The sequence below is a fragment of the Hemitrygon akajei genome, chromosome 24 (genome assembly GCF_048418815.1).
Source record: "Hemitrygon akajei chromosome 24, sHemAka1.3, whole genome shotgun sequence".
NCBI classification, from domain to species: domain Eukaryota; kingdom Metazoa; phylum Chordata; class Chondrichthyes; order Myliobatiformes; family Dasyatidae; genus Hemitrygon; species Hemitrygon akajei.
In genome coordinates this window covers 37,674,441-37,919,279 of record NC_133147.1, presented here as the reverse complement: position 1 = coordinate 37,919,279, position 244,839 = coordinate 37,674,441, and the positions used below count along the sequence as shown (strand labels likewise).

At 51.9% G+C, this 244,839-nt stretch overlaps 1 protein-coding gene across 14 annotated transcripts; it reads left to right on the top strand.

Annotated features, from left to right (window-relative positions):
* Positions 1 to 19,972: 19,972 nt before the first annotated feature.
* Positions 19,973 to 196,043, top strand: LOC140716017 (protein kinase C alpha type-like). 14 transcript variants are annotated; one of them, XM_073028655.1, is made up of 23 exons: positions 19,973 to 20,080; positions 22,058 to 22,189; positions 24,803 to 24,959; positions 30,285 to 30,419; positions 38,761 to 38,857; positions 38,970 to 39,029; positions 39,871 to 39,936; positions 41,540 to 41,605; positions 42,468 to 42,533; positions 43,336 to 43,395; positions 53,040 to 53,105; positions 54,320 to 54,385; positions 55,392 to 55,457; positions 56,684 to 56,749; positions 60,324 to 60,458; positions 62,128 to 62,301; positions 63,387 to 63,478; positions 171,465 to 171,527; positions 177,729 to 177,867; positions 182,791 to 182,871; positions 192,759 to 192,866; positions 194,489 to 194,629; positions 195,476 to 196,043. In XM_073028655.1, exons 1-23 carry the CDS (start codon positions 20,068 to 20,070, stop codon positions 195,650 to 195,652), a joined length of 2,226 nt encoding a protein of 741 aa, XP_072884756.1. In that variant the 5' UTR covers positions 19,973 to 20,067; the 3' UTR covers positions 195,653 to 196,043. The 14 variants fall into 14 exon arrangements, with proteins under 14 accessions (XP_072884756.1, XP_072884757.1, XP_072884760.1 ...); XM_073028656.1 differs by lacking the exon at positions 41,540 to 41,605; XM_073028659.1 differs by lacking the exon at positions 42,468 to 42,533.
* The last annotated feature ends 48,796 nt before the right edge of the window (positions 196,044 to 244,839 follow it).

Here is a 244,839-nt window from a genome sequence, read left to right as displayed (position 1 = left end):
GGAACCCTCACACGGGGAGAGATTACAACAGTCACTGTCACATGGGGAACCCTCACAAGGGGAGAGATTACAACAGTCCACTGTTCACATGGGGAACCCTCACACGGGGGAGAGATTACAACAGTCACTGTTCTCATGGGGAACCCTCACACGGGGAGAGATTACAACAGTCACTGTTCTCATGGGGAACCCTCACACGGGGAGAGATTACAAACAGTCACTGTTCACATGGGGAACCCTCACACGGGGAGAGATTACAACAGTCACTGTTCACATGGGGAACCCTCACACGGGGAGAGATTACAACAGTCACTGTTCACATGGGGAACCCTCACACGGGGAGAGATTACAACAGTCACTGTTCACATGGGGAACCCTCACACGGGGAGAGATTACAACAGTCACTGTTCACATGGGGAACCCTCACACGGGGAGAGATTACAACAGTCACTGTCCACATGGGGAACCCTCACACGGGGAGAGATTACAACAGTCACTGTCCACATGGGGAACCCTCACACGGGGAGAGATTACAACAGTCACTGTTCACATGGGGAACCCTCACACGGGGAGAGATTACAACAGTCACTGTTCACATGGGGAACCCTCACACGGGGAGAGATTACAAAAGTCACTGTCACATGGGGAACCCTCACACGGGGAGAGATTACAACAGTCACTGTCCACATGGGGAACCCTCACACGGGGAGAGATTACAACAGTCACTGTTCACATGGGGAACCCTCACACGGGGAGAGATTACAACAGTCACTGTTCACATGGGGAACCCTCACACGGGGAGAGATTACAACAGTCACTGTCACATGGGGAACCCTCACACGGGGAGAGATTACAACAGTCACTGTCACATGGGGAACCCTCACACGGGGAGAGATTACAACAGTCACTGTTCACATGGGGAACCCTCACACGGGGAGAGATTACAACAGTCACTGTCCACATGGGGAACCCTCACACGGGGAGAGATTACAACAGTCACTGTTCACATGGGGAACCCTCACACGGGGAGAGATTACAACAGTCACTGTTCACATGGGGAACCCTCACACGGGGAGAGATTACAACAGTCACTGTTCACATGGGGAACCCTCACACGGGGAGAGATTACAACAGTCACTGTTCACATGGGGAACCCTCACACGGGGAGAGATTACAACAGTCACTGTTCACATGGGGAACCCTCACACGGGGAGAGATTACAACAGTCACTGTTCACATGGGGAACCCTCACACGGGGAGAGATTACAACAGTCACTGTCCACATGGGGAACCCTCACACGGGGAGAGATTACAACAGTCACTGTCCACATGGGGAACCCTCACACGGGGAGAGATTACAACAGTCACTGTTCACATGGGGAACCCTCACACGGGGAGAGATTACAACAGTCACTGTCCACATGGGGAACCCTCACACGGGGAGAGATTACAACAGTCACTGTTCACATGGGGAACCCTCACACGGGGAGAGATTACAACAGTCACTGTCCACATGGGGAACCCTCACACGGGGAGAGATTACAACTGTCACTGTTCACATGGGGAACCCTCACACGGGGAGAGATTACAACAGTCACTGTTCACATGGGGAACCCTCACACGGGGAGAGATTACAACAGTCACTGTTCACATGGGGAACCCTCACACGGGGAGAGATTACAACAGTCACTGTCCACATGGGGAACCCTCACACGGGGAGAGATTACAACAGTCACTGTTCACATGGGGAACCCTCACACGGGGAGAGATTACAACAGTCACTGTTCACATGGGGAACCCTCACACGGGGAGAGATTACAACAGTCACTGTTCTCATGGGGAACCCTCACACGGGGAGAGATTACAACAGTCACTGTTCACATGGGGAACCCTCACACGGGGAGAGATTACAACAGTCACTGTCCACATGGGGAACCCTCACACGGGGAGAGATTACAACAGTCACTGTTCACATGGGGAACCCTCACACGGGGAGAGATTACAACAGTCACTGTTCACATGGGGAACCCTCACACGGGGCGAGATTACAACAGTCACTGTCACATGGGGAACCCTCACACGGGGAGAGATTACAACAGTCACTGTTCACATGGGGAACCCTCACACGGGGAGAGATTACAACAGTCACTGTTCACATGGGGAACCCTCACACGGGGAGAGATTACAACAGTCACTGTTCTCATGGGGAACCCTCACACGGGGAGAGATTACAACAGTCACTGTTCACATGGGGAACCCTCACACGGGGAGAGATTACAACAGTCACTGTTCACATGGGGAACCCTCACACGGGGAGAGATTACAACAGTCACTGTTCACATGGGGAACCCTCACACGGGGAGAGATTACAACAGTCACTGTTCACATGGGGAACCCTCACACGGGGAGAGATTACAACAGTCACTGTTCTCATGGGGAACCCTCACACGGGGAGAGATTACAACAGTCACTGTTCACATGGGGAACCCTCACACGGGGAGAGATTACAACAGTCACTGTTCACATGGGGAACCCTCACACGGGGAGAGATTACAACAGTCACTGTTCACATGGGGAACCCTCACACGGGGAGAGATTACAACAGTCACTGTTCACATGGGGAACCCTCACACGGGGAGAGATTACAACAGTCACTGTTCACATGGGGAACCCTCACACGGGGAGAGATTACAACAGTCACTGTTCACATGGGGAACCCTCACACGGGGAGAGATTACAACAGTCACTGTTCACATGGGGAACCCTCACACGGGGAGAGATTACAACAGTCACTGTTCACATGGGGAACCCTCACACGGGGAGAGATTACAACAGTCACTGTTCACATGGGGAACCCTCACACGGGGAGAGATTACAACAGTCACTGTTCTCATGGGGAACCCTCACACGGGGAGAGATTACAACAGTCACTGTTCACATGGGGAACCCTCACACGGGGAGAGATTACAACAGTCACTGTTCTCATGGGGAACCCTCACACGGGAGAGATTACAACAGTCACTGTTCACATGGGGAACCCTCACACGGGGAGAGATTACAACAGTCACTGTTCACATGGGGAACCCTCACACGGGGAGAGATTACAACAGTCACTGTTCTCATGGGGAACCCTCACACGGGGAGAGATTACAACAGTCACTGTTCACATGGGGAACCCTCACACGGGGAGAGATTACAACAGTCACTGTTCTCATGGGGAACCCTCACACGGGGAGAGATTACAACAGTCACTGTTCACATGGGGAACCCTCACACGGGGAGAGATTACAACAGTCACTGTCCACATGGGGAACCCTCACACGGGGAGAGATTACAACAGTCACTGTTCACATGGGGAACCCTCACACGGGGAGAGATTACAACAGTCACTGTTCACATGGGGAACCCTCACACGGGGAGAGATTACAACAGTCACTGTTCACATGGGGAACCCTCACACGGGGAGAGATTACAACAGTCACTGTTCACATGGGGAACCCTCACACGGGGAGAGATTACAACAGTCACTGTTCACATGGGGAACCCTCACACGGGGAGAGATTACAACAGTCACTGTTCACATGGGGAACCCTCACACGGGGAGAGATTACAACAGTCACTGTTCACATGGGGAACCCTCACACGGGGAGAGATTACAACAGTCACTGTCCACATGGGGAACCCTCACACGGGGAGAGATTACAACAGTCACTGTTCACATGGGGAACCCTCACACGGGGAGAGATTACAACAGTCACTGTTCACATGGGGAACCCTCACACGGGGAGAGATTACAACAGTCACTGTTCACATGGGGAACCCTCACACGGGGAGAGATTACAACAGTCACTGTTCACATGGGGAACCCTCACACGGGGAGAGATTACAACAGTCACTGTTCACATGGGGAACCCTCACACGGGGAGAGATTACAACAGTCACTGTTCACATGGGGAACCCTCACACGGGGAGAGATTACAACAGTCACTGTCCACATGGGGAACCCTCACACGGGGAGAGATTACAACAGTCACTGTTCACATGGGGAACCCTCACACGGGGAGAGATTACAACAGTCACTGTCCACATGGGGAACCCTCACACGGGGAGAGATTACAACAGTCACTGTTCACATGGGGAACCCTCACACGGGGAGAGATTACAACAGTCACTGTTCACATGGGGAACCCTCACACGGGGAGAGATTACAACAGTCACTGTTCACATGGGGAACCCTCACACGGGGAGAGATTACAACAGTCACTGTCCACATGGGGAACCCTCACACGGGAGAGATTACAACAGTCACTGTCCACATGGGGAACCCTCACACGGGGAGAGATTACAACAGTCACTGTTCACATGGGGAACCCTCACACGGGGAGAGATTACAACAGTCACTGTCCACATGGGGAACCCTCACACGGGGAGAGATTACAACAGTCACTGTTCACATGGGGAACCCTCACACGGGAAGAGATTACAACAGTCACTGTTCTCATGGGGAACCCTCACACGGGGAGAGATTACAACAGTCACTGTCCACATGGGGAACCCTCACACGGGGGAGAGATTACAACAGTCACTGTCCACATGGGGAACCCTCACACGGGGAGAGATTACAACAGTCACTGTCCACATGGGGAACCCTCACACGGGGAGAGATTACAACAGTCACTGTTCACATGGGGAACCCTCACACGGGGAGAGATTACAACAGTCACTGTTCACATGGGGAACCCTCACACGGGGAGAGATTACAACAGTCACTGTTCACATGGGGAACCCTCACACGGGGAGAGATTACAACAGTCACTGTTCACATGGGGAACCCTCACACGGGGAGAGATTACAACAGTCACTGTTCACATGGGGAACCCTCACACGGGGAGAGATTACAACAGTCACTGTTCACATGGGGAACCCTCACACGGGGAGAGATTACAACAGTCACTGTCCACATGGGGAACCCTCACACGGGGAGAGATTACAACAGTCACTGTCCACATGGGGAACCCTCACACGGGGAGAGATTACAACAGTCACTGTTCACATGGGGAACCCTCACACGGGGAGAGATTACAACTGTCACTGTTCTCATGGGGAACCCTCACACGGGGAGAGATTACAACAGTCACTGTTCACATGGGGAACCCTCACACGGGGAGAGATTACAACAGTCACTGTTCACATGGGGAACCCTCACACGGGGAGAGATTACAACAGTCACTGTCCACATGGGGAACCCTCACACGGGGAGAGATTACAACAGTCACTGTTCACATGGGGAACCCTCACACGGGGAGAGATTACAACAGTCACTGTTCACATGGGGAACCCTCACACGGGGAGAGATTACAACTGTCACTGTTCACATGGGGAACCCTCACACGGGGAGAGATTACAACAGTCACTGTTCACATGGGGAACCCTCACACGGGGAGAGATTACAACTGTCACTGTTCACATGGGGAACCCTCACACGGGGAGAGATTACAACAGTCACTGTTCACATGGGGAACCCTCACACGGGGAGAGATTACAACAGTCACTGTCCACATGGGGAACCCTCACACGGGGAGAGATTACAACAGTCACTGTTCACATGGGGAACCCTCACACGGGGAGAGATTACAACAGTCCACTGTCCACATGGGGAACCCTCACACGGGGAGAGATTACAACAATCACTGTCCACATGGGGAACCCTCACACGGGGAGAGATTACAACAGTCACTGTTCACATGGGGAACCCTCACACGGGGAGAGATTACAACAGTCACTGTTCACATGGGGAACCCTCACACGGGGAGAGATTACAACAGTCCCTGTTCACATGGGGAACCCTCACACGTGGGAGAGATTACAACAGTCACTGTTCACATGGGGAACCCTCACACGGGGAGAGATTACAACAGTCACTGTTCACATGGGGAACCCTCACACGGGGAGAGATTACAACAGTCACTGTTCACATGGGGAACCCTCACACGGGGAGAGATTACAACAGTCACTGTCCACATGGGGAACCCTCACACGGGGAGAGATTACAACAATCACTGTCCACATGGGGAACCCTCACACGGGGAGAGATTACAACAGTCACTGTTCACATGGGGAACCCTCACACGGGGAGAGATTACAACAGTCACTGTTCACATGGGGAACCCTCACACGGGGAGAGATTACAACTGTCACTGTCCACATGGGGAACCCTCACACGGGGAGAGATTACAACAGTCACTGTTCACATGGGGAACCCTCACACGGGTAGAGATTACAACAGTCACTGTTCACATGGGGAACCCTCACACGGGGAGAGATTACAACAGTCACTGTTCACATGGGGAACCCTCACACGGGGAGAGATTACAACAGTCACTGTTCACATGGGGAACCCTCACACGGGGAGAGATTACAACAGTCACTGTTCACATGGGGAACCCTCACACGGGGAGAGATTACAACAGTCACTGTTCACATGGGGAACCCTCACACGGGGAGAGATTACAACAGTCACTGTCCACATGGGGAACCCTCACACGGGGAGAGATTACAACAGTCACTGTTCACATGGGGAACCCTCACACGGGGAGAGATTACAACAGTCACTGTTCACATGGGGAACCCTCACACGGGGAGAGATTACAACAGTCACTGTTCACATGGGGAACCCTCACACGGGGAGAGATTACAACAGTCACTGTTCACATGGGGAACCCTCACACGGGGAGAGATTACAACAGTCACTGTTCACATGGGAACCCTCACACGGGGAGAGATTACAACAGTCACTGTCCACATGGGGAACCCTCACACGGGGAGAGATTACAACAGTCACTGTTCACATGGGGAACCCTCACACGGGGAGAGATTACAACAGTCACTGTCCACATGGGGAACCCTCACACGGGGAGAGATTACAACAGTCACTGTTCACATGGGGAACCCTCACACGGGGAGAGATTACAACAGTCACTGTTCACATGGGGAACCCTCACACGGGGAGAGATTTACAACAGTCACTGTTCACATGGGGAACCCTCACACGGGGAGAGATTACAACAGTCACTGTCCACATGGGGAACCCTCACACGGGGAGAGATTACAACAGTCACTGTTCACATGGGGAACCCTCACACGGGGAGAGATTACAACAGTCACTGTCCACATGGGGAACCCTCACACGGGGAGAGATTACAACAGTCACTGTTCACATGGGGAACCCTCACACGGGGAGAGATTACAACAGTCACTGTTCACATGGGGAACCCTCACACGGGAGAGATTACAACAGTCACTGTCCACATGGGGAACCCTCACACGGGGAGAGATTACAACAGTCACTGTTCACATGGGGAACCCTCACACGGGGAGAGATTACAACAGTCACTGTTCTCATGGGGAACCCTCACACGGGTAGAGATTACAACAGTCACTGTTCTCATGGGGAACCCTCACACGGGGAGAGATTACAACAGTCACTGTCCACATGGGGAACCCTCACACGGGGAGAGATTACAACAGTCACTGTCCACATGGGGAACCCTCACACGGGGAGAGATTACAACAGTCACTGTTCACATGGGGAACCCTCACACGGGGAGAGATTACAACAGTCACTGTTCACATGGGGAACCCTCACACGGGGAGAGATTACAACAGTCACTGTCCACATGGGGAACCCTCACACGGGAGAGATTACAACAGTCACTGTTCACATGGGGAACCCTCACACGGGGAGAGATTACAACAGTCACTGTTCACATGGGGAACCCTCACACGGGGAGAGATTACAACAGTCACTGTTCACATGGGGAACCCTCACACGGGGAGAGATTACAACAGTCACTGTTCACATGGGGAACCCTCACACGGGGAGAGATTACAACAGTCACTGTTCACATGGGGAACCCTCACACGGGGAGAGATTACAACAGTCACTGTCCACATGGGGAACCCTCACACGGGGAGAGATTACAACAGTCACTGTTCACATGGGGAACCCTCACACGGGGAGAGATTACAACAGTCACTGTTCACATGGGGAACCCTCACACGGGGAGAGATTACAACAGTCACTGTTCACATGGGGAACCCTCACACGGGGAGAGATTACAACAGTCACTGTCCACATGGGGAACCCTCACACGGGGAGAGATTACAACAGTCACTGTTCACATGGGGAACCCTCACACGGGGAGAGATTACAACAGTCACTGTTCACATGGGGAACCCTCACACGGGGAGAGATTACAACAGTCACTGTTCACATGGGGAACCCTCACACGGGGAGAGATTACAACAGTCACTGTCCACATGGGGAACCCTCACACGGGGAGAGATTACAACAGTCACTGTTCTCATGGGGAACCCTCACACGGGGAGAGATTACAACAGTCACTGTCCACATGGGGAACCCTCACACGGGGAGAGATTACAACAGTCACTGTCCACATGGGGAACCCTCACACGGGGAGAGATTACAACAGTCACTGTTCACATGGGGAACCCTCACACGGGGAGAGATTACAACAGTCACTGTCCACATGGGGAACCCTCACACGGGGAGAGATTACAACTGTCACTGTCCACATGGGGAACCCTCACACGGGGAGAGATTACAACAGTCACTGTTCACATGGGGAACCCTCACACGGGGAGAGATTACAACAGTCACTGTTCACATGGGGAACCCTCACACGGGGAGAGATTACAACAGTCACTGTTCACATGGGGAACCCTCACACGGGAGAGATTACAACAGTCACTGTTCACATGGGGAACCCTCACACGGGGAGAGATTACAACAGTCACTGTTCACATGGGGAACCCTCACACGGGGAGAGATTACAACAGTCACTGTCCACATGGGGAACCCTCACACGGGGAGAGATTACAACAGTCACTGTCCACATGGGGAACCCTCACACGGGGAGAGATTACAACAGTCACTGTTCACATGGGGAACCCTCACACGGGGAGAGATTACAACAGTCACTGTTCACATGGGGAACCCTCACACGGGGAGAGATTACAACAGTCACTGTCCACATGGGGAACCCTCACACGGGGAGAGATTACAACAGTCACTGTTCACATGGGGAACCCTCACACGGGGAGAGATTACAACAGTCACTGTCCACATGGGGAACCCTCACATGGGAGAGATTACAACAGTCACTGTCCACATGGGGAACCCTCACACGGGGAGAGATTACAACAGTCACTGTTCACATGGGGAACCCTCACACGGGGAGAGATTACAACAGTCACTGTCCACATGGGGAACCCTCACACGGGGAGAGATTACAACAGTCACTGTCCACATGGGGAACCCTCACACGGGGAGAGATTACAACAGTCACTGTCCACATGGGGAACCCTCACACGGGGAGAGATTACAACAGTCACTGTCCACATGGGAACCCTCACACGGGGAGAGATTACAACAGTCACTGTTCACATGGGGAACCCTCACACGGGGAGAGATTACAACAGTCACTGTCCACATGGGGAACCCTCACACGGGGAGAGATTACAACAGTCACTGTTCTCATGGGGAACCCTCACACGGGTAGAGATTACAACAGTCACTGTTCTCATGGGGAACCCTCACACGGGGAGAGATTACAACAGTCACTGTCCACATGGGGAACCCTCACACGGGGAGAGATTACAACAGTCACTGTCCACATGGGGAACCCTCACACGGGGAGAGATTACAACAGTCACTGTTCACATGGGGAACCCTCACACGGGGAGAGATTACAACAGTCACTGTTCACATGGGGAACCCTCACACGGGGAGAGATTACAACAGTCACTGTTCACATGGGGAACCCTCACACGGGGAGAGATTACAACAGTCACTGTCCACATGGGGAACCCTCACACGGGGAGAGATTACAACAGTCACTGTTCACATGGGGAACCCTCACACGGGGAGAGATTACAACAGTCACTGTCCACATGGGGAACCCTCACACGGGGAGAGATTACAACAGTCACTGTTCACATGGGGAACCCTCACACGGGGAGAGATTACAACAGTCACTGTTCACATGGGGAACCCTCACACGGGGAGAGATTACAACAGTCACTGTTCCCATGGGAACCCTCACACGGGGAGAGATTACAACAGTCACTGTTCACATGGGGAACCCTCACACGGGGAGAGATTACAACAGTCACTGTCCACATGGGGAACCCTCACACGGGGAGAGATTACAACAGTCACTGTTCACATGGGGAACCCTCACACGGGGAGAGATTACAACAGTCACTGTTCACATGGGGAACCCTCACACGGGGAGAGATTACAACTGTCACTGTTCACATGGGAACCCTCACACGGGGAGAGATTACAACTGTCACTGTTCTCATGGGGAACCCTCACACGGGGAGAGATTACAACAGTCACTGTTCACATGGGGAACCCTCACACGGGGAGAGATTACAACAGTCACTGTCCACATGGGGAACCCTCACACGGGGAGAGATTACAACAGTCACTGTTCACATGGGGAACCCTCACACGGGGAGAGATTACAACAGTCACTGTCCACATGGGGAACCCTCACACGGGGAGAGATTATAACAGTCACTGTCCACATGGGGAACCCTCACACGGGGAGAGATTACAACAGTCACTGTTCACATGGGGAACCCTCACACGGGGAGAGATTATAACAGTCACTGTCCACATGGGGAACCCTCACACGGGGAGAGATTATAACAGTCACTGTCCACATGGGGAACCCTCACACGGGGAGAGATTATAACAGTCACTGTCCACATGGGGAACCCTCACACGGGGAGAGATTACAACAGTCACTGTCCACATGGGGAACCCTCACACGGGGAGAGATTACAACAGTCACTGTTCACATGGGGAACCCTCACACGGGGAGAGATTACAACAGTCACTGTTCACATGGGGAACCCTCACACGGGGAGAGATTACAACAGTCACTGTTCACATGGGGAACCCTCACACGGGGAGAGATTACAACAGTCACTGTCCACATGGGGAACCCTCACACGGGGAGAGATTACAACAGTCACTGTTCACATGGGGAACCCTCACACGGGGAGAGATTACAACTGTCACTGTTCACATGGGGAACCCTCACACGGGGAGAGATTACAACAGTCACTGTCCACATGGGGAACCCTCACAAGGGGAGAGATTACAACAGTCACTGTTCACATGGGGAACCCTCACACGGGGAGAGATTACAACAGTCACTGTTCACATGGGGAACCCTCACAAGGGGAGAGATTACAACAGTCACTGTTCACATGGGGAACCCTCACACGGGGAGAGATTACAACAGTCACTGTTCACATGGGGAACCCTCACACGGGGAGAGATTACAACAGTCACTGTTCACATGGGGAACCCTCACAAGGGGAGAGATTACAACAGTCACTGTTCACATGGGGAACCCTCACACGGGGAGAGATTACAACAGTCACTGTTCACATGGGGAACCCTCACACGGGGAGAGATTACAACAGTCACTGTTCACATGGGGAACCCTCACACGGGGAGAGATTACAACAGTCACTGTTCACATGGGGAACCCTCACACGGGGAGAGATTACAACAGTCACTGTTCACATGGGGAACCCTCACACGGGGAGAGATTACAACAGTCACTGTTCACATGGGGAACCCTCACACGGGGAGAGATTACAACAGTCACTGTTCACATGGGGAACCCTCACACGGGGAGAGATTACAACAGTCACTGTTCACATGGGGAACCCTCACACGGGGAGAGATTACAACAGTCACTGTTCACATGGGGAACCCTCACACGGGAGAGATTACAACAGTCACTGTTCACATGGGGAACCCTCACACGGGGAGAGATTACAACAGTCACTGTTCACATGGGGAACCCTCACACGGGGAGAGATTACAACAGTCACTGTTCACATGGGGAACCCTCACACGGGGAGAGATTACACAGTCACTGTTCACATGGGGAACCCTCACACGGGGAGAGATTACAACAGTCACTGTTCACATGGGGAACCCTCACACGGGGAGAGATTACAACAGTCACTGTCCACATGGGGGAACCCTCACACGGGGAGAGATTACAACAGTCACTGTTCACATGGGGAACCCTCACACGGGGAGAGATTACAACAGTCACTGTTCACATGGGGAACCCTCACACGGGGAGAGATTACAACAGTCACTGTCCACATGGGGAACCCTCACACGGGGAGAGATTACAACAGTCACTGTTCACATGGGGAACCCTCACACGGGGAGAGATTACAACAGTCACTGTTCACATGGGGAACCCTCACACGGGGAGAGATTACAACAGTCACTGTCCACATGGGGAACCCTCACACGGGGAGAGATTACAACAGTCACTGTTCACATGGGGAACCCTCACACGGGGAGAGATTACAACAGTCACTGTTCACATGGGGAACCCTCACACGGGGAGAGATTACAACAGTCACTGTTCACATGGGGAACCCTCACACGGGGAGAGATTACAACAGTCACTGTCCACATGGGGAACCCTCACACGGGGAGAGATTACAACAGTCACTGTCCACATGGGGAAACCCTCACACGGGGAGAGATTACAACAGTCACTGTTCACATGGGGAACCCTCACACGGGGAGAGATTACAACAGTCACTGTCCACATGGGGAACCCTCACACGGGGAGAGATTACAACAGTCACTGTTCACATGGGGAACCCTCACACGGGGAGAGATTACAACAGTCACTGTTCACATGGGGAACCCTCACACGGGGAGAGATTACAACAGTCACTGTTCACATGGGGAACCCTCACACGGGGAGAGATTACAACAGTCACTGTTCACATGGGGAACCCTCACACGGGGAGAGATTACAACAGTCACTGTTCACATGGGGAACCCTCACACGGGGAGAGATTACAACAGTCACTGTTCACATGGGGAACCCTCACACGGGGAGAGATTACAACAGTCACTGTTCACATGGGGAACCCTCACACGGGGAGAGATTACAACAGTCACTGTTCACATGGGGAACCCTCACACGGGGAGAGATTACAACAGTCACTGTCCACATGGGGAACCCTCACACGGGGAGAGATTACAACAGTCACTGTTCTCATGGGGAACCCTTACACGGGGAGAGATTACAACAGTCACTGTTCACATGGGGAACCCTCACACGGGGAGAGATTACAACAGTCACTGTTCACATGGGGAACCCTCACACGGGGAGAGATTACAACAGTCACTGTCCACATGGGGAACCCTCACACGGGGAGAGATTACAACAGTCACTGTCCACATGGGGAACCCTCACACGGGAGAGATTACAACTGTCACTGTTCACATGGGGAACCCTCACACGGGGAGAGATTACAACAGTCACTGTTCACATGGGGAAACCCTCACACGGGGAGAGATTACAACAGTCACTGTTCACATGGGGAACCCTCACACGGGGAGAGATTACAACTGTCACTGTTCACATGGGGAACCCTCACACGGGGAGAGATTACAACAGTCACTGTTCACATGGGGAACCCTCACACGGGGAGAGATTACAACAGTCACTGTCCACATGGGGAACCCTCACACGGGGAGAGATTATAACAGTCACTGTCCACATGGGGAACCCTCACACGGGGAGAGATTACAACAGTCACTGTTCACATGGGGAACCCTCACACGGGGAGAGATTACAACAGTCACTGTTCACATGGGGAACCCTCACACGGGGAGAGATTACAACAGTCACTGTCCACATGGGGAACCCTCACACGGGGAGAGATTACAACAGTCACTGTCCACATGGGGAACCCTCACAAGGGGAGAGATTACAACAGTCACTGTCCACATGGGGAACCCTCACACGGGGAGAGATTACAACAGTCACTGTTCACATGGGGAACCCTCACACGGGGAGAGATTACAACAGTCACTGTCCACATGGGGAACCCTCACACGGGGAGAGATTACAACAGTCACTGTTCACATGGGGAACCCTCACACGGGGAGAGATTACAACAGTCACTGTCCACATGGGGAACCCTCACACGGGGAGAGATTACAACAGTCACTGTTCACATGGGGAACCCTCACACGGGGAGAGATTACAACAGTCACTGTCCACATGGGGAACCCTCACACGGGGAGAGATTACAACAGTCACTGTTCACATGGGGAACCCTCACACGGGGAGAGATTACAACAGTCACTGTCCACATGGGGAACCCTCACACGGGGAGAGATTACAACAGTCACTGTTCACATGGGGAACCCTCACACGGGGAGAGATTACAACAGTCACTGTCCACATGGGGAACCCTCACACGGGGAGAGATTACAACAGTCACTGTTCACATGGGGAACCCTCACACGGGGAGAGATTACAACAGTCACTGTTCTCATGGGGAACCCTCACACGGGGAGAGATTACAACAGTCACTGTTCACATGGGGAACCCTCACACGGGGAGAGATTACAACAGTCACTGTTCTCATGGGGAACCCTCACACGGGGAGAGATTACAACAGTCACTGTCACATGGGGGAACCCTCACACGGGGAGAGATTACAACAGTCACTGTCCACATGGGGAACCTCACACGGGGAGAGATTACAACAGTCACTGTCCACATGGGGAACCCTCACACGGGGAGAGATTACAACAGTCACTGTCCACATGGGGAACCCTCACACGGGAAGAGATTACAACAGTCACTGTCCACATGGGGAACCCTCACACGGGGAGAGATTACAACAGTCACTGTTCCTCATGGGGAACCCTCACACGGGGAGAGATTACAACAGTCACTGTTCACATGGGGAACCCTCACACGGGGAGAGATTACAACAGTCACTGTTCTCATGGGGAACCCTCACACGGGGAGAGATTACAACAGTCACTGTTCACATGGGGAACCCTCACACGGGGAGAGATTACAACAGTCACTGTTCACATGGGGAACCCTCACACGGGGAGAGATTACAACAGTCACTGTTCACATGGGGAACCCTCACACGGGGAGAGATTACAACAGTCACTGTTCTCATGGGGAACCCTCACACGGGGAGAGATTATAACAGTCACTGTTCACATGGGGAACCCTTACACGGGGAGAGATTACAACAGTCACTGTCCACATGGGGAACCCTCACACGGGGAGAGATTATAACAGTCACTGTTCACATGGGGAACCCTTACACGGGGAGAGATTACAACAGTCACTGTCCACATGGGGAACCCTCACACGGGGAGAGATTACAACAGTCACTGTTCTCATGGGGAACCCTCACACGGGGAGAGATTACAACAGTCACTGTTCACATGGGGAACCCTCACACGGGGAGAGATTACAACAGTCACTGTCCACATGGGGAACCCTCACACGGGGCGAGATTACAACAGTCACTGTTCACATGGGGAACCCTCACACGGGGAGAGATTACAACAGTCACTGTCCACATGGGGAACCCTCACACGGGGAGAGATTACAACAGTCACTGTTCACATGGGAACCCTCACACGGGGAGAGATTACAACAGTCACTGTTCACATGGGGAACCCTCACACGGGGAGAGATTACAACAGTCACTGTTCACATGGGGAACCCTCACACGGGGAGAGATTACAACAGTCACTGTTCACATGGGGAACCCTCACACGGGGAGAGATTACAACAGTCACTGTTCACATGGGGAACCCTCACACGGGGAGAGATTACAACAGTCACTGTTCACATGGGGAACCCTCACACGGGGAGAGATTACAACAGTCACTGTTCACATGGGGAACCCTCACACGGGGAGAGATTACAACAGTCACTGTTCACATGGGGAACCCTCACACGGGGAGAGATTACAACAGTCACTGTTCACATGGGGAACCCTCACACGGGGAGAGATTACAACAGTCACTGTTCACATGGGGAACCCTCACACGGGGAGAGATTACAACAGTCACTGTTCACATGGGGAACCCTCACACGGGGAGAGATTACAACAGTCACTGTTCACATGGGGAACCCTCACACGGGGAGAGATTACAACTGTCACTGTTCACATGGGGAACCCTCACACGGGGAGAGATTACAACAGTCACTGTTCACATGGGGAACCCTCACACGGGGAGAGATTACAACAGTCACTGTTCACATGGGGAACCCTCACACGGGGAGAGATTACAACAGTCACTGTCCACATGGGGAACCCTCACACGGGGAGAGATTACAACAGTCACTGTTCTCATGGGGAACCCTCACACGGGGAGAGATTACAACAGTCACTGTCCACATGGGGAACCCTCACACGGGGAGAGATTACAACAGTCACTGTTCACATGGGGAACCCTCACACGGGGAGAGATTACAACAGTCACTGTCCACATGGGGAACCCTCACACGGGGAGAGATTACAACAGTCACTGTTCACATGGGGAACCCTCACACGGGGAGAGATTACAACAGTCACTGTTCACATGGGGAACCCTCACACGGGGAGAGATTACAACAGTCACTGTTCACATGGGGAACCCTCACACGGGGAGAGATTACAACAGTCACTGTCCACATGGGGAACCCTCACACGGGGAGAGATTACAACAGTCACTGTTCTCATGGGGAACCCTCACACGGGGAGAGATTACAACAGTCACTGTCCACATGGGGAACCCTCACACGGGGAGAGATTACAACAGTCACTGTCCACATGGGGAACCCTCACACGGGGAGAGATTACAACAGTCACTGTCCACATGGGGAACCCTCACACGGGGAGAGATTACAACAGTCACTGTTCACATGGGGAACCCTCACACGGGGAGAGATTATAACAGTCACTGTTCACATGGGGAACCCTCACACGGGGAGAGATTACAACAGTCACTGTTCACATGGGGAACCCTCACACGGGGAGAGATTATAACAGTCACTGTCCACATGGGGAACCCTCACACGGGGAGAGATTACAACAGTCACTGTCCACATGGGGAACCCTCACACGGGGAGAGATTACAACAGTCACTGTCCACATGGGGAACCCTCACACGGGGAGAGATTACAACAGTCACTGTTCACATGGGGAACCCTCACACGGGGAGAGATTACAACAGTCACTGTTCACATGGGGAACCCTCACACGGGGAGAGATTACAACAGTCACTGTTCACATGGGGAACCCTCACACGGGGAGAGATTACAACAGTCACTGTTCACATGGGGAACCCTCACACGGGGAGAGATTACAACAGTCACTGTCCACATGGGGAACCCTCACACGGGGAGAGATTACAACAGTCACTGTTCACATGGGGAACCCTCACACGGGGAGAGATTACAACAGTCACTGTTCACATGGGGAACCCTCACACGGGGAGAGATTACAACAGTCACTGTTCACATGGGGAACCCTCACACGGGAAGAGATTACAACAGTCACTGTTCACATGGGGAACCCTCACACGGGGAGAGATTACAACAGTCACTGTTCACATGGGGAACCCTCACACGGGGAGAGATTACAACAGTCACTGTCCACATGGGGAACCCTCACACGGGGAGAGATTACAACAGTCACTGTCCACATGGGGAACCCTCACACGGGGAGAGATTACAACAGTCACTGTCCACATGGGGAACCCTCACACGGGGAGAGATTACAACAGTCACTGTTCACATGGGGAACCCTCACACGGGGAGAGATTACAACAGTCACTGTCCACATGGGGAACCCTCACACGGGGAGAGATTACAACAGTCACTGTTCACATGGGGAACCCTCACACGGGGAGAGATTACAAACAGTCACTGTTCTCATGGGGAACCCTCACACGGGGAGAGATTACAACAGTCACTGATCACATGGGGAACCCTCACACGGGGAGAGATTACAACAGTCACTGTTCACATGGGGAACCCTCACACGGGGAGAGATTACAACTGTCACTGTTCACATGGGGAACCCTCACACGGGGAGAGATTACAACAGTCACTGTTCACATGGGGAACCCTCACACGGGGAGAGATTACAACAGTCACTGATCACATGGGGAACCCTCACACGGGGAGAGATTACAACAGTCACTGTTCACATGGGGAACCCTCACACGGGGAGAGATTACAACAGTCACTGTCCACATGGGGAACCCTCACACGGGGAGAGATTACAACAGTCACTGTTCACATGGGGAACCCTCACACGGGGAGAGATTACAACTGTCACTGTTCACATGGGGAACCCTCACACGGGGAGAGATTACAACAGTCACTGTTCACATGGGGAACCCTCACACGGGGAGAGATTACAACAGTCACTGTTCACATGGGGAACCCTCACACGGGGAGAGATTACAACAGTCACTGTTCACATGGGGAACCCTCACACGGGGAGAGATTACAACAGTCACTGTTCTCATGGGGAACCCTCACACGGGGAGAGATTACAACTGTCACTGTTCACATGGGGAACCCTCACACGGGGAGAGATTACAACTGTCACTGTTCACATGGGGAACCCTCACACGGGGAGAGATTACAACAGTCACTGTCCACATGGGGAACCCTCACACGGGGAGAGATTACAACAGTCACTGTTCTCATGGGGAACCCTCACACGGGGAGAGATTACAACAGTCACTGTCCACATGGGGAACCCTCACACGGGGAGAGATTACAACAGTCACTGTCCACATGGGGAACCCTCACACGGGGCGAGATTACAACAGTCACTGTTCACATGGGGAACCCTCACACGGGGGAGAGATTACAACAGTCACTGTTCACATGGGGAACCCTCACACGGGGAGAGATTACAACAGTCACTGTTCTCATGGGGAACCCTCACACGGGGAGAGATTACAACTGTCACTGTTCACATGGGGAACCCTCACACGGGGAGAGATTACAACTGTCACTGTTCACATGGGGAACCCTCACACGGGGAGAGATTACAACAGTCACTGTTCTCATGGGGAACCCTCACACGGGGAGAGATTACAACAGTCACTGTTCACATGGGGAACCCTCACACGGGGAGAGATTACAACAGTCACTGTTCTCATGGGGAACCCTCACACGGGGAGAGATTACAACAGTCACTGTCCACATGGGGAACCCTCACACGGGGAGAGATTACAACAGTCACTGTCCACATGGGGAACCCTCACACGGGGAGAGATTACAACTGTCACTGTTCACATGGGGAACCCTCACACGGGGAGAGATTACAACTGTCACTGTTCACATGGGGAACCCTCACACGGGGAGAGATTACAACAGTCACTGTTCACATGGGGAACCCTCACACGGGGAGAGATTACAACAGTCACTGTTCACATGGGGAACCCTCACACGGGGAGAGATTACAACAGTCACTGTTCACATGGGGAACCCTCACACGGGGAGAGATTACAACTGTCACTGTTCACATGGGGAACCCTCACACGGGGAGAGATTACAACAGTCACTGTTCACATGGGGAACCCTCACACGGGGAGAGATTACAACTGTCACTGTTCACATGGGGAACCCTCACACGGGGAGAGATTACAACAGTCACTGTTCACATGGGGAACCCTCACACGGGGAGAGATTACAACAGTCACTGTCCACATGGGGAACCCTCACACGGGGAGAGATTATAACAGTCACTGTCCACATGGGGAACCCTCACACGGGGAGAGATTACAACAGTCACTGTTCACATGGGGAACCCTCACACGGGGAGAGATTACAACAGTCACTGTTCACATGGGGAACCCTCACACGGGGAGAGATTACAACAGTCACTGTCCACATGGGGAACCCTCACACGGGGAGAGATTACAATGATCCGTTCACTTGGAGTGCAGTCAGACAGCGAGAGGTTACAGCTGTGTGTTCTGGTCTGGAGAGGTTGTTACGCTCACTGTTCTTCTGGTGATTTTTCAATTAATTTTATTCTCTCTAGGATCCCCGGAATAAGCACAAGTTTAAAGTTCACACGTACAGCAGCCCCACATTCTGCGACCACTGCGGCTCACTCTTGTACGGGCTGGTGCACCAGGGGATGAAGTGTAACAGTGAGTCCCGGATTTCCCGTTTTCTGGTCCTCTATCTTGCACCCCACAGCATCACAAAGCGCTCACCCACCATCCTACCGCCCTCGCACGTTCTCTCTGACACACACACACACCGACGCTCGGAATTACACCCACACCGACACAGATGCGAAGACAGTCCCACTCTCTTTCTGTCACTGACACTCACAGACTAACACACTCACAGTAACACAAACACACACACCAGACTGTTTGCTGTCAGAGAGGTTTAACAGTTTCTACTCACTGACACACACTCACACACATAAACACACACTCACAGTAACACAAACACACACACCAGACTGTTTGCTGTCAGAGAGGTTTAACAGTTTCTACTCACTGACACACACTCACACACATAAACACACACTCACAGTAACACAAACACACACACCAGACTGTTTGCTGTCAGAGAGGTTTAACCCTCACACACAGTTTCCACTCACTGACACACACTCACACACATAAAAACAAACACACAGAAGCACACGCACAGTTACACAAACACACACACAGATGCACAGACTCACCAACTCTCTCTCTGTCACTCATACACACGTACAAAAATGCAGAATGCCTTTCCGGCCGATGTTTCCAGCCGCCGCCCGCACGTCCCTGCGCTGTGACATGTTATACTCACCCACGTGCATTCCTCGATTGAGATGTAGTCACCCCCTCCCCGTGTGTTACTAGACTGTGAGCTGTAATTCCGAGACCCGCATGCATTTCCAGACTGTGAGATGTAATCACCCGCACGTTCGTTTCTGCCTGTGAGATTCAATCGCCAGCCCGTTCATTTCAGCCTGTTAAATATCACCACCATTCATTTCAGCCTGTGAGATGTAATCCCCCTGTTCGTTTCAGCCTGTGAGATGTAATCCCCCTGTTCGTTTCAGCCTGTGCGATGTAATCCCCCTGTTCGTTTCAGGCTGTGTGATGTAATCCCCCTGTTTGTTTCAGCCTGTGAGATGTAATGCCCATTTTCATTTCAGCCTGTGAGATGTAATACCCCCCGCCCCATTCGATACAGGCTGTGAGATGTAATCCCCCTGTTCTTTTCAGCCTGTGCGATGTAATCCCCCTGTTGTTTCAGGCTGTGGGATATAATCCACCTGTTCGTTTCAGCATGTGAGATGTAATCCCCCTGTTTGTTTCAGCCTGTGAGATATAATCCCCCTGTTCATTTCAGCCTGTGAGATGTAATCCCCCTGTTCGTTTCAGCCTGTGCGATATAATCCCCCTGTTCGTTTCAGCCTGTGAGATGTCATCCCCTGTTCTTTTCAGCCTGTGAGATATAATCCCCCCGTTTGTTTCAGCCTGTGAGATGTAATCCCCCTGTTCATTTCAGCCTGTGCGATGTAATCCCCCTGTTCGTTTCAGCCTGTGAGATATAATCCCCCTGTTCGTTTCAGCCTGTGAGATATAATCCTCCTGTTCCTTTCAGCCTGTGCGATATAATCCACCCGTTCGTTTCAGCCTGTGCGATGTAATCCCCCTGTTCGTTTCAGGCTGTGTGATGTAATCCCCCTATTCGTTTCAGCCTGTGAGATGTAATCCCCCCCTTCGTTTCAGCCTGTGAGATGTAATCCCCCTGTTCGTTTCAGCTTGTGAGAAATAATCCCCCTGTTCGTTTCAGCCTGTGAGATATAATCCCCCTGTTCGTTTCAGCATGTGAGATGTAATCCCCCTGTTCGTTTCAGCCTGTCAGATGTAATCCCCCTGTTCGTTTCAGCCTGTGAGATGTAATCCACCCGTACGTTTCAGGCTGTGAGATGTAATCCCCCTGTTCGTTTCAGCCTGTGAGATGTAATCCCCCTGTTTGTTTCAGCCTGTGCGATGTAATCTACCCGTTCATTTCAGCCTGTGCGATGTAATCCCCCCATTTGTTCCATCCTGTGAGATGCAATCCCCCCCTTCGTTTCAGCTTGTGGGATGTAATCCCCCTGTTCGTTGCAGGCTGTGAGATGAACATACACAAGCGCTGTGTGAACAACGTGCCCAGCCTGTGTGGTATGGACCACACTGAGAGGCGAGGTCGAATTCACCTCCAGTGTGAGATCCACGCTGACAATGAGCTTCACGTCACAGGTTTGTCTCTAGGTACCCGGGTCTCTAGTGGGGTCAGTGAGGGAGTGGTCGGGGTACCCGGGGCTCTAGAGGGGGTCAGTGAGGGGGTGGTCGGGGTTCCTGGTTCTCTAGAGGGGTCAGTGAGGGGTTGGTCGGGGTACCCGGGTCTCTAGAGGGGGCAGTGCAGAGGTGGTTGGGGTACCCGGGTCTCTAGTGGGGTCAGTGAGAGGGTGGTCGGGGTACCCGGGTCTCTAGATGGGGTCAGTGAGGGGGTGGTCAGGGTACCCGGATATCTAGAGGGGGCAGTGAGGGGTTCAGTGAGGGGGTGGTCGGGGTAGCCGGTTCTCTAGAGGGGTCAGTGAGGGGGTAGTCAGGGTAACCGGGTCTCTAGAGCGGTCAGTGAGGGGGTGGTCGGGGTAGCCGGGTCTCTAGAGGGGGCAGTGAGGGGGTGGTTGGGGTACCCGGGTCTCTAGAAGAGTCAGTGAGGGGGTGGTCGGGGTAGCCGGGTCTCTAGAGGGGGCAGTGAGGGGGGTGGTCGCGGTACCCAGGTCTCTAGAGGGGTCCGTGAGAGGGTGGTCGGGGTTCCCGGGTCTCTAGAGGGGGTCAGTGAGGGGGTGGTCGAGGTACCCGGGTCTCTAGAGGGGGCAGTGAGGGGGGTGGTCGAGGTACCTGGGTCTCTAGAGGGGTCAGTGAGGGGGTGGTTGGGGTACCCGGGTCTCTAGAGGGGGCAGTGAGGGTGTGGTCGGGGTACCCGGGTCTCTAGAGGGGTCAGTGAGGGGTGGTCGGGGTACCCGGGTCTCTAGAGGGGTCAGTGAGGGGGTGGTCGGGGTAGCCGGGTCTCTAGAGGTGTCAGTGAGGGGGTGGTCGGGGTACTCAGGTCTCTAGAGTTGTCAGTGAGGGGGTGGTCGGGGTACCCAGGTCTCTAGAGGGGTCAGTGAGGGGGTGGTCGGGGTACCCGGGTCTCTAGAGGGGTCAGTGATGTGGTGGTCGGGGTACCCAGGTCTCTAGAGGGGGGCAGTGATGTGGTGGTCGGGGTACCCGGGTCTCTAGAGGGGTCAGTGAGGGGGTGGTCGGGGTACCCAGGTCTCTAGAGGGGTCAGTGAGGGGGTGGTCGGGGTACCCGGGTCTCTAGAGGGGTCAGTGATGTGGTGGTCGGGGTACCCAGGTCTCTAGAGGGGGGCAGTGATGTGGTGGTCGGGGTACCCGGGTCTCTAGAGGGGTCAGTGAGGGGGTGGTCGGGGTACCCGGGTCTCTAGAGGGGGCAGTGAGGGGGTGGTCGGGGTACCCGGGTCTCTAGAGGGGGCAGTGAGGGGGTGGTCGGGGTACCCGGGTCTCTAGAGGGGTCAGTGAGGGGTGGTCAGGGTACCCGGGTCTCTAGAGGGGTCAGTGAGAGGGTGGTCGGGGTTCCCGGGTCTCTAGAGGGGGTCAGTGAGGGGGTGGTCGAGGTACCCGGGTCTCTAGAGGGGGCAGTGAGGGGGTGGTCGAGGTACCCGGGTCTCTAGAGGGGTCAGTGAGGGGGTGGTCGGGGTTCCTGGTTCTCTAGAGGGGTCAGTGAGGGGTTGGTCGGGGTACCCGGGTCTCTAGAGGGGGCAGTGCAGAGGTGGTTGGGGTACCCGGGTCTCTAGTGGGGTCAGTGAGGGGGTGGTCGGGGTACCCGGGTCTCTAGAGGGGGCAGTGAGGGTGTGGTCGGGGTACCCGGGTCTCTAGAGTGGTCAGTGGGGGGAGTGGTCGGGGTACCCGGGTCTCTAGAGGGGTCAGTGAGGGGGTGGTTGGGGTACCCGGGTCTCTAGAGGGGTCAGTGAGGGGGTGGTCGGGGTATCCGGGTCTCTAGAGGGGTCAGTGAGAGGGTGGTCGGGGTACCCGGGTCTCTAGAGTGGTCAGTGGGGGGAGTGGTCGGGGTACCCAGGTCTCTAGAGGGGGGCAGTGAGGGGGTGGTCGGGGTACCCGGGTCTCTAGAGGGGTCAGTGAGGGGGTGGTCGGGGTATCCGGGTCTCTAGAGGTGTCAGTGAGGGGGTGGTCGGGGTACCCAGGTCTCTAGAGGGGGGCAGTGAGGGGGTGGTCGGGTTACCTGTGTCTCTAGAGGGGCTCAGTGATGTGGTGGTCGGGGTACCCGGGTCTCTAGAGGGGTCAGTGAGGGGTGGTCGGGGTACCCGGGTCTCTAGAGGGGGCAGTGAGGGGGTGGTCGGGGTACCCGGGTCTCTAGAGGGGGCAGTGAGAGGTGGGCGGGGTACCCCGGTCTCTAGAGGGGGCAGTGAGGGAGCTCAATCTCCTCAACTCTCATCCCACCTCTTCTTCCCCACCTTCTCTCCCCCTCTCTCCCCATCTCTTACCATCCTCTCCCCTCTCCCACTCTATCCCCACTCCTCACCCCTCTCTCTTGCCCCACTTTCCCTTCTCTCCCCATTCCTTCCCCCTCTCCCCTCTCCTTTCTCTCCCCCTTCCTTGTCACTCTCCCCACGCTCTCCCCTCACTTGTTCTCTCTCCCCATCACACTCTCTCTCACCCTCCCCCTTTCTTTCTGCCACCTCTCTCTTCACCCGCTCTTTCTCCTGCTTCTCCCTCCCCTTCCCTCTCCCGTTTTCCCCAACCCCTCTCTCTGCCCCCTCTTCCCCATTCTCTCTTCTCCCCCCACAGTTGGTGAAGCCCGGAATTTGATCCCGATGGATCCAAATGGACTCTCAGATCCCTATGTGAAGCTCAAGTTGATCCCAGACCCCAAAGGACAAAGTAAACAAAAGACCCGTACGATCCGGTCAACCCTCAACCCCATCTGGAACGAGTCCTTCACCTTGTGAGGGTCAACTCAGCACCTACAGGGAGGGCTGTGGGAGGAGGGAGAGGGAGAGAAGGGCAGGACAGAGAGAGGGGAAAGGTGGGGGAGAGTGTCGATAACTTTAAATTCCTCAGTGTTATCAATCTAGAGGACCTGATCTGGACGCAGCATGTAAGTGCATCACAAAGTACTGCAGTGCCTCTACGTTCTTGAAATTTTGCCAAGATTTGGCATGACATCTAAAACTGTGACAAACTTTGCATAGACGTGTAGTGGAGAGTGGCTGCATCTCAGCCTGGCATGGAAGCACCAATGAAAACCCTACAAAGAGCGGTGAATGAAGCCCAGACTATCACAGGAACGCTCTCCCCACCACTCCTCACATCGACATTATGGCAGGAAAGCAGCACTCACCTCCCAGGCCATGCTCTCCTCTCACTGCTGCTTTCAGGCAGGAGGTACAGGAGCCTCAGGACTCACACCATCAGGTCCAGGAACAGTTTTACCCCTTGACAATCAGGCTCTGAACCGAGGGATAACATCACTTCGTCACAGAACTGTTCCCATAACCTATGGACACACTTTCAGAATTTTCCATCTCATGTTCTCAATATTATTTTTCTTTGTATGATCATACTTCTGTGCAATGTCAGTCTTTGCTTTTCATAAACATCTGCTTTATTTCTTTATTTTCCTGTAAGTGCCCAGAAGGAAATGAATCTCAGGATTGTATATGGTGACGTATATGTACTTTGATAAGGAATTTCCTTTCACTTTGAGAGAGGAAGAAGCAGGAACCGCGGAGAAGGGGCACAAAGTGGGGAAGGAGAGTGATAGTCAAACGAGAGTGAGTGCAGATATGTCAGGTGAGTGGGGAAATGACAGGTGAGTAGGCAGAAGGATGGGTGATAGGGGAGAAGGACAGGTGAGCGGGGAGAAGGACAGTTGAGTGGGGAGGACAGGTGAGTAGGGAAAGGTCAGGTAAGTGGGGAAATGACAATAGACAATAGACAGCAGGTGCAGGAGTAGGCCATTTGACCCTTCTAGCCAGCACCTCCATTCACTGTGATCATGGCTGATCATACACAATCAGTACCCCGTTCCTGCCCTCTCCCCATATCCCTTGACCCTGCTATCTATAAGAGCTCTATCTAACTCTCTCTTGAATGCATCCAGAGACTTGGCCTCCACTGCCTTCTGGGGAGTGGGGATATGGGGAATGCCTTCTGCATTCCACATATCCACCACTCTCTGGGTGAAAAGGTTTTTCCGCATCTCTGTTCTAAATGGCCTACCCCTTATTCTTAAACTGTGGCCTCTAGTTCTGGACTCACCCGTCAGCGGGAACATGCTTCCTGCCTCCAGTGTGTCCAATCCCTTAATAATCTTATATGTTTCAATCAGATCCTCTCTCATCCTTCTAAATTCCAGTGTATACAAGCCCAGTCACTCCAATCTTTCAACATGTGACAGTCACGCCATTCCGGGAATTAACCTTGTGAACCTACACTGCACTCCCTCAATAGCAAGAATGTCCTTCCTCAGATTTGGAGACCAAAACTGCTCACAATACTCCAGGTGGGGTCTCACCAGGGCCCTGTACAGCTGCAGAAGGACCTCTTTACTCCTATACTCAATTCCTCTTGTTATAAAGGCCAGCATGCCATTAGCTTTCTTCACTGCCTACTGTACCTGCATGCTTGCTTTCATTGACTGATGTACAAGAACACCTAGATCTCGTTGTACTTCCCCTTTTCCTAACTTGATTCCATTTAGATAGTAATCTGCCTTCCTCACATTTAACCTCACATTTATCCACATTAAACTGCATCTGCCATACATTTACCCACTCACCCAACCTGTCCAAGTCACCCTGCATTCTCATAACATCCTCCTGACGCTTCACACTGCCACCCAGCTTTGTGTCATCAGCAAATTTGCTAAAGTTACTTTTAATCCCTTCATCTAAATCATTAATGTATATTGTAAACAGCTGTGGTCCCAGCACCGAACCTTGTGGTACCCCACTGGTCACAGCCTGCCATTCCGAAAGGGACTCGTTAATCACTACTCTTTGTTTCCTGTCAGCCAGCCAATTTTCAATCCATGTCAGTACTCTGCCCCCAATACCATGTGCCCTAATTTTGCCCACTAATCTCCTATGTGGGACTGTATCAAAAGCTTTCTGGAAGTCCAGGTACACTACATCCACTGGCTCTCCCTTGTCCATTTTCATAATTACATCCTCAAAAAACTCCAGAAGATTAGTCAAGCATGATTTTCCCTTCATAAATTCATGCTGACTCAGACTGATCCTTCTACTGCTATATAAATAGCAGTAGGAGTAGGGAAAGGCCAGTTAAGTGGGGAAATTACAGGTGAGTAGGGAGAAGGATGGGTGATAGGGGAGAAGGACAGGTGAGTGGGGAGAAGGACAGGTGAGTAGGGAAAGGACAGGTAAGTGGTGAAATTACAGGTGAGTAGGGAGAAGGACAGGTGAATGGGGAAAGGACAGGTGAGTAGGGAGGACAGGTGAGCAGGGAAAGGACAGGTGAATAGGGATGATAGGTGAGCAGGGAAAGGACAGGTGAGGGGGAGGACAGGTGAGTGGGAAGAAGGATAGATGACTAGGGAGAAGGACAGGTGAGTGGGGAAATGGCAGGTGAGTAGGGAGAAGGACAGGTGAGTAGGGAAATGACAGGTGAGTGGGAAAGGACAGGTGAGTTGGGAGAAGGACAGGTGAGTATGGAGAAGGACAGGTGAACAGGGAGAAGTACAGGTGAATAGGGAGGACAGGTGAGTGGGGAAAGGACAGGTGAGTGGGGAGAAGGACAGATGACTAGGGAGAAGAACAGGTGAGTGGGGAAATGGCAGGTGAGTAGGGAAATGACAGGTGAGTGGGAAAGGACAGGTGAGTTGGGAGAAGGACAGGTGAGTACGGAGAAGGACAGGTGAACAGGGAGAAGGACAGGTGAATAGGGAGGACAGGTGAATGGGGAAAGGACAGGTGAGCGGGGAAAGGACAGGTGAGTGGGGATAAGGACAGGTGAGCGGGGAAAGGACAGGTGAGTGGGGAGGACAGGTGAGTGGGGAAAGGACAGGTGAGCGGGGAAAGGACAGGTGAGTGGGGAGGACAGGTGAGTGGGGAAAGGACAGGTGAGCAGGGAAAGGACAAGTGAGTGGGGAGAAGGACAGGTGAGTGGGGAGGACAGGTGAGCAGGGAAAGGACAGGTGAATAGGGATGATAGGTGAGCAGGGAAAGGACAGGTGAGGGGGGAGGACAGGTGAGTGGGAAGGACAGATGACTAGGGAGAAGGACAGGTGAGTGGGGAAATGGCAGGTGAGTAGGGAAATGACAGGTGAGTGGGAAAGGACAGGTGAGTTGGGAGAAGGACAGGTGAGTACGGAGAAGAAAGGTGAACAGGGAGAAGGACAGGTGAATAGGGAGGACAGGTGAGTGGGGAAAGGACAGGTGAGTGGGGAGAAGGACAGGTGAGTGGGGAAAGGACAGGTGAGTGGGGAGAAGGACAGGTGAGCGGGGAAAGGACAGGTGAGTGGGGAGAAGGACAGGTGAGTGGGGGGGACAGGTGAGTGGGGAAAGGACAGGTGAGCGGGGAAAGGACAGGTGAGTGGGGAGAAGGACAGGTGAGTGGGGAGGACAGGTGAGCAGGGAAAGGACAGGTGAATAGGGATGATAGGTGAGCAGGGAAAGGACAGGTGAGGGGGAGGACAGGTGAGTGGGAAGAAGGACAGATGACTAGGGAGAAGGACAGGTGAGTGGGGAAATGGCAGGTGAGTAGGGAGAAGGACAGGTGAGTAGGGAAATGACAGGTGAGTGGGAAAGGACAGGTGAGTTGGAAGAAGGACAGGTGAGTACGGAGAAGGACAGGTGAACAGGGAGAAGGACAGGTGAATAGGGAGGACAGGTGAGTGGGGAAAGGACAGGTGAGTGGGGAGAAGGACAGGTGAGTGGGGAAAGGACAGGTGAGCGGGGAAAGGACAGGTGAGTGGGGAGAAGGACAGGTGAGTGGGGAGGACAGGTGAGTGGGGAAAGGACAGGTGAGCGGGGAAAGGACAGGTGAGTGGGGAGGACAGGTGAGTGGGGAGGACAGGTGAGTGGGGAAAGGACAGGTGAGTGGGGAAAGGACAGGTGAGTAGGGAGGGCAGGTGAGTGGGGAAATAACAGGTGAGTGGGGAGAAGGACAGGTGAGTGGGGAGGACAGGTGAGTGGGGAGGACAGGTGAGTGGGGAAAGGACAGGTGAGTGGGGAGAAGGACAGGTGAGTAGGGAGGGCAGGTGAGTGGGGAAATGACAGGTGAGTAGGGAAAGGACAGGTGAGTGAGGAAATGACAGGTGAGTAGGGAGGACAGGTGAGTGGGGAGAAGGACAGGTGAGTAGGGAGGACAGGTGAGTGGGGAAAGGACAGGTTAGCTGGGAAATGACAGGTGAGTGGGGAAAGGACAGGTGAGTGGGGAAATGACAGGTGAGTAGGGAGAAGGACAGGTGAGTGGGGAATGGATGGGTCAGTGGGGAGGATCGGTGAGTGGGGAAAAGGACAGGTGAGTTGGGATTCAGTGGGGAGATGAACAGGTGAGTCAGGAGTGAGAAGGGTGAAGGAAAGCTGAGTAGGGAGAGGGGCACGTGAATGTGGAGTTAGTGGGTAGTGGGCAGAAAAGGACCTGTGAGTGATGTTAAGGACAGGTGAGTTGGTAGAGAGAGTGCGGAGAAGCAGAGGTGTGGGGAGAGAGTGTTGGGTGGTGTGGAGTGGGGAGAGAGTGGGAAGAAGGACTGAGGAGGGGAGAGAGAGAGAGAGAGTGTGAAGGAGAGGGGAGTGGGTAGAAAGTGTGGAGAAGCAAAGTTGCGTCCCATGGTTCATGACTCATTTGAAAATTTTCCACTTCTTCCCCATCTCTCCAATCCCTCTCTCCCCACTCCCCCACTTGTCTATCTCTCCCCTTTCTCTCCCCCTCACCCTATCTCTTCCTCGCTCTTTACCATTTCCCCTTCTCTGTCCCCTGACCCTCCTGCTTTTGTTCCCCTTGCTCACCCTCTCTAATCATCTCTTTCCTCTCTTCTCACACTACCCCTCTCTGTTCCTGATTCACCCGATCTCCTCTCTTCACCATCTCTCCCCCTCCTACTCTCTCCCTCACACCCCCTCTATCTGCCCACCTCTCTCTTGCCCTGTCTCCTCCCCATTTCTCACCCCCTCTCTCCTGCTGGATCATTTCCTCTCTCCCCACATTCTCTCCTTATTTTTCTCTCCATCACCAACTCCCCATCCCCCTCTCTTTCTCTCTCCCTCCCTCTCTCTCCCCTCCCCCGCAACCCCTTCCCCCCCAGCTCCCTGAAGCCGTCAGATCGGGAACGCCGTCTCCTGGTGGAGGTCTGGGACTGGGACCGGACGTCCCGTAATGACTTCATGGGAGCCATGTCGTTTGGAATCTCGGAGCTATACAACATCCCTGTGGATAGCTGGTGAGCATTTCCTCCACAGAACACACATGGAGTGAACACGGCTCACACCTGTCCAAACACAGACTGAACAGCAAAAAACTATTCCTCACACATGTCCAAACACAGACTGAACAGCAAAAAACTATTCCTCACACCTGTCCAAACACAGACTGAACAGCAAAAAACTATTCCTCACACCTGTCCAAACACAGACTGAACAGCAAAAAACTATTCCTCACACCTGCCCAAACACAGACTGAACAGCAAAAAACTATTCCTCACACCTGTCCAAACACAGACTGAACAGCAAAAAACTATTCCTCACACCTGTCCAAACACAGACTGAACAGCAAAAAACTATTCCTCACACCTGTCCAAACACAGACTGAACAGCAAAAAACTATACCCAACAGGTACAAAACACGGACTGAACAGGGCCTGAGAACAGCAAAAAACTATTCCTCACACCTGTCCAAACACAGATTGAACAGCAAAAAACTATTCCTTACACCTGTCCAAACACAGACTGAACAGCAAAAAACTATTCCTCACACCTGTCCGAACACAGACTGAACAGCAAAAAACTATTCCTCACACCTGTCCGAACACAGACTGAACAGCAAAAAACTATTCCTCACACCTGTACAAACACAGACTGAACAGCAAAAAACTATTCCTCACACCTGTCCAAACACAGACTGAACAGGGCCTGAGAACAGCAACAAACTATTCCTCACACCTGCCCAAACACAGACTGAACAGCAAAAAACTATTCCTCACACCTGTCCAAACACAGACTGAACAGCAAAAAACTATTCCTTACACCTGTCCGAACACAGACTGAACAGGGCCTGAGAACAGCAAAAAACTATTCCTCACACCTGTCCAAACACAGACTGAACAGCAAAAAACTATTCCTCTCACCTGTCCAAACACAGACTGAACAGGGCCTGAGAACAGCAAAAAACTATTCCTCACACCTGTCCAAACACAGACTGAACAGCAAGAAACTATTCCTCTCACCTGTCCAAACACAGACTGAACAGGGCCTGAGAACAGCAAAAAACTATTCCTCACACCTGTCCAAACACAGACTGAACAGCAAAAAACTATTCCTCACACCTGTCCAAACACAGACTGAACAGCAAAAAACTATTCCTCACACCTGTCCGAACACAGACTGAACAGCAAAAAACTATTCCTCACACCTGTCCAAACACAGACTGAACAGCAAAAAACTATTCCTCACACCTGTCCGAACACAGACTGAACAGCAAAAAACTATTCCTCACACCTGTCCGAACACAGACTGAACAGCAAAAAACTATTCCTCTCACCTGTCCAAACACAGACTGAACAGAGCCTGAGAACAGCAAAAAACTATTCCTCACACCTGCCCAAACACAGACTGAACAGCAAAAAACTATTCCTCTCACCTGTCCAAACACAGACTGAACAGCAAAAAACTATTCCTCACACCTGTCCAAACACAGACTGAACAGGGCCTGAGAACAGCAAAAAACTATTCCTCACACCTGTCCAAACACAGACTGAACAGCAAAAAACTATTCCTCACACCTGTACAAACACAGACTGAACAGGGCCTGAGAACAGCAAAAAACTATTCCTCACACCTGTCCAAACACAGACTGAACAGGGCCTGAGAACAGCAAAAAACTATTCCTCACACCTGTCCGAACACAGACTGAACAGGGCCTGAGAACAGCAAAAAACTATTCCTCACACCTGTCCGAACACAGACTGAACAGGGCCTGAGAACAGCAAAAAACTATTCCTCACACCTGTCCAAACACAGACTGAACAGCAAAAAACTATTCCTCACACCTGTCCAAACACAGACTGAACAGCAAAAAACTATTCCTCACACCTGTCCGAACACAGACTGAACAGCAAAAAACTATTCCTCACACCTGTCCAAACACAGACTGAACAGGGCCTGAGAACAGCAAAAAACTATTCCTCACACCTGTCCAAACACAGACTGAACAGGGCCTGAGAACAGCAAAAAACTATACCCAACATGGACTGTACACAGCCTGAACACGTCCCAAACACAACCTCCAAATGGACCAAACACTGATTGTACACACCTGAACGCTTCCCAAATACTTCCCAAACACAACCTCCAAATGGACCAAACACAAACTGTACTCGGCCTGAACACTTACTGAACGCATCCCAAACCTCACCTTCAAATGGACCAAACACGGACTGTACAAAGTCTGAATCCTTACTGAACGCGTCCCAAACTCCGACCTCCTAACGCACCAAACACGGGCTGTACAAAGTCTGAATCCTTACTGAACGCGTCCCAAACTCCGACCTCCTAACGCACCAAACACGGACTGTACAAAGTCTGAATCCTTACTGAACGCGTCCCAAGCTCCAACCTCCTAACGCACCAAACACGGGCTGTACAAAGTCTGAATCCTTACTGAACGCGTCCCAAACTCTAACCTCCTAACGCACCAAACACGGGCTGTACAAAGTCTGAATCCTTACTGAACGCGTCCCAAACTCTAACCTCCTAACGCACCAAACACGGGCTGTACAAAGTCTGAATCCTTACTGAACACGTCCCAAACCCAACCTTAAAACGGACAAACACGAACTGTACACAGTCTGAATCCTCATTGAACACGTCCGCAACCCGACCTTCAAACGGACAAACACGGACTGTACAAGACCAGAATGCTTATTGACATATTTGAAACAATGACCTTCAAGAAGACCAAACAGTCTGTATCGGCCTGAACCCTGGCTGAACACGTCCCAAAGCCCGCCTTCAAATGGACCAAACACAGAACACAGCGGCATGCACAGGGGCACCCCGGTCAAAATTTCTGTTACTGTGAATAGTTAAGTGAGTAGAAGATGAACTGAGCTCCAAAAGTCATAAAGTTAAAGATGAAACATTATTTTCAACATTTTAAGCAAGATTAGTATATTATTTTGTTTTGTACAACTTTAGAGTGAAAAAAAAGGAAAGGAGCACCATGCAAAAGTTTAGGCACCCCAAGAGATTTGAGCTCTCAGATAACTTTTACCAAGGTCTCAGACCTTAATTAGCTTGTTAGGGCTATGGCTTATTCACAGTCATCGTTAGGAAAGGCCAGGTGATGCAAAAGATACCCTGACTCCTCAAACCTTGTCCCAACAATCAGCAGCCATGGGCTCCTCTAAGCAGCTGCCTAGCACTCTGAAAATTAAAATAAATGATGCTCACAAAGCAGGAGAAGGCTATAAGAAGATAGCAAAGCGTTTTCAGGTAGCCGTTTCCTCAGTTCGTAATGTAATTAAGAAATGGCAGTTAACAGGAATGGTGGAGGTCAAGTTGAGGTCTGGAAGAACAAGAAAACTTTCCAAGAGAACTGCTCCTAGGATGCTAGAAAGGCAAATCAAAACCCCTGTTTGACTGCAAAAGATTTAGCAGACTCTGGAGTGGTGGTGCACTGTTCTACTGTGCAGCGACACCTGCACAAATATGGCCTTCATGGAAGAGTCATCAGAAGAAATCCTTTCCTGTGTCCTCACCACAAAATTCAGCATGAGAAGTTTGCAAAGAAACATCCAAACAAGCCTGATGCATTTTGGAAACAAGTCCTGTGGACTGATGAAGTTAAAATAGAACTTTTTGGCTGCAACGAGCAAAGGTTTGTTTGGAGAAAAAAGGGTGCAGAAGTTCATGAGAAGAACACCCCTCCAACTGTTAAGCACGGGGGTGCATCGATCATGCTTTGGGCTTGTGTTGCAGCCAGTGGCACAGGGAACATTTCGCTGGTAGAGGGAAGACTGAATTCAATTAAATACCAGCAAATTCTGGAAGCAAACATCACACCGTCTGTAAAAAAGCTGAAGATGAAAAGAGGATGGCTTCTACAACGGGATAATGATCCTAAACACACCTCAAATCCACAATGGACTACCTCATGAGGTGTAAGCTGAAAGTTTTGTCATGGCCTTCATAGTCTCCTGAGCTAAACATCATTGAAAATCTGTGGATAGACCTCAAAAGAGCAGTGCATGCAAGATAACCCAAGAATATCACAGAAGTAGAAGCCTTTTGCAAGGAAGAGTGGGCAAAAATCCCCCAAACAAGAACTGGAAGACTCTTCGCTGGCTACAGAAAGCGTTTACAAGCTGTGATACTTGCCAAAGGGGGGGTTACTAAGTACTGACCATGCAGTGTGCCCAAACTTTTGCTTTGGACCCTTTTCCTTTTTTGTTATTTTGAAACTGTAAAAGATGGAAATAAAAAAGTAATCTTGCTTAAAATATTAAAGAAATGTGTCATGTTTAACTTTATGGAAATTAGGTCATTTTTTTTACTCACTTAGCTATTCACAGTAACAGAAATTTTGACCAGGGGTGCCCAAACTTTTGCATGCTACTCTATATACAGCCTGTATGCTTCACGAATATATCCCAAACTTGACGTTCAAATGGACCAAACACAGACTGTGCACAGCCTGAACGCTTACTGACACGTCCCAAACCCGACCTTCAAAAGGACCAAACATGGACTGTGTACACAGTCTGAATCCTTACTGAACACATCTGAAACTTTACATTCAAACAGAACAAACACAGACCGTGCACGGCCTGAATGCTTACTGACATGTCCCAAACCTGACCTTCCAACTGACCAACCACAGATTGCACATGGCTTGAACCCATACTGAACACATCCCAAACCTTGTCGTGGTGGGGGATTTTAATTTCCCAGTTATCAATTGGCATCTCCCCAGAGAAAGGAGTTTAGATGGGGTGGAGTTTGTTAGGTGCTTTCAGGAAGGTTTCTTGACAGAATATGTAGATAAACCAACAAGAGGAGAAACTGTACTTGATTGGGAAATGAACCTGGTCAGGTGACAGATCTCTCAGATGGAGACCATTTTGGAGATAGTGATCACAACTGTATCTCCTTTACCATAGCATTGGAGAGGGATAGGAACAGACAAGTTAGAAAAGTGTTTAATTGGAGTAAGGGGAATTATGAGGCTATCAGGCAGGAGCTTAGAAGCATAAATTGGGAACAGATGTTCTCAGGGAAAAGTACAGAAGAAATGTGGCAAATGTTCAGGGGATATTTGTGTGGAGTTCTGCACAGGTACGTTCCAATGAGACAGGGAAGTTATGGTAAGGTACAGGAACCATGGTGTACAAAGGCTGTAATAAATCTAGTCAAGAAGAAAAGAAAAGCTTACGCAAGGTTCAGAGAGCTAGGTAATGTTAGAGATCCAGAGGATTATAAGGCTAACATGAAGGAGCTTAAGAAGGAAATTAGGAGAGCCAGAAGGGGCCATGAGAAGGCCTTGGTGGACAGGATTATGGAAAACCCCAAGGCATTCTACAAGTATGTGAAGAGCAAGAGGATAAGATGTGAAAGAATAGGACCTATCAAGTGTGACAGTGGAAAAGTGTGAATGGAACCGGAGGAAACAGCAGAGGTATTTAATAAATACTTTACTTTAGTGCTCACTATGGAAAAGGATCTTAGTGATCATAGTGACAACTTGCAGTGAACTGAAAGGCTTGATCATGCAGATATTAAGAAAGCGGATCTGCTGGAGCTTTTGGAAAGCATCAAGTTAGATAAGTCACCAGGACCGGACGAGCTGTACCCCAGCTACTGTGGGAGGTGAGGGAGGAGATTACTGAGCCTCTGGTGATGATCTTTGCATCATCAATGGGGACAGGAGAGTTCTGGAGGATTGGAGGGCTGTAGATGTTGTTCTGCAACAATTCAAGAAAGGAAGTAGAAACAGCCCAGGAAATTATAGACCAGTGAGTCTTACTTCAATGGTTGGTAAGTTGATGGAGAAGATCCTGAGAGGCAGGATTTATGAACATTTGGAGAGGCATAATATGACTGGGAATAGTCAGCTTGGCTTTGTCAAGGGCAGGTCATGCCTTACGAGCCTGATTGAATTTTTTGAGGATGTGACTAAACACATTGATGAAGGAAGAGCAGTAGATGTAGTGTATATGGATTTCAGCAAGGCATTTGATAAGGTACCCCATGCAAGGCTTATTAAGAAAGTAAGGAGGCATGGGATCCAAGGGGACATTGCTTTGTGGATCCAGAACTGGCTTGCCCACAGAAGGCAAAGAGTTGTTGTAGACAGGTCATATTCTGCATGGAGGTCGGTGACCAGTGGTTTGCCTCAGGGATCTGTTCCAGGACCCTTACTCTTCGTGATTTTTATAAATGACCTGGATGAGGAAGTGAATGGATGGGTTAATAAGTTTGCTGATGACACAAATGTTGGAGGTGTTGTGGATAGTGTAGAGGGCTGTCAAAGGTTACAGCAGGACATCGATAGGATGCAAAACTGGGCTGAGAAGTGGCAGATGGAGTTCAACCCAGATAAGTGTGAGGTGGTTCATTTTGGTAGGTCAAATACGATGGCAGAATATAGTATTAATGGTAAGACAGTGTGGAGGATCAGAGGAATTTTGGTGTCCAAGTCCATAGGACACTCAAAGCAGCTGCACAGGTTGACTCTGTGGTTAAGAAGGCATACGGTATATTGGCCTTCATCAATCATGGGATTGAATTTAGGAGTCCAGAGATAATGTTGCAGCTATATAGGACCTTGGTCAGACCCCACTTGGAGTACTGTGCTCAGTTCTGGTCACCTCACTACAGGAAGAATATGGAAGCCATAGAAAGGGTGCAGAGGAGATTTACAAGGATGTTGCCTGGATTGGGGAACATACCTTATGAGAACAGGTTGAGTGAACTCGGCCTTTTCTCTTTGGAGCGATGGAGGATGAGAGGTGACCTGATAGAGGTGTATAAGATGATGAGAGGCATTGATCATGTGGATAGTCAGAGGCTTTTTCCCAGGGCTGAAATGGTTGCCACAAGAGGACACAGGTTTAAGGTGCTGGGGAGTAGGTACAGAGGAGATGTCAGGGGTAAGTTTTTTACTCAGAGAGTGGTGAGTGCGTGGAATGGGCTGCCAGCAACGGTGGTGGAGGCGGATACGATAGGGTCTTTTAAGAGACTTTGGTTGGGTACATGGAGCTTAGAAAAATAGAGGGCTATGGGTAAGCCTAGTAATTTCTAAGGTAGGGACATGTTCAGCACAGCTTTGTGGGCTGAACGGCCTCTATTGTGCTGTAGGTTTTCTATGTTTCTAAACCGGAACTCAAATGTCCCAAACACAGACCGCACACCACCTGAATGCTTACTGAACACGTCCCTAACCCAGCATTCAAACGGACAGTCTGTACATGGCCTGGACATGTCCCAAGCCCCACCTTTAAACGGGCGAAACGCAGACTGCTCATGGACTGAGCACTTACCGAAAACTTCTCAAAGCTGATGTCCAAACTGACCAAACACAGACTGTACACGGCCTGAACACGTCCCAAACCTGACCTTCAAATGCACCAAACGCAAACTGTACACGGTCTGAACTCTTACCGAACACATCCCAAACCTGACCTTCAAATGCACCAAACGCAAACTGTACATGGTCTGAACTCTTACCGAACACATCACAAACCTGAACTTCAAATGCAGCACAGGCAAACTGTACACAACCTGAATGTTTACTGAACATGTCCCAACCTTGACATTCAAATGGAGCAAACACAACCTGGTGTCTGGACAGAACACGTAAGTGAACAGAACATGGACTTACATGAGTTTACATAGACATAATACGGCCGAACATGGATCGAACATGAAACTTAGCTCAAACATCTCTCAGTCAAAGCACTGCCGAAATCTAACCACAGTATGATCAAAGCTCATCAAACATGGCAGAAACTCTGATGAAACAGCAGCACCCAGACGAAGGTCGAATGTGTGACAAACTTGGGCCAAAGTAGCACAAAACAGGCAATTGTGCATGCAACAAATATGTAACAACAAGGCAATCTAATCAGACATCATTCCCACCCCTTCCCTCTGTCCTCCCCTCACACACCCTCATTCCTACGCTCCATCCCCCCTCTCTCTTCCCTGCTCTCCCCTCTCTCCCAATCTCTCAACCCCCTGCTTTACCCCTCTTCCCCTCTGCCTCTCCGTTTCCATCCACTCTCACCTCTCCCCCTCTCTCTTTCCCTCTCTCCCCTCTCTCCCAATCTCTCAACCCCCTGCTTTACCCCTCTCCCCCTCTGCCTCTCCGTTTCCATCCACTCTCACCTCTCCCCCTCTCTCTTTCTCTCTCTCCCGTCTCCCAATCTCTCAACCCCCTGCTTTACCCCTCTCCCCCTCTGCCTCTCCATTTCCATCCACTCTCACCTCTCCCCTCTCTCTTTCCCTCTCTCCCCTCTGTTCCCCCCCCAACCCCCTTGCCCTGTCCCCACTGTCTCCAACCCCCAGGTTTAAGCTGCTGACCCAGGAAGAGGGAGAATATTTCAATGTCCCTGTGGTTTCGGATTCGGCTGAGGACCAGGCTGAGCTGTGTAAAAAGCTGGAGGTAATGCATCCCCTCTCCTCCGCACAGGAGGAACCCAGTCACAATTCCTGTCCCCACCCTGTCATTCCCCACTTGCTGTCTGTCTGTCTCAGTGTGTCACTTCCCCCCACAGACGATGATGCGCAGGACACGAGAACAAAGTGCGGACACACAGGACAGTGCGCAGACCCAGGTAAATCACCTACACTAAATGATACAGGCACACAGACACAGACACACACACAGACACAGACACACACACAGACACACACACAGACACAGACACACACACAGACACACACAAGTACACACACACACAGGCACCGTGCACACACACACACAGGCACCGTGCACACAGACACACACACACACACACTCACACACTCACACACACACACACACTCACACACACACACACACTCACACACTCACACACACACACACACTCACACACACACACACACACACACACACACACACACTCACACACTCACACACACACACACACTCACACACAGACACACACACACACACACTCACACACTCACACACACACACACACTCACACACACACACACACACTCCCACACTCACACACACACACACACTCACACACTCACACACACACACATACACACACACACACACTCACAGCAGACAGTCTCACACACACACACACACACACACACACACACACACACACACACACACACACACACACACACACACACACACACACACACACACCAATAAACAGTCTGTTCATTCTCAGATGTACAGTCACTAAAGCACGCAATACAAAGACCTCCATATTGCTCTTTGTCACAATCTCTCTCTATCTCTCCCACACACTCACTCTCAATCCCTCACAATATCTTCATATTGTGCTCTCATTCACTCAAAAACGCTCACAACCCCCTCTATTAATCACTTACTTCTAAAAACTCTCTGTCCCACTGCACAGGGGTGATCACCGGATGAATTTCACAACAAAACACTCTCATTTTCAAACTTATGTTTACATCATTTTTCAGCCCATATCTCCCCGTCCTCAACATCAGGATCCGTCAGTCCCAAACCAGAGGGGATTTAACTCACCGGTAAGTACAGAGTCTCACTCTCTGTCTGACCCCGGGAGTGTGTGATGGGACGGTGTGGAGGGAGATTCACTCTCTGTCTGACCCCGGGACTGTGTGATGGGACGGTGTGGAGGGAGTTTCACTCTGTATCTGACTCCGGGAGTGTGTGATGGGACGGTATGGAGGGAGCTTCACTCTGGGTCTGACCCCGGGCGTGTGTGATGGAACTGTGTGGACTGAGTTGTGTAGATCATATATTTCTTTCTTTTTCTCTCTGTCTCTCCATTACCCTCTTTCCATGTCTCCCTCCCATTCCCTTTGCCCTTCTGCTCTTTCCCCTCACTCTCCCTCCCCTTTCTCTTCCCCCAAATCCCCTCACTACCCTACACTTGACCTCACACTCACCTGAAGGTGGGAACACCCCCTCTCCCCAGTCTCTGTCCCACTGCACAGGGGTGATCACCGGGTGAATTTCACAATGAAACCACTCTCATTTTCAAACTTATGTTTACATCATTTTTCAGCCCATATTCCCCCATCCTCAATATCAAGGTCCGTCAGTCCCAAACCAGAGGGGATTTAACTCACCGGTAAGTACAGAGTCTCACTCTCTGTCTGACCCCGGGAGTGTGGAGGGAGTCTGACCCCGGGACGGTGTGGAGGGAGATTCACTCTGTGTCTGACACCGGGAGTGTGTGATGGGACGGTGTGGAGGGAGATTCACTCTGTGTCTGACCCCGGGAGTGTGTGATGCGACGGTGTGGAGGGAGATTCACTCTGTGTCTGACCCCAGGAGTGTGTGATGGGACGGTGTGGAGGGAGCTTCACTCTGTGTCTGACCCCGGGAGTGTGTGATGGGACGGTGTGGAGGGAGCTTCACTCTGTGTCTGACCCCGGGAGTGTGTGATGGGACGGTGTGGAGGGGGTTTCACTCTATGTCTGAACCTGGGAGTGTGTGATGGGACAGTGTGGAGGGAGCTTCACTCTGTGTCTGACCCCGAGAGTGTGTGATGGGACGGTGTGGAGGGGGTTTCACTCTGTGTCTGACCCCGGGAGTGTGCGATGGGACGGCGTGGAGGGAGATTCACTCTGTGTCTGACCCCGGGAGTGTGTGATGGGACGGTGTGGAGGGAGATTCACTCTGTGTCTGACCCCGGGAGTGTGTGATGGGACGGCGTGGAGGGAGATTCACTCTGTGTCTGACCCCAGGAGTGTATGATGGGACGTGTGGAGGGGGTTTCACTCTGTGTCTGACCCCGGGACTGTGTGATGGGACGGTGTGGAGGGAGATTCACTCTGCATCTGACCCCGGGCGTGTGTGATGGAACTGTGTGGACTGAGTTGTGCAGATCATATATTTCTTTCTTTTTCTCTCTGTCTCTCCGTTACCCTCTTTCCATGTCTCCCTCCCATTCCCTTTGCCCTTCTGCTCTTTCCCCTCACTCTCCCTCCCCTTTCTCTTCCCCCAAATGCCTTCACTACCCTACACTTGACCTCACACTCACCTGAAGGTGGGAACACCCCCTCTCCCCAGTCTCTGTCCCACTGCACAGGGGTGATCACAGGGTGAATTTCACAATGAAAACACTCTCATTTTCAAACTTATGTTTACATCATTTTTCAGCCCATATTCCCCCATCCTCAATATCAAGGTCCGTCAGTCCCAAACCAGAGGGGATTTAACTCACCGGTAAGTACAGAGTCTCACTCTCTGTCTGACCCCGGGAGTGTATGATGGGACGGTGTAGAGGGAGATTCACTCTGTGTCTGACCCCGGGAGTGTGTGCTGGGACGGTGTGGAGGGAGATTCACTCTGTGTCTGACCCCGGGAGTGTGTGATGGGACGGTGTGGAGGGAGCTTCACTCTGTATCAGACCCCGGGAGTGTGTGATGGGACGGTGTGGAGAGAGATTTTCTCTGTGTCTGACCCCGGGAGTGTGTGCTGGGACAGTGTGGAGGGAGATTCACTCTGTGTCTGACCCCGGGAGTGTGTGATGGGACGGTGTGGAGGGAGCTTCACTCTGTGTCTAACTCCCGGAGAGTGTGATGGGACGGTGTGGAGGGAGATTCACTCTGTATCTGACCCCGGGAGTGTGTGCTGGGACAGTGTGGAGGGAGATTCACTCTGTGTCTGACCCCGGGAGTGTGATGGGACGGTGTGGAGGGAGCTTCACTCTGTGTCTGACCCTGGGAGAGTGTGATGGGACGGTGTGGAGGGAGATTCACTCTGTGTCTGACCCCGGGAGTGTGTGATGGAACCTTGTGGACTGAGTTGTGTAGATCATATATTTCTTTCTTTTTCTCTCTGTCTCTCCGTTACCCTCTTTCCCTGTCTCCTTCCCATTCCCTTTGCCCTTCTGCTCTTTCCCCTCACTCTCCCTCCCCTTTCTTTTCCCCCAAAGCCCCTCACTACCCTATACGACCTCACACTCACCTGAAGGTGGGAACACCCCCTCTCCCCAGTCTCTGTCCCACTGCACAGGGGTGATCACAGGGTGAATTTCACAACAAAACACTCTCATTTTCAAACTTATGTTTACATCATTTTTCAGCCCATATCTCCCCGTCCTCAATATCAAGGTCCGTCAGTCCCAAACCAGAGGGGATTTAACTCACCGGTAAGTACAGAGTCTCATTCTCTGTCTGACCCCGGGAGTGTATGATGGGACGGTGTAGAGGGAGATTCACTCTGTGTCTGACACCGGGAGTGTGTGATGGGACGGTGTGGAGGGAGATTCACTCTGTGTCTGACCCCGGGAGTGTGTGATGGGATGGTGTGGAGGGGGTTTCACTCTGTGTCTGACCCCGGGAGTGTGTAATGGGACGGTGTGGAGGGAATTTCACTCTGTGTCTGACCCCGGGAGTGTGTGATGGGACGGTGTGGAGGGAGATTCACGGGAGTGTGTGATGGGACAGTGTGGAGGGAGTTTCACTCTGTGTCTGGCCCCGAGAGTGTGTGATGGGACAGTGTGGAGGGAGATTCACTCTGTGTCTGACCCCGGGAGTGTGCGATGGGACGGTGTGGAGTGAGATTCACTCTGTGTCTGACCCCGGGAGTGTGTGATGGGACGGTGTGGAGGGAGATTCACTCTGTGTCTGACCCCGGGAGTGTGTGATGGGACGGTGTGGAGGGAGATGATGCAGTCTGTAAATCAACACTCTCTCTGTTGTTCTCTCTCTCCCTCCTTTCCCCTCTCCGTCCCTCCCTCTCTCCCTCTCCCACCACCTCTCACTCCCTCTCATATCCCCGCTCTCCTTCCCCAAAGCCCCTCACTACCCTACACTTCACCTTACACTCACCTGAAGGTGGGAACCCCCCCCTCTCCCCAGTCTCTGTCCCACTGCACAGGGGTGATCACAGGGTGAATTTCACAATGAAACCACTCTCATTTTCAAACTTATGTTTACATCATTTTTCAGCCCATATCCCCCCGTCCTCAGGATCCGTCAGTCCCAAACCAGAAGGGATTTTTCTCACCGGTAAGTACAGAGTCTCACTCTGTGTCTGACCCCGGGAGTGTGTGATGGGACGGTGTGGAGGGAGCTTCACTCTGTGTCTGACCCCGAGAGTGTGTGATGGAACAGTGTGGAGGGAGATTGTGTCTGACCCCAGGAGTGTGTGATGGGACGGTCTGGAGGGAGCTTCACTCTGTTTCTGACCCTGGGAGTGTGTGATGGGACGGTGTGGAGGGAGATTCACTCTGTGTCTGACCCCGGGAGTGTGTGATGGGATGGTGTGGAGGGAGATTCACTCTGTGTCTGACCCTGTGAGTGTGTGATGGGACGGTGTGGAGGGAGCTTCACTCTGTGACTGACCCCGGGAGTGTGTGATGGGACGGTGTGGAGGGAGATTCACACTGTGTCTGACCCCGGGAGTGTGTGATGGGACGGTGTGGAGGGAGATTCACTCTGTGTCTGACCCCGGGAGTGTGTGATGGGACGGTGTGGAGGGAGATTCACTCTGTGTCTGACCCCGGGAGTGTGTGATGGGATGGTGTGGAGGGAGATTCATTCTGTGTCTGACCTCGGGAGTGTGTGATGGGACGGTGTGGAGGGAGATTCACTCTGTGTCTGACCCCGGGAGTGTGTGATGGGACGGTGTGGAGGGAGTTTCACTCTGTGTCTGACCCCGGGAGTGTGTGATGGGACGGTGTGGAGGGAGAATCACTCTGTGTCTGATCCCGGGAGTGTGCGATGGGACGGTGTGAAGGGGTTTACTCTGTGTCTGACCCCGGGAGTGTGTGATGGGACGGTGTGGAGGGAGAATCACTCTGTGTCTGATCCCGGGAGTGTGCGATGGGACGGTGTGAAGGGGTTTACTCTGTGTCTGACCCCGGGAGTGTGTGATGGGACGGTGTGGAGGGAGAATCACTCTGTGTCTGATCCCGGGAGTGTGCGATGGGACGGTGTGAAGGGGTTTACTCTGTGTCTGACCCCGGGAGTGTGTGATGGGACGGTGTGGAGGGAGATTCACTCTGTGTCTGACCCCGGGAGTGTGTGATGGGATGGTGTGGAGGGAGATTCATTCTGTGTCTGACCTCGGGAGTGTGTGATGGGACGGTGTGGAGGGAGATTCACTCTGTGTCTGACCCCGGGAGTGTGTGATGGGACGGTGTGGAGGGAGTTTCACTCTGTGTCTGACCCCGGGAGTGTGTGATGGGACGGTGTGGAGGGAGAATCACTCTGTGTCTGATCCCGGGAGTGTGCGATGGGACGGTGTGAAGGGGTTTACTCTGTGTCTGACCCCGGGAGTGTGTGATGGGACGGTGTGGAGGGAGATTCACTCTGTGTCTGACCCCGGGAGTGTGTGATGGGACGGTGTGGAGGGAGGTTCACTCTGTGTCTGACCCCGGGAGTGTGTGATGGGACGGTGTGGAGGGAGATTCACTCTGTGTCTGACCCCTTTTTTTTTATTACAAAATCCTTTATTACAAATATCGGTGCTATACAATATATACAAAACAGTGGCAAACACAATTACTTCACTACAAATAGACAATAGACATTACACCAAAATGTTGCCATCTCTATCCACGATGGCATTTACACCCCGCGGAGCCCAACAGTCTCGAAACTCCTCTAAGGTCGCCGTGGACTGCGCGTGCTCTTTTTCAATATTTACCCGGGCACGAACATACCCTCTAAACATTGCCGGGCAGTCTGTCCGGGGAGATCCTCCCGCCACCTGTTTCCAAGACCCTCGGATGGCGGATTTCGCCAGCCCCAGGAGCAAGTTGACTAGGACATCCTCATCCCTCCATGCCCCCTTCCTTACTGGATGACCATATATAAATAGGTTGGGGCTAAAATGCAGCCAGAAGGCGAGAAGCAGCCCACGCAAATACGCAAAAAGAGGCTGCAGCCTCGCACACTCCATGTACATGTGATAGACGGTCTCCTCCAGCCCGCAGAAGTGGCATGCGGGTGGGAGATCCATGTACAAACTGAAGAACTTATTGCAGGGCACCGCTCTATGCAGCACCCTCCAGCCGAGATCCCCCAGGTGCATGGGAAGAACCCCCTCGTAAAGGGACTTCCAGTGGGGACTCTCCTCACCTCCGGGTGGAAAGACTGACCGCCATGGTGTGTCGGGATGGTGGACAAGGGCAAGGAAGTGGAGGGTGTGGAGCAGCAGCCCATACAAATACCTCCTACTTGCATCCCTGAATGGGACTGTGGGTATCGATGAGAGACGACTCAAGTTGTGTGGACACGGCTCCCGGAGAAGATTGCGGGGTCTGGGCCCGACAAGCAGCTCGGCCTGAGTCGGTCCACACAACTGAGCTGCACCGACATCCACTGAGGTAGGTCAAGGGTCGGCCAGGACCCCGCCCTCCGCCAGAGGAGGGGATTCCCGGCCTGAGGCGACCATGTTCCAGACTCTCAGTAGGTCCTGATAGAAGCCGGGCAGACTCCGCAAAGCAGTACGGCTGACGCCCGCCGGTGGTAGCCGCATCTCTTCGTGAAGACAGCAGCCCCTCCGGAGGAAGAAAGTCGCCAACACGTGCCACCTGGGAGGGTGCTCGGCGTCCAGGAATCTCTGCAGAGTCCTGAGGCGGAGAGCTGCCAGTCATGTACGAACACACACCAGCGACTGTCCGCCCTCTCCCACTGGGAGACTCAAGACCGCTGCAGAGACCCAGTGTTTCCTGTTGCCCCAGAAGAAGTCCACTAACTTCCTCTGCATTCTCGCAACAAATGGGGCAGGAGGAGCCAAGGTGACCATCCGATACCACAACATGGAGGCCACCAGCTGGTTTATGACCACCACCCTGCCTCGATAGGAAAGCACCCTGAGAAGGCCTGACCATCGCCCCAGCCGGGCCATGACTTTCGTCTCCAGGTCCTGCCAGTTCGCCAGCCAGGTCTCCCCAGAAGGACTCAGGTAGACTCCCAGATAGAGGAGACATCTGGTGTTCCACTCAAAAGCTCTCATCTCCTCTGGCAGGGAGTCCACCTGCCACTGACCCACCAAGAGTCCGGAACATTTCGCCCAGTTGATCCTAGCGGAGGATGCTGCCGAGAAAACTTCTTGGCACTCGCGCATCCTCCGCAGGTCACTGGGATCTGTCATCATGAGGAGTACATCATCAGCGTAGGCCGAGAGGACGACCTCCATGTCCGGTTCACGCAGAACCAGACCCGTCAGCCTTCGCCGTAGGAGGCTTAGGAATGGCTCGACACAGATCGTGTACAATTGACCGGACATGGGGCATCCCTGACGTATTCCTCTCCTGAAGGGAATGGGCGCTGCCAGTGATCCATTGACCTTAACAAGGCACTCAGCGGCAGAGTATAGGAGTCGAACTCGGGCCACAAAGTGTGGTCCGAGCCCAAAGGCCTGCAGAGTGCCCACCAGGAAACTGTGGTCTACCCAGTCAAACGCCTTCTCCTGGTCAAGAGAGAGAAACGCTGCCCGGGACCCAGTCTCCTGCTGCAGGTGGATCAGGTCCCGTACTAGGTGGACGTTGTCCTGGATGGAGCGGCCCGGGACCGTGTAAGATTGGTCAGGGTGAATCACCTGTCTCAGTACTGAACCAAGACGGTTGGCCATTGCCCGGGCGAAGATCTTGTAGTCCGCGCACAAGAGGGAGACCGAGCGCCAGTTCTTTAGCAGGCGAAGGTCTCCCTTCTTGGGCAGCAGGACTACAACAGCTCTCCGCCATGAGAGGGGCATTTCCCCGGTGGCTAGGCTCTCCCCTAGAACAAGGCTGTAATCGACCCCCAGGACATCCCAAAAAGCCTGATAAAACTCTACATTCAGACCATCTAAGCCAGGGGATTTACCCCTCTGGAGTTGCCGAAGGGCAGTAGACAGCTCCTCCCGAGTCAGGGGAGCGTCCAGACGCGCTGCGTCTTCTGGGCTGACCTTTGCTAAATCTTCCCAGACCTCACTGCACGCCCCTGCATTTGACGGATCTGGTGAGAATAAGGACCGATAGAAAGTGCGGACTTCTTTGATAATTTCATCAGGATCCGTGATGGAGGAGCCATCAGCAGCCAGTAGCTCCACCAGCTGCTTTTGAACTCCCCGCCATTTCTCCAACCAGTAGAAGAAGGGTGAGCCGCGGTCCAAATCTTGCAGCATTTGGATCCGCGACCTCACATATGCACCTCGGGACTGCTGAAGCTGCAGATGCCTGAGTGCGTTCTTCTTCTCCTGGTATTCCTGCCACATTTGATGGTCTCCACCGGTCGGACCAAGACGGGACTCTAGGTCAAGCAATGCTCTCTCAAGCCGCTCAATCTCAGAGCCCCGCCTCTTTGTCGACCCCCTAGTGTACTCCCGACATAAAAACCGGATGTGGGCCTTGCCCACATCCCACCACAGCCGTAGGGAGCTGAACTCTCTCCGTCTCTCTCTCCAGGTGGCCCAGAACGCTCGGAATGAATCCCGGAATCGGCTCTCCTCCAACAGCCGGTTGTTAAAGTGCCAATACCCGGATCCCACCCGAGGGTGCAGAGGAGTAAATTCCATGCACACAAGGTGATGATCCGAGCACGACATCGGCCGCATGGAGGACGCCGACACGCGGGAGACATAAGCCCGAGAGATATACAGGCGGTCTATCCGGGAACCTCCCTCTCTAGATCTTCTGGAGAAGGCGCTAGAGTCGGGGTGAAGATTCCGCCAGCTGTCCACCAAGTCAAAGGAGCTGACTAGCTCCTTTAACTTTTTCGCCGATGCTGGGTCGCGTTGGAGGCCCGAGTGGTCCTCCACCTCGAGGGTACAGTTGAAGTCTCCCCCGAGGATGACGCAGTCCCCAGGATCGATGGAACTCAGCAAGGTGGACAGCTGACAGAATAGGCGCGTCTGCATCACCCCGCGCCTCGGAGCATACATGTTGATAAAATGAAGCGGTACTCCATCCAGGTGCACAGCCAGGTGGAGCAGACGGCCGGGCACAACATCTTGGACTCCTACAATTTCTGGCCGGAAGGTTGGGGCCAACAGGATCGCCACCCCACTAGAGTTGGAGCTGAGGTGACTCATGTAGACCCCGCCCTGCCACTCCAGGAGCCAAGCGGACTCGTCCCCCGGGGTGGTATGGGTTTCCTGCAGGAAACTCACCGCGTATCTCCCATCTCTGAGGACTGAGAGATTGTTATATCTGCGGAGAGAGCCCCTGCTACCATTTACATTAAGACTAGCTATGGTAAGTTTCATGTCAGGAGCACACTAGGCCTCAGCACCAGTACCCTTCCCACTGAGAGCGGAGGCACCCTCAACCACACTATCCCGAAGAAAACCAAGAATATTCTTTGCTTTCTGGGCCCGACTGCTGCCATTGCTACCCTGTGACCCACCATCTCCCGAAGGAGCGAGGCTGCTTTTCACCCTGATGTCCCTCACCAGGTCATCCAGGAAGGATTTCAGCTGCTGTCTGTCATTCCCCGACACAACATTCCTCTTCCTCTTCCCCTTCCGTCTTGGAATAACTCGCAGGGACTTCACCAGCCTCGGCATGCTAGGCCAGCGAAGCGAGGCTAGTTTAGGCCGATGCTTTGCACCCACAGAGGAGTGAATGAACTCTCTGATCTCCTCCACAGGTATCAATGGGGTTTTTTCAGGAGGGGTGAGGATGTCCATTGTCTCACTATCAATAGAATCTCCCTCCAACCCCTCACTGCAGACAGATCCCCCATCTTCCTCCTCATGTGGTGTATAAGGTGACTGCCCCTGTAACCCAGACTGCACAGCGGGTACCTCCCTCATATCTTCCCGCTCCACCGTCGCATCAGTCTTATCCACAGTTGCGACGATGGAGGGAAAGTCCCCAGGGACTCCCTGCAGGCCATTAGTTGATGGGGTCGGCATGCAGGGTATATCACCCTCCACAGGAGACAGGCATGAAGGGGACCCCAGCAGCTCTGGTCCAATGGATTCACCGGCTGCCTGATGCTGACAGTGAGAGAGCCTGGTCTCCTCTCCGCTTGTCCTATTTAATACATTTGCTAAGTCCTGGGTGGAGGGCTCCAGGTCTGTTTTAGTTGTGCAAACAGGCCCAGCACTAGCTTCCTGCACAACCACACCACCCACCACAGGACTGGTGGCTACATCCGGGGATTCAGGGTTAGACACAACTTCCACCCGGATTCCCACCCCTTTCTGGGATTCCCCCGCATCTACATTCTCTGCCCTCTTGGGGGAACATTCCCTTCTCCTCTTCAAGCCGGAGGAGCACACAGGTGCGGGATTCACCGATGGAGCGTTACTCTCCGCTTCCATCACCCCGTCCGACTGTGCACTTCCCCGAGCCTCCCGCTCCACTTTAGGGCAAATGGGCGTGAGCTCTGCGGTCTCGGGGGCCGACTTCTTCATGTGTTTGGATTTCTTCCTCGCTTTCTTTCCCCGCACAAGCTCCACCCCATCCCTCACCTGAACCTCCCTGCACGTAGCCTCAGGAACAGTCGCCTGAACCACAGGGGTAGGAGCAGAGACTGGAACAGACGTAGGAACAGGGACAGGGTTAGAGACAGGGTCAGGGGCAGGAGCAGGGGCCGGCATAGGTGTAGGGGCAGAGTTAGCTGGGGCACTAGTTCCCAAAGTGGACTCCCTGGGTTTTCGGGTGTTCAGACAATCCCTCCGAAAGTGCCCCACCTCCCCGCACGCATGGCACCGTGGGCGCTCAGAGCTCCAATACACCTGATAATCTACCCCCTCGTGCCGGACAGTAAACCGGCCCTCAACTTCGTCCTCCTTTTCCAGTTTCATGAATACCTGTCGCCGGAAAGAGATTATGGTACGGAGGGTGCGTCTCCTGAACTTGTGCCTGATGGCAGTTATTTCTGACCGTACTTGCCCCAAACGGGCTAGTGCGGGAAGCAGGTCCTCGTTGGGGATGAAAGGCTGTACGTGGCTGAGGACGATGCGTTGTGTGGGAGCTGTCACCAGCTCCATCTGTAAAAAGATGTTCTCCACCGTGATCCCTCTACTGAGGGCCCGATGCACCAACTCATCATTCCTCAGGTAAAACACCGCCTTCTCGAACTCTTTCTCAGCGGCTAAAACACCATCTCTCCCCAACAAGTCCTCCATAGCCTCCGCGCACTTCTCCAGGGTAGTTCCAGTTCGCAAAATACATTAGATAGATAGATAGATAGATAGATACTTTATTCATCCCCATGGGGAAATTCAACTTTTTTCCAATGTCCCATACACTTGTTGTAGCAGAACTAATTACATACAATACTTAACTCAGTAAAAAATATGATATGCATCTAAATCACTATCTCAAAAAGCATTAATAATAGCTTTTAAAAAGTTCTTAAGTCCTGGCGGTAGAATTGTAAAGCCTAATGGCATTGGGGAGTATTGACCTCTTCATCCTGTCTGAGGAGCATTGCATCGATAGTAACCTGTCGCTGAAACTGCTTCTCTGTCTCTGGATGGTGCTATGTAGAGGATGTTCAGAGTTATCCATAATTGACCGTAGCCTACTCAGCACCCTTCGCTCAGCTACCGATGTTAAACTCTCCAGTACTTTGCCCACGACAGAGCCCGCCTTCCTTACCAGCTTATTAAGACGTGAGGCGTCCCTCTTCTTAATGCTTCCAACCCAACATGCCACCACAAAGAAGAGGGCGCTCTCCACAACTGACCTATAGAACATCTTCAGCATCTCACTACAGACATTGAATGACGCCAACCTTCTTAGGAAGTACAGTCGACTCTGTGCCTTCCTGCACAAGGTATCTGTGTTGGCAGTCCAGTCTAGCTTCTCGTCTAACTGTACTCCCAGATACTTGTAGGTCTTAACCTGCTCCACACATTCTCCATTAATGATCACTGGCTCCATATGAGGCCTAGATCTCCTAAAGTCCACCACCATCTCCTTGGTCTTGGTGATATTGAGACGCAGGTAGTTTGAGTTGCACCATATCACAAAGTCCTGTATCAGTTTCCTATACTCCTCCTCCTGTCCATTCCTGACACACCCCACTATGGCCGTGTCATCAGCGAACTTCTGCACATGGCAGGACTCCGAGTTATATAGGAAGTCTGATGTGTACAGGGTGAACAGGACCGGAGAGAGTACGGTTCCCTGCGGCGCCCCTGTGCTGCTGACCACCGTGTCAGACCTACAGTCTCCCCGCACCCCGCGTTCAACTTTCACCGACCGAAACAGGGCGTTGTCCGAGGCTGGAGAGGCAGCCGCCTTGGCATAACTCCCCGCAGGCCTGCGACTCCCTATAGACTGGTCCGGCATGTTGGTTCAATGTCCGAATCGAGAATGATACGGTGGTGCTGGTTATAAAGTCCTGGAGCGAGTTGAGTAACTGGCCGGAAAAGTTTGTACTCGACAGTACCTTGCTGGCTCAGTGCCAGAAATTCCAACGCCAGGAAAGGCTCCGTTAGTCCTGCAGAACTTCCAGGCCGTGAGAGGTCGAGACGTCTCAAACGATGTTTCGGCTCCTACACCGAACGGGAGTCATGACGATAGAGATGGAAGGAGGTTGTCCCGATGTCAGTGAGGGAACAACGGCGTTTGTCTCCGGTTTTTGGAGCGACCCGGCTTCCTGGCGAATTGCCGGCGGCCACAGCTGGGTGCTACGCAGTTCGAAGCTGTCAACGAACCCCATCCAAACTGGCAGAAAAACTCCAAACAAAGCTTCCACACTAAACCAGCCGCTCACTTAGATGTTCAAGAGACGTTTCAAACCAATTTCCAAGTAAATCACAACCTTCATTAAGCAGTTTTTCCTTGATTTCTCCCAGCGCAATCAGAACAGCTCCTCTCTGTGTCTGACCCCGGGAGTGTGTGATGGGACGGTGTGGAGGGAGCTTCACTCTGGGTCTGACCCCGGGAGTGTGTGATGGGACGGTGTGGAGGGGGTTTCACTCTGTGTCTGACCCCGGGAGTGTGTGATGGGACGGTGTGGAGGGAGCTTCACTCTGGGTCTGACCACGAGAGTATGTGATGGGACGGTGTGGTGGGAGATTCACTCTGTGTCTGACCCCGGGAGTGTGTGATGGGACGGTGTGGAGGGAGATTCACTCTGTGTCTGACCCCGGGAGTGTGTGATGGGACGGTGTGGAGGGAGCTTCACTCTGTGTCTGACCCCGGGAGTGTGTGATGGGACTGTGTGGAGGGAGTTTCACTCTGTGTCTGACCCCGGGAGTGTGTGATGGGATGGTGTGGAGGGAGCTTCACTCTGTGTCTGACCCCGGGAGTGTGTGATGGGACGGTGTGGGGGGAGTTTCACTCTGTGTCTGACCCCCGGAGTGTGTGTTGGGACGGTGTGGAGGGGGTTTCACTCTGTGTCTGACCCCGGGTGTGTGTGATGGGACGGTGTGGATGGAGCCCCTTCCACCTCCCCCACCCCTGTCCCCGTCACACTCTCCCCATACCCCTCCACCATTGACCTCCCCTCCCCTCCTCCCTCCCGTTCCCACTCTCCCGTCTCCCCATTCCCCTCTCCTCCTCTATCTGCCTCTAACTCCCCTGCCTCCCCTTTCTCTTCCCAAACCCCTCAGTACCATGCACTTTCTCTCACTCTCACCCAAAGGTCGGAACACCCCCTCTCCCCAGTCTCTGTCCCACTGCACAGGGGTGATCACCAGGTGAATTTCACAATGAAACCACTCTCATTTTCAAACTTATGTTCACATCATTTTTCAGCCCATATCTCCCCGTCATCAACATCAGGGTCCGTCACTCCCAAACCAGAGGGGATTGTTCTCACCGGTAAGTACAGAGTCTCACTCTCTGTCTGACCCCGGGAGTGTGTAATGGGACAGTGTGGAGGGAGTTTCACTCTGTGTCTGACCCCGGGAGTGTGTGATGGGATGGTGTGGAGGGAGTTTCACTCTGTGTCTGACCCCGGGAGTGTGCGATGGGACGGTGTGGAGGGAGTTTCACTCTGTGTCTGACCCCGGGAGTGTGTGATGGGACGGTGTGGAGGGAGATTCACTCTCTGTCTGACCCCGGGAGTGTGTGATGGGACAGTGGGGAGGGAGATTCACTCTGTGTCTGATCCCGGGAGTGTGTGATGGGACGGTGTGGAGGGAGATTCACTCTGTGTCTGACCCTGGGAGTGTGTGATGGGACAGTGGGGAGGGAGATTCAATCTGTGTCTGACCCCGGGAGTGTGTGTTGGGACGGTGTGGAGGGAGATTCACTCTGTGTCTGACCCTGGGAGTGTGTGATGGGACAGTGGGGAGGGAGATTCACTCTGTGTCTGGCCCCGGGAGTGTGTGATGGGACGGTGTGGAGGGAGATTCAGTCTGTGTCTGACCCTGGGAGTGTGTGATGGGACAGTGGGGAGGGAGATTCACTCTGTGTCTGACCCCGGGAGTGTGTGATGGGACGGTGTGGAGGGAGATTCACTCTGTGTCTGACCCCGGGAGTGTGTGATGGGACAGTGGGGAGGGAGATTCACTCTGTGTCTGACCCCGGGAGTGTGTGATGGGACGGTGTGGAGGGAGATTCACTCTGTGTCTGACCCCGGGAGTGTGTGATGGGACAGTGGGGAGGGAGCTTCACTCTGTGTCTGACCCCGGGAGTGTGTGATGGGACAGTGGGGAGGGAGCTTCACTCTGTGTCTGACCCCGGGAGTGTGTGATGGGACGGTGTGGATGGAGCCCCTTCCACCTCCCCCACCCCTGTCCCCGTCACACTCTCCCCATACCCCTCCACCATTGACCTCCCCTCCCCTCCTCCCTCCCGTTCCCACTCTCCCGTCTCCCCATTCCCCTCTCCTCCTCTATCTGCCTCTAACTCCCCTGCCTCCCCTTTCTCTTCCCAACCCCCTCAGTACCATGCACTTTCTCTCACACTCATCCAAAGGTCGGAACACCCCCTCTCCCCAGTCTCTGTCCCACTGCACAGGGGTGATCACCAGGTGAATTTCACAATGAAACCACTCTCATTTTCAAACTTATGTTCACATCATTTTTCAGCCCATATCTCCCCGTCATCAACATCAGGGTCCGTCACTCCCAAACCAGAGGGGATTTAACTCACCGGTAAGTACAGAGTCTCACTCTCTGTCTGACCCCGGGAGTGTGTAATGGGACAGTGTGGAGGGAGTTTCACTCTGTGTCTGACCCCGGGAGTGTGTGATGGGATGGTGTGGAGGGAGTTTCACTCTGTGTCTGACCCCGGGAGTGTATGATGGGATGGTGTGGAGGGAGTTTCACTCTGTGTCTGACCCCGGGAGTGTGCGATGGGACGGTGTGGAGGGAGTTTCACTCTGTGTCTGACCCCGGGAGTGTGTGATGGGACGGTGTGGAGGGAGATTCACTCTGTGTCTGACCCCGGGAGTGTGTGATGGGACGGTGTGGAGGGAGATTCACTCTGTGTCTGACCCTGGGAGTGTGTGATGGGACGGTGTGGAGGGAGATTCACTCTGTGTCTGACCCAGGGAGTGTGTGATGGGACAGTGGGGAGGGAGATTCACTCTGTGTCTGACCCCGGGAGTGTGTGATGGGACGGTGTGGAGGGAGATTCACTCTGTGTCTGACCCTGGGAGTGTGTGATGGGACAGTGGGGAGGGAGATTCAATCTGTGTCTGACCCCGGGAGTGTGTGATGGGACGGTGTGGAGGGAGATTCACTCTGTGTCTGACCCCGGGAGTGTGTGATGGGACAGTGGGGAGGGAGCTTCACTCTGTGTCTGACCCCGGGAGTGTGTGATGGGACGGTGTGGATGGAGCCCCTTCCACCTCCCCCACCCCTGTCCCCGTCACACTCTCCCCATACCCCTCCACCATTGACCTCCCCTCCCCTCCTCTCTCCCGTTCCCACTCTCCCGTCTCCCCATTCCCCTCTCCTCCTCTATCTGCCTCTAACTCCCCTGCCTCCCCTTTCTCTTCCCAACCCCATCAGTACCATGCACTTTCTCTCACACTCATCCAAAGGTCGGAACACCCCCTCTCCCCAGTCTCTGTCCCACTGCACATGGGTGATCACCAGGTGAATTTCACAATGAAACCACTCTCATTTTCAAACTTATGTTCACATCATTTTTCAGCCCATATCTCCCCGTCATCCACATCAGGGTCCGTCACTCCCAAACCAGAGGGGATTTAACTCACCGGTAAGTACAGAGTCTCACTCTCTGTCTGACCCCGGGAGTGTGTGATGGGACAGTGTGGAGGGAGTTTCACTCTGTGTCTGACCCCGGGAGTGTACGATGGGATGGTTTGGAGGGAGTTTCACTCTGTGTCTGACCCCGGGAGTGTGCGATGGGACGGTGTGGAGGGAGATTCACTCTGTGTCTGACCCCGGGAGTGTGTGATGGGACAGTGGGGAGGGAGATTCAATCTGTGTCTGACCCCGGGAGTGTGTGATGGGACAGTGGGGAGGGAGATTCACTCTGTGTCTGACCCCGGGAGTGTGTGATGGGACAGTGTGGAGGGAGATTCACTCTGTGTCTGACCCCGGGAGTGTGTGATGGGACAGTGGGGAGGGAGATTCACTCTGTGTCTGACCCCGGGAGTGTGTGATGGGACGGTGTGGAGGGAGATTCACTCTGTGTCTGACCCCGGGAGTGTGTGATGGGACTGTGTGGAGGGAGCTTCACTCTGTGTCTGACCCCGGGAGTGGGTGATGGGACTGTGTGGAGGGAGATTCACTCTGTGTCTGACCCCGGGAGTGTGTGATGGGACGGTGTGGAGGGAGATTCACTCTGTGTCTGACCCCGGGAGTGTGTGATGGGACGGTGTGGAGGGAGATTCACTCTGTGTCTGACCCAGGGAGTGTGTGATGGGACAGTGGGGAGGGAGATTCACTCCGTGTCTGACCCCGGGAGTGTGTGATGGGACGGTGTGTAGGGGGTTTCACTCTGTGTCTGACCCCGGGTGTGTGTGATGGAACTGTGTGGATGGAGCCCCTTCCACCTCCCCCACCCCTGTCCTCGTCACACTCTCCCCATACCCCTCCCCCATTGACCTCCTGTCCCCCTCCTCCTTCCCTGTCCCACTCTCCCATCTCCCCATTCCCCTCTCCTCTTCCATCTGCCTCTAACTCCCCTGCCTCCCCTTTCTCTTCCCAAACCCCTCAGTACCATGCACTTTCTCTCACTCTCACCCAAAGGTGATAACACCCCCTCTGCCCAGTCTCTGTCCCACTGCACAGGGGTGATCACCGGGTGAATTTCACAATGAAACCACTCTCATTTTCAAATTTTCTAGTCCTGACGAAGGGTCTCAGCCCGAAACGTCGACATCGCTTCTCCCTATAGATGTCGCCTAGCCTGCTGTGTTCCACCAGCATTTTGTGTGTGTTGCTCATTTTCAAACTTATGTTTACATCATTTTTCAGCCCATATCCCCCCGTCATCAATTTCAAGGTCCGTCAGTCCCAAACCAGATGGCGTTGTTCTCACCGGTAAGTACAGAGTCTCACTCTCTGTCTGAGGAGATGGTTACTGGGTATCACAGTAAGTAGTGATGTGGTGTCTTGGTTCAAACCCAATTTCTGATGCTGTGTGTGGAATTTCTACCCTCCGCTTTCCTCCTTCATCCCAGCAATGGGCAGGGTGGAATCTGGGTGGGCTTTTGCTCGGGTGTGCTGGTGTGGGTGCAGTGTACTAAGGTGGCTTGAATGCCTCTTCACCCATCTCTGCCTCCTCTCTCCACCACTTCAATATTCCCACTCTCTCCCCTTCCTCTCCCTCAAATCCTCTCATCTGGCCCCTCACTTCCCCATCTCTCCCCTCTCTCACTTCCCTCTCCCTCCACTTCTCTCTCCCTCCCTCTCTTCCCCGTAAGTCTCTTCTCTACCCTCTTCCTGCCCCTCCCTGTCCCTCCTCTAACTATCCACCCATCATTCTCTGTGTATAAAACCTACCTCTGATATCCCCCCATATTTCTTCCAATCACCTTAAAATTATGCCATTTCCGCTCTGGGAAAAGTCTCTGGCTATCCACCCCATCTCTGCCTCTTGACAAAGTTCCACATGGAAGGTTAGTTAAGAAGGTTCAGTCGTTAGGTATTAATGCTGGAGTAATAAAATGGATTCAACATCTCTCTGGAGATGCCAGAGAGTAGTGGTGGATAATTGTTTATCAGGATGGAGGCCGGTGACTAGCGAGGTGCCTCAGGGATCTGTTTTGGGCCCAATGTTGTTTGTAATATACATAAATGATCTGGATGATGGGGTGGTAAATTGGATTAGTAAGTATGCCGATGATACTAAGGTAGGAGGTGTTGTGGATAATGAGGTGGGTTTTCAAAGCTTGCAGGGAGATTTACGCCGGTTAGAAGAATGGGCTGAACGTTGGCAGATGGAGTTTAATGCTGAGAAGTGTGAGGTTCTACATTTTGGCAGGAATAATCCAAATAGAACATACAGGGTAAATGGTAGGGCATTGAGGAATGCAGTGGAACAGAGAGATCTAGGAATAACAGTGCATAGTTCCCTAAAGGTGGAGTCTCATGTAGATAGGGTGGTGAAGAAGGCTTTTGGAACGCTGGCCTTTATAAATCAGAGCATTGAGTACAGAAGTTGGGATGTAATGTTAAAATTGTACAAGGCATTGGTAAGGCCAAATTTGGAATATTGTGTACAGTTCTGGTCACCGAATTATAGGAAAGATATCAATAAATTAGAGAGAGTGCAGAGACGATTTACTAGGATGTTACCTGGGTTTCAGCACTTAAGTTACAGAGAAAGGTTGAACAAGTTAGGTCTCTATTCATTGGAGTGTAGAAGGTTGAGGGGGGATTTGATCGAGGTATTTAAAATTTTGAGAGGGATAGATAGAGTTGATGTGAATAGGCTGTTTCCATTGAGAGTAGGGGAGATTCAAACGAGAGGACATGATTTGAGAGTTATGGGGCAAAAGTTTAAGGGAAACACGAGGGGGTATTTCTTTACTCAGGGAGTGATAGCTGTGTGGAATGAGCTTCCTGTAAAAGTAGTAGAGGCCAGTTCAGTTGTGTCATTTAAGGTAAAATTGGATAGGTATATGGACAGGAAAGGAGTGGAGGGTTATGGGCTGAGTGCGGGTAGGTGGGACTAGGTGAGATTAAGAGTTCGGCACGGACTAGGAGGGCTGGAATGGCCTGTTTCCGTGCTGTGATTGTTATATGGTTATATGGTTATCATCTTGTACATGTCTGTCAAGCCACCTCTCCTCCTCCTTCACCCCAGACAGCAAAACCCAGCTCACTCAGATTTTCCTCATTAGACACGCTCTCTAATCTGGACAGTATCCTTGTAAATCTCCTCCGCATTCTCTCTAAATCTCCCACATTCTCCCTGTAAGGCAGTGACCAGAACTAAGCACAATACTTCAAGTGCTTTCCAGCCAGAGTTTTGTCGAGCTGCAACATCATCTCCTGGCTCTGGACCTCAGCCCCTGACTGATGAAGGCCAACACACCAAATGCTTTTTTACCGCCCCATCATCTTGCACTGCAATTTTCAGGGTTCTACACATGAGGACCCCAAGATCCTTCACACTGCCGTGTACTCTGCCTTCAGGTTTGGCCTTCCAAAGTGAATTACTTCAGGTTGAACTCTATCTGCCACTTCTCAGCCCAGCTCTGCATCCTGTCAATGTCCCGTTGTAGTCCACAACAACCTTCTACACTATCCACAGCTCCACCGACCTTCATGTCATCTGCAAACCCTTCCATTCCCACATCCAGTCATTCATCAAATAATCACAAAGAGTAGGGGTCCCAGAACAGATCCCTGTGGAACATCACTGGTCACCGATCTCCACGCAGAGTAAACTCCATCTACAGTGACCTTCTGCCTACTATGGACAAAGCCATTCTGAATCCACCCAGACAAAAATCCTTGGATCGCATGCCTCTTGACTTTCTCAATGAGCCCACCATGAGGAACCTTACCAAATGTCTTACTGAAATCCATACACACCACATCCGCTGCTCTACCTTCGTCAAAGTACACCATCACATCCTCATACTCATACACATCACATTCTCAAGGAATTTATTCATACTCATGAGGCACAACCTGCCCTTCACAAAGCCATGTTGACTATCCCTAATCAGCCATTTTCTCCAAGTGCTTGTAAGTCCTGTGTCTAAGAATCTTCTCCAATAGTTTGCCCACCACTGAAGTGAGTAACTGCAAGAAGGCTTGGAGAGTCCAGGCAATGTGTCCAGGGCACTCCCACACACACTGTGGTCCTCACTGTAAAGGACAGCACCTCACTCTCTAACTGGGTGAGGAACTGCACTCCTGCATCAACAACAGTAATGCCTCTGTCCCTCCCAATCATACTCCTGCCAGATCCCTCACTCCACTCCCTCTATCTGGAGTATTGAAAGTGTAGGAGTTTTAGAGATAGGAGCAGTATGAAGGAGGTGTTAGAACAGAAGGACTGGGAGTGTAGGTGTTACAGAGGGCGGGGTGAGGGAGGAGTTTGAACAGGAGGATGGGGAGTGTAGGGGTTACAGAGATAGGGGGTGAGGGAGGGGTTTGAACAGGAGGACGGGGAGTGTAGGGGTGACAGAGATAGGTGGGTGAGGGAGGGGTTTGAACAGGAGGACGGGGAGTGTAGGGGTGACAGAGATAGGTGGGTGAGGGAGGGGTTTGAACAGGAGGACGGGGAGTGTAGGGGTGACAGAGATAGGTGGGTGAGGGAGGGGTTTGAACGGGAGGATGGGGAGTGCAGGGGTGACAGAGATAGGGAGGGGGTGAGGGAGTGGTTTGAACAGGGGACGGGGAGTGTAGGGGTTACAGAGATAGGGAGGGAGTGAGGGAGGGATTTGAACAGGAGGACAGGGAGTGTTAGGGGGTACAGAGAGGGAGGGGTTTGAACAGGAGGACAGGGAGTGTTAGGGGGTACAGAGAGAGAGGGGTTTGAACAGGAGGACAGGGAGTGTTAGGGGGTACAGAGAGGGAGGGGTTTGAACAGGAGGAGGGAGAGAGGAGCTGCAAGGATGAGGGTAGGTGAAGTAACTCTTGTGCCTTTCTCTTGCAGAAGGTGAAGTTAACCCCTTCCGCACCAAAGCCTTTCAGTCCAACGAATTCCAAGGTCTCCATGAATCTCGGGAACAGATTTGGACCCTCGGATTTCAACTTCCTCATGGTCCTGGGCAGGGGAAGCTTCGGAAAGGTGGGACCATGATGGGAGGGCCATTGTAGGGTTTCCGTGCAGAGGGAGGGTGCTGTGAGGGATGTCTGTGCATTGCAAGGGGGAAATGAGTGAGCCGTGGGAAGGGTGGTGGGAAAGAAGGGCTGTGGTGGGGTATGGTCAAATGTTGGACATTGTGGAAACAGGGGCGAAATGCTAGGCAGGAGTGGAGAGGGAAGATAGGGAAATTGGAGGGAGGGGAAGAGGGAGGTAAAGAGGGACAGAATGGTAAGAGGAGGAGAGAGAGAATGATATGTGTGAAATCATAGAGGGCGGGGTTAGTAAGTTTGCAGACAACATGAGGATCAGTGGAGATGTAGATGGTGTAGAAGATTGCCCAAGGACACAGCAGGATAGAGATCGGTTATAGATCTGGGTGGAGATGTAGATGGTGTAGAAGATTGCCCAAGGACACAGCGGGATAGAGATCGGTTACAGATCTGGGTGGAGATGTAGATGGTGTAGAAGATTGCCCAAGGACACAGCGGGATAGAGATCGGTTACAGATCTGGGTGGAGATGTAGATGGTGTAGAAGATTGCCCAAGGACACAGCGGGATAGAGATCGGTTACAGATCTGGGTTGAGATGTAGATGGTGAAGAAGATTGCCCAAGGACACAGCGGGATAGAGATCGGTTACAGATCTGGGTGGAGATGTGGATGATGTAGAAGATTGCCCAAGGACACAGCGGGATAGAGATCGGTTACAGATCTGGGTGGAGATGTGGATGGTGTAGAAGATTGTCCAAGGACACAGCAGGATAGAGATCGGTTATAGATCTGAGTGGAGATGTAGATGGTGTAGAAGATTGCCCAAGGACACAGCGGGATAGAGATCGGTTACAGATCTGGGTGGAGATGTAGATGGTGTAGAAGATTGCCCAAGGACACAGCGGGATAGAGATCGGTTACAGATCTAGGTGGAGATGTGGATGGTGTAGAAGATTGCCCAAGGACACAGCAGGATAGAGATCGGTTATAGATCTGGGTGAAGATGTGGATGATGTAGAAGATTGCCCAAGGACACAGTAGGATAGAGATCAGTTACAGATCTGGGTGGAGAAATGGCATGTGGAGTTTCACCCGGGCAAGTGTGAGGTGCTGCACTTTGGGAGGTCAAGTATAAATGGACAGGACACAGTTCAAGACAGGATCTTTAACAGTGTTGATCTACAGAGGATCTCAGGGTCCAAGTCCACAGCCCTGTGGAAGTGGCTGCACAAGTAGGCGGGGCAGTAATGAACTTGGAGTATTGAGCCTTCTTCTGGTCACCCCATTACAGGAAAGTTGTAAGGGCTTTAGAGAGGGGGCATAAGAGATATTGCATGGATGAGAGGGCATGAAAACAAGAGATGGTAAACGTAACTTTAAATTTGAAACACAAGAGATTCTGCAGATGCTGGAAATCCAGAACAACACACACAGGATGCTGCAGGAACTCAGCATATATGGAAATGAATAAATAGTTTGATATTTGAATACTTTTAGTCTGAAATCGACTATATATTCCCCTTCTCTACCATCAGCTGACCTGGTGCTGAGTTCCTCACTGGTGTGAGTCAGGGCTGACTGGCGGTTTGGTGTCCTGGGTGGTGGTGGTGGGGGTTCTTGCCTTTGTCCTGCACCCACCTGTCTCCTCCTCCCTCACAAGGTGCTGCTGGCCGAGCTGAAGGGCTCTGACAAGCTGTTTGCAGTGAAGACGCTGAAGAAAGACGTGATCATGCAAGACGATGATGTGGAGTGCACGATGGTGGAGAGAAGGGTCTTGTCCATGGTTGACCCTCCACACTTCCTCACCCAGCTCTACTGCTGCTTCCAGACTGTGGTGAGGGGGCGGACCGAGAGACGGAGTGTGGGGTGGGACAGGTGTGTGGGAATCAGATGGAGGGAGAGGACGAGCTGTGGAGTGCACGACGCCGTCGTGAGTCAGACGGCGGATGGAAAAGAAGCAGTCGGGAGGGTGAGGGGGTGAGATGGGGGAGGGGGAGAGGGGTTGGGATGGAGGGAAGCTGGGAGTGTGGCGGAAGGTCTACCCTCGTGAGGAAGAGGGACTATTGGTATTTCTCACACCATTGCTCAGCCCAGCTCTGCACACTACCTACCCTCCTCTGTCGCATACCCTGTGACCGGGTTAAAGAACCAGCAGAAATGGAAAACACTCTGGAGTCTGGTATTAAACTGGTAATAAACGGTGTTTATTAGTAGCTAAGCAATACAGTACTATAAATGCAAATATATTGAACAGGTTAGCAATGAGATACACACACACACACACACACACACACACACACACACACACACACACACACACACACACACTCACACACACACACACACACACACACATATGTGTGTTCATAGTATTTAGTTGAGTAATGGGGAGAGAGAGAGAGGTGAGAGGTGGTGCCGTCCATTTTCCCGTTGTCATCCGAAGTTCTGTTGTGGTCACCGACTATGACCGTGTTACGTATGACTGTTCTTCAGTGGTGGAATTATCACCCAGGCAAGGATGGACACACAAATAATTCCCCACCGGTTGCACCTTTTCACACTGTGAGCCACTAATCGATTTCCCCGAATCGATGCTCCAAAACACCACCTTCATGTGAGTGAAACAAAGCTCGTTCAGTGTCCGAACTGCGTGTCTCGGTGTGTCTCTGTGTAAAGGCGGACCTGGCTTAAATCTCTCCAGGTTGGACACCAGCTGTCCATCAACCTGCTCCGCCCTGCTCTCTCTGCAGGAACATTAACAGGAAGGCAAGTGACCTCGGGTAAAAGGTAAACAAACTGGCAGAGAAACCATAACATCAATCTTCCGAGCAGTTTCAGTCTCTCTCTCTCTCGTTGCGCTGGATGCCTCCCCCCCCCTCTCTCTCTCCTATTCACCTGGCACCCCCTTGCCCTCCACAGGACCGGCTATTCTTCGTGATGGAGTACGTGAACGGTGGGGACCTGATGTATCACATCCAGACTGTTGGTCGCTTCAAGGAACCACACGCCGTGTGAGTAACCACTCGACGAACACACATCCAAATCCCACCTCCCTCATTCCCAAACACAATCGCTCCGTTATCAACACCTCTCTCATTCCCAAACACACTCCCTCCGTTATCACCACCTCCCTCATTCCCAAACACACTCACTCCGTTATCACCACCTCTCATTCCCAAACACACTCACTCCGTTATCACCACCTCCCTCATTCCCAAACACAATCGCTCCGTTATCAACACCTCTCTCATTCCCAAACACACTCCCTCCGTTATCACCACCTCTCTCATTCCCAAACACACTCCCTCCGTTATCACCACCTCCCTCATTCGCAAACACACTCGCTCCGTTATCAACACCTCTCTCATTCCCAAACACACTCCCTCCATTATCACCACCTCTCTCATTCCCAAACACACTCCCTCCGTTATCACCACCTCTCTCATTCCCAAACACACTCCCTCCATTATCACCACCTCCCTCATTCGCAAACACACTCACTCCGTTATCAACACCTCCCTCATTCGCAAACACACTCGCTCCGTTATCACCACCTCCCTCATTCCCAAACACACTCACTCCGTTATCAACACCTCCCTCATTCGCAAACACACTCTCTCCGTTATCAACACCTCCCTCATTCGCAAACACACTCACTCCGTTATCAACACCTCCCTCATTCACAAACACACTCACTCCGTTATCACCACCCTCATTCCCAAACACACTCACTCCGTTATCAACACCTCTCTCATTCCCAAACACACTCCCTCCGATATCACCACCTCTCTCTTTCCCAAACACACTCCCTCCGTTATCACCACCTCTCTCATTCCCAAACACACTCCCTCCATTATCACCACCTCCCTCATTCGCAAACACACTCACTCCGTTATCAACACCTCCCTCATTCGCAAACACACTCGCTCCGTTATCACCACCTCCCTCATTCCCAAACACACTCACTCCGTTATCAACACCTCCCTCATTCGCAAACACACTCTCTCCGTTATCAACACCTCCCTCATTCGCAAACACACTCACTCCGTTATCAACACCTCCCTCATTCACAAACACACTCACTCCGTTATCACCACCCTCATTCCCAAACACACTCACTCCGTTATCAACACCTCTCTCATTCCCAAACACACTCCCTCCGATATCACCACCTCTCTCATTCCCAAACACACTCACTCCGTTATCACCACCCTCATTCCCAAAACACTCCCTCCGTTATCACCACCATCAGTCCCAAACACACTCCCTCCGTTATCACCACCCTCATTCCCAAACACACTCCCTCCGTTATCACTACCTCTCTCATTCCCAAACCCACTCCCTCCGTTATCACTACCTCTCTCATTCCCAAACACACTCCCTCCGTTATCAACACCTCTCTCATTCCCAAACACACTCCCTCCGTTATCACCACCTCTCTCATTCCCAAACACACTCCCTCCATTATCACCACCCTCATTCCCAAACACACTCCCTCCGTTGTCACCACCTCTCTCATTCCCAAACACACTCCCTCCGTTATCACCACCTCTCTCATTCCCAAACACACTCCCTCCGTTATCACCACCTCTCTCATTCCCAAACCCACTCCCTCCGTTATCACCACCTCTCTCATTCCCAAACACACTCCCTCCGTTATCACCACCTCTCTCATTCCCAAACACACTCCCTCCGTTATCACCACCTCTCTCATTCCCAAACACACTCCCTCCGTTATCACCACCTCTCTCATTCCCAAACACACTCCCTCCGTTATCACCACCTCTCTCATTCCCAAACACACTCCCTCCGTTATCACCACCTCTCTCATTCCCAAACACACTCCCTCCGTTATCACCACCTCTCTCATTCCCAAACACACTCCCTCCATTATCACCACCTCTCTCATTCCCAAACACACTCCCTCCGTTATCACCACCTCTCTCATTCCCAAACACACTCCCTCCATTATCACCACCTCTCTCATTCCCAAACACACTCCCTCCGTTATCACTACCTCTCTCATTCCCAAACACACTCCCTCCATTATCACCACCTCTCTCATTCCCAAACACACTCCCTCCGTTATCACTACCTCTCTCATTCCCAAACACACTCCCTCCGTTATCACCACCTCTCTCATTCCCAAACACACTCACTCCGTTATCAACACCTCTCTCTTTCCCAAACACACTCCCTCCGATATCACCACCTCTCTCATTCCCAAACACACTCACTCCGTTATCACCACCCTCATTCCCAAACACAATCCCTCCGATATCACCACCTCTCTCATTCCCAAACACACTCCCTCCGTTATCACCACCTCCCTCATTCGCAAACACACTCCCTCCGTTATCACCACCTCTCTCATTCCCAAACACACTCCCTCCGTTATCACCACCTCTCTCATTCACAAACACACTCACTCCGTTATCAACACCTCTCTCTTTCCCAAACACACTCCCTCCGATATCACCACCTCCCTCATTCACAAACACACTCACTCCGTTATCACCACCCTCATTCCCAAACACACTCACTCCGTTATCAACACCTCTCTCATTCCCAAACACACTCCCTCCGATATCACCACCTCTCTCTTTCCCAAACACACTCCCTCCGTTATCAACACCGCTCTCATTCCCAAACACACTCCCTCCATTATCACCACCTTTCTCATTCCCAAACACAATCCCTCCGTTATCACCACCTCTCTCATTCCCAAACACACTCCCTCCGTTATCACCACCATCATTCCCAAAACACTCCCTCCGTTATCACCACCTCTCTCTTTCCCAAACACACTCCCTCCGTTATCACCACCATCAGTCCCAAACACACTCCCTCCGTTATCACCACCCTCATTCCCAAACACACTCCCTCCGTTATCACCACCTCTCTCTTTCCCAAACACACTCCCTCCGTTATCACCACCATCAGTCCCAAACACACTCCCTCCGTTATCACCACCCTCATTCCCAAACACACTCCCTCCGTTATCACTACCTCTCTCATTCCCAAACACACTCCCTCCGTTATCACCACCTCTCTCTTTCCCAAACACACTCCCTCCGTTATCACCACCATCAGTCCCAAACACACTCCCTCCGTTATCACCACCCTCATTCCCAAACACACTCCCTCCGTTATCACTACCTCTCTCATTCCCAAACACACTCCCTCCGTTATCACCACCTCTCTCATTCCCAAACACACTCCCTCCATTATCACCACCTCTCTCATTCCCAAACACACTCCATCCGATATCACCACCTCTCTCTTTCCCAAACACACTCCCTCCGTTATCACCACCTCTCTCATTCCCAAACCCACTCCCTCCGTTATCACCACCTCTCTCATTCCCAAACACACTCCCTCCACTATCACCACCTCTCTCATTCCCAAACACACTCCCTCCATTATCACCACCTCTCTCATTCCCAAACACACTCCCTCCGATATCACCACCTCTCTCATTCCCAAACACACTCCCTCCGTTATCACCACCTCTCTCATTCCCAAACACAGTCCCTCCGTTATCACCACCTCTCTCTTTCCCAAACACACTCCCTCCGATATCACCACCTCTCTCATTCCCAAACACACTCCCTCCGATATCACCACCTCTCTCATTCCCAAACACACTCCCTCCGTTATCACCACCTCTCTCATTCCCAAACACAGTCCCTCCGTTATCACCACCTCTCTCTTTCCCAAACACACTCCCTCCGTTATCACCACCTCTCTCATTCCCAAACACACTCCCTCCGATATCACCACCTCTCTCATTCCCAAACACACTCCCTCCGTTATCACCACCTCTCTCATTCCCAAACACAGTCCCTCCGTTATCACCACCTCTCTCTTTCCCAAACACACTCCCTCCGTTATCACCACCTCCCTCATTCCCAAACACACTCCCTCCGTTATCACCACCTCTCTCATTCCCAAACACACTCCCTCCGTTATCACCACCTGTCTCATTCCCAAACACACTCCCTCCGTTATCACCACCTCTCTCATTCCCAAACACACTCGCTCCGTTATCACCACCTCTGTCATTCCCAAACACACTCCCTCCGTTATCACCACCTGTCTCATTCCCAAACACACTCCCTCCGTTATCACCACCTCTCTCATTCCCAAACACACTCCCTCCGTTATCACCACCTCCCTCATTCCCAAACACACTCCCTCCGTTATCACCACCTGTCTCATTCCCAAACACACTCCCTCCGTTATCACCACCTCTCTCATTCCCAAACACACTCCCTCCGTTATCACCACCTCCCTCATTCCCAAACACACTCCCTCCGTTATCACCACCTCTCTCATTCCCAAACCCACTCCCTCCGTTATCACCACCTCTCTCATTCCCAAACACACTCCCTCCATTATCAACACCTCCCTCATTCCCAAACACACTCCCTCCGTTATCACCACCCTCATTCCCACACATCCAAATCCCACCTCCCTCATTCCCAAACACACTCCCTCCGTTATCACCACCCTCATTCCCACACATCCAAATCCCACCTCCCTCATTCCCAAACACACTCGCTCCGTTATCACCACCTCCCTCATTCGCAAACACACTCCCTCCGTTATCACCACCTCTCTCATTCCCAAACACACTCCCTCCATTATCACCACCTCCCTCATTCCCAAACCCACTCCCTCCGTTATCACCACCTCTCTCATTCCCAAACCCACTCCCTCCGTTATCACCACCTCTGTCATTCCCAAACACGCTCCCTCCGTTATCACCACCTCCCTCATTCCCAAACCCACTCCCTCCATTATCACCACCTCTGTCATTCCCAAACCCACTCCCTCCGTTATCACCACCTCTCTCATTCCCAAACCCACTCCCTCCGTTATCACCACCTCTGTCATTCCCAAACACGCTCCCTCCGTTATCACCACCTCTCTCTTTCCCAAACACACTCCCTCCGATATCACCACCTCTCTCATTCCCAAACACACTCCCTCCGTTATCACCACCTCTCTCATTCCCAAACCCACTCCCTCCGTTATCACCACCTCTGTCATTCCCAAACACGCTCCCTCCGTTATCACCACCTCTCTCATTCCCAAACACACTCCCTCCGATATCACCACCTCTCTCTTTCCCAAACACACTCCCTCAGTTATCACCACCTCTGTCATTCCCAAACACACTCCCTCCGTTATCACCACCTCTCTCTTTCCCAAACACACTCCCTCCGATATCACCACCTCTCTCATTCCCAAACACACTCCCTCCGTTATCACCACCTCTCTCTTTCCCAAACACACTCCCTCCGTTATCACCACCTCTCTCATTCCCAAACCCACTCCCTCCGTTATCACCACCTCTCTCATTCCCAAACCCACTCCCTCCATTATCACCACCTCTGTCATTCCCAAACACGCTCCCTCCGTTATCACCACCTCTCTCATTCCCAAACCCACTCCCTCCATTATCACCACCTCTCTCATTCCCAAACACACTCCCTCCGATATCACCACCTCTCTCATTCCCAAACACACTCCCTCCGTTATCACCACTCTCATTCCCAAACACACTCCCTCCGTTATCACCACCCTCATTCCCAAACACACTCCCTCCGTTATCACCACCTCTCTCATTCCCAAACCCACTCCCTCCGTTATCACCACCTCTCTCATTCCCAAACCCACTCCCTCCGTTATCACCACCTCTCTCATTCCCAAACCCACTCCCTCCGTTATCACCACCTCTCTCATTCCCAAACCCACTCCCTCCGTTATCACCACCTCTCTCATTCCCAAACCCACTCCCTCCGTTATCACCACCTCTCTCATTCCCAAACCCACTCCCTCCGTTATCACCACCTCTCTCATTCCCAAACCCACTCCCTCCATTATCACCACCTCTCTCATTCCCAAACACACTCCCTCCGTTATAACCACCCTCATTCCCAAACACACTCAGTCCGTTATCACCACCTCTCTCATTCCCAAACCCACTCCCTCCATTATCACCACCTCTCTCATTCCCAAACACACTCCCTCCGATATCACCACCTCTCTCATTCCCAAACCCACTCCCTCCATTATCACCACCTCTCTCATTCCCAAACACACTCCCTCCGATATCACCACCTCTCTCATTCCCAAACACACTCCCTCCGTTATCACCACCTCTCTCATTCCCAAACCCACTCCCTCCGTTATCACCACCTCTCTCATTCCCAAACCCACTCCCTCCGTTATCACCACCTCTCTCATTCCCAAACCCACTCCCTCCATTATCACCACCTCTGTCATTCCCAAACACGCTCCCTCCGTTATCACCACCTCTCTCATTCCCAAACCCACTCCCTCCATTATCACCACCTCTCTCATTCCCAAACACACTCCCTCCGATATCACCACCTCTCTCATTCCCAAACACACTCCCTCCGTTATCACCACTCTCATTCCCAAACACACTCCCTCCGTTATCACCACCCTCATTCCCAAACACACTCCCTCCGTTATCACCACCTCTCTCATTCCCAAACCCACTCCCTCCGTTATCACCACCTCTCTCATTCCCAAACCCACTCCCTCCATTATCACCACCTCTGTCATTCCCAAACACGCTCCCTCCGTTATCACCACCTCTCTCATTCCCAAACCCACTCCCTCCGTTATCACCACCCTCATTCCCAAACCCACTCCCTCCATTATCACCACCTCTGTCATTCCCAAACACGCTCCCTCCGTTATCACCACCTCTCTCATTCCCAAACCCACTCCCTCCGTTATCACCACCCTCATTCCCAAACACACTCCCTCCGTTATCACCATCCTCATTCCCACACATCCAAAACCCAGCTCTCTCATTCCCAAACACATTCCCTCCATTATCACCACCTCTCTCATTCCCAAACACACTCCCTCCATTATCACCACCTCTCTCATTCCCAAACACACTCCCTCTGTGGAGGGAGTAGACCTGTGGGAGTATACTCTCACATGGTGGATTGGATAGTGGACTATTTGACAGATAGACCTCAGTATGTGCGGTTGGGAGACTGTAGGTCTGACACGGAGGTCAGCAGCACAGGGGTGCCGCAGGGAACCGTACTCTCTCCGGGCCTGTTCACCCTGTACACATCAGACTTCCAATATAACTCGGAGTCCTGCCATGTGCAGAAGTTCGCTGATGACACGGCCATAGTGGGGTGTGTCAGGAATGGACAGGAGGAGGAGTATAGGAAACTGATACAGGACTTTGTGATATGGTGCAACTCAAACTACCTGCGTCTCAATATCACCAAGACCAAGGAGATGGTGGTGGACTTTAGGAGATCTAGGCCTCATATGGAGCCAGTGATCATTAATGGAGAATGTGTGGAGCAGGTTAAGACCTACAAGTATCTGGGAGTACAGTTAGACGAGAAGCTAGACTGGACTGCCAACACAGATGCCTTGTGCAGGAAGGCACAGAGTCGACTGTACTTCCTTAGAAGGTTGGCGTCATTCAATGCCTGTAGTGAGATGCTGAAGATGTTCTATAGGTCAGTTGTGGAGAGCGCCCTCTTCTTTGTGTTGGCGTGTTGGGGAGGAAGCATTAAGAAGAGGGACGCCTCACGTCTTAATAAGCTGGTAAGGAAGGCGGGCTCTGTCGTGGGCAAAGTACTGGAGAGTTTAACATCCGTAGCTGAGCGAAGGGCGCTGAGTAGGCTACGGTCAATTATGGAAAACTCTGAACATCCTCTACATAGCACCATCCAGAGACAGAGAAGCAGTTTCAGCGACAGGTTACTATCGATGCAATGCTCCTAAGACAGGATGAAGAGGTCAATACTCCCCAATGCCATTAGGCTTTACAATTCAACCGCCTAGACTTAAGAACTTTTTAAAAGCTATTATTAATGCTTTTTGAGATAGTGATTTAGATGCATATCATATTTTTTACTGAGTTAAGTATTGTATGTAATTAGTTTTGCTACAACAAGTGTATGGGACATTGGAAAAAAAAGTTGAATTTCCCCATGGGGATGAATAAAGTATCTATCTATCTATCTATCTATCTATCTATCTATCTATCTATCTATCTATCTATCTATCTATCTATCTATCAACACCTCTCTCATTCCCAAACACACTCCCTCTGTTATCAACACCCTCATTCACAAACACACTCCCTCCGTTATCACCACCCACATTCCCAAACACACTCCCTCCGTTATCACCACCTCTCTCATTCCCAAACACACTCCCTCCGTTATCACCACCCACATTCCCACACACACTCCCTCCGTTATCACCACCTCTCTCATTCCCACACACACTCCCTCCGTTATCACCACCTCTCTCATTCACAAACACACTCCCTCCGTTATCACCACCCTCATTCACAAACACACTCCCTCCGTTATCACCACCCTTATTCCTAAACACACTCAGTCCGTTATCACCACCCACATTCCCAAACACACTCCGTTCGTTATCACCACCATCATTCCCAAACACACTCCCTCCGTTATCACCACCTCTCTCATTCCCAAACACACTCCCTCCGTTATCACCACCCACATTCCCAAACACACTCGCTCCGTTATCACCAACTCTCTCATTCCCAAACACACTCCCTCCACTATCACCACCTCTCTCATTCCCACACACACTCCCTCCGTTATCACCACCTCTCTCTTTCCCAAACACACTCCCTCCATTATCACCACCTTTCTCATTCCCAAACCCACTCCCTCCGTTATCACCACCCTCATTCACAAACACACTCCCTCCGTTATCACCACCCTTATTCCTAAACACACTCAGTCCGTTATCACCACCTCTCTCATTCCCAAACACACTCCGTTCGTTATCACCACCATCATTCCCAAACACAATCCCTCCGTTATCAACACCCTCATTCCCAAACACACTCCCTCTGTTGTCACCACCCTCATTCCCAAACACACTCCCTCCATTATCACCACCCTCATTCCCAAACACACTCCCTCCATTATCACCACTCTCATTCCGAAACACATTCCCTCCGTTATCACCACCTCTCTCATTCCTAAACACACTCCCTCCGTTATCACAACACTCATTCCTAAACACACTCCCTCCGTTATCACCACCTCTCTCATTCCCAAACACACTCCCTCCACTATCACCACCTCTCTCATTCCCAAACACACTCCCTCCGTTATCACCACCTCTCTCTTTCCCAAACACACTCCCTCCGATATCACCACCTCTCTCTTTCCCAAACACACTCCCTCCGTTATCACCACCTCTCTCTTTCCCAAACACACTCCCTCCGTTATCACCACTCTCATTCCCAAACACACTCCCTCCGTTATCACCACCTCTCTCATTCCCAAACACACTCCCTCCGTTATGACCACCCTCATTCCCACACATCCAAAACCCACATCTCTCATTCCCAAACACACTCCCTCCGTTATCACCACCCTCATTCCCAAACACACTCCCTCCGATATCACCACCTCTCTCTTTCCCAAACACACTCCCTCCGTTATCACCACCTCTCTCTTTCCCAAACACACTCCCTCAGTTATCACCACCTCTCTCATTCCCAAACACACTCCCTCCGTTATCACCACCTCTCTCTTTCCCAAACACACTCCCTCCGATATCACCACCTCTCTCTTTCCCAAACACACTCCCTCCGTTATCACCACCTCTCTCTTTCCCAAACACACTCCCTCCGTTATCACCACCTCTCATTCCCAAACACACTCCCTCCGTTATCACCACCTCTCTCTTTCCCAAACACACTCCCTCCGATATCACCACCTCTCTCTTTCCCAAACACACTCCCTCCGTTATCACCACCTCTCTCTTTCCCAAACACACTCCCTCCGATATCACCACCTCTCTCTTTCCCAAACACACTCCCTCCGTTATCACCACCTCTCTCTTTCCCAAACACACTCCCTCCGTTATCACCACTCTCATTCCCAAACACACTCCCTCCGTTATCACCACCTCTCTCATTCCCAAACACACTCCCTCCGTTATGACCACCCTCATTCCCACACATCCAAAACCCACATCTCTCATTCCCAAACACACTCCCTCCGATATCACCACCTCTCTCTTTCCCAAACACACTCCCTCCGTTATCACCACCTCTCTCTTTCCCAAACACACTCCCTCCGTTATCACCACCTCTCATTCCCAAACACACTCCCTCCGTTATCACCACATCTCTCTTTCCCAAACACACTCCCTCCGATATCACCACCTCTCTCTTTCCCAAACACACTCCCTCCGTTATCACCACCTCTCTCTTTCCCAAACACACTCCCTCCGATATCACCACCTCTCTCTTTCCCAAACACACTCCCTCCGTTATCACCACCTCTCTCTTTCCCAAACACACTCCCTCCGTTATCACCACTCTCATTCCCAAACACACTCCCTCCGTTATCACCACCTCTCTCATTCCCAAACACACTCCCTCCGTTATGACCACCCTCATTCCCACACATCCAAAACCCACATCTCTCATTCCCAAACACACTCCCTCCGATATCACCACCTCTGTCATTCCCAAACACACTCCCTCCGTTATCACCACCCTCATTCCCAAACACACTCCCTCCGTTATCAACACCCTCATTCCCAAACACACTCCCTCCGTTATCACCACCCCTCTCATTCCCAAACACACTCCCTCCGTTATCACCACCCTCATTCCCAAACACACTCCCTCCGTTATCACCACCTTTCTCATTCCCAAACACACTCCCTCCGTTATCACCACCTCTCTCATTCCCAAACACACTCCCTCCGTTATCACCACCTCTCTCATTCCCAAACACACTCCCTCCGTTATCACCACCCTCATTCCCAAACACACTCCCTCCGTTATCACCACCTTTCTCATTCCCAAACACACTCCCTCCGTTATCACCACCTCTCTCATTCCCAAACACACTCCCTCCATTATCAACACCCTCATTCCCAAACACACTCCCTCCGTTATCACCACCCTCATTCCCAAACACACTCCCTCCGTTATCACCACCTTTCTCATTCCCAAACACACTCCCTCCGTTATCACCACCTCTCTCATTCCCAAACACACTCCCTCCATTATCAACACCCTCATTCCCAAACACACTCCCTCCGTTATCACCACCCTCATTCCCACACATCCAAATCCCACCCCTCTCATTCCCAAACACACTCCCTCCGTTATCACCACCCTCATTCCCAAACACACTCCCTCCGTTATCACCACCCTCATTCCCAAACACAGTCCCTCCGTTATCACCACCTCTCTCTTTCCCAAACACACTCCCTCCGTTATCACCACCTCTCTCTTTCCCAAACACACTCCCTCAGTTATCACCACCTCTCTCATTCCCAAACACACTCCCTCCGTTATCACCACCTCTCTCTTTCCCAAACACACTCCCTCCGATATCACCACCTCTCTCTTTCCCAAACACAATCCCTCCGTTATCACCACCTCTCTCTTTCCCAAACACACTCCCTCCGTTATCACCACCTCTCATTCCCAAACACACTCCCTCCGTTATCAACACCCTCATTCCCAAACACACTCCCTCTGTTATCACCACCCTTATTCCTAAACACACTCAGTCCGTTATCACCACATCTCTCATTCCCAAACACACTCCGTCCGTTATCACCACCATCATTCCCAAACACAATCCCTCCGTTATCAACACCCTCATTCCCAAACACACTCCCTCTGTTGTCACCACCCTCATTCCCAAACACACTCCCTCCATTATCACCACCCTCATTCCCAAACACATTCCCTCCGTTATCACCACCTCTCTCATTCCGAAACACACTCCCTCCGTTATCACCACCCTCATTCCTAAACACACTCCCTCCGTTATCACAACACTCATTCCTAAACACACTCCCTCCGTTATCACCACCTCTCTCATTCCCAAACACACTCCCTCCACTATCACCACCTCTCTCATTCCCAAACACACTCCCTCCGTTATCACCACCTCTCTCTTTCCCAAACACACTCCCTCCGATATCACCACCTCTCTCTTTCCCAAACACACTCCCTCCGTTATCACCACCTCTCTCTTTCCCAAACACACTCCCTCCGTTATCACCACTCTCATTCCCAAACACACTCCCTCCGTTATCACCACCTCTCTCATTCCCAAACACACTCCCTCCGATATCACCACCTCTCTCTTTCCCAAACACACTCCCTCCGTTATCACCACTCTCATTCCCAAACACACTCCCTCCGTTATCACCACCCTCATTCCCAAACACACTCCCTCCGATATCACCACCTCTCTCTTTCCCAAACACACTCCCTCCGTTATCACCACCTCTCTCTTTCCCAAACACACTCCCTCAGTTATCACCACCTCTCTCATTCCCAAACACACTCCCTCCGTTATCACCACCTCTCTCTTTCCCAAACACACTCCCTCCGATATCACCACCTCTCTCTTTCCCAAACACACTCCCTCCGTTATCACCACCACTCTCTTTCCCAAACACACTCCCTCCGATATCACCACCTCTCTCATTCCCAAACACACTCCCTCCGTTATCACCACCTCTCTCATTCCCAAACACACTCCCTCCGTTATGACCACCCTCATTCCCACACATCCAAAACCCACATCTCTCATTCCCAAACACACTCCCTCCGTTATCACCACCCTCATTCCCAAACACACTCCCTCCGATATCACCACCTCTCTCTTTCCCAAACACACTCCCTCCGATATCACCACCTCTCTCTTTCCCAAACACACTCCCTCCGTTATCACCACCCTCATTCCCAAACACACTCCCTCCGATATCACCACCTCTCTCTTTCCCAAACACACTCCCTCCGTTATCACCACCTCTCTCATTCCCAAACACACTCCCTCAGTTATCACCACCTCTCTCATTCCCAAACACACTCCCTCCGTTATCACCACCTCTCTCTTTCCCAAACACACTCCCTCCGATATCACCACCTCTCTCTTTCCCAAACACACTCCCTCCGTTATCACCACCTCTCTCATTCCCAAACACACTCCCTCCGTTATCACCACCTCTCTCATTCCCAAACACACTCCCTCCGTTATCACCACCTCTCTCATTCCCAAACACACTCCCTCCGTTATCACCACCTCTCTCTTTCCCAAACACACTCCCTCCGTTATCACCACCTCTCATTCCCAAACACACTCCCTCCGTTATCACCACCTCTCTCTTTCCCAAACACACTCCCTCCGATATCACCACCTCTCTCTTTCCCAAACACACTCCCTCCGTTATCACCACCTCTCTCTTTCCCAAACACACTCCCTCCGATATCACCACCTCTCTCTTTCCCAAACACACTCCCTCCGTTATCACCACCTCTCTCTTTCCCAAACACACTCCCTCCGTTATCACCACTCTCATTCCCAAACACACTCCCTCCGTTATCACCACCTCTCTCATTCCCAAACACACTCCCTCCGTTATGACCACCCTCATTCCCACACATCCAAAACCCAGCTCTCTCATTCCCAAACACATTCCCTCCATTATCACCACCTCTCTCATTCCCAAACACACTCCCTCCATTATCACCACCTCTCTCATTCCCAAACACACTCCCTCTGTGGAGGGAGTAGACCTGTGGGAGTATACTCTCACATGGTGGATTGGATAGTGGACTATTTGACAGATAGACCTCAGTATGTGCGGTTGGGAGACTGTAGGTCTGACACGGAGGTCAGCAGCACAGGGGTGCCGCAGGGAACCGTACTCTCTCCGGGCCTGTTCACCCTGTACACATCAGACTTCCAATATAACTCGGAGTCCTGCCATGTGCAGAAGTTCGCTGATGACACGGCCATAGTGGGGTGTGTCAGGAATGGACAGGAGGAGGAGTATAGGAAACTGATACAGGACTTTGTGATATGGTGCAACTCAAACTACCTGCGTCTCAATATCACCAAGACCAAGGAGATGGTGGTGGACTTTAGGAGATCTAGGCCTCATATGGAGCCAGTGATCATTAATGGAGAATGTGTGGAGCAGGTTAAGACCTACAAGTATCTGGGAGTACAGTTAGACGAGAAGCTAGACTGGACTGCCAACACAGATGCCTTGTGCAGGAAGGCACAGAGTCGACTGTACTTCCTTAGAAGGTTGGCGTCATTCAATGCCTGTAGTGAGATGCTGAAGATGTTCTATAGGTCAGTTGTGGAGAGCGCCCTCTTCTTTGTGTTGGCGTGTTGGGGAGGAAGCATTAAGAAGAGGGACGCCTCACGTCTTAATAAGCTGGTAAGGAAGGCGGGCTCTGTCGTGGGCAAAGTACTGGAGAGTTTAACATCCGTAGCTGAGCGAAGGGCGCTGAGTAGGCTACGGTCAATTATGGAAAACTCTGAACATCCTCTACATAGCACCATCCAGAGACAGAGAAGCAGTTTCAGCGACAGGTTACTATCGATGCAATGCTCCTAAGACAGGATGAAGAGGTCAATACTCCCCAATGCCATTAGGCTTTACAATTCAACCGCCTAGACTTAAGAACTTTTTAAAAGCTATTATTAATGCTTTTTGAGATAGTGATTTAGATGCATATCATATTTTTTACTGAGTTAAGTATTGTATGTAATTAGTTTTGCTACAACAAGTGTATGGGACATTGGAAAAAAAAGTTGAATTTCCCCATGGGGATGAATAAAGTATCTATCTATCTATCTATCTATCTATCTATCTATCTATCTATCTATCTATCTATCTATCTATCTATCTATCAACACCTCTCTCATTCCCAAACACACTCCCTCTGTTATCAACACCCTCATTCACAAACACACTCCCTCCGTTATCACCACCCACATTCCCAAACACACTCCCTCCGTTATCACCACCTCTCTCATTCCCAAACACACTCCCTCCGTTATCACCACCCACATTCCCACACACACTCCCTCCGTTATCACCACCTCTCTCATTCCCACACACACTCCCTCCGTTATCACCACCTCTCTCATTCACAAACACACTCCCTCCGTTATCACCACCCTCATTCACAAACACACTCCCTCCGTTATCACCACCCTTATTCCTAAACACACTCAGTCCGTTATCACCACCCACATTCCCAAACACACTCCGTTCGTTATCACCACCATCATTCCCAAACACACTCCCTCCGTTATCACCACCTCTCTCATTCCCAAACACACTCCCTCCGTTATCACCACCCACATTCCCAAACACACTCGCTCCGTTATCACCAACTCTCTCATTCCCAAACACACTCCCTCCACTATCACCACCTCTCTCATTCCCACACACACTCCCTCCGTTATCACCACCTCTCTCTTTCCCAAACACACTCCCTCCATTATCACCACCTTTCTCATTCCCAAACCCACTCCCTCCGTTATCACCACCCTCATTCACAAACACACTCCCTCCGTTATCACCACCCTTATTCCTAAACACACTCAGTCCGTTATCACCACCTCTCTCATTCCCAAACACACTCCGTTCGTTATCACCACCATCATTCCCAAACACAATCCCTCCGTTATCAACACCCTCATTCCCAAACACACTCCCTCTGTTGTCACCACCCTCATTCCCAAACACACTCCCTCCATTATCACCACCCTCATTCCCAAACACACTCCCTCCATTATCACCACTCTCATTCCGAAACACATTCCCTCCGTTATCACCACCTCTCTCATTCCTAAACACACTCCCTCCGTTATCACAACACTCATTCCTAAACACACTCCCTCCGTTATCACCACCTCTCTCATTCCCAAACACACTCCCTCCACTATCACCACCTCTCTCATTCCCAAACACACTCCCTCCGTTATCACCACCTCTCTCTTTCCCAAACACACTCCCTCCGATATCACCACCTCTCTCTTTCCCAAACACACTCCCTCCGTTATCACCACCTCTCTCTTTCCCAAACACACTCCCTCCGTTATCACCACTCTCATTCCCAAACACACTCCCTCCGTTATCACCACCTCTCTCATTCCCAAACACACTCCCTCCGTTATGACCACCCTCATTCCCACACATCCAAAACCCACATCTCTCATTCCCAAACACACTCCCTCCGTTATCACCACCCTCATTCCCAAACACACTCCCTCCGATATCACCACCTCTCTCTTTCCCAAACACACTCCCTCCGTTATCACCACCTCTCTCTTTCCCAAACACACTCCCTCAGTTATCACCACCTCTCTCATTCCCAAACACACTCCCTCCGTTATCACCACCTCTCTCTTTCCCAAACACACTCCCTCCGATATCACCACCTCTCTCTTTCCCAAACACACTCCCTCCGTTATCACCACCTCTCTCTTTCCCAAACACACTCCCTCCGTTATCACCACCTCTCATTCCCAAACACACTCCCTCCGTTATCACCACCTCTCTCTTTCCCAAACACACTCCCTCCGATATCACCACCTCTCTCTTTCCCAAACACACTCCCTCCGTTATCACCACCTCTCTCTTTCCCAAACACACTCCCTCCGATATCACCACCTCTCTCTTTCCCAAACACACTCCCTCCGTTATCACCACCTCTCTCTTTCCCAAACACACTCCCTCCGTTATCACCACTCTCATTCCCAAACACACTCCCTCCGTTATCACCACCTCTCTCATTCCCAAACACACTCCCTCCGTTATGACCACCCTCATTCCCACACATCCAAAACCCACATCTCTCATTCCCAAACACACTCCCTCCGATATCACCACCTCTCTCTTTCCCAAACACACTCCCTCCGTTATCACCACCTCTCTCTTTCCCAAACACACTCCCTCCGTTATCACCACCTCTCATTCCCAAACACACTCCCTCCGTTATCACCACATCTCTCTTTCCCAAACACACTCCCTCCGATATCACCACCTCTCTCTTTCCCAAACACACTCCCTCCGTTATCACCACCTCTCTCTTTCCCAAACACACTCCCTCCGATATCACCACCTCTCTCTTTCCCAAACACACTCCCTCCGTTATCACCACCTCTCTCTTTCCCAAACACACTCCCTCCGTTATCACCACTCTCATTCCCAAACACACTCCCTCCGTTATCACCACCTCTCTCATTCCCAAACACACTCCCTCCGTTATGACCACCCTCATTCCCACACATCCAAAACCCACATCTCTCATTCCCAAACACACTCCCTCCGATATCACCACCTCTGTCATTCCCAAACACACTCCCTCCGTTATCACCACCCTCATTCCCAAACACACTCCCTCCGTTATCAACACCCTCATTCCCAAACACACTCCCTCCGTTATCACCACCCCTCTCATTCCCAAACACACTCCCTCCGTTATCACCACCCTCATTCCCAAACACACTCCCTCCGTTATCACCACCTTTCTCATTCCCAAACACACTCCCTCCGTTATCACCACCTCTCTCATTCCCAAACACACTCCCTCCGTTATCACCACCTCTCTCATTCCCAAACACACTCCCTCCGTTATCACCACCCTCATTCCCAAACACACTCCCTCCGTTATCACCACCTTTCTCATTCCCAAACACACTCCCTCCGTTATCACCACCTCTCTCATTCCCAAACACACTCCCTCCATTATCAACACCCTCATTCCCAAACACACTCCCTCCGTTATCACCACCCTCATTCCCAAACACACTCCCTCCGTTATCACCACCTTTCTCATTCCCAAACACACTCCCTCCGTTATCACCACCTCTCTCATTCCCAAACACACTCCCTCCATTATCAACACCCTCATTCCCAAACACACTCCCTCCGTTATCACCACCCTCATTCCCACACATCCAAATCCCACCCCTCTCATTCCCAAACACACTCCCTCCGTTATCACCACCCTCATTCCCAAACACACTCCCTCCGTTATCACCACCCTCATTCCCAAACACAGTCCCTCCGTTATCACCACCTCTCTCTTTCCCAAACACACTCCCTCCGTTATCACCACCTCTCTCTTTCCCAAACACACTCCCTCAGTTATCACCACCTCTCTCATTCCCAAACACACTCCCTCCGTTATCACCACCTCTCTCTTTCCCAAACACACTCCCTCCGATATCACCACCTCTCTCTTTCCCAAACACAATCCCTCCGTTATCACCACCTCTCTCTTTCCCAAACACACTCCCTCCGTTATCACCACCTCTCATTCCCAAACACACTCCCTCCGTTATCAACACCCTCATTCCCAAACACACTCCCTCTGTTATCACCACCCTTATTCCTAAACACACTCAGTCCGTTATCACCACATCTCTCATTCCCAAACACACTCCGTCCGTTATCACCACCATCATTCCCAAACACAATCCCTCCGTTATCAACACCCTCATTCCCAAACACACTCCCTCTGTTGTCACCACCCTCATTCCCAAACACACTCCCTCCATTATCACCACCCTCATTCCCAAACACATTCCCTCCGTTATCACCACCTCTCTCATTCCGAAACACACTCCCTCCGTTATCACCACCCTCATTCCTAAACACACTCCCTCCGTTATCACAACACTCATTCCTAAACACACTCCCTCCGTTATCACCACCTCTCTCATTCCCAAACACACTCCCTCCACTATCACCACCTCTCTCATTCCCAAACACACTCCCTCCGTTATCACCACCTCTCTCTTTCCCAAACACACTCCCTCCGATATCACCACCTCTCTCTTTCCCAAACACACTCCCTCCGTTATCACCACCTCTCTCTTTCCCAAACACACTCCCTCCGTTATCACCACTCTCATTCCCAAACACACTCCCTCCGTTATCACCACCTCTCTCATTCCCAAACACACTCCCTCCGATATCACCACCTCTCTCTTTCCCAAACACACTCCCTCCGTTATCACCACTCTCATTCCCAAACACACTCCCTCCGTTATCACCACCCTCATTCCCAAACACACTCCCTCCGATATCACCACCTCTCTCTTTCCCAAACACACTCCCTCCGTTATCACCACCTCTCTCTTTCCCAAACACACTCCCTCAGTTATCACCACCTCTCTCATTCCCAAACACACTCCCTCCGTTATCACCACCTCTCTCTTTCCCAAACACACTCCCTCCGATATCACCACCTCTCTCTTTCCCAAACACACTCCCTCCGTTATCACCACCACTCTCTTTCCCAAACACACTCCCTCCGATATCACCACCTCTCTCATTCCCAAACACACTCCCTCCGTTATCACCACCTCTCTCATTCCCAAACACACTCCCTCCGTTATGACCACCCTCATTCCCACACATCCAAAACCCACATCTCTCATTCCCAAACACACTCCCTCCGTTATCACCACCCTCATTCCCAAACACACTCCCTCCGATATCACCACCTCTCTCTTTCCCAAACACACTCCCTCCGATATCACCACCTCTCTCTTTCCCAAACACACTCCCTCCGTTATCACCACCCTCATTCCCAAACACACTCCCTCCGATATCACCACCTCTCTCTTTCCCAAACACACTCCCTCCGTTATCACCACCTCTCTCATTCCCAAACACACTCCCTCAGTTATCACCACCTCTCTCATTCCCAAACACACTCCCTCCGTTATCACCACCTCTCTCTTTCCCAAACACACTCCCTCCGATATCACCACCTCTCTCTTTCCCAAACACACTCCCTCCGTTATCACCACCTCTCTCATTCCCAAACACACTCCCTCCGTTATCACCACCTCTCTCATTCCCAAACACACTCCCTCCGTTATCACCACCTCTCTCATTCCCAAACACACTCCCTCCGTTATCACCACCTCTCTCTTTCCCAAACACACTCCCTCCGTTATCACCACCTCTCATTCCCAAACACACTCCCTCCGTTATCACCACCTCTCTCTTTCCCAAACACACTCCCTCCGATATCACCACCTCTCTCTTTCCCAAACACACTCCCTCCGTTATCACCACCTCTCTCTTTCCCAAACACACTCCCTCCGATATCACCACCTCTCTCTTTCCCAAACACACTCCCTCCGTTATCACCACCTCTCTCTTTCCCAAACACACTCCCTCCGTTATCACCACTCTCATTCCCAAACACACTCCCTCCGTTATCACCACCTCTCTCATTCCCAAACACACTCCCTCCGTTATGACCACCCTCATTCCCACACATCCAAAACCCACATCTCTCATTCCCAAACACACTCCCTCCGATATCACCACCTCTCTCTTTCCCAAACACACTCCCTCCGTTATCACCACCTCTCTCTTTCCCAAACACACTCCCTCCGTTATCACCACCTCTCATTCCCAAACACACTCCCTCCGTTATCACCACATCTCTCTTTCCCAAACACACTCCCTCCGATATCACCACCTCTCTCTTTCCCAAACACACTCCCTCCGTTATCACCACCTCTCTCTTTCCCAAACACACTCCCTCCGATATCACCACCTCTCTCTTTCCCAAACACACTCCCTCCGTTATCACCACCTCTCTCTTTCCCAAACACACTCCCTCCGTTATCACCACCTCTCTCTTTCCCAAACACACTCCCTCCATTATCACCACCTTTCTCATTCCCAAACACACTCCCACCGATATCACCACCTCTGTCATTCCCAAACACACTCCCTCCATTTATCACCACCCTCATTCCCAAACACACTCCCTCCGTTATCAACACCCTCATCCCCAAACACACTCCCTCCGTTATCACCACCCCTCTCATTCCCAAACACACTCCCTCCGTTATCACCACCCTCATTCCCAAACACACTCCCTCCGTTATCACCACCTTTCTCATTCCCAAACACACTCCCTCTGTTATCACCACCTCTCTCATTCCCAAACACACTCCCTCCGTTATCACCACCTCTCTCATTCCCAAACACACTCCCTCCGTTATCACCACCCTCATTCCCAAACACACTCCCTCCGTTATCACCACCTTTCTCATTCCCAAACACACTCCCTCCGTTATCACCACCTCTCTCATTCCCAAACACACTCCCTCCATTATCAACCCCCTCATTCCCAAACACACTCCCTCCGTTATCACCACCCTCATTCCCAAACACACTCCCTCCGTTATCACCACCTTTCTCATTCCCAAACACACTCCCTCCGTTATCACCACCTCTCTCATTCCCAAACACACTCCCTCCATTATCAACACCCTCATTCCCAAACACACTCCCTCCGTTATCACCACCCTCATTCCCAAACATCCAAATCCCACCCCTCTCATTCCCAAACACACTCCCTCCGTTATCACCACCCTCATTCCCAAACACACTCCCTCCGTTATCACCACCCTCATTCCCAAACACAGTCCCTCCGTTATCACCACCTCTCTCTTTCCCAAACACACTCCCTCCGTTATCACCACCTCTCTCTTTCCCAAACACACTCCCTCAGTTATCACCACCTCTCTCATTCCCAAACACACTCCCTCCGTTATCACCACCTCTCTCTTTCCCAAACACACTCCCTCCGATATCACCACCTCTCTCTTTCCCAAACACACTCCCTCCGTTATCACCACCTCTCTCTTTCCCAAACACACTCCCTCCGATATCACCACCTCTCTCTTTCCCAAACACACTCCCTCCGTTATCACCACCTCTCTCTTTCCCAAACACACTCCCTCCGTTATCACCACCTCTCTCTTTCCCAAACACACTCCCTCCATTATCACCACCTTTCTCATTCCCAAACACACTCCCACCGATATCACCACCTCTGTCATTCCCAAACACACTCCCTCCATTTATCACCACCCTCATTCCCAAACACACTCCCTCCGTTATCAACACCCTCATCCCCAAACACACTCCCTCCGTTATCACCACCCCTCTCATTCCCAAACACACTCCCTCCGTTATCACCACCCTCATTCCCAAACACACTCCCTCCGTTATCACCACCTTTCTCATTCCCAAACACACTCCCTCTGTTATCACCACCTCTCTCATTCCCAAACACACTCCCTCCGTTATCACCACCTCTCTCATTCCCAAACACACTCCCTCCGTTATCACCACCCTCATTCCCAAACACACTCCCTCCGTTATCACCACCTTTCTCATTCCCAAACACACTCCCTCCGTTATCACCACCTCTCTCATTCCCAAACACACTCCCTCCATTATCAACCCCCTCATTCCCAAACACACTCCCTCCGTTATCACCACCCTCATTCCCAAACACACTCCCTCCGTTATCACCACCTTTCTCATTCCCAAACACACTCCCTCCGTTATCACCACCTCTCTCATTCCCAAACACACTCCCTCCATTATCAACACCCTCATTCCCAAACACACTCCCTCCGTTATCACCACCCTCATTCCCAAACATCCAAATCCCACCCCTCTCATTCCCAAACACACTCCCTCCGTTATCACCACCCTCATTCCCAAACACACTCCCTCCGTTATCACCACCCTCATTCCCAAACACAGTCCCTCCGTTATCACCACCTCTCTCTTTCCCAAACACACTCCCTCCGTTATCACCACCTCTCTCTTTCCCAAACACACTCCCTCAGTTATCACCACCTCTCTCATTCCCAAACACACTCCCTCCGTTATCACCACCTCTCTCTTTCCCAAACACACTCCCTCCGATATCACCACCTCTCTCTTTCCCAAACACACTCCCTCCGTTATCACCACCTCTCTCTTTCCCAAACACACTCCCTCCGTTATCACCACCTCTCATTCCCAAACACACTCCCTCCGTTATCACCACCTCTCTCTTTCCCAAACACACTCCCTCCGATATCACCACCTCTCTCTTTCCCAAACACACTCCCTCCGTTATCACCACCTCTCTCTTTCCCAAACACACTCCCTCCGATATCACCACCTCTCTCTTTCCCAAACACACTCCCTCCGATATCACCACCTCTCTCATTCCCAAACCCACTCCCTCCATTATCACCACCCTCATTCCCAAACACACTCCCTCCGTTATCACCACCTCTCTCTTTCCCAAACACACTCCCTCCGATATCACCACCTCTCTCATTCCCAAACCCACTCCCTCCATTATCACCACCCTCATTCCCAAACACACTCCCTCCGTTATCACCACCTCTCTCTTTCCCAAACACACTCCCTCCGTTATCACCACCTCTCTCTTTCCCAAACACACTCCCTCCGTTATCACCACTCTCATTCCCAAACACACTCCCTCCGTTATCACCACCTCTCTCATTCCCAAACACACTCCCTCCGTTATGACCACCCTCATTCCCACACATCCAAAACCCACATCTCTCATTCCCAAACACACTCCCTCCGATATCACCACCTCTCTCTTTCCCAAACACACTCCCTCCGTTATCACCACCTCTCTCTTTCCCAAACACACTCCCTCAGTTATCACCACCTCTCTCATTCCCAAACACACTCCCTCCGTTATGACCACCCTCATTCCCACACATCCAAAACCCACATCTCTCATTCCCAAACACACTCCCTCCGATATCACCACCTCTCTCTTTCCCAAACACACTCCCTCCGTTATCACCACCTCTCTCTTTCCCAAACACACTCCCTCAGTTATCACCACCTCTCTCATTCCCAAACACACTCCCTCAGTTATCACCACCTCTCTCATTCCCAAACACACTCCCTCCGTTATCAACACCTCTCTCTTTCCCAAACACACTCCCTCCGATATCACCACCTCTCTCTTTCCCAAACACACTCCCTCCGTTATCACCACCTCTCTCTTTCCCAAACACACTCCCTCCGTTATCACCACCTCTCATTCCCAAACACACTCCCTCCGTTATCACCACCTCTCTCTTTCCCAAACACACTCCCTCCGATATCACCACCTCTCTCTTTCCCAAACACACTCCCTCCGTTATCACCACCTCTCTCTTTCCCAAACACACTCCCTACGATATCACCACCTCTCTCTTTCCCAAACACACTCCCTCCGTTATCACCACCTCTCTCTTTCCCAAACACACTCCCTCCGTTATCACCACTCTCATTCCCAAACACACTCCCTCCGTTATCACCACCTCTCTCATTCCCAAACACACTCCCTCCGATATCACCACCTCTCTCTTTCCCAAACACACTCCCTCCGTTATCACCACCTCTCTCTTTCCCAAACACACTCCCTCCGATATCACCACCTCTCTCTTTCCCAAACACACTCCCTCCGTTATCACCACCTCTCTCTTTCCCAAACACACTCCCTCCGTTATCACCACTCTCATTCCCAAACACACTCCCTCCGTTATCACCACCTCTCTCATTCCCAAACACACTCCCTCCGTTATGACCACCCTCATTCCCACACATCCAAAACCCACATCTCTCATTCCCAAACACACTCCCTCCGATATCACCACCTCTGTCATTCCCAAACACACTCCCTCTGTTATCACCACCCTCATTCCCAAACACACTCCCTCCGTTATCAACACCCTCATTCCCAAACACACTCCCTCCGTTATCACCACCCCTCTCATTCCCAAACACACTCCCTCCGTTATCACCACCCTCATTCCCAAACACACTCCCTCCGTTATCACGACCTTTCTCATTCCCAAACACACTCCCTCTGTTATCACCACCTCTCTCATTCCCAAACACACTCCCTCCGTTATCACCACCTCTCTCATTCCCAAACACACTCCCTCCGTTATCACCACCCTCATTCCCAAACACACTCCCTCCGTTATCACCACCTTTCTCATTCCCAAACACACTCCCTCCGTTATCACCACCTCTCTCATTCCCAAACACACTCCCTCCATTATCAACACCCTCATTCCCAAACACACTCCCTCCGTTATCACCACCCTCATTCCCAAACACACTCCCTCCGTTATCACCACCTTTCTCATTCCCAAACACACACCCTCCGTTATCACCACCTCTCTCATTCCCAAACACACTCCCTCCGTTATCACCACCTCTCTCATTCCCAAACACACTCCCTCCATTATCACCACCTCTCTCATTCCCAAACACACTCCCTCCGTTATCACCACCTCTCTCATTCCCAAACACACTCCCTCCATTATCAACACCCTCATTCCCAAACACACTCCCTCCGTTATCACCACCCTCATTCCCACACATCCAAATCCCACCCCTCTCATTCCCAAACACACTCCCTCCGTTATCACCACCCTCATTCCCAAACACACTCCCTCCGTTATCACCACCCTCATTCCCAAACACAGTCCCTCCGTTATCACCACCTCTCTCATTCCCAAACACACTCCCTCCGTTATCACCACCTCTCTCTTTCCCAAACACACTCCCTCAGTTATCACCACCTCTCTCATTCCCAAACACACTCCCTCCGTTATCACCACCTCTCTCTTTCCCAAACACACTCCCTCCGATATCACCACCTCTCTCTTTCCCAAACACACTCCCTCCGTTATCACCACCTCTCTCTTTCCCAAACACACTCCCTCCGTTATCACCACCTCTCATTCCCAAACACACTCCCTCCGTTATCACCACCTCTCTCTTTCCCAAACACACTCCCTCCGATATCACCACCTCTCTCTTTCCCAAACACACTCCCTCCGTTATCACCACCTCTCTCTTTCCCAAACACACTCCCTCCGATATCACCACCTCTCTCTTTCCCAAACACACTCCCTCCGTTATCACCACCTCTCTCTTTCCCAAACACACTCCCTCCGTTATCACCACTCTCATTCCCAAACACACTCCCTCCGTTATCACCACCTCTCTCATTCCCAAACACACTCCCTCCGTTATGACCACCCTCATTCCCATACATCCAAAACCCACATCTCTCATTCCCAAACACACTCCCTCCGATATCACCACCTCTGTCATTCCCAAACACACTCCCTCCGTTGTCACCACCCTCATTCCCACACATCCAAAACCCACATCTCTCATTCCCAAACACACTCCCTCCGATATCACCACCTCTGTCATTCCCAAACACACTCCCTCCGTTATCACCACCCTCATTCCCAAACACACTCCCTCCGTTATCAACACCCTCATTCCCAAACACACTCCCTCCGTTATCACCACCCCTCTCATTCCCAAACACACTCCCTCCGTTATCACCACCCTCATTCCCAAACACACTCCCTCCGTTATCACCACCTTTCTCATTCCCAAACACACTCCCTCCGTTATCACCACCTCTCTCATTCCCAAACACACTCCCTCCGTTATCACCACCTTTCTCATTCCCAAACACACTCCCTCCGTTATCACCACCTCTCTCATTCCCAAACACACTCCCTCCGTTATCACCACCTCTCTCATTCCCAAACACACTCCCTCCGTTATCACCACCTCTCTCTTTCCCAAACAAACTCCCTCCATTATCAACACCCTCATTCCCAAACACACTCCCTCCGTTATCACCACCCTCAATCCCACACATCCAAATCCCACCCCTCTCATTCCCAAACACACTCCCTCCGTTATCACCACCCTCATTCCCAAACACAGTCCCTCCGTTATCACCACCTCTCTCTTTCCCAAACACACTCCCTCAGTTATCACCACCTCTCTCATTCCCAAACACACTCCCTCCGTTATCACCACCTCTCTCTTTCCCAAACACACTCCCTCAGTTATCACCACCTCTATCATTCCCAAACACACTCCCTCCGATATCACCACCTCTCTCTTTCCCAAACACACTCCCTCCGTTATCACCACCTCTCTCTTTCCCAAACACACTCCCTCCGTTATCACCACCTCTCATTCCCAAACACACTCCCTCCGTTATCACCACCTCTCTCTTTCCCAAACACACTCCCTCCGATATCACCACCTCTCTCTTTCCCAAACACACTCCCTCCGTTATCACCACCTCTCTCTTTCCCAAACACACTCCCTCCGATATCACCACCTCTCTCTTTCCCAAACACACTCCCTCCGTTATCACCACCTCTCTCTTTCCCAAACACACTCCCTCCGTTATCACCACTCTCATTCCCAAACACACTCCCTCCGTTATCACCACCTCTCTCATTCCCAAACACACTCCCTCCGTTATGACCACCCTCATTCCCACACATCCAAAACCCACATCTCTCATTCCCAAACACACTCCCTCCGATATCACCACCTCTGTCATTCCCAAACACACTCCCTCCGTTAACACCACCCTCATTCCCAAACACACTCCCTCCGTTATCAACACCCTCATTCCCAAACACACTCCCTCCGTTATCACCACCCCTCTCATTCCCAAACACACTCCCTCCGTTATCACCACCCTCATTCCCAAACACACTCCCTCCGTTATCACCACCTCTCTCATTCCCAAACACACTCCCTCCGTTATCACCACCTCTCTCATTCCCAAACACACTCCCTCCGTTATCACCACCCTCCTTCCCAAACACACTCCCTCCGTTATCACCACCCTCATTCCCACACATCCAAATCCCACCCCTCTCATTCCCAAACACACTCCCTCCGTTATCACCACCCTCATTCCCAAACACACTCCCTCCGTTATCACCACCCTCATTCCCAAACACACTCCCTCCGTTATCACCACCTCTCTCTTTCCCAAACACACTCCCTCCGTTATCACCACCTCTCTCTTTCCCAAACACACTCCCTCAGTTATCACCACCTCTCTCTTTCCCAAACACACTCCCTCCGTTATAACCACCTCTCATTCCCAAACACACTCCCTCCGTTATCACCACCTCTCTCTTTCCCAAACACACTCCCTCCGATATCACCACCTCTCTCTTTCCCAAACACACTCCCTCCGTTATCACCACCTCTCTCTTTCCCAAACACACACCGTCCGATATCACCACCTCTCTCTTTCCCAAACACACTCCCTCGGTTATCACCACCTCTCTCTTTCCCAAACACACTCCCTACGTTATCACCACTCTCATTCCCAAACACACTCCCTCCGTTATCACCACCCTCATTCCCAAACACACTCCCTCCGATATCACCACCTCTCTCTTTCCCAAACACACTCCCTCCGTTATCACCACCTCTCTCTTTCCCAAACACACTCCCTCCGATATCACCACCTCTCTCTTTCCCAAACACACTCCCTCCGTTATCACCACCCTCATTCCCAAACACACTCCCTCCAATATCACCACCTCTCTCTTTCCCAAACACACTCCCTCCGTTATCACCACCTCTCTCTTTCCTAAACACACTCCCTCCGATATCACCACCTCTCTCATTCCCAAACACACTCCCTCCGTTATCACCACCTCTCTCATTCCCAAACACACTCCCTCCATTATCACCACCTCTCTCATTCCCAAACACACTCCCTCCGTTATCACCACCCTCATTCCCAAACACACTCCCTCCGTTATCACCACCTCTCTCTTTCCCAAACACACTCCCTCCGTTATCACCACCCTCATTCCCAAACACACTCCCTCCGTTATCACCACCTCTCTCTTTCCCAAACACACTCCCTCCGTTATCACCACCTTTCTCATTCCCAAACACACTCCCTCCGATATCACCACCTCTCTCATTCCCAAACACACTCCCTCCGTTATCACCACCTCTCTCATTCCCAAACACACTCCCTCCGTTATCACCACCTCTCTCATTCCCAAACACACTCCCTCCGATATCACCACCTCTCTCTTTCCCAAACACACACCCTCCATTATCACCACCTTTCTCATTCCCAAACCCACTCCCTCAGTTATCACCACCTCTCTCATTCCCAAACACACTCCCTCCGTTATCACCACCTCTCTCTTTCCCAAACACACTCCCTCCATTATCACCACCTTTCTCATTCCCAAACCCACTCCCTCAGTTATCACCACCTTTCTCATTCCCAAACACACTCCATCCGTTATCACCACCTCTCTCTTTCCCAAACACACTCCCTCCGATATCACCACCTCTCTCATTCCCAAACACACTCCCTCCATTATCACCACCTTTCTCATTCCCAAACCCACTCCCTCCGTTATCACCACCTCCCTCATTCCCAAACACACTCCCTCCGTTATCACCACCCTAATTCCCACACATCCAAATCCCACCTCCCTCATTCCCAAACACACTCCCTCCGTTATCACCACCCTCATTCCCAAACACACTCCCTCCGTTATCACCACTTCTCTCATTCCCAAACACACTCCCTCCGTTATCACCACCTCTCTCATTCCCAAACACACTCCCTCCGTTATCACCACCTTTCTCATTCCCAAACAAACTCCCTCCGTTATCACCACCCTCATTCCCACACATCCAAAACCCAGCTATCTCATTCCCAAACACACTCCCTCCGTTATCAACACCTCTCTCCTTCCCAAACACACTCCCTCCGTTATCACCACCCTCATTCCCACACATCCAAATCCCACCCCTCTCATGCCCAAACACACTCCCTCCGTTATCACCACCTCTCTCATTCCCAAACACACTCCCTCCGTTATCACCACCTCTCTCATTCCCAAACACACTCCCTCCGTTATCAACACCTCTCTCATTCCCAAACACACTCCCTCCGTTATCACCACCTCTCTCATTCCCAAACACACTCCCTCCGTTATCACCACCCTCATTCCCACACATCCAAATCCCATCCCTCTCATTCCCAAACACACTCCCTCCGTTATCACCACTTCTCTCATTCCCAAACACACTCCCTCTGTTATCACCACGATCAGTCCCAAACACACTCCCTCCGTTATCACCACCATCATTCCCAAACACACTCCCTCAGTTATCACCACCTCTCTCATTCCCAAACACACTCCCTCCATTATCACCACCTCTCTCATTCCCAAACACACTCCGTCCGTTATCACCACCATCATTCCCAAACACACTCCCTCTGTTGTCACCACCCTCATTCCCAAACACAGTCCCTCTGTTGTCACCACCCTCATTCCCAAACACACTCCCTCCGTTATCACCACCCGCATTCCCACACATCCAAATCCCACCTCACTCATTCCCAAACACACTCCCTCCGTTGTCACCACCCTCATTCCCACACATCCAAATCCCACCCCTCTCATTCCTAAACACACACCCTCCGTTATCACCAACCTCATTCCCAAACACACTCCCTCCGTTATCACCACCCTCATTCCCAAACACACTCCCTCCATTATCACCACCCTCATTCCCAAACACAGTCCCTCCGTTATCACCACCTCTCTCTTTCCCAAACACACTCCCTCCGTTATCACCACCTCTCTCTTTCCCAAACACACTCCCTCAGTTATCACCACCTCTCTCATTCCCAAACACACTCCCTCCGTTATCACCACCTCTCTCTTTCCCAAACACACTCCCTCCGTTATCACCACCTCTCTCTTTCCCAAACACACTCCCTCCGTTATCACCACCTCTCTCATTCCCAAACACACTCCCTCCGTTATCACCACCCTCATTCCCAAACACACTCCCTCCGATATCACCACCTCTCTCATTCCCAAACACACTCCCTCTGTTATCACCACCCTCATTCCCACACATCCAAATCCCACCCCTCTCATTCCCAAACACACTCCCTCCGTTATCACCACTTCTCTCATTCCCAAACAAACTCCCTCTGTTATCACCACCCTCATTCCCAAACATCCAAATCCCACCCCTCTCATTCCCAAACACACTCCCTCCATTATCACCATCTTTCTCATTCCCAAACCCACTCCCTCCGTTATCACCACCTCCCTCATTCCCAAACACACTCCCTCCGTTATCACCACCTCTGTCATTCCCAAACACACTCCCTCCATTATCACCACCTCTCTCATTCCCAAACACACTCCCTCCGTTATCACCACCTCTCTCTTTCCCAAACACACTCCCTCAGTTATCACCACATCTCTCATTCCCAAACACACTCCCTCCGTTATCACCACCTCTCTCTTTCCCAAACACACTCCCTCAGTTATCACCACCTCCCTCATTCCCAAACACACTCCCTCCGTTATCACCACCTCTGTCATTCCCAAACACACTCCCTCCATTATCACCACCTCTCTCATTCCCAAACACACTCCCTCCGTTATCACCACCTCTCTCTTTCCCAAACACACTCCCTCAGTTATCACCACCTCTCTCATTCCCAAACACACTCCCTCCGTTATCACCACCTCTCTCTTTCCCAAACACACTCCCTCCGATATCACCACCTCTCTCTTTCCCAAACACACTCCCTCCGTTATCACCACCTCTCTCTTTCCCAAACACACTCCCTCCATTATCACCACCTCTCTCTTTCCCAAACACACTCCCTCCGTTATCACCACCTCTCATTCCCAAACACACTCCCTCCGTTATCACCACCTCTCTCATTCCCAAACACACTCCCTCCGATATCACCACCTCTCTCTTTCCCAAACACACTCCCTCCGTTATCACCACCTCTCTCTTTCCCAAACACACTCCCTCCGTTATCACCACCTCTCATTCCCAAACACACTCCCTCCGTTATCACCACCTCTCTCTTTCCCAAACACACTCCCTCCGATATCACCACCTCTCTCTTTCCCAAACACACTCCCTCCGTTATCACCACCTCTCTCTTTCCCAAACACACTCCCTCCGATATCACCACCTCTCTCTTTCCCAAACACACTCCCTCCGTTATCACCACCTCTCTCTTTCCCAAACACACTCCCTCCGTTATCACCACTCTCATTCCCAAACACACTCCCTCCGTTATCACCACCTCTCTCATTCCCAAACACACTCCCTCCGTTATGACCACCCTCATTCCCACACATCCAAAACCCACATCTCTCATTCCCAAACACACTCCCTCCGATATCACCACCTCTCTCTTTCCCAAACACACTCCCTCCGTTATCACCACCTCTCTCTTTCCCAAACACACTCCCTCAGTTATCACCACCTCTCTCATTCCCAAACACACTCCCTCCGTTATCACCACCTCTCTCTTTCCCAAACACACTCCCTCCGATATCACCACCTCTCTCTTTCCCAAACACACTCCCTCCGTTATCACCACCTCTCTCTTTCCCAAACACACTCCCTCCGTTATCACCACCTCTCATTCCCAAACACATTCCCTCCGTTATCACCACCTCTCTCTTTCCCAAACACACTCCCTCCGTTATCACCACCTCTCTCTTTCCCAAACACACTCCCTCCGATATCACCACCTCTCTCTTTCCCAAACACACTCCCTCCGTTATCATCACCTCTCTCTTTCCCAAACACACTCCCTCCGTTATCACCACTCTCATTCCCAAACACACTCCCTCCGTTATCACCACCTCTCTCATTCCCAAACACACTCCCTCCGTTATGACCACCCTCATTCCCACACATCCAAAACCCACATCTCTCATTCCCAAACACACTCCCTCCGATATCACCACCTCTCTCTTTCCCAAACACACTCCCTCTGTTATCACCACCCTCATTCCCACACATCCAAATCCCACCCCTCTCATTCCCAAACACACTCCCTCCGTTATCACCACTTCTCTCATTCCCAAACAAACTCCCTCTGTTATCACCACCCTCATTCCCAAACATCCAAATCCCACCCCTCTCATTCCCAAACACACTCCCTCCATTATCACCATCTTTCTCATTCCCAAACCCACTCCCTCCGTTATCACCACCTCCCTCATTCCCAAACACACTCCCTCCGTTATCACCACCTCTGTCATTCCCAAACACACTCCCTCCATTATCACCACCTCTCTCATTCCCAAACACACTCCCTCCGTTATCACCACCTCTCTCTTTCCCAAACACACTCCCTCAGTTATCACCACATCTCTCATTCCCAAACACACTCCCTCCGTTATCACCACCTCTCTCTTTCCCAAACACACTCCCTCAGTTATCACCACCTCCCTCATTCCCAAACACACTCCCTCCGTTATCACCACCTCTGTCATTCCCAAACACACTCCCTCCATTATCACCACCTCTCTCATTCCCAAACACACTCCCTCCGTTATCACCACCTCTCTCTTTCCCAAACACACTCCCTCAGTTATCACCACCTCTCTCATTCCCAAACACACTCCCTCCGTTATCACCACCTCTCTCTTTCCCAAACACACTCCCTCCGATATCACCACCTCTCTCTTTCCCAAACACACTCCCTCCGTTATCACCACCTCTCTCTTTCCCAAACACACTCCCTCCATTATCACCACCTCTCTCTTTCCCAAACACACTCCCTCCGTTATCACCACCTCTCATTCCCAAACACACTCCCTCCGTTATCACCACCTCTCTCATTCCCAAACACACTCCCTCCGATATCACCACCTCTCTCTTTCCCAAACACACTCCCTCCGTTATCACCACCTCTCTCTTTCCCAAACACACTCCCTCCGTTATCACCACCTCTCATTCCCAAACACACTCCCTCCGTTATCACCACCTCTCTCTTTCCCAAACACACTCCCTCCGATATCACCACCTCTCTCTTTCCCAAACACACTCCCTCCGTTATCACCACCTCTCTCTTTCCCAAACACACTCCCTCCGATATCACCACCTCTCTCTTTCCCAAACACACTCCCTCCGTTATCACCACCTCTCTCTTTCCCAAACACACTCCCTCCGTTATCACCACTCTCATTCCCAAACACACTCCCTCCGTTATCACCACCTCTCTCATTCCCAAACACACTCCCTCCGTTATGACCACCCTCATTCCCACACATCCAAAACCCACATCTCTCATTCCCAAACACACTCCCTCCGATATCACCACCTCTCTCTTTCCCAAACACACTCCCTCCGTTATCACCACCTCTCTCTTTCCCAAACACACTCCCTCAGTTATCACCACCTCTCTCATTCCCAAACACACTCCCTCCGTTATCACCACCTCTCTCTTTCCCAAACACACTCCCTCCGATATCACCACCTCTCTCTTTCCCAAACACACTCCCTCCGTTATCACCACCTCTCTCTTTCCCAAACACACTCCCTCCGTTATCACCACCTCTCATTCCCAAACACATTCCCTCCGTTATCACCACCTCTCTCTTTCCCAAACACACTCCCTCCGTTATCACCACCTCTCTCTTTCCCAAACACACTCCCTCCGATATCACCACCTCTCTCTTTCCCAAACACACTCCCTCCGTTATCACCACCTCTCTCTTTCCCAAACACACTCCCTCCGTTATCACCACTCTCATTCCCAAACACACTCCCTCCGTTATCACCACCTCTCTCATTCCCAAACACACTCCCTCCGTTATGACCACCCTCATTCCCACACATCCAAAACCCACATCTCTCATTCCCAAACACACTCCCTCCGATATCACCACCTCTCTCTTTCCCAAACACACTCCCTCCGTTATCACCACCTCTCTCTTTCCCAAACACACTCCCTCCGTTATCACCACCTCTCATTCCCAAACACACTCCCTCCGTTATCACCACATCTCTCTTTCCCAAACACACTCCCTCCGATATCACCACCTCTCTCTTTCCCAAACACACTCCCTCCGTTATCACCACCTCTCTCTTTCCCAAACACACTCCCTCCGATATCACCACCTCTCTCTTTCCCAAACACACTCCCTCCGTTATCACCACCTCTCTCTTTCCCAAACACACTCCCTCCGTTATCACCACTCTCATTCCCAAACACACTCCCTCCGTTATCACCACCTCTCTCATTCCCAAACACACTCCCTCCGTTATGACCACCCTCATTCCCACACATCCAAAACCCACATCTCTCATTCCCAAACACACTCCCTCCGATATCACCACCTCTGTCATTCCCAAACACACTCCCTCCGTTATCACCACCCTCATTCCCAAACACACTCCCTCCGTTATCAACACCCTCATTCCCAAACACACTCCCTCCGTTATCACCACCCCTCTCATTCCCAAACACACTCCCTCCGTTATCACCACCCTCATTCCCAAACACACTCCCTCCGTTATCACGACCTTTCTCATTCCCAAACACACTCCCTCTGTTATCACCACCTCTCTCATTCCCAAACACACTCCCTCCGTTATCACCACCTCTCTCATTCCCAAACACACTCCCTCCGTTATCACCACCCTCATTCCCAAACACACTCCCTCCGTTATCACCACCTTTCTCATTCCCAAACACACTCCCTCCGTTTTCACCACCTCTCTCATTCCCAAACACACTCCCTCCATTATCAACACCCTCATTCCCAAACACACTCCCTCCGTTATCACCACCCTCATTCCCAAACACACTCCCTCCGTTATCACCACCTTTCTCATTCCCAAACACACTCCCTCCGTTATCACCACCTCTCTCATTCCCAAACACACTCCCTCCATTATCAACACCCTCATTCCCAAACACACTCCCTCCGTTATCACCACCCTCATTCCCACACATCCAAATCCCACCCCTCTCATTCCCAAACACACTCCCTCCGTTATCACCACCCTCATTCCCAAACACACTCCCTCCGTTATCACCACCCTCATTCCCAAACACAGTCCCTCCGTTATCACCACCTCTCTCATTCCCAAACACACTCCCTCCGTTATCACCACCTCTCTCTTTCCCAAACACACTCCCTCAGTTATCACCACCTCTCTCATTCCCAAACACACTCCCTCCGTTATCACCACCTCTCTCTTTCCCAAACACACTCCCTCCGATATCACCACCTCTCTCTTTCCCAAACACACTCCCTCCGTTATCACCACCTCTCTCTTTCCCAAACACACTCCCTCCGTTATCACCACCTCTCATTCCCAAACACACTCCCTCCGTTATCACCACCTCTCTCTTTCCCAAACACACTCCCTCCGATATCACCACCTCTCTCTTTCCCAAACACACTCCCTCCGTTATCACCACCTCTCTCTTTCCCAAACACACTCCCTCCGTTATCACCACCTCTCATTCCCAAACACACTCCCTCCGTTATCACCACCTCTCTCTTTCCCAAACACACTCCCTCCGATATCACCACCTCTCTCTTTCCCAAACACACTCCCTCCGTTATCACCACCTCTCTCTTTCCCAAACACACTCCCTCCGATATCACCACCTCTCTCTTTCCCAAACACACTCCCTCCGTTATCACCACCTCTCTCTTTCCCAAACACACTCCCTCCGTTATCACCACTCTCATTCCCAAACACACTCCATCCGTTATCACCACCTCTCTCATTCCCAAACACACTCCCTCCGTTATGACCACCCTCATTCCCACACATCCAAAACCCACATCTCTCATTCCCAAACACACTCCCTCCGATATCACCACCTCTGTCATTCCCAAACACACTCCCTCCGTTATCACCACCCTCATTCCCAAACACACTCCCTCCGTTATCAACACCCTCATTCCCAAACACACTCCCTCCATTATCACCACCCCTCTCATTCCCAAACACACTCCCTCCGTTATCACCACCCTCATTCCCAAACACACTCCCTCCGTTATCACCACCTTTCTCATTCCCAAACACACTCCCTCCGTTATCACCACCTCTCTCATTCCCAAACACACTCCCTCCGTTATCACCACCTCTCTCATTCCCAAACACACTCCCTCCGTTATCACCACCCTCATTCCCAAACACACTCCCTCCGTTATCACCACCTTTCTCATTCCCAAACACACTCCCTCCGTTATCACCACCTCTCTCATTCCCAAACACACTCCCTCCATTATCAACACCCTCATTCCCAAACACACTCCCTCCGTTATCACCACCCTCATTCCCACACATCCAAATCCCACCCCTCTCATTCCCAAACACACTCCCTCCGTTATCACCACCCTCATTCCCAAACACACTCCCTCCGTTATCACCACCCTCATTCCCAAACACAGTCCCTCCGTTATCACCACCTCTCTCATTCCCAAACACACTCCCTCCGTTATCACCACCTCTCTCTTTCCCAAACACACTCCCTCAGTTATCACCACCTCTCTCATTCCCAAACACACTCCCTCCGTTATCACCACCTCTCTCTTTCCCAAACACACTCCCTCCGATATCACCACCTCTCTCTTTCCCAAACACACTCCCTCCGTTATCACCACCTATCTCTTTCCCAAACACACTCCCTCCGTTATCACCACCTCTCATTCCCAAACACACTCCCTCCGTTATCACCACCTCTCTCTTTCCCAAACACACTCCCTCCGATATCACCACCTCTCTCTTTCCCAAACACACTCCCTCCGATATCACCACCTCTCTCTTTCCCAAACACACTCCCTCCGTTATCACCACCTCTCTCTTTCCCAAACACACTCCCTCCGTTATCACCACTCTCATTCCCAAACACACTCCCTCCGTTATCACCACCTCTCTCATTCCCAAACACACTCCCTCCGTTATGACCACCCTCATTCCCACACATCCAAAACCCACATCTCTCATTCCCAAACACACTCCCTCCGATATCACCACCTCTGTCATTCCCAAACACACTCCCTCCGTTATCACCACCCTCATTCCCAAACACACTCCCTCCGTTATCAACACCCTCATTCCCAAACACACTCCCTCCATTATCACCACCCCTCTCATTCCCAAACACACTCCCTCCGTTATCACCACCCTCATTCCCAAACACACTCCCTCCGTTATCACCACCTTTCTCATTCCCAAACACACTCCCTCCGTTATCACCACCTCTCTCATTCCCAAACACACTCCCTCCGTTATCACCACCTCTCTCATTCCCAAACACACTCCCTCCGTTATCACCACCCTCATTCCCAAACACACTCCCTCCGTTATCACCACCTTTCTCATTCCCAAACACACTCCCTCCGTTATCACCACCTCTCTCATTCCCAAACACACTCCCTCCATTATCAACACCCTCATTCCCAAACACACTCCCTCCGTTATCACCACCCTCAATCCCACACATCCAAATCCCACCCCTCTCATTCCCAAACACACTCCCTCCGTTATCACCACCCTCATTCCCAATCACACTCCCTCCGTTATCACCACCCTCATTCCCAAACACAGTCCCTCCGTTATCACCACCTCTCTCTTTCCCAAACACACTCCCTCAGTTATCACCACCTCTCTCATTCCCAAACACACTCCCTCCGTTATCACCACCTCTCTCTTTCCCAAACACACTCCCTCAGTTATCACCACCTCTATCATTCCCAAACACACTCCCTCCGTTATCACCACCTCTCTCTTTCCCAAACACACTCCCTCCGATATCACCACCTCTCTCTTTCCCAAACACACTCCCTCCGTTATCACCACCTCTCTCTTTCCCAAACACACTCCCTCCGTTATCACCACCTCTCATTCCCAAACACACTCCCTCCGTTATCACCACCTCTCTCTTTCCCAAACACACTCCCTCCGATATCACCACCTCTCTCTTTCCCAAACACACTCCCTCCGTTATCACCACCTCTCTCTTTCCCAAACACACTCCCTCCGATATCACCACCTCTCTCTTTCCCAAACACACTCCCTCCGTTATCACCACCTCTCTCTTTCCCAAACACACTCCCTCCGTTATCACCACTCTCATTCCCAAACACACTCCCTCCGTTATCACCACCTCTCTCATTCCCAACCACACTCCCTCCGTTATGACCACCCTCATTCCCACACATCCAAAACCCACATCTCTCATTCCCAAACACACTCCCTCCGATATCACCACCTCTGTCATTCCCAAACACACTCCCTCCGTTAACACCACCCTCATTCCCAAACACACTCCCTCCGTTATCAACACCCTCATTCCCAAACACACTCCCTCCGTTATCACCACCCTCATTCCCAAACACACTCCCTCCGTTATCACCACCTCTCTCATTCCCAAACACACTCCCTCCGTTATCACCACCTCTCTCATTCCCAAACACACTCCCTCCGTTATCACCACCCTCATTCCCAAACACACTCCCTCCGTTATCACCACCTTTCTCATTCCCAAACACACTCCCTCCGTTATCACCACCTCTCTCATTCCCAAACACACTCCCTCCATTATCAACACCCTCATTCCCAAACACACTCCCTCCGTTATCACCACCCTCATTCCCACACATCCAAATCCCACCCCTCTCATTCCCAAACACACTCCCTCCGTTATCACCACCCTCATTCCCAAACACACTCCCTCCGTTATCACCACCCTCATTCCCAAACACAGTCCCTCCATTATCACCACCTCTCTCTTTCCCAAACACACTCCCTCCGTTATCACCACCTCTCTCTTTCCCAAACACACTCCCTCAGTTATCACCACCTCTCTCATTCCCAAACACACTCCCTCCGTTATCACCACCTCTCTCTTTCCCAAACACACTCCCTCCGATATCACCACCTCTCTCTTTCCCAAACACACTCCCTCCGTTATCACCACCTCTCTCTTTCCCAAACACACACCCTCCGATATCACCACCTCTCTCTTTCCCAAACACACTCCCTCCGTTATCACCACCTCTCTCTTTCCCAAACACACTCCCTCCGTTATCACCACTCTCATTCCCAAACACACTCCCTCCGTTATCACCACCCTCATTCCCAAACACACTCCCTCCGATATCACCACCTCTCTCTTTCCCAAACACACTCCCTCCGTTATCACCACCTCTCTCTTTCCCAAACACACTCCCTCCGATATCACCACCTCTCTCTTTCCCAAACACACTCCCTCCGTTATCACCACCCTCATTCCCAAACACACTCCCTCCAATATCACCACCTCTCTCTTTCCCAAACACACTCCCTCCGTTATCACCACCTCTCTCTTTCCTAAACACACTCCCTCCGATATCACCACCTCTCTCTTTCCCAAACACACTCCCTCCGTTATCACCACCTCTCTCTTTCCCAAACACACTCCCTCCATTATCACCACCTTTCTCATTCCCAAACACACTCCCTCCGTTATCACCACCTCTCTCATTCCCAAACACACTCCCTCCGTTATCACCACCTCTCTCTTTCCCAAACACACACCCTCCATTATCACCACCTTTCTCATTCCCAAACCCACTCCCTCAGTTATCACCACCTCTCTCATTCCCAAACACACTCCCTCCGTTATCACCACCTCTCTCTTTCCCAAACACACTCCCTCCATTATCACCACCTTTCTCATTCCCAAACCCACTCCCTCAGTTATCACCACCTCTCTCATTCCCAAACACACTCCCTCCATTATCACCACCTTTCTCATTCCCAAACCCACTCCCTCCGTTATCACCACCCTCATTCCCAAACACACTCCCTCCGTTATCACCACCTTTCTCATTCCCAAACCCACTCCCTCCGTTATCACCACCTCCCTCATTCCCAAACACACTCCCTCCATTATCACCACCTTTCTCATTCCCAAACCCACTCCCTCCGTTATCACCACCTCCCTCATTCCCAAACACACTCCCTCCGTTATCACCACCCTAATTCCCACACTTCCAAATCCCACCTCCCTCATTCCCAAACACACTCCCTCCGTTATCACCACCACCCTCATTCCCAAACACACTCCCTCCATTATCACCACCTTTCTCATTCCCAAACCCACTCCCTCCGTTATCACCACCTCCCTCATTCCCAAACACACTCCCTCCGTTATCACCACCCTAATTCCCACACATCCAAATCCCACCTCCCTCATTCCCAAACACACTCCCTCCGTTATCACCACCCTCATTCCCAAACACACTCCCTCCGTTATCACCACTTCTCTCATTCCCAAACACACTCCCTCCGTTATCACCACCTCTCTCATTCCCAAACACACTCCCTCCGTTATCACCACCTTTCTCATTCCCAAACAAACTCCCTCCGTTATCACCACCCTCATTCCCACACATCCAAAACCCAGCTATCTCATTCCCAAACACACTCCCTCCGTTATCAACACCTCTCTCCTTCCCAAACACACTCCCTCCGTTATCACCACCCTCATTCCCACACATCCAAATCCCACCCCTCTCATGCCCAAACACACTCCCTCCGTTATCACCACCTCTCTCATTCCCAAACACACTCCCTCCGTTATCACCACCTCTCTCATTCCCAAACACACTCCCTCCGTTATCAACACCTCTCTCATTCCCAAACACACTCCCTCCGTTATCACCACCTCTCTCATTCCCAAACACACTCCCTCCGTTATCACCACCTCTCTCATTCCCAAACACACTCCCTCCGTTATCACCACCTCTCTCTTTCCCAAACACACTCCCTCCGATATCACCACCTCTCTCTTTCCCAAACACACTCCCTCCGTTATCACCACCTATCTCTTTCCCAAACACACTCCCTCCGTTATCACCACCTCTCATTCCCAAACACACTCCCTCCGTTATCACCACCTCTCTCTTTCCCAAACACACTCCCTCCGATATCACCACCTCTCTCTTTCCCAAACACACTCCCTCCGATATCACCACCTCTCTCTTTCCCAAACACACTCCCTCCGTTATCACCACCTCTCTCTTTCCCAAACACACTCCCTCCGTTATCACCACTCTCATTCCCAAACACACTCCCTCCGTTATCACCACCTCTCTCATTCCCAAACACACTCCCTCCGTTATGACCACCCTCATTCCCACACATCCAAAACCCACATCTCTCATTCCCAAACACACTCCCTCCGATATCACCACCTCTGTCATTCCCAAACACACTCCCTCCGTTATCACCACCCTCATTCCCAAACACACTCCCTCCGTTATCAACACCCTCATTCCCAAACACACTCCCTCCATTATCACCACCCCTCTCATTCCCAAACACACTCCCTCCGTTATCACCACCCTCATTCCCAAACACACTCCCTCCGTTATCACCACCTTTCTCATTCCCAAACACACTCCCTCCGTTATCACCACCTCTCTCATTCCCAAACACACTCCCTCCGTTATCACCACCTCTCTCATTCCCAAACACACTCCCTCCGTTATCACCACCCTCATTCCCAAACACACTCCCTCCGTTATCACCACCTTTCTCATTCCCAAACACACTCCCTCCGTTATCACCACCTCTCTCATTCCCAAACACACTCCCTCCATTATCAACACCCTCATTCCCAAACACACTCCCTCCGTTATCACCACCCTCAATCCCACACATCCAAATCCCACCCCTCTCATTCCCAAACACACTCCCTCCGTTATCACCACCCTCATTCCCAATCACACTCCCTCCGTTATCACCACCCTCATTCCCAAACACAGTCCCTCCGTTATCACCACCTCTCTCTTTCCCAAACACACTCCCTCAGTTATCACCACCTCTCTCATTCCCAAACACACTCCCTCCGTTATCACCACCTCTCTCTTTCCCAAACACACTCCCTCAGTTATCACCACCTCTATCATTCCCAAACACACTCCCTCCGTTATCACCACCTCTCTCTTTCCCAAACACACTCCCTCCGATATCACCACCTCTCTCTTTCCCAAACACACTCCCTCCGTTATCACCACCTCTCTCTTTCCCAAACACACTCCCTCCGTTATCACCACCTCTCATTCCCAAACACACTCCCTCCGTTATCACCACCTCTCTCTTTCCCAAACACACTCCCTCCGATATCACCACCTCTCTCTTTCCCAAACACACTCCCTCCGTTATCACCACCTCTCTCTTTCCCAAACACACTCCCTCCGATATCACCACCTCTCTCTTTCCCAAACACACTCCCTCCGTTATCACCACCTCTCTCTTTCCCAAACACACTCCCTCCGTTATCACCACTCTCATTCCCAAACACACTCCCTCCGTTATCACCACCTCTCTCATTCCCAACCACACTCCCTCCGTTATGACCACCCTCATTCCCACACATCCAAAACCCACATCTCTCATTCCCAAACACACTCCCTCCGATATCACCACCTCTGTCATTCCCAAACACACTCCCTCCGTTAACACCACCCTCATTCCCAAACACACTCCCTCCGTTATCAACACCCTCATTCCCAAACACACTCCCTCCGTTATCACCACCCTCATTCCCAAACACACTCCCTCCGTTATCACCACCTCTCTCATTCCCAAACACACTCCCTCCGTTATCACCACCTCTCTCATTCCCAAACACACTCCCTCCGTTATCACCACCCTCATTCCCAAACACACTCCCTCCGTTATCACCACCTTTCTCATTCCCAAACACACTCCCTCCGTTATCACCACCTCTCTCATTCCCAAACACACTCCCTCCATTATCAACACCCTCATTCCCAAACACACTCCCTCCGTTATCACCACCCTCATTCCCACACATCCAAATCCCACCCCTCTCATTCCCAAACACACTCCCTCCGTTATCACCACCCTCATTCCCAAACACACTCCCTCCGTTATCACCACCCTCATTCCCAAACACAGTCCCTCCATTATCACCACCTCTCTCTTTCCCAAACACACTCCCTCCGTTATCACCACCTCTCTCTTTCCCAAACACACTCCCTCAGTTATCACCACCTCTCTCATTCCCAAACACACTCCCTCCGTTATCACCACCTCTCTCTTTCCCAAACACACTCCCTCCGATATCACCACCTCTCTCTTTCCCAAACACACTCCCTCCGTTATCACCACCTCTCTCTTTCCCAAACACACACCCTCCGATATCACCACCTCTCTCTTTCCCAAACACACTCCCTCCGTTATCACCACCTCTCTCTTTCCCAAACACACTCCCTCCGTTATCACCACTCTCATTCCCAAACACACTCCCTCCGTTATCACCACCCTCATTCCCAAACACACTCCCTCCGATATCACCACCTCTCTCTTTCCCAAACACACTCCCTCCGTTATCACCACCTCTCTCTTTCCCAAACACACTCCCTCCGATATCACCACCTCTCTCTTTCCCAAACACACTCCCTCCGTTATCACCACCCTCATTCCCAAACACACTCCCTCCAATATCACCACCTCTCTCTTTCCCAAACACACTCCCTCCGTTATCACCACCTCTCTCTTTCCTAAACACACTCCCTCCGATATCACCACCTCTCTCATTCCCAAACACACTCCCTCCGTTATCACCACCCTCATTCCCAAACACACTCCCTCCGTTATCACCACCTCTCTCTTTCCCAAACACACTCCCTCCATTATCACCACCTCTCTCATTCCCAAACACACTCCCTCCGTTATCACCACCTTTCTCATTCCCAAACACACTCCCTCCGTTATCACCACCTCTCTCATTCCCAAACACACTCCCTCCGTTATCACCACCTCTCTCATTCCCAAACACACTCCCTCCGTTATCACCACCTTTCTCATTCCCAAACACACTCCCTCCGTTATCACCACCTTTCTCATTCCCAAACACACTCCCTCCGTTATCACCACCTCTCTCATTCCCAAACACACTCCCTCCGTTATCACCACCTCTCTCTTTCCTAAACACACTCCCTCCGATATCACCACCTCTCTCTTTCCCAAACACACTCCCTCCGTTATCACCACCTCTCTCTTTCCCAAACACACTCCCTCCATTATCACCACCTTTCTCATTCCCAAACACACTCCCTCCGTTATCACCACCTCTCTCATTCCCAAACACACTCCCTCCGTTATCACCACCTCTCTCTTTCCCAAACACACACCCTCCATTATCACCACCTTTCTCATTCCCAAACCCACTCCCTCAGTTATCACCACCTCTCTCATTCCCAAACACACTCCCTCCGTTATCACCACCTCTCTCTTTCCCAAACACACTCCCTCCATTATCACCACCTTTCTCATTCCCAAACCCACTCCCTCAGTTATCACCACCCTCATTCCCAAACACACTCCCTCCGTTATCACCACCTCTCTCATTCCCAAACACACTCCCTCCATTATCACCACCTCTCTCTTTCCCAAACACACTCCCTCCATTATCACCACCCTCATTCCCAAACCGACTCCCTCCGTTATCACCACCTCTCTCATTCCCAAACACACTCCCTCAGTTATCACCACCCTCATTCCCAAACACACTCCCTCAGTTATCACCACCCTCATTCCCAAACACACTCCCTCCGTTATCACCACCTCTCTCATTCCCAAACACACTCCCTCCATTATCACCACCTCTCTCTTTCCCAAACACACTCCCTCCATTATCACCACCTTTCTCATTCCCAAACCGACTCCCTCCGTTATCACCACCTCTCTCATTCCCAAACACACTCCATCCGTTATCACCACCTCTCTCTTTCCCAAACACACTCCCTCCGTTATCACCACCTCTCTCTTTCCCAAACACACTCGCTCCGTTATCACCACCCTCATTCCCAAACACAGTCCCTCCGTTATCACCACCCTCATTCCCAAACACACTCCCTCCGATATCACCACCTCTCTCATTCCCAAACACACTCCCTCCGTTATCACCACCTTTCTCTTTCCTAAACACACTCCCTCCGATATCACCACCCTCATTCCCAAACACACTCCCTCCGTTATCACCACCTCTCTCTTTCCCAAACACACTCCCTCCATTATCACCACCTTTCTCATTCCCAAACCCACTCCCTCAGTTATCACCACCTTTCTCATTCCCAAACCGACTCCCTCCGTTATCACCACCTCTCTGATTCCCAAACACACTCCCTCCATTATCACCACCTTTCTCATTCCCAAACACACTCCCTCCGTTATCACCACCTCTCTCTTTCCCAAACACACTCCCTCCGATATCACCACCTCTCTCATTCCCAAACACACTCCCTCCATTATCACCACCTTTCTCATTCCCAAACCCACTCCCTCCGTTATCACCACCTCCCTCATTCCCAAACACACTCCCTCCGTTATCACCACCCTAATTCCCACACATCCAAATCCCACCTCCCTCATTCCCAAACACACTCCCTCCGTTATCACCACCCTCATTCCCAAACACACTCCCTCCGTTATCACCACTTCTCTCATTCCCAAACACACTCCCTCCGTTATCACCACCTCTCTCATTCCCAAACACACTCCCTCCGTTATCACCACCTTTCTCATTCCCAAACAAACTCCCTCCGTTATCACCACCTCTCTCATTCCCAAACACACTCCCTCCGTTATCAACACCTCTCTCCTTCCCAAACACACTCCCTCCGTTATCACCACCCTCATTCCCACACATCCAAATCCCACCCCTCTCATGCCCAAACACACTCCCTCCGTTATCACCACCTCTCTCATTCCCAAACACACTCCCTCCGTTATCACCACCTCTCTCATTCCCAAACACACTCCCTCCGTTATCAACACCTCTCTCATTCCCAAACACACTCCCTCCGTTATCACCACCTCTCTCATTCCCAAACACACTCCCTCCGTTATCACCACCTCTCTCATTCCCAAACACACTCCCTCCGTTATCACCACCTCTCTCTTTCCCAAACACACTCCCTCCGATATCACCACCTCTCTCTTTCCCAAACACACTCCCTCCGTTAACACCACCCTCATTCCCAAACACACTCCCTCCGTTATCAACACCCTCATTCCCAAACACACTCCCTCCGTTATCACCACCCTCATTCCCAAACACACTCCCTCCGTTATCACCACCTCTCTCATTCCCAAACACACTCCCTCCGTTATCACCACCTCTCTCATTCCCAAACACACTCCCTCCGTTATCACCACCCTCATTCCCAAACACACTCCCTCCGTTATCACCACCTTTCTCATTCCCAAACACACTCCCTCCGTTATCACCACCTCTCTCATTCCCAAACACACTCCCTCCATTATCAACACCCTCATTCCCAAACACACTCCCTCCGTTATCACCACCCTCATTCCCACACATCCAAATCCCACCCCTCTCATTCCCAAACACACTCCCTCCGTTATCACCACCCTCATTCCCAAACACACTCCCTCCGTTATCACCACCCTCATTCCCAAACACAGTCCCTCCATTATCACCACCTCTCTCTTTCCCAAACACACTCCCTCCGTTATCACCACCTCTCTCTTTCCCAAACACACTCCCTCAGTTATCACCACCTCTCTCATTCCCAAACACACTCCCTCCGTTATCACCACCTCTCTCTTTCCCAAACACACTCCCTCCGATATCACCACCTCTCTCTTTCCCAAACACACTCCCTCCGTTATCACCACCTCTCTCTTTCCCAAACACACACCCTCCGATATCACCACCTCTCTCTTTCCCAAACACACTCCCTCCGTTATCACCACCTCTCTCTTTCCCAAACACACTCCCTCCGTTATCACCACTCTCATTCCCAAACACACTCCCTCCGTTATCACCACCCTCATTCCCAAACACACTCCCTCCGATATCACCACCTCTCTCTTTCCCAAACACACTCCCTCCGTTATCACCACCTCTCTCTTTCCCAAACACACTCCCTCCGATATCACCACCTCTCTCTTTCCCAAACACACTCCCTCCGTTATCACCACCCTCATTCCCAAACACACTCCCTCCAATATCACCACCTCTCTCTTTCCCAAACACACTCCCTCCGTTATCACCACCTCTCTCTTTCCTAAACACACTCCCTCCGATATCACCACCTCTCTCTTTCCCAAACACACTCCCTCCGTTAACACCACCTCTCTCTTTCCCAAACACACTCCCTCCATTATCACCACCTTTCTCATTCCCAAACACACTCCCTCCGTTATCACCACCTCTCTCATTCCCAAACACACTCCCTCCGTTATCACCACCTCTCTCTTTCCCAAACACACACCCTCCATTATCACCACCTTTCTCATTCCCAAACCCACTCCCTCAGTTATCACCACCTCTCTCATTCCCAAACACACTCCCTCCGTTATCACCACCTCTCTCTTTCCCAAACACACTCCCTCCATTATCACCACCTTTCTCATTCCCAAACCCACTCCCTCAGTTATCACCACCCTCATTCCCAAACACACTCCCTCCGTTATCACCACCTCTCTCATTCCCAAACACACTCCCTCCATTATCACCACCTCTCTCTTTCCCAAACACACTCCCTCCATTATCACCACCCTCATTCCCAAACCGACTCCCTCCGTTATCACCACCTCTCTCATTCCCAAACACACTCCCTCAGTTATCACCACCCTCATTCCCAAACACACTCCCTCAGTTATCACCACCCTCATTCCCAAACACACTCCCTCCGTTATCACCACCTCTCTCATTCCCAAACACACTCCCTCCATTATCACCACCTCTCTCTTTCCCAAACACACTCCCTCCATTATCACCACCTTTCTCATTCCCAAACCGACTCCCTCCGTTATCACCACCTCTCTCATTCCCAAACACACTCCATCCGTTATCACCACCTCTCTCTTTCCCAAACACACTCCCTCCGATATCACCACCTCTCTCATTCCCAAACACACTCCCTCCGTTATCACCACCTTTCTCTTTCCTAAACACACTCCCTCCGATATCACCACCCTCATTCCCAAACACACTCCCTCCGTTATCACCACCTCTCTCTTTCCCAAACACACTCCCTCCATTATCACCACCTTTCTCATTCCCAAACCCACTCCCTCAGTTATCACCACCTTTCTCATTCCCAAACCGACTCCCTCCGTTATCACCACCTCTCTGATTCCCAAACACACTCCCTCCATTATCACCACCTTTCTCATTCCCAAACACACTCCCTCCGTTATCACCACCTCTCTCTTTCCCAAACACACTCCCTCCGATATCACCACCTCTCTCATTCCCAAACACACTCCCTCCATTATCACCACCTTTCTCATTCCCAAACCCACTCCCTCCGTTATCACCACCTCCCTCATTCCCAAACACACTCCCTCCGTTATCACCACCCTAATTCCCACACATCCAAATCCCACCTCCCTCATTCCCAAACACACTCCCTCCGTTATCACCACCCTCATTCCCAAACACACTCCCTCCGTTATCACCACTTCTCTCATTCCCAAACACACTCCCTCCGTTATCACCACCTCTCTCATTCCCAAACACACTCCCTCCGTTATCACCACCTCTCTCATTCCCAAACAAACTCCCTCCGTTATCACCACCTCTCTCATTCCCAAACACACTCCCTCCGTTATCAACACCTCTCTCCTTCCCAAACACACTCCCTCCGTTATCACCACCCTCATTCCCACACATCCAAATCCCACCCCTCTCATGCCCAAACACACTCCCTCCGTTATCACCACCTCTCTCATTCCCAAACACACTCCCTCCGTTATCACCACCTCTCTCATTCCCAAACACACTCCCTCCGTTATCAACACCTCTCTCATTCCCAAACACACTCCCTCCGTTATCACCACCTCTCTCATTCCCAAACACACTCCCTCCGTTATCACCACCTCTCTCATTCCCAAACACACTCCCTCCGTTATCACCACCTCTCTCTTTCCCAAACACACTCCCTCCGATATCACCACCTCTCTCTTTCCCAAACACACTCCCTCCGTTATCACCACCTATCTCTTTCCCAAACACACTCCCTCCGTTATCACCACCTCTCATTCCCAAACACACTCCCTCCGTTATCACCACCTCTCTCTTTCCCAAACACACTCCCTCCGATATCACCACCTCTCTCTTTCCCAAACACACTCCCTCCGATATCACCACCTCTCTCTTTCCCAAACACACTCCCTCCGTTATCACCACCTCTCTCTTTCCCAAACACACTCCCTCCGTTATCACCACTCTCATTCCCAAACACACTCCCTCCGTTATCACCACCTCTCTCATTCCCAAACACACTCCCTCCGTTATGACCACCCTCATTCCCACACATCCAAAACCCACATCTCTCATTCCCAAACACACTCCCTCCGATATCACCACCTCTGTCATTCCCAAACACACTCCCTCCGTTATCACCACCCTCATTCCCAAACACACTCCCTCCGTTATCAACACCCTCATTCCCAAACACACTCCCTCCATTATCACCACCCCTCTCATTCCCAAACACACTCCCTCCGTTATCACCACCCTCATTCCCAAACACACTCCCTCCGTTATCACCACCTTTCTCATTCCCAAACACACTCCCTCCGTTATCACCACCTCTCTCATTCCCAAACACACTCCCTCCGTTATCACCACCTCTCTCATTCCCAAACACACTCCCTCCGTTATCACCACCCTCATTCCCAAACACACTCCCTCCGTTATCACCACCTTTCTCATTCCCAAACACACTCCCTCCGTTATCACCACCTCTCTCATTCCCAAACACACTCCCTCCATTATCAACACCCTCATTCCCAAACACACTCCCTCCGTTATCACCACCCTCAATCCCACACATCCAAATCCCACCCCTCTCATTCCCAAACACACTCCCTCCGTTATCACCACCCTCATTCCCAATCACACTCCCTCCGTTATCACCACCCTCATTCCCAAACACAGTCCCTCCGTTATCACCACCTCTCTCTTTCCCAAACACACTCCCTCAGTTATCACCACCTCTCTCATTCCCAAACACACTCCCTCCGTTATCACCACCTCTCTCTTTCCCAAACACACTCCCTCAGTTATCACCACCTCTATCATTCCCAAACACACTCCCTCCGTTATCACCACCTCTCTCTTTCCCAAACACACTCCCTCCGATATCACCACCTCTCTCTTTCCCAAACACACTCCCTCCGTTATCACCACCTCTCTCTTTCCCAAACACACTCCCTCCGTTATCACCACCTCTCATTCCCAAACACACTCCCTCCGTTATCACCACCTCTCTCTTTCCCAAACACACTCCCTCCGATATCACCACCTCTCTCTTTCCCAAACACACTCCCTCCGTTATCACCACCTCTCTCTTTCCCAAACACACTCCCTCCGATATCACCACCTCTCTCTTTCCCAAACACACTCCCTCCGTTATCACCACCTCTCTCTTTCCCAAACACACTCCCTCCGTTATCACCACTCTCATTCCCAAACACACTCCCTCCGTTATCACCACCTCTCTCATTCCCAACCACACTCCCTCCGTTATGACCACCCTCATTCCCACACATCCAAAACCCACATCTCTCATTCCCAAACACACTCCCTCCGATATCACCACCTCTGTCATTCCCAAACACACTCCCTCCGTTAACACCACCCTCATTCCCAAACACACTCCCTCCGTTATCAACACCCTCATTCCCAAACACACTCCCTCCGTTATCACCACCCCTCTCATTCCCAAACACACTCCCTCCGTTATCACCACCCTCATTCCCAAACACACTCCCTCCGTTATCACCACCTCTCTCATTCCCAAACACACTCCCTCCGTTATCACCACCTCTCTCATTCCCAAACACACTCCCTCCGTTATCACCACCCTCATTCCCAAACACACTCCCTCCGTTATCACCACCTTTCTCATTCCCAAACACACTCCCTCCGTTATCACCACCTCTCTCATTCCCAAACACACTCCCTCCATTATCAACACCCTCATTCCCAAACACACTCCCTCCGTTATCACCACCCTCATTCCCACACATCCAAATCCCACCCCTCTCATTCCCAAACACACTCCCTCCGTTATCACCACCCTCATTCCCAAACACACTCCCTCCGTTATCACCACCCTCATTCCCAAACACAGTCCCTCCATTATCACCACCTCTCTCTTTCCCAAACACACTCCCTCCGTTATCACCACCTCTCTCTTTCCCAAACACACTCCCTCAGTTATCACCACCTCTCTCATTCCCAAACACACTCCCTCCGTTATCACCACCTCTCTCTTTCCCAAACACACTCCCTCCGATATCACCACCTCTCTCTTTCCCAAACACACTCCCTCCGTTATCACCACCTCTCTCTTTCCCAAACACACACCCTCCGATATCACCACCTCTCTCTTTCCCAAACACACTCCCTCCGTTATCACCACCTCTCTCTTTCCCAAACACACTCCCTCCGTTATCACCACTCTCATTCCCAAACACACTCCCTCCGTTATCACCACCCTCATTCCCAAAGACACTCCCTCCGATATCACCACCTCTCTCTTTCCCAAACACACTCCCTCCGTTATCACCACCTCTCTCTTTCCCAAACACACTCCCTCCGTTATCACCACCCTCATTCCCAAAGACACTCCCTCCGATATCACCACCTCTCTCTTTCCCAAACACACTCCCTCCGTTATCACCACCCTCATTCCCAAAGACACTCCCTCCGATATCACCACCTCTCTCTTTCCCAAACACACTCCCTCCGTTATCACCACCCTCATTCCCAAAGACACTCCCTCCGATATCACCACCTCTCTCTTTCCCAAACACACTCCCTCCGTTATCACCACCTCTCTCTTTCCCAAACACACTCCCTCCGTTATCACCACCCTCATTCCCAAACACACTCCCTCCAATATCACCACCTCTCTCTTTCCCAAACACACTCCCTCCGTTATCACCACCTCTCTCTTTCCTAAACACACTCCCTCCGATATCACCACCTCTCTCTTTCCCAAACACACTCCCTCCATTATCACCACCTTTCTCATTCCCAAACACACTCCCTCCGTTATCACCACCTCTCTCATTCCCAAACACACTCCCTCCGTTATCACCACCTCTCTCTTTCCCAAACACACACCCTCCATTATCACCACCTTTCTCATTCCCAAACCCACTCCCTCAGTTATCACCACCTCTCTCATTCCCAAACACACTCCCTCCGTTATCACCACCTCTCTCTTTCCCAAACACACTCCCTCCATTATCACCACCTTTCTCATTCCCAAACCCACTCCCTCAGTTATCACCACCTTTCTCATTCCCAAACCGACTCCCTCCGTTATCACCACCTCTCTCATTCCCAAACACACTCCATCCGATATCACCACCTCTCTCTTTCCCAAACCCACTCCCTCCATTATCACCACCTTTCTCATTCCCAAACACACTCCCTCCGTTATCACCACCTCTCTCTTTCCCAAACACACTCCCTCCGATATCACCACCTCTCTCTTTCCCAAACACACTCCCTCCGTTATCACCACCTTTCTCTTTCCTAAACACACTCCCTCCGATATCACCACCCTCATTCCCAAACACACTCCCTCCGTTATCACCACCTCTCTCTTTCCCAAACACACTCCCTCCATTATCACCACCTTTCTCATTCCCAAACCCACTCCCTCAGTTATCACCACCTTTCTCATTCCCAAACCGACTCCCTCCGTTATCACCACCTCTCTGATTCCCAATCACACTCCATCCGTTATCACCACCTCTCTCTTTCCCAAACACACTCCCTCCGATATCACCACCTCTCTCATTCCCAAACACACTCCCTCCATTATCACCACCTTTCTCATTCCCAAACCCACTCCCTCCGTTATCACCACCTCCCTCATTCCCAAACACACTCCCTCCGTTATCACCACCCTAATTCCCACACATCCAAATCCCACCTCCCTCATTCCCAAACACACTCCCTCCGTTATCACCACCCTCATTCCCAAACACACTCCCTCCGTTATCACCACTTCTCTCATTCCCAAACACACTCCCTCCGTTATCACCACCTCTCTCATTCCCAAACACACTCCCTCCGTTATCACCACCCTCATTCCCAAACCCACTCCCTCAGTTATCACCACCTCTCTCATTCCCAAACACACTCCCTCCGTTATCACCACCTATCTCATTCCCAAACAAACTCCCTCCGTTATCACCACCCTCATTCCCACACATCCAAAACCCAGCTATCTCATTCCCAAACACACTCCCTCCGTTATCAACACCTCTCTCCTTCCCAAACACACTCCCTCCGTTATCACCACCCTCATTCCCACACATCCAAATCCCACCCCTCTCATGCCCAAACACACTCCCTCCGTTATCACCACCTCTCTCATTCCCAAACACACTCCCTCCGTTATCACCACCTCTCTCATTCCCAAACACACTCCCTCCGTTATCAACACCTCTCTCATTCCCAAACACACTCCCTCCGTTATCACCACCTCTCTCATTCCCAAACACACTCCCTCCGTTATCACCACCCTCATTCCCACACATCCAAATCCCACCCCTCTCATTCCCAAACACACTCCCTCCGTTATCACCACTTCTCTCATTCCCAAACACACTCCCTCTGTTATCACCACGATCAGTCCCAAACACACTCCCTCCGTTATCACCACCATCATTCCCAAACACACTCCCTCAGTTATCACCACCTCTCTCTTTCCCAAACACACTCCCTCCATTATCACCACCTCTCTCATTCCCAAACACACTCCGTCCGTTATCACCACCATCATTCCCAAACACACTCCCTCTGTTGTCACCACCCTCATTCCCAAACACAGTCCCTCTGTTGTCACCACCCTCATTCCCAAACACACTCCCTCCGTTATCACCACCCGCATTCCCACACATCCAAATCCCACCTCACTCATTCCCAAACACACTCCCTCCGTTGTCACCACCCTCATTCCCACATATCCAAATCCCACCCCTCTCATTCCTAAACACACACCCTCCGTTATCACCAACCTCATTCCCAAACACACTCCCTCCGTTATCACCACCCTCATTCCCAAACACACTCCCTCCATTATCACCACCCTCATTCCCAAACACAGTCCCTCCGTTATCACCACCTCTCTCTTTCCCAAACACACTCCCTCCGTTATCACCACCACTCTCTTTCCCAAACACACTCCCTCAGTTATCACCACCTCTCTCATTCCCAAACACACTCCCTCCGTTATCACCACCTCTCTCTTTCCCAAACACACTCCCTCCGTTATCACCACCTCTCTCTTTCCCAAACACACTCCCTCCGTTATCACCACCTCTCTCATTCCCAAACACACTCCCTCCGTTATCACCACCCTCATTCCCAAACACACTCCCTCCGATATCACCACCTCTCTCATTCCCAAACACACTCCCTCTGTTATCACCACCCTCATTCCCACACATCCAAATCCCACCCCTCTCATTCCCAAACACACTCCCTCCGTTATCACCACTTCTCTCATTCCCAAACAAACACCCTCTGTTATCACCACCCTCATTCCCAAACATCCAAATCCCACCCCTCTCATTCCCAAACACACTCCCTCCGTTATCACCACCTCTCTCATTCCCAAACACACTCCCTCCGTTATCACCACCTCTCTCTTTCCCAAACACACACCCTCCATTATCACCACCTTTCTCATTCCCAAACCCACTCCCTCAGTTATCACCACCTCTCTCATTCCCAAACACACTCCCTCCGTTATCACCACCTCTCTCTTTCCCAAACACACTCCCTCCATTATCACCACCTTTCTCATTCCCAAACCCACTCCCTCAGTTATCACCACCTTTCTCATTCCCAAACCGACTCCCTCCGTTATCACCACCTCTCTCATTCCCAAACACACTCCATCCGATATCACCACCTCTCTCTTTCCCAAACCCACTCCCTCCATTATCACCACCTTTCTCATTCCCAAACACACTCCCTCCGTTATCACCACCTCTCTCTTTCCCAAACACACTCCCTCCGATATCACCACCTCTCTCTTTCCCAAACACACTCCCTCCGTTATCACCACCTTTCTCTTTCCTAAACACACTCCCTCCGATATCACCACCCTCATTCCCAAACACACTCCCTCCGTTATCACCACCTCTCTCTTTCCCAAACACACTCCCTCCATTATCACCACCTTTCTCATTCCCAAACCCACTCCCTCAGTTATCACCACCTTTCTCATTCCCAAACCGACTCCCTCCGTTATCACCACCTCTCTGATTCCCAATCACACTCCATCCGTTATCACCACCTCTCTCTTTCCCAAACACACTCCCTCCGATATCACCACCTCTCTCATTCCCAAACACACTCCCTCCATTATCACCACCTTTCTCATTCCCAAACCCACTCCCTCCGTTATCACCACCTCCCTCATTCCCAAACACACTCCCTCCGTTATCACCACCCTAATTCCCACACATCCAAATCCCACCTCCCTCATTCCCAAACACACTCCCTCCATTATCACCACCCTCATTCCCAAACACACTCCCTCCGTTATCACCACCCTCATTCCCAAACACACTCCCTCCGTTATCACCACCCTCATTCCCAAACACACTCCCTCCGTTATCACCACTTCTCTCATTCCCAAACACACTCCCTCCGTTATCACCACCTCTCTCATTCCCAAACACACTCCCTCCGTTATCACCACCCTCATTCCCAAACACACTCCCTCCGTTATCACCACCCTCATTCCCAAACACACTCCCTCCGTTATCACCACTTCTCTCATTCCCAAACACACTCCCTCCGTTATCACCACCTCTCTCATTCCCAAACACACTCCCTCCGTTATCACCACCCTCATTCCCAAACCCACTCCCTCAGTTATCACCACCTCTCTCATTCCCAAACACACTCCCTCCGTTATCACCACCTATCTCATTCCCAAACAAACTCCCTCCGTTATCACCACCCTCATTCCCACACATCCAAAACCCAGCTATCTCATTCCCAAACACACTCCCTCCGTTATCAACACCTCTCTCCTTCCCAAACACACTCCCTCCGTTATCACCACCCTCATTCCCACACATCCAAATCCCACCCCTCTCATGCCCAAACACACTCCCTCCGTTATCACCACCTCTCTCATTCCCAAACACACTCCCTCCGTTATCACCACCTCTCTCATTCCCAAACACACTCCCTCCGTTATCAACACCTCTCTCATTCCCAAACACACTCCCTCCGTTATCACCACCTCTCTCATTCCCAAACACACTCCCTCCGTTATCACCACCCTCATTCCCACACATCCAAATCCCACCCCTCTCATTCCCAAACACACTCCCTCCGTTATCACCACTTCTCTCATTCCCAAACACACTCCCTCTGTTATCACCACGATCAGTCCCAAACACACTCCCTCCGTTATCACCACCATCATTCCCAAACACACTCCCTCAGTTATCACCACCTCTCTCTTTCCCAAACACACTCCCTCCATTATCACCACCTCTCTCATTCCCAAACACACTCCGTCCGTTATCACCACCATCATTCCCAAACACACTCCCTCTGTTGTCACCACCCTCATTCCCAAACACAGTCCCTCTGTTGTCACCACCCTCATTCCCAAACACACTCCCTCCGTTATCACCACCCGCATTCCCACACATCCAAATCCCACCTCACTCATTCCCAAACACACTCCCTCCGTTGTCACCACCCTCATTCCCACATATCCAAATCCCACCCCTCTCATTCCTAAACACACACCCTCCGTTATCACCAACCTCATTCCCAAACACACTCCCTCCGTTATCACCACCCTCATTCCCAAACACACTCCCTCCATTATCACCACCCTCATTCCCAAACACAGTCCCTCCGTTATCACCACCTCTCTCTTTCCCAAACACACTCCCTCCGTTATCACCACCACTCTCTTTCCCAAACACACTCCCTCAGTTATCACCACCTCTCTCATTCCCAAACACACTCCCTCCGTTATCACCACCTCTCTCTTTCCCAAACACACTCCCTCCGTTATCACCACCTCTCTCTTTCCCAAACACACTCCCTCCGTTATCACCACCTCTCTCATTCCCAAACACACTCCCTCCGTTATCACCACCCTCATTCCCAAACACACTCCCTCCGATATCACCACCTCTCTCATTCCCAAACACACTCCCTCTGTTATCACCACCCTCATTCCCACACATCCAAATCCCACCCCTCTCATTCCCAAACACACTCCCTCCGTTATCACCACTTCTCTCATTCCCAAACAAACACCCTCTGTTATCACCACCCTCATTCCCAAACATCCAAATCCCACCCCTCTCATTCCCAAACACACTCCCTCCGTTATCACCACCCTCATTCCCAAACATCCAAATCCCACCCCTCTCATTCCCAAACACACTCCCTCCGTTATCACCACCCTCATTCCCAAACACACTCCCTCAGTTATCACCACCTCTCTCATTCCCAAACACACTCCCTTCATTATCACCACCTCTCTCATTCCCAAACACACTCCCTCCGTTATCACCACCTCTGTCATTCCCAAACACACTCCCTCCGTTATCACCACCTCTCTCATTCCCAAACACACTCCCTCCGTTATCACCACCTCTGTCATTCCCAAACACACTCCCTCCGTTATCACCACCCCTCTCATTCCCAAACACACTCCCTCCATTATCACCACCTCTCCCATTCCCAAACAAACTCCCTCCATTATCACCACCTCTCTCATTCCCAAACACACTCCCTCCATTATCACCACCTCTCTCATTCCCAAACAAACTCCCTCCATTATCACCACCTCTCTCATTCCCAAACACACTCCCTCCATTATCACCACCTCTCTCATTCCCAAACACACTCCCTCCATTATCACCACCTCTCTCATTCCCAAACACACTCCCTCCATTATCACCACCTCTCTCATTCCCAAACACACTCCCTCCATTATCACCACCTCTCTCATTCCCAAACACACTCCCTCCATTATCACCACCTCTCTCATTCCCAAACACACTCCCTCCGTTATCACCACCTCTGTCATTCCCAAACACACTCCCTCCATTATCACCACCTCTCTCATTCCCAAACACACTCCCTCCATTATCACCACCTCTCTCATTCCCAAACACACTCCCTCCGTTATCACCACCTCTGTCATTCCCAAACACACTCCCTCCATTATCACCACCTCTCTCATTCCCAAACACACTCCCTCCATTATCACCACCTCTGTCATTCCCAAACACACTCCCTCCATTATCACCACCTCTCTCATTCCCAAACACTCTCCCTCCATTATCACCACCTCTCTCATTCCCAAACACACTCCCTCCATTATCACCACCTCTCTCATTCCCAAACACACTCCCTCCATTATTACCACCTCTCTCATTCCCAAACACACTCCCTCATTTATCACCACCTCTCTCATTCCCAAACACACTCCCTCAGTTATCACCACCTCTCTCATTCCCAAACACACTCCCTCCATTATCACCACCTCTCTCATTCCCAAACACACTCCCTCCGTTATCACCACCCTAATTCCCACACATCCAAATCCCACCTCCCTCATTCCCAAACACACTCCCTCCGTTATCACCACCCTCATTCCCAAACACACTCCCTCCGTTATCACCACTTCTCTCATTCCCAAACACACTCCCTCCGTTATCACCACCTCTCTCATTCCCAAACACACTCCCTCCGTTATCACCACCCTCATTCCCAAACCCACTCCCTCAGTTATCACCACCTCTCTCATTCCCAAACACACTCCCTCCGTTATCACCACCTATCTCATTCCCAAACAAACTCCCTCCGTTATCACCACCCTCATTCCCACACATCCAAAACCCAGCTATCTCATTCCCAAACACACTCCCTCCGTTATCAACACCTCTCTCCTTCCCAAACACACTCCCTCCGTTATCACCACCCTCATTCCCACACATCCAAATCCCACCCCTCTCATGCCCAAACACACTCCCTCCGTTATCACCACCTCTCTCATTCCCAAACACACTCCCTCCGTTATCACCACCTCTCTCATTCCCAAACACACTCCCTCCGTTATCAACACCTCTCTCATTCCCAAACACACTCCCTCCGTTATCACCACCTCTCTCATTCCCAAACACACTCCCTCCGTTATCACCACCCTCATTCCCACACATCCAAATCCCACCCCTCTCATTCCCAAACACACTCCCTCCGTTATCACCACTTCTCTCATTCCCAAACACACTCCCTCTGTTATCACCACGATCAGTCCCAAACACACTCCCTCCGTTATCACCACCATCATTCCCAAACACACTCCCTCTGTTGTCACCACCCTCATTCCCAAACACAGTCCCTCCGTTATCACCACCTCTCTCTTTCCCAAACACACTCCCTCAGTTATCACCACCTCTCTCTTTCCCAAACACACTCCCTCCATTATCACCACCTCTCTCATTCCCAAACACACTCCGTCCGTTATCACCACCATCATTCCCAAACACACTCCCTCTGTTGTCACCACCCTCATTCCCAAACACAGTCCCTCTGTTGTCACCACCCTCATTCCCAAACACACTCCCTCCGTTATCACCACCCGCATTCCCACACATCCAAATCCCACCTCACTCATTCCCAAACACACTCCCTCCGTTGTCACCACCCTCATTCCCACATATCCAAATCCCACCCCTCTCATTCCTAAACACACACCCTCCGTTATCACCAACCTCATTCCCAAACACACTCCCTCCGTTATCACCACCCTCATTCCCAAACACACTCCCTCCATTATCACCACCCTCATTCCCAAACACAGTCCCTCCGTTATCACCACCTCTCTCTTTCCCAAACACACTCCCTCCGTTATCACCACCACTCTCTTTCCCAAACACACTCCCTCAGTTATCACCACCTCTCTCATTCCCAAACACACTCCCTCCGTTATCACCACCTCTCTCTTTCCCAAACACACTCCCTCCGTTATCACCACCTCTCTCTTTCCCAAACACACTCCCTCCGTTATCACCACCTCTCTCATTCCCAAACACACTCCCTCCGTTATCACCACCCTCATTCCCAAACACACTCCCTCCGATATCACCACCTCTCTCATTCCCAAACACACTCCCTCTGTTATCACCACCCTCATTCCCACACATCCAAATCCCACCCCTCTCATTCCCAAACACACTCCCTCCGTTATCACCACTTCTCTCATTCCCAAACAAACACCCTCTGTTATCACCACCCTCATTCCCAAACATCCAAATCCCACCCCTCTCATTCCCAAACACACTCCCTCCGTTATCACCACCCTCATTCCCAAACATCCAAATCCCACCCCTCTCATTCCCAAACACACTCCCTCCGTTATCACCACCCTCATTCCCAAACACACTCCCTCAGTTATCACCACCTCTCTCATTCCCAAACACACTCCCTTCATTATCACCACCTCTCTCATTCCCAAACACACTCCCTCCGTTATCACCACCTCTGTCATTCCCAAACACACTCCCTCCGTTATCACCACCTCTCTCATTCCCAAACACACTCCCTCCGTTATCACCACCTCTGTCATTCCCAAACACACTCCCTCCGTTATCACCACCCCTCTCATTCCCAAACACACTCCCTCCATTATCACCACCTCTCCCATTCCCAAACAAACTCCCTCCATTATCACCACCTCTCTCATTCCCAAACACACTCCCTCCATTATCACCACCTCTCTCATTCCCAAACAAACTCCCTCCATTATCACCACCTCTCTCATTCCCAAACACACTCCCTCCATTATCACCACCTCTCTCATTCCCAAACACACTCCCTCCATTATCACCACCTCTCTCATTCCCAAACACACTCCCTCCATTATCACCACCTCTCTCATTCCCAAACACACTCCCTCCATTATCACCACCTCTCTCATTCCCAAACACACTCCCTCCATTATCACCACCTCTCTCATTCCCAAACACACTCCCTCCGTTATCACCACCTCTGTCATTCCCAAACACACTCCCTCCATTATCACCACCTCTCTCATTCCCAAACACACTCCCTCCATTATCACCACCTCTCTCATTCCCAAACACACTCCCTCCGTTATCACCACCTCTGTCATTCCCAAACACACTCCCTCCATTATCACCACCTCTCTCATTCCCAAACACACTCCCTCCATTATCACCACCTCTGTCATTCCCAAACACACTCCCTCCATTATCACCACCTCTCTCATTCCCAAACACTCTCCCTCCATTATCACCACCTCTCTCATTCCCAAACACACTCCCTCCATTATCACCACCTCTCTCATTCCCAAACACACTCCCTCCATTATTACCACCTCTCTCATTCCCAAACACACTCCCTCATTTATCACCACCTCTCTCATTCCCAAACACACTCCCTCAGTTATCACCACCTCTCTCATTCCCAAACACACTCCCTCCATTATCACCACCTCTCTCATTCCCAAACACACTCCCTCCATTATCACCACCTCTCTCATTCCCAAACACACTCCCTCCATTATCACCACCTCTCTCATTCCCAAACACACTCCCTCCGTTATCACCACCCTCATTCCCAAAGACACTCAGTCCGTTATCACCACCTCTCTCATTCCCAAACACACTCCGTCCGTTATCACCACCATCATTCCCAAACACACTCCCTCTGTTGTCACCACCCTCATTCCCAAACACACTCCCTCCGTTATCACCACCCGCATTCCCACACATCCAAATCCCACCTCACTCATTCCCAAACACACTCCCTCCGTTGTCACCACCCTCATTCCCACACATCCAAATCCCACCCCTCTCATTCCCAAACACACTCCCTCCGTTATCACCACCCTCATTCCCAAACACACTCCCTCCATTATCACCACCTCTCTCATTCCCAAACACACTCCCTCCATTATCACCACCTCTCTCATTCCCAAACACACTCCCTCCGTTATCACCACCTCTGTCATTCCCAAACACACTCCCTCCATTATCACCACCTCTCTCTTTCCCAAACACACTCCCTCCGTTATCACCACCTCTCTCTTTCCCAAACACACTCCCTCCGATATCACCACCTCTCTCTTTCCCAAACACACTCCCTCCGTTATCACCACCTCTCTCTTTCCCAAGCACACTCCCTCCGTTATCACCACTCTCATTCCCAAACACACTCCCTCCGTTATCACCACCTCTCTCATTCCCAAACACACTCCCTCCGTTATGACCACCCTCATTCCCACACATCCAAAACCCACATCTCTCATTCCCAAACACACTCCCTCCGATATCACCACCTCTGTCATTCCCAAACACACTCCCTCCGTTATCACCACCCTCATTCCCAAACACACTCCCTCCGTTATCAACACCCTCATTCCCAAACACACTCCCTCCGTTATCACCACCCCTCTCATTCCCAAACACACTCCCTCCGTTATCACCACCCTCATTCCCAAACACGCTCCCTCCGTTATCACCACCTCTCTCATTCCCAAACACACTCCCTCCGTTATCACCACCTCTCTCATTCCCAAACACACTCCCTCCGTTATCACCACCCTCATTCCCAAACACACTCCCTCCGTTATCACCACCTTTCTCATTCCCAAACACACTCCCTCCGTTATCACCACCTCTCTCATTCCCAAACACACTCCCTCCATTATCAACACCCTCATTCCCAAACACACTCCCTCCGTTATCACCACCCTCATTCCCACACATCCAAATCCCACCCCTCTCATTCCCAAACACACTCCCTCCGTTATCACCACCCTCATTCCCAAACACACTCCCTCCGATATCACCACCTCTCTCTTTCCCAAACACACTCCCTCCGTTATCACCACCTCTCTCTTTCCCAAACACACTCCCTCCGATATCACCACCTCTCTCTTTCCCAAACACACTCCCTCCGTTATCACCACCCTCATTCCCAAACACATTCCCTCCAATATCACCACCTCTCTCTTTCCCAAACACACTCCCTCCGTTATCACCACCTCTCTCTTTCCTAAACACACTCCCTCCGATATCACCACCTCTCTCTTTCCCAAACACACTCCCTCCGTTATCACCACCTCTCTCTTTCCCAAACACACTCCCTCCATTATCACCACCTTTCTCATTCCCAAACACACTCCCTCCGTTATCACCACCTCTCTCATTCCCAAACACACTCCCTCCGTTATCACCACCTCTCTCTTTCCCAAACACACTCCCTCCATTATCACCACCTCTCTCATTCCCAAACACACTCCCTCCGTTATCACCACCTCTCTCTTTCCCAAACACACTCCCTCCATTATCACCACCTCTCTCATTCCCAAACACACTCCCTCAGTTATCACCACCTCTCTCTTTCCCAAACACACTCCCTCCATTATCACCACCTCTCTCTTTCCCAAACACACTCCCTCCATTATCACCACCTTTCTCATTCCCAAACCCACTCCCTCAGTTATCACCACCTCTCTCATTCCCAAACACACTCCCTCCGTTATCACCACCTCTCTCTTTCCCAAACACACTCCCTCCATTATCACCACCTTTCTCATTCCCAAACCCACTCCCTCAGTTATCACCACCTCTCTCATTCCCAAACACACTCCCTCCGTTATCACCACCTCTCTCTTTCCCAAACACACTCCCTCCATTATCACCACCTTTCTCATTCCCAAACACACTCCCTCCGATATCACCACCTCTCTCATTCCCAAACACACTCCCTCCATTATCACCACCTTTCTCATTCCCAAACCGACTCCCTCCGTTATCACCACCTCTCTCATTCCCAAACACACTCCCTCCGTTATCACCACCTCTCTGATTCCCAAACACACTCCATCCGTTATCACCACCTCTCTCTTTCCCAAACACACTCCCTCCGATATCACCACCTCTCTCATTCCCAAACACACTCCCTCCATTATCACCACCTTTCTCATTCCCAAACCCACTCCCTCCGTTATCACCACCTCCCTCATTCCCAAACACACTCCCTCCGTTATCACCACCCTAATTCCCACACATCCAAATCCCACCTCCCTCATTCCCAAACACACTCCCTCCATTATCACCACCCTCATTCCCAAACACACTCCCTCCGTTATCACCACTTCTCTCATTCCCAAACACACTCCCTCCGTTATCACCACCTCTCTCATTCCCAAACACACTCCCTCCGTTATCACCACCTTTCTCATTCCCAAACAAACTCCCTCCGTTATCACCACCCTCTTTCCCACACATCCAAAACCCAGCTATATCATTCCCAAACACACTCCCTCCGTTATCAACACCTCTCTCCTTCCCAAACACACTCCCTCCGTTATCACCACCCTCATTCCCACACATCCAAATCCCACCCCTCTCATGCCCAAACACACTCCCTCCGTTATCACCACCTCTCTCATTCCCAAACACACTCCCTCCGTTATCACCACCTCTCTCATTCCCAAACACACTCCCTCCGTTATCAACACCGCTCTCATTCCCAAACACACTCCCTCCGTTATCACCACCTCTCTCATTCCCAAACACACTCCCTCCGTTATCACCACCCTCATTCCCACACATCCAAATCCCACCCCTCTCATTCCCAAACACACTCCCTCCGTTATCACCACTTCTCTCATTCCCAAACACACTCCCTCTGTTATCACCACGATCAGTCCCAAACACACTCCCTCCATTATCACCACCTCTCTCATTCCCAAACACACTCCCTCCATTATCACCACCTCTCTCATTCCCAAACACACTCCCTCCGTTATCACCACCTCTGTCATTCCCAAACACACTCCCTCCATTATCACCACCTCTCTCTTTCCCAAACACACTCCCTCCGTTATCACCACCTCTCTCTTTCCCAAACACACTCCCTCCGATATCACCACCTCTCTCTTTCCCAAACACACTCCCTCCGTTATCACCACCCCTCTCATTCCCAAACACACTCCCTCCGTTATCACCACCTCTCTCTTTCCCAAACACACTCCCTCCGTTATCACCACCTCTCTCTTTCCCAAACACACTCCCTCCGATATCACCACCTCTCTCTTTCCCAAACACACTCCCTCCGTTATCACCACCCCTCTCATTCCCAAACACACTCCCTCCGTTATCACCACCTCTCTCTTTCCCAAGCACACTCCCTCCGTTATCACCACTCTCATTCCCAAACACACTCCCTCCGTTATCACCACCTCTCTCATTCCCAAACACACTCCCTCCGTTATGACCACCCTCATTCCCACACATCCAAAACCCACATCTCTCATTCCCAAACACACTCCCTCCGATATCACCACCTCTGTCATTCCCAAACACACTCCCTCCGTTATCACCACCCTCATTCCCAAACACACTCCCTCCGTTATCAACACCCTCATTCCCAAACACACTCCCTCCGTTATCACCACCCCTCTCATTCCCAAACACACTCCCTCCGTTATCACCACCCTCATTCCCAAACACTCTCCCTCCGTTATCACCACCTCTCTCATTCCCAAACACACTCCCTCCGTTATCACCACCTCTCTCATTCCCAAACACACTCCCTCCGTTATCACCACCCTCATTCCCAAACACACTCCCTCCGTTATCACCACCTTTCTCATTCCCAAACACACTCCCTCCGTTATCACCACCTCTCTCATTCCCAAACACACTCCCTCCATTATCAACACCCTCATTCCCAAACACACTCCCTCCGTTATCACCACCCTCATTCCCACACATCCAAATCCCACCCCTCTCATTCCCAAACACACTCCCTCCGTTATCACCACCCTCATTCCCAAACACACTCCCTCCGTTATCACCACCCTCATTCCCAAACACAGTCCCTCCGTTATCACCACCTCTCTCTTTCCCAAACACACTCCCTCCGTTATCACCACCTCTCTCTTTCCCAAACACACTCCCTCAGTTATCACCACCTCTCTCATTCCCAAACACACTCCCTCCGTTATCACCACCTCTCTCTTTCCCAAACACACTCCCTCCGATATCACCACCTCTCTCTTTCCCAAACACACTCCCTCCGTTATCACCACCTCTCTCTTTCCCAAACACACTCCCTCCGTTATCACCACCTCTCATTCCCAAACACACTCCCTCCGTTATCACCACCTCTCTCTTTCCCAAACACACTCCCTCCGATATCACCACCCTCATTCCCAAACACACTCCCTCCGTTATCACCACCCCTCTCATTCCCAAACACACTCCCTCCGTTATCACCACCTCTCTCTTTCCCAAACACACTCCCTCCGTTATCACCACCTCTCTCTTTCCCAAACACACTCCCTCCGTTATCACCACCCCTCTCATTCCCAAACACACTCCCTCCGTTAACACCACCTCTCTCTTTCCCAAACACACTCCCTCCGTTATCACCACCTCTCTCTTTCCCAAACACACTCCCTCCGATATCACCACCTCTCTCTTTCCCAAACACACTCCCTCCGTTATCACCACCTCTCTCTTTCCCAAACACACTCCCTCCGATATCACCACCTCTCTCTTTCCCAAACACACTCCCTCCGTTATCACCACCTCTCTCTTTCCCAAACACACTCCCTCCGTTATCACCACTCTCATTCCCAAACACACTCCCTCCGTTATCACCACCCTCATTCCCAAACACACTCCCTCCGATATCACCACCTCTCTCTTTCCCAAACACACTCCCTCCGTTATCACCACCTCTCTCTTTCCCAAACACACTCCCTCCGATATCACCACCTCTCTCTTTCCCAAACACACTCCCTCCGTTATCACCACCCTCATTCACAAACACATTCCCTCCAATATCACCACCTCCCTCTTTCCCAAACACACTCCCTCCGTTATCACCACCTCTCTCTTTCCTAAACACACTCCCTCCGATATCACCACCTCTCTCTTTCCCAAACACACTCCCTCCATTATCACCACCTTTCTCATTCCTAAACACACTCCCTCCGATATCACCACCTCTCTCTTTCCCAAACACACTCCCTCCATTATCACCACCTCTCTCTTTCCCAAACACACTCCCTCCGTTATCACCACCTCTCTCTTTCCTAAACACACTCCCTCCGATATCACCACCTCTCTCTTTCCCAAACACACTCCCTCCATTATCACCACCTTTCTCATTCCCAAACACACTCCCTCCGTTATCACCACCTCTCTCATTCCCAAACACACTCCCTCCGTTATCACCACCTCTCTCTTTCCCAAACACACTCCCTCCATTATCACCACCTTTCTCATTCCCAAACCCACTCCCTCAGTTATCACCACCTCTCTCATTCCCAAACACACTCCCTCCGTTATCACCACCTCTCTCTTTCCCAAACACACTCCCTCCATTATCACCACCTTTCTCATTCCCAAACCCACTCCCTCAGTTATCACCACCTCTCTCATTCCCAAACACACTCCCTCCGTTATCACCACCTCTCTCTTTCCCAAACACACTCCCTCCATTATCACCACCTTTCTCATTCCCAAACCCACTCCCTCCGTTATCACCACCTCTCTCATTCCCAAACACACTCCCTCCGTTATCACCACCTCTCTCTTTCCCAAACACACTCCCTCCGTTATCACCACCTCTCTCTTTCCCAAACACACTCCCTCCGTTATCACCACCCTCATTCCCAAACCCACTCCCTCAGTTATCACCACCTTTCTCATTCCCAAACCGACTCCCTCCGTTATCACCACCTCTCTCATTCCCAAACACACTCCCTCCGTTATCACCACCTCTCTGATTCCCAAACACACTCCATCCGTTATCACCACCTCTCTCTTTCCCAAACACACTCCCTCCGATATCACCACCTCTCTCATTCCCAAACACACTCCCTCCATTATCACCACCTTTCTCATTCCCAAACCCACTCCCTCCGTTATCACCACCTCCCTCATTCCCAAACACACTCCCTCCGTTATCACCACCCTAATTCCCACACATCCAAATCCCACCTCCCTCATTCCCAAACACACTCCCTCCATTATCACCACACTCATTCCCAAACACACTCCCTCCGTTATCACCACCTCTCTCATTCCCAAACACACTCCCTCCGTTATCACCACCTTTCTCATTCCCAAACAAACTCCCTCCGTTATCACCACCCTCATTCCCACACATCCAAATCCCACCCCTCTCATTCCCAAACACACTCCCTCCGTTATCACCACCTCTCTCATTCCCAAACACACTCCCTCCGTTATCAACACCGCTCTCATTCCCAAACACACTCCCTCCGTTATCACCACCTCTCTCATTCCCAAACACACTCCCTCCGTTATCAACACCGCTCTCATTCCCAAACACACTCCCTCCGTTATCAACACCGCTCTCATTCCCAAACACACTCCCTCCGTTATCACCACCTCTCTCATTCCCAAACACACTCCCTCCGTTATCAACACCGCTCTCATTCCCAAACACACTCCCTCCGTTATCACCACCCTCATTCCCAAACACAGTCCCTCCGTTATCAACACCGCTCTCATTCCCAAACACACTCCCTCCGTTATCAACACCGCTCTCATTCCCAAACACACTCCCTCCGTTATCAACACCGCTCTCATTCCCAAACACACTCCCTCCGTTATCACCACCTCTCTCATTCCCAAACACACTCCCTCCGTTATCAACACCGCTCTCATTCCCAAACACACTCCCTCCGTTATCACCACCTCTCTCATTCCCAAACACACTCCCTCCGTTATCAACACCGCTCTCATTCCCAAACACACTCCCTCCGTTATCACCACCTCTCTCATTCCCAAACACACTCCCTCCGTTATCAACACCGCTCTCATTCCCAAACACACTCCCTCCGTTATCACCACCCTCTTTCCCACACATCCAAAACCCAGCTATCACATTCCCAAACACACTCCCTCCGTTATCAACACCTCTCTCCTTCCCAAACACACTCCCTCCGTTATCACCACCCTCATTCCCACACATCCAAATCCCACCCCTCTCATTCCCAAACACACTCCCTCCGTTATCACCACCTCTCTCATTCCCAAACACACTCCCTCCGTTATCAACACCGCTCTCATTCCCAAACACACTCCCTCCGTTATCACCACCTCTCTCATTCCCAAACACACTCCCTCCGTTATCACCACCTCTCTCTTTCCCAAACACACTCCCTCCATTATCACCACCCCTCTCATTCCCAAACACACTCCCTCCGTTATCACCACCTCTCTCATTCCCAAACACACTCCCTCTGTTATCACCACGATCAGTCCCAAACACACTCCCTCCGTTATCACCACCATCATTCCCAAACACACTCCCTCCGTTATCACCACCTCTCTCTTTCCCAAACACACTCCCTCCGATATCACCACCTCTCTCTTTCCCAAACACACTCCCTCCGTTATCACCACCTCTCTCTTTCCCAAACACACTCCCTCCGTTATCACCACCTCTCATTCCCAAACACACTCCCTCCGTTATCACCACCTCTCTCTTTCCCAAACACACTCCCTCCGATATCACCACCTCTCTCTTTCCCAAACACACTCCCTCCGTTATCACCACCTCTCTCTTTCCCAAACACACTCCCTCCGATATCACCACCTCTCTCTTTCCCAAACACACTCCCTCCGTTATCACCACCTCTCTCTTTCCCAAACACACTCCCTCCGTTATCACCACTCTCATTCCCAAACACACTCCCTCCGTTATCACCACCCTCATTCCCAAACACACTCCCTCCGATATCACCACCTCTCTCTTTCCCAAACACACTCCCTCCGTTATCACCACCTCTCTCTTTCCCAAACACACTCCCTCCGATATCACCACCTCTCTCTTTCCCAAACACACTCCCTCCGTTATCACCACCCTCATTCCCAAACACATTCCCTCCAATATCACCACCTCTCTCTTTCCCAAACACACTCCCTCCGTTATCACCACCTCTCTCTTTCCTAAACACACTCCCTCCGATATCACCACCTCTCTCTTTCCCAAACACACTCCCTCCGTTATCACCACCTCTCTCTTTCCCAAACACACTCCCTCCATTATCACCACCTTTCTCATTCCCAAACACACTCCCTCCGTTATCACCACCTCTCTCATTCCCAAACACACTCCCTCCGTTATCACCACCTCTCTCTTTCCCAAACACACTCCCTCCATTATCACCACCTTTCTCATTCCCAAACCCACTCCCTCAGTTATCACCACCTTTCTCATTCCCAAACAAACTCCCTCCGTTATCACCACCCTCATTCCCACACATCCAAATCCCACCCCTCTCATTCCCAAACACACTCCCTCCGTTATCACCACCTCTCTCATTCCCAAACACACTCCCTCCGTTATCAACACCGCTCTCATTCCCAAACACACTCCCTCCGTTATCACCACCTCTCTCATTCCCAAACACACTCCCTCCGTTATCAACACCGCTCTCATTCCCAAACACACTCCCTCCGTTATCAACACCGCTCTCATTCCCAAACACACTCCCTCCGTTATCACCACCTCTCTCATTCCCAAACACACTCCCTCCGTTATCAACACCGCTCTCATTCCCAAACACACTCCCTCCGTTATCACCACCCTCATTCCCAAACACAGTCCCTCCGTTATCAACACCGCTCTCATTCCCAAACACACTCCCTCCGTTATCAACACCGCTCTCATTCCCAAACACACTCCCTCCGTTATCAACACCGCTCTCATTCCCAAACACACTCCCTCCGTTATCACCACCTCTCTCATTCCCAAACACACTCCCTCCGTTATCAACACCGCTCTCATTCCCAAACACACTCCCTCCGTTATCACCACCTCTCTCATTCCCAAACACACTCCCTCCGTTATCAACACCGCTCTCATTCCCAAACACACTCCCTCCGTTATCACCACCTCTCTCATTCCCAAACACACTCCCTCCGTTATCAACACCGCTCTCATTCCCAAACACACTCCCTCCGTTATCACCACCCTCTTTCCCACACATCCAAAACCCAGCTATCACATTCCCAAACACACTCCCTCCGTTATCAACACCTCTCTCCTTCCCAAACACACTCCCTCCGTTATCACCACCCTCATTCCCACACATCCAAATCCCACCCCTCTCATTCCCAAACACACTCCCTCCGTTATCACCACCTCTCTCATTCCCAAACACACTCCCTCCGTTATCAACACCGCTCTCATTCCCAAACACACTCCCTCCGTTATCACCACCTCTCTCATTCCCAAACACACTCCCTCCGTTATCACCACCTCTCTCTTTCCCAAACACACTCCCTCCATTATCACCACCCCTCTCATTCCCAAACACACTCCCTCCGTTATCACCACCTCTCTCATTCCCAAACACACTCCCTCTGTTATCACCACGATCAGTCCCAAACACACTCCCTCCGTTATCACCACCATCATTCCCAAACACACTCCCTCCGTTATCACCACCTCTCTCTTTCCCAAACACACTCCCTCCGATATCACCACCTCTCTCTTTCCCAAACACACTCCCTCCGTTATCACCACCTCTCTCTTTCCCAAACACACTCCCTCCGTTATCACCACCTCTCATTCCCAAACACACTCCCTCCGTTATCACCACCTCTCTCTTTCCCAAACACACTCCCTCCGATATCACCACCTCTCTCTTTCCCAAACACACTCCCTCCGTTATCACCACCTCTCTCTTTCCCAAACACACTCCCTCCGATATCACCACCTCTCTCTTTCCCAAACACACTCCCTCCGTTATCACCACCTCTCTCTTTCCCAAACACACTCCCTCCGTTATCACCACTCTCATTCCCAAACACACTCCCTCCGTTATCACCACCCTCATTCCCAAACACACTCCCTCCGATATCACCACCTCTCTCTTTCCCAAACACACTCCCTCCGTTATCACCACCTCTCTCTTTCCCAAACACACTCCCTCCGATATCACCACCTCTCTCTTTCCCAAACACACTCCCTCCGTTATCACCACCCTCATTCCCAAACACATTCCCTCCAATATCACCACCTCTCTCTTTCCCAAACACACTCCCTCCGTTATCACCACCTCTCTCTTTCCTAAACACACTCCCTCCGATATCACCACCTCTCTCTTTCCCAAACACACTCCCTCCGTTATCACCACCTCTCTCTTTCCCAAACACACTCCCTCCATTATCACCACCTTTCTCATTCCCAAACACACTCCCTCCGTTATCACCACCTCTCTCATTCCCAAACACACTCCCTCCGTTATCACCACCTCTCTCTTTCCCAAACACACTCCCTCCATTATCACCACCTTTCTCATTCCCAAACCCACTCCCTCAGTTATCACCACCTCTCTCATTCCCAAACACACTCCCTCCGTTATCACCACCTCTCTCTTTCCCAAACACACTCCCTCCATTATCACCACCTTTCTCATTCCCAAACCCACTCCCTCAGTTATCACCACCTCTCTCATTCCCAAACACACTCCCTCCGTTATCACCACCTCTCTCTTTCCCAAACACACTCCCTCCATTATCACCACCTTTCTCATTCCCAAACCCACTCCCTCAGTTATCACCACCTTTCTCATTCCCAAACCGACTCCCTCCGTTATCACCACCTCTCTCATTCCCAAACACACTCCCTCCGTTATCACCACCTCTCTGATTCCCAAACACACTCCATCCGTTATCACCACCTCTCTCTTTCCCAAACACACTCCCTCCGATATCACCACCTCTCTCATTCCCAAACACACTCCCTCCATTATCACCACCTTTCTCATTCCCAAACCCACTCCCTCCGTTATCACCACCTCCCTCATTCCCAAACACACTCCCTCCGTTATCACCACCCTAATTCCCACACATCCAAATCCCACCTCCCTCATTCCCAAACACACTCCCTCCATTATCACCACCCTCATTCCCAAACACACTCCCTCCGTTATCACCACTTCTCTCATTCCCAAACACACTCCCTCCGTTATCACCACCTCTCTCATTCCCAAACACACTCCCTCCGTTATCACCACCTTTCTCATTCCCAAACAAACTCCCTCCGTTATCACCACCCTCTTTCCCACACATCCAAAACCCAGCTATCTCATTCCCAAACACACTCCCTCCGTTATCAACACCTCTCTCCTTCCCAAACACACTCCCTCCGTTATCACCACCCTCATTCCCACACATCCAAATCCCACCCCTCTCATGCCCAAACACACTCCCTCCGTTATCACCACCTCTCTCATTCCCAAACACACTCCCTCCGTTATCACCACCTCTCTCATTCCCAAACACACTCCCTCCGTTATCAACACCGCTCTCATTCCCAAACACACTCCCTCCGTTATCACCACCTCTCTCATTCCCAAACACACTCCCTCCGTTATCACCACCCTCATTCCCACACATCCAAATCCCACCCCTCTCATTCCCAAACACACTCCCTCCGTTATCACCACTTCTCTCATTCCCAAACACACTCCCTCTGTTATCACCACGATCAGTCCCAAACACACTCCCTCCATTATCACCACCTCTCTCATTCCCAAACACACTCCCTCCATTATCACCACCTCTCTCATTCCCAAACACACTCCCTCCGTTATCACCACCTCTGTCATTCCCAAACACACTCCCTCCATTATCACCACCTCTCTCTTTCCCAAACACACTCCCTCCGTTATCACCACCTCTCTCTTTCCCAAACACACTCCCTCCGATATCACCACCTCTCTCTTTCCCAAACACACTCCCTCCGTTATCACCACCTCTCTCTTTCCCAAGCACACTCCCTCCGTTATCACCACTCTCATTCCCAAACACACTCCCTCCGTTATCACCACCTCTCTCATTCCCAAACACACTCCCTCCGTTATGACCACCCTCATTCCCACACATCCAAAACCCACATCTCTCATTCCCAAACACACTCCCTCCGATATCACCACCTCTGTCATTCCCAAACACACTCCCTCCGTTATCACCACCCTCATTCCCAAACACACTCCCTCCGTTATCAACACCCTCATTCCCAAACACACTCCCTCCGTTATCACCACCCCTCTCATTCCCAAACACACTCCCTCCGTTATCACCACCCTCATTCCCAAACACTCTCCCTCCGTTATCACCACCTCTCTCATTCCCAAACACACTCCCTCCGTTATCACCACCTCTCTCATTCCCAAACACACTCCCTCCGTTATCACCACCCTCATTCCCAAACACACTCCCTCCGTTATCACCACCTTTCTCATTCCCAAACACACTCCCTCCGTTATCACCACCTCTCTCATTCCCAAACACACTCCCTCCATTATCAACACCCTCATTCCCAAACACACTCCCTCCGTTATCACCACCCTCATTCCCACACATCCAAATCCCACCCCTCTCATTCCCAAACACACTCCCTCCGTTATCACCACCCTCATTCCCAAACACACTCCCTCCGTTATCACCACCCTCATTCCCAAACACAGTCCCTCCGTTATCACCACCTCTCTCTTTCCCAAACACACTCCCTCCGTTATCACCACCTCTCTCTTTCCCAAACACACTCCCTCAGTTATCACCACCTCTCTCATTCCCAAACACACTCCCTCCGTTATCACCACCTCTCTCTTTCCCAAACACACTCCCTCCGATATCACCACCTCTCTCTTTCCCAAACACACTCCCTCCGTTATCACCACCTCTCTCTTTCCCAAACACACTCCCTCCGTTATCACCACCTCTCATTCCCAAACACACTCCCTCCGTTATCACCACCTCTCTCTTTCCCAAACACACTCCCTCCGATATCACCACCCTCATTCCCAAACACACTCCCTCCGTTATCACCACCCCTCTCATTCCCAAACACACTCCCTCCGTTATCACCACCTCTCTCTTTCCCAAACACACTCCCTCCGTTATCACCACCTCTCTCTTTCCCATACACACTCCCTCCGTTATCACCACCCCTCTCATTCCCAAACACACTCCCTCCGTTAACACCACCTCTCTCTTTCCCAAACACACTCCCTCCGTTATCACCACCTCTCTCTTTCCCAAACACACTCCCTCCGATATCACCACCTCTCTCTTTCCCAAACACACTCCCTCCGTTATCACCACCTCTCTCTTTCCCAAACACACTCCCTCCGATATCACCACCTCTCTCTTTCCCAAACACACTCCCTCCGTTATCACCACCTCTCTCTTTCCCAAACACACTCCCTCCGTTATCACCACTCTCATTCCCAAACACACTCCCTCCGTTATCACCACCCTCATTCCCAAACACACTCCCTCCGATATCACCACCTCTCTCTTTCCCAAACACACTCCTTCCGTTATCACCACCTCTCTCTTTCCCAAACACACTCCCTCCGATATCACCACCTCTCTCTTTCCCAAACACACTCCCTCCGTTATCACCACCCTCATTCCCAAACACATTCCCTCCAATATCACCACCTCTCTCTTTCCCAAACACACTCCCTCCGTTATCACCACCTCTCTCTTTCCTAAACACACTCCCTCCGATATCACCACCTCTCTCTTTCCCAAACACACTCCCTCCGTTATCACCACCTCTCTCTTTCCCAAACACACTCCCTCCATTATCACCACCTTTCTCATTCCCAAACACACTCCCTCCGTTATCACCACCTCTCTCATTCCCAAACACAGTCCCTCCGTTATCACCACCTCTCTCTTTCCCAAACACACTCCCTCCATTATCACCACCTTTCTCATTCCCAAACCCACTCCCTCAGTTATCACCACCTCTCTCATTCCCAAACACACTCCCTCCGTTATCACCACCTCTCTCTTTCCCAAACACACTCCCTCCATTATCACCCACCTCTCTCATTCCCAAACCCACTCCCTCAGTTATCACCACCTCTCTCATTCCCAAACCCACTCCCTCAGTTATCACCACCTCTCTCATTCCCAAACACACTCCCTCCGTTATCACCACCTCTCTCTTTCCCAAACACACTCCCTCCATTATCACCACCTTTCTCATTCCCAAACCCACTCCCTCCGTTATCACCACCTCTCTCATTCCCAAACACACTCCCTCCGTTATCACCACCTCTCTCTTTCCCAAACACACTCCCTCCGTTATCACCACCTCTCTCTTTCCCAAACACACTCCCTCCGTTATCACCACCCTCATTCCCAAACCCACTCCCTCCATTATCACCACCTTTCTCATTCCCAAACCCACTCCCTCCGATATCACCACCTCTCTCATTCCCAAACACACTCCCTCCATTATCACCACCTTTCTCATTCCCAAACACACTCCCTCCGATATCACCACCTCTCTCATTCCCAAACACACTCCCTCCATTATCACCACCTTTCTCATTCCCAAACCCACTCCCTCCGTTATCACCACCTCCCTCATTCCCAAACACACTCCCTCCGTTATCACCACCCTAATTCCCACACATCCAAATCCCACCTCCCTCATTCCCAAACACACTCCCTCCATTATCACCACACTCATTCCCAAACACACTCCCTCCGTTATCACCACCTCTCTCATTCCCAAACACACTCCCTCCGTTATCACCACCTTTCTCATTCCCAAACAAACTCCCTCCGTTATCACCACCCTCTTTCCCACACATCCAAAACCCAGCTATCTCATTCCCAAACACACTCCCTCCGTTATCAACACCTCTCTCCTTCCCAAACACACTCCCTCCGTTATCACCACCCTCATTCCCACACATCCAAAACCCAGCTATCTCATTCCCAAACACACTCCCTCCGTTATCACCACCTCTCTCTTTCCCAAACACACTCCCTCCATTATCACCACCTTTCTCATTCCCAAACCCACTCCCTCCGTTATCACCACCTCTCTCTTTCCCAAACACACTCCCTCCGTTATCACCACCTCTCTCATTCCCAAACACACTCCCTCCGTTATCACCACCTCTCTCTTTCCCAAACACACTCCCTCCGTTATCACCACCTCTCTCTTTCCCAAACACACTCCCTCCGTTATCACCACCCTCATTCCCAAACCCACTCCCTCAGTTATCACCACCTTTCTCTTTCCCAAACACACTCCCTCCGTTATCACCACCTCTCTCTTTCCCAAACACACTCCCTCCGTTATCACCACCTCTCTCATTCCCAAACCGACTCCCTCCGTTATCACCACCTCTCTCATTCCCAAACACACTCCCTCCGTTATCACCACCTCTCTGATTCCCAAACACACTCCATCCGTTATCACCACCTCTCTCTTTCCCAAACACACTCCCTCCATTATCACCACCTTTCTCATTCCCAAACCCACTCCCTCCGATATCACCACCTCTCTCATTCCCAAACACACTCCCTCCATTATCACCACCTTTCTCATTCCCAAACACACTCCCTCCGATATCACCACCTCTCTCATTCCCAAACACACTCCCTCCATTATCACCACCTTTCTCATTCCCAAACCCACTCCCTCCGTTATCACCACCTCCCTCATTCCCAAACACACTCCCTCCGTTATCACCACCCTAATTCCCACACATCCAAATCCCACCTCCCTCATTCCCAAACACACTCCCTCCATTATCACCACACTCATTCCCAAACACACTCCCTCCGTTATCACCACCTCTCTCATTCCCAAACACACTCCCTCCGTTATCACCACCTTTCTCATTCCCAAACAAACTCCCTCCGTTATCACCACCCTCTTTCCCACACATCCAAAACCCAGCTATCTCATTCCCAAACACACTCCCTCCGTTATCAACACCTCTCTCCTTCCCAAACACACTCCCTCCGTTATCACCACCCTCATTCCCACACATCCAAATCCCACCCCTCTCATTCCCAAACACACTCCCTCCGTTATCACCACCTCTCTCATTCCCAAACACACTCCCTCCGTTATCAACACCGCTCTCATTCCCAAACACACTCCCTCCGTTATCACCACCTCTCTCATTCCCAAACACACTCCCTCCGTTATCACCACCCTCATTCCCACACATCCAAATCCCACCCCTCTCATTCCCAAACACACTCCCTCCATTATCACCACTTCTCTCATTCCCAAACACACTCCCTCTGTTATCACCACGATCAGTCCCAAACACACTCCCTCCGTTATCACCACCATCATTCCCAAACACACTCCCTCAGTTATCACCACCTCTCTCATTCCCAAACACACTCCCTCCATTATCACCACCTCTCTCATTCCCAAACACACTCCGTCCGTTATCACCACCATCATTCCCAAACACACTCCCTCTGTTGTCACCACCCTCATTCCCAAACACAGTCCCTCTGTTGTCACCACCCTCATTCCCAAACACACTCCCTCCGTTATCACCACCCGCATTCCCACACATCCAAATCCCACCTCACTCATTCCCAAACACACTCCCTCCGTTGTCACCACCCTCATTCCCACACATCCAAATCCCACCTCTCTCTTTCCCAAACACACTCCCTCCGTTATCACCACCTCTCTCTTTCCCAAACACACTCCCTCCGATATCACCACCTCTCTCTTTCCCAAACACACTCCCTCCGTTATCACCACCTCTCTCTTTCCCAAACACACTCCCTCCGTTATCACCACTCTCATTTCCAAACACACTCCCTCCGTTATCACCACCCTCATTCGCAAACACACTCCCTCCGATATCACCACCTCTCTCTTTCCCAAACACACTCCCTCCGTTATCACCACCTCTCTCTTTCCCAAACACACTCCCTCCGATATCACCACCTCTCTCTTTCCCAAACACACTCCCTCCGTTATCACCACCTCTCATTCCCAAACACATTCCCTCCAATATCACCACCTCTCTCTTTCCCAAACACACTCCCTCCGTTATCACCACCTCTCTCTTTCCTAAACACACTCCCTCCGTTATCACCACCTCTCTCTTTCCCAAACACACTCCCTCCATTATCACCACCTTTCTCATTCCCAAACACACTCCCTCCGTTATCACCACCTCTCTCATTCCCAAACACACTCCCTCCGTTGTCACCACCTCTCTCATTCCCAAACACACTCCCTCCATTATCACCACCTCTCTCTTTCCCAAACACACACCCTCCATTATCACCACCTTTCTCATTCCCAAACCCACTCCCTCAGTTATCACCACCTCTCTCATTCCCAAACACACTCCCTCCGTTATCACCACCTCTCTCTTTCCCAAACACACACCCTCCATTATCACCACCTCTCTCTTTCCCAAACACACACCCTCCATTATCACCACCTCTCTCTTTCCCAAACACACACCCTCCATTATCACCACCTCTCTCTTTCCCAAACACACACCCTCCGTTATCACCACCTCTCTCTTTCCCAAACACACTCCCTCCGTTATCACCACCTCTCTCTTTCCCAAACACACACCCTCCATTATCACCACCTCTCTCTTTCCCAAACACACTCCCTCCGTTATCACCACCTCTCTCATTCCCAAACCCACTCCCTCAGTTATCACCACCTCTCTCATTCCCAAACACACTCCCTCCGTTATCACCACCTCTCTCTTTCCCAAACACACTCCCTCCATTATCACCACCTTTCTCATTCCCAAACCCACTCCCTCAGTTATCACCACCTTTCTCATTCCCAAACCGACTCCCTCCGTTATCACCACCTCTCTCATTCCCAAACACACTCCCTCCGTTATCACCACCTCTCTGATTCCCAAACACACTCCATCCGTTATCACCACCTCTCTCTTTCCCAAACACACTCCCTCCGATATCACCACCTCTCTCATTCCCAAACACACTCCCTCCATTATCACCACCTTTCTCATTCCCAAACCCACTCCCTCCGTTATCACCACCTCCCTCATTCCCAAACACACTCCCTCCGTTATCACCACCCTAATTCCCACACATCCAAATCCCACCTCCCTCATTCCCAAACACACTCCCTCCATTATCACCACCCTCATTCCCAAACACACTCCCTCCGTTATCACCACTTCTCTCATTCCCAAACACACTCCCTCCGTTATCACCACCTTTCTCATTCCCAAACAAACTCCCTCCGTTATCACCACCCTCTTTCCCACACATCCAAAACCCAGCTATCTCATTCCCAAACACACTCCCTCCGTTATCAACACCTCTCTCCTTCCCAAACACACTCCCTCCGTTATCACCACCCTCATTCCCACACATCCAAATCCCACCCCTCTCATGCCCAAACACACTCCCTCCGTTATCACCACCTCTCTCATTCCCAAACACACTCCCTCCGTTATCACCACCTCTCTCATTCCCAAACACACTCCCTCCGTTATCAACACCGCTCTCATTCCCAAACACACTCCCTCCGTTATCACCACCTCTCTCATTCCCAAACACACTCCCTCCGTTATCACCACCCTCATTCCCACACATCCAAATCCCACCCCTCTCATTCCCAAACACACTCCCTCCGTTATCACCACTTCTCTCATTCCCAAACACACTCCCTCTGTTATCACCACGATCAGTCCCAAACACACTCCCTCCGTTATCACCACCATCATTCCCAAACACACTCCCTCAGTTATCACCACCTCTCTCATTCCCAAACACACTCCCTCCATTATCACCACCTCTCTCATTCCCAAACACACTCCCTCCGTTATCACCACCTCTCTCATTCCCAAACACACTCCCTCCATTATCACCACCTCTCTCATTCCCAAACACACTCCGTCCGTTATCACCACCATCATTCCCAAACACACTCCCTCTGTTGTCACCACCCTCATTCCCAAACACAGTCCCTCTGTTGTCACCACCCTCATTCCCAAACACACTCCCTCCGTTATCACCACCCGCATTCCCACACATCCAAATCCCACCTCACTCATTCCCAAACACACTCCCTCCGTTGTCACCACCCTCATTCCCACACATCCAAATCCCACCCCTCTCATTCCTAAACACACACCCTCCGTTATCACCAACCTCATTCCCAAACACACTCCCTCCGTTATCACCACCCTCATTCCCAAACACACTCCCTCCGTTATCACCACCCTCATTCCCAAACACAGTCCCTCCGTTATCACCACCTCTCTCTTTCCCAAACACACTCCCTCCGTTATCACCACCTCTCTCTTTCCCAAACACACTCCCTCAGTTATCACCACCTCTCTCATTCCCAAACACACTCCCTCCGTTATCACCACCTCTCTCTTTCCCAAACACACTCCCTCCGTTATCACCACCTCTCTCTTTCCCAAACACACTCCCTCCGTTATCACCACCTCTCTCATTCCCAAACACACTCCCTCCGTTATCACCACCCTCATTCCCAAACACACTCCCTCCGATATCACCACCTCTCTCATTCCCAAACACACTCCCTCTGTTATCACCACCCTCATTCCCACACATCCAAATCCCACCCCTCTCATTCCCAAACACACTCCCTCCGTTATCACCACTTCTCTCATTCCCAAACAAACTCCCTCTGTTATCACCACCCTCATTCCCAAACATCCAAATCCCACCCCTCTCATTCCCAAACACACTCCCTCCGTTATCACCACCCTCATTCCCAAACATCCAAATCCCACCCCTCTCATTCCCAAACACACTCCCTCCGTTATCACCACCCTCATTCCCAAACACACTCCCTCAGTTATCACCACCTCTCTCATTCCCAAACACACTCCCTTCATTATCACCACCTCTCTCATTCCCAAACACACTCCCTCCGTTATCACCACCTCTGTCATTCCCAAACACACTCCCTCCATTATCACCACCTCTCTCATTCCCAAACACACTCCCTCCGTTATCACCACCTCTGTCATTCCCAAACACACTCCCTCCATTATCACCACCTCTCTCATTCCCAAACACACTCCCTCCGTTATCACCACCTCTGTCATTCCCAAACACACTCCCTCCGTTATCACCACCTCTCTCTTTCCCAAACACACTCCCTCCATTATCACCACCTCTCTCATTCCCAAACAAACTCCCTCCATTATCACCACCTCTTTCATTCCCAAACACACTCCCTCCATTATCACCACCTCTCTCATTCCCAAACAAACTCCCTCCATTATCACCACCTCTCTCATTCCCAAACACACTCCCTCCATTATCACCACCTCTCTCATTCCCAAACACACTCCCTCCATTATCACCACCTCTCTCATTCCCAAACACACTCCCTCCATTATCACCACCTCTCTCATTCCCAAACACACTCCCTCCATTATCACCACCTCTCTCATTCCCAAACACACTCCCTCCGTTATCACCACCTCTGTCATTCCCAAACACACTCCCTCCATTATCACCACCTCTCTCATTCCCAAACACACTCCCTCCATTATCACCACCTCTCTCATTCCCAAACACACTCCCTCCGTTATCACCACCTCTGTCATTCCCAAACACACTCCCTCCGTTATCACCACCTCTCTCATTCCCAAACACACTCCCTCCATTATCACCACCTCTGTCATTCCCAAACACACTCCCTCCATTATCACCACCTCTCTCATTCCCAAACACACTCCCTCCATTATCACCACCTCTCTCATTCCCAAACACACTCCCTCCATTATCACCACCTCTCTCATTCCCAAACACACTCCCTCCATTATTACCACCTCTCTCATTCCCAAACACACTCCCTCATTTATCACCACCTCTCTCATTCCCAAACACACTCCCTCAGTTATCACCACCTCTCTCATTCCCAAACACACTCCCTCCATTATCACCACCTCTCTCATTCCCAAACACACTCCCTCCATTATCACCACCTCTCTCATTCCCAAACACACTCCCTCCATTATCACCACCTCTCTCATTCCCAAACACACTCCCTCCGTTATCACCACCCTCATTCCCAAAGACACTCAGTCCGTTATCACCACCTCTCTCATTCCCAAACACACTCCGTCCGTTATCACCACCATCATTCCCAAACACACTCCCTCTGTTGTCACCACCCTCATTCCCAAACACACTCCCTCCGTTATCACCACCCGCATTCCCACACATCCAAATCCCACCTCACTCATTCCCAAACACACTCCCTCCGTTGTCACCACCCTCATTCCCACACATCCAAATCCCACCCCTCTCATTCCCAAACACACTCCCTCCGTTATCACCACCCTCATTCCCAAACACACTCCCTCCATTATCACCACCTCTCTCATTCCCAAACACACTCCCTCCATTATCACCACCTCTCTCATTCCCAAACACACTCCCTCCGTTATCACCACCTCTGTCATTCCCAAACACACTCCCTCCATTATTACCACCTCTCTCATTCCCAAACACACTCCCTCCATTATCACCACCTCTCTCATTCCCAAACACACTCCCTCCATTATCACCACCTCTCTCATTCCCAAACACACTCCCTCCGTTATCACCACCCTCATTCCCAAACACACTCAGTCCGTTATCACCACCTCTCTCATTCCCAAACACACTCCGTCCGTTATCACCACCATCATTCCCAAACACACTCCCTCCATTATCACCACCTCTCTCATTCCCAAACACACTCCCTCCATTATCACCACCTCTCTCATTCCCAAACACACTCCCTCCGTTATCACCACCTCTGTCATTCCCAAACACACTCCCTCCATTATCACCACCTCTCTCATTCCCAAACACACTCCCTCCATCACCTCTCTCATTCCCAAACACACTCCCTCCATTATCACCACCTCTCTCATTCCCAAACACACTCCCTCCGTTATCACCACCCTCATTCCCAAACACACTCAGTCCGTTATCACCACCTCTCTCATTCCCAAACACACTCCGTCCGTTATCACCACCATCATTCCCAAACACAATCCCTCCGTTATCACCACCTCTGTCATTCCCAAACACACTCCCTCCATTATCACCACCTCTCTCATTCCCAAACACACTCCCTCCATTATCACCACCTCTCTCATTCCCAAACACACTCCCTCCGTTATCACCACCTCTGTCATTCCCAAACACACTCCCTCCATTATCACCACCTCTCTCATTCCCAAACACACTCCCTCCATTATCACCACCTCTCTCATTCCCAAACACACTCCCTCCATTATCACCACCTCTCTCATTCCCAAACACACTCCCTCCGTTATCACCACCCTCATTCCCAAACACACTCAGTCCATTATCACCACCTCTCTCATTCCCAAACACACTCCGTCCGTTATCACCACCATCATTCCCAAACACACTCCCTCTGTTGTCACCACCCTCATTCCCAAACACACTCCCTCCGTTATCACCACCCGCATTCCCACACATCCAAATCCCACCTCACTCATTCCCAAACACACTCCCTCCGTTGTCACCACCCTCATTCCCACACATCCAAATCCCACCCCTCTCATTCCCAAACACACTCCCTCCGTTATCACCACCCTCATTCCCAAACACACTCCCTCCGTTATCACCACCCTCATTCCCAAACACACTCCCTCCATTATCACCACCTCTCTCATTCCCAAACACACTCCCTCCATTATCACCACCTCTCTCATTCCCAAACACACTCCCTCCATTATCACCACCTCTCTCATTCCCAAACACACTCCCTCCGTTATCACCACCCTCATTCCCAAACACACTCAGTCCGTATTCACCACCTCTCTCATTCCCAAACACACTCCGTCCGTTATCACCACCATCATTCCCAAACACACTCCCTCTGTTGTCACCACCCTCATTCCCAAACACACTCCCTCCGTTATCACCACCCGCATTCCCACACATCCAAATCCCACCTCACTCATTCCCAAACACACTCCCTCCGTTGTCACCACCCTCATTCCCACACATCCAAATCCCACCCCTCTCATTCCCAAACACTCTCCCTCCGTTATCACCACCCTCATTCCCAAACACACTCCCTCCATTATCACCACCTCTCTCATTCCCAAACACACTCCCTCCATTATCACCACCTCTCTCATTCCCAAACACACTCCCTCCGTTATCACCACCTCTGTCATTCCCAAACACACTCCCTCCATTATCACCACTTCTCTCATTCCCAAACACACTCCCTCCATTATCACCACCTCTCTCATTCCCAAACACACTCCCTCCATTATCACCACCTCTCTCATTCCCAAACACACTCCCTCCGTTATAACCACCCAAATTCCCAAACACACTCAGTCCGTTATCACCACCTCTCTCATTCCCAAACACACTCCGTCCGTTATCACCACCATCATTCCCAAACACACTCCCTCCATTATCACCACCTCTCTCATTCCCAAACACACTCCCTCCATTATCACCACCTCTCTCATTCCCAAACACACTCCCTCCGTTATCACCACCTCTGTCATTCCCAAACACACTCCCTCCATTATCACCACCTCTCTCATTCCCAAACACACTCCCTCCATTATCACCACCTCTCTCATTCCCAAACACACTCCCTCCATTATCACCACCTCTCTCATTCCCAAACACACTCCCTCCGTTATCACCACCCTCATTCCCAAACACACTCAGTCCGTTATCACCACCTCTCTCATTCCCAAACACACTCCGTCCGTTATCACCACCATCATTCCCAAACACACTCCCTCTGTTGTCACCACCCTCATTCCCAAACACACTCCCTCCGTTATCACCACCCGCATTCCCACACATCCAAATCCCACCTCACTCATTCCCAAACACACTCCCTCCGTTGTCACCACCCTCATTCCCACACATCCAAATCCCACCCCTCTCATTCCCAAACACACTCCCTCCGTTATCACCACCCTCATTCCCAAACACACTCCCTCCGTTATCACCACCCTCATTCCCAAACACAGTCCCTCCGTTATCACCACCTCTCTCTTTCCCAAACACACTCCCTCAGTTATCACCACCTCTCTCATTCCCAAACACACTCCCTCCGTTATCACCACCTCTCTCTTTCCCAAACACACTCCCTCCGTTATCACCACCTCTCTCTTTCCCAAACACACTCCCTCCGATATCACCACCTCTCTCTTTCCCAAACACACTCCCTCCGTTATCACCACCCTCATTCCCAAACACACTCCCTCCGATATCACCACCTCTCTCTTTCCCAAACACACTCCCTCCGTTATCACCACCTCTCTCTTTCCCAAACACACTCCCTCCGATATCACCACCTCTCTCTTTCCCAAACACACTCCCTCCGTTATCACCACCTCTCTCTTTCCCAAACACACTCCCTCCATTATCACCACCTCTCTCATTCCCAAACCCACTCCCTCAGTTATCACCACCTCTCTCTTTCCCAAACACACTCCCTCCATTATCACCACCTCTCTCTTTCCCAAACACACTCCCTCCATTATCACCACCTTTCTCATTCCCAAACCCACTCCCTCCGTTATCACCACCTCTCTCATTCCCAAACACACTCCCTCCGTTATCACCACCTCTCTCTTTCCCAAACACACTCCCTCCATTATCACCACCTTTCTCATTCCCAAACCCACTCCCTCAGTTATCACCACCTCTCTCATTCCCAAACACACTCCCTCCGTTATCACCACCTCTCTCTTTCCCAAACACACTCCCTCAGTTATCACCACCTTTCTCATTCCCAAACCCACTCCCTCAGTTATCACCACCTCTCTCTTTCCTAAACACACTCCCTCCATTATCACCACCTTTCTCATTCCCAAACCCACTCCCTCAGTTATCACCACCTCTCTCTTTCCCAAACACACTCCCTCCATTATCACCACCTTTCTCATTCCCAAACCCACTCCCTCAGTTATCACCACCTTTCTCATTCCCAAACCCACTCCCTCCGTTATCACCACCTCTCTCTTTCCCAAACACACTCCCTCCATTATCACCACCTTTCTCATTCCCAAACCCACTCCCTCAGTTATCACCACCTCTCTCATTCCCAAACACACTCCCTCCGTTATCACCACCTCTCTCATTCCCAAACACACTCCCTCCGCTATCACCACCTCTCTCTTTCCCAAACACACTCCCTCCATTATCACCACCTTTCTCATTCCCAAACCCACTCCCTCCGTTATCACCACCTCTCTCTTTCCCAAACACACTCCCTCCGTTATCACCACCTCTCTCTTTCCCAAACACAATCCCTCCATTATCACCACCTTTCTCATTCCCAAACCCACTCCCTCCGTTATCACCACCTCTCTCATTCCCAAACATATTCCCTCCGTTATCACCACCTCTCTCTTTCCCAAACACACTCCTCCATTATCACCACCTTTCTCATTCCCAAACCCACTCCCTCAGTTATCACCACCTCTCTCATTCCCAAACACACTCCCTCCGTTATCACCACCTCTCTCTTTCCCAAACACACTCCCTCCATTATCACCACCTTTCTCATTCCCAAACACACTCCCTCCGTTATCACCACCTCTGTCATTCCCAAACACACTCCCTCCGTTATCAACACCTCTCTCATTCCCAAACACACTCCCTCCGTTATCACCACCTCTGTCATTCCCAAACACACTCCCTCCGTTATCAACACCTCTCTCATTCCCAAACACACTCCCTCCGTTATCACCACCTCTCTCATTCCCAAACCCACTCCCTCAGTTATCACCACCTTTCTCATTCCCAAACACACTCCCTCCATTATCAACACCTCTCTCATTCCCAAACACACTCCCTCCGTTATCACCACCTCTCTCTTTCCCAAACACACTCCCTCCGATATCACCACCTCTCTCATTCCCAAACACACTCCCTCCATTATCACCACCCCTCTCATTCCCAAACACACTCCCTCCATTATCACCACCCCTCTCATTCCCAAACAAACTCCCTCCATTATCACCACACTCATTCCCACACATCCAAATCCCACCTCTCTCAATCCCAAACAAACTCCCTCCGTTATCACCACCCTCATTCCCAAACACACTCCCTCCGTTATCACCACCCTCATTCCCACACATCCAAATCCCACCCCTCTCATTCCCAAACACACTCCCTCCGTTATCACCCTCTCATTCCCAAACACACTCCCTCCGTTATCACCACCCTCAGTCCCAAACACACTCAGTCCGTTATCACCACCTCTCTCATTCCCAAACACACTCCGTCCGTTATCACCACCATCATTCCCAAACACACTCCCTCTGTTGTCACCACCCTCATTCCCAAACACACTCCCTCCGTTATCACCACCCGCATTCCCACACATCCAAATCCCACCTCACTCATTCCCAAACACACTCCCTCCGTTGTCACCACCCTCATTCCCACACATCCAAATCCCACCCCTCTCATTCCCAAACACACTCCCTCCGTTATCACCACCCTCATTCCCAAACACACTCCCTCCGTTATCACCACCCTCATTCCCAAACACAGTCCCTCCGTTATCACCACCTCTCTCTTTCCCAAACACACTCCCTCAGTTATCACCACCTCTCTCATTCCCAAACACACTCCCTCCGTTATCACCACCTCTCTCTTTCCCAAACACACTCCCTCCGTTATCACCACCTCTCTCTTTCCCAAACACTCTCCCTCCGATATCACCACCCTCATTCCCAAACACACTCCCTCCGTTATCACCACCTTTCTCATTCCCAAACACACTCCCTCCGTTATCACCACCTCTCTCTTTCCCAAACACACTCCCTCCGTTATCACCACCCTCATTCCCAAACACACTCCCTACGATATCACCACCTCTCTCTTTCCCAAACACACTCCCTCCGTTATCACCACCTCTCTCTTTCCCAAACACACTCCCTCCGATATCACCACCTCTCTCATTCCCAAACACACTCCCTCCGTTATCACCACCTCTCTCATTCACAAACACACTCCCTCCGTTATCACCACCCTCATTCACAAACACACTCCCTACGTTATCACCACCCTCATTCACAAACACACTCCCTACGTTATCACCACCCTCATTCACAAACACACTCCCTCCGTTATCACCACCTCTCTCTTTCCCAAACACACTCCCTCCGATATCACCACCTCTCTCATTCCCAAACACACTCCCTCCGATATCACCACCTCTCTCTTTCCCAAACACACTCCCTCCGTTATCACCACCTCTCTCTTTCCCAAACACACTCCCTCCATTATCACCACCTCTCTCATTCCCAAACACACTCCCTCCATTATCACCACCTCTCTCATTCCCAAACACACTCCCTCCGTTATCACCACCTCTCTCTTTCCCAAACACACTCCCTCCATTATCACCACCTTTCTCATTCCCAAACCCACTCCCTCAGTTATCACCACCTCTCTCATTCCCAAACACACTCCCTCCGTTATCACCAACTCTCTCTTTCCCAAACACACTCCCTCCGTTATCACCACCTCTCTCTTTCCCAAACACACTCCCTCCGTTATCACCACCTCTCTCTTTCCCAAACACACTCCCTCCGTTATCACCACCTCTCTCATTCCCAAACACACTCCCTCCGTTATCACCACCTCTCTCTTTCCCAAACACACTCCCTCCATTATCACCACCTTTCTCATTCCCAAACCCACTCACTCCGTTATCACCACCTCTCTCATTCCCAAACACACTCCCTCCGTTATCACCACCTTTCTCATTCCCAAACCCACTCCCTCCATTATCACCACCTCTCTCATTCCCAAACACACTCCCTCCGTTATCACCACCTCTCTCATTCCCAAACACACTCCCTCCATTATCACCACCTCTCTCATTCCCAAACACACTCCCTCCGTTATCACCACCTCTCTCATTCCCAAACACACTCCCTCCGTTATCACCACCTCTCTCATTCCCAAACACACTCCCTCCATTATCACCACCTTTCTCATTCCCAAACACACTCCCTCCATTATCACCACCTCTCTCATTCCCAAACACACTCCCTCCGTTATCACCACCTCTCTCATTCCCAAACACACTCCCTCCGTTATCACCACCTCTCTCATTCCCAAACACACTCCCTCCATTATCACCACCTCTCTCATTCCCAAACACACTCCCTCCGTTATCACCACCTCTCTCATTCCCAAACACACTCCCTCCGTTATCACCACCTCTCTCATTCCCAAACACACTCCCTCCGCTATCACCACCTCTCTCTTTCCCAAACACACTCCCTCCATTATCACCACCTTTCTCATTCCCAAACCCACTCCCTCCGTTATCACCACCTCTCTCATTCCCAAACACACTCCCTCCGTTATCACCACCTCTCTCTTTCCCAAACACAATCCCTCCATTATCACCACCTTTCTCATTCCCAAACCCACTCCCTCCGTTATCACCACCTCTCTCATTCCCAAACATATTCCCTCCGTTATCACCACCTCTCTCTTTCCCAAACACACTCCTCCATTATCACCACCTTTCTCATTCCCAAACCCACTCCCTCAGTTATCACCACCTCTCTCATTCCCAAACACACTCCCTCCGTTATCACCACCTCTCTCTTTCCCAAACACACTCCCTCCATTATCACCACCTTTCTCATTCCCAAACCCACTCCCTCAGTTATCACCACCTTTCTCATTCCCAAACACACTCCCTCCATTATCAACACCTCTCTCTTTCCCAAACACACTCCCTCCGATATCACCACCTCTCTCTTTCCCAAACACACTCCCTCCGATATCACCACCTCTCTCATTCCCAAACACACTCCCTCCATTATCACCACCCCTCTCATTCCCAAACACACTCCCTCCATTATCACCACCCCTCTCATTCCCAAACAAACTCCCTCCATTATCACCACACTCATTCCCACACATCCAAATCCCACCTCTCTCAATCCCAAACAAACTCCCTCCGTTATCACCACCCTCATTCCCAAACACACTCCCTCCGTTATCACCACCCGCATTCCCACACATCCAAATCCCACCTCACTCATTCCCAAACACACTCCCTCCGTTGTCACCACCCTCATTCCCACACATCCAAATCCCACCCCTCTCATTCCCAAACACTCTCCCTCCGTTATCACCACCCTCATTCCCAAACACACTCCCTCCATTATCACCACCTCTCTCATTCCCAAACACACTCCCTCCATTATCACCACCTCTCTCATTCCCAAACACACTCCCTCCGTTATCACCACCTCTGTCATTCCCAAACACACTCCCTCCATTATCACCACATCTCTCATTCCCAAACACACTCCCTCCATTATCACCACCTCTCTCATTCCCAAACACACTCCCTCCATTATCACCACCTCTCTCATTCCCAAACACACTCCCTCCGTTATAACCACCCTCATTCCCAAACACACTCAGTCCGTTATCACCACCTCTCTCATTCCCAAACACACTCCGTCCGTTATCACCACCATCATTCCCAAACACACTCCCTCCATTATCACCACCTCTCTCATTCCCAAACACACTCCCTCCATTATCACCACCTCTCTCATTCCCAAACACACTCCCTCCGTTATCACCACCTCTGTCATTCCCAAACACACTCCCTCCATTATCACCACCTCTCTCATTCCCAAACACACTCCCTCCATTATCACCACCTCTCTCATTCCCAAACACACTCCCTCCATTATCACCACCTCTCTCATTCCCAAACACACTCCCTCCGTTATCACCACCCTCATTCCCAAACACACTCAGTCCGTTATCACCACCTCTCTCATTCCCAAACACACTCCGTCCGTTATCACCACCATCATTCCCAAACACACTCCCTCTGTTGTCACCATCCTCATTCCCAAACACACTCCCTCCGTTATCACCACCCGCATTCCCACACATCCAAATCCCACCTCACTCATTCCCAAACACACTCCCTCCGTTGTCACCACCCTCATTCCCACACATCCAAATCCCACCCCTCTCATTCCCAAACACACTCCCTCCGTTATCACCACCCTCATTCCCAAACACACTCCCTCCGTTATCACCACCCTCATTCCCAAACACAGTCCCTCCGTTATCACCACCTCTCTCTTTCCCAAACACACTCCCTCAGTTATCACCACCTCTCTCATTCCCAAACACACTCCCTCCGTTATCACCACCTCTCTCTTTCCCAAACACACTCCCTCCGTTATCACCACCTCTCTCTTTCCCAAACACACTCCCTCCGATATCACCACCTCTCTCTTTCCCAAACACACTCCCTCCGTTATCACCACCCTCATTCCCAAACACACTCCCTCCGATATCACCACCTCTCTCTTTCCCAAACACACTCCCTCCATTATCACCACCTCTCTCTTTCCCAAACACACTCCCTCCGATATCACCACCTCTCTCTTTCCCAAACACACTCCCTCCGTTATCACCACCTCTCTCTTTCCCAAACACACTCCCTCCATTATCACCACCTTTCTCATTCCCAAACCCACTCCCTCCGTTATCACCACCTCTCTCATTCCCAAACACACTCCCTCCGTTATCACCACCTCTCTCTTTCCCAAACACACTCCCTCCATTATCACCACCTTTCTCATTCCCAAACCCACTCCCTCAGTTATCACCACCTCTCTCATTCCCAAACACACTCCCTCCGTTATCACCACCTCTCTCTTTCCCAAACACACTCCCTCCATTATCACCACCTCTCTCTTTCCCAAACACACTCCCTCCATTATCACCACCTTTCTCATTCCCAAACCCACTCCCTCAGTTATCACCACCTCTCTCATTCCCAAACACACTCCCTCCGTTATCACCACCTCTCTCTTTCCCAAACACACTCCCTCCATTATCACCACCTTTCTCATTCCCAAACCCACTCCCTCAGTTATCACCACCTTTCTCATTCCCAAACCCACTCCCTCCGTTATCACCACCTCTCTCTTTCCCAAACACACTCCCTCCATTATCACCACCTTTCTCATTCCCAAACCCACTCCCTCCGTTATCACCACCTCTCTCATTCCCAAACACACTCCCTCCGTTATCACCACCTCTCTCTTTCCCAAACACAATCCCTCCATTATCACCACCTCTCTCTTTCCCAATCACACTCCCTCCGATATCACCACCTCTCTCTTTCCCAAACACACTCCCTCCATTATCACCACCCTCATTCCGAAACACACTCCCTCCGTTATCACCACCTCTCTCATTCCCAAACACACTCCCTCCGTTATCACCACCTCTCTCTTTCCCAAACACACTCCCTCCATTATCACCACCTTTCTCATTCCCAAACCCACTCCCTCAGTTATCACCACCTCTCTCATTCCCAAACACACTCCCTCCGTTATCACCACCTCTCTCATTCCCAAACACACTCCCTCCGCTATCACCACCTCTCTCTTTCCCAAACACACTCCCTCCATTATCACCACCTTTCTCATTCCCAAACCCACTCCCTCCGTTATCACCACCTCTCTCATTCCCAAACACACTCCCTCCGTTATCACCACCCTAATTCCCACACATCCAAATCCCACCTCCCTCATTCCCAAACACACTCCCTCCATTATCACCACCCTCATTCCCAAACACACTCCCTCCGTTATCACCACCTCTCTCTTTCCCAAACACAATCCCTCCATTATCACCACCTTTCTCATTCCCAAACACACTCCCTCCGTTATCACCACCTTTCTCATTCCCAAACACACTCCCTCCGTTATCACCACCTCTCTCTTTCCCAAACACAATCCCTCCATTATCACCACCTTTCTCATTCCCAAACCCACTCCCTCCGTTATCACCACCTCTCTCATTCCCAAACATATTCCCTCCGTTATCACCACCTCTCTCTTTCCCAAACACACTCCTCCATTATCACCACCTTTCTCATTCCCAAACCCACTCCCTCAGTTATCACCACCTCTCTCATTCCCAAACACACTCCCTCCGTTATCACCACCTCTCTCTTTCCCAAACACACTCCCTCCATTATCACCACCTTTCTCATTCCCAAACCCACTCCCTCAGTTATCACCACCTCTCTCTTTCCCAAACACACTCCCTCCGTTATCACCACCCTCATTCCCAAACACACTCCCTCCGTTATCACCACCCTCATTCCCAAACACACTCCCTCCGTTATCACCACCCTCATTCCCAAACACACTCCCTCCGTTATCACCACCCTCATTCCTAAACACACTCCCTCCGTTATCACAACACTCATTCCTAAACACACTCCCTCCGTTATCACAACACTCATTCCTAAACACACTCCCTCCGTTATCACCACCTCTCTCATTCCCAAACACACTCCCTCCGTTATCACCACCCTCATTCCCACACATCCAAAACCCACATCTCTCATTCCCAAACACACTCCCTCCGTTATCAACACCTCTCTCATTCCCAAACACACTCCCTCCGTTATCACCACCTCTCTCATTCCCAATCACACTCCCTCCGTTATCACCACCCTCATTCCCAAACACAGTCCCTCCGTTATCACCACCCCTCTCATTCCCAAACACACTCCCTCCATTATCACCACCTCATTCCCAAACACACTCCCTCCGTTATCACCACCCTCATTCCCAAACACACTCCCTCCATTATCACCACCTCTCTCATTCCCAAACACACTCCCTCCATTATCACCACCTCTCTCATTCCCAAACACACTCCCTCCATTATCACCACCTCATTCCCAAACACACTCCCTCCGTTATCACCACCCTCATTCCCAAACACACTCCCTCCGTTATCACCACCTCTCTCATTCCCAAACACACTCCCTCCATTATCACCACCTCTCTCTTTCCCAAACACACTCCCTCCGATATCACCACCTCTCTCATTCCCAAACACACTCCCTCCGTTATCACCACCCTCATTCCCAAACACACTCCCTCAGTTATCACCACCTCTCTCATTCCCAAACACACTCCCTCCGTTATCACCACCTCTCTCATTCCCAAACACACTCCCTCCATTATCACCACCTCTCTCTTTCCCAAACACACTCCCTCCGATATCACCACCTCTCTCATTCCCAAACACACTCCCTCCGTTATCACCACCCTCATTCCCAAACACACTCCCTCAGTTATCACCACCTCTCTCATTCCCAAACACACTCCCTCCGTTATCACCACCCTCATTCCCAAACACAGTCCCTCCGTTATCACCACCCCTCTCATTCCCAAACACACTCCCTCCGTTATCACCACCTCTCTCATTCACAAACACACTCCCTCCGTTATCACCACCCTCATTCACAAACCCACTCCCTCAGTTATCACCACCTCTCTCATTCCCAAACACACTCCCTCCGTTATCACCACCCCTCTGATTCCCAAACACACTCCCTCCGTTATCACCACCTCTCTCATTCCCAAACACACTCCCTCCGTTATCACCACCTCTCTCATTCCCAAACACACTCCCTCCGTTATCACCACCTCTCTCATTCCCAAACACACTCCCTCCGTTATCACCACCTCTCTCATTCCCAAACACACTCCCTCCGTTATCACCACCTCTCTCATTCCCAAACACACTCCCTCCGTTATCACCACCTCTCTCATTCCCAAACACACTCCCTCCGTTATCACCACCTCTCTCATTCCCAAACACACTCCCTCTGTTATCACCACCCTCATTCCCACACATCCAAATCCCACCTCTCTCATTCCCAAACACACTCCCTCTGTTATCACCACCCTCATTCCCACACATCCAAATCCCACCTCCCTCATTCCCAAACACACTCCCTCCATTATCACCACCTCTCTCATTCCCAAACACACTCCCTCCGTTATCACCACCCTCATTCCCAATCACACTCCCTCCGTTATCACCACCCTCATTCCCACACATCCAAAACCCACATCTCTCATTCCCAAACACACTCCCTCCGTTATCAACACCTCTCTCATTCCCAAACACACTCCCTCCGTTATCACCACCTCTCTCATTCCCAATCACACTCCCTCCGTTATCACCACCCTCATTCCCACACATCCAAAACCCACATCTCTCATTCCCAAACACACTCCCTCCGTTATCAACACCACTCTCATTCCCAAACACACTCCCTCCGTTATCACCACCCTCATTCCCACACATCAAAATCCCACCTCTCTCATTCCCAAACAAACTCGCTCCGTTATCACCACCCTCATTCCCACACATCCAAATCCCACCCCTCTCATTCCCAAACACACTCCCTCCGTTATCACCACCTCTCTCATTCCCAAACACACTCCCTCCATTATCACCAGCCTTATTCCCACACATCCAAATCCCATCTCATTCCCAAACACACTCCCTCTGTTATCACCACCTCTCTCATTCCCAAACACACTCCCTCCATTATCACCACCTCTCTCATTCCCAAACACACTCCCTCCATTATCACCACCTCTCTCTTTCCCAAACACACTCCCTCCGTTATCACCACCTCTCTCTTTCCCAAACACACTCCTCCATTATCACCACCTTTCTCATTCCCAAACCCACTCCCTCAGTTATCACCACCTCTCTCATTCCCAAACACACTCCCTCCGTTATCACCACCTCTCTCTTTCCCAAACACACTCCCTCCGTTATCACCAACTCTCTCATTCCCAAACACACTCCCTCCGTTATCACCACCTCTCTCTTTCCCAAACACACTCCCTCCATTATCACCACCTTTCTCATTCCCAAACCCACTCCCTCCGTTATCACCACCTCTCTCATTCCCAAACATATTCCCTCCGTTATCACCACCTCTCTCTTTCCCAAACACACTCCTCCATTATCACCACCTTTCTCATTCCCAAACCCACTCCCTCAGTTATCACCACCTCTCTCATTCCCAAACACACTCCCTCCGTTATCACCACCTCTCTCTTTCCCAAACACACTCCCTCCGTTATCACCAACTCTCTCTTTCCCAAACACACTCCCTCCATTATCACCACCTTTCTCATTCCCAAACCCACTCCCTCAGTTATCACCACCTTTCTCATTCCCAAACACACTCCCTCCATTATCACCACCTCTCTCTTTCCCAAACACACTCCCTCCATTATCACCACCTTTCTCATTCCCAAACCCACTCCCTCAGTTATCACCACCTTTCTCATTCCCAAACACACTCCCTCCATTATCAACACCTCTCTCTTTCCCAAACACACTCCCTCCGATATCACCACCTCTCTCATTCCCAAACACACTCCCTCCATTATCACCACCCCTCTCATTCCCAAACACACTCCCTCCATTATCACCACCCCTCTCATTCCCAAACAAACTCCCTCCATTATCACCACACTCATTCCCACACATCCAAATCCCACCTCTCTCAATCCCAAACAAACTCCCTCCGTTATCACCACCCTCATTCCCAAACACACTCCCTCCGTTATCACCACCCGCATTCCCACACATCCAAATCCCACCTCACTCATTCCCAAACACACTCCCTCCGTTGTCACCACCCTCATTCCCACACATCCAAATCCCACCCCTCTCATTCCCAAACACTCTCCCTCCGTTATCACCACCCTCATTCCCAAACACACTCCCTCCATTATCACCACCTCTCTCATTCCCAAACACACTCCCTCCATTATCACCACCTCTCTCATTCCCAAACACACTCCCTCCGTTATCACCACCTCTGTCATTCCCAAACACACTCCCTCCATTATCACCACTTCTCTCATTCCCAAACACACTCCCTCCATTATCACCACCTCTCTCATTCCCAAACACACTCCCTCCATTATCACCACCTCTCTCATTCCCAAACACACTCCCTCCGTTATAACCACCCTCATTCCCAAACACACTCAGTCCGTTATCACCACCTCTCTCATTCCCAAACACACTCCGTCCGTTATCACCACCATCATTCCCAAACACACTCCCTCCATTATCACCACCTCTCTCATTCCCAAACACACTCCCTCCATTATCACCACCTCTCTCATTCCCAAACACACTCCCTCCGTTATCACCACCTCTGTCATTCCCAAACACACTCCCTCCATTATCACCACCTCTCTCATTCCCAAACACACTCCCTCCATTATCACCACCTCTCTCATTCCCAAACACACTCCCTCCATTATCACCACCTCTCTCATTCCCAAACACACTCCCTCCGTTATCACCACCCTCATTCCCAAACACACTCAGTCCGTTATCACCACCTCTCTCATTCCCAAACACACTCCGTCCGTTATCACCACCATCATTCCCAAACACACTCCCTCTGTTGTCACCACCCTCATTCCCAAACACACTCCCTCCGTTATCACCACCCGCATTCCCACACATCCAAATCCCACCTCACTCATTCCCAAACACACTCCCTCCGTTGTCACCACCCTCATTCCCACACATCCAAATCCCACCCCTCTCATTCCCAAACACACTCCCTCCGTTATCACCACCCTCATTCCCAAACACACTCCCTCCGTTATCACCACCCTCATTCCCAAACACAGTCCCTCCGTTATCACCACCTCTCTCTTTCCCAAACACACTCCCTCAGTTATCACCACCTCTCTCATTCCCAAACACACTCCCTCCGTTATCACCACCTCTCTCTTTCCCAAACACACTCCCTCCGTTATCACCACCTCTCTCTTTCCCAAACACACTCCCTCCGATATCACCACCTCTCTCTTTCCCAAACACACTCCCTCCGTTATCACCACCCTCATTCCCAAACACACTCCCTCCGATATCACCACCTCTCTCTTTCCCAAACACACTCCCTCCATTATCACCACCTCTCTCTTTCCCAAACACACTCCCTCCGATATCACCACCTCTCTCTTTCCCAAACACACTCCCTCCGTTATCACCACCTCTCTCTTTCCCAAACACACTCCCTCCATTATCACCACCTTTCTCATTCCCAAACCCACTCCCTCCGTTATCACCACCTCTCTCATTCCCAAACACACTCCCTCCGTTATCACCACCTCTCTCTTTCCCAAACACACTCCCTCCATTATCACCACCTTTCTCATTCCCAAACCCACTCCCTCCGTTATCACCACCTCTCTCATTCCCAAACACACTCCCTCCGTTATCACCACCTCTCTCTTTCCCAAACACACTCCCTCCATTATCACCACCTTTCTCATTCCCAAACCCACTCCCTCAGTTATCACCACCTTTCTCATTCCCAAACCCACTCCCTCCGTTATCACCACCTCTCTCTTTCCCAAACACACTCCCTCCATTATCACCACCTTTCTCATTCCCAAACCCACTCCCTCCGTTATCACCACCTCTCTCATTCCCAAACACACTCCCTCCGTTATCACCACCTCTCTCTTTCCCAAACACACTCCCTCCATTATCACCACCTTTCTCATTCCCAAACCCACTCCCTCAGTTATCACCACCTCTCTCATTCCCAAACACACTCCCTCCGTTATCACCACCTCTCTCTTTCCCAAACACACTCCCTCCATTATCACCACCTTTCTCATTCCCAAACCCACTCCCTCCGTTATCACCACCTCTCTCATTCCCAAACACACTCCCTCCGTTATCACCACCTCTCTCTTTCCCAAACACAATCCCTCCATTATCACCACCTTTCTCATTCCCAAACCCACTCCCTCCGTTATCACCACCTCTCTCATTCCCAAACATATTCCCTCCGTTATCACCACCTCTCTCTTTCCCAAACACACTCCTCCATTATCACCACCTTTCTCATTCCCAAACCCACTCCCTCAGTTATCACCACCTCTCTCATTCCCAAACACACTCCCTCCGTTATCACCACCTCTCTCTTTCCCAAACACACTCCCTCCATTATCACCACCTTTCTCATTCCCAAACCCACTCCCTCAGTTATCACCACCTCTCTCTTTCCCAAACACACTCCCTCCGTTATCACCACCCTCATTCCCAAACACACTCCCTCCGTTATCACCACCCTCATTCCCAAACACACTCCCTCCGTTATCACCACCCTCATTCCTAAACACACTCCCTCCGTTATCACAACACTCATTCCTAAACACACTCCCTCCGTTATCACCACCTCTCTCTTTCCCAAACACACTCCCTCCATTATCACCACCCTCATTCCCACACATCCAAAACCCACATCTCTCATTCCCAAACACACTCCCTCCGTTATCAACACCTCTCTCATTCCCAAACACACTCCCTCCGTTATCACAACACTCATTCCTAAACACACTCCCTCCGTTATCACCACCTCTCTCATTCCCAAACACACTCCCTCCGTTATCACCACCCTCATTCCCACACATCCAAAACCCACATCTCTCATTCCCAAACACACTCCCTCCGTTATCAACACCTCTCTCATTCCCAAACACACTCCCTCCGTTATCACCACCTCTCTCATTCCCAATCACACTCCCTCCGTTATCACCACCCTCATTCCCAAACACAGTCCCTCCGTTATCACCACCCCTCTCATTCCCAAACACACTCCCTCCATTATCACCACCTCATTCCCAAACACACTCCCTCCGTTATCACCACCCTCATTCCCAAACACACTCCCTCCATTATCACCACCTCTCTCATTCCCAAACACACTCCCTCCATTATCACCACCTCTCTCATTCCCAAACACACTCCCTCCATTATCACCACCTCATTCCCAAACACACTCCCTCCGTTATCACCACCCTCATTCCCAAACACACTCCCTCCGTTATCACCACCTCTCTCATTCCCAAACACACTCCCTCCATTATCACCACCTCTCTCTTTCCCAAACACACTCCCTCCGATATCACCACCTCTCTCATTCCCAAACACACTCCCTCCGTTATCACCACCCTCATTCCCAAACACACTCCCTCAGTTATCACCACCTCTCTCATTCCCAAACACACTCCCTCCGTTATCACCACCTCTCTCATTCCCAAACACACTCCCTCCATTATCACCACCTCTCTCTTTCCCAAACACACTCCCTCCGATATCACCACCTCTCTCATTCCCAAACACACTCCCTCCGTTATCACCACCCTCATTCCCAAACACACTCCCTCAGTTATCACCACCTCTCTCATTCCCAAACACACTCCCTCCGTTATCACCACCCTCATTCCCAAACACACTCCCTCAGTTATCACCACCTCTCTCATTCCCAAACACACTCCCTCCGTTATCACCACCTCTCTCATTCCCAAACACACTCCCTCCGTTATCACCACCCTCATTCCCAAACACACTCCCTCAGTTATCACCACCTCTCTCATTCCCAAACACACTCCCTCCGTTATCACCACCCTCATTCCCAAACACACTCCCTCCGTTATCACCACCCTCATTCCCAAACACAGTCCCTCCGTTATCACCACCCCTCTCATTCCCAAACACACTCCCTCCGTTATCACCACCTCTCTCATTCACAAACACACTCCCTCCGTTATCACCACCCTCATTCACAAACCCACTCCCTCCGTTATCACCACCCCTCTCATTCCCAAACACACTCCCTCCATTATCACCACCTCTCTCATTCCCAAACACACTCCCTCCGTTATCACCACCCTCATTCCCAATCACACTCCCTCCGTTATCACCACCCTCATTCCCACACATCCAAAACCCACATCTCTCATTCCCAAACACACTCCCTCCGTTATCAACACCTCTCTCATTCCCAAACACACTCCCTCCGTTATCACCACCTCTCTCATTCCCAATCACACTCCCTCCGTTATCACCACCCTCATTCCCACACATCCAAAACCCACATCTCTCATTCCCAAACACACTCCCTCCGTTATCAACACCACTCTCATTCCCAAACACACTCCCTCCGTTATCACCACCCTCATTCCCACACATCAAAATCCCACCTCTCTCATTCCCAAACAAACTCGCTCCGTTATCACCACCCTCATTCCCACACATCCAAATCCCACCCCTCTCATTCCCAAACACACTCCCTCCGTTATCACCACCTCTCTCATTCCCAAACACACTCCCTCCATTATCACCAGCCTTATTCCCACACATCCAAATCCCATCTCATTCCCAAACACACTCCCTCTGTTATCACCACCTCTCTCATTCCCAAACACACTCCCTCCATTATCACCAGCCTTATTCCCACACATCCAAATCCCATCTCATTCCCAAACACACTCCCTCTGTTATCACCACCCTCATTCCCAAACACACTCCCTCCATTATCACCACCTCTCTCATTCCCAAACACACTCCCTCCATTATCACCAGCCTTATTCCCACACATCCAAATCCCATCTCATTCCCAAACACACTCCCTCCATTATCACCACCCGCATTCCCACACATCCAAAACCCACCTCTCTCATTCCCAAACACACTCCCTCCATTATCACCAGCCTTATTCCCACACATCCAAATCCCATCTCATTCCCAAACACACTCCCTCCATTATCACCACCCGCATTCCCACACATCCAAAACCCACCTCTCTCTTTCCCAAACACACTCCCTCTGTTATCACCACCTCTCTCATTCCCAAACACACTCCCTCCATTATCACCACCTCTCTCATTCCCAAACACACTCCCTCCGTTATCACCACCTGTCTCATTCCCAAACACACTCCCTCCGTTATCACCACCCTCATTCCCAAACACACTCCCTCCATTATCACCACCTCTCTCATTCCCAAACACACTCCCTCCATTATCACCAGCCTTATTCCCACACATCCAAATCCCATCTCATTCCCAAACACACTCCCTCCATTATCACCACCCGCATTCCCACACATCCAAAACCCACCTCTCTCATTCCCAAACACACTCCCTCTGTTATCACAACCCTCATTCCCACACATCCAAAACCCACCTCTCTCATTCCCAAACACACTCCCTCTGTTATCACAACCCTCATTCCCAAACACACTCCCTCCGTTATCACCACCCTCATTCCCAAACACAGTCCCTCCGTTATCACCACCCTCATTCCCAAACACACTCCCTCCATTATCAACACCCTCATTCCCAAACACACTCCCTCCGTTATCACCACCCTCATTCCCACACATCCAAAACCCACCTCTCTCATTCCCAAACACACTCCCTCTGTTATCACAACCCTCATTCCCAAACACACTCCCTCCTTTATCACCACCCTCATTCCCAAACACACTCCCTCCGTTATCACCACCCTCATTCCCAAACACACTGCCTCCGTTATCACCACCCTCATTCCCAAACACACTCCCTCCATTATCACCACCCTCATTCCCAAACACACTCCCTCCGTTATCACCACCCTCATTCCCAAACACACTCCCTCCGTTATCACCACCCTCATTCCCAAACACACTGCCTCCGTTATCACCACCCTCATTCCCAAACACACTCCCTCCGTTATCACCACCCTCATTCCCAAACACACTCCCTCCGTTATCACCACCCTCATTCCCAAACACACTGCCTCCGTTATCACCACCCTCATTCCCAAACACACTCCCTCCATTATCACCACCCTCATTCCCAAACACACTCCCTCCGTTATCACCACCCTCATTCCCAAACACACTCCCTCCGTTATCACCACCCGCATTCCCACACATCCAAAACCCACCTCTCTCATTCCCAAACACACTCCCTCCGATATCACCACCTCTCTCATTCCCAAACACACTCCCTCCGTTATCAACACCTCTCTCATTCCCAAACACACTCCCTCCATTATCACCACCTCTCTCATTACCAAACACACTCCCTCCGATACCACCACCCTCATCCCAAACATACTCCCTCCGTTATCACCACCACCCTCATTCCCAAACACATTCACTCCGTTATCACCACCTCTCTCATTCCCAAACACACTCCCTCCGTTATCACCACCTCTCTCATTCCCAAACACACTCCCTCCGTTATCACCACCCTCATTCCCAAACACACTCCCTCCATTATCAACACCCTCATTCCCAAACACACTCCCTCCGTTATCACCTCCCTCATTCCCACACATCCAAATCCCACCCCTCTCATTCCCAAACACACTCCCTCCGTTATCACCACCCTCATTCCCAAACACACTCCCTCCGTTATCACCACCCTCATTCCCAAACACACTCCCTCCGTTATCACCACCCTCATTCCCACACATCCAAAACCCACCTCTCTCATTCCCAAACACACTCCCTCCATTATCACCACCCTCATTCCCACATATCCAAATCCCACCACTCCTTCCTTCCCTAACACACTCTCTCCGATACCACCACCCTCATTCCCTAACACACTCCCTCAGATAACACCACTCTCATTCCCTCTGTCACTGCCTCTTCACTCTCTCAATACCACTATCCACCTCTCAATCCCTCCAGCCATCACTGCCTCCTTCCATCCATCACTCTCCTTCCATCCATCACATACTCATTCCATCCATCACTCTCTCCTTCAATCCAGCACACACTGATTCAGTCCATCACTCTTCCCTTCCATCCATCACTCTCCTTCCGTCCATCACACACTCATTTCATCCATCACTCTCTCATTCCATCCATCACACACTCATTCCATCCATCACTCTCTCCTTCCATCCATCACCTTCTCCTTCTGTCCATCACACACTCATTCCATCCATCACTCTCTCCTTCCATCCATCGCTCTCTCATTCCATCCATCACACACAGCATCCATCCATCACACTCTCCTACTCTCCATCACACAATAATTCCATCCATCACTCTCTCATTCCATCCATCACACACTCATTCCATCCATCACTCTCTCCTTCCATCCATCACCTCCTTCCATCCATCACACACTCCTTCCATCTATCACACTCTCCTTCCATCCATCACATACTTATTCCATCCATCACTCTCTCCTTCAATCCAGCACACACTCATTCAGTCCATCACTCTTCCCTTCCATCCATCACTCTCCTTCCATCCATCACACACTCATTCCATCCATCACACACTCCTTCCACCTATCACACTCTCCTTCCATCCATCACATACTCATTCCATCCATCACTCTCTCCTTCAATCCAGCACACACTCATTCAGTCCATCACTCTTCCCTTCCATCCATCACTCTCCTTCCATCATTCACACACTCATTCCATCCATCACTCTCTCATTCCATCCTTCACCTTCTCTTTCTGTCCATCACACACTCATTCCATCCATCGCTCTCTCATTACATCCATCACACACAGCTTCCATCCATCACTCTCTCCATCAATCCATCACACACTCCTTCCATCTATCACTCTCCTTCCCTCCATCACACACTCATTCTATCCATCACTCTCTCATTCCATCCATCACTCTCTCCTTCCATCCATCACACACTCATTCCATCTATCACACTCTCCTTCCATCCATCACTCTCTTCTTTCACCCATCACACACTCCTTTCATCCATCACACACTCCTTCCATCCATCACTCTTTCCTTCCATCCATCACTCTTTCCTTCCATCCATCACCCTCCTTCCATCCATCACTCTCTCCTTTCATCCATCACTCTTTCCTTCCATCCATCACTCTCCTTCCATCCATCACTCTCTCCTGCCATCCATCACACACTCCACCCATCCATCACTCTATCCTTCCATCCATCACTACCTCCTTCCATCCATCACAGACTCATTCCATCCATCACACTCTCCTTTCATTCATCACACACTCCTTCTATCCATCACACACTGCTTTCATCCATCACACACTCATTCCACCCATCACTCTTTCCTTCCATCCATCACTCTCCTTCCATCCATCACTCTCTCCTTCCATCCATCACACACTCATTCCACCCATCACTCTTTCCTTCCATCCATCACTCTCCTTCCATCCACCACTCTCTCCTTCCATCCATCACTCTCCTGCCATCCATCACACACTCCTTCCACCCATCACTCTTTCCTTCCATCCATCACTCTCCTTCCATCCACCACTCTCTCCTTCCATCCATCACTCTCCTGCCATCCATCACACACTCCTTCCATCCATCTCTCTCTCCTTCCATCCATCACTCACTCACTCATTCCATCCATCACGCACTCCTTCCATCCATCACTCACTCACTCATTCCATCCATCACACACTCCTTTTTTCCATCACACACTCCTTCTATCCATCACACACTCATTCCACCCATCACTCTTTCCTTCCATCCATCACTCTCCTTCCATCTATCACTCTCTCCTTCCATCCATCACCCTCTCCTGCCATCCATCACACACTCCACCCATCCATCACTCTATCCTTCCATCCATCACTCTCTCCTTCCATCCATCACACACTCATTCCACCCATCACTCTTTCCTTCCATCCATCACTCTCCTTCCATCCATCACTCTCTCCTTCCATCCATCACACACTCATTCCATCCATCACACTCTCCTTTCATCCATCACACACTCCTTCTATCCATCACTCTCTCCTTCAATCCAGCACACACTAATTCCACCAATCACACACGCATTCCACCCGTCACTCTTTCCTTCCATCCATCATTCTCTCATTCCATCCATCACTCTCCTTCCATCCATCTCTCTCTCCTTCCATCCATCACACACTCATTCCATCCATCACACTCTCCTTCCCTCCATCACTCACTCATTCCATCCATCACACACTCCTTTCATCCATCACTCTCTCCTTCCATTCATCACACACTCATTTCACCCATCACACACTCATTCCATCCATCACTCTCTCCTTCCATCTATCACACTCTCCTTCCATCCATCAGTCTCTCATTCCATCCATCACTCTCTTCCATCCATCACACACTCATTCCGTCCATCACTCTCTCCTTCCGTCCATCACTCTCTCCTTCCGTCCATCACTCTCTCCGTCTGTCCATCACACACTAATTCCATCCTTCACTCACTCATTCCACCCATATCTCTCTCTCCTTCCATTTATCACTCTTTCCTTCCATCCATCACTCTCCTTCCATCCATCACAAACTCATTCCATCCATCACACACTGCTTCCATCCATCACAAACTCATTCCATCCATCACACACTGCTTCCATCCATCACATACTGCTTCCATTCATCACACACTCATTCTATCCATCACTCTCCTTCCATCCATCTATCACTCTCCTGTCCATCACTGTCCTTCCATCCGTCACCCACTCTATCCATACATCTGTCACTCACTCACACCATTCTTCACTCACTCAAACCATCCCATCTCTCACTTTGTCCATCCATCTCTCTCTCTCATGACGGATCCCTCATCACTCACCTCACTCCTCTCCTTACCTGATTACATCATTGATGCCTGCACCATCCTCTGTCAATCTACCTCTCGCTCCAGCACCAACCCGCTCCTGGTGCAAATGGAGATTTTATCCTTGGAGATCTCCTGGCCTGAGGTCATCATGGGTGGTGGGATGTGTTCAAATTTGGATTAATTCTAACCACCACTTCCCTTGCCCCTCCTACAACTCCCTACATCCACCACCTTATTGCTGCCTACCCTCCCTTTACCCCACTCTTCTCATCCCTCATACAACACCACCCATCTCCTCTTCTCATCACATACCCCTCCCCTTTTACAATCCTCTCCTTCTCTCTCCTTTGCCCAAATCCCCACTGCCCTTCAGGTTTTATGCAGCAGAAATAGCGATTGGTCTCTTCTACCTCCACGACCATGGCATCATCTACAGGTAAAGTATTCCAACAGCATGGTGGCCAGGGCTTCTATGGGGACCCCATTAGGATGGACTGTGAGAGTGAATGGGAAGGGATGAGGTCCATTGGGAGTGTGGACAGTGGGAATAAATGGAAAGGGTGGGTTCCATTGGGAGTGTGGACAGTGGGAATGAATGGACAGGGTGGGGCCCATTGGGAGTGTGGACAGTGGGAATGAACGGAAAGGGTGGATCCCATTGGGAGTGTGGACAGTGGGAATGAATGGACAGGGTGGGGCCCATTGGGAGTGTGGACAGTGGGAATGAATGGAAAGGGTGGATCCCATTGGGAGTGTGGACAGTGGGATTGAATGGAAAGGGTGGGGCCCTTTGGGAGTGTGGACAGTGGGAGTGAATGGAAAGGGTGGATCCCATTGGGAGTGTGGACAGTGGGAATGAACGGAAAGGGTGGATCCCATTGGGAGTGTGGACAGTGGGAATGAATGGACAGGGTGGGGCCCATTGGGAGTGTGGACAGTGGGAATGAATGGAAAGGGTGGATCCCATTGGGAGTGTGGACAGTGGGATTGAATGGAAAGGGTGGGGCCCTTTGGGAGTGTGGACAGTGGGAGTGAATGCAAAAGGTGGGTTCCATTGGGTGTGTGGACAGAGGGAATGAATGGAAAAGGATGGGGCCCATTGGGAGTGTGGACAGTGGGAGTGAATGGAAAGGGTGGGTTCCATTGGGAGTGTGGACAGTGGGAATGAATGGAAAAGGATGGGGCCCATTGGGAGTGTGGACAGAGGGAATGAATGGAAAAGGATGGGGCCCATTGGGAGTGTGGACAGTGGGAATGAATGGAAAGGGTGGGTTCCATTGGGAGTGTAGACAGTGGGAATGAATGGAAAGGGTGGGTTCCATTGGGAGTGTGGACAGTGGGAATGAATGGAAAGGGTGGGTTCCATTGGGAGTGTAGACAGTGGGAATGAATGGAAAGGGTGGGTTCCATTGGGAGTGTGGACAGTGGGAATGAATGGAAAGGGTGGGTTCCATTGGGAATGAGGACAGTGGGAATGAATGGAAAAGGGTGGGTTCCATTGGGAGTGTGGACAGTGGTAATGAATGGAAAGGGTGGGTTCCATTGGGAGTGTGGACAGTGGGAATGAATGGAAAGGGTGGGTTCCATTGGGAGTGTAGACAGTGGGAATGAATGGAAAGGGTGGGTTCCATTGGGAGTGTGGACAGTGGGAATGAATGGAAAAGGTGGGTTCCATTGGGAATGAGGACAGTGGGAATGAATGGAAAAGGGTGGTTTCCATTGGGAGTGTGGACAGTGGGAATGAATGGAAAAGGTGGGTTCCATTGGGAATGAGGACAGTGGGAATGAATGGAAAAGGGTGGGTTCCATTGGGAGTGTGGACAGTGGTAATGAATGGAAAAGGATGGGGCCCATTGGGAGTGTGGACAGTGGGAATGAATGGAAAGGGTGGGGCCCATTGGGAGTGTGGACAGTGGGAATGAATGGAAAGTGTGGGGCCCATTGGGAGTGTAGACAGTGGGAGTGAATGGAAAGAGTGGGTTCCATTGGGAGTGTGGACAGTGGGAATGAATGGAAAGGGTGGGTTCCATTGGGAGTGTGGACAGTGGGAATGAATGGAAAAGGGTGGGTTCCATTGGGAGTGTGGACAGTGGGAATGAATGGAAAAGGGTGGGTTCCATTGGGTGTGTGGACAGTGGGAATGAATGGGAATGTGTGGCATATCATTGAGAGTGTAGATGTTGGGTGTGAATGGGTAGGTTGAGGCCTCCCATTAGGGGTTTGGCTGGGGATGGTGTGGGGTCTCATTGGGAGTGAATGGGAAGGGGTGGGGTCCCACTGGGAGTGTGATGGTTGGAGTAAATGGGAAGGGGTGGGGTCCATTTGTTAGTGTGGACGGTGGGAGTGAATGGGAAAGGGTGGGGTCCCACTGGGAGTGTGACGGTTGGAGTAAATGGGTAGGGTTGGGATCCCATTGAGAGAGTGTGGATGTAGGGTGTGAGTGGGCAGGGTGTGGAGTCCCTTTGGGAGTGTAGATCTTGGGTGTGAATGGGCAAGGGGTGGTGTCCCTTTGGGAGGGTGACGGTGGGAGTGAATGGGAAGGGGTGGAATCGCATTGGAAGTGTGACGGTGGGAGTCAATGGGAAGGGGTGGTGTCCCTTTGGGAGGGTGACGGTGGGAGTCAATGGGAAGGGGTGGTGTCCCTTTGGGAGGGTGACGGTGGGAGTCAATGGGAAGGGGTGGTGTCCCATTGGGAGTGTGACGGTGGGAGTCAATGGGAAGGGGTGGTGTCCCATTGGGAGTGTGACGGTGGGAGTCAATGGGAAGGGGTGGTGTCCCATTGGGAGTGTGACGGTGGGAGTGAATGGGAAGGGGTGGTGTCCCATTGGGAGTGTGACGATGGGAGTCAATGGGAAGGGGTGGTGTCCCATTGGGAGTGTGACGGTGGGAGTCAATGGGAAGGGGTGGTGTCCCATTGGGAGTGTGACGGTGGAAGTCAATGGGAAGGGGTGGTGTCCCATTGGGAGTGTGACGGTGGGAGTCAATGGGAAGGGGTGGTGTCCCATTGGGAGTGTGACGGTAGGAGTGAATGGGAAGGGGTGGTGTCCGATTGGGAGTGTGACGGTAGGAGTGAATGGGAAGGGGTGGTGTCCCATTGGGAGTGTGACGGTGGGAGTCAATGGGAAGGGGTGGTGTCTCATTGAGAGAGTGTGGATGTAGGGTGTGAGTGGGCAGGGGGTGGTGTCCCATTGGGAGTGTGACGGTGGGAGTCAATGGGAAGGGGTGGTGTCCCATTGGGAGTGTGACGGTGGGAGTCAATGGGAAGGGGTGGTGTCCCACTGGGAGTGTGACGGTGGGAGTCAATGGGAAGGGGTGGTGTCCCATTGGGAGTGTGACGGTGGGAGTCAATGGGAAGGGGTGGTGTCCCATTGGGAGTGTGACGGTGGGAGTCAATGGGAAGGGGTGGTGTCCCTTTGGGAGTGTGACGGTGGGAGTCAATGGGAAGGGGTGGTGTCCCATTGGGAGTGTGACGGTGGGAGTCAATGGGACGGGTGGTGTCCCATTGGGAGTGTGACGGTGGGAGTCAATGGGAAGGGGTGGTGTCCCACTGGGAGTGTGACGGTTGGAGTAAATGGGAAGGGGTGGGATCCCATTGAGAGAGTGTGGATGTAGGATGTGAGTGGGCAGGGGGTGGTGTCCCATTGGGAGTGTGACGGTGGGAGTGAATGGGAAGGGGTGGAATCGCATTGGAAGTGTGACGGTGGGAGTCAATGGGAAGGGGTGGTGTCCCATTGGGAGTGTGACGGTGGGAGTCAATGGGAAGGGGTGGTGTCCCACTGGGAGTGTGACGGTGGGAGTCAATGGGAAGGGGTGGTGTCCCATTGGGAGTGTGACGGTGGGAGTCAATGGGAAGGGGTGGTGTCCCATTGGGAGTGTGACGGTGGGAGTCAATGGGAAGGGGTGGTGTCCCTTTGGGAGTGTGACGGTGGGAGTCAATGGGAAGGGGTGGTGTCCCATTGGGAGTGTGACGGTGGGAGTCAATGGGACGGGTGGTGTCCCATTGGGAGTGTGACGGTGGGAGTCAATGGGAAGGGGTGGTGTCCCACTGGGAGTGTGACGGTTGGAGTAAATGGGAAGGGGTGGGATCCCATTGAGAGAGTGTGGATGTAGGGTGTGAGTGGGCAGGGGGTGGTGTCCCATTGGGAGTGTGACGGTGGGAGTGAATGGGAAGGGGTGGAATCGCATTGGAAGTGTGACGGTGGGAGTCAATGGGAAGGGGTGGTGTCCCATTGGGAGTGTGACGGTGGGAGTGAATGGGAAGGGGTGGAATCGCATTGGAAGTGTGACGGTGGGAGTCAATGGGAAGGGGTGGTGTCCCATTGGGAGTGTGACGGTGGGAGTGAATGGGAAGGGGTGGTGTCCCATTGGGAGTGTGACGATGGGAGTCAATGGGAAGGGGTGGTGTCCCATTGGGAGTGTGACGGTGGGAGTCAATGGGAAGGGGTGGTGTCCCATTGGGAGTGTGACGGTGGAAGTCAATGGGAAGGGGTGGTGTCCCATTGGGAGTGTGACGGTGGGAGTGAATGGGAAGGGGTGGGATCCCATTGAGAGTGTGTGGATGTAGGGTGTGAGTGGGCAGGGGGTGGTGTCCCTTTGGGAGTGTGACGGTGGGAGTCAATGGGAAGGGGTGGTGTCCCTTTGGGAGTGTGACGGTGGGAGTCAATGGGAAGGGGTGGTGTCCCTTTGGGAGTGTGACGGTGGGAGTGAATGGGAAGGGGTGGAATCGCATTGGAAGTGTGACGGTGGGAGTGAATGGGAAGGGGTGGTGTCCCATTGGGAGTGTGACGGTGGGAGTGAATGGGAAGGGGTGGTGTCCCTTTGGGAGTGTGACGGTGGGAGTGAATGGGAAGGGGTGGAATCGCATTGGAAGTGTGACGGTGGGAGTCAATGGGAAGGGGTGGTGTCCCATTGGGAGTGTGACGGTGGGAGTGAATGGGAAGGGGTGGTGTCCCATTGGGAGTGTGACGGTGGGAGTGAATGGGAAGGGGTGGAATCGCATTGGAAGTGTGACGGTGGGAGTCAATGGGAAGGGGTGGTGTCCCATTGGGAGTGTGACGGTGGGAGTGAATGGGAAGGGGTGGAATCGCATTGGAAGTGTGGACTGAATGTAAATGTGTCAGGTCCCATTCGGAGAGTAGAAAGTGAATGTAAATGTGAAGGGGGCGGTGTTCCAATGGGAGTGAATAGAAAGGAATGGAGTACCCATGGGAGTGTAGATAACGGAAGTGAATGGGAAGGGCAGGGTCCCGTGGGGAATGTGGATGGTGGGAGTGAATGGGAAGGGGTGAGGTCCTATTGGGACAGCAGGAGTGAATGGAAACAGTGAGGTCCCATTGGGAGTGAATTGGAAGGAGTGGGGACAGTGGGAGTGACTCAGGGGACTGGGTCCTACTGTGAGTGTATACAATGTGGGTGATGGAAAGGGTGGTGTCCCATTGGGATTGTCATGGTGAAAGTGAAAGGGATGTTTTGGATCCCATTAGGAGTGTGGACGGTGGGAGTTGATGGGTAGGTATGGGGTTCCCTTGGGTGTATGGATGATGGAAGTGAATGTATCAGGATGAGTTTCCATTGTGGTTGAATGGGAAGAGTTAGGATCCCATTGGGAGTGTGGACAGTGGGTGTGAATGAGTAGGCTAGGGTCCCATTGGGAGTGCAGGCGATAAGAGTGAGTTGGAAGGGATATGACCCGTTGGGAGTATGGATGGTGGGAGTGAATGGGAAAGGGCAGGGTCCAACTGGAACAGTCAAAATGAATGGGAAGAGTTGGGGTCCTGTTAGGGTTTGTACTGTGGGAGTGAATGGGAAGCGGTGGGTCCCATTGGGAATTTGAAAACTGGGAGTTAATGGGAAGGGGGAATGTGAATGGGAAGCAATGAGAGTGGATAGGAAGGGGTCAGAGTGGATGGGAAGGGGTCAGAGTAGATGGGAAGGGGTGGGGAAGGGAATAGAATATAAAAGCAAGCAGATAATGATGAGCTGTTATAAGACACTAGTCAGGAAGCACTTAGTGTATTGTCAACAGTTTTGGGCCCCATATCTCAAAAAGGTTGTCATTGGACAGAGTCCAGAGGAGGTTCATGAGGATGATTCTGGGAATGAAGGGGTTAACATATGAGGAGCGTTTTGCAGCTTTGGGCCTGTACTCACTGAATTGAGAACAATGTGGGAAAGCTACCGAATGTTGAAAGGACTGGATAGGGTGGACGTGGAGAGGATGGTTCCTATGGTGGAGTATCCAGAACTAGAGGGCACAACCTCAAACATGAGGGGCTACCCTTTAGAATAAAGGTAAGGAGGAATATTTTTAGCCAGAGAGTAGTAAATCTGTAGAATACTCTGCCACAGACTGCTTCAGAGGCCAAGTCTGTGGGTATATTTAGGGTGGAATTAGATAATTTCCTGAATGGTCAGGGCATCAAAGGATATTGTGAGAAAGCGGGAATGAGGTTGAGTGTGATCCGGGATCAGCCATGATGGAATAGTGGAGCAGACTCGATGGGCTGAATGGCCTAATTCTGCTTCCTATGTCTTATGGTCATCTGAACATGGGAGTGGTTGGGAAGGGGCAGTGTGGGGTAGAGGGTTGACCTCCGTGGAGTTCCTCTGTTGACAGTAATCTTCCATTTCTCACCAGAGATCTGAAGTTGGACAACGTGCTGCTTGACTCTGAGGGACACATCAAGATCGCGGACTTTGGAATGTGCAAGGAAAACATTTTTAATGGGGCTACCACCAGGACCTTCTGTGGAACCCCCGACTACATTGCCCCAGAGGTAGGGGTGTGTGTGTGTGTGTGTGTGTGTGTGTGTGTGTGTGTGTGTGTGTGTGTGTGTGTGTGTGTGTGTGTGTGTGTGTGTGTGTGTGTGTGTGTGTGAAACGGTACAGGGGACCTTGATCAGCTGGGCAAGTGGGCCAGGTAATGACAAATGGTTTCATTTGGATCAGTGTGAGGAGTTGTGTTTTGGGAAGACAATCCAGGGTCCTTCCACAGTGAATGGCAGGTCACAGGGGAGTGTCATAGAACAGTGTGACCCAGGGGTACAGGGACATGGTTCTCTGAAAGGGGAGTCACAGGTAGACAGGGACCCTGGGGAGTGTTGTGGAACAGTGTGACCCAGGGGTACGGGGACATGGTTCTCTGAAAGTGGAGTCACAGGTAGACAGGGACCCTGGGGAGTGTTATAGAACAGTGTGACCCAGGGGTACGGGGACATGGTTCTCTGAAAGTGGAGTCACAGGTAGACAGGGACCCTGGGGAGTGTTTTAGAACAGTGTGACCCAGGGGTACGGGGACATGGTTCCCTGAAAGTGGAGTCTCAGGTAGACAGGGACCCTGGGGAGTGTTGTAGAACAGTGTGACCCAGGGGTACGGGGACATGGTTCTCTGAAAGTGGAGTCACAGGTAGACAGGGACCCTGGGGAGTGTTGTGGAACAGAGGGACCCTGGGGTACAGGGACATGGTTCCCTGAAAGTGGAGTCTCAGGTAGACAGGGACCCTGGGTAGTGTTGTGGAACAGTGTGACCCAGGGGTACGGGGACATGGTTCCCTGAAAGTGGAGTCACAGGTAGACAGGGACCCTGGGGAGTGTTGTGGAACAGAGGGACCCAGGGGTATAGGGACATGGTTCCTGAAAGTGGAGTCACAGGTAGACAGGGACCCTGGGGAGTGTTGTGGAACAGTGTGACCCAGGGGTACAGGGACATGGTTCTCTGAAAGTGGAGTCACAGGTAGACAGGGACCCTGGGGAGTGTTGTGGAACAGTGTGACCCAGGGGTACAGGGACATGGTTCCCTGAAAGTGGAGTCACAGGTAGACAGGGACCCTGGGGAGTGTTGTGGAACAGAGGGACCCAGGGGTACAGGGACATGGTTCCCTGAAAGTGGAGTCACAGGTAGACAGGGACCCTGGGGAGTGTTGTGGAACAGAGGGACCCAGGGGTACAGGGACATGGTTCCCTGAAAGTGGAGTCACAGGTAGACAGGGACCCTGGGGAGTGTTGTGGAACAGAGGGACCCAGGGGTACAGGGACATGGTTCCCTGAAAGTGGAGTCACAGGTAGACAGGGCAGTGAAGGAGTTTGGCATGCTGGCCGCCTTCAGACAGGGCACAGAGTGCAGGAGTTGGGACGTTATGTTGTAATTGTACAAGACGTTGGTGAGACCGCACTTGGAGTTTTGTGTTCGGTTCTGGTCGCCCTGCTGTAGGAAAGATGCCTTTGAGCTGGGAAGGTGCAGAGGAGAATTACAAGGATGTTGCTGGGATTCGAGGGACTGAGTTATGAAGAGAGATTGGACAGGTTGGGACTTTATTCTTTGGGGCGTAGGAGACTGAGGGGTGACCTTACAGTGGTGTATAAAACCACGAGGGGCACAGGTAGGGTGAATGTGCAGAGTCTTTTTCCCCAGGGTTGGGCAATCAAGAACCAGAGGGCACAGGTTTATGGTGAGACGGGAGGGAGATTTAATAGAGATCCAAGGGGCAACCTTTTCACCCAAAGGGTGGTCTGTCAATGGAGTACAGAAATGGTTAAAGCTGGTGTATTAACATCAAAGTTGAGTTTATTTATTGTTTGATGCACAAGTCCATTCAAGATTGTTTAATGTCATTTCCAGTACACAAGTGTAAAGGAGAAGAAAATAATTGTTACTCTGGATCTGATGCAGCAGAAAAAACACATTTTAAATACATAGGATAGCTTATATACATAGATCGATTATATGTCCATACAGTGACGCCAGGCACAGGAGTGACTGAGTACATAAGGTGACTGAGAGGAAATGATAATGTAGTGGTGGTTGGGGGTGTGGAGGGTGGGTTCACAGTGACAGTGTCGATCGGTCTCACTGCTTGGGGAGAGTAACTGTTTTTGGGTGTGGTGGTCCTGGTGTGAGTGCTACATATTCTTCTTCCTGATGGGAGTGGGTCAAGCAGGGTGAGTGGGACCCTTCATGATGTTACTGGCCCTTTTCCGGCACCTTTCTGTGTGTATGTCCGTAATGGCGGGTAGGCTGCCGCAGGTGATGTGTTAGGCAGTTATCACTGCCAGTGTAAAGCCTTCCTGTCTGCCACAGTGCAGTTTCCACACGATGCAGCGTTGGTATGCCCGCTACTCTGTGGCGTGAGTACGGGTCTGCAAAGTCCAGCTGTCTTCAGCCTCCACAGAAGGAACAGTTCTCCTGATTGTGAATAATGTGCTCTGCTCCCAGTTTCCTCTGCTGTGCCACCGATATAAAGAGGGGTGTGAGTGGATCGAGTTCTCCTGAAGTCGGTAACAATCTCCTCAGCCAGCTCCAAACCTGGGCCTCTGAACCCTTGATTTCCTTACCAGGAGACCACAGAAATAATATCCCCTCCTCGCTGACAATCAACATTGGCGCACCTCCAGGATGTGTATATAGTCCACTGCTCTATTCTCTCTGCACTCAGGACCACGTGGCTCAAATGCCTTCTATAAATTTCCCGATGAATCAGAATCAGGTTTATTATCACCAGCATGTGACGTGAAATTTGTTAACTTAGCAGCAGCAGTTCAATGCAATTCATAATCTAGCAGAGAGAGAAAAATAAAAATAATAATAATAATAAATAAACAAGTAAATCAATTACTTTATATGTATATTGAATAGATTTTTTTAAACATGCAAAAAATAGGAATACTGTATATTTTTTAAAAAGTGAGGTAGTGTCCAAAGCTTCAATGTCCATTTAGGAATCAGATGGCAGAGGGGAGGAAGCTGTTCCTGAATCACTGAGTGTGTGGCTTCAGGCTCCTGTATCTCCTCCCTGATGGTAACAGTGAGAAAAGGGCATGCCCTGGGTGCTGGACGTCCTTAATAATGGACGCTGCCTCTCTGAGACACTGCTGAGATAGAACTATTGTTGGCAAAATTTCCATGGAGAGCATTCTGACTGGCTGCTTCACCATCTGATGCACAGGGTCAGAAAAAGCTGCAGGAAGTTGTAAACTTGGCCATCTCCATCATGGGCACTAGTCTCCTCAGCACTGAGGACATCTTCAAATGGCAATGCCTTCTGAAGATCCATCACAAAAGAACCCAGTCGCTCAGGACAGGACCTGCCCTCTTCTCATTGCTACCATCAAGGAGGTACAGGAACCTGAAGACCCACACTCAGCATTTTAGGAGCAGCTTCTTCCCCTCTGCCGTTAGATTTCTGAGTAGACAATGAACCCATGAACTCTACCTCACTAATTTTTCCATATTTTTGCACTGCTTATTTAATTTATTTTTTCGTCTTCTCATTGTAATTTACATTTTTTATTACATAATGCAACGTACTGCTGCTGCAGCACAACAAATTTCACGACGTACGTTAGTGAAACTGTATGAAACCCGGTTCCGATTCCGACTCTTTGTCCTGTTGGCATTGAGGAAGAGGTTACTTGTCTGGACCAGGCCCTGACTCTTCCACCTCCTCTCTAAAGGCCATCTCATCATTGCTGGTGATGAATCAAGAAGCACGAGCCCGTGTGAACACGGGTGCAATGAAAAACTTTGCAGCGACATCAAAGGCACACAGCATCACTCACAAAGAAACACAGAAATTAAAGATAAATCAGACGCAATTTTCCACAGAAGGAACACAATTAAACTAAGTGGTCATGGTGTTACTGTGATTAGGATTGTGCTAATTGGTTGAAGGGAGGTAGTCGATCCTGGACCTGGTGAAGTGGGGCTTCAGGCTTCTGTACCTCCTGCCCGATGGGAGACACGGCCCGGATGGTGCCGATCCTGGACCTGGTGAAGTGGGGCTTCAGGCTTCTGTACCTCCTGCCCGATGGGAGACACGGCCCGGATGGTGGCGATCCTGGACCTGGTGAAGTGGGGCTTCAGGCTTCTGTACCTCCTGCCCGATGGGAGACACGGCCCGGATGGTGGCGATCTTTGATGGTGACCTTGCCTTCTTGAGGCAGCACCTCGTGTAGCTACTCCTGACGGTGGGGAGGGATGTACCCGTGATGTACTGGGCTGAGTGCAATGCACTCTGCAGCTTCTTACCTTCCTGAGCATACGAATTGCCCTACCAGACCGAGATTAAATCAGTCAAGATACTTTGAAGAGGGCATCTGTAGAAGCCATCGGGCAAACATGAGCAGCTGGGTCAGTCTGCATGGACGTTGAGGAGTTGGGCCTTTTATCTGCTGTAAACTTTTTTAATCCCGCTTCCCCTTACTGAAACGCTGCTATAGTAAAGCAGAGTCCATCGTCAGAGATCCCCACCATCCAGGCCACGCCATCTTCTCACTGCTGCTATCAGGTGGAAGGTACAAGAGCCTCAGGACTCGAACCACCAGGCTCAAGAATGGTTACTGCCCCTCAGTCATCAGGCTCTTAGGAAAGAGGATAATTGTGTTCACTTGCCCATCCATTGAAATGTTCAACAACCAATGATCCCACTTTAACGACTCTATCCTGTTATCTCATGTTCTCCTCAGTTATTGCAATTTATTTATATTTGAATTTGCACAGTTTGTTGTCTTCTGCATCCTGGTTGATCTTTCATTGATCCTGTTAAGGTTACTGTTCCATAGATTTGCAGGAAAATGAAAGTCAGGGTTCCATATTGTCATATACATCACCTTTGACAATAAAGTACATTTTGATCCTACTGGGGTGGGTCCTCCTTTACGTTGGTGTGGAGTGAAGCCAGAACTTGTTGTATTATCTCCTATAGATTATAAACTACCAACCCTACGGTAAATCTGTCGATTGGTGGTCTTACGGGGTCTTGCTATATGAGATGCTCGCAGGACAGGTGAGTGGTTCACAGACGCCACGTCATTCAGTGCCCTCCTCATCCACTACCACAGTGCTCCCTCCTCACTCCTCCCACAGTGCTCCCTCCTCACTCCTCCCACAGTACTCCCTCCTCATCCCCTACCACAGTGCTCCCTCCTCACTCCTCCTACAGTGCTCCCTCCTCATCCCATACCACAGTGCTCCCTCCTCACTCCTCCCACAGTGCTCCCTCCTCATCCCCTACCACAGTGCTCCCTCCTCACTCCTCCCACAGTGCTCCCACCTCATCCCCTACCACAGTGCTCCCTCCTCACTCCTCCCACAGTGCTCCCTCCTCACTCCTCCCACAGTGCTCCCTCCTCATCCCCTACCACAGTGCTCCCTCCTCATCCCCTACCACAGTGCTCCCTCCTCACTCCTCCTACAGTGCTCCCTCCTCATCCCCTACCACAGTGCTCCCTCCTCACTCCTCCCACAGTGCTCCCTCCTCACTACTCCTACAGTGCTCCCTCCTCACTCCTCCCACAGTGCTCCCTCCTCATCCCCTACCACAGTGCTCCCTCCTCACTCCTCCTACAGTGCTCCCTCCTCACTCCTCCCACAGTGCTCCCTCCTCATCCCCTACCACAGTGCTCCCTCCTCACTCTTCCCACAGTGCTCCCTCCTCATCCCCTCCCACAGTGCTCCCTTCTCACTCCTCCCACAGTGCTCCCTCTTCACTCCTCCCACAGTGCTCCCTCCTCATCCCCTACCACAGTGCTCCCTCCTCACTCCTCCCACAGTGCTCCCTCCTCACTCCTCCTACAGTGCTCCCTCCTCACTCCTCCCGCAGTGCTCCCTCCTCACTCCTCCTACAGTGCTCCCTCCACACTCATCCCACAGTGCTCCCTCCTCACTCCTCCCACAGTGCTTCCTCCTCCCCCTACCACAGTGCTCCCTCCTCACTCCTCCCACAGTGCTCCCTCTTCAATCCTCCCACAGTGCTCCCTCCTCATCCCCTACCACAGTGCTCCCTCCTCACTCCTCCCACAGTGCTCCCTCCTCACTCCTCCCACAGTGCTCCCTCCTCACTCCTCCTACAGTGCACCCTCCTCACTCCTCCCACAGTGCATCCTCCTCATCCCCACCACAGTGATCCCTCCTCACTCCTCCTACAGTGCTTCCTCCTCACTCCCCCCACAGTGCTTCCTCCTCATCCCCTACCACAGTGCTCCCTCCTCACTCCTCCTACAGTGCTCCCTCCTCACTCCTCCCACAGTGCTCCCCTCCTCACTCCTCCCACAGTGCTTCCTCCTCATCCCCACCACAGTGCTCCCTCCTCACTCCTCCCACAGTGCTCTCTCCTCACTCCTCCCACAGTGCTCCCTCCTCATCCCCTACCACAGTGCTCCCTCCTTATCCCCTACCACAGTGCTCCCTCCTCACTCCTCCTACAGTGCTCTCTCCTCATCCCCTACCACAGTGCTCCCTCCTCACTCCTCCCACAGTGCTCCCTCCTCACTCCTCCTACAGTGCTCCCTCCTCATCCCCTACCACAGTGCTCCCTCCTCACTCCTCCCACAGTGCTCCCTCCTCATCCCCTACCACAGTGCTCCCTCCTCACTCCTCCCACAGTGCTCCCACCTCATCCCCTACCACAGTGCTCCCTCCTCACTCCTCCCACAGTGCTCCCTCCTCATCCCCTACCACAGTGCTCCCTCCTCATCCCCTACCACAGTGCTCCCTCCTCACTCCTCCTACAGTGCTCCCTCCTCATCCCCTACCACAGTGCTCCCTCCTCACTCCTCCCACAGTGCTCCCTCCTCACTACTCCTACAGTGCTCCCTCCTCACTCCTCCCACAGTGCTCCATCCTCATCCCCTACCACAGTGCTCCCTCCTCACTCCTCCTACAGTGCTCCCTCCTCACTCCTCCCACAGTGCTCCCTCCTCATCCCCTACCACAGTGCTCCCTCCTCACTCTTCCCACAGTGCTCCCTCCTCGTCCCCTACCACAGTGCTCCCTCCTCACTCCTCCCACAGTGCTCCCTCCTCCCTCCTCCTACAGTGCTCCCTCCTCACTCCTCCCACAGTGCTCCCTCCTCACTCCTCCTACAGTGCTCCCTCCTCACTCATCCCATAGTGCTCCCTCCTCACTCCTCCCACAGTGATTCCTCCTCCCCCTACCACAGTGCTCCCTCCTCACTCCTACCACAGTGCTCCCTCTTCAATCCTCCCACAGTGCTCCCTCCTCATCCCCTACCACAGTGCTCCCTCCTCACTCCTCCCACAGTGCTCCCTCCACACTCCTCCCACAGTGCTCCCTCCTCACTCCTCCTACAGTGCACCCTCCTCACTCCTCCCACAGTGCATCCTCCTCATCCCCACCACAGTGATCCCTCCTCACTCCTCCTACAGTGCTTCCTCCTCACTCCCCCACAGTGCTTCCTCCTCATCCCCTACCACAGTGCTCCCTCCACACTCCTCCTACAGTGCTCCCTCCTCACTCCTCCCACAGTGCTCCCTCCTCACTCCTCCCACAGTGCTTCCTCCTCATCCCCACCACAGTGCTCCCTCCTCACTCCTCCCACAGTGCTCTCTCCTCACTCCTCCCACAGTGCTCCCTCCTCATCCCCTACCACAGTGCTCCCTCCTTATCCCCTACCACAGTGCTCCCTCCTCACTCCTCCTACAGTGCTCCCTCCTCATCTCCTACCACAGTGCTCACTCCTCCCACAGTGCTCCCTCCTCACTCCTCCTACAGTGCTCCCTCCTCATCCCCTACCACAGTGCTCCCTCCTCACTCCTCCCACAGTGCTCCCTCCTCATCCCCTACCACAGTGCTCCCTCCTCACTCCTCCCACAGTGCTCCCTCCTCATCCCCTACCACAGTGCTCCCTCCTCACTCCTCCTACAGTGCTCCCTCCTCATCCCCTACCACAGTGCTCCATCCTCACTCCTCCCACAGTGCTCCCTCCTCATCCCCTACCACAGTGCTCCCTCCTCACTCCTCCCACAGTGCTCCCTCTTCACTCCTCCCACAGTGCTCCCTCCTCATCCCCTACCAAAGTGCTCCCTCCTCACTCCTCCCACAGTGCTCCCTCCTCATCCCCTACCACAGTGCTCCCTCCTCATCCCCTACCACAGTGCTCCCTCCTCACTCCTCCTACAGTGCTCCCTCCTCATCCCCTACCACAGTGCTCCCTCCTCACTACTCCTACAGTGCTTCCTCCTCATCCCCACCACAGTGCTCCCTCCTCACTCCTCCTACAGTGCTCCCTCCTCATCCCCTACCACAGTGCTCCCTCCTCACTCCTCCCACAGGGCTTCCTCCTCATCCACTAACACAGTGCTCCCTCCTCACTCCTCCTAGAGTGCTCCCTCCTCACTCCTGCCACAGTGCTTCCTCCTCATCCCCTACCACAGTGCTCCCTCCTCACTCCTCCTACAGTGCTCCCTCCTCATCCCCACCACAGTGATCCCTCCTCACTCCTCCTACAGTGCTTCCTCCTCACTCCCCCCACAGTGCTTCCTCCTCATCCCCTACCACAGTGCTCCCTCCTCACTCCTCCTACAGTGCTCCCTCCTCACTCATCCCACAGTACTTCCTCCTCATCCCCTACCACAGTGCTCCCTCCTCCTACAGTGCTCCCTCCTCATCCCCTACCACAGTGCTCCCTCCTCACTCCTCCAGTGCTCCCTCCTCATCCCCTACCACAGTGCTCCCTCCTCACTCCTCCTACAGTGCTCCCGCCTCATCCCCTATCACAGTGCTCCCTCCTCAATCCTCCTACAATGCTCACTCCTCATCCCCTACCACAGTGCTCCCTCCTCACTCCTCCTACAGTGCTCCCTCCTCATCCCCTACCACAGTGCTCCCTCCTCACTCCTCCCACAGTGCGCCCTCCTCACTCCTCCCACAGTGCTCCCTCCTCATCCCCTAACACAGTGCTCCCTCCTTATCCCCTACCACAGTGCTCCCTCCTCACTCCTCCTACAGTGCTCCCTCCTCATCCCCTACCACAGTGCTCCCTCCTCACTCCTCCCACAGTGCTCCCTCCTCCTACAGTGCTCCCTCCTCATCCCCTACCACAGTGCTCCCTCCTCACTCCTCCCACAGTGCTCCCTTCTCATCCCCTACCACAGTGCTCCCTCCTCATCCCCTACCACAGTGCTCCCTCCTCACTCCTCCTACAGTGCTCCCTCCTCATCCCCTACCACAGTGCTCCCTCCTCACTCCTCCCACAGTGCTCCCTCCTCATCCCCTACCACAGTGATCCCTCCTCACTCCTCCGACAGTGCTCCCTCCTCATCCCCTACCACAGTGCTCCCTCGTCATCCCCTACCACAGTGCTCCCTCCTCACTACTCCTACAGTGCTCCTTCTTCATCCCCTACCACAGTGATCCCTCCTCACTCCTCCCACAGTGCTCCCTCCTCACTACTCCTACAGTGCTCCCTCCTCACTCCTCCCTCAGTGCTCCCTCCTCACTCCTCCTACAGTGCTCACTCCTCATCCCCTACCAGTGCTCCTTCCTCACTCCTCCTACAGTGCTCCCTCTTCACTCCTCCCACAGTGCTTCCTCCTCATCCCCTACCACAGTGCTCCCTCCTCACTCCTCCTACAGTGCTCCCTCCTCACTCCTCCCACAGTGCTCCCTCCTCATCCCCGACCACAGTGCTCCCTCCTCACTCCTCCCAGTGTTTCCTCCTCATCCCCTACCACAGTGCTCCCTCCTCACTCCTCCCACAGTGCTTCCTCCTCATCCCCTACCACAGTGCTCCCTCCTCACTCCTCCTACAGTGCTCCCTCCTCACTCCTCCCACAGTGCTCCCTCCTCACTCCTCCCACAGTGCTCCCACCTCATCCCCTCCCACAGTGCTCCCTCCTCACTCCTCCCACAGTGCTCACTTCTCATCCCCTACCACAGTGCTCCCTCCTCACTACTCCTACAGTGCTCCCTCCTCACTCCTCCCTCAGTGCTCCCTCCTCACTCCTCCTACAGTGCTCCCTCCTCATCCCCTACCAGTGCTCCTTCCTCACTCCTCCTACAGTGCTCCCTCCTCACTCCTCCCACAGTGCTCCCTCCTCATCCCCTACCACAGTGCTCCCTCCTCACTCCTCCTACAGTGCTCCCTCCTCACTCCTCCCACAGTGCTCCCTCCTCATCCCCGACCACAGTGCTCCCTCCTCACTCCTCCCACAGTGCTTCCTCCTCATCCCCTACCACAGTGCTCCCTCCTCACTCCTCCTACAGTGCTCCCTCCTCACTCCTCCCTCAGTGCTCCCTCCTCACTCCTCCCACAGTGCTCCCACCTCATCCCCTCCCACAGTGCTCCCTCCTCACTCCTCCCACAGTGCTCCCTCCTCATCCCCTACCACAGTGCTCCCTCCTCACTCCTCCCACAGTGCTCCCACCTCACTCCTCCCACAGTGCTCCCACCTCATCCCCTACCACAGTGCTCCCTCCTCACTCCTCCCACAGTGCTCCCACCTCATCCCCTACCACAGTGCTCCCTCCTCACTCCTCCCACAGTGCTCCCTCCTCACTCCTCCTACAGTGCTCCCTCCTCATCCCCTACCACAGTGCTCCCTCCTCACTCCTCCTACAGTGCTCCCTCCTCACTCCTCCTACAGTGCTCCCTCCTCACTCCTCCCACAGTGCTTCCTCCTCATCCCCTACCACAGTGCTCCCTCCTCACTCCTCCTACAGTGCTCCCTCCTCATCCCCTACCACAGTGCTCCCTCCTCACTCCTCCTACAGTGCTCCCTCCTCATCCCCTACCACAGTGCTCCCTCCTCACTCTTCCCACAGTGCTCCCTCCTCATCCCCTACCACAGTGCTCCCTCCTCACTCCTCCCACGGTGCTCCCTCTTCACTCCTCCCACAGTGCTCCCTCCTCATCCCCTACCAGTGCTCCCTCCTCACTCCTCCCACAGTGCTCCCTCCTCACTCATCCCACAGTGCTTCCTCCTCATCCCCTACCACAGTGCTCCCTCCTCACTCCTCCTACAGTGCTCCCTCCTCATCCCCTATCACAGTGCTCCCTCCTCAATCCTCCTACAATGCTCCCTCCTCATCCCCTACCACAGTGCTCCCTCCTCACTCCTCCCACAGTGCTCCCTCCTCACTCCTCCTACAGTGCTCCCTCCTCATCCCCTACCACAGTGCTCCCTCCTCACTCCTCCAGTGCTCCCTCCTCATCCCCTACCACAGTGCTCCCTCCTCACTCCTCCTACAGTGCTCCCTCCTCATCCCCTATCACAGTGCTCCCTCCTCAATCCTCCTACAATGCTCCCTCCTCATCCCCTACCACAGTGCTCCCTCCTCACTCCTCCCACAGTGCTCCCTCCTCACTCCTCCTACAGTGCTCCCTCCTCATCCCCTACCACAGTGCTCCCTCCTCACTCCTCCCACAGTGCTCCCTTCTCATCCCCTACCACAGTGCTCCCTCCTCACTCCTCCCACAGTGCTCCCTCGTCATCCCCTACCACAGTGCTCCCTCCTCACTACTCCTACAGTGCTCCTTCTTCATCCCCTACCACAGTGATCCCTCCTCACTCCTCCCACAGTGCTCCCTCCTCATCCCCTACCACAGTGCTCCCTCCTCACTACTCCTAAAGTGCTCCCTCCTCACTCCTCCCTCAGTGCTCCCTCCTCACTCCTCCTACAGTGCTCACTCCTCATCCCCTACCAGTGCTCCTTCCTCACTCCTCCTACAGTGCTCCCTCCTCACTCCTCCCACAGTGCTCCCTCCTCATCCCCTACCACAGTGCTCCCTCCTCACTCCTCCTACAGTGCTCCCTCCTTACTCCTCCCACAGTGCTCCCTCCTCATCCCCGACCACAGTGCTCCCTCCTCACTCCTCCCACAGTGCTCCCACCTCATCCCCTACCACAGTGCTCCCTCCTCACTCCTCCCACAGTGCTCCCTCCTCACTCCTCCTACAGTGCTCCCTCCTCATCCCCTACCACAGTGCTCCCTCCTCACTCTTCCCACAGTGCTCCCTCCTCATCCCCTATCACAGTGCTCCCTCCTCAATCCTCCTACAATGCTCCCTCCTCATCCCCTACCACAGTGCTCCCTCCTCACTCCTCCCACAGTGCTCCCTCCTCACTCCTCCTACAGTGCTCCCTCCTCATCCCCTACCACAGTGCTCCCTCCTCACTCCTCCCACAGTGCTCCCTTCTCATCCCCTACCACAGTGCTCCCTCCTCACTCCTCCCACAGTGCTCCCTCCTCATCCCCTACCACAGTGATCCCTCCTCACTCCTCCGACAGTGCTCCCTCCTCACTCCTCCTACAGTGTTTCCTCCTCATCCCCTACCACAGTGCCACCTCCTCACACCTCCCACAGAGTGCTCCCACCTCATCCCCTACCACAGTGCTCCCTCCTCACTCCTCCCACAGTGCTCCCACCTCATCCCCTACCACAGTGCTCCCTCCTCACTCCTCCCACAGTGCTCCCACCTCATCCCCTACCACAGTGCTCCCTCCTCACTCCTCCCACAGTGCTCCCTCCTCACTCCTCCTACAGTGCTCCCTCCTCATCCCCTACCACAGTGCTCCCTCCTCACTCTTCCCACAGTGCTCCCTCCTCATCCCCTACCACAGTGCTCCCTCCTCACTCCTCCCACGGTGCTCTCTCTTCACTCCTCCCACAGTGCTCCCTCCTCATCCCCTACCAGTGCTCCCTCCTCACTCCTCCCACAGTGCTCCCTCCTCACTCATCCCATAGTGCTTCCTCCTCATCCCCTACCACAGTGCTCCCTCCTCCTACAGTGCTCCCTCCTCATCCCCTACCACAGTGCTCCCTCCTCACTCCTCCAGTGCTCCCTCCTCATCCCCTACCACAGTGCTCCCTCCTCACTCCTCCTACAGTGCTCCCTCCTCATCCCCTATCACAGTGCTCCCTCCTCAATCCTCCTACAATGCTCCCTCCTCATCCCCTACCACAGTGCTCCCTCCTCACTCCTCCCACAGTGCTCCCTCCTCACTCCTCCTACAGTGCTCCCTCCTCATCCCCTACCACAGTGCTCCCTCCTCACTCCTCCCACAGTGCTCCCTTCTCATCCCCTACCACAGTGCTCCCTCCTCACTCCTCCCACAGTGCTCCCTCCTCATCCCCTACCACAGTGATCCCTCCTCACTCCTCCGACAGTGCTCCCTCCTCATCCCCTACCACAGTGCTCCCTCGTCATCCCCTACCACAGTGCTCCCTCCTCAATACTCCTACAGTGCTCCTTCTTCATCCCCTACCACAGTGATCCCTCCTCACTCATCCCACAGTGCTCCCTCCTCATCCCCTACCACAGTGCTCCCTCCTCACTACTCCTACAGTGCTCCCTCCTCACTCCTCCCTCAGTGCTCCCTCCTCACTCCTCCTACAGTGCTCACTCCTCATCCCCTACCAGTGCTCCTTCCTCACTCCTCCTACAGTGCTCCCTCCTCACTCCTCCCACAGTGCTCCCTCCTCATCCCCTACCACAGTGCTCCCTCCTCACTCCTCCTACAGTGCTCCCTCCTCACTCCTCCCACAGTGCTCCCTCCTCATCCCCGACCACAGTGCTCCCTCCTCACTCCTCCCAGTGTTTCCTCCTCATCCCCTACCACAGTGCTCCCTCCTCACACCTCCCACAGAGTGCTCCCACCTCATCCCCTACCACAGTGCTCCCTCCTCACTCCTCCCACAGTGCTCCCACCTCATCCCCTACCACAGTGCTCCCTCCTCACTCCTCCCACAGTGCTCCCACCTCATCCCCTACCACAGTGCTCCCTCCTCACTCCTCCCACAGTGCTCCCTCCTCACTCCTCCTACAGTGCTCCCTCCTCATCCCCTACCACAGTGCTCCCTCCTCACTCCTCCTACAGCGCTCCCTCCTCACTCCTCCCACAGTGCTCCCTCCTCATCCCCTACCACAGTGCTCCCTCCTCACTACTCCTACAGTGCTCCCTCCTCACTCCTCCCACAGTGCTCCCTCCTCATCCCCTACCACAGTGCTCCCTCCTCACTCCTCCTACAGTGCTCCCTCCTCACTCCTCCCACAGTGCTCCCTCCTCATCCCCGACCACAGTGCTCCCTCCTCACTCCTCCCAGTGTTTCCTCCTCATCCCCTACCACAGTGCTCCCTCCTCACACCTCCCACAGAGTGCTCCCACCTCATCCCCTACCACAGTGCTCCCTCCTCACTCCTCCCACAGTGCTCCCACCTCATCCCCTACCACAGTGCTCCCTCCTCACTCCTCCCACAGTGCTCCCACCTCATCCCCTACCACAGTGCTCCCTCCTCACTCCTCCCACAGTGCTCCCTCCTCACTCCTCCTACAGTGCTCCCTCCTCATCCCCTACCACAGTGCTCCCTCCTCACTCCTCCTACAGCGCTCCCTCCTCACTCCTCCCACAGTGCTCCCTCCTCATCGCCTACCACAGTGCTCCCTCCTCACTCCTACCACAGTGCTCCCTCCTCACTCCTCCCACAGTGCTCCCACCTCACCCACTGCCACAGAACACCCTCCCACAGCGTTCCCTCCTCACCCCGTCCAAACAGTTCCCTCTTCATTCCCCTCCAACAGTCCCTTTTACCGCCTCTCATAGTTCCCCCTCACCTCCTTCTCTCAAGTGTTCCCTCCTCACCCCCTCCCACAGTGTTCCTCCTCATTCCCCTCCCTCAACACTCCCTCCTCTCCCCCCCTCAGTTCATTCCTCACCCTCTCCAACAGCGTTCCCGCCTCTCCCTGCCACAGTTCCCTCCCTCACTGCTCCCTCAACCCTCTCCCAAAGCAGAGGTCCCTCGTTGCTCCCCTCCCACAGCATGTCAATCCCTCCCTGTAGTGGAGCAGTGTTTGTGTGTCATGGTATTTTGCTTTGTTCAGGGTGGGGTGAGGGAGTGACTAACGGACCTCCTTCCCCATCTCTCCCCACAGCCTCCGTTCGACGGGGAGGACGAGGACGAGTTATTCCAGTCTGTGCTGGACCGCAACGTGTCGTACCCCAGGAGTCTCTCCCGAGAGGCTGTGTCGATCTGCAAGGGGGTAAGTAACCCTCCCTCTGCCCACCCCTCCCCTCCACACCGTGTCATACCCCAGGGGTCTCTCCCGAGAGGCCGTGTCGATCTGCAAGTGGGAAGTAGCCCATCACCTCACCACACATTCTCTCCTCTTCCCACCCCCTCAGACCCTCGGCTCACGCGCGGGCGGTGGTTCATCGGGTGGGGGATTGGAATGAGTTGGATACAGAGACACCACTGGGAGATTCAGAGGTGGGGGAGTGGGTGGAAGGGGAAGGAGTTTTGATTCTCCTGGTGGGAATGCAGAAAGGCAGGTTAAGACACAGGTCACTTCCCTACTGTCGGCACTTTTACCCCAATCCTTTCTCCCCTCTAATCTCTCACTCATCCCTTCACTTCAACCTCACTCCACTCCATCCGCTCCTCCACCTCTCCCCTCCTCTCTCCCCCTCCCATTTCCCTCTCTCTCACTCTGCCCCCTCCTTCTACCCCATTTCCCCCCAATTTTCTTTCCTTCCTTCACTGCCCCCTCTCCCTACCCTTTCTACTATCTCCCATCCCTCCATCACCTCTCTCCCCTCCCCTCCCCTTCTGTCCCCTCCTTCTTTTCCCACCCTCTCTCCCTCCTCCTCTCTCATACCTTCCCCTTCCCCTCTCCCCTCCATCTCTCCTCTCTCCCCCCTCCCCCTCTCTCTCCCTCCCTCTCCCTCAACCCACTCCATCTCTCCCACTCCCTCTCTCCCCCTCACTCCCCCTCTCTCCCCCTCCCTCTCCCTCAACCCACTCCATCTCTCCCACCCTCTCTCCCCCTCCCTCTCTCTCACTCCCTCATCCCACTCTCTTCCCATATCACCATCTCCATCTCCATTCATCTTTCCCACTCCTCTCTCTCCCCCTCCCTCTCTTTCTCCTCCTCTCCTCCCTCACCCCCTTCTCATCTCTCTTTTCCCTCCCTCTTCCTTCTCTCTCCCCTTCCCTATCACCCTCACTCCCCCTCCCATCTCTCCCCTTTTCTCTCTCCCCTTCCCCTCTGCCTCTTCCTTCCCCTTTCCCCCTCCTCTACTCTCTTTCTCCCTCACTCCACCCACCCCCACTCTCTTCTCTCCCCTTCCACCTATCCTCATTCCCCACTCCCTCTCCCCCTCACTTTCTCGCCCACACTCTCTCCCACCTGCCTCCCCTTCACTCTCTCCATCTCTCCTCTCTCTCCCCTTTACACCTCCTCTCTTCCTGCTCCCTCTCACCCCTCTCTCCCTCCCTAATCTCTGCTCTCTCTTGCCCTTCCACCTCTCCTCCTTCTCTCTCCTCTCCACCACACTCTCCTCTCTCTCCCCCACATTCTCTCTTTCATTCTTTTCTTTCTCTCCCACCACTCTCTCCTCCTTCTCTCCCCATCACTCATCCCTCTGCCCCTTCACTCTCTTCTCTCTCACTCTTTCTCCCCCTCACTCTCCACCCTCCCTCTCTCCCCCTCCCACTCTGCTCCCTCTCCCTCCCCTTTCCCCCTCCAACTCTTCCCCTCTCTCCTCTCCCTCCCCTCCCTCCCACTCTCCTCCTCTCCGCTCTCATTCCTCTTCAATGTCACTCTCCTCCCTCCCCTGTCCTTCTCTCTGGTCTTCCTCCCCTCACTCTCTCCTCCTCCGCCAGCTGATGACGCGGAACCCCACCCGTCGGCTGGGCTGCGGAGCGGACGGCCAGCGGGACCTCCGCGAACATCCGTTCTTTCGGCGGATCGACTGGGAGCGGCTGCGGAAGCTGGAGGTTCAGCCGCCGTTCAAACCCCGGCCAGTGAGTGAGGGACCCGGGTGCTGGGACTGGGGGCAGGAGGGAGGGAGACTGTGGTAGTGGGTAGAGAGGGGAAATGGACGGAGAGAGGGAGGGAAGGGAGGAAGGGAATGAGGAAAGAGATGGATGAAAGAGAGAGGGAAGAAAGGGGAGGGAGGAAAGAGCGAAGGTGGGATGGAGGAGAAAGAGGGGAGGGACAGGGAAATGAAGGAGGGATGGAGGAAAGAGGGAAGGAGGGATGGAGGAAAAGGGAGGGTGGGAGGGAGGATAGAGCGAAGGAGATTGGAAGGAGGAGGTAGGTGAGGGAGGGAAGGGGAGAGGGACAGAGGGAGGAGTGAGAGATGGAGGGGAGGGCAGGGGTACAGAGGGAGGAGTGAGAGATGGAGGGGAGGGCAGGGGTACAGAGGGAGGAGAGAGAGATGGAGGGGAGGGCAGGGGTACAGAGGGAGGAGGTAGGTGAGGGAGGGAAGGGCAGGGGTACAGAGGGAGGAGGTAGGTGAGGGAGGGAAGGGGAGAGGGACAGAGGGAGGAGTGAGAGATGGAGGGGAGGGCAGGGGTACAGAGGGAGGAGGTAGGTGAGGGAGGGGAGGGCAGGGGTACAGAGGGAGGAGAGAGAGCATCTTCTGTGTATGCGCGGAAGTGATTGGGCGATACATGACTTGGGGGATGGGATATAATTATTTTTGTCTCTCTCCCCTCCCCGTCCCCCCATCCACCACTCACGCCTGTTTTACCACGTACCTCCCCCTTACCTTGCCCCCTCTCCCTCCCTCCCACTCCCCCGTCATTCCTCCCCTTAACCCTCTCTCATTCCACCACCTCTCTCCTCTTTTATCCCTCTCCCCACAGTCCGGGAGGAATGGCGAGAACTTTGACAAGTTCTTCACTCGAGGGGCACCCACTCTGACACCACCCGACCAGCTCCTGCTCCTCAGCCTCGACCAGGAGGAGTTCAGTGGCTTCTCGTTCATCAACCCGGTCTTCCCGAGCCCCCCCCAGCACGGACCCCTGCCCCAGGGAGTGTGAGGGTCTATCGCTCTCTCCTCCACACAGGGACTCCCCACCCCAACTGAAGGATAGAGGGACCCTCCATACTGTGTGCACCCCTACGCTCTTCTCTCTACCTGCGCTGGTCTGTGAAAACACATTCAGATTCAAATTTCGTTATCACGCATACAGTGAAATGCATTGTTTGCTTTAATGACCAGTGTGCCCAGGACAGCCCACAGGCGCAGCCAATATAGCTTTGCCCACAATGCTCGAAAGGACTCCATATGCAGCAAGCATCAAAACGACAGCCCGCTCACCCACAGGCAGGCCTCTTCGACCCCCCCCCCAAAACCCCCCGGCTCGCTAATGATGGGACCCCAAACTCTAGGCATCAAATTATCTCTGTAATAAAGTTTATCTGTGGTTACTGTTGTGTGTGGTTCATGGGGGAGAAGGGAAATGGAGGGGGAGGGGGTGAACAGAGGAGGGATGGATAGAGTCAGAGGTGGGGGGGTGGAGACGTTCAAGGGAGGTGGAAGAGTAAAAAGGAGGGAGGGGAATGGAGTGTGAGGGGCTTTAAGGATGGAGGAGGGACTCAGCCAGCTCCATCACGGGCACAACCCTCCTTACCATCTTCAAAAGGCAGCAGCATCCGTCATCAGAGTCTGGAAGCAGTGGTCCACGCCTCCTCCTAGCGCCATCGTTCCGGGGCTTAGGTGGTTTAAAAGGGACGGGGAGGGGGAGGTAAAAGGTTCGGATGGGCTGGAACTTAAGTGATTCCTGACTCGATATGTAGACAGTCCAACCAAACTGTATCTGGTGGGGGCTGATGACCAAGGTCTCGGTGGTTGAGCATTTCTGAGACCGTGATTACAACTGCCTGACCTTTACCGCAGCTTTGCAGAGGGGTAGGAGCAGATGGTACGGGAAAGCAATTAATTGGTGGAGGGGGAACTAAGACGCTTTTAGGCAGGAACTGGGTAGCATAAATCGGGAAAGGATGTAGTCAGGGATATGACAATGGAAATGTGGAGGTTGTTTCAGGAGTTCTGGATAGGTTAGTCCCATTGAAGCAGGGAAGGGATGAGAGGGTGAAGGAACCATTATTGACAAGAGATGTGGAACATCTAGACAAGAAGAGGAAAGAAGTTTCCTTAAGGTTTAGGAAACCAGGGTTAACAGGGAAGAGTACAGCTCAGCAACAGGACCTTTGGCTCACAATGTTGTGCTGAACCAGTAAACCAAAAACACACAGAAACGAATCCCTCCTGCCCACACCATGTCTGTATCCCTCCACCCTCCACACATCCATGTGCCTTTCTAAACGTCTCTTAAAAGCCTCTAATGTATTTGCCTCTACCATCAGACCAGGCAGCGCATTCCAGGCACCCACCACTCTCTGAGTAAAATACGCACCCCTCACATCCCCTTTGAACCTACCCACTCTCACCTTCAGTACATGGGATTAGACATTTCAATCCTGCGAAACAAATACTCTCTGTCCACTCTATCTATGCCCTCATAATCTTGTAATCAGCGCCCCATTGCAGTTAACCCAGTCCAAATAAGTTGGAGTTGCCTTTAACTTGTGTGCTGGACCCATGGTGAAAGCATGCACCACCTTCTGTATGTCACTCAAAATCCACCTCGAGCAAACGAGTACTGGTCCTTCCTCCGAGGACCCATTCATCTGCACAAAGCACCTTGTGCAACAGGGACGCCGTCCTCCACCATCTTCTCCCAGCTCCCACCAAAAAGACTTCAACCCACACCAGTGCCCCTCGCAGAACCTCTCCGTCCAGCATTCTCTAGAACCTTCTCCCAATTCCACCATCCTGATTGGCTGACACAGCATTCCTAAGTTGAACAACAAACCCCTTTATCTTTGGCACAAACCCAAAAACATGCTAAAAGCAGAACAGACTGTTCCTACAATGCAACATCATGAACAAAGCGGACGAGCTTAGAGCGTGGATCTGTACTTGGAGCTATGATGTTGTGGCCATTACAGAGACTTGGATGGCTCAGGGGCAGGAATGGCTACTTAAAGTGCCGGGTTTTAGATGTTTCAGAAAGGACAGGGAGGGAGGCAAAAGAGGTGGGTGTGGCACTGTTGATCAGAGATAGTGTCACAGCTGCAGAAAAGGAGGAAGTCATGGAGGGATTGTCTACTGAGTCTCGGTGGGTGGAGGTTAGGGACAGGAAGGGGTCAATAACTCTACTGGGTGTTTATCATAGACCACCCAATAGTAACAGGGAGATCAAGGAGCAGATAGGGAGACAGATTCTGGAAAGGTGTAATAATAACAGGGTTGTTGTGGTGGGAGATTTTAATTTCCCAAATATTTATTGGCAAGGGAGCAAGGAGTTTAGATGGGGTGGAGTTTGTTAGGTGTATTCAGGAAGGTTTCCTGACACAATATGTAGATAAGCCTACAAGAGGAGAGGCTGTGTTTGATCTGGTATTAGGAAATCAACCTGGTCAGGTGTCAGGTCCCTCAGTGGGAGAGCAATTTGGAGATAGAGGAAGCATTTAATTGGAGTAAGGGGAAATATGAAGCTATCAGGCAGGAACTTGGAAGCATAAATTGGGAGCAGATGTTCTTAGGGAAATGTATGGCAGAAATGTGGCAAATGTTCAGGGGATATTTGCATGGTGTTCTGCACAGGTACGTTCCAATGAGACAGGGAAAGGATGGTAGGGTACAGGAACTGTGGTGTAAAGGCTGTTGAAAAACTAGTCAAGAAGAAAAGAAAAGCTTGCGAAAGGTTCAAAAAGCTAGGTAATGATAGAGATCTAGAAGATTATAAGGCTAGCAGGAAGGAGTTTAAGAATGAAATTAGGAGAGCCAGAAGGGGCCATGAGAAGGCCTTGGCGGACAGGACTAAGGAAAACCCCAAGGCATTCAACAAGTATGTGATGAGCAAGAGGATAAGACGTGAGAGAATAGAACCAATCAAGTGTGACAGTGGGAAAGTGTGTATGCAACCGGAGGAGATAATGGAGGTACTTAATGAATACTTTGCTTCAGTATTCACTACGGAAAAAGATCTTGGCGATCAGAGGAAGCTTGGGGTCCGAGTCCATCGGACACTCAAAGCTGTTGAGCAGGTCGACTCTGTGGTTAAGAAGGCATACGGTTCATTGGCTTTCATCAATCGTGGGATTCAGTTTAGGAGCCGAGAGGTAATGTCGCAGCTATATAGGACCCTGGTCAGACCCCACTTGGAGTACTGTGCTCAGTTCTGGTCACCTCACTGCAGGAAGGATGTGGAAACTATAGAAAGGGTGCAGAGGAGATTTACAAGGATGTTGCCTGGATTGGGGAGCATGCCTTGTGCGAATAGGTTGAGAGAACTCAGCCTTTTCTCTTTGGAGTGACAGAGAATGAGAGGTGACCTGATAGAGGTGTATAAGATGATGAGAGGCATTGATTGTGTGGATAGTCAGAGGCTTTTTCCCAGGGCTGAAATAGATAACACGAGAGGGCACAGTTTTAAGGTGCTTGGAAGTAGGTACAGAGGGGTAAGTTTTTTACGTAGAGAGTGGTGAGTGCGTGGAATGGGCTGCCGGCAACGGTGGTGGAGGCGAATACGAGACTCCTGGATGGGTACATGAAGCTTAGAAAAATAGACAGCTATGAGTAACCCTAGGTAATTTATAAAGTAAGTACATGTTTGGCACAGCATTGTGGGCTGAAGGGCCTGTATTGTGCTGTAGATTTTCTATGTTTCTAACTACTAAAATGAAATACCTACAGTATAACAGTAAAGTCTTAATCTGGACATTATATATACAGCCAGTTCTGAATCCAAACAGCAAATTCACCATGGGTCCCATGCATCTTAACCTTCTGGATTAGCCTCCCATGGGGGACTTTGTCAAACACCTTACTAAAATCCCTGCAAACAACGCCCACTGCACTACCCTCCTCAATCTCTCACATCACTGGTAAGGCACGACCTGCCCTGCACAAAGCCATGCTGATTCTCCCTAATAAGGCCATCAGTTCCCAAATGCTCATATATCCTATCCCTAGGAATTTTCCCCAGCCAATTTCCCTCCAACTGACCAGTCTATAGTTCCCAGAATTTTCCCTTGTTCCCTTCCTAAATAGAGGTATAACATTAGCCTCTCACCAGAAATTCCGGGACCTCGCCTGTGGCTAGAAAGGACACAAAGATACTGGCCTAGACCTCAGAAATCTCATCCCTTTCCTCCTTCCATGACCTGGGCAAAGCCTGTCAGACCCTGGCAACACGTCCACCTTAATACTCACGCCCAACACCTCCTCCTCCTTGCCCTCTAAATGCCCTCACACATTTATACACTCAGCACCGATCTGGTCCTCCATATCCTCTTCCTTGAGAAATACTGAAGTAAAGTGTTCATTAAGTAACTCATTCACATTCTCCACATCCGAGCAAATGTACCACTCCTTGAGTGGTCCCACCCTCTCCCTAGTGACAACACACACAAAATGCTGGTGGAACACAGCAGGCCAGGCAGCATCTATAGGGAGAAGTGCTGTCGACGTTTCGGGCCGAGACCCTTCGTCAGGACTAACCGAAAGGAAAGATAGTAAGAGATTTGAAAGTAGTGGGGGGAGGGGGAAATGCGAAATGATAGGAGAAGGGGTGGGATGAAGCTAAGAGCTGGAAAGGTGATTGGCGAAAGTGATACAGAGCTGGAGAAGGGAAAGGATCATGGAACGGGAGGCCTCAGGAGAAAGAAATGGGGGGGGGGGAGCACCAGAGGGAGATGGAGAACAGGCAAACAACTAAATATGTCAGGGATGGGGTAAGAAGGGGAGGAGGGGCATTACTGGAAGTTAGAGAAGTCAATGTTCATGCCATCAGGTTGGAGGCTACCCAGCCGGTATATAAGGTGTTGTTCCTCCAACCTGAGTTTGGATTCATTTTGACAATAGAGGAGACCATGGATAGACATATCAGAATGGGAATGGGACGTGGAATGCTGTGTTCCACCAGCATTTTGTGTGTGTTGTTGTTTGAATTTCCAGCATCTGCAGATCTCCTCATGTTTGCTCTCCCTAGTGATCCTCCTGCTCTTGATGTAAGTATAGAAAGCCTTGGGATTCACCTTAATCCCACTAACCAAGGACTTCTCATGGCCCATCCTGGCTTCCAGATTCCATTCTTTAGTTTCTTTTCCTGCTTCTTTACGATTCTCATGTGCTTCATATGATCCTAACTTCCAAAGCTGTACAGATTTTCCTTTACCTTCTTGACTAAATTCACCACCTTTCTGGACAGCCAAGCTTCTCATTACCTAACACCATGCCCAGTACAGACACTCTTCCCAATGGAGCATCCACATATTGATTTAAGAAACCTTCCTGTATACACTGAACAAATACTGACCCATCAAAACCCCTTGCACCAAGAAGGTCTCAGTTTATATTAAGGAAGTTAAAGTCACCCATGACAACAACCCTATTATTTTTACACATGGTGACTATTTGGGGGTCTATAGCAATGTTCCCTCAAAATCGTAATGACCAGTGTGCATTAAAGTATGGCGCTGCGCACTTTATTTTGCCCAGTGACAACAACATGAGAGCACTGAATAATTTCTTCAATAAAAGCACTTTTAAAATCTGCAGACAAATCACCACAAACTCCTCATTGTCAACACAATCCACGTCAGAAATAGGAAAAGGAAATGTGATTGTGTACGATCGTGAAATATACTTAACAAGCTGATGAGGTAGAAGATCTCCCTCCGTTCCCCGGACACAATGTCCATCTCCCTCCGTTCCCCGTACACAATGTCCGTCTCCCTCCGTTCCCCATACACAATGTCCATCTCCCTCCATTCCCAGTACACAATGTCCATCTCCCTCCATTCCCCGTACACCATGTCCATCTCCCTCCGTTCCCCGTACACAATGTCCATCTCCCTCCGTTCCCAGTACACAATGTCCGTCTCCCTCCGTTCCCCATACACAATGTCCGTCTCCCTCCGTTCCCCATACACAATGTCCATCTCCCTCCATTCCCAGTACACAATGTCCATCTCACTCCATTCCCCGTACACCATGTCCATCTCCCTCCGTTCCCCGTACACAATGTCCATCTCCCTCCGTTCCCAGTACACAATGTCCATCTCCCTCCATTCCCCGTACACAATGTCCATCTCCCTCCATTCCGCATACACAATATCCGTCTCCCTCCGTTCCCTGTACATAATGTCCGTCTCCCTCCGTTCCCCATACATAATGCCCATCTCACCAAATTCCCCGTACAGAATGTCCATCTCCCCCCGTTCTCCGTACACAATGTCCATCTACCCCCACTCCGAGTACAGAATGTCCATCTCCCCCCGTTCCCCGTACACAATGTGCATCTCCCTCCATTCACCGTACACTATGTCCATCTCTCTCCGTTCCCCAAACACAATGTCCCTCTCCGTACACAATGTCCACCTCCCTCCATTCCCCGTACACAATGTCCACCTCCCTCCATTCCCCGTACACAATGTCCATCTCTCTCCGTTCCCCATACATAATGTCCCTCTCCGTACATAATGCCCACCTCCTTCCATTCCGCGTACACAATGTCCATCTCTCTCCTTTCCCCGTACACAATGTCCATCTAACTACATTCCCAGGACACAATGTCGGTCTCCCTCCATTCCCCGTACACAATGTCCGTCTCCCTCCATTCCGCATACACAATGTCCGTCTCCCTCCGTTCCCCGTACACCTCAGTTCCCCGTACACAATGTCCATCTCCCTCCATTCCCCGTACACAATGTCCGTATCCCTCCATTCCGCATACACAATGTCCGTCTCCCTCCGTTCCCCGTACATAATGTCCATCTCTCTCCGTTCCGCGTACACAATGTCCATCTCCCTCCATTCCCCGTACACCATGTCCATCTCCCTCCGTTCCCCGTACACAATGTCCATATCCCTCCATTCCCCGTACACAATGTCCGTCTCCCTCCATTCCGCATACACAATGTCCATCTCCCTCCACTCCACATACACAATGTCCGTCTCCCTCCGTTCACCATACATAATGTCTGTTTCCCTCCGTTCCCCATACATAATGTCCATCTCCCTCCGTTCCCCGTACATAATGCCCATCACCCCCCATTCCCCGTACAGAATGTCCATCTCCCCCCGTTCCCCGTACACAATGACCATCTCCCTCCATTCCCAGTACACAATGTCCATCTCCCTCCATTCCCCATACACAATGTCCCTGTCCGTACACAATGTCCACCTCCCTCCATTCCCCGCACACAATGTCCACTTCCCTCCGTTCGCCGTACACAATGTTCACCTCCGTCCGTTCCCCGTACACAATGTCCGTCTCCCTCCGTTCCCCGTACACAATGTCCGTCTCCCTCCATTACCCGTACACAATGTCCGTCTCCCTCCGTTCCCCGTACACAATGTCCGTCTCCCTCCCTTCCCCGTACACAATGTCCGTCTCCCTCCGTTCACCATACACAATGTCCGTCTCCCTCCGTACCCCGTACACAATGTCCGTCTCCCTCCATTCCGCATACACAATGTCCATCTCCCTCCATTCCCCGTACACAATGTCCATCTCCCTCCATTCCGCATAGACAATGTCCGTCTCCCTCCGTTCCCCGTACACAATGTCCGTCTCCCTCTGTTCCCCATACACAATGTCCATCTCCCTCCATTCCCGTACACCATGTCCATCTCCCTCCATTCCCCATACATAATATCCGTCTCCCTCCGTTCCCCATACATAATGCCCATCTCCCCAAATTCCCCGTACACAATGTGCATCTCCCTCCATTCACCGTACACTATGTCCATCTCTCTCCGTTCCCCATACAAAATGTCCCTCTCCGTACACAATGTCCACCTCCCTCCATTCCCCGTACACAATGTCCACCTCCCTCCATTCCTGTACACAATGTCCATCTCTCTCCGTTCCCCATACACAATGTCACTCAACGTACATGATGTCCAACTCCTTCCATTCCGCGTACACAATGTCCATCTCTCTCCTTTCCCCGTACACAATGTCCATCTCCCTCCATTCCCAGGACACAATGTCGGACTCCCTCCGTTCCCCGTACACAATGTCCATCTCCCTCCGTTCCCCGTACACAATGTCCGTCTCCCTCCCTTCCCCGTACACAATGTCCGTCTCCCTCCGTTCACCGTACACAATGTCCGTCTCCCTCCGTTCCCCGTACATAATGTCCATCTCCCTCCATTCACCGTACACAATGTCCATCTCTCTCCGTTCCCCGTACACAATGTCCACATCCCTCCATTCCTGTACACAATGTCCATCTCTCTCCGTTCCCCATACACAATGTCCCTCTCCGTACATAATGTCCACCTCCTTCCATTCCCCATACACAATGTCCACCTTACTCCGTTCCCCATACACAATGTCCATCTCCCTCCATTCCCAGTACACAATGTGCATCTCCCTCCATTCACCGTACACTATGTCCATCTCTCTCCGTTTGCCATACACAATGTCCCTCTCCGTACACAATGCCAACTCCCTCCATTCCCCGTACATAATGTACACGTCCTTCCATTCCACGTACACAATGTCCATCTCTCTCCTTTCCCCGTACACAATGTCCATCTCCCTCCATTCCCAGGACACAATGTCCGTCTCCCTCCGTTCCCCGTACACAATGTCCATCTCCCTCCGTTCCCCGTACACAATGTCCGTCTCCCTCCCTTCCCCGTACACAATGTCCGTCTCCCTCGGTTCAACGTACACAATGTCTGTCTCCCTCCGTTCCCCGTACACAATGTCCGTCTCCCTCCATTCCGCATACACAATGTCCATCTCCCTCCGTTCCCCGTACATAATGTCCATCTCTCTCCATTCACCGTACACAATGTCCATCTCTCTCCGTTCCCTGTACACAATGTCCACATCCCTCCATTCCTGTACACAATGTCCTTCTCTCTCCGTTCCCCATACACAATGTCCCTCTCCGTACATAATGTCCACCTCCTTCCATTCCGCATACACAATGTCCATCTCCCTCCGTTCCGCATACACAATGTCCGTCTCCCTCCGTTCCCCGTACATAATGTCCGTCTCCCTCCGTTCCCCATACATAATGCCCATCTCCCCAAATTCCCCGTACAGAATGACAATCTCCCCCCGTTCTCCGTACACAATGTCCATCCCCCCAACTCCCAGTACAGAATGTCCATCTCCCCCCGTTCCCCGAACACAATGTGCATCTCCCTCCATTCACCCTACACTATGTCCATCTCTCTCCGTTCCCCATACACAATGTCCCTCTCCGTACACAATGTCCACCTCCCTCCATTCCCCGTACACAATGTCCACCTCCATCCATTCCTGTACACAATGTCCATCTCTCTCCGTTCCCCAAACACAATGTCCCTCTCCGTACACAATGTCCACCTCCTTCCATTCCGCGTACACAATGTCCATCTCTATCCTTTCCCCGTACACAATGTCCGTCTCCCTCCATTCCCAGGACACAATGTCAGTCTCCCTCCGTTCCCCGTACTCAATGTCCATCTCCCTCCGTTCCCCGTACACAATGTCCGTCTCCCTCCCTTCCCCGTACACAGTGTCCGTCTCCCTCCGTTCACCATACACAATGTCCGTCTCCCTCCTTTCCCCGTACACAATGTCCGTCCCCCTCCGGTCCCCATACACAATGTCCATCTCCCTCCATTCCCCATACACAATGTCCGTCTGCCTCCGTTCCCCGTACACAATGTCCATCTATCTCCGTTCCCCATACACAATGGCCCTCTCCGTACATAATGTCCACCTCCCTCCATTCCACATACACAATGTCCACCACACTCCATTCCCCGTACACAATGTCCACCACCCTCCATTCCTGTACACAATGTCCATCGCTCTCCGTTCCCCATACACAATGTCCCTCTCCGTACATAATGTCCACCTCCTTCCAGTCCACGTACACAATGTCCATCTCTCTCCTTTCCCCGTTCACAATGTCCATCCCCGTACACAATGTCCATCTCCCTCCGTTCCCCGTACATAATTTCCATCTCCCTCCATTCCCCGTACACAATGTCCGTCTCCCTCCATTCCGCATACACAATGTCCATCTCTCTCCGTTCCACGTACACAAAGTCCATCTCCCTCCGTTCCACGTACATAATGTCCATCTCCCTCTGTTCCCCGTACACAATGTCCATCTCCCTCCATTCCCCGTACACCATGTCCATCTCCCTCCATTCCTGTACACAATGTCCATCACTCTCCGTTCCCCATACACAATGTCCCTCTCCGTACATAATGTCCACCTCCTTCCAGTCCACGTACACAATGTCCATCTCTCTCCTTTCCCCGTACACAATGTCCATCCTCGTACACAATGTCCATCTCCCTCCGTTCCCCGTACATAATGTCCATCTCCCTCCGTTCCCCGTACACAATGTCCATCTCCCTCCGTTCCCTGTACACCATGTCCATCTCCCTCCGTTCCCCGTACACAATGTCCATCTCCCTCCATTCCCCGTACACAGTGTCCGTCTCCCTCCATTCCGCATACACAATGTCCATCTCTCTCCGTTCCACGTACACAAAGACCATCTCCCTCCGTTCCACGTACATAATGTCCATCTCCCTCTGTTCCCCGTACACAATGTCCATCTCCCTCCATTCCCCGTACACCATGTCCATCTCCCTCCATTCCCTGTACACAATGTCCATCTCTCTCCGTTCCCCATACACAATGTCCCTCTCCGTACATAATGTCCACCTCCTTCCATTCCGCGTACACAATGTCCATCTCTCTCCTTTCCCCGTACACAATGTCCATCTCCCTCCATTCCCAGGACACAATGTCGGTCTCCCTCCGTTCCCCGTACACAATGTCCATCTCCCTCCGTTCCCCATACACAATGTCCGTCTCCCTCCCTTCCCCGTACACAATGTCCGTCTACCTCCATTCACCGTACACAATGTCCGTCTCCCTCCGTTCCCCGTACACAATGTCCGTCTCCCTCCATTCCGCATCCACAATGTCCGTCTCCCTCCGTTGCCCGTACATAATGTCCATCTCCCTCCATTCCGCATACACAATATCCGTCTCCCTCCGTTCCCTGTACATAATGTCCGTCTCCCTCCGTTCCCCATACATAATGCCCATCTCACCAAATTCCCCGTACAGAATGTCCATCTCCCCCCGTTCTCCGTACACAATGTCCATCTCCCCCTACTCCCAGTACAGAATGTCCATCTCCCCCCGTTCCCCGTACACAATGTGCATCTCCCTCCATTCACCGTACACTATGTCCATCTCTCTCCGTTCCCCATACACAATGTCCCTCTCCGTACACAATGCCAACTCCCTCCATTCCCCGTACATAATGTACACCTCCTTCCATTCCGCGTACACAATGTCCATCTCTCTCCTTTCCCCGTACACAATGTCCATCTCCCTCCATTCCCAGGACACAATGTCCGTCTCCCTCCGTTCCCCGTACACAATGTCCATCTCCCTCCGTTCCCCGTACACAATGTCCGTCTCCCTCCCTTCCCCGTACACAATATCCGTCTCCCTCGGTTCAATGTACACAATGTCTGTCTCCCTCCGTTCCCCGTACACAATGTCCGTCTCCCTCCATTCCGCATACACAATGTCCATCTCCCTCCGTTCCCCGTACATAATGTCCATCTCTCTCCATTCACCGTACACAATGTCCATCTCTCTCCGTTCCCTGTACACAATGTCCACATCCCTCCATTCCTGTACACAATGTCCTTCTCTCTCCGTTCCCCATACACAATGTCCCTCTCCGTACATAATGTCCACCTCCTTCCATTCCGCATACACAATGTCCATCTCCCTCCGTTCCCCGTACACAATGTCCGTCTCCCTCCGTTCCCCATACACAATGTCCATCTCCCTCCATTCCCAGTACACAATGTCCATCTCCCTCCATTCCCCGTACACCATGTCCATCTCCCTCCGTTCCCCGTACACAATGTCCATCTCCCTCCGTTCCCAGTACACAATGTCCGTCTCCCTCCGTTCCCCATACACAATGTCCGTCTCCCTCCGTTCCCCATACACAATGTCCATCTCCCTCCATTCCCAGTACACAATGTCCATCTCACTCCATTCCCCGTACACCATGTCCATCTCCCTCCGTTCCCCGTACACAATGTCCATCTCCCTCCGTTCCCAGTACACAATGTCCATCTCCCTCCATTCCCCGTACACAATGTCCATCTCCCTCCATTCCGCATACACAATATCCGTCTCCCTCCGTTCCCTGTACATAATGTCCGTCTCCCTCCGTTCCCCATACATAATGCCCATCTCACCAAATTCCCCGTACAGAATGTCCATCTCCCCCCGTTCTCCGTACACAATGTCCATCTACCCCCACTCCGAGTACAGAATGTCCATCTCCCCCCGTTCCCCGTACACAATGTGCATCTCCCTCCATTCACCGTACACTATGTCCATCTCTCTCCGTTCCCCAAACACAATGTCCCTCTCCGTACACAATGTCCACCTCCCTCCATTCCCCGTACACAATGTCCACCTCCCTCCATTCCCCGTACACAATGTCCATCTCTCTCCGTTCCCCATACATAATGTCCCTCTCCGTACATAATGCCCACCTCCTTCCATTCCGCGTACACAATGTCCATCTCTCTCCTTTCCCCGTACACAATGTCCATCTAACTACATTCCCAGGACACAATGTCGGTCTCCCTCCATTCCCCGTACACAATGTCCGTCTCCCTCCATTCCGCATACACAATGTCCGTCTCCCTCCGTTCCCCGTACACCTCAGTTCCCCGTACACAATGTCCATCTCCCTCCATTCCCCGTACACAATGTCCGTATCCCTCCATTCCGCATACACAATGTCCGTCTCCCTCCGTTCCCCGTACATAATGTCCATCTCTCTCCGTTCCGCGTACACAATGTCCATCTCCCTCCATTCCCCGTACACCATGTCCATCTCCCTCCGTTCCCCGTACACAATGTCCATATCCCTCCATTCCCCGTACACAATGTCCGTCTCCCTCCATTCCGCATACACAATGTCCATCTCCCTCCACTCCACATACACAATGTCCGTCTCCCTCCGTTCACCATACATAATGTCTGTTTCCCTCCGTTCCCCATACATAATGTCCATCTCCCTCCGTTCCCCGTACATAATGCCCATCACCCCCCATTCCCCGTACAGAATGTCCATCTCCCCCCGTTCCCCGTACACAATGACCATCTCCCTCCATTCCCAGTACACAATGTCCATCTCCCTCCATTCCCCATACACAATGTCCCTGTCCGTACACAATGTCCACCTCCCTCCATTCCCCGCACACAATGTCCACTTCCCTCCGTTCGCCGTACACAATGTTCACCTCCGTCCGTTCCCCGTACACAATGTCCGTCTCCCTCCGTTCCCCGTACACAATGTCCGTCTCCCTCCATTACCCGTACACAATGTCCGTCTCCCTCCGTTCCCCGTACACAATGTCCGTCTCCCTCCCTTCCCCGTACACAATGTCCGTCTCCCTCCGTTCACCATACACAATGTCCGTCTCCCTCCGTACCCCGTACACAATGTCCGTCTCCCTCCATTCCGCATACACAATGTCCATCTCCCTCCATTCCCCGTACACAATGTCCATCTCCCTCCATTCCGCATAGACAATGTCCGTCTCCCTCCGTTCCCCGTACACAATGTCCGTCTCCCTCTGTTCCCCATACACAATGTCCATCTCCCTCCATTCCCGTACACCATGTCCATCTCCCTCCATTCCCCATACATAATATCCGTCTCCCTCCGTTCCCCATACATAATGCCCATCTCCCCAAATTCCCCGTACACAATGTGCATCTCCCTCCATTCACCGTACACTATGTCCATCTCTCTCCGTTCCCCATACAAAATGTCCCTCTCCGTACACAATGTCCACCTCCCTCCATTCCCCGTACACAATGTCCACCTCCCTCCATTCCTGTACACAATGTCCATCTCTCTCCGTTCCCCATACACAATGTCACTCAACGTACATGATGTCCAACTCCTTCCATTCCGCGTACACAATGTCCATCTCTCTCCTTTCCCCGTACACAATGTCCATCTCCCTCCATTCCCAGGACACAATGTCGGACTCCCTCCGTTCCCCGTACACAATGTCCATCTCCCTCCGTTCCCCGTACACAATGTCCGTCTCCCTCCCTTCCCCGTACACAATGTCCGTCTCCCTCCGTTCACCGTACACAATGTCCGTCTCCCTCCGTTCCCCGTACATAATGTCCATCTCCCTCCATTCACCGTACACAATGTCCATCTCTCTCCGTTCCCCGTACACAATGTCCACATCCCTCCATTCCTGTACACAATGTCCATCTCTCTCCGTTCCCCATACACAATGTCCCTCTCCGTACATAATGTCCACCTCCTTCCATTCCCCATACACAATGTCCACCTTACTCCGTTCCCCATACACAATGTCCATCTCCCTCCATTCCCAGTACACAATGTGCATCTCCCTCCATTCACCGTACACTATGTCCATCTCTCTCCGTTTGCCATACACAATGTCCCTCTCCGTACACAATGCCAACTCCCTCCATTCCCCGTACATAATGTACACGTCCTTCCATTCCACGTACACAATGTCCATCTCTCTCCTTTCCCCGTACACAATGTCCATCTCCCTCCATTCCCAGGACACAATGTCCGTCTCCCTCCGTTCCCCGTACACAATGTCCATCTCCCTCCGTTCCCCGTACACAATGTCCGTCTCCCTCCCTTCCCCGTACACAATGTCCGTCTCCCTCGGTTCAACGTACACAATGTCTGTCTCCCTCCGTTCCCCGTACACAATGTCCGTCTCCCTCCATTCCGCATACACAATGTCCATCTCCCTCCGTTCCCCGTACATAATGTCCATCTCTCTCCATTCACCGTACACAATGTCCATCTCTCTCCGTTCCCTGTACACAATGTCCACATCCCTCCATTCCTGTACACAATGTCCTTCTCTCTCCGTTCCCCATACACAATGTCCCTCTCCGTACATAATGTCCACCTCCTTCCATTCCGCATACACAATGTCCATCTCCCTCCGTTCCGCATACACAATGTCCGTCTCCCTCCGTTCCCCGTACATAATGTCCGTCTCCCTCCGTTCCCCATACATAATGCCCATCTCCCCAAATTCCCCGTACAGAATGACAATCTCCCCCCGTTCTCCGTACACAATGTCCATCCCCCCAACTCCCAGTACAGAATGTCCATCTCCCCCCGTTCCCCGAACACAATGTGCATCTCCCTCCATTCACCCTACACTATGTCCATCTCTCTCCGTTCCCCATACACAATGTCCCTCTCCGTACACAATGTCCACCTCCCTCCATTCCCCGTACACAATGTCCACCTCCATCCATTCCTGTACACAATGTCCATCTCTCTCCGTTCCCCAAACACAATGTCCCTCTCCGTACACAATGTCCACCTCCTTCCATTCCGCGTACACAATGTCCATCTCTATCCTTTCCCCGTACACAATGTCCGTCTCCCTCCATTCCCAGGACACAATGTCAGTCTCCCTCCGTTCCCCGTACTCAATGTCCATCTCCCTCCGTTCCCCGTACACAATGTCCGTCTCCCTCCCTTCCCCGTACACAGTGTCCGTCTCCCTCCGTTCACCATACACAATGTCCGTCTCCCTCCTTTCCCCGTACACAATGTCCGTCCCCCTCCGGTCCCCATACACAATGTCCATCTCCCTCCATTCCCCATACACAATGTCCGTCTGCCTCCGTTCCCCGTACACAATGTCCATCTATCTCCGTTCCCCATACACAATGGCCCTCTCCGTACATAATGTCCACCTCCCTCCATTCCACATACACAATGTCCACCACACTCCATTCCCCGTACACAATGTCCACCACCCTCCATTCCTGTACACAATGTCCATCGCTCTCCGTTCCCCATACACAATGTCCCTCTCCGTACATAATGTCCACCTCCTTCCAGTCCACGTACACAATGTCCATCTCTCTCCTTTCCCCGTTCACAATGTCCATCCCCGTACACAATGTCCATCTCCCTCCGTTCCCCGTACATAATTTCCATCTCCCTCCATTCCCCGTACACAATGTCCGTCTCCCTCCATTCCGCATACACAATGTCCATCTCTCTCCGTTCCACGTACACAAAGTCCATCTCCCTCCGTTCCACGTACATAATGTCCATCTCCCTCTGTTCCCCGTACACAATGTCCATCTCCCTCCATTCCCCGTACACCATGTCCATCTCCCTCCATTCCTGTACACAATGTCCATCACTCTCCGTTCCCCATACACAATGTCCCTCTCCGTACATAATGTCCACCTCCTTCCAGTCCACGTACACAATGTCCATCTCTCTCCTTTCCCCGTACACAATGTCCATCCTCGTACACAATGTCCATCTCCCTCCGTTCCCCGTACATAATGTCCATCTCCCTCCGTTCCCCGTACACAATGTCCATCTCCCTCCGTTCCCTGTACACCATGTCCATCTCCCTCCGTTCCCCGTACACAATGTCCATCTCCCTCCATTCCCCGTACACAGTGTCCGTCTCCCTCCATTCCGCATACACAATGTCCATCTCTCTCCGTTCCACGTACACAAAGACCATCTCCCTCCGTTCCACGTACATAATGTCCATCTCCCTCTGTTCCCCGTACACAATGTCCATCTCCCTCCATTCCCCGTACACCATGTCCATCTCCCTCCATTCCCTGTACACAATGTCCATCTCTCTCCGTTCCCCATACACAATGTCCCTCTCCGTACATAATGTCCACCTCCTTCCATTCCGCGTACACAATGTCCATCTCTCTCCTTTCCCCGTACACAATGTCCATCTCCCTCCATTCCCAGGACACAATGTCGGTCTCCCTCCGTTCCCCGTACACAATGTCCATCTCCCTCCGTTCCCCATACACAATGTCCGTCTCCCTCCCTTCCCCGTACACAATGTCCGTCTACCTCCATTCACCGTACACAATGTCCGTCTCCCTCCGTTCCCCGTACACAATGTCCGTCTCCCTCCATTCCGCATCCACAATGTCCGTCTCCCTCCGTTGCCCGTACATAATGTCCATCTCCCTCCATTCCGCATACACAATATCCGTCTCCCTCCGTTCCCTGTACATAATGTCCGTCTCCCTCCGTTCCCCATACATAATGCCCATCTCACCAAATTCCCCGTACAGAATGTCCATCTCCCCCCGTTCTCCGTACACAATGTCCATCTCCCCCTACTCCCAGTACAGAATGTCCATCTCCCCCCGTTCCCCGTACACAATGTGCATCTCCCTCCATTCACCGTACACTATGTCCATCTCTCTCCGTTCCCCATACACAATGTCCCTCTCCGTACACAATGCCAACTCCCTCCATTCCCCGTACATAATGTACACCTCCTTCCATTCCGCGTACACAATGTCCATCTCTCTCCTTTCCCCGTACACAATGTCCATCTCCCTCCATTCCCAGGACACAATGTCCGTCTCCCTCCGTTCCCCGTACACAATGTCCATCTCCCTCCGTTCCCCGTACACAATGTCCGTCTCCCTCCCTTCCCCGTACACAATATCCGTCTCCCTCGGTTCAATGTACACAATGTCTGTCTCCCTCCGTTCCCCGTACACAATGTCCGTCTCCCTCCATTCCGCATACACAATGTCCATCTCCCTCCGTTCCCCGTACATAATGTCCATCTCTCTCCATTCACCGTACACAATGTCCATCTCTCTCCGTTCCCTGTACACAATGTCCACATCCCTCCATTCCTGTACACAATGTCCTTCTCTCTCCGTTCCCCATACACAATGTCCCTCTCCGTACATAATGTCCACCTCCTTCCATTCCGCATACACAATGTCCATCTCCCTCCGTTCCCCGTACACAATGTCCGTCTCCCTCCGTTCCCCATACACAATGTCCATCTCCCTCCATTCCCAGTACACAATGTCCATCTCCCTCCATTCCCCGTACACCATGTCCATCTCCCTCCGTTCCCCGTACACAATGTCCATCTCCCTCCGTTCCCAGTACACAATGTCCGTCTCCCTCCGTTCCCCATACACAATGTCCGTCTCCCTCCGTTCCCCATACACAATGTCCATCTCCCTCCATTCCCAGTACACAATGTCCATCTCACTCCATTCCCCGTACACCATGTCCATCTCCCTCCGTTCCCCGTACACAATGTCCATCTCCCTCCGTTCCCAGTACACAATGTCCATCTCCCTCCATTCCCCGTACACAATGTCCATCTCCCTCCATTCCGCATACACAATATCCGTCTCCCTCCGTTCCCTGTACATAATGTCCGTCTCCCTCCGTTCCCCATACATAATGCCCATCTCACCAAATTCCCCGTACAGAATGTCCATCTCCCCCCGTTCTCCGTACACAATGTCCATCTACCCCCACTCCGAGTACAGAATGTCCATCTCCCCCCGTTCCCCGTACACAATGTGCATCTCCCTCCATTCACCGTACACTATGTCCATCTCTCTCCGTTCCCCAAACACAATGTCCCTCTCCGTACACAATGTCCACCTCCCTCCATTCCCCGTACACAATGTCCACCTCCCTCCATTCCCCGTACACAATGTCCATCTCTCTCCGTTCCCCATACACAATGTCCCTCTCCGTACATAATGTCCACCTCCTTCCATTCCGCGTACACAATGTCCATCTCTCTCCTTTCCCCGTACACAATGTCCATCTAACTACATTCCCAGGACACAATGTCGGTCTCCCTCCATTCCCCGTACACAATGTCCGTCTCCCTCCATTCCGCATACACAATGTCCGTCTCCCTCCGTTCCCCGTACACCTCAGTTCCCCGTACACAATGTCCATCTCCCTCCATTCCCCGTACACAATGTCCGTATCCCTCCATTCCGCATACACAATGTCCGTCTCCCTCCGTTCCCCGTACATAATGTCCATCTCTCTCCGTTCCGCGTACACAATGTCCATCTCCCTCCATTCCCCGTACACCATGTCCATCTCCCTCCGTTCCCCGTACACAATGTCCATATCCCTCCATTCCCCGTACACAATGTCCGTCTCCCTCCATTCCGCATACACAATGTCCATCTCCCTCCACTCCACATACACAATGTCCGTCTCCCTCCGTTCACCATACATAATGTCTGTTTCCCTCCGTTCCCCATACATAATGTCCATCTCCCTCCGTTCCACGTACCTAATGCCCATCACCCCCCATTCCCCGTACAGAATGTCCATCTCCCCCCGTTCCCCGTACACAATGACCATCTCCCTCCATTCCCAGTACACAATGTCCATCTCCCTCCATTCCCCATACACAATGTCCCTGTCCGTACACAATGTCCACCTCCCTCCATTCCCCGCACACAATGTCCACTTCCCTCCGTTCGCCGTACACAATGTTCACCTCCGTCCGTTCCCCGTACACAATGTCCGTCTCCCTCCGTTCCCCGTACACAATGTCCGTCTCCCTCCATTACCCGTACATAATGTCCATCTCTCTCCGTTCCCCATACACAATGTCCATCTCTCTCCGTTCCCTGTACACAATGTCCACATCCCTCCATTCCTGTACACAATGTCCTTCTCTCTCCGTTCCCCATACACAATGTCCCTCTCCGTACATAATGTCCACCTCCTTCCATTCCGCATACACAATGTCCATCTCCCTCCGTTCCGCATACACAATGTCCGTCTCCCTCCGTTCCCCGTACATAATGTCCGTCTCCCTCCGTTCCCCATACATAATGCCCATCTCCCCAAATTCCCCGTACAGAATGACAATCTCCCCCCGTTCTCCGTACACAATGTCCATCCCCCCAACTCCCAGTACAGAATGTCCATCTCCCCCCGTTCCCCGAACACAATGTGCATCTCCCTCCATTCACCCTACACTATGTCCATCTCTCTCCGTTCCCCATACACAATGTCCCTCTCCGTACACAATGTCCACCTCCCTCCATTCCCCGTACACAATGTCCACCTCCATCCATTCCTGTACACAATGTCCATCTCTCTCCGTTCCCCAAACACAATGTCCCTCTCCGTACACAATGTCCACCTCCTTCCATTCCGCGTACACAATGTCCATCTCTATCCTTTCCCCGTACACAATGTCCGTCTCCCTCCATTCCCAGGACACAATGTCAGTCTCCCTCCGTTCCCCGTACTCAATGTCCATCTCCCTCCGTTCCCCGTACACAATGTCCGTCTCCCTCCCTTCCCCGTACACAGTGTCCGTCTCCCTCCGTTCACCATACACAATGTCCGTCTCCCTCCTTTCCCCGTACACAATGTCCGTCCCCCTCCGGTCCCCATACACAATGTCCATCTCCCTCCATTCCCCATACACAATGTCCGTCTGCCTCCGTTCCCCGTACACAATGTCCATCTATCTCCGTTCCCCATACACAATGGCCCTCTCCGTACATAATGTCCACCTCCCTCCATTCCACATACACAATGTCCACCACACTCCATTCCCCGTACACAATGTCCACCACCCTCCATTCCTGTACACAATGTCCATCGCTCTCCGTTCCCCATACACAATGTCCCTCTCCGTACATAATGTCCACCTCCTTCCAGTCCACGTACACAATGTCCATCTCTCTCCTTTCCCCGTTCACAATGTCCATCCCCGTACACAATGTCCATCTCCCTCCGTTCCCCGTACATAATTTCCATCTCCCTCCATTCCCCGTACACAATGTCCGTCTCCCTCCATTCCGCATACACAATGTCCATCTCTCTCCGTTCCACGTACACAAAGTCCATCTCCCTCCGTTCCACGTACATAATGTCCATCTCCCTCTGTTCCCCGTACACAATGTCCATCTCCCTCCATTCCCCGTACACCATGTCCATCTCCCTCCATTCCTGTACACAATGTCCATCACTCTCCGTTCCCCATACACAATGTCCCTCTCCGTACATAATGTCCACCTCCTTCCAGTCCACGTACACAATGTCCATCTCTCTCCTTTCCCCGTACACAATGTCCATCCTCGTACACAATGTCCATCTCCCTCCGTTCCCCGTACATAATGTCCATCTCCCTCCGTTCCCCGTACACAATGTCCATCTCCCTCCGTTCCCTGTACACCATGTCCATCTCCCTCCGTTCCCCGTACACAATGTCCATCTCCCTCCATTCCCCGTACACAGTGTCCGTCTCCCTCCATTCCGCATACACAATGTCCATCTCTCTCCGTTCCACGTACACAAAGACCATCTCCCTCCGTTCCACGTACATAATGTCCATCTCCCTCTGTTCCCCGTACACAATGTCCATCTCCCTCCATTCCCCGTACACCATGTCCATCTCCCTCCATTCCCTGTACACAATGTCCATCTCTCTCCGTTCCCCATACACAATGTCCCTCTCCGTACATAATGTCCACCTCCTTCCATTCCGCGTACACAATGTCCATCTCTCTCCTTTCCCCGTACACAATGTCCATCTCCCTCCATTCCCAGGACACAATGTCGGTCTCCCTCCGTTCCCCGTACACAATGTCCATCTCCCTCCGTTCCCCATACACAATGTCCGTCTCCCTCCCTTCCCCGTACACAATGTCCGTCTACCTCCATTCACCGTACACAATGTCCGTCTCCCTCCGTTCCCCGTACACAATGTCCGTCTCCCTCCATTCCGCATCCACAATGTCCGTCTCCCTCCGTTGCCCGTACATAATGTCCATCTCCCTCCATTCCGCATACACAATATCCGTCTCCCTCCGTTCCCTGTACATAATGTCCGTCTCCCTCCGTTCCCCATACATAATGCCCATCTCACCAAATTCCCCGTACAGAATGTCCATCTCCCCCCGTTCCCCGTACACAATGTGCATCTCCCTCCATTCACCGTACACTATGTCCATCTCTCTCCGTTCCCCATACACAATGTCCCTCTCCGTACACAATGCCAACTCCCTCCATTCCCCGTACATAATGTACACCTCCTTCCATTCCGCGTACACAATGTCCATCTCTCTCCTTTCCCCGTACACAATGTCCATCTCCCTCCATTCCCAGGACACAATGTCCGTCTCCCTCCGTTCCCCGTACACAATGTCCATCTCCCTCCGTTCCCCGTACACAATGTCCGTCTCCCTCCCTTCCCCGTACACAATATCCGTCTCCCTCGGTTCAATGTACACAATGTCTGTCTCCCTCCGTTCCCCGTACACAATGTCCGTCTCCCTCCATTCCGCATACACAATGTCCATCTCCCTCCGTTCCCCGTACATAATGTCCATCTCTCTCCATTCACCGTACACAATGTCCATCTCTCTCCGTTCCCTGTACACAATGTCCACATCCCTCCATTCCTGTACACAATGTCCTTCTCTCTCCGTTCCCCATACACAATGTCCCTCTCCGTACATAATGTCCACCTCCTTCCATTCCGCATACACAATGTCCATCTCCCTCCGTTCCCCGTACACAATGTCCGTCTCCCTCCGTTCCCCATACACAATGTCCATCTCCCTCCATTCCCAGTACACAATGTCCATCTCCCTCCATTCCCCGTACACCATGTCCATCTCCCTCCGTTCCCCGTACACAATGTCCATCTCCCTCCGTTCCCAGTACACAATGTCCGTCTCCCTCCGTTCCCCATACACAATGTCCGTCTCCCTCCGTTCCCCATACACAATGTCCATCTCCCTCCATTCCCAGTACACAATGTCCATCTCACTCCATTCCCCGTACACCATGTCCATCTCCCTCCGTTCCCCGTACACAATGTCCATCTCCCTCCGTTCCCAGTACACAATGTCCATCTCCCTCCATTCCCCGTACACAATGTCCATCTCCCTCCATTCCGCATACACAATATCCGTCTCCCTCCGTTCCCTGTACATAATGTCCGTCTCCCTCCGTTCCCCATACATAATGCCCATCTCACCAAATTCCCCGTACAGAATGTCCATCTCCCCCCGTTCTCCGTACACAATGTCCATCTACCCCCACTCCGAGTACAGAATGTCCATCTCCCCCCGTTCCCCGTACACAATGTGCATCTCCCTCCATTCACCGTACACTATGTCCATCTCTCTCCGTTCCCCAAACACAATGTCCCTCTCCGTACACAATGTCCACCTCCCTCCATTCCCCGTACACAATGTCCACCTCCCTCCATTCCCCGTACACAATGTCCATCTCTCTCCGTTCCCCATACATAATGTCCCTCTCCGTACATAATGCCCACCTCCTTCCATTCCGCGTACACAATGTCCATCTCTCTCCTTTCCCCGTACACAATGTCCATCTAACTACATTCCCAGGACACAATGTCGGTCTCCCTCCATTCCCCGTACACAATGTCCGTCTCCCTCCATTCCGCATACACAATGTCCGTCTCCCTCCGTTCCCCGTACACCTCAGTTCCCCGTACACAATGTCCATCTCCCTCCATTCCCCGTACACAATGTCCGTATCCCTCCATTCCGCATACACAATGTCCGTCTCCCTCCGTTCCCCGTACATAATGTCCATCTCTCTCCGTTCCGCGTACACAATGTCCATCTCCCTCCATTCCCCGTACACCATGTCCATCTCCCTCCGTTCCCCGTACACAATGTCCATATCCCTCCATTCCCCGTACACAATGTCCGTCTCCCTCCATTCCGCATACACAATGTCCATCTCCCTCCACTCCACATACACAATGTCCGTCTCCCTCCGTTCACCATACATAATGTCTGTTTCCCTCCGTTCCCCATACATAATGTCCATCTCCCTCCGTTCCCCGTACATAATGCCCATCACCCCCCATTCCCCGTACAGAATGTCCATCTCCCCCCGTTCCCCGTACACAATGACCATCTCCCTCCATTCCCAGTACACAATGTCCATCTCCCTCCATTCCCCATACACAATGTCCCTGTCCGTACACAATGTCCACCTCCCTCCATTCCCCGCACACAATGTCCACTTCCCTCCGTTCGCCGTACACAATGTTCACCTCCGTCCGTTCCCCGTACACAATGTCCGTCTCCCTCCGTTCCCCGTACACAATGTCCGTCTCCCTCCATTACCCGTACACAATGTCCGTCTCCCTCCGTTCCCCGTACACAATGTCCGTCTCCCTCCCTTCCCCGTACACAATGTCCGTCTCCCTCCGTTCACCATACACAATGTCCGTCTCCCTCCGTACCCCGTACACAATGTCCGTCTCCCTCCATTCCGCATACACAATGTCCATCTCCCTCCATTCCCCGTACACAATGTCCATCTCCCTCCATTCCGCATAGACAATGTCCGTCTCCCTCCGTTCCCCGTACACAATGTCCGTCTCCCTCTGTTCCCCATACACAATGTCCATCTCCCTCCATTCCCGTACACCATGTCCATCTCCCTCCATTCCCCATACATAATATCCGTCTCCCTCCGTTCCCCATACATAATGCCCATCTCCCCAAATTCCCCGTACACAATGTGCATCTCCCTCCATTCACCGTACACTATGTCCATCTCTCTCCGTTCCCCATACAAAATGTCCCTCTCCGTACACAATGTCCACCTCCCTCCATTCCCCGTACACAATGTCCACCTCCCTCCATTCCTGTACACAATGTCCATCTCTCTCCGTTCCCCATACACAATGTCACTCAACGTACATGATGTCCAACTCCTTCCATTCCGCGTACACAATGTCCATCTCTCTCCTTTCCCCGTACACAATGTCCATCTCCCTCCATTCCCAGGACACAATGTCGGACTCCCTCCGTTCCCCGTACACAATGTCCATCTCCCTCCGTTCCCCGTACACAATGTCCGTCTCCCTCCCTTCCCCGTACACAATGTCCGTCTCCCTCCGTTCACCGTACACAATGTCCGTCTCCCTCCGTTCCCCGTACATAATGTCCATCTCCCTCCATTCACCGTACACAATGTCCATCTCTCTCCGTTCCCCGTACACAATGTCCACATCCCTCCATTCCTGTACACAATGTCCATCTCTCTCCGTTCCCCATACACAATGTCCCTCTCCGTACATAATGTCCACCTCCTTCCATTCCCCATACACAATGTCCACCTTACTCCGTTCCCCATACACAATGTCCATCTCCCTCCATTCCCAGTACACAATGTGCATCTCCCTCCATTCACCGTACACTATGTCCATCTCTCTCCGTTTGCCATACACAATGTCCCTCTCCGTACACAATGCCAACTCCCTCCATTCCCCGTACATAATGTACACGTCCTTCCATTCCACGTACACAATGTCCATCTCTCTCCTTTCCCCGTACACAATGTCCATCTCCCTCCATTCCCAGGACACAATGTCCGTCTCCCTCCGTTCCCCGTACACAATGTCCATCTCCCTCCGTTCCCCGTACACAATGTCCGTCTCCCTCCCTTCCCCGTACACAATGTCCGTCTCCCTCGGTTCAACGTACACAATGTCTGTCTCCCTCCGTTCCCCGTACACAATGTCCGTCTCCCTCCATTCCGCATACACAATGTCCATCTCCCTCCGTTCCCCGTACATAATGTCCATCTCTCTCCATTCACCGTACACAATGTCCATCTCTCTCCGTTCCCTGTACACAATGTCCACATCCCTCCATTCCTGTACACAATGTCCTTCTCTCTCCGTTCCCCATACACAATGTCCCTCTCCGTACATAATGTCCACCTCCTTCCATTCCGCATACACAATGTCCATCTCCCTCCGTTCCGCATACACAATGTCCGTCTCCCTCCGTTCCCCGTACATAATGTCCGTCTCCCTCCGTTCCCCATACATAATGCCCATCTCCCCAAATTCCCCGTACAGAATGACAATCTCCCCCCGTTCTCCGTACACAATGTCCATCCCCCCAACTCCCAGTACAGAATGTCCATCTCCCCCCGTTCCCCGAACACAATGTGCATCTCCCTCCATTCACCCTACACTATGTCCATCTCTCTCCGTTCCCCATACACAATGTCCCTCTCCGTACACAATGTCCACCTCCCTCCATTCCCCGTACACAATGTCCACCTCCATCCATTCCTGTACACAATGTCCATCTCTCTCCGTTCCCCAAACACAATGTCCCTCTCCGTACACAATGTCCACCTCCTTCCATTCCGCGTACACAATGTCCATCTCTATCCTTTCCCCGTACACAATGTCCGTCTCCCTCCATTCCCAGGACACAATGTCAGTCTCCCTCCGTTCCCCGTACTCAATGTCCATCTCCCTCCGTTCCCCGTACACAATGTCCGTCTCCCTCCCTTCCCCGTACACAGTGTCCGTCTCCCTCCGTTCACCATACACAATGTCCGTCTCCCTCCTTTCCCCGTACACAATGTCCGTCCCCCTCCGGTCCCCATACACAATGTCCATCTCCCTCCATTCCCCATACACAATGTCCGTCTGCCTCCGTTCCCCGTACACAATGTCCATCTATCTCCGTTCCCCATACACAATGGCCCTCTCCGTACATAATGTCCACCTCCCTCCATTCCACATACACAATGTCCACCACACTCCATTCCCCGTACACAATGTCCACCACCCTCCATTCCTGTACACAATGTCCATCGCTCTCCGTTCCCCATACACAATGTCCCTCTCCGTACATAATGTCCACCTCCTTCCAGTCCACGTACACAATGTCCATCTCTCTCCTTTCCCCGTTCACAATGTCCATCCCCGTACACAATGTCCATCTCCCTCCGTTCCCCGTACATAATTTCCATCTCCCTCCATTCCCCGTACACAATGTCCGTCTCCCTCCATTCCGCATACACAATGTCCATCTCTCTCCGTTCCACGTACACAAAGTCCATCTCCCTCCGTTCCACGTACATAATGTCCATCTCCCTCTGTTCCCCGTACACAATGTCCATCTCCCTCCATTCCCCGTACACCATGTCCATCTCCCTCCATTCCTGTACACAATGTCCATCACTCTCCGTTCCCCATACACAATGTCCCTCTCCGTACATAATGTCCACCTCCTTCCAGTCCACGTACACAATGTCCATCTCTCTCCTTTCCCCGTACACAATGTCCATCCTCGTACACAATGTCCATCTCCCTCCGTTCCCCGTACATAATGTCCATCTCCCTCCGTTCCCCGTACACAATGTCCATCTCCCTCCGTTCCCTGTACACCATGTCCATCTCCCTCCGTTCCCCGTACACAATGTCCATCTCCCTCCATTCCCCGTACACAGTGTCCGTCTCCCTCCATTCCGCATACACAATGTCCATCTCTCTCCGTTCCACGTACACAAAGACCATCTCCCTCCGTTCCACGTACATAATGTCCATCTCCCTCTGTTCCCCGTACACAATGTCCATCTCCCTCCATTCCCCGTACACCATGTCCATCTCCCTCCATTCCCTGTACACAATGTCCATCTCTCTCCGTTCCCCATACACAATGTCCCTCTCCGTACATAATGTCCACCTCCTTCCATTCCGCGTACACAATGTCCATCTCTCTCCTTTCCCCGTACACAATGTCCATCTCCCTCCATTCCCAGGACACAATGTCGGTCTCCCTCCGTTCCCCGTACACAATGTCCATCTCCCTCCGTTCCCCATACACAATGTCCGTCTCCCTCCCTTCCCCGTACACAATGTCCGTCTACCTCCATTCACCGTACACAATGTCCGTCTCCCTCCGTTCCCCGTACACAATGTCCGTCTCCCTCCATTCCGCATCCACAATGTCCGTCTCCCTCCGTTGCCCGTACATAATGTCCATCTCCCTCCATTCCGCATACACAATATCCGTCTCCCTCCGTTCCCTGTACATAATGTCCGTCTCCCTCCGTTCCCCATACATAATGCCCATCTCACCAAATTCCCCGTACAGAATGTCCATCTCCCCCCGTTCTCCGTACACAATGTCCATCTCCCCCTACTCCCAGTACAGAATGTCCATCTCCCCCCGTTCCCCGTACACAATGTGCATCTCCCTCCATTCACCGTACACTATGTCCATCTCTCTCCGTTCCCCATACACAATGTCCCTCTCCGTACACAATGCCAACTCCCTCCATTCCCCGTACATAATGTACACCTCCTTCCATTCCGCGTACACAATGTCCATCTCTCTCCTTTCCCCGTACACAATGTCCATCTCCCTCCATTCCCAGGACACAATGTCCGTCTCCCTCCGTTCCCCGTACACAATGTCCATCTCCCTCCGTTCCCCGTACACAATGTCCGTCTCCCTCCCTTCCCCGTACACAATATCCGTCTCCCTCGGTTCAATGTACACAATGTCTGTCTCCCTCCGTTCCCCGTACACAATGTCCGTCTCCCTCCATTCCGCATACACAATGTCCATCTCCCTCCGTTCCCCGTACATAATGTCCATCTCTCTCCATTCACCGTACACAATGTCCATCTCTCTCCGTTCCCTGTACACAATGTCCACATCCCTCCATTCCTGTACACAATGTCCTTCTCTCTCCGTTCCCCATACACAATGTCCCTCTCCGTACATAATGTCCACCTCCTTCCATTCCGCATACACAATGTCCATCTCCCTCCGTTCCCCGTACACAATGTCCGTCTCCCTCCGTTCCCCATACACAATGTCCATCTCCCTCCATTCCCAGTACACAATGTCCATCTCCCTCCATTCCCCGTACACCATGTCCATCTCCCTCCGTTCCCCGTACACAATGTCCATCTCCCTCCGTTCCCAGTACACAATGTCCGTCTCCCTCCGTTCCCCATACACAATGTCCGTCTCCCTCCGTTCCCCATACACAATGTCCATCTCCCTCCATTCCCAGTACACAATGTCCATCTCACTCCATTCCCCGTACACCATGTCCATCTCCCTCCGTTCCCCGTACACAATGTCCATCTCCCTCCGTTCCCAGTACACAATGTCCATCTCCCTCCATTCCCCGTACACAATGTCCATCTCCCTCCATTCCGCATACACAATATCCGTCTCCCTCCGTTCCCTGTACATAATGTCCGTCTCCCTCCGTTCCCCATACATAATGCCCATCTCACCAAATTCCCCGTACAGAATGTCCATCTCCCCCCGTTCTCCGTACACAATGTCCATCTACCCCCACTCCGAGTACAGAATGTCCATCTCCCCCCGTTCCCCGTACACAATGTGCATCTCCCTCCATTCACCGTACACTATGTCCATCTCTCTCCGTTCCCCAAACACAATGTCCCTCTCCGTACACAATGTCCACCTCCCTCCATTCCCCGTACACAATGTCCACCTCCCTCCATTCCCCGTACACAATGTCCATCTCTCTCCGTTCCCCATACACAATGTCCCTCTCCGTACATAATGTCCACCTCCTTCCATTCCGCGTACACAATGTCCATCTCTCTCCTTTCCCCGTACACAATGTCCATCTAACTACATTCCCAGGACACAATGTCGGTCTCCCTCCATTCCCCGTACACAATGTCCGTCTCCCTCCATTCCGCATACACAATGTCCGTCTCCCTCCGTTCCCCGTACACCTCAGTTCCCCGTACACAATGTCCATCTCCCTCCATTCCCCGTACACAATGTCCGTATCCCTCCATTCCGCATACACAATGTCCGTCTCCCTCCGTTCCCCGTACATAATGTCCATCTCTCTCCGTTCCGCGTACACAATGTCCATCTCCCTCCATTCCCCGTACACCATGTCCATCTCCCTCCGTTCCCCGTACACAATGTCCATATCCCTCCATTCCCCGTACACAATGTCCGTCTCCCTCCATTCCGCATACACAATGTCCATCTCCCTCCACTCCACATACACAATGTCCGTCTCCCTCCGTTCACCATACATAATGTCTGTTTCCCTCCGTTCCCCATACATAATGTCCATCTCCCTCCGTTCCACGTACCTAATGCCCATCACCCCCCATTCCCCGTACAGAATGTCCATCTCCCCCCGTTCCCCGTACACAATGACCATCTCCCTCCATTCCCAGTACACAATGTCCATCTCCCTCCATTCCCCATACACAATGTCCCTGTCCGTACACAATGTCCACCTCCCTCCATTCCCCGCACACAATGTCCACTTCCCTCCGTTCGCCGTACACAATGTTCACCTCCGTCCGTTCCCCGTACACAATGTCCGTCTCCCTCCGTTCCCCGTACACAATGTCCGTCTCCCTCCATTACCCGTACACAATGTCCGTCTCCCTCCGTTCCCCGTACACAATGTCCGTCTCCCTCCCTTCCCCGTACACAATGTCCGTCTCCCTCCGTTCACCATACTCAATGTCCGTCTCCCTCCGTACCCCGTACACAATGTCCGTCTCCCTCCATTCCGCATACACAATGTCCATCTCCCTCCATTCCCCGTACACAATGTCCATCTCCCTCCATTCCGCATAGACAATGTCCGTCTCCCTCCGTTCCCCGTACACAATGTCCGTCTCCCTCCGTTCCCCATACACAATGTCCATCTCCCTCCATTCCCGTACACCATGTCCATCTCCCTCCATTCCCCATACAAAATATCCGTCTCCCTCCGTTCCCCATACATAATGCCCATCTCCCCAAATTCCCCGTACACAATGTGCATCTCCCTCCATTCACCGTACACTATGTCCATCTCTCTCCGTTCCCCATACAAAATGTCCCTCTCCGTACACAATGTCCACCTCCCTCCATTCCCCGTACACAATGTCCACCTCCCTCCATTCCTGTACACAATGTCCATCTCTCTCCGTTCCCCATACACAATGTCACTCAACGTACATGATGTCCAACTCCTTCCATTCCGCGTACACAATGTCCATCTCTCTCCTTTCCCCGTACACAATGTCCATCTCCCTCCATTCCCAGGACACAATGTCGGACTCCCTCCGTTCCCCGTACACAATGTCCATCTCCCTCCGTTCCCCGTACACAATGTCCGTCTCCCTCCCTTCCCCGTACACAATGTCCGTCTCCCTCCGTTCACCGTACACAATGTCCGTCTCCCTCCGTTCCCCGTACATAATGTCCATCTCCCTCCATTCACCGTACACAATGTCCATCTCTCTCCGTTCCCCGTACACAATGTCCACATCCCTCCATTCCTGTACACAATGTCCATCTCTCTCCGTTCCCCATACACAATGTCCCTCTCCGTACATAATGTCCACCTCCTTCCATTCCCCATACACAATGTCCACCTTACTCCGTTCCCCATACACAATGTCCATCTCCCTCCATTCCCAGTACACAATGTGCATCTCCCTCCATTCACCGTACACTATGTCCATCTCTCTCCGTTTGCCATACACAATGTCCCTCTCCGTACACAATGCCAACTCCCTCCATTCCCCGTACATAATGTACACGTCCTTCCATTCCACGTACACAATGTCCATCTCTCTCCTTTCCCCGTACACAATGTCCATCTCCCTCCATTCCCAGGACACAATGTCCGTCTCCCTCCGTTCCCCGTACACAATGTCCATCTCCCTCCGTTCCCCGTACACAATGTCCGTCTCCCTCCCTTCCCCGTACACAATGTCCGTCTCCCTCGGTTCAACGTACACAATGTCTGTCTCCCTCCGTTCCCCGTACACAATGTCCGTCTCCCTCCATTCCGCATACACAATGTCCATCTCCCTCCGTTCCCCGTACATAATGTCCATCTCTCTCCATTCACCGTACACAATGTCCATCTCTCTCCGTTCCCTGTACACAATGTCCACATCCCTCCATTCCTGTACACAATGTCCTTCTCTCTCCGTTCCCCATACACAATGTCCCTCTCCGTACATAATGTCCACCTCCTTCCATTCCGCATACACAATGTCCATCTCCCTCCGTTCCGCATACACAATGTCCGTCTCCCTCCGTTCCCCGTACATAATGTCCGTCTCCCTCCGTTCCCCATACATAATGCCCATCTCCCCAAATTCCCCGTACAGAATGACAATCTCCCCCCGTTCTCCGTACACAATGTCCATCCCCCCAACTCCCAGTACAGAATGTCCATCTCCCCCCGTTCCCCGAACACAATGTGCATCTCCCTCCATTCACCCTACACTATGTCCATCTCTCTCCGTTCCCCATACACAATGTCCCTCTCCGTACACAATGTCCACCTCCCTCCATTCCCCGTACACAATGTCCACCTCCATCCATTCCTGTACACAATGTCCATCTCTCTCCGTTCCCCAAACACAATGTCCCTCTCCGTACACAATGTCCACCTCCTTCCATTCCGCGTACACAATGTCCATCTCTATCCTTTCCCCGTACACAATGTCCGTCTCCCTCCATTCCCAGGACACAATGTCAGTCTCCCTCCGTTCCCCGTACTCAATGTCCATCTCCCTCCGTTCCCCGTACACAATGTCCGTCTCCCTCCCTTCCCCGTACACAGTGTCCGTCTCCCTCCGTTCACCATACACAATGTCCGTCTCCCTCCTTTCCCCGTACACAATGTCCGTCCCCCTCCGGTCCCCATACACAATGTCCATCTCCCTCCATTCCCCATACACAATGTCCGTCTGCCTCCGTTCCCCGTACACAATGTCCATCTCTCTCCGTTCCCCATACACAATGGCCCTCTCCGTACATAATGTCCACCTCCCTCCATTCCACATACACAATGTCCACCACACTCCATTCCCCGTACACAATGTCCACCACCCTCCATTCCTGTACACAATGTCCATCGCTCTCCGTTCCCCATACACAATGTCCCTCTCCGTACATAATGTCCACCTCCTTCCAGTCCACGTACACAATGTCCATCTCTCTCCTTTCCCCGTTCACAATGTCCATCCCCGTACACAATGTCCATCTCCCTCCGTTCCCCGTACATAATTTCCATCTCCCTCCCTTCCCCGTACACAATGTCCGTCTACCTCCATTCACCGTACACAATGTCCGTCTCCCTCCGTTCCCCGTACACAATGTCCGTCTCCCTCCATTCCGCATCCACAATGTCCGTCTCCCTCCGTTGCCCGTACATAATGTCCATCTCCCTCCATTCCGCGTACACAATGTCCATCGCCCTCCATTCCCCGTACACAATGTCCATCTCCCTCCATTCCGCATACACAATATCCGTCTCCCTCCGTTCCCTGTACATAATGTCCGTCTCCCTCCGTTCCCCATACATAATGCCCATCTCACCAAATTCCCCGTACAGAATGTCCATCTCCCCCCGTTCTCCGTACACAATGTCCATCTCCCCCTACTCCCAGTACAGAATGTCCATCTCCCCCCGTTCCCCGTACACAATGTGCATCTCCCTCCATTCACCGTACACTATGTCCATCTCTCTCCGTTCCCCATACACAATGTCCCTCTCCGTACACAATGCCAACTCCCTCCATTCCCCGTACATAATGTACACCTCCTTCCATTCCGCGTACACAATGTCCATCTCTCTCCTTTCCCCGTACACAATGTCCATCTCCCTCCATTCCCAGGACACAATGTCCGTCTCCCTCCGTTCCCCGTACACAATGTCCATCTCCCTCCGTTCCCCGTACACAATGTCCGTCTCCCTCCCTTCCCCGTACACAATATCCGTCTCCCTCGGTTCAACGTACACAATGTCTGTCTCCCTCCGTTCCCCGTACACAATGTCCGTCTCCCTCCATTCCGCATACACAATGTCCATCTCCCTCCGTTCCCCGTACATAATGTCCATCTCTCTCCATTCACCGTACACAATGTCCATCTCTCTCCGTTCCCTGTACACAATGTCCACATCCCTCCATTCCTGTACACAATGTCCTTCTCTCTCCGTTCCCCATACACAATGTCCGTCTCCCTCCATTCCGCATACACAATGTCCATCTCCCTCCGTTCCCCGTACATAATGTCCATCTCCCTCCATTCAGCGTACACAATGTCAATCTCCCTCCATTCCCCGTACACAATGTCCGTCTCCCTCCGTTCCCCATACACAATGTCCATCTCCCTCCATTCCCCATACACAATGTCCATCTGCCTCCGTTCCCCGTACACAATGTCCATCTCTCTCCGTTCCCCATACACAATGGCCCTCTCCGTACATAATGTCCACCTTCCTCCATTCCCCATACACAATGTCCACCTCCCTCCGTTCCCCGTTCACAATGTCCGTCTCCCTCCGTTCCCCGTACACAATGTCCATCTCCCTCCGTTCCCCGTACACCATGTCCATCTCCCTCCGTTCCCCGTACACAATGTCCATCTCCCTCCATTCCCCGTACACAATGTCCGTCTCCCTCCATTCCGCATACACAATGTCCGTCTCCTTCCGTTCCCCGTACACAATGTCCGTCTCCTTCCGTTCCCCGTACATAATGTCCGTCTCCCTCCGTTCCCCGTACACAATGTCCATCTCCCTCCGTTCCCCGTACACAATGTCCGTCTCCCTCCATTCCGCATACACAATGTACATCTCCCTCCGTTCCCCGTACACCATGTCCATCTCCCTCCGTTCCCCGTACACCATGTCCATCTCCCTCCATTCCCCGTACACAATGTCCATCTCCCTCCATTCCGCATACATAATGTCCATCTCCCTCCATTCCCCGTACACAATGTCCGTCTCCCTCCATTCCGCATACACAATGTACATCTCCCTCCGTTCCCCGTACACCATGTCCATCTCCCTCCGTTCCCCATACACCATGTCCATCTCCCTCCATTCCCCGTACACAATGTCCATCTCCCTCCATTCCGCATACACAATGTCCGTCTCCCTCCGTTCCGCATACACAATGTCCGTCTCCTTCCGTTCCCCGTACATAATGTCCGTCTCCCTCCGTTCCCCATACATAATGCCCATCTCCCCAAATTCCCCGTACAGAATGTCCATCTCCCCCCGTTCTCCGTACACAATGTCCATCCCCCCAACTCCCAGTACATAATGTCCGTCTCCCTCCCTTCCCCGTACACAATGTCCGTCTCCCTCCGTTCACCGTACACAATGTCCGTCTCCCTCCGTTCCCCGTACATAATGTCCATCTCCCTCCATTCACCGTACACAATGTCCATCTCTCTCCGTTCCCCGTACACAATGTCCACATCCCTCCATTCCTGTACACAATGTCCATCTCTCTCCGTTCCCCATACACAATGTCCCTCTCCGTACATAATGTCCACCTCCTTCCATTCCCCATACACAATGTCCACCTTACTCCGTTCCCCATACACAATGTCCATCTCCCTCCATTCCCAGTACACAATGTGCATCTCCCTCCATTCACCGTACACTATGTCCATCTCTCTCCGTTTGCCATACACAATGTCCCTCTCCGTACACAATGCCAACTCCCTCCATTCCCCGTACATAATGTACACCTCCTTCCATTCCACGTACACAATGTCCATCTCTCTCCTTTCCCCGTACACAATGTCCATCTCCCTCCATTCCCAGGACACAATGTCCGTCTCCCTCCGTTCCCCGTACACAATGTCCATCTCCCTCCGTTCCCCGTACACAATGTCCGTCTCCCTCCCTTCCCCGTACACAATGTCCGTCTCCCTCGGTTCAACGTACACAATGTCTGTCTCCCTCCGTTCCCCGTACACAATGTCCGTCTCCCTCCATTCCGCATACACAATGTCCATCTCCCTCCGTTCCCCGTACATAATGTCCATCTCTCTCCATTCACCGTACACAATGTCCATCTCTCTCCGTTCCCTGTACACAATGTCCACATCCCTCCATTCCTGTACACAATGTCCTTCTCTCTCCGTTCCCCATACACAATGTCCCTCTCCGTACATAATGTCCACCTCCTTCCATTCCGTATACACAATGTCCATCTCCCTCCGTTCCCCGTACATAATGTCCATCTCCCTCCATTCAGCGTACACAATGTCCATCTCCCTCCATTCCCCGTACACAATGTCCGTCTCCCTCCGTTCACCATACACAATGTCCGTCCCCCTCCATTCCGCATACACAATGTCCATCTCCCTCCGTTCCCCGTACATAATGTCCATCTCCCTCCATTCAGCGTACACAATGTCCATCTCCCTCCATTCCCCGTACACAATGTCCATCTCCCTCCATTCCCCATACACAATGTCCATCTGCCTCCGTTCCCCGTACACAATGTCCATCTCTCTCCGTTCCCCATACACAATGGCCCTCTCCGTACATAATGTCCACCTTCCTCCATTCCCCATACACAATGTCCACCTCCTTCCGTTCCCCGTTCACAATGTCCGTCTCCCTCCGTTCCCCGTACACAATGTCCATCTCCCTCCGTTCCCCGTACACCATGTCCATCTCCCTCCGTTCCCCGTACACAATGTCCATCTCCCTCCGTTCCCCGTACACAATGTCCGTCTCCCTCCATTCCGCATACACAATGTCCGTCTCCTTCCGTTCCCCGTACACAATGTCCGGCTCCTTCCGTTCCCCGTACATAATGTCCGTCTCCCTCCGTTCCCCGTACACAATGTCCATCTCCCTCCATTCCCCGTACACAATGTCCGTCTCCCTCCATTCCGCATACACAATGTCCATCTCCCTCCGTTCCCCGTACACCATGTCCATCTCCCTCCGTTCCCCGTACACCGTGTCCATCTCCCTCCGTTCCCCGTACACAATGTCCGTCTCCCTCCATTCAGCATACACAATGTCCGTCTCCCTCCGTTCCCTGTACACAATGTCCATCTCTCTCCGTTCCCCATACACAATGTCCCTCTCCGTACATAATGTCCACCTCCTTCCATTCCGCGTACACAATGTCCACCTCCCTCCGTTCCCCGTACACAATGTCCGTCTCCCTCCGTTCCCCATACACAATGTCCATCTCCCTCCATTCCCCATACACAATTTCCGGCTCCCTCCATTCCCCGTACACAATCTCCGGCTCCCTCCGTTCCCCGTACACAATGTCCATCTCTCTCATTTCCCCGTACACAATGTCCATCTCCCTCCGTTCCGCGTACACAATGTCCATCTCCCTCTGTTCCCCGTACAAAATGTCCATCTCCCTCCGTTCCCCGTACACAATGTCCAACTCACTCCGTTCCCCGTACACCATGTCCATCTCCCTCCATTCCCCGTACACAATGTCCATCTCCCTCCATTCCCCGTACTCAATGTACGTCTCCCTCCATTCCCCGTACACAATGTCCATCTCCCTCCATTCCCCTTACACAATGTCCGTCTGCCTCCGTTCCCCGTACACAATGTCCATCTCTCTCCGTTCCCCATACACAATGTCCACCTCCCTCCGTTCCCCGTACACAATGTCCGTCTTTCTCCGTTCCCTGTACACAATGTCCATCTCCCTCCATTCCCCGTACACAATGTCCATCTTTCTCCGTTCCCGGTACACCGTGTCCATCTCCCTCCATTCCCCGTACGCAATGTCCATCTCCCTCCATTCCCCGTACACAATGTCCATCTCCCTCCGTTCCCCGTACACAATGTCCATCTCCCTCCGTTCCCCGTACACAATGTCCGTCTCCCTCCGTTCCCCGTACACAATGTCCATTTCCCTCCATTCCCCATACACAATGTCCGTCTCCCTCTGTTCCCCGTACATAAAGTCTATCTCCCTCCGTTTCCAGTACATAATGTCCATCTGCCGCCATTCCCCGTACACAATGTCCATCTCCCTCCATTCCGCGTACACAATGTCCTTCTCCCTCCATTCCCCGTACGCAATGTCCATCTCCCTCCATTCCGCATACACAATGTCCGTCTCCCTCCGTTCCCCGTACAGAATGTCCATCTCCCCCGTTCCCCGTACACAATGTCCAACTCCCCCCATTCCCAGTACAGTATGTCCATCTCCCCCCGTTCCCCGTACACAATGTCCATCTCCCTCCATTCCCCGTACACAATGTCCATCTCTCTCCGTTCCCCATACACAATGTCCCTCTCCGTACACAATGTCCACCTCCCTCCATTCCTCGTACACAATGTCCACCTCCCTCCATTCCCCGTACACAATGTCCGACTCCCTCCGTTCCCCGTACACGATGTCCATCTCCCCCCATTCCCCATACACGATGTCCATCTCCCCCCATTCCCCGTACAGAATGTCCATCTCCCCCCGTTCCCTGTACACAATGTCCATCTCCCTCCTTTCCCCGTACACAATGTCCATCTCTCTCCATTCCCCGTACACAATGTCCATCTCCCTCCGTTCCCCGTACACAATGTCCGTCTTCCTCCTTTCCCCGTACACAATGTCCGTCTCCCTCCATTCCGCGTACACAATGTCCGTCTCCCTCCGTTCCCCGTACATAATGTCCGTCTCCCTCCGTTCCCCGTACACAATATCCGTCTCCCTCCGTTCCCCATACACAATGTCCATCTCCCTCCATTCCGCATACACAATGTCCGTTTCCCTCTGTTCCCCGTACATAATGTCCATCTCCCTCCGTTCCCCATACAGAATGTCCATCTCCGTACACAATGTCCATCTCCCTCCGTTCTCCGTACACAATGTCCGTCTTCCTCCGTTCCCCATACACAATGTCCCTCTCCGTACACAATGTCCACCTCCCTCCATTCCTCGTACACAATGTCCACCTCCCTCCATTCCCCGTACACAATGTCCATCTCCCTCCGTTCCCCATACACAATGTCCATCTCCCTCCATTCCCCATACACAATGTCCTTCTCCCTCCATTCCCCGTACACAATGTCCACCTCCCTCCGTTCCCCGTACACAATGTCCATCTCCCTCCGTTCCCCGTACACAATGTCCGTCTCCCTCCGTTCCCCGTACACATTGTCCGTCTCCCTCCGTTCCCCGTACACAATGCCCGTCTCCCCCCATTCCCCGTAAACAATGTCCATCTCCCTCCATTCCACGTACACAATGTCCGTCTCCCTCCATTCCCCGTACACAATGTCCATCTCCCTCCATTCCGCGTACACAATGTCCGTCTCCCTCCGTTCCCCGTACATAATGTCCATCTCCCTCCGTTCCCCGTACACAATGTCCGTCTCCCCCCATTCCCCTTACAGAATGTCCATCTCCCCCGTTCCCCGTACACAATGTCCATCTCCCTCCATTCCGCATACACAATGTCCGTCTCCCTCCGTTCCCCGTTCATAATGTCCATCTCCCTCCGTTCCCCGTACACAATGTCCATCTCACTCCATTCCCCATACAGAATGTCCATCTCCCTCCATTCCCCGTACACAATGTCCATCTCCCTCCGTTCCCCATACACAATGTCCGTCTCCCTCCATTCCCCATACATAATGTCCATCTCCCTCCGTTCCCCGTACACAATGTCCATCTCCCTCCGTTCCCCGTACATAATGTCCATCTCCCTCCATTCCCCGTACACCATGTCCATCTCCCTCCGTTCCCCGTACAGAATGTCCATCTCCCTCCGATCCCCGTACATAATGTCCATCTCCCTCCATTCCCCGTACACCATGTCCATCTCCCTCCGTTCCCCGTACACAATGTCCATCTCCCTCCATTCCGCGTACACAATGTCCATCTCCCTCCATTCCCCATACACAATGTCCATCTCCCTCCATTCCGCATACACAATGTCCGTCTCCCTCTGTTCCCCGTACATAATGTCCATCTCCCTCCGTTCCCCATACAGAATGTCCATCTCCGTACACAATGTCCATCTCCCTCCATTCCCCGTGCACAATGTCCATCTCCCTCCGTTCCCCATACACAATGTCCGTCTCCCTCCGTTCCCCGTACACAACGTCCATCTCCTTCCGTTCCCCATACACAACGTCCATCTCCCTCCGTTCCCCGTACACTATGTCCGTCTCCCTCCGTTCCCCGTACACAATGTCCATCTCCCTCCATTCCCCATACACAATGTCCATCTACCTCCGTTCCCCGTACACAATGTCCATCTCCCTCCATTCCCCATACACAATGCCCATCTCCCCCCATTCCCCGTACCGAATATCCATCTCCTCCCGTTCCCCGTACACAATGTCCATCTCCCTCCATTCCCCGTACACAATGTCCATCTCCCTCGATTCCGCATACACAATGTCCGTCTCCCTCCGTTCCCCGTGCATAATGTCCATCTCCCTCCGTTCCCCATACATAATGCCCATCTCCCCAAATTCCCCGTACAGAATGTCCATCTCCCCCGTTCCTCGTACACAATGTCCATCTCCACCCATTCCCAGTACAGAATGTCCATCTCCCCCCGTTCCCCATACACAATGTGCATCTCCCTCCATTCACCGTACACAATGTCCATCTCTCTCCGTACCCCATACACAATGTCCCTCTCCGTACACAATGTCCACCTCCCTCCATTCCCCGTACACAATGTCCACCTCCCTCCATTCCTGTACACAATGTCCATCTCTCTCCGTTCCCCATACACAATGTCCCTCTCCGTACATAATGTCCACCTCCTTCCATTCCCCATACACAATGTCCACCTCCCTCCGTTCCCCGTACACAATGTCCGTCTCCCTCCGTTCCCCATACACAATGTCCATCTCCCTCCATTCCCCATACACAATCTCCGGCTCCCTCCATTCCCGTACACAATCTCCGGCTCCCTCCGTTCCCCGTACACAATGTCCATCTCTCTCATTTCCCCGTACACAATGTCCATCTCCCTCCGTTCCGCGTACACAATGTCCATCTCCCTCTGTTCCCCGTACAAAATGTCCATCTCCCTCCGTTCCCCGTACACAATGTCCAACTCACTCCGTTCCCCGTACACCATGTCCATCTCCCTCCATTCCCCGTACACAATGTCCATCTCCCTCCATTCCCCGTACTCAATGTACGTCTCCCTCCATTCCCCGTACACAATGTCCATCTCCCTCCATTCCCCTTACACAATGTCCGTCTGCCTCCGTTCCCCGTATACAATGTCCATCTCTCTCCGTTCCCCATACACAATGGCCCTCTCCGTACATAATGTCCATCTCCCTCCGTTCCGCGTACACAATGTCCATCTCCCTCCGTTCCCCGTACACAATGTCCATCTCCCTCCGTTCCCCGTACACCATGTCCATCGCCCTCCGTTCCCCGTACACAATGCCCGTCTCCCCCCATTTCCCGTACATAATGTCCATCTCCCTTCATTCCCCGTACACAATGTCCATCTCCCTCCATTCCTCATACACAATGTCCGAATCCCTCCGATTCCCGTACACAATGTCCGTCTCCCTCCATTCCCCGTACACAATGCCCGTCTCCCCCCATTTCCCGTACATAATGTCCATCTCCCTTCATTCCCCGTACACAATGTCCATCTCCCTCCATTCCCCGTACACAATGTCCACCTCCCTCCGTTCCCCGTACACAATGTCCGTCTTTCTCCGTTCCCTGTACACAATGTCCATCTCCCTCCATTCCCCGTACACAATGTCCATCTTTCTCCGTTCCCGGTACACCGTGTCCATCTCCCTCCATTCCCCGTACGCAATGTCCATCTCCCTCCATTCCCCGTACACAATGTCCATCTCCCTCCGTTCCCCGTACACAATGTCCGTCTCCCTCCGTTCCCCGTACACAATGTCCATCTCCCTCCATTCCCCATACACAATGTCCGTCTCCCTCTGTTCCCCGTACATAAAGTCTATCTCCCTCCGTTTCCAGTACATAATGTCCATCTGCCGCCATTCCCCGTACACAATGTCCATCTCCCTCCATTCCGCGTACACAATGTCCTTCTCCCTCCATTCCCCGTACGCAATGTCCATCTCCCTCCATTCCGCATACACAATGTCCGTCTCCCTCCGTTCCCCGTACAGAATGTCCATCTCCCCCGTTCCCCGTACACAATGTCCAACTCCCCCCATTCTCAGTACAGTATGTCCATCTCCCCCCGTTCCCCGTACACAATGTCCATCTCCCTCCATTCCCCGTACACAATGTCCATCTCTCTCCGTTCCCCATACACAATGTCCCTCTCCGTACACAATGTCCACCTCCCTCCATTCCTCGTACACAATGTCCACCTCCCTCCATTCCCCGTACACAATGTCCGACTCCCTCCGTTCCCCGTACACGATGTCCATCTCCCCCCATTCCCCATACACGATGTCCATCTCCCCCCATTCCCCGTACAGAATGTCCATCTCCCCCCGTTCCCTGTACACAATGTCCATCTCCCTCCTTTCCCCGTACACAATGTCCATCTCTCTCCATTCCCCGTACACAATGTCTATCTCCCTCCGTTCCCCGTACACAATGTCCGTCTTCCTCCTTTCCCCGTACACAATGTCCGTCTCCCTCCATTCCGCGTACACAATGTCCGTCTCCCTCCGTTCCCCGTACATAATGTCCGTCTCCCTCCGTTCCCCGTACACAATGTCCGTCTCCCTCCGTTCCCCGTACACAATGTCCATCTCCCTCCATTCCGCATACACAATGTCCGTTTCCCTCTGTTCCCCGTACATAATGTCCATCTCCCTCCGTTCCCCATACAGAATGTCCATCTCCGTACACAATGTCCATCTCCCTCCGTTCTCCGTACACAATGTCCGTCTTCCTCCGTTCCCCATACACAATGTCCCTCTCCGTACACAATGTCCACCTCCCTCCATTCCTCGTACACAATGTCCACCTCCCTCCATTCCCCGTACACAATGTCCATCTCCCTCCGTTCCCCATACACAATGTCCATCTCCCTCCATTCCCCATACACAATGTCCTTCTCCCTCCATTCCCCGTACACAATGTCCACCTCCCTCCGTTCCCCGTACACAATGTCCACCTCCCTCCATTCCCCGTACACAATGTCCATCTCCCTCCGTTCATCGTACAGAATGTCCATCTCCCTCCGATCCCCGTACATAATGTCCATCTCCCTCCATTCCCCGTACACCATGTCCATCTCCCTCCGTTCCCCGTACACAATGTCCATCTCCCTCCATTCCGCGTACACAATGTCCATCTCCCTCCATTCCCCATACACAATGTCCATCTCCCTCCATTCCGCATACACAATGTCCGTCTCCCTCTGTTCCCCGTACATAATGTCCATCTCCCTCCGTTCCCCATACAGAATGTCCCTCTCCGTACACAATGTCCACCTCCCTCCATTCCTCGTACACAATGTCCACCTCCCTCCATTCCCCGTACACAATGTCCATCTCCCTCCGTTCCCCATACACAATGTCCATCTCCCTCCATTCCCCATACACAATGTCCTTCTCCCTCCATTCCCCGTACACAATGTCCACCTCCCTCCGTTCCCCGTACACAATGTCCACCTCCCTCCATTCCCCGTACACAATGTCCATCTCCCTCCGTTCATCGTACAGAATGTCCATCTCCCTCCGATCCCCGTACATAATGTCCATCTCCCTCCATTCCCCGTACACCATGTCCATCTCCCTCCGTTCCCCGTACACAATGTCCATCTCCCTCCATTCCGCGTACACAATGTCCATCTCCCTCCATTCCCCATACACAATGTCCATCTCCCTCCATTCCGCATACACAATGTCCGTCTCCCTCTGTTCCCCGTACATAATGTCCATCTCCCTCCGTTCCCCATACAGAATGTCCATCTCCGTACACAATGTCCATCTCCCTCCATTCCCCATACACAATGTCCATCTACCTCCGTTCCCCGTACACAATGTCCATCTCCCTCCATTCCCCGTACACAATGCCCATCTCCCCCCATTCCCCGTACCGAATGTCCATCTCCTCCCGTTCCCCGTACACAATGTCCATCTCCCTCCATTCCCCGTACATAATGTCCACCTCCCTCCTTTCTCTGCTCTTCCATATATCTGCTTAACAGTATCTTGAACACCTCCATTGTATCTACGTCTCTTCACCACCACATTCCTGGTTTGGTTGTCTACCATATCCAACTTGGGCAAGAAATGTGCACAGGAGTTTTTAGGGTGAAAATCCGGTGCAGCGAGGCAGTTGCAGAGGTCCTGGTCCAGTGGCACGGATAGTCGGCACAGCTGGAGTCTGAATTCTGTGCCTCATCATGGCCTTCACACTCCACGTTGCGGAGATCGTGGGTTAAGGGTGAAAGGTGAAAGGTTTAGGGAGAACATGACAGGAAACTTTTTCTGTGAGAGTATGCAATGAGCTACCAGTGCAAATGGTGCATGCCAGCTCGATTTCAATGCTTGAGAACTTTAGAGAGGTATCATAGGGGTGTGGCAGGCTATTGTACCGGTGCAGGTCGATGGGAGTAGGCAGTTGAGATGTTTTGGTATGGCCTGCTTCTTTGCTGTACTTTCCTGGCCATTGGGTCTTACTGTGGATCTCATCCGCCTCGTCTGCCAGAGCTAACTCTGCATGCTGGGACAGGCGTGTCCCTGTCTCACTGGGGTATCAGGCCCAACAGCTACCCTCAGCTGGTTTAGCCCGCCTGCCAAAGCGGTGTACCGGGGTGTGGCTGCTGCACGCAAACAGCTTCTTAGTGCCAAACGTGATAGCTGAGTGTCCGGCGTGGACCAACGGTGAGTGAGCTGTCCCAGAATGGACACGACAGACCCCTTCACCAGACGTGCTACGTGAGAACTGAGTGTCTGGTGTGGACCAACGGTGAGTGAGCTGTCCCAGAATGGACACGACAGGCCCCTTCACCAGACGTGCTACCCGACGTGAGAGCTGAGTGTCTGGTGTGGACCAACGGTGAGTGAGCTGTCCCAGAATGGACACGACAGACCCCTTCACCAGACGTGCTACGTGAGAGCTGAGTGTCTGGTGTGGACCAACAGTGAGTGAGCTGTCCCAGAATGGACACGACAGGCCCCTTCACCAGACGTGCTACCCGACGTGAGAGCTGAGTGTCTGGTGTGGACCAACGGTGAGTGAGCTGTCCCAGAATGGACACGACAGACCCCTTCACCAGACGTGCTACCCGACGTGAGAGCTGAGTGTCTGGTGTGGACCAACGGTGAGTGAGCTGTCCCAGAATGGACACGACAGGCCCCTTCACCAGACGTGCTACCCGACGTGAGAGCTGAGTGTCTGGTGTGGACCAACGGTGAGTGAGCTGTCCCAGAATGGACACGACAGGCCCCGTCCCCGGACACCCCAAACACCTGAGATGTTGGTCCATATTATTGTAGAACACCACTGGCCACACACCTCCAGCCAGAATAGGTTTCATTGACCACCACCTTCAGTCTTCTGGGGACAAGCCGGTTCTGAATCCAAATGGCCAGTCACCACGGGTCCGATGCATCATCTTCTTCAGGAGGAACCTCCCACAAGGGCCCTCGTCAAACGCCTCGCTTATACCCACAGAAGGATTATATTTACAAACCAGCTTTATCGGTCGAAACGTGCAGGGAAATGCATAAGCATGTCTCTAGCATCAACGTAGCACACCAACAACTCAGTAACCCTACTCCGTATGTGAGAGGGACACGGAGCACCCAAAGGAAACCCACTCAGTCACGGGGAGAACGTATCAACTCCTTACGCGATCCTGAACTCCGAGCACTGATGTTACTGTGATGCACCTTCACCCTCGTCCATCACCTTGATCAGAGTGGAAAGCTCGCTGAGCCCTCCCTAGCTCATATATACTGCCCCTCAGTAACCTCCCAACTCACCAGTCTAAAGGTTCCAGCATTATTCCTGGTTTCCTTCTGGAACAGACAGAATCAGAATGGGGTTTAATTTCATCAGCTTATGTCATGGAATTTGTTAACTTTACGGCAACGGTACAATGAAATAATTGATAAATAAATATAGAGAAAAAAATATGGATTACATTAAGTATTTACATGTCTATTAAATGGTTAAGTTAAAATAAGTAGTGCAAAAATAGAAATAAAAGAGCAGTGAGGTGGTGCTCACGGGTATAATGTCCATTTGGAAATCGGACGGCAGAGGGGAAGAAGCTGTTCCTGAGTTGCTGAGTGTGTGCCTCTGTCCCAACGGTATCAGTGTGAAGAGGGCATGTCCTGGGTGGTGATGGATGCTTTCTTCCTGAGGCACCACTCCTTGAAGATGTTAATGATTCTGTGGAGGCTGGTACCCATGATGGAGCTGACTAATTTTGTCAATTTCTGCAACTTTCTTTGATATGGTGCAGTAGCATACCCCTCCCAATACCAGACGATGATGCAGCCAGTCAGAATGCTCTCCATGGTACATTTGTAGAAGTTCTTGAGTGTTTTTAGGTGACAAATCAAATCTTCTCAAATTCCCAATGAAGTATACCCACCATTTTGCCTTCTTTATAGCTGTATCGATATGTAAGGACATCAGTTGCTTGCCAGTTCTCTGGCACCTCGCCTGTGGCTAGCGAGGACACATCTTGCTTGTCTCAATAATCTGGGGTGTATCCCATCAGGCCCTGAAGACTTATCCACTTTAAAGTTCGTTCAGACACTGAATATGACCTCCTTTGTCTTGAAATAGTGGTCAGTGAGAAAGGCTATGCTGACATTGGAGGGGTTTCAATGGAGGCTGACCCCATCATTGGAGGGGTTTCAATGGAGGCTGACCCCATCATTGGAGGGGTTTCAATGGAGGCTGACCCCATCATTGGAGGGGTTTCAATGGAGGCTGACCCCATCATTGAAAACCTCATCATATGAGGAGCATTTGATAACTCGCAGTCTCTGCTCACGAGAATTCAGAAGAATGAGGTGTGACCTATCGAATGATGAAAAGCCTCAGTAGAGTGGATGTGGTGAAGATGTTTCCTATCGTGGGAGTGTCCAAGACCGGAGGACACAGCCTCAGAACAGAAGGAGGTGAGAAGGAATGGAGGTGAGAAGGAATTTCTTTAGCCAGAGAGTGGTGAATCTGAAATTCATTGGGTTCATTCGGTACATTTATTGGAAGAGTTTGATAGAATCTTGATTAGTCAGGGAATGAAGGGATTTGGAAAGAAGGCAGGAGATTGGGGCTGAGAGGGGAAATGGATCAGACGTTGGAAATGTTGCAAACGTTGCAAATGAGCGCACATCACCGTGATCCTCCATGTCCTTCTGCTTGGTAAATATAGACCTCAGCCCAGCAAATGCTTCCCAGTTCTCTGTTTGTTCTTGATGTGTGCAGAATGCTTTGGAATTCTCTTTAAGAAAGGCAGAGGAAAGAAGGAAGGGCGGGAGGAGGGAGAGGGGGAATATTTGAGGGAGAGAGTGAGGAAGAAAGGACATTGGGTCATTGGGTAGTGGGTGTGAGGGTAGGGAGGACTTTATTTATTTATTGAGGTACAGTGCGGTATAAGCCCAGCCAGCCCTTTGAGCCATGGCACCCAGCAATCCTCTGACTTAATCCGAGACAAATCACGGGACAATTTACTACACCAAATTAACCTATCAACCGGTAGGTCTTTGGTTGTAGGAGGAAGCCATGCAATCAAGAGAAGAACGTACAAACTATTTACAGGCAGTGGCGGGAATTTAACCCGGGTCACTGGTACTGTAAACGTTGTGCTAACCACTACACTACCGTGTGATGGGAATTGAACCCGGGTCACTGGTACTGTAAACGTTGTGCTAACCACTACACTACCGTGTGATGGGAATTGAACCCGGGTCACTGGTACTGTAAACATTGTGCTGACCACTACACTACCGTGTGATGGGAATTGAACCCGGGTCACTGGTACTGTAAAACGTTGTGCTAACCACTACACTACCGTGTGATGGGAATTGAACCCGGGTCACTGGTACTGTAAACATTGTGCTAACCACTACACTAACGTGTGATGGGAATTGAACCCGGGTCACTGGTACTGTAAAACGTTGTGCTAACCACTACACTACCGTGTGATGGGAATTGAACCCGGGTCACTGGTAACTGTAAACATTGTGCTAACCACTACACTACCGTGTGATGGGAATTGAACCCGGGTCACTGGTAACTGTAAAACGTTGTGCTAACCACTACACTACCGTGTGATGGGAATTGAACCCGGGTCACTGGTACTGTAAACATTGTGCTAACCACTACACTACCGTGTGATGGGAATTGAACCCGGGTCACTGGTACTGTAAACGTTGTGCTAACCACTACACTACCGTGTGATGGGAATTGAACCCGGGTCACTGGTACTGTAAACATTGTGCTAACCACTACACTACCGTGTGATGGGAATTGAACCCGGGTCACTGGTACTGTAAACATTGTGCTAACCACTACACTACCGTGTGATGGGAATTGAACCCGGGTCACTGGTACTGTAAACGTTGTGCTAACCACTAAACTACCGTGTGATGGTCGCTGGTACTGTAAAGCGTTTTACTAACCACAACACTGTAGTGCTGACTTTGCCAAGATTCAATATGCGTCTGGATCTGGAATTGGAATTTATTGTCACACGTGCTGAGAAAGTCCTGTCTGGCCTGCTCTTCATGCAGAATAGGTTGTTACACCAGAAGATATTGGAGCAGAATTAGGCCATTTGGCCCATCGAGACTGCTCCTGTCATTGTGGCGGAAGAAGATAAAACAACAGAATGCAGGATTGGGTGTCCCAGTTGCAGCGAATTGCAGTGGTGAGACACAACTTTGGTTCGTTGCTGGGAGCTGGCATGCTGGAGGTCCTTGACTGGGCAGTGTTTTACTGGGCATCAGTGGTTGGTTGCCTGAGATTAACAGTTTGGTGAGGATTTCCCTAACGTGATTAGTAGGTTTGTAGAGGACACTAGAATTGGTGGCAGTGAAGAATGAAGAACATTCTCTGAGGTACAGCAGGGTCCGGATCAACTGATGCAGATCAGAGCAAAGGCACTGAGACTCAGAAAGCAAACCATCCTTGGACTTCCACAGTGATCAGCAGGGACCCTGGGGAGGGTTGTGGATCAGAGGGACCCTGGGAGGGTTGTGGAATAGAGGGACCCTGGGGAGGGTTGTGGATCAGAGGAACCCTGGGGAGGATTGTGGATCAGAGGGACCCTGGGGAGTGTCGTAGATCAGAGGGACCCTGGGGAGGGTTGTGGATTAGAGGGACCCTGGGGAGGGTTGTGGAACAGAGGAACCCTGGGGAGGATTGTGGAACAGAGGGACCCTGGGGAGGGTTGAGGATCAGAGGAACCCTGGGGAGGGTTGTGGAATAGAGGGACCCTGGGGAGGGTTGTAGATCAGAGGGACCCTGGGGAGGATTGTGGATCAGAGGGACCCTGGGGAGGGTTGTAGATCTGAGGGACCCTGGGGAGGGTTGTGGATCAGAGGGACCCTGGGGAGGGTTGTAGATCAGAGGAAACCTGGGGAGGGTTGTAGAATAGAGGAACCCTGGGGAGGGTTGTGGAACAGAGGAACCCTGGGGAGGATTGTGGAACAGAGGGACCCTGGGGAGGGTTGTAGATCAGAGGGACCCCGGGGAGGATT

What these genes read in the sequence shown, in the direction of transcription:
- LOC140716017 (XM_073028655.1), top strand. An exon ending in AGAGGGGATTTAACTCACCG is followed by an intron (nt 55,458 to 56,683) that starts GTAAGTACAGAG and finishes ATCATTTTTCAG; the next exon opens with CCCATATCCCCCCGTCATCA. An exon ending in GACCATGGCATCATCTACAG is followed by an intron (nt 171,528 to 177,728) that starts GTAAAGTATTCC and finishes ATTTCTCACCAG; the next exon opens with AGATCTGAAGTTGGACAACG.